The sequence below is a fragment of the Barbus barbus genome (assembly GCF_936440315.1).
Source record: "Barbus barbus genome assembly, chromosome: 47".
Lineage (NCBI taxonomy): Eukaryota > Metazoa > Chordata > Actinopteri > Cypriniformes > Cyprinidae > Barbus > Barbus barbus.
The window spans coordinates 15,642,668-15,852,216 of NC_136725.1; the positions used below are offsets into that span (position 1 = coordinate 15,642,668).

General features: G+C 38.3%; 6 protein-coding genes and 1 pseudogene across 8 annotated transcripts; 4 read left to right on the plus strand and 3 right to left on the minus strand.

Annotated features, from left to right (window-relative positions):
- Positions 1 to 5,051: 5,051 nt before the first annotated feature.
- On the minus strand, positions 5,052 to 14,198 carry LOC306865681 (hormonally up-regulated neu tumor-associated kinase homolog A-like). Its single transcript, XM_079410425.1, has 9 exons — positions 13,678 to 14,198; positions 11,176 to 11,468; positions 10,925 to 10,980; positions 10,448 to 10,583; positions 10,231 to 10,358; positions 8,340 to 8,466; positions 8,074 to 8,242; positions 7,831 to 7,984; positions 5,052 to 7,065 (listed from the first exon to the last, which is right to left on the minus strand). Exons 1-9 carry the CDS (start codon positions 13,975 to 13,977, stop codon positions 6,290 to 6,292), a joined length of 2,139 nt encoding a protein of 712 aa, XP_079266551.1. The 5' UTR covers positions 13,978 to 14,198; the 3' UTR covers positions 5,052 to 6,289.
- A 3,815-nt stretch (positions 14,199 to 18,013) lies between these two features.
- On the plus strand, positions 18,014 to 39,316 carry LOC306865867 (beta-1,3-glucosyltransferase-like; annotated as a pseudogene). Its single transcript has 15 exons — positions 18,014 to 18,272; positions 18,367 to 18,504; positions 21,450 to 21,549; positions 26,215 to 26,291; positions 26,428 to 26,539; positions 27,253 to 27,389; positions 27,453 to 27,516; positions 28,546 to 28,674; positions 29,150 to 29,219; positions 30,273 to 30,371; positions 30,501 to 30,558; positions 32,507 to 32,596; positions 34,265 to 34,375; positions 37,756 to 37,900; positions 39,155 to 39,316. The product of its transcript is annotated as a beta-1,3-glucosyltransferase-like (transcript).
- Positions 39,317 to 58,318: 19,002 nt separating this feature from the next.
- Positions 58,319 to 109,377, plus strand: LOC306865624 (relaxin receptor 2-like). The gene is made up of 18 exons (XM_079410345.1): positions 58,319 to 58,644; positions 77,016 to 77,159; positions 77,690 to 77,767; positions 78,620 to 78,725; positions 79,630 to 79,701; positions 86,493 to 86,564; positions 89,671 to 89,742; positions 90,480 to 90,551; positions 93,944 to 94,018; positions 98,047 to 98,118; positions 100,969 to 101,040; positions 101,213 to 101,284; positions 101,790 to 101,861; positions 101,962 to 102,033; positions 102,133 to 102,362; positions 106,173 to 106,583; positions 107,238 to 107,456; positions 108,174 to 109,377. The coding sequence occupies exons 1-18, from the start codon at positions 58,557 to 58,559 to the stop codon at positions 108,437 to 108,439; spliced, it is 2,265 nt and encodes a 754-aa protein (XP_079266471.1). The 5' UTR covers positions 58,319 to 58,556; the 3' UTR covers positions 108,440 to 109,377.
- Positions 109,378 to 122,222: 12,845 nt separating this feature from the next.
- LOC306866161 (protein furry homolog) lies at positions 122,223 to 170,358 on the plus strand. Its single transcript, XM_079411226.1, has 61 exons — positions 122,223 to 122,442; positions 129,611 to 129,801; positions 132,396 to 132,449; positions 134,262 to 134,401; positions 135,178 to 135,268; positions 135,446 to 135,525; positions 135,712 to 135,792; positions 137,156 to 137,324; positions 137,425 to 137,517; positions 137,724 to 137,822; positions 138,545 to 138,646; positions 139,745 to 139,848; positions 140,028 to 140,136; positions 140,603 to 140,689; positions 140,934 to 141,105; positions 141,207 to 141,339; positions 141,558 to 141,665; positions 141,759 to 141,993; positions 142,128 to 142,313; positions 143,221 to 143,307; positions 143,502 to 143,761; positions 143,918 to 144,107; positions 144,189 to 144,313; positions 145,175 to 145,232; positions 145,369 to 145,460; positions 145,650 to 145,822; positions 146,789 to 146,949; positions 147,487 to 147,597; positions 147,980 to 148,134; positions 148,219 to 148,318; positions 148,517 to 148,688; positions 148,926 to 149,182; positions 149,477 to 149,623; positions 149,706 to 149,874; positions 150,206 to 150,296; positions 150,495 to 150,577; positions 151,687 to 151,837; positions 152,750 to 152,853; positions 154,755 to 154,940; positions 155,945 to 156,146; positions 156,683 to 156,804; positions 156,922 to 157,109; positions 157,259 to 157,353; positions 157,548 to 158,161; positions 158,712 to 158,809; positions 159,233 to 159,409; positions 159,520 to 159,660; positions 159,757 to 159,939; positions 160,952 to 161,116; positions 161,278 to 161,352; positions 161,604 to 161,771; positions 162,998 to 163,195; positions 163,383 to 163,529; positions 165,157 to 165,317; positions 165,405 to 165,615; positions 165,729 to 165,878; positions 165,999 to 166,097; positions 166,327 to 166,410; positions 167,780 to 167,890; positions 168,280 to 168,482; positions 168,970 to 170,358. The coding sequence occupies exons 1-61, from the start codon at positions 122,373 to 122,375 to the stop codon at positions 169,226 to 169,228; spliced, it is 9,027 nt and encodes a 3,008-aa protein (XP_079267352.1). The 5' UTR covers positions 122,223 to 122,372; the 3' UTR covers positions 169,229 to 170,358.
- A 620-nt stretch (positions 170,359 to 170,978) lies between these two features.
- On the minus strand, positions 170,979 to 172,755 carry LOC306865361 (zygote arrest protein 2.L-like). The gene is made up of 4 exons (XM_079409920.1): positions 172,017 to 172,755; positions 171,451 to 171,543; positions 171,307 to 171,381; positions 170,979 to 171,242 (listed from the first exon to the last, which is right to left on the minus strand). Exons 1-4 carry the CDS (start codon positions 172,620 to 172,622, stop codon positions 171,099 to 171,101), a joined length of 918 nt encoding a protein of 305 aa, XP_079266046.1. The 5' UTR covers positions 172,623 to 172,755; the 3' UTR covers positions 170,979 to 171,098.
- Positions 172,756 to 175,829: 3,074 nt separating this feature from the next.
- Positions 175,830 to 184,871, plus strand: LOC306865838 (klotho-like). Of its 2 annotated transcripts, XR_013783904.1 has the most exons (6): positions 175,830 to 176,623; positions 177,161 to 177,671; positions 177,890 to 178,158; positions 179,658 to 180,783; positions 182,046 to 183,725; positions 183,859 to 184,870. XR_013783904.1 is itself a non-coding variant. In XM_079410667.1 (5 exons), exons 1-5 carry the CDS (start codon positions 175,898 to 175,900, stop codon positions 182,384 to 182,386), a joined length of 2,973 nt encoding a protein of 990 aa, XP_079266793.1. In that variant the 5' UTR covers positions 175,830 to 175,897; the 3' UTR covers positions 182,387 to 184,871. The 2 variants fall into 2 exon arrangements, 1 of the variants encoding a protein (XP_079266793.1); XM_079410667.1 differs by having other exon boundaries at positions 182,046 to 184,871.
- Positions 184,872 to 186,467: 1,596 nt separating this feature from the next.
- On the minus strand, positions 186,468 to 190,480 carry LOC306865482 (replication factor C subunit 3-like). Its single transcript, XM_079410100.1, has 9 exons — positions 190,264 to 190,480; positions 189,854 to 189,991; positions 189,699 to 189,766; positions 189,531 to 189,628; positions 189,194 to 189,375; positions 188,546 to 188,682; positions 188,284 to 188,382; positions 188,097 to 188,166; positions 186,468 to 187,995 (listed from the first exon to the last, which is right to left on the minus strand). Exons 1-9 carry the CDS (start codon positions 190,348 to 190,350, stop codon positions 187,804 to 187,806), a joined length of 1,071 nt encoding a protein of 356 aa, XP_079266226.1. The 5' UTR covers positions 190,351 to 190,480; the 3' UTR covers positions 186,468 to 187,803.
- Positions 190,481 to 209,549: the final 19,069 nt, after the last annotated feature.

Genomic DNA, 209,549 nt, shown 5'->3' on the forward strand with positions numbered 1-209,549 from the left:
CTGTGAAACAACGGTCCGGGACAGTGTTGTCACCATGTGGGAAAACCTGATTACTGCAAAATAACTTTAGTGCGCATGTGCGACCTGAGCACACAAAGTATGCGCGGTTACAAAAATCGGATGGTACGCTGTCCCTCGCGTACATGTAAAAAGCGAAGTATACTTTGGCCTTAATGGTTAGAGAGTCGGACTTGTAATCCAAAGGTTGCGAGTTCGAATCTCAGGTCCGGCAGGAATTGTAGGTGGGGGGAAGTGAATGTACAGCACTCTCTCTACCCTCAATACCACGACTGAGGTGCACTTGAGCAAGGCACTGAACCCCCATCTGCTCCCTGGGCACCACAGTATAAATGGCTGCCCACTGCCCTGGGTGTGTGTGTGCACAAATTCTGAGTATGGGTCGCCACACGTCACTGCACTCTCTAAAACTTTATTATTATTTTGTTCAGAAAATGCAAAATAAAGGTCCCCTTGAACCCCCCCCCCCCACCCCCAGCATATGCTGGTTAGGTATTGTTTTGAATAGGGCTGTCAACGTTAATTAATAATAAAGTTAATTAGTAATATATATATTTTTTTTATGCAGATTAATCGTTTGATAAGGTTTGACCACAACTTCTTGCTGTCATCGTAGCGTGGAAGGTAATCTCATTTTCTATCTGTTATCCACTATCCAACCTAAATTCTATGTGATAGTAGTAGTTTTCAATACTATTTAGGGCAGATAGGGTGGATCGTATGCACATTGGGACACAGGGATTGTGTGATTATGAGGCGCCGGGCTAGACAAAAGTGAATTGAACGCGGAGAGAGAACGACAGTGCATGAGTGATATGATAAGGGTACAGCGAACCAGTGTTCCCGCACAATTGGGCTATTTTGAAAATACAGTCGTGGGAAAAATTACAGAGCCATGGGTTGCGGCTCTATAATTTTGTTGGGCTGCTTTTATAATATACCGCGGTCCCCCAAAGTGTATGTGTGTATATATATATATATATATATATATATATATATATATATATATATACACATACACATGCGATCGCAAAAGGAAGTTATTACAAACACTCGATGGTGGTTTAAAGTGAGTTCTGAGTAAAAGCGTACTATTAATCTCATAAATTGTCTTATTTAGCATGATGCTAATGTTAGCTCTAATGCACCTGCAGAACTGGTCTAATTCTTCTTCATAATGCATTTTGTCATAATACTTCATGTAAGGTCACAAGAACATGTTTTGTTGTATTTATTTAGAAATACTTTTGATAATAGTTGGGTAAATGTGATTGAAGCGATGTGTCTTGGTAAACGTTTTATTGCCTGTGTAAAGGCTGATAACGGCTGAATTAAAACAAAAGAATAATAAGGAGTATGTCTCATACCTGGCGGAGGTGTGAAAGTTTCTGTTTCCTTAAACTAGTTTGTCATGCATTTCTTGATTTCAACACATTTACAGGTAAATCCTAGTATTTTAAATCAGTCCATGACTGCGTGACCAGATTAAACCAGCTAAGGACCTGCTTAAACCAGCTCAAACCAACATCCATGCTTCAAAACATACCTAATATACCATGTGCTGGATTTTTCAACAGGGGTTACATTCATAAAGTATTTGTTAAAATTCGCTCATTGTTTGCTTCAGTGTCCTGTTCTCTTGTTTACAACAGGTGCCAAAAGTGAGTGTTTCAATGTGTTCCGAATCATTGAATCGCTCACCGATTTGTTAAACAACTCCAAGTCATTCACAACTACATGTCTGTTTGTTCTTTATTAAAATGTGAGTGACCGCAAATCTCCAGAAATGAATGAAATGCCCCACTCTCTTACGAACGAGATGTCTGTTTCATTTTGTTCACAAACAACATCGGTTCAGTTCCTCATCGAATCTCAAACTCGCTCATTGAAGGAGCATATTAGTTCATGAATCAAAAAATAAACTCCTTCACACCGAGTCTTCCAACTAAGCAGTCGTGCCCTTCAAAAGGACGTTGGTGAATGATAAATGTAAGAGTTTTAAAAAGGATGTGATATGTTTACTTAAAATATTTTAAAACATTGATCTGTTAATTTCATTGTTAATTTATGTATTTGTTCTCCCATGGCCTAATTTTTCCACCTGCTCCGCCAGCCGCTGTCATTTTGATTAATGGACGTTGGCTGCATTCCCAGAGTGCATCTCACTTGAACTGAAGTGCTGATGCCCTGCACTTTCAGTATGATCTTACCCACCCCATCCACCTCCCTCTCAATGTCCAGACAGCGTGCGCACAGTTTGTCCTGGAGGACTGGTGGGCTGGTAATCAATAATGTAGACAGTCTGATTAAGTGAAGGTTACTTCTTTGCAAATAACCCCGTGAGGCAATCGACACAAGGACTATAGAGACAAACCCTCCAATAGCAGCAGAGCTCAAAACAGGATTTGCCAGTCCATTCTTGCTAATATGCAAATTGAGTGTTGCGTGGAACAGTTGCCCTCTCATTTGCATGTATTGGCCTCAACATTTCATTGGACTTGACATTTATGATTGAAAGAACTGTCATGTTGAACTTTGTCACGTACAGAATGTGCTTTTTAAAAAGATGCGTGTAAGATGCATTTTATGCTAACATTAGTTATATGCTAGCTATTAGTTAATATATTACATTATTTAGGACACTTTGATCATCGCCCACTAGATCAACTAACTAAAAAAGGTGAGAATCAAGATATTTCATGATGTAATTAATGCATTTGGAAATGTTTCGAATAAAAAGGAAAAAAAAAAAAAAGACATAATAACATACGTGTTACTGTGGCTGCTGTGTGTCACATGATGACCCCCCCCCCCCCACCACCACCACCACTCATGCCCCCTCAAAAGTAATGAGTGCATTACGCCCCTGATTTCACAGGACAAATGCTTTGGATTCCAACATCTAGTTCAATGTGCTGATAAATAATTGTGACCCGGGACCACAAAACTAGTCATAAGGGTTAATTTTTTGAAATTGAGATTTATACATCATCTGAAAACTGAATAAATAAGATTTGATATTTGAAAATCTGGAATCTGAGGGTGCAAAAGCATCAAAATATTGAGAAAATCGCTTTTTTTAAGTTGTCCAAATTAAGTCCTTAGTAATGCATATTACTAAACAAAAATTAGGTTTTGATATATTTATGGTAGGAAATTTACAAAATATCTTCATGGAACATGATCTTTACTTAATATCTTAATGATATTAGGCATAAATGAAAAATCGATCATTTTGAATGACTTCATTTTGTTTGTATTGTTGGCTATTGCTACAAGGCTCCCTTTGCAACTTATGACTGGTTTTGTGGTATATATATATAATATTATATTTGTTGGCCACAACAATACTTTTTATGTTACACTGAAAGTGTTTTGTGTTTTAGAAATAAGTTGTCACGTTTTAAAAGTTATACATTTATAGACTATATTTATTACAATATTTGTTTGCCAAAACAATCATTTTTACATTACACTGAATCAAAGTTTTGTGTTTTATTAATGGAATTACTTTAAAAGTCTAAGATACTTTAATTGTTTAATTGACAATTTACCCCTTAACATGTTGATATTCCACACAAAACTTTCAAGTGTCCTTTCAAAAATAAACTCACCCTGAAAACATGTGAAGATTAATTGTCTGTTTTTTTTCAGACACAAAGAAAATATTCCTGAGCTGAAAAAAAAAAAAAAAAAAAAAAACCTTTTGAAATCAGGATTAGTCTCAATCAGTCTAAGCCCGAACAGATTGAGAGGTCTAAACGCATCAAGAGGGCCTTTATTTGACTTTGACTCTAATGATGATCTTAGCCATATAACAGTAAACAGTGATTTGCGCACCCTGTCCAAAGTGTTGGGGATTTCAACTCGTGACATTGCCAAATTAACATGCCCTGGTAGTCCAATGCTGACGACACTAGAGGATATCCGTGATTTCTTTATCCTTCCTTTTGCTCAAGTTATGATGTCAGCAGGTTAACTCGACATTTGTGGAGCCCTTCTATTCTTGTGTTAGGTTTAGACAGCTGAAGAGAATAGCAACACCCCCCACAAACACAAACGTCAAGTTCTTAATGGAAAACTCATTTGAGTTCTGCTGACACCGAGTACTTCCTGACTGGTCTTCTTGTTTGCATTGCATTGTATCCCGAAATCAGTCAATCAGCATTTAGAAGTAGGTACATACAGTAATGTTTACAGTGAATTACAGTTATAATCTGAGTTCAACACAAGCTCAATCAACAGCATTTATGGCATAATGGTGACCATATAAAAGTTTCAAAGTAGTTTTTTGGAAAATTCTATGTTTTTATTATCTGATATGTCATGGTGTATGAATATTATAATCTGACTGAGATTCATATTTCCATTTGACTTTACCACAGAACTGTCACAGTATTTCTTTGATGGATGCTCTTGAATCAGACTAGGCTCAAACATTCAGGTAAAAGCGGATTGTGTGAGGTAAGATGTTCAGTGTAAATGCTGTTCTACATCATCTCACAGCCAATATATCTTCAGCTCATGTTGTGGTTATGTATTATTCCGCATTAGATGCTTCGATAAGCTTTGGGGTTTTTAATCATAGCATGTTTTTGCTGCTTGATCGCCAAAGGATTTTCGATGAGTGTCATCCTTTGTAAACAAACAGTTTTGCTTTAATATACTTTGCAGCCTCTTTTGTCCTTCAGCTTTTATCAGCTTAGCCGCACAGACTTATCTGGGCTTCAGTGTACGTGTCTGTGGGTCACCCCCCCCCCTTCTTTGTCTCCTATATGGGGGCACGAGAGGGTGTTTAATGTGAGTGTTTGTGCATGTGAGGGTGCAGCTGACTGGATTATCTGACACAGAGTCTTTCAGCTGTCACTCATTTAATGGTTATTGCTGGGTTCTCATGGGAAAAGTGTAGCGTTACAAGTCACCTGTTTCTCTGAGAATGACTGTTAGAATTTAGATTCTGTGACAAATTGTTTAAATACCATCAAATAAGAGATTTTATGTATGCATGAACAAAAGAAATACAAATCTGTATTTAGGTTTTGTGCATTTATTTGTGTCAAAGAAGTAATACATGCTGATTTAAAATAGAAAATTCAGAACAGAAATAATATTTTTAAAAATAAATATTTAAAATCTTTTTTACACCATTAGAAAATCTTTTTTTTTACTTGGCAAAAATCAAATCAATACAAAACTTACAAAAGACCTTCAAATTCCTCTTCACCGTAACAAAAGTACAAAGACGTGTCACCAAAAAACTGACTTTTTTTTTTTAAATCCTGGTATGCATGCAAAAGTGTAGCTGAGATGAGAAAAAAAATTGTATTCACAGCTTATACTCTTCAGTGCATGTGAAAGAGGTCTGCTTTGTAAATCTAATGTGTACTGACAACATGACAGCATTGACATCTTTAAACACATGGAATGAAAGATACTTGTGTTCTAGAGAAAACACCACCCTGGTTACAACCAGGTCAGCCATCAAATATATACACACTATTGCACAATCTATTATTTCACCCAACATTTACTTTGTAGGTAAAATGAATCTTATTCACTAAGAGTTCAAATAACGCTGAAAATCTTCCATTACAGCCCAAAGGCTGAAAGCAAGATATTTAAGTCTATACAAAATGCCAGCATTCCCCTAAAGAGGAAAAACAAGAGGAATGTCATCTTCCATTTAAATGTTGACAGTTTCACTACAGGTTTAAAAGTGAGGCAATTAGAAAAGTTCAGCATTGTTGACCTGAGTGTCGTTACAATTTGAGGTTAAATACAGTAAGAGCTTAAAAATAACTAATATTGTTTGATCAAATAAGCACACTGTCAAAAACCTCTCCAACCATTCATTAACAGTCTTGTAGTTGTAGTACTGTACATGAACACATTAGTATACACATTATTGTGGGCAGTGAGCGCTTTGTTTCAGAGAAGAATTGTGCGTTAAAGGTTGTGGCTAAGCTGCTACATGGCACTTGGATTAGGATCGTGTTTTGTACGTGTTGCTGCCTGTGAAGTCGACGTTCAGTGTCAACTGTCCTGAAGCTATGTAACCTCAAGATCTAATTTTACACAGTGTTCAGAGCGTATAAGTTCTCTGCAAGTCTTCACTGAAGCTATGTGTATGACATGACAAATAACTCCCTGCGGGGTTAGCAATATATCTGGTCTATGTGTGAGAAGCCCAACTGAAAAACTGTGAGCATTGTTGGTAAGATAACATGTTACTGCATACATCTGACTTTATATAATCTAAAATGTCTTTTTCTCAGCACAGGGTTTTTAGAGCCCCTGTGGCACAGATCAGAGTTTGCATATGGTAGGGAGTTGGAGACTCCACTTCCACCACACGCTCTGGTTTGAACGGGGGCAGCTGAAACTTTTTCTTTAAAATCTGCCCAATGCCCATGGAAGGGAACCTGATGCGGTGCTGAGGGCTGTCGGGTTCGTTGCTACCCTTGCTGCTAGGCAGGATACTGCTTGACTCGGAGGAGCTCGACCACTCTGAAGCAGGAGGACATTTCTTGGGTTGAGGTTTGATGATGAGAAAAGGTGGGCTGTTGGGTTCGTCGCTAACCACGCTGCTAGGTGGGCTACCACTTGATTCTGAGGAGCTTCTCCACTCTAAAGGTTTCTTGGGCTGAGGTTTGACGATGAGAACAGGTATGCTTGGGATCGTGGCCTTCTTCAAGTACGAGCTATCGGGCTGAAAAGCAGACACGTGTCGAGGTGGAGAGAGCTCTCCGTTAGTCAGCTTGTACCATGGTGATGGAGGAGTGTCTTTGCTGGGTTCCTTGCTTGCGGAAGCCCAGGAATGAGCGCCAAGGGAGGAAGGTGGGCGAGCGGGGACGTTGACAGCTTTTGGGGAATCTTTGGAGCTGTCTTTCCGGTCCGGCTGGGTCTCGGGTGTAGGATGGGTTGGGGTCGACTGTGGGGTCGGGTACAGGGGGTGGATCTCCATGTACTCCAGAGAGGAAGAGGTGATGCAACCATCACGTCCAGAGTAAACCTCTTTAAAACCTCCAGTCACAGCTTTCAGAAGACCTGAAAATGAGAGAGGAAAGAGTTTGATTCAGAACAGATGCAACTCTTGTGTTATTTGTAAAAGCAATTACTAGAAGATGTTTTTTTTTTACTGTTCTTGTCTATAAAACGAAAATCAGGCAAAACATAGAACCCAACTGAATTTGATTGTATGGACTGACACTTTTCAAAATATTGTTTGTGTTCCACAAAAGAAAGTACATTTTACAGGTTGGAAGTGATGTGGTGGTGGTGAGTAAACTTGAGTTTTTGTCTGAACTATCGATCTAAGAAAAAATTCCAATTAAATGTATATTGAGTTGAAGCGTTTTTGAGGCTCTGAATACTTCAGTATAGTCACATGGCTTGGCAAACAAGCAAGTAAGAGTGAGTGGAACAGGTTTTCTATACATGCCTTACATGTGCCTGGTGAAGTCATCTCTAATCTTAAACTTATGTGAGCTTTCTAAGTGATAACAACCTGAACAGCCCTAAAGGGTTTACTAGTTACTGTCACCAACAGTAAATCAAACTAGTTTGCCAACTAAAAAGTTTGGAATTATCCCTCAGGCATCAGAGCTTATTTCAAAACTGCCTTCAACAAAGCGCTATATTTAATTTGTACCATTATACCTGTACCGTATATGTAGTATTTATTCTCATTCTCAGACCATTATTGTCTCCTAAATCACATATCAGTTGTGTGCCAAATCACATCATAACCACATGATTGGTTCATGCATGTCTATGTTATACTGTGTCTATAGTCTAGTTTCAGGCTCTCACCATTTCTGTGTTTCTTCTCCTTGATGGGACCTTTGTTCACAGCGAAATACACGGGCGTCTGCTTGGGTGGAATCGTAATCTTCTCAATGTGCTTCCTCCATTGAGTCTGGAACAGCTCACTCTTTTTATCCTTCTTCATGTTGTACTGCTTCTCCTGTGAGAACCAGACAATGTTAAACTCATGAGACGGAACTGAAATGTTCTATGGAGTACATGTTGATGTCATTGTTTTCTCCAACTTACCCTGTACTCTTTTGAGAGTCTCTTCATCTTGTTGTTGAGGAGGAAGTACACAGTCAGCGTGTGGCAAGCTTTGTTAGTGAGCACCGCGCTCAGAACCTCACTGTGTTTGTAGCCCATTTTTTCTGTCATGTGAAGCAGAACCGTGTGGTTGATCTCCTCAATGTGGATCCTGAAAGATACAACAAATTATTTTAGGCCATAATAAGTCATAAAAGATCTAAGAGACAAGATTTGACTTTGACCTGCAAGCATATTAGGTGACTAACCTATTTAAGTAAGGAACTCCAGTGTGAGGGTTTCCCAACTGCAGCCAAGGGTCTGCCATCACTTGGTGGACGTTGGGTCTCTTGTCAGGGCAAGGCTCGAGAAGTTTCTTCAGCAGACTGGTGGCAGCTGTGAACACAGACAGGAAGACATGAGGCCTTTGTTCTATTTTTCTTTAAGAAAATAAAAAAGGTCATTGATCAGTCACTGTGTTTAACTGATTTATTAGGACAAATCAGTCATTATTTATTAGGACAAACACATTGTGGTAAAGATTATTCAGCCTTTCTCCTACATATTACATAAGTCAAAGAATGAGTGCACAGCCTTGCGTCCTTGAGACGCTAAATACAGGTGTTATATAATGAGGCTAATCTCATTTCAACACTGCATCATCTTGTAGTAATATATCCAGTCACAGATTTAGTAGTGAATGAACCACCTGTTAATTAGAACAATCATGTAAGTGTAACGCAATGGAAAACATAATGCGATTAACCGGAATGTTTACTGTATCCTCTTCTCAAATTAATTTTATCTGGAACTCTGCTCCCATCATATCAGTCAATGATGAACAAAAATTAGATGACTCTTAAGGTACATACTATGGAAACACCTTACTTCTGTGGAAGATGTTAAGAAATCTGAACAAAGCAAATCATTCCTAGTGACTAAAACCAGTTTTTCTTGTGCTTGAAAAAATAAGTCACCACTTGTCTGGTATGTTTGCAGTAAACATTGTGTTTATGAGCCGACGGCACTTCACTGAGAATTTTAAGTATGATTCAGTATGATGTTGTAATTAAAACTAATATGACGGTTACAGGTAAATGCACAAACCTCACTGTTATTACTAAACTAACAAGGATCAAATGCATAACCTACTTAATGATTTCATTGGAAAAATGTTGCATGTGATTGTGTTAGCACTCGAGCATGTTTTTCAATGTCAAGCAGCTTTTGTGTTGCTGGCAACCGGCTACAAAATAGCATGAGAGAAGTCACTGGATCATGAAGATTCTGCGCTTTATTAAGATTTGACTTTCATCACCTGAAATATTTAAAACACCACTGGGCACCAGACCCCTCCCTATTGTTTTCGATTTAGCATTCAAAAGCATCATACTGGACTAAAAAAGGTGCAGTTTGACAAAGACTGCATTCATGCTCAACATTTGGAGCATGATGCCCATTAGAACCTAATTGGTAGGAGGACACAAGCTTATTTTTAGCATGTAATAGTAGCTTATTCTTGTTTCAATACGACCTTTGTGGTCATAAAGAACCTTTGAGAATCTCATGGCGCTTTTCCACTGCATAGTACGGCACGGCACGGTTCAGTACAGCTCACTTTTGGTGGGTTTTCCACTGGGAACAGTACCTGATACTTTTTTTTTAGTACCACCTCGGCCGAGGTTCCAAGCGACCGTTACCAAACGTGACGTGTAAACTCTGCTGATCACTGATTGGCCGGAGAAAATCATCACTGCCTGCGTCATTGAATGTGTGGCACCAGACACAACAGACCCGCTAGATTTAAATCAGCGCAGCCAGCGAAGGATCGAGCGCAACTGTTTGAATGAGCGCATTTAACAACCAAAAAAATGGCTGTTTCGTTGTCTGTTGAGGAAGTACAGACTGTCCTCTCGTTGATAGCCGAGGAGCCGATCCAGCGAGAGCATGATGGAGCGACGCGGAATTAAAACGTTTTTCAGGAGTCACGGCAGTAGAGGCGGCAACGACACGTGAATAATCCCGCCCACTCTAAAGCGGTACTAAACTGCAGTGGAAACACAAACAGAGCCGAACTGAGCTGTGCTGTGCCGTTCTGAACCGAGCCGAGTCGTACCACGCAGTGGAAAAGCACCATCAGAGATGCAGTTCTCTCAATACCTGAAGAAACAGATGGAGGTAGAGGGTTCATATCCTTGTCCACCATCCTCTGATGCAAGGCTTTCAGGCTAAATGGCTCCACGGTGAACGGTAGGGTACCGGTTAGCATAGCATACATGTTCACCCCTCTACATCGAAACACATACACAGAGTCAAAGTCAGAAAAAGGTAACAAATGCAAACTTAGAACACAGTGCTTCACATTTTCTGAACTCACATTGACCAGACATCCACTTTGGGCCCGTAATTCTGTCTTGAGAGAAGCTCAGGGGCGGCGTATGCTGGGCTGCCACACTGTGTGCTGAAGGGATCAGAGTATCCCAGTATGCCCGCACAGTTACTAAGTCCAAAATCTGTATGGGGAAACAGAGAGAGGGTAATATCATGTACTTTCTCATAGAGGGACTGACCTTCCCACTGGGAGGGGTGCAAAAGGGTTTATGGCTGCCCAACACTAACCCCGTCTGTCACACCCAGCTGCTAAATAAAAGCCATGCATTTGTCAGCCGTCTCGCAAAGAGGTGAGAGGTCATTTGTTTTTAATGAGATACTGATTGCTCAATCAGTCCTCACCACATGCTAAAGATGAACACTTCTATGTCACTTTGTGTCATTGGGAGTCATTGACACTTTGTGCTGCTCTTTGAGTAGCATTTAAAAACCTTCCATAATGTAGATCTCAGACAATGCTTACCGATCAGCTTTATGTTGTCTTGTTCATCAAGGAGAAGATTTTCAATCTTTAAGTCTCTGTTGAAAAAAAAAAAGACAGAACAATGTATTTAAACAACCTTAATTTATCAAACCAGCCATCTGAGCTAAAACAAAGACACAATATTCTCTGGAGTATCAACACATGGTTTCAGAAATAATTCACTATTCTTTGTTTCTTTGGAAAGTCTCATTTAAAGTTCCCTTTCAATGACCTCACACGTCGTTTCTCACCTGTGAACAACTCCTGCCCTGTGCAGGTGCTCCACTGCCATGACTAGCTGGCGTACATATTTCTGGGCTTCTCTTTCTTCCAGGCTTTTCTTCTCATAAATATGGTTCATGAGGTTTCCACCAGGGCAGAGCTCCATGACGAGATAGTAGCTATTCACCGTCTCCAGGATGTCCAGCAGTTGGGTGATGTTGGGGTGCCGGATCATCTGCTGAATCTGTCCTTCACGATGCAAGTTCTTTGTGACATACGAATCCTTTTTGGCCTTCTTCTTGTCAATCACTTTCACTGCCACCTGTGGGGAAAAAATAAAAAAGAAGATTTTGTCAATATACAAAACACAACTGGAGTGTTCAGTGGATGTACAGAATTGTTCTAACAGCCATAAACAGGTGAGGCAAGCCAGACGGAATTCTTATATGCTTGTCTCCTCACGTCTCAAGGGTTGAATATTCGACCCTGAGATCCTGTAGAGGACTTGGTGGGGGAGGGATACAAATGACCAATGTGTTAGCCATTGGAACACCTCCAATTGAAGGAAAAATCTCCAAATGGCTTGTTAATGCCACCCATTTGTCACCAACATGCCGTAAACGACTAATGCTGTATAAACATTGAGTCAAACAGAGAACCCCCCCCCCCCCCCCCCCAAAGAGGAACAAAACATTACACTAATATACAATATATATATACAAAAAAAAAAGAATTAGCATCATTTCATTTTATTGTTATTTTTGATTAAGGCGGGAGGAGAGGGTCTTTGTTCTTTATCAAACAGGATTTCTTTGTCCTGGGTTGAAAGTCCCTCTGTATGCTGTAACAATAGCCTTGATAAAAGAGCCCCTCTGAGCGTGACCCGAGGAGGGTTCAAGAGGTGACCTGCCGTGCAACTACAAATCATTAGGTACAAAAAGAAACTGTTGAGCAAACCGGTCATACGCGGCCAATTGAGAAGATAATTGGATCAATTACTTCAGCTGAGGTGCATGTTAAAAGACGTACCGAGAAAAAAGGGCAGAATCCCCTCCCTAAACAATCCCCTAAAATACTAATCCTACATTACTGGATCTTAACCACCGTGTTTTGATAGCATTGTTGATGGGGGCCATTGGTGGTCGATGGTTAAAGGGGGGTGGCAGGGGGACCCCCAGAGCCTCAGACTAACATGTTGTTTTTCTCTCTGGCAGACAAAGGCGGCGAGGGTGAAAGTGGGTTAGATATGCTCACAACATACATGGTGGAAGCATGTGCTATGGCCCACCGATTGTGAGCCCCGCCCCACCCTGTCTGTTTTTCTAGGTGATGTCAGAGAACGAGAGCGAGGCAGGAGACAAGAGGAGCACGAGGCAGCCTCGCTTCTCTTTGTGATTGCTAGCGTTTGCATCATCACCCGGGACAGACCTCTTCTCCTTCCCACAGCAACAGTGAAAGGAGGCAAGAAGGCTGAACAAATCCCTAATATGCTAAGAAGGTATTTCAGGTCATTCACTGGAAGTTTTTTTCTACATGCGAATACCAGCTACACCCCATAGAATGTCATTCCAAGGAACACCGCAGCCCGTTATAAATAAAATCACACCCCACTCACAAAGAAAGTGCCATGCAGAGTCAACAAACAAATGTTAATAAATAAACACACCCTATAACTAGATTCCACATACTGAGCATACCTTTTGCTGATGTGTGAAAGTGAAAAACTATTATTTATTCATAAATATTTCTCCATTCATTCTGAATGGCTCCACACTTTCTCTGGGGTAATCGGAGATTAATAAAGACACCTGAATGCAAACAGGCTCAAGGATTGTCTCCGTTACCTAATTTAATTTTCGTGATGAGGAACATGAGACCAGGGAGAAACAACTCAACCTGATGATCAGGGGATGGTGTTTCTGACATTCTTCGCCACCCAAAGACAACATAAACTGACTTCTGAGTATTCAGATTTGAATTTAACAATGACAGTAAACATATATTTTAGGATGAATAAATAAATTACATATTACAAGGCATTCAAGTCATGGTCCATAGACTATCTTTGCTTGCCATAGACACTGACGGCAGGGGGGGGGAAGTCAGTTGACCAAAACAATTTAGACAGATGTTATTTCTCTTTAACTTACATTGGTGGTCATTTTCATATTCATACAACGATATGAACAAATAGATGAACTATCTGTAGAATGCAACAGCATTCAAGTCATGTATAGGTTTCAGTTGGGTTATTTTTACAGCTAACAATTTCTTATTCAGACAATCATATGAATAAATAGTGAAACTAAATGTAGTAACTTAAATAACAAATGCAACAGTCATGGTCTTGGATGGATGCATATGTATATCGAGTGGATGTTTTGTGCTTTTCTTTTCATTTGCTTACAGAGTGATATAAACACATCGTATACCCGTATATTGAAAACACTATCAATATGCGATTTTACAGTGTCATTTAGATATAATAAGCTTAACAGTGCGTCAAAGCGAGGCACACTGGATCTTCTCACCCTCTCGCCGGTGATCGCGTGAAGCCCCTCTCGCACTTTGGCGAACGAGCCCTCTCCCAGCTTCCTCCCGATCAGATAATTCCCAACTCTTTTCGTGTGGTAAAAGTTTTGGAGGATATCAGCTTGACCGCTGCTCAGAGACGAAGGAGGGGTATGTTCCGTTCCTGCGGATGCCAGAGGAGTTTTCAACCCCAAAATCCTCCTGCTGTCCGTCCCCATGTCTGTTCCTGCATCGGGCATCCCTGCGCCTGTTGAGCAAAACCTGTTGTCCTCTGAATCTACTGTTTGAGAATGGGACATCTGAATCCCTGTCCCTAATACTAAACCCTCACACGCGCACCACCTGTTCAGCTCAGCTGACTGTCAGCAAACTATAAGATTGTAATAGTTTTACGCATTCGTCATGGGATAACGAATAAAGCCACTCGGTCCTAACCTAAATCAAATGACCAGAACGTCAGAACGAGTTGAAGCTTCCAGCACCTCTCTGTATGTAAGTGAGTGTCTGACTGCCGAGTCTCTCACATTTGTTGTTGGAAGTTAGTTTCGCGGCATGGGGTGAGGGCGTTTCTTATTTGCTAGAAAGTCCCCTCTCAGTCACTGGGCTGAAATCTAATCCAATCAGTGGTCGCGCAGGGACCTGAGTCTCCGCCCAGTTGTAAATGTAGCCCCGCCCTCACGCCCATGCTTACCTAGACAACAAAGAGCATGTTTCCGAGGGGTCAGATTCGCGTGATACTTGATTTCTATCAGCTTTCCCCGGTGATGGTTTACGTAGACCGCTTTTGGCTGACCTATTGGTCGCGACTAAATTATCTATTGATTATTCATTCAAATGACACAGAGATGGTAATGCACACAAACACGTTTTATGCAGTGATGTTGTGGTAGAGCATTGATTTAATTTTCTTTAACTAATTTGCAAATGACATTAGATAATTACATTTGTATTATCATCTAAACATTATACTTTGTATTTGGTACATTATACATGAATTCATCCTCATCCTTTTATCTTTTATTATCCCCTTATTTTTATTACCTCACCCTGTCTGTATTCCTCACTGTCTATTTCAATACTTTAAGCACGTTATATTCTTGGCAATATTATAACAAATATGCCAAATAATATAAAATAACACAAGTGTCTCGACTCAGACTGCTTTTAAAGTAACTTGTTGCCTCTTAAATATTATCCATGAATCAAAACACCGTATCCTATAAAATAATGATAGAAAGACCTGCAATGCCATTTTAATTCTTTCAAATCAATTCCTTAAATCGCATTAATCATACTGTGTTTTATAAATGAGTGCCTTGGTGTTTATTCGTTCATCATTCGTAGTCTTTCAGCTACGACTGTCCTGACATGATTAATAGACCTCCACAACAATGGAAGATATTTTTTTTAATAAGACACACTATTGCGTCACCACACCCCGGCTAGCCGGCAGCTTGTTTACATTACCATGCGGTCATGAGACGAGCGATGCATGAAGGTAAGTAGGTCTATTGCGCCTTCTATCGGTAAAATTATGTAGGACAAGTAGGACAAATCTATCTATCTATCTATCTATCTATCTATCTATCTATCTATCTATCTATCTATCTATCTATCTATCTATCTATCTATCTATCTATCTATCTATCTATCTATCTATCTATCTATCTATCTATCTATCTATCTATCTATCTATCAGAGAATGCATTCTTTTAAAGCTCATGTTCTCCAGTAGCAGGGAATATTATTTGCTCAAAGGCACATTAGGTGAAAGACCTAGAATCAGAATAGCCTGGTCTTGTCCGACCTTTGTGTTAGCAGGCTTTGTATGCTATCAGACCTCTGTTTTGGATGCATTATGCATGAGCTGTTACAATGAAATGTAAATAAATGGTAAGATCCCGGCCACCTCATTGCCCGCTTTATTTAAATAAATATTTACCTGCAGCAAGGGATCATTATTGTTATATGCCTCCGCTGACCAGAAGAGGGCACACAGTGTTTCATATATTTCTGCTGCTGTCTGCTATGCTTTGGTGAGTTGGAGACGTACACGTTCTCAGTATAATAATAATCATCATCGCTGGCCACTTTTAGCCAAATGAGATTGTTTCTGTCAAAACAGTAAACACACACCTATTATATTATTACAAATATTGACCATTTCAATGGAAAATGGTCAATATTTGTAAAAATGGACCATTTCTCTCTCTTAGTGCCTTCTTGCCATGCCTTTAACGACGCAATCTCAGAAGTAAGAAGAAACATCTTAATGTTGTATTTATCCCTACTATGCATAAAATATATTAATTTAAATCAAGCTCGTAATTTTGTGGTGCGCGCATATACTAGGCGTTGCGGTAATAACGTGTAAAAACTCAGATCAAAGGAAAAGCGATCTCAGGCATTAATTTATTAAGCCAGTTTCTCTGTCAATAATGAATAAATAAATGAATGAATGAACGAATAAATACATTTTAAATTATACAAATGTTTAAAAAACGGTCGGATAAAATGAAAATGACTTCAAATGTTGAGTAATATTAAATGTAGAATTTCCAAATAATATGAAAATAACTGATGAGAAATAACAAAATAAAACTTGCATATAACCATATTTTTCTGTAAATTCACATACGATAACTCCCTTCTTATAGAAGATAACTTCTTAACCACTCCAGAATGTAATTTGCCCAATGTCAGGACTGTCTGATTTTCTATTACAAAATAAAAGCCCTCCAAATTTTTATATATGACCAGTTTTGTCTTTGATTTTAGGTAGCTCTAAAAAGGAAACTCCCTGTTTCCACAGAACAATTTCAGATTGACAGTCAGTCCACTACCCCAGTGTGTCACTCAACCAGTTTCAAGACGATCTGATGTTGCATTATGTTGCAGTCTGATGTTGCAGTCAGTCCACTACCCCAGTGTGTCACTCAACTAGTTTCAAGACGATCTGATGTTGCATTACATCAGATCGTCTTAAAACTGGCTGAGTGACACAGATAGAGTGCCGTCGAGAGAGCCTGATCCTGCGACTCTCAAGGAGCTGAGAACTGCTACAGACCTGGCACTGCGCGCCACCAAGACCACCGCCCAGGCGATCGGGAGGTCCATGGTCAGCCTAGTGGTGCTCGAGCGTCACCTGTGGCTCACGCTGACGGAGATCAAAGATGCAGACAAAGTTCCCTTCCTTGATGCCCCGATTTCTCCCAGCGGCCTCTTTGAACCGGCGGTTGAAGGGTTTGCTGAACGTTTTACTGAGACACAGAAGTCGTCCCAGGCCATGCGACACTTCCTGCCCAAGTGCTCCAGCTCTGTAGCTGCCTCCAGTCGCCATAAGCCTATGCCGACTCAGCAGCCAGCGAAGCCTGTCGCCCCTGTGGCTCAGCCTGCCAAGACGCAGCAGACGCAAGGGAGATTCCGTTCAGCCAGACGCCACCCCTTTCCTAAGCGCCAGGGCCCCCGACCTAGGATAGCGTTGGACCCAGCGCCTCTGGCGTCGTCTTGATCTGTAGAACAGGAAGAGGAGGGGGCCAAGTCTGCCACGGTGGTCCACCCCCCAAACAGCCTCTCTGGAGCCTCTTATCACCCCGCTCAGCACTGGGTGCGGAGGGAGATGTGTTTGTTGCGAATATAGGGCCCGTACAAGCGCCCAAGCAACCGCCCGCTGCTATAGTGGGAAAAAATAAAACACAAACTTTCTAAAAAAGAGAGCAAACTTCCTCTTCCATGTCTCACTAGTGCCCTGCCCCCGTGCAGCCGGCCAATCGAGTTTATCCAACCCCTCACCACGCGGGCCGAGGCCTGGCAGGCCATCCCCGAAGTGTTAGAGTGGGTTATGAGGATAATAAAACGAGGTTATTCACTCCAATTCACTCGGAGACCCCCGCGCTTCAGGTCTCCACCTCAGTGCGATGCGAGAATGCCCACGTTCTAAGCTGGGAGGCGATGTTCTGCTGGGAAAAGGAGCAATAGAAAAAGTTCCTCCAGTTCAGAGTGAGTAAGGCTTCTACAGCCGTTACTTCCTCATCCCCAAGAAGGATGGCGGCCTCCTTGATCTCAGACGCCTAAATTGTGCCCTCATGAAGAGGTTGTTCAGGCTGATCACATTGAAACAGATCCTTTCACAGATTCAGCCAGGGGATTGGTTCTTTTCTCTGGACTTGAAAGACGCATACTTTCACGTCCAGATAGCCCCCCCATCACAGACAATTCTTGAGATTCGCCTTCAAGGGAGTGGCTTATCAGTACACGGTCCTTCCCTTTGGACTGTCTCTGGCCCCCCACACTTTTACGAAGTGCATGGACGCGGTTTTTTCCCCTCTGAGACAGATGGGAGTCCGCATTCTCAACTGCCTCGATGACTGGCTCATTCTGGCCCAGTCAGAGGTGGAGCTTTTATTGCACAGAATCCTCCACCTCAGCCACCTAGAGCGCCTGGAACTCAGGGTCAGCTTCGCCAAAAGCACGCCGTCTCCCAACCAACGAATATCGTTCCTGGGAACAGTTTTCAACTCGACTCAAATGCGAGCCATAGTCGCGCCAGAACGTGCTTTGGCCATGCGAGAACTCACGACCTCCTTCGAGATCGGTGCCACTCGTCCCCTCAAGACATTTCAAAGGATGCTGAATCTCATCCATGCCCTATGCCCTTAAATGGTCTATGTTCTCCACGTGGTGCCTAGACCATGGTGAAAACCTGTCTACCTCTGACTTATCGGTGGTTCTGTCCTTCCTGCAAGAATTGCTGGATAAAGGACGTTCCCCGTCAACACTCAAGGTCTACGTAGCAGCTATAGCAGCCTCACACGCCCCTATAGCAGGCCAGGCAGGAACACTTTGGTTGTCCGATTCTTGAGGGGTTCCAAGAGGCTGAATCCGCCTCGGCCCCTCACAGTCCCTACATGGGACTTGCCCAAGGTGTTGAGCCTTTGAGCCGCTACAGTCCACTACCCTTCGGTCACTGTCGCTAAAGACTGCTCTGCTCTTAGCACTAACGTCGGTCAAGCGAGTAGGAGACCTGCAGGCGCTCTCCATTAGCCCTGCCTGCCTGGAATTTGGGCCTAATGACTCCAAGGTCATTCTGAATCCAGGGCAGGGTTATGTGCCTAAAGTGCTTTCCACTCCATTCAGAGCTCAGGTCATCACGCTCTCAGCGCTTCCTCCCTCTGAAGAGGACTGAGAGCTATCCTTTCTCTGCCCTGTCAGAGCCTTGAGAATCTACTTTGAGCATTCCGCCCCCTTTAGGAAGTCGGAACAACTGTTTGTTAGCTTCGGTAACCACGCCAGAGGGCGTCCGGTTACGAAGCAGAGGCTCTCCAGATGGATAGTGGATGCCGTTATGCTAGTGTACTCGTCCTTGGGCCTACAATGCCCCATCGGAGTACGAGTCCATTCCACAAGAGGCATCGCCTTATCGTGGGTGTGGTCTAATGGTGTGTCTATTACAGAGATCTGTGCGGCGGCCGGGTGGGCCTCGCCGTCCACATTTGCTAGCTTTTATAACCTGGACGTACTGGCCTTACAGGCCAGGGTCCTCTCTGCTTAATAGCACATTTTTTACATAGGGACTTTCTGACAGAGAACTCTTGGCTGCACGGCGCTCAAGCTCTCTGATTGGTTACTTATATTTTTCGGCCCAGGGTGCCAAAATGCAAGAAGTTCTGGAACGATTATCCAGGCCGGGCGTGACCTCTTTGAGTTTAGCCTGCTTTAGCCTTGGAGTTATTGTTATGCTTCCCTTGAGCATTGATGCTTGAGGAGGTATAAATTGAGTCGTTCCTCTATCAGCACGGTGTGGTTGAACTGTGTTCCCATAGCATCTTTAGACAAGATGCAGTATGAAGTGGAACTGAGGAACTCAGGGAACTGAGGTTACGACAGTAACCGAGTACGGTTTCCTTTTTAGAGCTATCCAAAATCAAAGACAACACAGGTTATATATGAGATTTATTATGAATTTTATAATGAAACATCAGACAGTATCAGCATTGGCTGAATGATACTCTTGGGTGGTGTACTATCAATATAAAGTGAAAATGGCTTGTGTAAACAGGGAGTTTCTTTTTTAGAGATATCCAAAATCACAGGCAGAAAAAAGTATAATATGAGACTTTTATTATGTAATGCAACATCAGATCGTCTTGAAACTGGCTGAGTGACACCCTGGGGCAGTGGACTGTTAATCTGAATTGAAATTTTTCTGTGGAAACAGAGAGTTTCCTTTTTAGACCTATCCAAAATCACAGGCAGAACAGGTAGAATATGAGATTTTGGAGGGCTTTTATTTTGTAATGCAACATCAGACCATCTTGAAACTTAATCTGAATTGAAATTGTTCTGTGGAAACAGGGAGTTTCCTTTTTAGAGCTACCTAAAATCAAAGACAAAACTTGTCATATATTTTGGAGGGCTTTTATTTTGTAATAGAAAATCAGACAGTCCTGACATTGGGCAAATTACATTCTGGAGTGGTGTACTGTTAATCAAAAGTGAGACTTTTTTTGTGGAAACGGTGTTTTCTTTTTATAACTATGTGAATTTACAGATAAATATGGTTATATGCAAGTTCACGAAAGGCTTTTATTTTGTTATTTCTCATTAGACAGGTATTTTCATATTATTTGGAAATTCTACATTTAATATTACTGAACATTTGAAGTCATTTTCATTTTATCAGACAGTTTTTTTTAAACATTTGTATTATGTATTGTATTTATTTATTCGTTCATTCATTCATTTATTCATTATTGACAGAGAAACTGGCTTAATAAATGAATGCCAGAGATCGCTTTTCCTTTGATCTACAACGCCTAGTATATGCACGCACCACAAAATAACGTGGCGGCTAGAATGACCATGTTTTTCAAAGTGGAGGCGGGCCTGACCGCAGTCATTTAATGCACTTAAGTCATCTCCGTATATACCTGACAATAATTCACGTTAAACACAAGCATTGTCATATTAACTGTTTAACCTTTGAAAGCTTATTCTGTCCTCTTTTTTTAAATAAGGGCATTTGCACTCCAGCTATTAGGTTTTTCTAATTTTAAGCAGTTATGCATTATATTAGTGTGTGTGTTTGCATGTTTATATAATTTATGAGGACACCAATTTGTATAATGACATGGGCATTACACTGGTATAAAAACATGGTTAATATTTATTAATTATTTAATAATTAGAATAGCTAAGACCATACTAAATAATGTTTTATTAAAAATGAAAAAAAAAATGTAAAACGTTTTCTGTGAATGGTAGGTTTAGGGGTAAGGGGATACAGTTATGTACAGTTTGTACAGTGTAAAAACCATTACGCCTATGGAGAGTTCCCATTAAACATAAAAACCAACAGGTGTGTGTGGCCGTGTACATAATGAATGTACATTATTACAGTTAAACTGAATAAAATATTAATGCTTCATATTGTCTCTCACAGAAACAAGAAAGAACTTATCCACAAATGTTTGACCAATTTACTGGTGAGTTGCACAGTGTGGCTTCTTCTTTCTGATTATTTTGCAATAATCATTATGAATTACATGTTATTATAGTAGGATGTAATTACCTGCATTAACACATGAAGATATTCAAACATATCTCTGGATTGAATTTTTATTGTATTTTTTTAAATACATTTAAAGGTTACACATCCTGTAATACCACAGAGATAATTTAAGATCTAATTGAGGCATATGAAAAATGTATTGACTCTGCTAGGCACTATAAAGTCCATTTTTTTCCTCCCTGTTCTTGTCCTCTTTGGCAGAATTGCGGGATTTGGTTTTTGTGATACAGAGCCAGAAAAACTCATATCACACCCACAGGGCTGAACAGAGCTTCTCCATCAGGCTCAAATCTTAAACCAGGTAGTTTTACATTGTACTTTATGTACAAGTATGTATGTAATATGCAGTTTTGGTTTCATTTAGCATACTTAGTTTTAAATGCTTTGGTAAAGATATTACTTATTATTTTCATTCATAATAATTTTATATTGCAGTAAATTTAATGTTATTATTATTTGTTTTTAACAAGATGGTAGGTATACCCTGCAAAATGAAAATCTTTCATTTCAATTCCTCGATTTACCAAAAAACTGCATTGGTGTTTCAGGTCACCTTCAAAGGTGTCTTTACACAGGGTTACTCTGTGCCTGCTCAAAATTCAGTGTAAAAGCGCAATGCCACATAAAAGTCAGAGTAAATGATGCCTGCTCAGATCCATCTCAGCCCCTTGTGTCAAAGTATAGTTGCAATTGCTGTGGAAATTAATTTGTCACCCCAAATTAGCAGTAAACAGTCTTTGTAAAGACACCTATAGTAATTGACACTTAATAAGCACTTCGGTGCCATCTTTGACATGTACATTTGGCACAATATAATTAAAACCTTTATGGTTATGGTTTATGTTTTCAGATTCTTGATCTTTTAGCCACATGATGGCACTGTTGTTTTAGGAAAAGTCAGATTGTTTTTATTGGGATTTAGTGAAATATTGTACTTCAGTATTAACAGTTGTGTTTGTGGCTTCTAAAGCATCTCTGTGTGTGTCTGTCACAATGACTACACAGTGTGGGGCTAATATATTTGCTTGCTGTGGTAGGCTTTGTGCTAGGGTGGTCAATGTAATAGATGGGTGGGAAGACACAACATGTGTCTCTTGTGTGATTTATGTTGCATTTGTCTGCCATGATAGTGATTGTGCATATGTATGCTTTTTTTGTGTGTGCCAAAACTTAAAATCCTGGCTTAGAGACATCAAATGTGACATGAAAAAAAAATGCACCCTCAATATTTACAGTCTAAAAAAATTAAATAATTTCAAAATCTGAAGCAAAAACAGAATGGTTTGACTTCTGCTTTGTGAAATTGTTACATAAAACACATCTGCATGAAACAAAAACATTTCGGGTTACTTGTGTACATGCTCTCTGAATAGGGAATGAGATGACGCAATGGGAATGCCCCTTGGGTGTGCCGATTGTCTGAAGCCCGTATAGAATCACAGCACTTCATGGGCTGATGGATTGGGCGATGCTATATCACTCACTCTAATACTAGTGAACATAGCATCCTCAGATTTCCTGCCGAAGAAGTTCTGTCGGGCCAAAGTGTACATCGTTATCACTTGGTGATGGAAAACAGTGCCCATCCTGACCCCCTGCAACAGGAAGCAAGGATCCTGTTGAGAGGGCATGAAAGAAACTGCGGGGCACTCTCAGTAGGTGGAGGGCCGACCACGAGGAGCAAACTCTTTTGAGCTTCATCCACTAAAGAAACGGCCTCTTATAAAGCCACCCTGGGGCAGTACAGAATCCGCTGCCATGAGACCTGCGACATGTGCTTGAAACTTGCACGCTTTTGGTAGTATAAATACAAATAGTTCGCATCCACGCGGAAAGTATAACACAGGCTTTAGGGCCACTCAGAAATGCCATAGCCTCAAGCTTAACATCCAAACTCCAGGTTTTCGATTCATGAAAGCATCAGAGGCCTTCAAAGCAATGCGACGGCAGAGTGCGGATGACTTTTTATCAAAGACAGCAAGCCTCGTGCGTAGGGATGTGTATCGTTAAGGTTTTAACGGTATTACTACTCTTACCGATACTGCTTATCGATCCGGTACTTTAACGGTATTCTTATCGGTACTTTTTGTTTTACTTTATTTCTTTGTTCATATTCTTACAGTATCTTATCTTATGTATATAAAACACTAAAAATGCCTGCACTTCATCAATTTGTAAATGCACCAGTGTGCAGGTATTTTTAGTGTTTTATATACATAAGATAAGATACAGTAACAACATGAACAAAGAAACAAAGTAAAACAAACGGACAAATACAATAAAACAAACACACAAACGAAATGAAATAAACAGTGCTTTCATTTTTCCATGAAGGTCTACTAATATTAATGTTCAGGTAAGTAATAGTTACAAAAGTAATCAAATGTAAATGAGCACTGCATAGTTTTCACTGTATGTACTGATAGATTTATGTTTATTAAAGTTATAACGTTGTTCAGATTAAGAGCTGTGTGTGATTTTCTCTTTGCATTTTGTTCTTTGATTAACATTGATGGCTCAAGCTCCAGTCTGACACTTTAAGACAATATACTGACATGCATCGGATTTTCTCCCAACTGTTCTCGTCCACTTAAAACATAAAAGTGAAGACTCTCATAACCGGCCATTTTGACACATTGTGTGTGTATTTTTTGGCATATTTTTCTGTGTTATTTCGACGCGCCCGAAGCTCAAAGTGTACTTTGCTTGTCCGTTTTGGAGCACGCCGCCGCACAGGCACACGCGCGCACACACATTTCAGCCTGGGGAACAGATCACTTGTGCAGATTGTACTTTCAACGCTTTACTATCAAATATGTCCTGCAATGTAGCAACAGTAAAGACGGCATTTGATAACAATCACTGATTAAGCTGATTCAGATGTTAAGTTTTGGTTCGGAGGAACGAATCCGCGCCGCTATGAAGGGAAGGGAGTTGTGCTAGAAGAAATGAGGCTATAATCCTTGGAAGCCAAAATCGAAAAAAAAAAATACTTAGCTTAATATAACAGCCACAGGCCTAAAGTGTGAGCAGATGTTTGAATAGTTGATGTTTGAATAGCATCATTCATCATTCAGAACTGTAAAGGTTCTACTTTTATTTTTGGGCCCTCACAATATCAACAAAACATTGTGCTTTTGTAAAATAAAGAAAACAAACAGGATGTGCTTTCTGCTGTGTCTGTCTTGAGCAGGAGAGCTTCACAAAAATGAACCGAAACTCAGTGAATACTTGCCTCACAGACGCGATAAATATATCTATAGAAAGCTTTAAATTACTACTTTAAAACAAAATGATTCAAATTCGAAAACAGAAACTTTTTCATTATGTAATCTGTAAAGATGCATTTCTCAAGGTGCATCCAGTGAGGAGATGGCGAGTCAGCATCGTCAACTTCATCTTTGCGATACTGACAGAATTTTTTTTGCATATGAGCCAGAGGCTGACTTGCTACACCACTGGTAACAACTAATTGGAATTTGCATTTAACAAGGCCTAGACATGGAGAGTTTACATCTTTCGGGGACAGATGGTAATTTGCATGAAAGACACTGGGAAGTAGCAAACCCTCTACAGTAAGCAATATATTTCTAAACTCTTAGGATCTGTATTACCTTTTAGTCTGCTTCTTGCATTGAGTCAATTGTACCAGTACTAGAGACAATTCAAATGATACCAAACATGACTGTGAATATCACTTGCATTCATGTCAAATATTATATGTTGCTATTGACCATTCTGAGTGAGCTGAGTGAAGGGAAGAATGGGTGAGGGGAAGGAACAATATAGGTGAGAAAGGAGTTTTCTCGCATCTTCTCTCAGTGAGATGGTGAAACAGATGCCTGTATGTTAATATACTGTGTTTTATTGTTTGTATCTCAGAAGATCAAAGTAACTGAGGTTCTTTAGTCTTACAGGGCTATTATTTTTGCAATTGTTTTGGTAATGCTTGGAACGCATAAATTACACGCATCATCTTTATCTGACTTAACAAGTCAACAGCCTGTCGCGGCATTGCCTGTATTATGCAAAGTTGTCTGAAGATGTAACATTCAGGATACAAGAGAGAAAAAATTTAAAACGTGCCTTTAACAGAACACAATTTGTGTCTTAAAACAGCGAGTCATTTCGGAGGTGTTTTCATTTTCTGCTGTTAATCACTTAAAAAAAAAGTTATTTTCTACCCTCCCAAATGTTGAATTTTTGATCTTCCATCTGTTTAATTTTCCAGCACATTCTGAATAACCTCAAACTCTCTGCTATTGTATTCATCATTTAAATAAGCCAGTGTTTCAGTCTTCTAAGAACATTTGGTGCATACAGATACCCTCTGGCATCTTTTTACTCCTACCTTTTCTCATTTAAAATGGGCATTCCTTGACCTTTCTCCATGTAGTAGAGCCATAATCCCCAAATTTTTGAATTGCTAGTAGTTCCTTTTGATGTCATTTGGAGTTATGAATGTTTATTTAAAAAATATTTTATATTATATTAATTATATTATATTAAGACTTTATATATTTTAAAATTATATAAATGTAATATTTTCAACATTAAATTTAATGAATTTAAATATTTTAAAATTGCAGCTATAGAACTTTATCAGTCTGGTTGACATGAGGTTTTAAAGGGGGACTTCTACCAAAAATTAAAAAAAATTAATCTGTATGTAATTCCCAACTCTTTTGTTTTTCCCTTTCAACAGAATGTTCTTTTATGGAACATGTTTTCCTTTAAAATTGGATTAACTGTGAATTCATGCATATCATTGCATATCAGTTGTTACATGTTTATTCATAAATTACCTGGCAGCTTTCAGTGCTGTCACCTGTATGAAGAACTGCTTTCTGCCATAGTACGTGTCACCTGTTATAGAATACATTGAGTTAGGAATAAGACTGAGCAAAATCTCTTTAAATGGGTGTTGTTCATATAAGATGTTACCAGATTTTGTGCTGTTTTGCAGAGTTCGCCAGATGTTGTGCTCCTTCACAAGCTGTCAGACTATGATGGGAACTGGAGCATTCTTCCGGCACTGCCACAGTAAAACTCATGAACATACACAACACAACACAAAATGTACTCCACCTCTCGACATGTCAGAATTACAATTGTTTATTCATAAAGTTGTCTTAAACACATTTTAAGCAGCTGTATTTATTGTTTTTCTTGTCTTCAGCCTTGCCTCACAATACTGTCAAACATCTTCGTGGATTGTGTTTATGGAAGAAGAGACCAACGTGAACTTACATAACCTTCTGCAGGTGCTGAGCAAATTCAAGACAAGAAAGGTGAGCTGCAGACTTTTCAGTCTTTCAACTATGGTTACTGCAACAGTGTAATATCAAGACTTTACGGCTTGTTTAATGTGGTTCTCTTACAGCAAAAATCATTGTATTTGAATCAGGAAATCTAAGAGAGCATGTCATTGGTTGAGGTACTGATCATAAATCATGTCACTGACATTGGGAATGCAGAATTCCTAGAAAGCAGCCAAAAAGTGTTGTCCTCGTTTACTTTCTCAACCAAATGTACTTTTCACGCTGTGGATACTCAGGACTTGAAATTCTCTATGTCACTTTAATTTCAAACATCCCATCATAAGCAGCTGCGAGGAAGCCCTTAGGGGTCTGTCCTCTCATAAATTGTTTCTTAATTGTGTGAAATGTTACCTGTACTGTTTTTCCCCCTTAAGAGACCCAAACATATTGTCAGTAAACAAAAAATTGAATGTGAGGGCATTATGGATTTGGATGTTACATGCAACTGCTTGTACCAAGACATCTTGGATATTACTATTTAGGCCATGTGAATTGAAAATAAAGTGTTTTACTTCATGAACTACTCCATGAGCTAACATTCCCTGTAGAAACAGTAGGTCAACACAATTAAAACTTTCTCCTGTGGACTTGAGGTAATGAAAGAGCAGCCTGAAACAGCACTTGGCACATAAATCCAAAGCCTACTGCTTCTTAGTTCTTCCCCGAGTGTCTTTTCTCCATAGGAGTGGTTTCTGGGCAGACCCCTCCATGATGATGAACCAACAATTATCCACCACTATGCTTTCTCAGAGGACCCCTACAGCTTCACTTATCCTGACGTTATGGCTGGCTGGGCTCTCAGTTGCCCCCTGGCTAAGCGGTCAGATTTCAACTGCTGTAATACAGATATGTAATACAGATATTATTTGATCTGGTATCTCAGAACCGCAGAATGTGTGAATTATGAGCCGCCCAAATCAGATTTCACAATTGACCTTCAACATGAGGTGAGAAAGATCACAAAATATTTCAGTGTACTGTACATATGCCCTACAGTTATCTTTTTGTTTGTTTGTTAAATATTCATTTTCTTTCAGTGGAAGTGCTTGGTATTTTATAAAAAATATGAATTATTTGTAATGGAAATTGCTCTAATGCATCGGCTAGAAAATATCTCAACAAAAGATATTATTTTCTAAAATAACCCAGACACAGATAATATACTCTATACATCTCTCCAAATGTGTCATCTTCGCTCTTCTCCGCTTATATAATGCACTTTCTCTATACTCACCTTTGGTGTCACATCTCAATTCAAAGTGTCTGGTGTCTCCTGTTGAAATAATGTGCCATCTCCCTATGGGAATATCTGTATATAAATGAATCCTCATTGATTTCACACAGGAGCAGTCACCCTTAAAGGGTTTTGAATTTTGTGACACTGAAAGACGCTCTCTCTAATTTTCTCTTGCCATCACTTCTCTCTCTCTTGCTGATAAAAATGAGACTGTATGTTCCAGAGAGAACTCTCAGTGCTACTTTTGTGATTTCTATTGATGCAGTACTCTTAAGAGTCTGCTCAAAACCCTCTGGTCTTACCGACTGGCATCTGTCTTGTTCTTAAAGGGATAGTTCTCCAAAAAAATGAAAATCCTGTTGTCATTTACTTACTGGTCATGTCCTTCCAAATCTGTATGACTTCTTCTCTTCCATAGACCACAAAAATAAGATGTTCATGCTGCTCTTTTCCATACATTGCAAGCAAATGGTGACCAGGAGCTGTCAAGTTCCAAAAAGCCACTATGAAATATTATAACAGTGCCATTTTACAGTGCAGTTTAATCATTATTCCTTGCAAATCTTTTATTCAAAGTCATATTATTTTGACTGAACTATTACTACACTCTATTATACACTCTCTTTCTCTGATTTCTGAAGTTCTTTGTTTTAATTGCATTTTGTTTCTTAAGTACAACCCTGAATAGTCAATGATTCCTAGAAGAAGTCAAGCTTTGCTTCTGTTATTGCTGTTTTACATTGCTTTCTACATTTGGGAGGAAGGGCGAGGTTCCACTTTGACTGCGGTGAATGAATTTTGCTCGGAGCTACACAGCTCGTCCTCAACAAGAGATTGTGCTACGACCACCAACACCTTGTCTGCCTGTGTAAGTACTATGCTAACGCACCTCACCAATTGTTCAGAGAGATTTATATAAGCTCTCAGCCATGGGAATTAATGAAACTATGACAAATCGTGCTGTTCATAAGAGACTGCCAAGAGAAAGTCAAGGCGTATTAATATCTCACAGTCACTTGTCGTTGAATTTCCCTGCTCTAATGCCCAAATAAATTACAATCTTCAAATGTGAACGCCAAATTCCTGTTTATGGCGTTTCGCATTTGCTGTTCTTTCTGAGTGATAATCAAAGGCCTATGAATTCATATTCCTCGAAATAAGGCACATTATACTAAATGTCCTCTCAAAGCTGACACACAGACATTCTGTAATAACTTAATGGTCCTAAGTCCTACTATCTCTTAAAGTTGGAACAAGAGGTACTTTGGTTTTGACCCAAATACTGTAACGCCCAGATTGGTAGCAGACACCAAATTGCTTTAAATATCTTTTGTTCTTTATAGGGAAACCCTGTGCAGAAGGAGGATGTCTTTGTTGCTGTTAAAACATGCCAAAGATTTCATGGAGATAGAGGTGGGTGTAGTCAGCCCGTTCTTCAGAAATAGAAAAAGACCATGATTTGATCATAACTAACCAAACTTTAAAGGTGAAGTCAGGGCTTTTTAGGTAACAAACTAATAATGAGCAGCAGTTTTATAGCATTTATTAATTTTGTTCAATGTTAATTTCTGCATGTAATAAAACATTCTAATATTAGGGTTGTAAATGTTACCATGAGCCATGGAGTTTAGTTTACATTATTAAATAACTCGAACTAAAAATAAATAATTTTTTTATTGATAATATTTTTCATTGAGTTTGAGTATACATTTCACCTCTGCTTTATCATTGCCATTAATATTAGTCTTTAGGATACACTATATGCTGTTTACAGAGAGATAAATCTTTGCTTCTTACAAATATCTATGACTGCATGTTTTATTTAGTTTAGAATTACGAGGGATTGGATCATTCAGTCTTGATTAAAAAGCAAAGCCTGCAAATCGGCAGAAAAGAGCCCACCAAGCCATGCATTGAGAGGATTACAGATAGACAGTTATAAAAGTGAATAAATACAGATGCCTGCCACTTCGTGTCTTGGACAACATGTGATATCTGGAAGTGACAATGAATTAATTTGGTTGATTTTTGCCTCACAGAGTTCCATCGTAGCTTTTCAGAAACATTGTCCTCACAAAGACAACTCTCTCCCCAGTTCCCTTCTCTGGTCTTTTTGTACTGTATAATAGGACAGGTATAAATGCTGTTTTATATTCAAGGACAGATTCCATTTTGCAGCTGATCTGGCGTAATTGCACCGATTTGCATGATTATCTTTAGAGTTTGATTTTATCAAACATTGCAGGCAGCATTTAATACTTCAACATGTTGTGTGTGGCTACAAAGATCATAAGTGTTGGTAAAACATCTGCAAATTTAGAGAAGGATATATTTTTTCGTGAAGTTTTTAATTTCATATTATTTATTGATTTTATCTATCTTTCTTTTTGCTCTTTCAAATAGATGTTATAATCTCCAGTAAATGTAATGCTATCTTAAACCGTATGCTCAAATTTATCTTCACAGTTCCTTTAGTTAAACAAACTTGGGAAAAGGATGCTGCCTCATCGGAGTACTACAGTGACATCACAGACCCATTTATACTTATCCCTAACACAGAGAGAGGTTTGTCTCTTGATATTTATTTTGGGATGACAACAGGGCAGGTTCCACTGTGACCGTTTATTCATCATAATCTCAGAGGAACATGCAGCACTCATTAATATAAGGTTTTTAATCACTTATTATGTTCAGACAAGCATCAACTTCACAGTCTGAGCTCATACAAGGGTTGTGAAAAGAACCATTACGCGTGAGAAAAAAAGTAAAATGTATTTGCATTGTATCCTCTAAGAACATGGCTCACATTGTCTCAACCTGTGACCCAAAACCATATAAAGTACAAAGTCTCCAAAATGTTTACATTTAAATGGACTGATGATTCCCTCTTGTCTTTGTGATTTACATTCCTTTTACGGAGTGTCTATTTACACTAAGTGCAAATAGGCTGCCTTGTTGGCAAAGGTTATATATACTAACTCCACCCACTAACATGTGATTGGGTTAGTCAACACAAAAAAAATGTCTTGTTTAGCATCAGTTTCAGTGGTGTAAATGGTTAGGCGTGTGCTTTTTGATGCGATCAACCCGAGTTCGAGCCCACCTTTTGTCAAACTTTTTTTTTTTCCCTTTTCAAATCTCATATCGCATCAGAAAGGCATTTATTTTCAATAAAAATGAAGGAAATAATCAAAAAGTTGAAAATAAAAGTATCGGGTAGGGTTAGGGTAGGTGTAGGGAGGGCTTTACTGTCCCAGTAAGGTGGCATCCATTTAATAATTTGAATTAAAACTATAATTTGCACTCAATACGTTATTGCGTACTGTTTTATAATTTACTACAATACTGAGGTGCAGATAATTGGCACTATTTGCAAGTAGTATAAATAGCAGAAAAACCTGCTATTTTAACATAGTGTAAATAGAATTTATAGCTATGGGAAGAAACATACTATAATTTGTGACATACTAATTCCATTTTCAATTACTATTTAGGACGGATAGTATACGAATTGGGACGCAGCAACTTCCGGGGGCGGAACTTGGGAACTGAGCATGCTGATTGGCTGATTCACGCAGTATTGCTTTTTAACCAACATATATTTGCATAATTTTTGTAGTTATTTTGTCATGCAATGTAGTTTAAAAAGTATTTCAGGCGAGAATGTAGTTGTTTAAAACTCAAATCTGCAGTTTTTCAGAGACGTGTGGGCACTCAGTGCTCATGTTTCCCAATGAGAGCAGTCTCAACTCGGCTAGTCCTTCTAACATTTGCCGCTGATGTCTTTGTAGTGGTTAAACAAGCTATAATTCGTTTTGGGAAAATCTAACAGGTAATCTTTGGTCTTTATTCTATTAATCTATTAATACGTTAAAATAAAAATTAAGAGGTAATACTGCTTGATATTTCGTTTCATTGTAATGTATGTTCCCTGAACTACATTTCTGAGGCTAATATGTTTAAATGAAAACGAAGAGGCAGTGGTGTTTGATATCATATTTTGTCTTATTGTAAGGAAAATTGCACTGACGTTATAAAGTACGCTGCTGTTTGCAGAATTACCGGACTTGTGTCATCCAGTCCACGGGAGTCCACACTCCCGAGTCTAACTCGCGAACTCCGAACTACGTACTTGGTATAGAGAAACGCACACAGATATACGTCACCAGACTATTTGCCTAATCTTCTAGGTACCGCAATGGAAACGCAGACAGCAACAGGTCTGCGGGAAAAAAGTTCCTGGGACAAATTGTTCCAGGTAATTTCGGTGGAAAAGTGGCTAATTAGTCTAAAAAGGATATTTGCTGTGTAAATCATGACAGACATTCTAATGAGTTTCAATTCGTTATGTTAATCAACTCTCAAACGGTGGGATTTTCGAAGTTAATTTTTAAGTATATTCTTTTGAATACCTAATATATCTGACTGCAGAGTCAGCCTGGAGACATTCTTCTCCCTTCACAAACTCCCTGGGTTCCTCCAGTGGCTAAAACCCAAAACCTCATATATCCAGTATTGATCTCCAGGAACTTTGCTAATGACGAAAGAGCTGAGAATAGTTTCTGAGGACTTTCAACACCTGTCCCCTAAATTAGACTTCTGTCTCTCTCAGTCTCTTTGTCTCTGCACCAGAATGAAGAGCTAAGCATCTAGGGGAGTGAGAAGTCTTCTCTTGGGTGTGGGTGTGGGTGTGTGTGTAGAGGAGAGCTCAGTCAGCTGTGCTGTGGCAATGCTCTGGACACATATTACTCCCACAGATCCAGAGAGTCGGTGTTCCGGAGCTTTTTTCAGTATGTTTTGTTCTGTCCTCCTCCTGTCCGCTCCCCACTTCTCAGCCGGTGTCTGGCTGACCTTCTCATTCGACTGCCATGGGAGAGCTAATCTTTCATAGGTGCTGCAAAGCTTTTGTGGCACCTCTCGTTCCCTCTGACGCTCTGTTATACCACTCTTTTACTCATCCTCACAGTGTCACAGAGTCACTATTAACCTCCTGATCCAAGCAGAAGGAGTCTTCTGCACCACCTCACTCCTGAGTTCTTAGGTGAAAAATATACATCCATGCAATTTTGCTGATTTGGCCTCTCTCTCTTCTTATATCTAAGCATGAAGGGCTTTATGAACCACACTGACTCCTTGTGGTTCCTTTCAAACTTTGTAATGGACCATAGAAATGTTGGAATGTGCCTACATAATGGCATAGCCATCAAGGTACATTTCCAGCCAACAATGGCAATCCTTTAATGGAAGCTCCTGTATTGATTTTATGATTGATTTCCTTTATGCTCTGATGCATTCCTCTGCACTTTTGTCCTGAAAGCCCTCAGAACATTGGGGCCTCTTAGAATCAAGAAAATTTCAGTGCAGAGTAAAGAAATGAAGGGGACAGACATGTGCAGTGGGCAACTAAAACTTTTGAATCTTGCACAGGACATTTTCTGAGCTCACCATTTCTGTATTATCGGTCCTTTTCAAGCACTTCTCCTCAGTTCTATCCTTTTAACAGGAAAGAGCCAGAAAAGTCATTGGGAGGTATTTGGAATGAACCACAATGGTGGTATTGTACCCGTTGTTTGTTGTTCAGGCCCAGTTAAAACTCTAATGGGGATCTCAGGGTCATCCAGTTTAGCTTGATTATGATCTTTTGTGTTTTATCATTGCATATTATTAGTTTGTCCTGCAGTAGGCATAAATCCTTTGGTGTTGATTATATTGTTTTTTGAAACAATTAGAATTTTTTTTCTAAACATGTTTTTGAAAGAAACGTTTTTGAAAAGTCTCTTATACTCACAAAGGCTCCATTTATTTGATGAAAAATATAGTAATGAATTTTGTGATATAGTATTAGAATTCAAAATAACTGTCTTCTATTTATTCTAATTTAATATATTTTAAAATGTAATTTATTCCTGTGATGGTAAAGCTGAATTTTCCGGAGCCGTTACTTCAAGTCTTCAGTGTCACATGATCCTTCAGAAATCATTCCAGTATGCTGATTTGGTGCTCACTTATTAACAATTATTAGTGGTGCTCGGTTAATAATAATGGCTGTGGTTGAACACAAAAATATTTTTGTGGAAGCAATATTACTATTTTTTCTCATCTCTTTAAATGGAATGAAATATGATGGAAACAGCGTTGATGGACAACATTGGTACACATGTTCAAGACTTCAAGTCTTTTTAAAAATAATCTGTCAACTAAAAATGTATTGCTTTTATTTTAATATATTGTGTTTTCATCCAAATGTGCATGTCTGCCAATATAGCTAGGAGAGCTGAAAACACAGGGCCGAGGACAGACCAGAAAGGTGGATGGGTAGAAAAGGACAATAAATAAATAAATAAATAAAGTTTTTGGAATTTTGTTATTATGTTCAGTCTATGCCTGTTTGGTAAACTGACACTGTGCATAATTGTCACATAATGTACTATACAATCATGATCTTCCGGTCTTCCCAGACTGCGGAGGCTGCTGGGTTGTTATGATCCAAATGAAGCTGTGAGTGTTGGAGAACGTTACGGCTATGGGCTTAGCAGGGACGGCTACAGCTACATCACTGGAGGTGGAGGGTTAGAGTTATATAGAGTTATAGATACAGTTTGCTGCTGAGATATTTCTATTGCCCATACTTAGGCATATGGGTTCATTCTAAACCTTTATCCTCAATTATTACACTTAAGTATATAGTTCAGATGTGCAAACTTTTTAAAGTGATGAGGTTTACAATTTTCACCTGACAGATGAAAAAGCAAGTGAAAAAAATAGCCCCAGGACATATTTAGAGTCTTGTTGCACCGCATGACACATCGCTTTGTCAAACCTGCTTTGGTACCAGACACCTCTTGTGACAAAACGGCGCCGGTGTTCGTGGCTTTCTGTCTGCTTCTCAGTCTGTTTGTCTTCGCTCTGTCTGCTTTTCTGTGTTCTTCTGTTATGAGTTCACCAGCTTTGTTACAGTATGATCGTCAAATTCTGTTTGCGATAAGATCTTCGATGGAAGAGTCACATACTGTCTTGCCGAGTGGATTTGACGCCCATCTTCCTCCTGCCCGGTGTCGGTCACTGACTTGTTTCTGTCGGCTGCCCTTCATTCCTTGCTGGAAAAAGCATCGGAGAAGACGCAAAACTCGAGGTGGCTTTTTAGTCAAGCTAAAGGCAAGTCTATCTGCAGCTACCGTTGCAACATTTGATTGACTCTCCTAAGGGAAAGGATTGTTCTATTGTCTTGTGCTCTATGGAGATACCACATCAATGGATTATTCCTGTGCTCCCTGGCACCCGTAGTGATCTCCCACTGCGGCGTCTCCCACAACTTCGCTCACGGGAAGTGAACTTGCAATATCTATGTTCCCTGCGTCGCGAATCGGGTGAGCTGGAAGTTTCCACAGAGTTAAAATTTGCTCTGATTAATGTGCGGTCACTTGCAAGCAAAACTTTTATCTCAAAGGATTTCTTTGATTCTCAGAATTTGGACATTTTATTTTTAACAGAGACCTGGTTAAATACTGGTTAAGTTCATTTTCAGAGTTGCTACTGTCTAACTGTGGCTTTTTGAATTCCCCGAGGTGGTTTGGCAACTATTTTTAAGAGCAGCTTGAAATGTCGGTCTCTGTACATCACACATTATGCTAGTTTTGAGCTGCAGTTGTTTCAGTTGAACTTGTCAATACTCTGTGCTGTGATATATCGTCCACCAAAATTCAACAAGGATTTTATATGGGACTTTACAGATTTTTGGGCGATATATGTTTAAAATATGATAAACTTTTAATAACGTGGGACTTCAATGTGCATGTCTGCTGTTCATCAAATCCACTGGCTAAAGAATTTTTGCATCTAATTGACTCCTTCAACTTTGTCCAACATGTGCAGGGTCCTACTCATGAAAAAGGTCAGACCCTGGACTTAATATTATCTCTGGGCCTTTCTGTTGGGGATATTGAAATTCAAAACTCATTTTTTTCAGATCATATGTTTATTCGCAGTAGTATTTTTACTTCATGTGTCACTCAGATTATCTGTCCTTCAGCTCGTCAGGTTCGTTATGTAACCACAGCTGCCATCGAGAGGTTTAAGACCTTATTTTCTGAATCTGACATGTTTTGCTGTTCTTGGCTCTTGTGATGTAAATGCAGCCTTTGATATATTCAACTCTACCTGTTCCTTTATCCTAAACTCTATAGCCTTGTTAAGGGCTAAGAGTGGTAAGACTAAATCTTATCCTTGGTTAAACGAGGATACACGAAATTTGAGACAAGCTTGTCGGAGAGAAGAGCATAGATGGAAGAAGGATAAGTTACAGGTGTCATACATACTTTTACAGGATGCTAGTTAGCTACCAGAATGCAGTAAAATCTGCTAAAATGACAAGATTAAAACTTACTGGTAACCGGGTATTTTCAGTGGTGGCTTGCCTTTATATCATAGACTTTTACCTACATTGGGTTCTTTAAAAAAAAATGTAATTGTATTTATTAGAGTTAGCCTTTGGCTCAACACATTGATTTAACAAAGTGGCTCTCCTTCTTTTCTATGATGTTTGTTTTACTTGCTTATTTATTACTCTTTTTCTTCCTGTGATGTTGGTCTCCTTTTTATTCGTTGTTATTGTACAGCACATTGGTCAACCCTGCATTGTTTTAATTGAGCTCTATAAATAAATAAAACAAACAAACAAATGATGAAGAATTCCGGATGGGCTTTTTTGACTTCAGAAATACTGCGTTCGATTTATCTTGGAACATGATATCACACCCAAGTGGACCGTGTTCCAGTAGACAAGTCGGAAAATTGTTAGCAATACCAGTTTATTATTAAAAAAACACATAAAAAGTGGTATTTTGCACAGGTAACGCCATGTGCACAAATAGAGGTTGGCTAGTACTGTGTGCACCACTGAGTTTATTTAGAAACAGACAAACATAAGTGCAAATAAACCCTTACATCCCCATAGCAACTGCATAATAATGATGTAGAAGCCATCCAGAACACATAACAATAAACTTAAAACCACTCAGAACCTCCATGCGGCCGAGTACATGTGAACTACTAAATATTTGAAGTAATGCGTGTAATAATATTTAAGCTGTCATTTTTTGGTGCAGGTTCAAGTTGGTAATCAATCAGTAGGCATGTGCTGACTGTGGGCCCGCTTGCTAAGACTATTTTGACTATTTTGTTATATATATATATATATATATATATATATATATATATATATATATATATATATATATATAAAAGCCATCTCAGGCTCCTAAGTGTAGGTTCAGTAATTTTACTTTATTAATGGCAATGAATAGTTGTTTTTTATTTGCCATTCTCATGAAATTACTGAACATGAACATAGGAGCCTGAGAAAAATACTCATTTTAGAGGAAAACTTCAAATGGCACTTAGAGGCTTTTAAATTCTTCATATATATATATATTTAAAACAATTAAATCAACTCTGAATCCTTTTGCAACCGTTTACCTCACTCATTACAATTTAGGAACCACACAGCAACATTCTAAAAACCACTCAAAACCCATTTGCAACTACATAATAGCTCCTTGGCAACTACTTAACCAAAATTTTTTCAGCAGCTTAATCAAACACCACTTAAGAAAATGTTATTGAGAAGATGTTGGTTTAAGATTGGTAAAATATAATTTGGTACTCATCTGTTTAGATTTGCAATCTTTATCTCCTAATATGCTCTCAATAGTTTTCTGTTTAATGGTAGCAGTGTTATTAGCAGACAGTGACTTCCCATTACAATGTATGCACTGTTTAAAAACACAATGGTGCCGTGACTGTCACACAGGAGACACTTAAGACTGAACATGTAACCTTGTCACATTATTAGAAGTCCTGAACCGTCGTGGTATTCAGTGTCTGAATTGTCTGCGTGAACCAAATAATGTCCCATAGAACTATTTATTTCATTCTTTCTATTTTCTTACAGGATAGTGTTCAGTAGAGTAGCGGTGCAGAAGATTTTGGCTGGTGGCTGCAGCTGCCGCAGTTCGGATGCCCCTGATGACATGGTAATAGGGATGTGTCTGACCACGCTGGGACTCCCGGTCACACACAGCCCACTTTTCCATCAGGTAGCATACACACCCACACACTGTTGTCTTACTCTGTGTTGCTCTACAGCAGCAAAACACAAGTAAATGATGCTTTTGGCACCCATTCAGAGCAACAAATAAGCTGAAACCTCTGGGTACAAATGCGAAGAGCAATCCTGAATTTATTTCACAGCAGAATTAAGGGTACAAACAGACAGGAAGAGAGGTTCATTTATCTTTTGGTTTGCATTACCAAGACCCAGAACTCATTTATAAAATGAATTTACTATTTGATCCTAAATTCCATTGATTTGATTGTAAATTAAAGGAATTGTTTTCCCCAATATGCTGTAATAAGGTGCTCGTCCTTATGTCGTCCTAAACCTGTTTTACTGGAGAAGGAGACATTTTGAAGAATATTCACACTGCTTTCTATACAATAAAAGTAAATGGGGACCAGTGGCCATAAAGCTCAAAAAGGACAAAAAAAAAAACACCATAAAATCATTATAAATGTGATCTGTACAGTTTGTTCTAAGTCTTTCGAAGCCTTATGATAGATGCTTATATGAGAAAATTAGTTATTCATAAAAAATCCAGACATTCATTGCCTCTCAATTTATTTGATCAAAAATAGAGTAAAACAATAATATTGAGAAGTATTATATTACCTTTAAATAACTGTTTTGCTGTAATATACTTTAAAATGTAATTTATTCAAAGCTGAATTTTCAGATGTTTTTACTCCAGTTCTCAGTGTCACATAATCCTTCAGAAATTATTCAAAAATGCTGATTTGGTGCTCAGAAAAATGCTCGTTTGTTTGAAATGTTTTTTTTTTTTTCTGTAACATAAAGGTCTTCACTGTCACTTTTGAACAACTGAATATATCCTTGCTGATTAAAAGTATTCATTTTCTTCAAAGTAACCTTAGTGACCCACAACTTTTATCAGTAATGTGAATACCATTCCATTTCTTTTTGTGTGAAAAGCAGCATAGATTTTAATTTTTTTTGCTACTCCTTTTTTCCACAGAGGAAAAAGTAATATGGGTTTCAAAAAATATGAGGATAAATTAATTGACAATGTTAGTTTCTGGGTGAAAAACACATTTTAAAAGGCATAGAAGTTGTTGAAATTTAATTTAATAATAAAAAAGTGTCAATGTACACCATGTTATAAATTGTCCATTATAACATTTGGGAAATAATATGGTTGCAATTAGGAATAGTGCATCTTTATGAGCTGTGTGAAACTGCTGGTGTAATTACATGGTCTGCTTTCTGACCAAAGGCTCGTCCACAAGATTATGTAAAAGAGCTTCTGGCACGACAGAGCCCAATCTCCTTCCACAAACACTGGAACCTCAACCCTGTGGCCGTATACCATCACTGGCTTACAAAGCCAGATCTGAGGAGAGCGCACTCGCTCACAAAGACCAGAGAGGAGCTGTAGATGGAGCTTATGGAGTGTGTGTATTTAATTTAATAATCTGATACTGTAGAAGCATTGAAATAACCATGCAATCGAAATTAACCCTCTATATTTTGTTAAACGCATTCCTCATATTACACTAAACAATTCTTTGGTTCATGTTATTCTAAAAATTCATATCACAGTCTGATAAATTTCCCACTAAATTTTTTCTTGAGTATTTTGTTCAGAAACTGGGTTGCGATCATGGTTTCATATTGACCTTAAGATAAGCAACTGAAACTAAAATTCAAGAGGATGATAAGTTGTGGTTTTAGGTACATTGTATATATTCAGATGCATTTTGTTTTCTACAGTGGTATTGTCAGGATCATGGACTGTTTTTGTTGTGTTTTTTGCTCCCCATGTGTTCCATGACCCAGTTTCTCCCTCATGTTGATTGTTAATTTGATTCCAGGTGTGTCTCGTCTTCCTCCATAATTATCCTGTTTAAAAGCCCCAGTCCTTCAGATAGTGTTTGTTGGTTCTTGTACGTTATTCCTTGTGTCTCCCATGCTACCTGTGGCTTATTAAAGACTCCATTTGTGAATTCTCCGTGTCTACTTGTTCCTTGCTACCGTGTTCCTGAGAAACGTGACAGAAGAACCAACCTACTAACAGTTACCTCTACGTCTACCCTCCGTTTTGTTTCCGTGTTTTCTCTGTGTTTTTCTTTCCGTTGTGCCCCATGGATCCCCTCGTCCGGCCCGAATTCCTCCTTCGCCTGCTGGAGTAGGAGGACCGATCTCTCGAGGACCATACAAGACTGTTCCTGTTGTTAGCTAACGCCACCAGCTACCCGGACGATGCGCTCTGCGCATTCTATGATGCAAGCCTGAACACCGCGTGCAGAGCGCTGTCGTCCAAAGATGGTTCTCGAGAGGATTTTGCTGCCTTTGTGGAGTAGAATCTGCTGAGAAATGGATCGCCACTCACCATCTGCCCTGAGGATGATCTCGCCAGATCCACTCCAGACCCAGTGCCCAGCCCACCGTCTCCCCGCTGCGTGGAGCGCATGCCTGAGCCCACCGCTGACGGAGAGCCGGAGCCCGCCACGACCGATGAGCCATCGCCGCTGATGACGTCAGTTAAGGTGCGAGAGCCGGCAACAGAGCCTGCCACATGGGAGAATGCCGTGGACAGTGTGAGTGCGGAGTGGAGCTCCGCCCTCTGCATCACGGCTGAGGGTGAGCTAACTATACATCTGGGGCTGCTGGATGTCGAAGAAGATCTGATTGACTGGGAGACTGATCTGGAGCTCGAACTGCCCCCTCTCCTCTCTCCGTCGTTCCCGCTGGTCCCGTCCAGCCCTCCTTCAACTTTGGTTTCCTTGTCCAGCCCTGATGGGGCTCCCGATCCTCCTGTGCCCGCTCCTCGAAAATGCCCACCCTCCCACCCACTCCTGCCTTCTCCACCGCTGTCATCTGGCAGCCCCTCTGCTCGCCCTCAGCCCACCATCATTACGGTGCGAGCCCCGTGGGACTGCCATCCTCCAGCGTCGCCGTGGTCAGAGTTTCCCTCGACGACTTCTTCCACCTCTGAGGCTCGAACTCCGCCTCGGCCCGTTGACCCGTTGGCTCCACCATGGCTCCTAGCTCCCTCCTCTCCGCCGTGGCCCATCTATCCACTGGCTCTGCCAGGCTCCCTCGTCCCTCCAGCTCCGCCTTGGTCTGGCGTCGACCATCCTGCGTCACTCCACTCCTCCGGCTGCGCCTTGTACCTTCGTCCCTCTGGCTCCATCAGGCTCCTTCATCCCCGCGGCTCCTCCTCTGTAGCTCCGGCTCCACCGAGGCCATCTGGATCCCCATCTCCACCTCGGTCGTCAGTGTCATCCTTGGTCCCCAAGATCCTCCCCGTCGCCCTTGCTCTTCAGCTCTCCATCTCCGCCTCTGGCTCCACCTGCTCCGCCGCCGTTGGTCGGCCCCCTGGAGTCTGAGGCCATTCCTCCTTCATGGCTCCTCCCTCCGTCGGCTCCACCGTGGGCCACCGTCATGGCTGCGGCCTGGGTCCAGCTGTGCTCCTCCTGCTCCGGGTCCCTCCTGTCTCTTCCCTGCGCCTTCCCTCCTTCGTCGCCTCCCTGGTCTCTGTCTGCCGGCCCCCTCCCGGGTGTCCGTCCTCCTCCTGAGCCTCCTCCTTATTTCCTACCTGCCCCTCCCCTTTGGATGTTTCTACGATGCGAGGACACACCTTCCGGGAGGGGGCATTATGTCAGGATCATGGATTGTTTTTGTTGTGTTTTTTTGCTCCCCATGTGTTCCATGACCCAGTTTCTCCTTCATGTTGATTGTTAATTTGATTCCAGGTGTGTCTCGTCTTCCTCCCTAATTATCCTGTTTAAAAGCCCCATTCCTTCAGTTAGTGTTTGTCAGTTCTTGTACATCATTCCTTGTGTCTCCTATGTTACATGTGGATTATTAAAGACTCTATTTGTGAATTCTCCATGTCTCCTCATTCCTTGCTACCGTGTTCCTGAGAAACGTGACAGGTATTACACAGACTGCATCAAATTTTAAGCAAAATAATCTTAAAATTTGTTCGCTTTCTTATTGAGGGTTCAATCTGCAGAGTAAATATATAAATCACTTTGTTCTACAATAAAGAAAACTGAGATACTTAAATGTAGCATTTACCATGTGATATACTGTATGCCACTATTATGCTATCTCTATACATGTGTGTAAAGGTTGAGTGATTTTAAGAATATTTGCAGTTCTCAATTCCAGTCCTGGCGACTGCGCTACGCCACCGCCTGCAGCGTCTTCACACACAGGCGAAACTTACTAAAGTTGTGTGAAGTGTGATATAATATACCGCTGCAAATAAATGCAATATAAACTCACATCTCGCACATTTTAATGTGCTTTGAATGGAACATTTCCACCTTTTTCCCAAAGAGCCTACTGTGTTTTCAATTATGGGAGGCACAGTTTTGTGAAGTTCAGCTCAAATAGACTGCAGCAAATCATTTCAAATCATAAGATTGCGCTACAATTATCCTTATCCGTCATTTCGACTGAATGGGTTGTAAATTTTCAATAATTTTCTGTTTTCAGAAGGCAGGAGAATAACGTTCCATTTGGTAAATTAATGCGATGTGACATAATATCTAGCTATTTTCAGCCCACTGCATTATTTTCCTCTTCATTATTTTCTTTGTATTCTGAAGGAAAAAAAGACAACATACATTTGTGGTCTACTCTCCAGATTTCATTTACGATATAAACCATGAATAATTCCCTGGAATACACTAAGAATCTCAAATTTTTCTCCCCAAATCCTCATGTCTCTTTCCAGATTTGTCGTGAGGAATGGAATTGAGAAGCACCGAGTTAGACAACTATAAAACACAGAAATGTATAGTTGTCAGTACTTGCACCGAAGAAGATGTATCATTTCACCTCACCTCATCCTAATTAATACTCCTGAAATAAAGAAAGTAAAAGTGTCTTCTTGAATAGGACTGTGAGTGTACAAAACGTTTATAAGCATGCTGTAGTGCAGTACTCAGGATGCCCAGGGACACAATATTCCATGCATTGTTTGGAGAGTGTTCACATTTAATGTGAGACAGATCAAAACAATCAAGCAAATCCCAAACAAACTAAATCCCAAGATGCATAATTTGTTAAAACGGTACTCTTTTGACAAATTATGCATCTTGGTATTTTGTAGTTTAATGCTTTCATTTCTGTTTCCCTTTGGCTTTAAATATGAAGCTTGTGTAATGATAAGCAAATGTTTCATCAGTTAAAGCTGAAGTGTCATTTCTGTGCCAGCACCACCAAATGGAAATTCATTGTTTTATATATTCGTGGTTCGTTCCAGTCCTCAATTCTGATTGGTCAGCATCTGTGTTTTATTCACGATACAGCATGGCGATGACCGGTTCTGTATCACTGAGCAACACCCTTAGAAACCACCCTTAGCATAAATAATCAATAATATAACATTAAAACTATTATGTGTATTGTGTATTCTGAAAAATTAACTGTTTATTTATTTAATGAAGTATGAGTGACCCTGCATGGTGTTATGTTGCCTCTTCCATCTTTAATTGTGAGATCACGCCCTTCGTCTAATAAACGCTTTGCATGCGGAGATATGTTGATGTGTGCCTCTGGAATATATATACATTTACTTAAGATGCAAAATAAAGATTTGATGTTTTGTTTTCTCAGTTTGGGTGGGGGGTTTCTGAGTTTTGCTTCAAGTAAATAAATCTTGATTTAAGAATCTTTAGACATTTGCACTGTAACAAAATTATCTAGGCTATAGGAAGAACATTACATTTTAACAAGTATTATTTATGGTTAATGTTATTTCCATAAAACATATTTTTTGTCGACTGGAAAAATGAATGTATATTGGTTGGAAGCTATATGTTTATGCTTTGAAGTGTTGCTAAATAAATGTGTGCTACATAGAGATTTACATTTTGAGAGCCACTGACATATTGTTCAGTTTATTCCTTACATTTTATGTAGTTGGTCTTAAAAAGGTCTTTTTAAAAAGTGTTCAATTTACCATCATAAAACCCTCAGAAACCTTGTAAACAGGACTCGTCATTTATTCCAGGTGTAATGATAGCGTTTCTAATTCTGTTCTTTCTGTTCACCTTAATTACTTCCTTATTGGTTATTCTTGGATAGACGTCAGAAAAACGACAGTTTAACACCTGCTTGTTAGGTCATGCTTCTCTATCTGATGATTTAGAGTTTCCAGTATTAAACTAAAGGACTCTTACAGTCCAAACATAAGGAAAAACACTTTTAAGAGGAGACTTTCTATTCACTTGTGCTTTTATGTATTTGTTTATTTATCTTCTACCTTGTATAGAAAGACTGAATGAATGATGCATTTTGTTCAGCCTTTTTACCACCCCTTTTACATCACAAGCTGTTGACGGAAAGCATAGAGTTTCTTCCCAGAACCTACTCAGGCATGTTAAGGCTAATCCTGAACTTTCCACTTGGGATGAAATGTGACATCTCAGCTCAGAGATCATAATTTGGCTGGTCATGGTGAATTTCTTAACATAAAGAATAGTCCTCATTGTCTTTTTCAGTGCTAGTTAACTGACAGCAGTAAGACTTTCAAAGCCCCAAGGAAATTATGGAGAACAACAAGAAATAGATAACATCTCGTTAAATGCTTAAAGACCCTGAAGGCGCATTTATTATTTCTCTCTCTCTCTCTCTCTCTCTATATATATATATCTGTTTAGAAATGGGATAAAATTTATTATAGTTAAAACATGATGTATTTCCCTCTTGGACTACTAACAAGCTCTGGAATGGAGACTTAAGCTCCCTTCCAAAATCCTCTGAGCTAAGTCTTCTGTCTACTCAGGCAGTGCCCAAATGCAGCATCTGAAGCAAAATGACTTATCACATTTTATTTGAAACTTTGTAATATGTATAGATTTATCAAACTTTTTTTAATTAGATGTGATTATTTTGAATGAACAACAAAATAAATATAGAACTAACCCCTTGAAATTTCCTAAATTAGTGCTGAAGCATTATTATATATATATATATATATATATATATATATATATATATATATATGTATATATCAGAAAAAAGAAAAATATATTGAATGTCTTAAACCATGCCGAAAATAAGCATTAAATGTTATGTATTTTTCTACACTCTAAGAAAAATATCTGTAGTGTGTGGCACAATGTGAATTATTAATATATAAGAATTTTCTGTTTGATTTTTTTTACCTGTGTTCTAAAATTTGCACTTTTTATTTTTCATTCATTAACACCACCAATTTCAACAGTGCTCTTGCGAGGAGGTCTGTGGGCCATCTGTGTGTGTGTGCGTGAGTGTGTGAAATATGGTGCTAAATTGTCTAGGGATAGTCAGTGTGTTCCACTGAAGAAGGATAACTTCTTGTCCCTCCCTTTAAGACAGAAGATTTTGCTCCGATATCTTGGCAGTATTTACTGTAATAGGATTCAGTTGGCTACACTGTAACTCTTTAGAAGCACCATTATTTTCCCTGGCAGATCTCCATTTACTTGACTGAGGTGCCTATTCTTTCTCTTCTTTTGAAACTAGAGCCTCCTTGTACATTGTTGTTACCAATGCTAGATGACGTGTACATCCTTCCACTGTGTCTTGAAATCTATAAAAGTAAGCGATTTAAATGTAGCATTTCTGTTCTGGAAATGGATTCTTTTGTGTACTGCTGATGGTGGATCAGTGAAGCCGGGAAATAGGAATGTTTTGGACATCATGCAGGATTTGAGCTTATATGAAGTCACAACAAGAGTGCTGCACTCAGTTTCAGTTGTATGAAAGATGATAACATTTATAAGAAGGGGAAAACTCTCAGAACTGTGCTCTTGCTGAGAGACTTGCTGATTCAGTTTAAACGTCTCTTCAGGGTTTTGCCTGTTTTCAATGTTTTTTAATGTTTAAGGTTTAATTTTCCAAGCAGAATAAAAAAGTACTCTCATGAATAGAAAGCCTTAGGATTTAGCTGTTTTAACTTCTCTTAAATGAATCAGTCATAGCCTATAATTTAAATAGCATTTTTTCATGTGCTTTTATTTGAGTCCAATGCCTTTTAAATTTGCTAAATGACCATATACATGTCTGATTAAACTTGTTGGAAGCGGAGCACATAAAAAAGTTTTGTCATCCTTTGGGGTGTTTTTTTTTTGGGACTAATACGTTTTAAAGGAATTCTTGCTTTAGATTTTTTTTTAAAGAATTGGTAATGCTCTAGTTAAACCATGACCAATGAAGGATGCTATTGTTATTGTAGTGCTCTGCGCTTATTGTTTTATGTGAACTTGGATTAACTTTCTTCATCGTTTCTTCATAGAAAGCAAAACATCATTTACAAAAATGACTGATTTAAATGCTAGATATATCAAATGGCTCTGTGCTATCTGTAGTCATTTTGTCTCTAAAAGATATTGGATTTACTCCCAAAAGAGGGAACAAATTTAGAATTTCTCTACTTGTACTTCAGTGGATCCATTATCAGACACAGATCAATACCCAAATTGAATCCATCTTAAATCGGCAGATTTTCTACTGACTTTGTATATTTTAAAAGAACATCTTGAAAAGGCAGACAACAATAAGTCATTCAGAGCTGCAGCAGTTCTGAAAAACGTCATCAGATCTAGAATGGATTACAATCCTTATACTTCAGGGATGCCAACCATCTCATATTGATTTTTAGATTTGGTGGAAGCCCATCCTCCTCTGCTGGGAGGCTTGACATCAAAGCAGTTGCTTTGCTTTACTTCACTTGCCTCATTGGTGATGTTTCTCAGCTGGCATGATGTCACTTCACAGGTGATAGAAGTAAATCATATTCACCCTATTAGAAATGCTCAGATGCTCCTGCTCAGCTGCTCTGTTATCTCAGAAATAGCATGTACAAGCTTAAACGAAGGTCTAAAATAGTTATTTCCTCAGGAATGCCCTTCATGGTAAGTGGGGCACTTATGCCAGTGCTTAATGGTCATGATTCTTTCAACAACAAAAGAAAAGAAAAGAAAAAGGTGCTTTCTTGCTCCAGTGTCATTGCAGAAAGCCGAAGAGCACACTGGCTCTTTTGTGGTTTTATGTTTGAGATGCCAATTTAGTTCTTGCCTTGTCCTAAAGTCCCTGCCATGTTTTCTCAGTCATTTTGAGCTGTCGTTAATAAGCCAAGGCTTTAATGATGAGAAAAATCAATATCAGTTATATGCAAGAAATAACAATTTGGCTGAGATTAAGGATGTAATGGCTTTTGCCTTGTGTGCTCAAACACAGCACAAGTTAAAGAGCAGCATGGACCTGATTGATGATGCTAAACCACACAGGTTCTGTGAAGCGGGCCCTAATGCATAGGCTAATGCATTTCATTATGACATAATAAATGCTCTTAAATGAGGTGCTATAAAAAGGTTCAGGATTGACGAAGGTGGAAATCACGTCATGAGTCTTTAATGGAAACTTTTATTGAGTTGGACAGCTAAGAGCTATCAATGCAGTGCACCGTGTTTACTAGAATTGACTCGGCCAATGACATTGAGTTGATAAAAAAATTTTAAAGTTCAATGCCAGCTCAATCCTGGGCCTGGCTGATCGCTTCTGAAAAAGTAATGGCATTTTTTCAGTTTTTTTTAAAATTTTTTTGGTGGTGGTGTCAAGTTTTGGATGCTTAGCACAGAAAACAATTCCGGACTTCTAAACAGTACCAGATTTGGGTTCTTTGGCTTGTAACAATAGCAGAACCCTTTTTGTTAGTTTTCATGGTGTCATAAAGAAATATAAATTTATTTATTTATTTTACCCCTGTATTGCCTTTTCTTATAATATGGTGTATCGCCTCTATTAGCATTAGTATTTATTATTATTTAAAAAACACAGCAAGCTGTGTAAATTAGGTATTTACATTTTTTTCTTGACATGGGAAATTGTAGCAGAAATGACAATTAAATTGAACAAATAATAAATGATAATGAACACTGAATAAATACATTAATAAGAAATAAAACACAAAACACATGCAGTGAAGACCAAGTTCCAGTGAACATCTTCACAATCCTCTCTATGATGCCTATGGTGACGTCCATCATTATGTGCGTATTTTGAGTGGTAGTTTCTTTCTGCAGATGATGTTGTGGTGTGACAGTATCTTAGTAGAAATACACAACTGAGTTTTTGAAAATTTGTTTGAGAAAAGCAATTATGTTTCTGAAGGCCAAAAATAGTGTAAGGACTTCACAATAGCTGCTTTTCCACTGTCGCGCCAAAAAGGATTTTTTTTTTATTTTTATTTAAAACCAATATGGATTTTTTAAATTTATTTTAAGAATGAAATCGTGAGAATGTGTTGATAATCTGTGTATTTGGAAGGTTAAGCTCCAGAAAATCAATAATGACGTGTTTGTGACAGTTACAGATTTGGGGGAAAAAAAAGGGAAATAAGAAGCCTAAATTCTACAGGCTTTTGATATGACTACATGCTCTTTTCTAAAGACAAGTCAAATCTTTTGACAAAATTTCCTTTATTTATTTAAGCATGACTGCCATCAGCTTTCATTTCCAAGCTGGATTATTTGTGATTGTGGCTACCACAAACCTTCTGATGTCACATTTAGATTGCATCCTTTCTTATAATTGATTTATGTATTAGCAGAAGACTGAATAGCCTCGGACAGAGTAAGAGAGATGGGGATTCAGACTGACTGCTTCTTCTACACAACCTTGAGCAGATGCAGGATTCAGTGCATGAGTGCTTGAGAGAGCAGAGACGTAACCAAAGGCACTTCAGCTCTATAAAGGCTCAGGGGAGTGAGGTCTTGTTCAAGTAACTAAAAGAAGGACAGACAAATAGAAACACTTTTTTTTGCCTTATAAGAAAACTATTTTGCAACTCTTGACTTTGCTATAGAGGACACACTGTCTCATTGTCAAGGATATTGTCAACCTCTAAATGTTTTGTTTTCTTTATGAATACTGCATACATACACAGTTTCTTGCCGTGCACATTTTAAAAACTGGTCGTGCTAGTGTTGTCATATTGAGGCTTTCTGAGCCATTGCACTACAGATCTTTTTATCCTGTGAAAGAACATTTTGAAACCTTGAAAGACGAAGCAATGAGTCAAAAAGTAGATTTTTTTTTACTTTTACTGATACCTTGCAGATACAAAGAGCTAATGTAAGACAAAATAATGTATTACAAAACAGCCTTTTTTTTGCTTTTGTTTTGGGACTCTCCTTCTCAGCCGTTTTGAGTTTTTTTTTTTTTTTTTTTTTCCTCAATTAAAATTCTGTCACTTATTCAATGTCATGTAATTCCAAACCTGTTTGACTTTCTTTTGCAGAACACACACACACACAAATATATTCTTTTTATAATCTTTTTTGGTCCCCACAGTGAAAGTCATTGGGGTTTAATTGCCATTCTGTGGATAATAACAGTCAAATCATTATTTAATATCTTCTAATGTGTTCCTCTAGACAGGGTTGGAATGACATGAGGGTGAGTAAATGATGAATTTTCAGTGTAAGCGTGAGGTTAAAACAAAAAAAGGGTTTTTCTTGGGTCTGTGTGTTATGCTTACAGAGCACATAGTAAATCAAAAGGTTGACCTGCGAAGGAAAAGAAGGGTCTTTCTTATGGGCATTCTGTATTTCACTTTAAAAATTCAACATTTTGATTATTCTGAGAGGAAGAAACTAGTAAAATCCCCCGAACAGCTTCCTCATTTAATTGTCTGAGTAGCGACAGGTGATCAACGATCTTCTGCTGTTCTCTGAGGCAGGCTGCCAGATAATGAGTGGTTCGGGATACAGCTTGGATGAGAAAAGCCTTTTAATTTCTGTTGGGAGTAGAGATAACCACTTCTCGATTTGTACTTTACGGAGCTCAGTGATTCTCCACAGGATATTGTCACCAACAATTCTGCCAGATCAGCAATATAGGCACGATTGAGAATGACACTGTCACAGTGATTCGTTAAATCAGAGCATGAATCCGGCTCAATGAGCAATGCCAATGAAAAGATGGAAAGAGGGCGATTGTTCTCTTGTGTACACAATGAGAAACATTTTCAGAAGACATTTTCATCCACAAAACAATGCTGCATCTCTCACTCCATCTCATCCATCCTTTCCATTTTTATTTAACCCTGATGAGATTCTTGTACCAGCTGCTAGATCATGAATAACATTTATTTGTGAACGTGCATGATGATCATCCATTACAGTTGCTGTGGTCCAGTCCTCTGTGAATGTTAATTTGGTTTCTTTCAGTCTATATGCTAATAAGAGTAACAGAGTAGCTGAGGTGACTTCAAATTCTTTTGTTTTCATTCTTCTTTAATATTTAGGATTAAAAGAGGATGTAAAGATCACTGTAAAAAAAAAAAAAAAAAATATATATATATATATATATATATATATATATATATATATGTATATATATGTATATATATAAATGTATGCAGAAACATTATGCTTAAGAACTACCAGAATAAAAAGTATTTTTCATGATTCTGAATGGTAAGAATTTAATCATCTTCTCCACTTAATCAGGATATTTTTGTGGACATACAGTAGTTTAGGGAGACATAAGCAAACTCGCATAATTGGTTAGGCTATAGAAGTTAAAATTTATTTGACTTGGGAAGCTGTCACATGTCTATTCCCTTTTAGTTCCTGTTTTTCCTTATTTGGTTTAGCTCCTGTTCTCATTAGTTAATCATCGTTCATTCTGTCCACCTGTTACGTTTCATTATCTCATTTATCTCCCTCCATTTAAGCCCTGTGTTCTCCTGAATTTTTTTTGTCTCGGATTAATGTTATTTGAATGGTCTATGTGTGTTGATGCTATTAAAATCCCTTTACGTTTACTCCTTCGTCTCTGCCTCCTACTACAACCACGACCCGTGACAGAATCCGAGACCCAAAAGACAAAATAGTAAGAGGTGCTCCTTTTGCCCGTTTTTGTTTTCCCGTTTTTTTAAAACTCTTTTGTTTTTCCCTGTTTCTCCCTGCGGCTATGGAAGTCTGTTCGCTGACCTAGCCTGCCTGTATCTCCCGTTTGTGGCGTTTGCGTGGGAGTTCTGCGGGATCACCGCGAATACAGCGCTGCATGACTCAACGCTTAATTCTCTTTTCTGGATCGGGGCCAACTACCATCGCCCCGTGGACCTCCCAGCACCACAGGACTAAAGTGGAGGGAAGGGATCCTCTGGTGTCTGGAGAGTGTCCAGCCCCAATCCAGAACTCACTGCCTGTCAAGCTCACCACCGTTCGCGGCTCAGTCAAGCCCGCCAACGTCCATGGCTCTGAAATCAAGGTCGCCGCCATCCACGGCTCCAAAGTCAAGCCCGCCTCCATCCGCGTCTCCAAAGTCATGCCCAGCACCATCCGCGGTTTAGAAGTTATGCCCGCCGTCTGCTGCACGTGTGCCTCTGGGAATACTCTTCGTTTATGTGGGTATAGCTTGGAACCCAGGGCTCACTCCCATGTCGGCTCCAGCCCCAGAGCTCGCTCCAAGATGATCAGCAGATCAGGCAATAAGCTAGTAATATGTATGCTAGTAAGCAACTAGTTAATAGTGAGAACTGGTCCTTAAAATAAAGTGTTACCAAAAATTTGACATACCAGTAGTCAAAGTAAAACTGGTCCTCACTGCATGAAGCTCAACAGGCACACTGCTGTTTCTCTTTCATGTAGTATCCATAATTCCGCACATACAGTACTTATGAAAATACAATTTATCACTGAGCTATATAAAGGTATTTGCTGATAAGGAGTGACTTGATCTCTAAAGGGGTAAGAAAAATTACAGGATCAGGATTGCTTTGTGGCAATAGACCTGATGGACGCGTAATTTCATGTCTTGATCCTCCTAAGGCACAGGCCGTTTCTATGGTTTGCCTTAGAAGGGCGGGCATATCAGTACAAGGTCCTTCCCTTTGGGCTGTCCCTGCCTCCTCACATCATTGTGGTGGCTGCCCTTGCCCCTCTCAGGGAAGTGAGCATTCACATTTTCAATTACCTTGACGACTGGCTAATTCTGGCTCACTCGCGGAAATTGGTTTGCACTCACATTGTCCTCGACCACCTAGCCCGGGTTGGGACTTTGGGTCAACGGGGAAAAGAGCAAACTCTCCCCTGTGCAGAGTATCCCTTTTCTCGGTGTAGAACTAGATTCAGGTATGAGATATGAGATCGCTTCAGCACTGGCTTCATAACCGAGTTCCGAGATGGGCATGGCACCACGGCACACACCATGTGAACATCACACTGCTGTGTCACTGTACTTTCAGCTCTTGGGAGGATATCTCTTTTCCGACCATTGATCCAAAACAAGCACGTGTTGGTCCGGATGGACAACACAGCGACGATTGCGTACATCAACCATCAGGATGGCGTTTGCTCCCGTCGCATGTCACAACTCACCCACCATCTCTTACTTTGGAGCCAGCACATACTCAAGTCTCTGCATGCCACTCACATCCCGGGTGACCTCAATCGCGAGGCGGATCTCCTCTTGCGACAGGTCTTGCTCCGAGGAGAGTGGAGGCTTCACCCCCAGGCAGTTCAGCTGATTTGAAGTCGGTTCTGCTAGGCGCAGGTGGACCTGTTTTCTTCGTTGGAATCGACTCATTGCCAGTTGTGTTACTGCCTGATCGAGGCCCCCCTTGGCTCACAGATGGCATAGTGGTCTGTGCAAGTATGCATTTCCCCCAGTGAGCCTCATCACACAGACACTGCGCAAGGTCAGGGAGGATGGAGAACAGCTCATGTTTGTGGCCCCTTATTGGCCCAACAGGACTTGGTTCTCGGAGCTTGTGCTCCTGGCATCAGCCCCTCCCTGGCAAATTCCCTGAGGAAGGGGATCTCACCAGGATCTCTGGAACCTCCATGTTTGGTCCTTGGATGTGACCAGGAGGAACTTAGAGATTTCTCACGAGCAGTGGTGAATACCATTATTCAGGCCAGAGCCCCTTCTACAAGGCAGTTGTATGACCTGAAGTGGCACATTTTCGTGAATTGGTGTTCTTCACAAAAAGACCCTTGGAGGTGTGGCATCGGATCTGTGCTCTCCTTCCTCCAAGGAGGCCTGAACAGGCACCTGTCTGCCTCTACACTTAAGGTGTACGTGGTCACAATTGCAGCAAACCACAACACTGTGGAAGGCAGATTGGAAGGGAAGTGATCTGGTTTTTAGATTCCTCAGAGGCGCCCGGAGGTTTAGCCCTCCGAGGCCACATCTCATCCCATCTTGGGATTTCACTGTTGTCTTGCAGGCCTTACAGAGTGATCTGTTTGAGCCCCTTCAGTCAGTCAAGCTTAGTGCCCTTTCTATGAAGATGGCCCTCCTGACTGCGCTCACTTCGATCAAGAAGGTGGGGGATCTCCAAGCCCTTTCCATTAACGAATCATGCCTGGAGTTTGGGCTGGCAGACTCTCACGTTGTCCTGAGACCCCAGCCTGGTTATGTGTCCACTGTTCCCACAACTTCTCTCAGGGATCAGGTGGTGACCTGCATCAGCAGCCCTGGGAAACGGAGCCTTTCTAGCAGATATATGTAGAACTTCAGGTTGGGTCACACCTAATGCATTTGCTAGATTTTTCAATCTGCAAATGGAACCAGTCTCTGCTAGAGTCTTGAACGCTCGTTCTTCTACTCAGGGGACTGGCAGGATGTAGGGCTTGCTACAGCATCTCCCACCTTTGTGGGTGGTTTTGTGCTCAACCAGTCCAGCTCAGGTTCCTTTTCACTAACTATCGACTACCTTCCATCTCTTAAGCGCTCTTAAGGAACTCACTATTAGAACTCATTTTCAATTTAGTGTAGGGTTAGTATTCCACATGTAGCGGCTCCTCTTAAGGCCCCATGTGTGTATTCTCCACTGTATTGCCATTTGGGCTCATTGTTCCCCTAGATAGACACTCTTATCTTTTATGAGGTTCTGGATTTTGGTAGTTGTCCCATTACGCGGAGCCCACCTCAGAATCTTCCCTTTGTGGTACTTACTGTGTAAGTCCATAGGAGAGTCTTCACGTTACCTCCCTATTGGGTAGGATGTGATCTCCGTAGTGCCTTTTCCCCAGTGGGGAACAGTCACGCTCCCGATGCTACTGCCAAGACTTTTCAGCCTTTCCAGACTTTTCAAGGTTACGAGGAGGTGAGTTGCATTTAGTTATGACATGCTGGCCCGTCAACATCTGTGCCACCATGGACTCGTGATGCAGTTTGGCAGTTGTGGCGTTTGGTACAGGAACCCCTAGTGTTGTACACTCGACACAATGTCGAAGTGATCAACAGAAAGGGAACGTCTCGGTTACGTATGGTAACCCTCGTTCCCTGATGGAGGGAACGGAGACGTTGTGTCCTTCATGCCACAACTCCAAACTGCCTCTGAGTGGGTTGAGATGCTTCTCGACTCTTCAGAACAGAACAGAAGCTGTGCTGGCCTATTTATAACCCGTATGTCCAGAGCGTGGCCAGCTATGCAAATTCTGTACACCCAATTTCATTGGGCTTTTCTCATAGATATCAGAGGTGTTTAGGCTCCCAAGAGCGACCCCTAGTGTTGTACACTTGACACATTGTCTCCGTTCCCTCCATCAGGGAATGAGGGTTACCATATGCAACCGAGACGTTTCATTTGATAGTGTAGAATAATAATAACGGGAGTTTTTGAGCATGCTTACTTTGCGCTATAGTCAGTGTGATAATGTAAATGTTTGCTTACTTTCAGCATATAATTTATTAGCTAGGTTTTTTTGAATAACTGTGGAAATCAAACAAAATAATGAAATTTACACTTACAAGTATTAAACTGCGATCACGTTAAAATATAAATTCAGTCATATTAAAATATTTTATGACATGACACCCATACAAAAAGACATGTTCATGATGTAATTAATATTACATAGGCTACAAGGCCTTGGTTAAGCTGAGCTTTCAGCTTGGTGCTGTGAATAAGCGGCAATTCACACCAAATTGTATTTGTGTCCGCCCGATCTTTTCCTATGTGAACAAGCGATGGATGTCTTTGACCATTCTGCTGTTTTCAGGATTTTTTTTAAGTTTCTGAGACACCTTCATTAAAAAAAATTAAAAATAACCACTAAAGACAAGATTAATTTTTGTTGTTGATACGCTATCAAGAGTGATGTAGAAATATTCACCATGAAGCTTACAGTGATGTAGCCCATCTGATTTCACAGCAAGTGATCTAATTTAGCTAACCAATTAGCATCAGCTAGCAATATTTTCAAACATAATTTTTCATTTTAAGCTAAAACTGCCTGGACTCTGATTTTGCTATAAATTAAATAAACTGATCTCAAAGTGGGGGCATTTTACCCAGAGGCGTCATGCCCATGAGAGTGAGGGGGCATGTGCCCCCTCGGATTTTTGAGCCAAGTGTATTTTGAATGCAGCTTCCAAAAGACAAAAAACAGCCGAATAATATTTTCTATATTTGATGCAATCACACCAGCGTGATTAAATCGTTCAGCGCGTCAGATCATCAGCTGCTAAATTCAAATCTGAGCCAGAGACAGACGCGTTTGTACAGCACTGCGCATTATAACCAATCACACACGATGCTGTTGAGCTTATGAATGCAGTGACCAATCAGAGATGTTCAGATGAGTCATCGCTAAAATGCTGGCGTTTTCTTTCCTCACTCGCTGACTGAATACCTCTTTCTGGCGAATTCTTTCGTTAGAAACAATAAAGTGCAGATGCGTGTATGAACCTGTAAATAAGATACTCATTTCACTGTGTAAACAGCTTCAATGATTTTAATGGGAGCTTTTGAGAGTGCTTTGCTTGAACTCTACTGTCAGTGAAAATGTTCTTTGATAATGTAAATGTTCTTTGCTCTCTTTCTGTACAATGAAAGTGTTATGATAAGTAGCCTAACTTACAATATTTTTATTTACATTAACTTTCAATGTTAAATTCACATTAAATATAAAGTCACTTAAAACTATGTTACGGCATGACACCCATAGCTATCTGTTACTTAAGTAAACACACAAGTTTTTATGCATTGTTAATAGATTACATTATTAGGTTACTTTGACCAACTAACATAATCTATAAAGGTGAGAATTGAGGTATTTCATGATATAGTTAATGCGTTTGGGAATGTTTCGAATTAAGAGGAAAATAAATACCCCCCCCCCCCCCCCCCCCCAACTCATGCCCCCTCAAAAATAATGTGTGCATGACGCCCCTGATTTTACCACACCCCTGGCCTGCAATATTACCCCACCTGTGGGGCTAAACGCCTTGTTACAAATGTAATTTTTGTTAAAAATCTAATAACATGAAATCTCTGGGCATCATACTTGGTTCATATTTAGGTTGTTGTCAATAAAACTATGATAACTATTCTGGACACAGAAAAAAAATGACACAGTCCTTAAGGGGGGACGTTTTCCCCCACCAGCTGAAATCCTTGCGGCGCAACATCGTTACCCATGTTCGCGCATAACACAAATTCACTAAGTATTAAGTCAAGTCAAGTCACTATTATTTGTATAGTGCTTTTACAATGCAAATTGTGTCAAAGCAGCTTTACATCAGCTTGATATAAAGCTGGGTGGCTTCACATCAGTTTTACAGTATTTAGATGGGGAAACAGTGTGTTGAAATAGTGTCATTCTCCTCTGGCCAGACAAAATCAGCAGTTTAAATCTAGGCTGCAGTAGAGTCAGATTGTGCAAAGGACTCATCTGGTTCCTGTGATCTTGTCCCTATATGGCCATCTACGAGACCGGGTCTTCACTGGGGATCAGTCCTGGGCCTCATAGTTGTCCTGGTCTCCGCTAATGTTCAGGGCTGTAGAGCAATGCAATAAATGCTTTTCTTACTTAGATTTTTTTGTCTTGTTTCCAGCCAAAATATCAAAAAATTCTAAAATCAAGAAGGATTTTCTAGACAAGTAAAAACAATTGTCGTTTTCAGAAAAAAATAGTCAAAATTAAGCGAGTTTTGCTTGAAACAAGCAAAATAATCTGCCAATGGGGTAAGAAAAATCTAATTTTATGTCAAAAGAAAACAAGATTATTTTTCTTACCCCATTGGCAGATTATTTTGGAAACAAGACTAATCTAAAGTGTAAGAAAATCTAAGTAAGAAAAGCATTTTTTGCAGTGAGGTCATCTCTAGGTGCTGATCCACCATCTGATCTGGATACGGACTGGATCCGAGTGGCTGCAGTGACTTCGAAATAAGAAAAAAACAGACTAATATTAGCATAGATGCCATTTTTCTTCTAATGATGTAACAAGTACGTCGGGTGTTTTGGGAAGTGTACACTGTTCCGGTTGACCTAATTAATGCAGCCTAACAATCCTTTAACGGATTTGAATTATTGAAATGCGATAGTGTATTATGTGTAAGCCAGGTTAAAGAGATGGGTCTTCCCGAGCAGTGTTAGGTAGATTGTTCCAGAGTTTGGGCGCTTAATAGGAAAAGGATCTTTCGCCCGCAGTTGATTTTGATATTCTAGGTATTATCAAATGGCCAGAGTTTTGAGATCGCAGTGGACGTGAAGAAGCTCTTTTTTCTTTTTTCAACAAGATGGGCTATTTGCACTTAGTGTAAATAGACACTCCGTAAAATAAATGATCATTCATGTTTTCATAACCGCTGGCCAGATTAAAAAACGAAACTAAAATGAAATCATCTTTGAGTGTAAAGGGGCCCCTGGTGTTTCGGGGGCCCTATGCAGCTTGCCTATTCTGCGTATAGGGAGGATCGGCTCTGACTGAACTTCCATATAACGTGATCATAATTGGATAAACACATTTTAAGTTATAATTATAATGCTTTCATGTCCATAGTTATTCAAACACCACATAGATTATATACAAAAACAAGCAGAGAACATTTACAGTAAGAACATGACTGACTTAAGTCTAGCCGTTTAAGCACGCTCAAAAAACTCCCCCGATCAATAAAGCTAACTAAAATGTCAAATGAATCTCTTACTTACATCGTACATTTCCACTTTGTTGTAGAGATTCTGTCAGCGTGCGCGCGCTCAACACAACTCCGGCATTTCAGCGATGACTCATCTGAACGCCTCTGATTGGCCATCGCATTTATAAGCTCAACAGAATGGTGTGTGATTGGATATAATGCGAAACGCTGTAAAAACGCATAATTTGATGCACCATTAGCAGATCTAAATTTAATGTCGCAATTGACACTTTTAATTTCATTTTCACTTTATTTGTGACATCCTTAATAGATTTAGTTTAATTGTATAGGGGCATATTTGTCCAATTTGGTGGCATTTTTGCCCCAAGCCCCCGTTAATTTCAGACCTGTGGCCAGGGGAAGGCTAAGCCTTACACACGCTCCTATCTCATCTCTTATTACTGCTCACAAGGAATGGGCGTTCTCACGAAAGTGTAAAATGAAAACAACGACCTCTAGCTTTACTACGTACGTTATAGTCCCTCACTACGCGTCAGTGACGAAGTTCTCAATGAATGATGTCGAGCTCATCTTCAGCAGAAGAGACGATCGGTGGAGCTCATCTTTCCTCTCAGTCCGCGGGAGCGCCGTTAACGCTGCAGGTGACACGATGCTCTGCCGCTCATTCTCATGAAAGCGACACGCGCATCTTCCTTTGGAAACGGTGTGATTTGGGAATAGTCTGTCCCGTTGGTCATGCGTTTGGAGAATCGCTGTGAGCCATCACAATGAAATCCTTCATATATCCTTCGAACACTCTCCTGGAATTAACCATCATTTTCCTTTTCATTCAAAACTCCAGGATGGAGACCGAAGGTAAGATCTCTGTTGGAACTTTATTGCGTTTAGATGTGATCTTTCACATCCAATTGTCCTACAAACTTTTATCTACTCATTCATCCCTAGGATCTGCTAGCCTTATAAACTGCTAGTCGTTACCTGTTCTGATGATTTACTCGAAGTGGTTGTGAGTCGGATTTCTAAATGAATCCATTTAAAATAAAGAATTAAATAAGATCTAATTACACCGCCATTGTTCTCACTTTTACTATGTTTTACTAGCCTGAAAGAAAACACTCGTGTCAGACCCGACCGCTGAAGAACTTTTGACCTTTTTCTCAGTAGGCTACACTCTGTTCTTTGGCATGACAATATTTACTTGTTTAACTACATTTGACTTGAGGAACTTCCATCAGATAAAACAAAATGTGGCACAGTGAGGGGTGGTGGCTTTATCGACGAGTATCTACACACTTTTGGTTTGGCTACAGGTTCTGACTTCTCGCAGTTGGTTGGTCACTCAGGTGCTTCATTCAGTACAAAGACATTGAATTTAGTCTCACAGCAAGTGCGCACTGCGGTTCCTAGCACAGGATGTCAACCAGACACTACAAGTTTTGAAAGTTACATTGTTATCAACCCAAGAAATAAAGAAAAATAAAGAGTGGACATCTGTGAGCTTGTATTTTAAGTGGACGTGACAAGAATTAATAAAAAGCAAAAGGGCCAGCCATTGCTTTCAAAGCTGTGCGTTACTGGTGTAGTTTCAGTTTTGAATAAATTACATTTATTTTCAGTCTTAGTAACTTACTTAATTAAGGCATATTTATTTAGCCTAAAATTTATTACATTGAATTTATTTAGGCTAGACGTGTTTTTTCGATTTCCATTTTAGTTCCGTCTAGTTCAATAAATCTTTTAGTTTTAAGAACCCTACAATAAGTAAGGCGTTTTCATCTGGTAAGATGGTTTGTTGAATCCCTTTTCTGCTGTTATTATATCCTCATGTTCGTTTGACATTGACTTTACTGTCTTAATGCCCTGGACATTATTGCATTTTTATTCCTCCATTATGTCACGAAATATGCGAAGACATTTCAGAAATGTGACTGTTATTCAATTTAATATTGTGTTTTGTAGGGGGAATAATTGAAAAATTACAATCGAAAATTAAGTGCATTTATTCATTATTAATGCATAATAAAAACAAACAAGTACAGTTAAATAAGCTATGGGCTGTTAGAAAGAGGTGAAATAAGGTGGCACAGGCAAACAATGCAGGGTGCCATGGTGCAGAGGGATCTTATATCAGAGGCTTTATTCAGAAGAAGAATATGTCATTCCAAAGCAACATGAGAGTTAGGTAGATGCCTTGTTTTATTGAACAAGAATGAAAATTAGGCATGCAGTCTATTTAATTAGCTTTTTTATTAACCAAAAGCAGAATTAATTTCAGAATTAATTATTTGTAAAATGTCTTACACTATATAAATTATAGTGGGGCAATTTACAAATATACAAATGGATTTATGAATGATTTACAAAGAAATTCAAGCTGATGGTTGTGTCTTGTTGTCAGTTGTTTGGCCTACAGAACATAGAAAATACTTTAGAAAAAAAAATCAAATTTAAAAATGTGACGATACGCATGTCCAATTCATTGTACATCAGTCTCTCATGTCTTTATTTCATTGGTGTCAAATATGACATCTACCCTGACTTATGTAGTTATGTGGTTATCTGGAGATCAAAAACCTTCTTAATGACAAATTACAGGTTCTTTGGATCAGCATATTTGTTTCTGGATTCTGAAAGTTCTAAAAGATTTTTGATGAACTTTTATGCAAAGAAGATTAAAGTACCTTCTATTGCATTTTTAAAAGTCTCTTTGGATCTAATTTGAACTTTTATTGTGAAGAAAGTCAGGTTTTTATTCCAAAGCCTTGGATTTGTAAGTACCTTTGGTGAAAGGCAAAATATTATATAGTTCACAGGGGCTTGTCTGACATTGCACTTCAAAAGGCCAATGTCAAAGACCTGCGCTGTAGACAGCAGACTGACTGCAGATTAAGTATCCTGGTGTCTCTTTAATTAGTTGTTCATTATGTACATGCAAGCTTATATGACTGTCAGATTCAGTGGTTCTCTTCCCACAGGCCCCTGCTCTATTAAACCCCTGGTTATAGGTAGGCTATACATTGCTCTTGTGTTTTTGATTTGATCTTTAAGTGTACGGGTAATGACTTGGCCCGCTATTTTACCATAAACAGATTGACAGTGTTGTGTGGCCCTCATTTGTATCAAGATTATTTGAGACATTAGTGTTAATTTCACTGTGACAAGCTTTAAAGAATGAGCACCTGCCACCATGTGCAGGATCCCAGACTCATTATTCCACTGTTGAGCCAAAAGCAGCGTGCTAGTGCGTGCCAGGGCCAGTCGCGTTTCCACTGTCACTTCCGGAGCTTGATCGTGCCACATCGGTGCTTCCTTGGGGCCAACGGCCAGGGTTTTTTTGCCCAACAAAAACCTTGAGCCAAAGCTGGCCAACTGGTGCTAGAAGAGTGGTAATGAACAAAGGCGGAGTTTCTGCGCATCTAGAGAGAGTCAGCGCCACAGATTATTTCATAAAGTAAGCAGCTATAACACCAAGAATTTTAAAATAATTTTAGCTCAAAACTCACTTTCAGACAGCAGCGAGTGTTTGAAATAACTTCTGTTTGAGATACGCGTGGATTACGATCACCATACAAGGCAGAAATTTTTATGATGTAAAAATATAATAATGGTTTTAGTTTGGGAGCTCCCTCTACTACTGAGGTTGTATTTTTGATGGAAAAATTATCATTCTTTCTAAATGTGATGTATCAGGTAGCCAAAACAGTTTGGCCCGATAATGGCCCAGATCCGGCAGGCCAGAAGAAATAACTCGGCCCGGCTGCAGTTGCCAGACTCGGCATGGACATGGGATGAATGATGCCCCAGAATCGGCCCAAATATACTGGCCTGAGTCCGGCTACCAAAACTGCTGGCATTGGGCCACAATCATGCCGACGAGAAATGAAACACTTAGTCAGTACTGGCCGAGTCTGGGTACTGAAACTGAGCTGACACCACCGGCATTGGGCCACAATTACGCCAACCAAAATGTTACACTTAGCCAGGACTGGGCCAACAATTGGGTTACAATCATGCCAACACCTAGCCGGTATTAGTCTTGTTCGCAAAATTAAAAATTTATGTATACTTACACTTACTCATACAGAATTACAACTTCTAAAATATGTGTATTAAAGACTCATTCCAGTTTTTATTTAAAACCAGAGCTTTGAATAATTTGTTTTTCCACAAAATGTCATTATTACCTTAAAATCCTTAAGATGGCATCTACTTCCAACTAAAATAAAATATATATTTTACAGTGTCCTTGTTAAGCCTACATGTACTTATGCATATCACCTTTACAAGGGTTTGGCCTTACACAATTTCTTTTCATGGCATCCCCATCTACTACCCCATGATTTTATCCCATAACATCCATAAGTGCCCCCCCCCCCCCAGTATAAAAATGACACAATGAAAATGAGTGATATTAGAATTTATTTAAAATAAAAACAAATTCAAGGGGCTTCCTCCAGTAAGTGTACCCTAAAAGAGGGACAGATTGACAGACAGAGAGACAAAAAGGGTAACAGACAATGACACGTATGGTTATTCAGACGATCTCAGACTAATAACATGAATGGCAACTCTGGTAAATGTTAACATTTGGAACATACCTTTGGAAGAATTTGTTTTCATTCGGGCCCACTCTTTTCTTCTCCCATCTTTGTCCAAAGTGAGCAGCAGCCATCTTTTGATGAACTGTTCAATCTCTCCATCTGATGCACTGCCAGTACTTGGATTTCTTTGCACTGATTATAAAAAGAGAGAGAGAGATCAGTCGGGGGTGGTGATGGCGCAGTGGATAAGACACATGCCTTTGGTGTGAGAGACCCGAGTTCGAATCCACTGTGAGACACCAATGTGTCCCTGAGCAAGACACTTAACCCCTAGTTGCTCCAGAGGCGTGCGACCTCTGACATATATAGCAATTGTAAGTCGCTTTGGATAAAAGCGTCAGCTAAATGAATAAATGTAAATGTAAAATGCAATACTACAGAACAGTGGTGTCAAATTCAATTCCTGCCGTAGCGCTGCACAGTTTATGCTGGGTACACACTAAAAGATTTTTAAAATCTTATAAGATCTTCAAAATGTGAGAGACCACAAACATGAGGACTAAAAAATCCTAGATTTAACCATTTTGCTCCTATATTGTGTGGTGTGCTGCGATGTGACAAAGACAGCACACCACACACCAACAGATTTTCAACCAGAGTCCCGACTGTGAACACGGGAAATCTCGCAAAATCTCTGGAGACTTGAGAATAAACAAGATTTTTTTTTAAATTATAATTTTAGAACAAAGAACATACAAGGGCAATAACAAATAAATTACATCAAATACAATAATAAACAAAAAACTAACTAAATATAGAAATAAAAGGAAAAGAAATAAGAAAATTAAATTTCCTTAAACAAGTATAAATAATTACAAATTATTCAAAGAATAGATTTAAGGCTTTAAAGTAATGGCAAAGTCCCAGTCTTTGGTAATGGCAGGAAGAAATTGCGATGATAGTGTCCAAATCCTTTTGTGCTGCGGCATGACAATCCTTGCGTTTCATTCGGAAGGGCTCATCCCTATGCCTAATCCCTTCAAAGGGTTTACCCTCCGGAGTGAGAGCTTTGAAGGGTGTAGGGGACCAAACAACTGTTTCTTGAAGTGTCCTTCTGTGTCATTATACCGAGGCGGCAAATATATATTATAGAATCTGCACAAAGGATCATGGGGGCTGAAGTGTCCATCAGTTGTACCCTTTGAAATCCTTCATTCCGAAGGGGCCTTGGAAGTGGCTAATTTTGAGCACTTCGGTTTGGAACGACACTTTAATATGGCGGCCATGATTGTTTTCAATCCGAAGTGCCCTTCGGAGGGCGATGTATCTCGTTTGGAACGCACTGTGTGTTTGTTATGCTTCCGTCTTCTGTCAGCTCGCTTTCTGATTGGATATTGTTTCATGTGATAATTTCAACATCATATGCACGTTTGTCCTCGGGGTCCCCCCCCACACATCAGGATTTCTGATCGTTAATATTCAACATGTTGAATATTTACAATTCACGATCGGGGTGCCTCCGGCGTTCTTCCGAGCAGATTCGGTCACTCTTAGCACACCTCACACCACAGGAAATCTGATAAAATAATCTTTAGATCCACCAAGATAATCGGGACATTACCTAGGATTGTCGGAAGGCAAGAAATTGGCCCAAAATCAGCCTGATTCTCTTGTGGTGTGTACTCCGCATTAGCTTCAACCAGCTCCAACTCTAGTAATCCTGAAGACCTTGATTAGCTTATTCTTTTGTGAAATAACTGTTCATACCGCTTTATTTCTGTGTGACTAATTTTTAATCCTGATAAATTAATTCATTATGATCAATGTATCACTTATTATTGTAAAACATCAATGCATTTGGATTTAATCCTTTAAGAAAACATGCAAACAAATGGCCGCTTTTATCATGTTCGTTTTGTGATCGCGCTAGTTCCAGTGATTTATTTCTGATTAGTTTTCTGTTAACTTCTTTGTTGGTGAAATGATGGGGTTGCGTGACGTTGTTCCAGAGAGGCGCGTAAAGTGCAAGTTTTAGTGAAGCGCTGCGGAGCTTCTGGCCCGACGGTGGAAACGCATCGTGATTTTGGGCTCGGTGCTACAGGTCTGAAGCTATTATCCCTGCACGGCCCGTTTAAAGCACTGGCCCGACAGTGGAAAAGCGGCTATTGACTGTGTTATAGCACTGCAGACGGCCATTAATATTGTAGTCATACCTCAGTTTTCCCTTATACCCCCCCCCCACACACATTTCTGGTATATGTCTTTTTTTCACTGCCTAGACTTTGAACTGAGTATTTTGCTTTGGATTTGAAGGCATTTTTAGTATTATAGTATTATATTATTTTAGTATTAAACCGTGAATAAAGACGTAGGAAACTGTTTTAATACTGGCTAACCAGTTTCTCCTTCTGTAACCCAATATGGTTGCCTGGCAACATTGCCTTAACAAAGCCTGTTGCCATTGTCATGCCTCTTTCCAGATGTTCACTTCACATGTGCGTTCCTATGTTTCATGTGAGCCCTCCATAAAGCCACAAACCGAAGTTGTGTGAAACTCAAATGTAAACACAGATCTAAAACATTTCCACAGTTTTAAAAAGCTATCAAATTATTTGAGAACATGATCAAGCTAAATGCAAATACACTTAAATTAATTACAAACACTTGCATATGTCAACATTTATAAAGTCCCCAACAAAAATTCCATGACTTTACATTACTGTGGTACAAAATACAAAAAAAACTTTTTTGGCACTACTGCACATCTGCAGATATTATAGATGTAGATGAGAAATTCTGTCAGATAATAATTGGTTTTCTTTTTTTATAATACTATAATACTTTTATAATACTGCTGCAGAATCAGGCAGTAGTTCCATATATGATTGTCAATAATCATTTGTGACCCTGGAACACAAAACCAGTCTTAAGTCGCTGGGTTATATTTTGTAGCAGTAGCCAAAAATACATTGTATGGGTAAAAATTATTGATTTTTCTTTTATGCCAAAAATCATTAGGACATTAAGTAAAGATCATGCTCCATAAAGATATTTTGTAAATTTCTTACTGTAAATATATCAAAACTTCCTTTTTGATTAGTAATATGCATTGCTAAGAACTTTATTTTGACAAATTTAAAGGCAATTTTCTCAATATTTAGATTTTTCTGCACCCTCAGATTCCAGATTTTCAAATAGTTGTATCTCAGCCAAATATTGTCCGATCCTAACAAGCCATACATCAATGGAAAGCTTATTTATTCAAATATAATCTCAATTTTGAAAGATGGTTTCGTGGTCCAGGGTCACATTTGATTGAAGTGGTCGATAGTTATAAGTACCTAGCACTGAAAAAATGGATTGATTGAATTTACTAAAATTTTTTAAGGCAAATGGTTGCATTCAATTTATTTTAGCTACATTTAAATAAACTATTTTAGTTAACTATCAACATGTTTTAATTAAATGTTGCTAAAATAAATTGCAATTGTAAATTGTAAAATTAATTGAAATTTTACAGAGAATACTGATAGACTGTGTAAGATGAGCCAACAAAGACTTTATTGTCTGCGGAAATTAGTTAAATTTAATATTGATAGGACATTGATGACTGCTTTTTATAAGGCTTATGTTGAATCGATTTTAACATTTTCATTGATTTGTTGGTTTGCCTCTGCAGCAAAGAATTGGGGTGTGAAATTGCCTGGGTTAACAGATTTGCTTGATATTCAGGTGTTAAAGAAAGCGCATCATGTTATATCTGACATATCTCACCCTCTTTCATTTCAGACCCTCCCCTCAGGATTTAATAACAGATTTAAATTTTCATTTGTTCCACGTGCTATTAATTTGCTTAATTCATACGGGAAGAGGTCTTTTGTAATTTTGCTTTTCTTAATGTGCTTGTGGTGTAAATACAAAATCTATCATGCTGCAGAACAAATTGCCCCTAAGTGGGAGAATAAAGTTTTACAATTACAATATTTTAAATTGTTTCATACCATGTGATATGAAAGAATAACATTATTATAGCAATAAGGTACAAGAGGCTGTGCTGTATTGTGAATAAATCACTGTTCTCATCTACTGTGCCATTTATTTTTAACATCATGTGTGCTATTTTCTTACACAATCATATCTCTCACTGTGAGAACAGACTGATTTGTGGCACAGCTTGCTGAGTTTGCAAGCGTCATTACAGTTGAAATTGATGGACTTACAATACCATAACTGAAACAGTAAACTAAACAATACATTCATTAATTCATTCAATACAATAAGATTTCCGCCACACTTCGGAAACTGTGGGCTTCCACACAGACATGCACACATCAACGGCTCTCCAATATAAGGGGGAAGGGCGGGCATGGCTTCAAAATGAAAGGTTAATGACACAACATGGGGTCGGTCATAATTCATTGCAGTTCATTTTGCTGAAATACATAATGGAATAGTTTTGATGCTATATAACCGTTGGGTGAAGTGGTCAAAGCTGTGTTTAAATATGTGTGTGTGGGTGAGAGAACATGAACCTTTTCAAATAAATGAGTCTTTCAGAATCAGAACTTTTGAGATTGCGACAGAATTAACAAAAAAATTTAAAGTTGGAACACTATATACATCATTGATTCTTATTAAAGCAACTGTATCAAAGTTCTTCACTCAAGAGCAGTGAGTGATTTTTTTATTAACATTAAAAGAACATTTCACCCAAAAATGAAAATTCTGTCATAGTGTTTTATTTTTATACCATCATTTACTCATTCTCAGGTTGTTTTAAACCTGAACAAGTTTCTTTTTTCTGTTGAACGTTATCTATTTGGTAAATTATATTATTAAATTCAATGGGGACCAGCTACTGTTTGGATACCCACATTCTTCAAAATATCTTTTTTTTGTGTTCAGCACAAGAAAGAAATTAATACAGGTTTGGGACAACATGTAAGTGAGTAAATAATGACAGGATTATAATACTGAACTATCCCTTTAATGACAACCCGATCTCATGAATACGCCAAATAAAAACAAAACCTTGTGGTATTGATATGCAAAAATGGACTTTGGCGTGTATATGCTACGCGATGGGTAGGGTTAGGGTTGTGGGGTAGATGCGTATCATATGTATGCGAAAACTGCGTATTATATGTATGCCAACAAATTTCATATCATATGCACGTGAAATTTGTTTATTATATGCACACCAAACACGCGCGTGTCATATATATGGCAAAGCCCATTATTTTAGTATCAATCCCACGGGTTTTCATTTTTATTTTGGCATGCTATTTATGCGCATTTTCATGAGACCAGGCTGTTAATGACAAGCGGCAGCAGGTTCAGTACTGTCCCTTTAAAAGCTGCACGCATCTAATATACAGGCACGCATCCGTTTTTCTCTCAATTGTTTACTTTCACTTTAAACATAAGCGACTGTGTTTATATGTAAACCTTGTGTGTTTTTGACCGTATTAGCGCAATCAGATGCAATACATAACTTATTTCAGTAATTAGGCGCTATATGATATGCTTTTAGTGTGCGTGCACTTCAGGTGTACGCACTGGAAAAGAGCATCAGAACAGCACGCATGGCATATGAAATGTTTACTCCGCAAGTCTACAAATAATGCATAAGGCATGTGTCTTATCCACTGCGCCATCACCACCCCATATTACGATATTACGATATTTCACTAAAAGCAGATCGTGGAAGCATTTTTATAGTCCGCGATCAAAAATCGTCATATCGCACACCCCTACTCTGAACATGTTTAAAGTTGGGATCAAGCAAAAGAGTCTGGTCCTTCAAATCAAGAGAACAAAAACATTTAAAAAGGTATTGAGAGCCAGAAGAATCCACAGGAGATGACTTTATGTTTCTGACACATTTCATCTGTTGGATTTCTAAGTTTAAGTGGCATGGATCTTTATCGTAGGAGCCTTTTTTAATGCTACAAGGAAAAAAGACAAATTCTTAGTCTGGAAATACAATCATTTGCACTGTAAAACCCAGATGCACATTTTACATCTCCCTGAAGAATCAGACATGTCTTTGGTTAAGAGGGAGCAGAGTACTTCCTATTCAAAAGTTTTTGAACTGCCACCGTAGAACTGCCAAAGGGATTGTAAATGTACTGTGCATCATCGCCATTTTAATTTCTGCAAATAATAGTGCTCTAAATAACTGCATTGTTCCAATTTCCTGTTTATTTTAATATATTTTATGTATTAGCCACTGATCTCTATGGCCCTCCTTGGTTCAATGTATACGATAGCCCAGAATGAGTCAATATATGTGAAAAAAATTAGTTTCTCCTCTTCGATTTGTGACGTGAGAAACTGAATTACATACAGCACAGGCACCTGCGTTATGAATGATATGAATTTAACAAACAAACTCTAGCCCAGACAATCTTTGATAAGACAATCTGCTCAGTACACCTACTGTACCTGAAAAATAAAGCACTGTTTGTTTTATTTGTGTTATTTATTTGTATTTTTGTTGTTATTTTTAACAGCAATGATAAAATAAGGATATCTTCGCTCACTTCGGCCTAAATATCTGCCATTCTTTTTTATTTTATACTTTGTTACCATGAAAGGCTTTGTTTTTAAAGAAGGGAAATTAGTTTGGCTGTACTGCTCAGACAACTTGCAAAATAGTAAAACCAACATGACAAAGAATCGTGATAAAATCGTTAATCGTGATATTTCTGAAAAAATTTGTGACATGATATTTTTGCCATATCTCCCACACCTACACCATGAAACAGATCATTGCTGGACGGCTGTTAACGAGATCATGAAAACCAGATTTGCAGGCCTCAGCCACCTGGTCCAGTTACTGGGATTACAGCCACTTTGTGCTGGAGAGAGAGATTAACGAGAAGGTGACAAGTTTGTGGCACAGCTCAATCCCTTGATTCCCATCTGGAAATCTAAATACACAATTTTAGGAGACGGTTCACCCCAAACTAAGCATTCTGTTATTATTTACTCACCCTCATGCTGTTAAATTTCCATGGAACACAAGTTTTTTTTTCATACAGGGATTCTCCGAAATGGACAAATAAGAAACAAAACGTAACAGTAATCCATACTCCTAATCATGCTTTTTTCCAAACCTTCTGAAGGCATAAGATAAAATTCTGTGAGAAATGCACAGAAATGTTAATTTATTCACTTTTTATCTTTACATTGCGGCACTCACAAATAAAAAAATATTTGTGTTGGGTTGGAATCGCTCAATTTTCATTATGTTCTTCCAAAACACTTGAGATCTCTGGAAGATAGAAAGTCATGTATAGCCCTAACTAGGCCTAACACTTTTTCTGCTGATCATCAGAATGACCTGACAGAAAGTCTACTTGCAATTCTGTTTTCTCACTTGTTTGCAGACAAAATGCACACTTTCCATGTTGAATTCAGATGTCTGATTCATCTCACATAGCTTTAATGGTTACCTGGTCAAAGTCTGTTTCCTGACCACACTTTGGGCAAACTCTGGTATGGTTGAATGGATGAAATTCAATTAAAAAAATTCAATTCAATTCAAGTGAACTAGCGGACATGGAAATATCTGAACAGCACAACTGTGTTTTTACTAAGGTGGTCAGCTGAGCCATTTTTCACACAGCATGAAGCATGTGTATTTCAAATACCATGACCTTTCATAATTTGAGAATTTGTTTACTTATGCATTTATTTTTGAATTTTTACAGTAACTCTGAATACATTTTGAAATTGACATCATAAAGGACATGCCACACCAGTGACAGCCATTAAGTTTACAGCCAGGCAATGAAAACTTTTTTATTGCCACCAGTCAGAAAGTTGTATAGATTGATTTAATTGTTTATCTCTTAGTTAATTTGAAGTGGCATTTAGACACTTCATCCCTTTAATTAACAGGTTTCATAAAATGCACTGCATGCATCTTGGATGCCATTTAGTCAGCCAGTTGGTCATCCTCATTTAATATTATTGATCTGGACTTGGCTCTTAAATGAATTTGCAGTGATTATCCAGATTAGCATTGGTGTCTAAAAACAAGCTAATTTATTTGTTTAGATATGTCGCTTTGAGTGCTGAAGTACCCTGATGGACACATATGGATTTAACATAGGAATCTTGGCCACGGAGGGGTAAAACTAGCTATTTGAAGTCGCAGACTTAATGTTGTTTCTCGGATGCATCTAAAGGAAAACAAATTAATGAGTATTGGCACTGGAAACATTTATGTGTACTATTTTCCAGGTGGATAAAACATATCTACATTTAGTCATTTAGCAGACACATTTATCTGCTAGAAAAGTGCTAGTCTTTTTAATTCTTGGAAGCCAAATGTAGATTTAAATAAAGTCACAGACTGGGGGAACAGCAAAAAAACAAAGAAGAAAAAAGTCTGCCAAAAATAGAAATGGAAACAAACAAAAGATAATAATTTTTATACTGTGACTGGATGTGACATCTCTCTTGTTCTGTGTTTTGCATTCAGTCCTGCTCCTGGAGAGCTACCATCCAGCATATTTCAGCTCCAACCCCAATCAAACACACCTAAACCAGCTAATCAAGTTATTAATTGGTTATTTGCAGGCAGGTGTGTTGGAGCAGGGATGGAACTGAAGTTTGTGGGACAGTAGCACTCCAGCAGCAGCGTTGGCGATCCCTGCTCTATTTGCCCTATTATAATGTACATTCATTTTTATGCTGTGCACACTTCAACATTTGGCTTTCTTTGGCATTTTGGTAGTGAAATGTGTTTGTCTACATTTTAAACTTGTCAGCTACTGTTATCTTACTGTTGACTTGACTTGGCTTATCTAATTATGTTCCTGGCTGACACATATGAGATTTAAAAAAAAAAAAAAAAAGTATTTTGATATGTCAGTGCACTGCCCACAAGATTATCAGCGCTGATATAAGCCCTATTCAGAAGGTAATTGTTTCTCAGGGGGACGTAAGTGATTTTCAGTATTTAAAGGGGATAGTAGGTGATTTTAATGCCGTCCGAATCCAGAATGTAGGAGTTTTTCACTCACCACCCCCGTAAAAAATCCCCGGCCAAATTACCTACCGTTTTTTTTGACAAACACCAAGGTCGTGTGGTAATTTAATTGCTGTCCGAATCCATGTCTCTGAGTTTACGAGAAGAAATCGTATCAAAATTCAGTGTTTAAACCCTTTTTGAACACTCCCGAACACTGTAAGGTAACTGTTGTACATCGGTGTAATTTGCATATTTATTTCTGAAATGCTGGAAAGTATTTACACTGAACAAAATTATAAACGCAACACTTTTGTTTTTGCCCCATTTTTCATGAGCTGAACTCAAAGATCTAAGACTTTTTCTATGTACACAAAAGGCCTATTTCTCTCAAATATTGTAAAATATATTCTTATTATTCCAAGCATATTTTATAATGTATAATCCTATTTATTATTTGATTATTTAAATCTCCTGTTTAAAAATAGGAAAATACGCGCTATAGTTGTATATAATTATACGCTATATATATTCGTTTATAATAGGCTACACATTTTAAAATTGTATTGCATACCTGCCACTGCCATAATAAAGACCCATGTTTACGTGCTTTTCTTCTCTTTCTGCTCTCACTCGCTGGTGGAGCGGTTCCATTATTCTTTTAAATACTTTCCAGCATTTCAGAAATAAATATGTTTCACGGGGGGTGGTGAGAGAAAAACACAGACGTCCTGGATTCGGACTTAAATCTGTGTTTTTGATTTTCACCATATACAGGGGGTAGTTGGTGATTTAATTGCCGTCCGAATCCAGGACGTCTTTGTTTTTCTCCCACCACCCCCTGTGAAACATATTTATTTATGAAATGCTGGAAAGTATTTAAAAGAATAATAGCTACTTCATAACCGCTCCACCAGCGAGTGAGAGCAGAAAGAGAAGAAAAGCACGTAAACATGGGTCTTTATTATGGCAGTGGCAGGTATGCAATACAATTTTAAAATGTGTATTATAAACGAATATATATATATATATAACGTATATACAACTATAGCGCGTATTTTCCTATTTTTAAACAGGAGCTTTAAATAGGCTATCAAATAATAAATAGGATTATACATTATAAAATATGTTTGGAATAATAAGAATATATTTTACATAAGTAATTTTTAAATACATTTTACACAATAATAAGAATACATTTGTAAATAAAATTAATTTTATTTACAGCACACAATCACGTGACCATGTGAGTAGAGCGTTCTCTGGTTCGCAGGATCACAGAACTCACTCCTCCACTGAATAAATCATCCGAATCCACGAGTTTTATCACTGAGGTGATATGTAAATTTATTTTTACAAACGTCCATATGACAAACAATTATTGTCCGAATCAGGCTTTAGTAAGCACTTCTCCTTTGCCGAGATAATCCATCCACCTCACAGGTGTGGCATATCAAGATGCTGATTAGACAGCATGATTATTATGTGGGCTGGCCACAATAAAAGGCCACTCTAAAACGTGCAGTTTTATCACACAGCACAATGCCACAGATGTCGCAAGTTTTGAGAGAGTGTGCAATTGGCATGCTGACTGCAGGAATGTCCACCAGAGCTGTTGCCCATGAATTGCATGTTAATTTCTCTACCATAAGCCGTCTCCAAAGGCGTTTCAGAGAATTTGGCAGTACATCCAACCAGCCTCACAACCGCAGACCGTGTGTAACCACACTAGCCCAGGACCTCCACATCCAGCATCTTCACCTCCAAGATCGTCTGAGACCAGCCACTCGGACAGCTGCTGCAACAATCGGTTTGCATAACCAAAGAATTTCTGCACAAACTGTCAGAAACCGTCTCAGGGAAGCTCATCTGCATTTTTGTCGTCCTCATCGGGGTCTCGACCTGACTGCAGTTCGTCGTCATAACCGACTTGAGTGGGCAAATGCTCATATTCGATGGCGTCTGGCACTTTGGAGAGGTGTTCTCTTCATGGTTGAATCCCGGTTTTCACGGTACAGGGCAGATGGCAGACAGCGTGTATGGTGTCGTGTGGGTGAGCGATTTGATGATGTCAACGCTGTGGATCGAGTGGCCCATGGTGGCGGTGGGGTTATGGTATGTTATGGACAATGAACACAGGGGAATTTTATTGATGGCATTTTGAATGCACAGAGATACCGGGACGAGATCCTGAGGCCCATTGTTGTGCCATTCATCCACGACCATCACCTCATGTTGCAGCATGATAATGCACGGCCCCATGTTGCAAGGATCTGTACACAATTCCTGGAAGCTGAAAACATCCCAGTTCTTGCACAGCCAGCATACTCACCGGACATGTCACCCATTGAGCATGTTTGTGATGCTCTGGATCGGCGTATAAGACAGTGTGTTCCAGTTCCTGCCAATATCCAGCAACTTTGCAGAGCCATTGAAGAGGAGTGGACAACCTGATCAACTCTATGCGAAGGAGATGTTGCACTGCGTGAGGCAAATGGTGGTCAAACCAGATACTGACTGGTTTTCGGACCCCTCCCCAATACAGTAAAACTGCACATTTTAGATTGGCCTTTTATTGTGGCCAGCCTAAGGCACACCTGTGCAATAATCACCTGTGAGGTGGATGGATTATCTCGGCAAAGAAGTGCTCACTAACACAGATTTAGACAGATTTGTGAACAATATTTGAGAGAAATAGGCCTTTTGTGTACATAGAACAAGTCTTAGCTCTTTGAGTTTAGCTCATGAAAAATGGGGGCAAAAACAAAAGTGTTGCGTTTATAATTTTGTTCAGTATAAAAGAACTATACTTCATAACTGCTCACGGCGACTGGGAGCAGAAAGAGAAGAAAAGCACTTAAACATTATAAATGGGTCTTTATTATGGCAGCAGCAGGTATGCAATACAATTTTAAAATGTGTATTATAAACAGATATACTGTATATTGTGTATAGTTATACGACTATAGCACGTCTATTTTCCTATTTTTAAACAGGAGATTTAAATAATAAAATAACAAATAGGAGTATATATTATAAAATATGCTTGGAAATAATACATTTTCTAATAAATATTTTAAAATACATTTTACTCAAGAATAAATTTGTAAATAAAATTAATTTTATTTATAGCAGACAATCATGTGACTGGCCACGTGAGCAGCGTGTTCGCTCCTCCACTGTGAATAAATCTCCATCCGAATGCATGACTTTTATCACTGAGGTGATATGTAAATATATTTTTATAGACGTCCATATGAGAAAAAATTGCCGTCCAAATCGGGCTATAGATGAGGTTTTGTTAAAATTGCAAAAATGACTTCCAATAGTATTGATAGCATCAGCAAGAATGAATTACAAACAATTGAGTAATGTTTTGCCCTGTATGTCATTTTTCAGCATATTTATTCATGGATTTATAACATTCTTAGAGCTTCCTGTCTAATTTTCAGGTATTATTGCTAATTGTCTTCGTAAAGAAAGTATGACACATTATAAATATTTTGGCACACTTGATCATTTTGGCTGAGCAAATGAAAATCAGAACTACTGGCATGATAAGGTTGGCAGACAGAAATCTTACAGTGCTAAAAATATTATTCCATGCAGATTTGTTTTTCTTTACCAGGACTAATGTTCCTGATTTGAGGTTGCATGATGATAACTTGAAGGTGTTTATGTGCTTGAAGCTTTTTTTATTTATTACTTAATGTGTTTAATTTTAATGCATATGAAAGTGCTCCATAATGTTGATAAATGAAAATAAATATCCTACCCGTATATGGTATGGAATAGACCATATAGACTATATAGAATAGACTATAGTTATATAGCAGTTAGTTTTATACAGAAGCTGTATACACTAAGCTGCATATACTCTGACAATCATGTCATTCCCTAGCTCCCAATGTGACATATAGACAATGTGACAAATAGCCCTTAGACCATGTGACACCTGCCTCATTTAGTTCGGTTGAATCGCACAAGTTCATTTTCCCTCTTGGTGTGGTTCGTTTGGGCAGGTGAGAAAGCAACAATCGCACTCTGGTACGCACCGAAAGCGGACCAAACAAGCGTGCCGAGACCTCCTTGAAGAGGTGGTCTCAGCATGCTTTCAAACGAACCCTGGAGTGGTTTTGTTTGTGGTGATAACACGATCCGACCTCAAACAGACCCAACTGCAAAAAGAACTGTGCATTTTTGGACTAAACCAGCTGCCGTAGTCAGCTGCGCTGTGCATTATAGGATGAGGAAGTGTTTGTTGACAGTTTGCAGTTTAGCATGGCAGGTCGCGGACAAACTTGGGGTTGTGAAGAGGTGCGTAGCCTCAAAATAGCAGTGTGCTGTCTGCTGCATTTTACTCCTGTCTTTGTTTACTTCCGGGAGCACCGTTGGAATTTTCCCGCACGTTCTTTCTGACCAATCGAAAAGCAGTTTAGGGAATGCGTTCAAAGACCCATCTAGCCAACAAGTGAAGCGGGTGTTGTCACGTGACTGAATTTTGGTTCGTTTCAGCTGGTTCGGACCAGAGCAAACAGTGTGGTGTGAAAAGGAACCAAAACGGCTAAAAATAGCTACAATGTAATAATTTTTTGCCTTTGGTCCGGACCAAATGAACCGAACTACAGATGTGAAAGCACCCTTAAACTCCATTTCTGGTGGGCCACAGCTCTGCAGAGTTTAGCTCCAACCAACAACCAAATCACACCTGCTTGGAAGTTTTTAGTGATACTGAAGACCTTGATTAGTTGGATCAGGTGTGTTTGATTAGGGTTGGTGCTAAACTGTGCAGAGCTGTGGCCCTCCAGGAATTGAGTTTGAGACCAGTGTCTTAGACAGAACAGCGTATTTCTTGTATATAGCCTAAGGCTGTCAGAGACAAGGTCATGTCATTGTCATAAATCTACGTGTTGGGAAAGCCAACCACCCTCGCAATTTATCACCAATCCTCTTTGTCATGAGTGTTAGTGAGAGCCAATAAGAAAGATCACAAACGAGAGTATTTATTATGCAAAACGAAGCTGTACTTTTTTTTTTTATTATTGCGACAGAGCCATTGTACAGAACATTTTGTTTGTGTACTTTGGCCTCTCTTTGTCACGTCAAATGGAAAGAAGAATAATTGTGTGGCGTAGGGAGCCCCATTTTCACAGACATCATATTTTCCAATTACAAAATATAGTATTGTTATCACACGCTGTGTGTGAGCGCTTTTCATGTTGATGTATTTACTGTGATAATAATAATTGATATGCATAGCTCTTTTCATGCAAAAAATGCAACTTAAGCATAAAACAAATAAAAAACATCTACATGAAGCAATCAAAGCTTTAAATGATTCAACAAGTGTAAGTAAATATAGAAAAAAAAAACTGTATCTAGAGCCATCAACGTACATGTTAAGATGATCAAATAAATATGCTTATCAACTTTCAAAAGGGAGAAGAATACACTTTCCAAATCTTTTGTTGACATCGAAGGACGAACTTGATAAAACTGCTGTATTTTGGTGCACATTTGTCTGTTGGCTTATGCTTTCCATCTAACACTGCTGGAGTTCTTCCAGTCATCTACTTTCCCCTGACAGAAGTACAAAGCGCTGTGGTGATTTAAAGAGCTTTTTACCAATATCCTTTTTGTACTGGGAGATGCTGTAACTTTTCTTTCTCTTCCTTCTTTTGCCCTCTTATCGCTGCCAGCAGCATCCATGATGGCTGGCAAGGCAGTGACAGAAAGTTGCCCTCTGGGTCAGTTTCCTTGTGGAAACATAAGTGTGTGTTTGCCCCAGGTCCTTCAGTGCAATGGCCACAGGGACTGCGAGAACGGGGCAGATGAGGAACACTGCGGTGAGACCACATTTATCTGTCTCTTTTAATTTGCTGATAATAACTGGATGAAATTAAATAGATGTACTGTATTTAAATCTGTTCTCAATTCTAAAGCATTTTAGATATTTAAAATATGTAGAAGATTTAGTGTTCAGACTTAGGATAATGATACATGGGGCAAAGTTTTGAGCAATTTTGCTTGGGCACATTCTCACCAAGAATGGGTAACAAATTTCTATCTGGATACTTTAGATCAGTTGTGGGTTGGCCGTTGACGGCCAAAGCTGTCTGGCACCATTCCTCAAAAAGTTGCTGCATGTATCATTAGCCTTACAGTTGAAACAAAATTTTATCAACATTGATTCCACTTTGAATTAGGAGGTGAGGTTTATACAACCTTGATATCATTTCTCCCTGCATGGGAAAACTGATTGCACCTCTATTAGACCACAAATATAAAATGTGATTTTATATCTTTAAAGTGATACTTTAATATTGCTACAGTGCATATACTTTCTCATACAAAGACTTTCTTTCACTTTCTGCAGGGGACAACAGCGGATGGGCGGATATCTTTGATCGCACTATTAAAAAGGCAGAGCCACAGGACCTTCCTAATGACTGCTGTATGTGTCCCGGTCTTGATCCGATTTCCTTTGGAAAACATAATACATAGATTAGCAGGAGTGCTTGGCTCATCCAAAAAAATTTGTTCAAAATGCTGCTGCAACTTCCATGTGAGGGTCAGACTTAGATTTTTTCCGTCTTTGATAAATTTATAGCCTTAGGCTTAAATAGTCTACAGGATACTTTTGAAGTCAGAAATCCTATAGGCTGCTTTTACTGTATTGAGTTGTAAATCTGCATGAGTTTTACGATTTTGTAGAAGCACATGCTGGAAATTTATTAGCTTTCAAAATCCCTTGGCCTTGAAATTTTTGTACTTATACTAGGAGATTAATACTGACTTGAAAATGGGGGGAACTTTGTACATTTACATTTATTCATTGAGCAGACGCTTTTATCCAAAAGCAGCTTACAAATGAGGAATACTTAATAATATTTAATAAGCATTTATGTACATGGATTGTGAATATTAATTAGGTGACGCTTGCTCCGTAGTTGTCCTGTAAACTGATTTGCTGAAAGGCACGTAAGCAGGCATGAACTATAGTAGAATTATTGCTTACTGCTGCTGCATTTTCTGAGATGTTTGATCTTAAAGTTGTCATTTTATCCAGGCTTTATTCTATTTTCTTTAATCTAATATTATTCCCTCTAATATTGCATTATTATTTTTAAGTAAAGAACTTCTGTGTAACTAGACCATAATTATATTTATATATCATATAATATATATGCATTCTTGGCGTGGGGATTTGTTTTTTTTTTTTTTTTTAGCTTTGTGTAATAGATGTAATTATAATGTATTACTATAATAATAAATCATTGTATGTGTTTTTATTGATCTTGTACAGTTGTGCAGCAGTACCCGGAGAGCTGTGATTGCATTAAGACGGAGGTGGAATGTGTTGACGTGAACCTGCATGTTGTACCTGTCCTCTCCTCCAATGTGACTTGGTTGTAAGTACATGGAGCTGGGATCCATCTGTGGGGCTTTACTCCTCTGCTCCCCCGAGAGGTTATTAATCTGTGGGAGTATAAATTTGACATCAGTGAGACGTAGAGCTTCATCACTGAGCCATAAAGCTTAACGAAATAAAGAGCTTCTTTGCACTGAACAGTTACGCACACTGCTGAAAAATTATGCACATTGCTTGAAAGGTTGGATTTTATTTTGTTTGGTGGTTTTGATTGTTTAGATTATTCTGCATGTGAAATACTCTTGATTTGTTTTGATCTGGACTTTGAATATCATTTGAGATAAACGGGTATCTATTGATAATTTATGATTTTTGGAATAAGGATTGTGGAGATTCTTTTGGATTCTGGGGATATTGTTGGAAAATAAAGGAATGTTAGATCATTCATATCAGTGATTTCTAATTTGTATCCAGGAAAACCACATTCTTTCATCCTTGTGGTATGAAAAGAGTCCTTAAAGAGACCATTCACCCCAAAAAATGACATTTCTGTTCATCATTTACTCTTGAATGACGCACATATTCTTCAAAAACCTGTGCGATTTTTTTTTTTTTTTTTTTTTTCTTCTCTGAAACTCCAAAGGAGATATTTTTCTTTCTTTTCCATACAAACAGAGTACTGAAGGATTCAAGTGAGTTCACAAAATCAAAGTAGTCTATGAATCTGAGTCTGGAATGAGTTTTGAAAGATCGAAGTGGAGATGAGGATTTCGGAGGAACTAATGATTTATCTATTGGTCTGTTTCTCACAAATTTATCATATGGCTTTAGCTAATTCAAGTGATTTTGAACAACATTAAAGTAAAAGACGACAGGATTTTCCTTTCTCAGATGAACTACGCCTGTAGTGCTGTGTTTGTAATTTGATGCTTTATAACTTACAGGTCTCTGAAGAACAATAGGATTAGGAATTTGGATGATTACATCTTCTCCAAATACACCCATCTGCAGAGGCTGTGAGTATCGCTTAATTAAGTGTAAAAGTGCACCATCATAATCAGAATCAGCCATGGATGACAAGTCAGATAATTGGTTCATATTTTACAGAAAGGCTTCAGTGTTTTCTGGTATCTGTAGTAAGAAGGGAAAAGAAAAGAAACATTTGCATTCCTATTGAATTAACATCATCTATACTATAAATTTAACACTTTTGGGCCGTTGTGTTTGCCTAAAATCTTCGGCCAATGATTTTGAGTCATTCGAAAAGTTTTCCTCTTGCCGTGTGTCGCCAGTTCCTGCTGACGCCTAAATTTATGAAGGCTGTGAAATTTCCAGTATCTGATGAACCAAAATATCTCAGCTCTGAGAACTTTAGGTTACATCTTGAAACCTTGGTTGTCTGAGGGAGACGAGTGCAATATTTCGCCCATCTGCTGGCCACCATGCAACCTTCTATAATAAGACTTTTAGACCACTGGACAGTACAGCCTCCTGTCTACACAATCTACTGCTCAGACCTTCATTCATAATTCAGTTTGTTCTGAATTGAGCGGATGAACAATATTTTATCCTGGGGAGGTTTATGCACTCTAAAAATAAGTTTTACTTTCTCGTTTTTTTTTTTTTTAAATTCTGGAAAGCAAGACAAAACTGAAGTCATCTAAAAATGAGAGCTTCACACACTGTCTATTTCATAATGTTTTATTTGTTTTGTTTTATGTCTGCAGTTAATTTTCTCATCCAGATTTTTATTTCCACCTCAGATGAAAAAGTGTTCTCCATATCAGGAAAAATATTGAAAAGGACAAACATTTTAAAATGAAATTCCATGGGTCAGAGGTTAAACACCTTCATTATGCGTTCAGTTTAAATATGAATTGATTCATGGGTATCCATATCTTGACTGTAAAGGCACTAACAAGTTTGCATAATTGATTCTCCTGCATACTTTTCAAATGAATGTCATTTGGTGAGTCAAGCTGATTTAATCCTACTGCTTGCTATTGATTGGATATAGTGAACATGCACTGCCATCTCGTATTTGAGTTCTTTATGATTTAACATGCACACCAAGAAAATTATGCATTTGTTATACTCTGTAAGGTCATCTGCACAGTGTGAGATATGCACCGATTGATGTGGATGTTTTCACTGTATTTTTATGAGTGATTAGATGATGAGATGTTTGTGTGTTTCGAAATGAATTGAGTGAGATTTGAGTACCATCTCAATGAGACAGGAAAATAAGTAATTTTTAAAAATATTTTTTAAACTCCGGACGAATGAGACAGTTAATTTATGGCTCAGTCTATCAACGGAGAATCTTTTCTTTGAAAGGGTTGTGATGAAATATTTTGTTTTGCCACATCTTGAAGCACATAACTCCAAATGCACATTCAGTACTGGGTACAACTGTCATAAAGCTCAGTTTATTTTACACATCATAATTTTGAACAATGATGAGAAAAACTTGCAGCGACGTGGTGATGAGGATAAAATACCCCTAAAGCCACAGACTAATGCATTTTTTTTTACAACACTATAAAAGGGACAGTAAAGGGCTGTTGGGACCATCTGTGGAATGTTGAGCCAGTCTACATGACAGATGTCCTCTTTGTTTAACTTTTTACAGCCGTTTAGGCCTATTTATCTGAATATCTTTGATTTTTCTGGCTTTTTTTTGCCACTATTAATTAATAGGGATATACACTCTCCTCCAAAAATATATTGGGACAATGAGGTCAATTCCTTTATTTTTGCTGTAGACTGAAAGCATTTGGGTTTGACATCAAAAGATGAATATCAGACAAGAGATTTTAATGCCGGCTTTTATTTCCAGGTATTTACATCTGGATCTGACACACAATTTAGAAGATATCACCTTTTGTTTGAACCCACCCATTTTTCATGTGAGCAAAAGCATTGGAACAGATAGAATTAACATAGATTAAAGTGAAAAAGACTTGATATTTAGTTGTAAATCCTTTGCTTTCAATAACTGCATCAAGCCTGTGACCCATTGACACCACCAAACTTTTGCATTCTTCTTTTGTGATGCTTTTCCAGGCTTTCAGCGCAGCCTCTTTCAGTTGTTGTTTGTTTTGGGGGGTTACCCCCTTCAGTCTCCTCTTTAGCAGGTAAAAGGCATGCTCTATAGGGTTTAAGTCTGGAGATTGACTTGGCCAGTCTAAAACCTTCCACTTCTTGCCCCTGCTGAACTCCTGTGTGTTTTGGGTCATTATCTTGCTGCATGATGAAGGATCTCCCAATAAGTTTGGTTGCATCATTCTTTAAATTGGCAGACAAAATGTTTCTGTAGACTTCTGAGTTCATTTTGCTGCTGCCATAATGCGTTACATCATCAATGAAGATTAATGAGCCCGTCCGAGAAGAAGCCATGCAAGCCCAAGCCATGACATTACCTCCACTGTGTTTCACAGATGAGCTTGTATGTTTGGGATCATGAGCAGATCCTTTCTTTCTCCAGACTTTATCCTTTCCGTCGCTTTGGTAAAGATTAATCTGTCTCATCAGTCCATAAAACTTTGTCCCAGAATTTTTGAGGCTCATCTCTGTACTTTTTGGCGAATTCCAGCCTGGCCTTCCTATTCTTCTTGCATCTTCTGGTGTAGCTTCTGTACTTGTGATCATGAAGTCTTCTACAAACAGTAGATTGTGATACCTTCATTCCTGCCCTCTGGAGGTTGTTGCTGATCTCGCTTACTGTTTTAGGGTCTTTCCTGGCAGCTCTCACAATGTTTCTTTCATCAACTGCAGTTGTTTTCCTTGGTTTACCTGTTCGATGTCTGTTACTTAGTACACCAGTGGCTTCTTTCTTCTTCAGGACATTCCAAATGGTTGAAATGGCTATGGCCAATGTATGTTCAATGGCTCTGATTGATTTTCCTTCTTCTCTCAGCTTCACAATTGCTTGTTTTTCACCCATAGACAGCTCTCTGGGTTTGAACAGGCAAAACCCAAATCTGAAACTGAGCGTAGACATTCAGTGCTACTTATTGTTTGAATGATCATTGAAATAGGACACACCTGGGCACCAAAATACACCTGTCAGTCGCATGTTCCTATACTTTTGCTCACGTGAAAAATGGGTGGGTTCAAACAAAAGGTGATATCTTCTAAGTTGTGTGTCAGATCCAGATGTAAACCTGTAAATAAAAGCCGGCATGTAAATCTTTTGTCTGATATTCATCTTTGGATGTCAAACCCAAATGTTTTCAGTCTACAGCAAAAATAAAGGAATTGGCCTCACTGTCCCAATACTTTTGGAGGGGAGTGTATAGATCCTAGTTAAATTTAGTATTAACATCTCATTTTAAGTTTTGTGATCCGATCACTTTAACAACATTATGAAGTTGTCAGAAATGTGCAAATTCAAGGGAATTTTAGAGACAAAGTGTCTCAAAATATTTGGTCACTTTTGTTTCATTAATGTTAGAATTAGCAGCAGGAGTAGTCCACGGAAAAATTAAAGTTTGCTAAAAATGTACTCACCCTCAGGCCATCGGAGATAGAGAAACAGATTTGTGGCCCTGGACCATAAAACCAATAGAGCAATCGCCAAAAATGTATTGCATGGGTCAAAAATATAAATTTTTCTTTTATGACAAAAATCATTAGGATATTAAGTAAAGATCATGTTCCATGAAGATATTTTGTACATTTCCTACCATAAATATATCAAACATTTATTTTTGATTAGTAATATGCATTGCTAAGGACTTCATTTGGACAACTTTAAATTTTGATTTGTAGATTTATTTTTTGTTTTTGCACCCTCAGATTCTAGATTTTCAAATAGTTGTAACTCTGCCAAATGTTGTCTTATCTCAACAAACAATACATTAATGGAAAGCTAATTTATTCAGGTTCACATTTGGAGAAAATTGACATGAAATCCCTGCAGTGAATGGGTGAAAACATCAATAATTCACAAGTAACAACTACAGTCTATCAAATAATGTCTTGTGAAGTGAAAAGCTGGGCGTTTGTAATAAACAAATTCATAAGTATGACATTTATAACTTCAAAACGTTGCCTCTAGCTAAAATACAAGTCCTCTATCCATAATATTGCTTTCTCCGATGAAAAAAATCTAATCTGAATCGGAACAGAAATATGCACAGTTTACAAACAAAAACAACAACAATGTGTAAAACAGTTCTCAATAAAATTTCGGTGTGTGAGGACAACAGGGGATGGAATTTTTCAATAGAGGAAGTTTTATTATGGATTATGGCCTTGTTATTTGTCTCGGCGCAACTGTTTAAAGTTAAAACACCTTAATAATGTGTTTCTTACAAACACAGCTTTTACTTTTAGGTTTATTGATGTGATGTTTTTATCAGTTGTTTGGACTCTCAATCTGACGGCACCCATTCACTGCAGAGGATCCAGTGATGAACAAGTGATCATGTGACACAATTTTTCCAAATTTGTTCCAATGAAGAAACAAACTCATCTACATCTTTGATGGCCAGGGGGTGAGTAAATGTTCATTTTTTTGGGTGAACTGTTCCTTTAATGTGTAAATGCTATTATATTAAATAACACAAACGTTTAAGTGTCCAAATAATTTAGTTTTAGTTCTTAACATAGTATGTGCACAGTTCTTCCTAGCATGCTTGTGAATGCTTTAGGGCTTCACATTGCTAAATTTCCCTTCCCCTTGTTGGGAGCATGTGGTGATGGCTGATGATATAGCTTTAGAGCTCAACTTTTCTCACTGGGTCAATGTGTACCTCCCAGGAACCCCCTGAGCATCAAGAGCATGCTCTTGATCTCATTTCACTCGAACTATACATTCTTTTTTAAGCTCTTCTGCACTCAAGTAATAAAAAGTGGCAGATGAGATTATCATCCTTTCAATTTAAAGTTATAAGATTTGGAAGAGAGGCCATTTACTGAGTTTTAATTTTGGAGTGTTTACTGCCCATTCAAACCTATTTATATGCTTTGAATGTACAATACATTCTGTTTAAAATAAAAAGGCAGTTCAGTCCACTCCAGTAAAAACAAAAACAAAAAAACAGTGCAGTCAAGACTGGAGTAACTTCAGCTGAATTCTTTCAAAAGTCATGAGAATTTCACATTTACATTTTTTCCAGTTTCAAAGACATTTTATTAATTTACAGTTTAGATTTTTATTAGTTTCTTGAAGCTGCGTTCAAAATCAACGGGACAAATCTGATTCCATATTTTAACTGCATTTCAAATTATGCATTGCATTTTGTTTTAAGGTTAAAGGAAATGTCTGTAAACTTATCGGATAATGTCCTGGCGGGAAATTACCATTATTTTTTCCATATTTTTTTTTTTTTTTTTTTTTTCTTACAGTCTACTTAACTGATCAACAGTTATAGGTACAAAGCAAGCTAATAACAATGTGTTTCACATAAGCAATTATTATTGAACAATTCAACTAAGCAACTTAATTCACGTGTGTGTACTGATAGGCATCTTTCTCCAGCTCTCTTCAAGCTAATATGCTGCTTGGCTGGCTAGCTGTTTAGAGCCTGTTTATGTGTGATTTAGTGGGAAAAATCTTTTTTTATCATTTGAGTCACTTTTCAAAATTTTCTAATAGTTGCCAAATCAATTTTAAAATTATGTGAATTTGTTGCTTGGTCCAATCGAGAAAAAAACGGTGAGGGAAAGCTGCTAAATTACTAAGCTGGCAACACTAAATCTCTCACCAGTCATGGCCAGACTTTTGTGATTTCACAAAAGACAGCCTTCAGAATGGCGGTTTATGATATAAAATATATAAGCCGTTTGATGGGGAATATTAAAAAAAATGGAGTGGGTGGATTTTTACAGTTATACACACTGCTAAAACAATCATGTTCAAATAGCATGTAAAAGTCAATTTTGCATGAGAGGTCCCCTTAAAAAAAACTGTCTTGCAATTTCAGTAAAGTTTATAGCTAATGCCCCACCAATATCCTCACAGGCACTAGTCCTGTATTTAAATCATTATATTGCTGAACAGAAGCATGCCAGGGCATTTTCCAGGATTTCCAGGTTCTGGGACGAAGTTCAAAACATCAGTGGCTTGTTGGAGGCCTGGTGGATATCCTCCTCTGAGAGATTAAAATTTGATATCTGCAAAAATAATTTTTCAAGTATTTTCGAGATTAATACAGAACTTCATCTTAGGTGATCTGGGTAATGAAGTAAATTAACATGTGGCTATGATGCCAGTGCTTGTTCATGCCTCTATTTTCTGGAAGTAAATATTTCGAGGTACAAGTAAACATTGCTTGCTTTCTGTCTCACACATGTACATAATTATTATTAGTAGCATTACTCAATGTTCTAATGCCTTATGGCCTTGCTTGCCTTCAAAATATCTAAGATGACTGTATTTCATCATTGAGAGCCTGGTGAAAGGAAAATTATGTCTGTATGATGACAGGTAAACAATATATTAGTAGTGCACCCACTGTCTTAACACTGTAAATGAGGCTTATAAAAATTAGGTATTAATTGACATAATGTATTTATTAAGTAAAAAAAAAACATTGACATTACAGTGAACCGCATGATAAGTGTACAGTATTATGATGCATTGTACATACACAAAGTTTTGGATTTGACTCTGTTCCAGAATGGTTATTTAGCATCTGGCTTTGATTAAAAATTGTACAAAGCAACTTTTTAGATCTTAAAGCTGAAGATCTGGCCATTTATGGTGTCAGATGTCCAAAAGAGCATCCAAACCACAACTGATTAATAGTATCCATTAATACTTTTAGTGCTTATTTGTTCCAACTTTCTTTTTGAGCAGATTTCTTCAGAACAACATAATTCAGATGGTCTCAAGCCGTGCCTTCAGTGGACTATTCACTCTAGAAAAACTGTGAGTTCTTCTCTTTTCTTCTTTCACTTCAGATCAGCTTTTTGAACTTATAAATATTAACTCTGTTTTGATGTTAATGATCAGTGCAATTTCATTAACTTTTATTAGCGTCTGCTCCTTCGTGAAAAGATAGTGTGTGTGATCATGAGTACATATAAATATAAACAACAGTTCTTTCTGGTCCTCGAATCTGATTGGCTGGTAAGAGTGCGATATTACAGTGATATCAGAACTCCAACAGCCGTTTCACAGTTTGTAATCATATCACGGTACTACTTATAGTGAGTGTCATGGCGGACACCCAAATCCAGTATCAGTTTATAAATATTACTGTTTTTGTGTCACGGAATTTAGTTTCAAGAGGTTTTCAGGCGAGAATGTACTTGTTTATAGTTCAAATATGCAGTTTGTTAATAAAGATAACGTCTATTTGAAAATTTTGATGTTTTCGGACATGTGAGCTCCAGATGGTCAGCGGCCGTTCTGCGCTCATGAAGCTGCCCGAGAGCACCTCACCTCGGCCAGATATTCTGGAATTTACCGCTGGCTCTGAAATATCTATAGTGGTTACACGTGAGATATAATTCGTTATGGGTAAATCTAACAGTTGTCTTTGGTCTTATTAATCTATTATTTGTTCCAGAGATGATAGATGGCAAAATCTAATGTTTATGTAAATTCAATGCTGTATACCAGAGCGCTGCGTTTGCACTTTTGACTGAATTGCCCAGCAACTTTTATGATGGCTGTTGTTGTTGTTTATTAAATATTATTATTCAATAAATAATATTTTACATAACTGTATTTAATAATTGTGTTTAGTATTTAGAAACAGTGGGTGTTAGTGGTGATTGTTCCGACCATTTGATGGCGACAAGAGACTGTTTTTATGAGTCAGCAGTAAAGACTTTTACATTGAAAATGCTTTAAATGGAAGTTATTTTAGCTTCAACAACAGCTTGACAAAGTGAACAAAAGCACTGAGCAGCAAAATCAGCCTTAACAGATGAAAGGAATATTATCTCTCATTATCAAAGACTATAGAATACCCAAGACTTGTCACTCGTATAGTTTTGAATGGCTGACCTTTTTATAACGCTATTTGAGCAAAAGAAACAACATTCATGACACAGTTGTTGTCCGATTTCATTGGTGATTTCAAAAATGAAATTTAATCGTAAGCTCAGTGAACAGTTTGGGAGAATTTGACGTTTCCCCATACAAAGTGATAGGAGCTGCACTTGCATGCCCGAGAGGTGTGACATGACTTGTCTTAAAGAGACTTTGCTCATAATTCTCTACATAATACAGCAAGCTTTTAATACAGTAATACAAAAAGCTTTCAATGAACCAACTCAACATTCCTTCGTTACTAGCTCTAAAGTGATGTTTTCAAATTAGTAATGGAGGCTTGGGCTCAGCTGTTAAACTGTCAAATTTAGATTTGAATCTGTGGCGAAAGGAAGTAGTTCTGCACAAAAGAGGGCTTTTAAAGACACACCGTTAATTTATGTATTTGGTTGTCTTTTAGTCAAAGTTCAGCATTGTTTTGTGCTGAAGAACTCAGCGGATCTATGTGAATCACACAAATGGCCTATTTTGAATTCAAAATGGCAATTTTCAGCGAAAGCTGACTAGTTTTACTTCCTTGTTAACCATCTTCTCAGTTTCTCTCAAATGTAAATCAAAAGCCCATTCATTCACAAACATATCGTAACCTTTTTTTGGAGCAATAGAGATACTCAGGAATTAGTTGTTATTACCGTTATTAACTTTGCCCTCAGGCAACAACATTAAATGTTGAATGACAATGCTTACCAGTCTCTGTTTGTTCACTTAGACATTGCTGTCCTCATTTTAAAGGGTTAGTTCACCCCAAAATGAAAATGTTCCTGTTATTTACTCACCCTCAAGCCATCCTATGTGTATATGACGTTCTTCTTTCAGACGAATCCAATCGGAGTTATATTAAAAATTGTCCTGGCTCTTCTAAGCTCGATTTGCTACATGAGGCCTTTATTCATCCCCGGAGCCGCTTTATTTTATGTGTTTTGGACTGTGTAACAGAAACACCCGCTGACTGCAATGATAGAGCTTAGAAGAGCCAGGACAATTTTAAATATAACTCCGATTGGATTCGTCTGAAAGAAGAACGTCATATACACCTAGGATGGCTTAAGGGTGAGTAAAACATGGACTAATTTTCCTTTTTGGGTGAACTAACCCTTTAATGCATTGTTTTTCTTTTCCCCTTTGCCTTTTATTTTCTGCGCCCCATACCGTTCCTCTTCTCTATTCAGTTTGGTCATGTGACTCTGTGGTTTGTGACAGTAATGTGTCGGAGACTGAGCGGTTGATATCTACTCCGTTTAATACATTTTTTAACTCATTAAAACTCATTATTTTTTAACAACTAAGGTTTTAATTATTTATAACATTTTATTAAAGATGATTTTTACAAAAAGATTTTGGCAAAATGGCGCACTGCATATATTGCATACCCCATTTTTGTGCCACTGATTAAAATATTGAACAATATACCACCCTTGCACGAGATTGTGGCATGATCAATGTTACTACTTCTGTTATTGCTTTAGGTGTGGAGCACCATGGCATCTTTTGACTGTAGATCTTTCTGTTTGTGAGGCCAAGTGGGGATTGGCTCATTTTAAGGGCGCTTTGAATGAACTCCTTTTGACTAGAATATAGTAATTCTTTCCTTTTCAGCAGCTCTGATATTATTTTGGTTCCAGAAGTGATGAAGGACAAGCCTAATCCCGAGATGATGAAGATACATGATGTTGTACATCATTAGGGAAAGTCAACTCTGGATGATAAAGGATGTCTTACACGGTTTTGTAGGAATTATAATGTTTTACCTTTGCGTTTATGTTCCAATCTGTTTTTAGTTCATTTAAAAGCATCTCAGAAGCAGCACAGTGTGAGACAGAATTTAGTTTTACAGCGCTCATATTAATTTAGATTCCTAATAGGGCAATTTATTCTTATGTCTGTAAATAAATTCTTTGGACAATTTTCTTAACCTTGACAGTTTTTTTGGCGATTTTAAGTCTGTGTCCCTAATTAAACGTTGTCTTTTGTGCAGGTTTCTCAGCCAAAACCACATAACCTATTTAGGACCAGGTGTATTCAGAGATCTACACAAATTATACTGGCTGTAAGTATGTATTGCATCACATAATGAGCTAGTAAAGGAAACATAGTCTTTTGCATCAAATATCAGTCACAAAATAAATGCAGGTACAGTGTTAAGATCATGATCAACTGTAAACCATCCGTTAGCCATTCTTATGCACTTTTAAAGAAATTTCTGCTAAAAGTCTCATCAAGTTCATGCATTTTGAAGCATTTATTTCTTTCTGTATCAAAAAGTAATAACTACAACTATACAGTAATAGCCATATTTGGTGTATCTGTCATTTTTAGTTTTACACTTTGTCATTTTTAATATTTCATTTTGATGTTTCAAATCTCTGTTTTTATTTTATTCAGTATTTCTATTCATATTTTATTACAAATTTTATTTAGTTTATTTTTTTTCTCATATAGTTGTTTTGAAGAAGCACTGTCTCCCTTGGTAAATAGATTCTTAATTAAATTAATAGCATTGAATAGTACAGTTTGGCTCTGGAAAGTTCTGAAAATAGAATGTGGTTTTGCAGAAAGTAGCTGAGAATTATTTGGGTGGCTTGTTGGTTGCCAAACACAGACAAAGGCTGAACAGGTTTATGCAGTACTAGAACAAGCACTAACTGACAGAATATTTGCCAACAAAATATTTCTTTCTATCCTGAAAAAAAACAAAACACAGTTGAAATCTGACATTCTATCAATGTATTTATGTGCTTATCATTTTGTAAAAGACTTTTCAGTATGATTGTTTATTTTTCTCAGCGTATTGGATCACAATCCACTTAAAAGTGTCACCAGTGATACTTTCATTGGTCTGAGGTCACTGACATTTCTGTAAGTATCTTGCTGTTTTAATATATTTTATGGTCATTCTAATTGTGGCATTTAATTTAATCAGCTTGTCCTTGCTGTTATCTCTTAGAAGAAAATGACAAGTATTTTATTATAAATCTAATCAATCTCGTCCCTGTTTCTGATCTGATAAGAAAGAGCGAACGTTGTCTTATGAGGTTACAGTTGAGAATTTTTGTCTTTTTTTCCTACTTTGTGTTTGTCTGTTACTGTGCACTAAATCAGTGCCATTTGAAATGACACTTCTGAGTTTAGCAGTACATTGCGTATTTCCTGGGGAATGTCAACAGAAAGGCACCTTGTTGTTCAAGTAACAGCTAAAGCAATCTAAGGTTCACTAACTCTGAAACACAGCCAATTTTGTTTCTGCAACAAGACGCAACAAATTATCTCTGAGACAACTTTTTGATCTTTTCACCGTAGCACAGAACTGTCTGTACCCACAAGAAGGCAAACACATTTGACATTTTTCAGATTTTAACATGTGAGTTGCCTGAAGGCCATTGTGCTGCCATTTTTACAAGTAGTAGGAAATTCATTATCTTAGTCCCTCATCAGAATGTCTTGAATAATGCTGGAAATATCCTCTGGCTTCTAGTTCCACTGCTGTGCCAGAAATGTCAAAATTAAATGTATTCCATCACAACTCTTTTTATTAATTTCCCCCCTCTCCGCACTGTTTTTATTTATATTGTATTCTTTCCCTTTTTTCTCCTCCTTTATACTCTCTTATCATGTTCTCTTCTGATAAATGTAACTTTGTATGTGTTCTATAGGCTCAAAACCTATTTTCTGTGGGGCTATATTTTTTTGAAAAACTCCAGTGACTTTATTACATGTTTATGGGTTTTTTTTTAGCCACTGCATGCCACTACATGCACAAACTTTGATTGCGGGGGGTTGTATTTACAGAAAATCATTCTTTGAGACCAATGATGCATTCATATTTGTGTAACACTACCAGAGCCGATTCTCCCTATACGCAGAATACACAAGCTGCGTAGGACCCCCGAAACACCAGGGGGTGCTTCATTTTAGTTTCGCTTTTGAATTTGGCCAGCGGTTATGAACACATGAATGATCATTTATTTTAATGCGGTGCGCTGTTGCCCTTTCTACGTAAAAATCTGTCAAATCATGTAACGTGAATGTCGTAAAGTCTCTTGCTCGAGACACAAAAAACGAGTTGAAAGCATAGCGAGCCGCGGAAGAGACACTGTTTCTTGAGCGCTTTCCGCGAGCGCGATTCGAGACGGAGTGAACACGGACAAATGCGATTCATTCGTTCATAACCACTCTAACCGCACACATCCCATACTATAACCCCCCCCCCTGTTTTGCGTAGGGCCCCCAGAAGTCTAGGATCGGCTCGGAACACTACGCACTCTGTACTTGACTGGACTACTAAATAGACAGAAATGTAAAACAGAATAAGGTAGCTTTCACGTTTTTGACTTGTTTTGCCCTGAGTTCTACCTGTTCTTCCTTATTTGGTCATGTTCCTTTGCTTGTGTTCATTAATTATCCGTGACTACTCCTCACCTGTTTCTGTTCTCCCTGATTGCGTTTCATATGTTTATAAGCCCCTATAACGTTATGTTGTGGTAGATGTCTACTCCATTTTCCTGTATGTTGCTCTTGGATTTATAATTAAGACTTTATTTTGAATATTCCTTTCGTCGTGTGACTCGTTATGACCACAGCCTTGACAGAACGCAAGCCCATTATCCCCGTTTTGTTTTCCGCTGGGTTTTTGTAAGTTTTGCGGAAGTCGCCGCTCTTCATTCCGCCCTAGCCTGCTGAAATTAAGCGTGGGAGTTTGGCGGGATCGCCACGAGTGCTGCGAGACTCCCTCAAGCCCGCTAGCTGCTCCGGTCGGCCGGCTGCAGCTCACTTCAGCTCCAGAGTTCGCTCCAGTGTCCTGGCCAGAGTCCAGTGCAGGCTCTAGCCCCTGACCAGAGTCAAGTCATGTCCCCTGACGTATTGTCCACAGAAATCATTTTTATCAGTCTTGTCAGTATTGTCTTGTCTGTTGGGGTTCTTCAGAAGCAGGCTGCTTCTCCTGTCATGGACACTGAGGCCATTCCCAAGCCGCTTGCTTCTCTGGTTGCCTCGATGGAAGCAGTTCCTGAGTTTACCCCTGTCACCAAGTTCAGCCCAAGGAGGGCTGTTGGTCTCATGTCCGGCCTAGAGAGAGCCTCAGATTCCAAGCCTAGCCCTGAAAGGGCTCCTGTTCCTGAGTTTAGCCCAGAGTGGGTTCTGGTCCCTGAATCCAGCCCGAGAGAGCTGCTGTCCCTGCGGTCCCAGGGAGGACATATAGACCCGAGGTTCTCCCCAAGTAATTTTTTTTTGGGGGGGGGGCTATAAGAGCTCCAGCTGAAGAGGCCAGGCCTTTAGCCAAGGCCACAGAGCCCGATCCGCCATGGATCCCTGGACTGTCTATCCCGCCATGGCTCCCCGAGCTCCCTGCTCTGCCATGGCTTCCTGGACTGCATGCTCCACCATGGCCTCCCGGAACGGAGGGGGGGAGTAATGTCACGTTTTTGTCTTGTTTTACCTTGAGTTCATCCTGTTCTTCCTTATTTGGTCAGGTTCCTTTTCTTGTGTTCATTAATTATCCGTGATTACTCCTCACCTGTTTCTGTTCTCCAGAATTGCGTTTCATGTGCTTATAAGCCCTGTGTTTTCCTCCGTTCCCTTGTGTTTCGTTAACGTTATGTTGTGGTAGATGTCTCCTTCGTTTTCCTGTATGTTGCTCTTGGATTTATAATTAAAATACTTTATTTTGAATATTCCTTTCGTCATGTTTTAACCACAGCCTGACAGTAGCACACACAAAAATAAATATGAACTGAAAACTCTTTTTTTTGTGATTTTATTGTTAAATAGATACTGCTTTGTAAATTAGTTGTGCATATGTCCACTGAATAACAAGCTCTCCATTAGTCTTGCATTTATGAGTACAGAAAAATTTGTTCTCTAAATTTGCATAATAATATGAATTATGTATTGCTTGTGTTAAAGGTTAATGTCTTATTTCCTGCAGTTTCTGATTAAATTAATGACATCCTTTAATTTTTTTAAGTGTATTAATTAGTTGACAATTTAGAACTCACTTTACAAGAACCAATTTAAAACACAATTTCCAGATTATTGTGCTTGTAAAACAGAGGACACCTAATAGCACACAGCTAGTTTGGCAGAAAGTCTTGATTGTTTTTCCTCTGAAACTGATTCAGTCTCATGTAGAAGTGTTGCACGGGGGTTGTTACATTTCCGCAATAAAGACCTTCTCACTGTGACAGTCTACACATCAAGACTGTGTTGCCATTTTACATTTCAAATGGTTGATTTTAATTTTTGATTAATTTCAGATCAATGGTAAACACGTCCCTGATGTGGCTGCCTGATTCGAGTTTCTGTCAGCACATGCCCTTGCTCAGCTGGCTGTGAGTATCTCCTATTATTGACCCATTTTTCACCTCATACACAAAGTGGAGAATAAAATCATCCACACCTTTCCTAATATGAACAGTGTACAAACAGTAGATCATCAGTATGAGCATGTGTTTCTGTCAAAATTCAGTAGTGGAGAGTAGTTTACGCTGTGCCAGTAGTTGTCATCAGTAGTGCATGGGTCCTTTCTAAATATATGATTACATGTCAAAAGAAAAATAAAAAATATATATTTTTCCATTTAATTCAAAATTATGTATCTTGAGGTTTATTTGCACTAAGTGTAAATAGCTATAGATGCTATTTACACTAGCAAATAGCGATAGTGTCACGTGTATGCTCTGTTTAGTTTTGAGTTTTTCATTGTGTTTTCTATTCTACCTGCCCTGACCTAGGCCGTTTCTCAATATGCGTACTTGTCTGTACTTGTGTTCTTGTGGACTTGTTAAACGTCATCAGTCGCTGCCCAAGTACTGTTCCAATTCAAAGTTCACATCTAGCCAAGTCCAGTTCAAATCCCCAGATGTGTTCTTGATCCGCCCCTTTTACAGAGGATGCATCGAGAGGTGACTTGTGCGGACTTGATACGGGCCATAACCCAGAATTCAGTTCGTCCTCCCGTCCTCGAGAGTTCGTTCTTCTGAGTCGAACTTGGCAAGTCCAAGCTCGAAAGGACGGAAGTCCAGACTCTGCGAACTTGGTATTGAGAAACAGCCCTAGTTTTCCTTAGTTCCCTGATTATCATTTGTATCACCTGTACCTAGTTCCTCCGCTCTTGGTGCGTGCTTTCAGCTGTGGTTGGACAGCAAGACGATCCACTGTGAACTTCCTGTATATGATTTTCCCATGATTGAGCTGATTAATCTTGTTCTTTATTTAAACGGATCAAATTATGAAGTTGAAGAAATAAAGGAAACGTTTCAGTCTCGTTGCCCAGTTCCTTCTGAGGCACGCCGCGTTTCACCAGCTTACCCCACACTAGGAACCCCCACAAATCGCACCAACGGCTAGAACCGCCTGCCCAGCCCTAATTACCGCCGTATCCTCCTAAGCTCCACCATAGTCCTCAGCCCAGAACCGCCGTCCACGACTCTCTCAAGCCCACCGTCCGTGGCTCTCTCAAGCCCGCCGGCCTCTCTGCTGGCTCAGAAGAGAAGAATACGGAGGAGGAGAGTGTCGGCTCCAGCCCCAGAACTCGCTCCAGCATGCAACTCTGAGCTCCTGGATATGGCTTTACCCCCAGGGTTTTCTGCTCCTGTCCTCATCCCAGAGTCCGCTCAAAGGAGCTCCCTTTTTTGGCTTTTGAGTGCCCCCCAAAATTGCTAATTCACCCCAAGAAAAATTTTGTGGCGCGAGACGTGCCTTCCGGGAGGGGGGCGAGATGTCATGTGTATGCTCTCTTTAGTTTTGAGTTTGTTTTCATTTGGTTTTCTGTTCTACCTGCCCTGACCTAGTTTTTCCTTAGTTCCCTGATTATCATTTGTATCACCTGTTCCTAGTTAATTTACTCATTAGTCCCTCGTTTGGTTTGTATTAATAGCCCTGCCTTTCCCTTGTTTCTTTGTCCTGTCTTACGTTGTGTGAAGAGGTTGTGTTTTATTTTTATGTGTGGATTTATTAAAAGACTCTGTTCATTTGACTTCCTGACTCCTTTGTGCTCTATTGAGCTTCAAGCCCCAACAACCCGTAAGAGATGGATGCTATTTACACTAAGTGCAAATAGCATATTTTCTTAGCGATTGATACTATTTACACTAAGTAAAAATAGCAGTATTTTTTTTAACGATTTGATATTAAGTGCAAATAGCTACAATAATGCGCTCTCACATTTGTCATTAAAATAACTCCTTAGTCTCCCTGCTACACTAATAGTAGCTTTCCTCTGTGTATACATCTGTACAATTTTAGCTGTATTATTTATGTCCCCTTCAAAAACTGCTCTTGAGAAATTTTATGTACATTGCCCCCCCCCCCACAAATTTACGCCCCTGATTATTTCCTTCATTTTTATTGAAAATAAATGCCTTTCCGATGCAATATGAGATTTGAAAACGGAGAAAATAGTTTGACAAAAGGCAGGTTCGAACTTTGATCGCATCAAAAAGCATGTGCCTTACCATCTATACCACTGAAACTGATGTCTTTTTTTCAGTGTTGACTATCCCAATCACACTTTGGTGGGCAGAGTTAATGTAAAGAGCCTCTGCCAACAAGGTAGGCTATTTGCACTTAGTGTAAATAGACACTCCGTTATGTTATTTGAGGTACACACTAAAATATAAATAATTTGTAGAACTATAAGGCTCAAAGATGTTTTGGATCTAACATCACAGTTGAATTGGTTAAAATGGCTTTTAGATAACCATTCACTGTCGTGGACTGCATAAGAGGGTGAATTTTTTTCTGGCACACATGCAACATGTTAAAGGCTCATTAGAGAAAATAAAAAAGCTCTGCTGGGTTGCAATTGTATAAGGCATCACAGTAAGCCTACTTGTAATTAAATCAATATAATTCACCGAATTTTCTTGAAACAACATGCTAAACTTCCAGTGTTTGTTCGTAATACTTTAATAGTGTTAAAGCTTTTAGTGTTAAATCGTGCTAAAGTCCATATCCTTTATTTGGAAAGATTTGGTACTCTTACTGTTTTTTTTTGCTAAAAGCTGTGTAAGTGTCTGTAGATCTCTGTATGTATGTTTATTCCTGCCTCTCCATTAGTATATTAGTCATCAGGCTGTTTGGTTTATTTGAATAGGTCATTCTGAAGTTGACAAACAGAGAGAGTCTGAAACACTTAGCCGATGGCCTCGGAACTCCAGGCAAATGATACCTCATCATAATCCTCTCTTGTGTTTTATTGTAAGCTGGGTTTGAATTTACAAAATCTTACTCGATATAAATCATATCAGCACATTAGCGAATTTCCACAGCTATCCAAGTAAAACCACTTAATATAGCTTAGGCTGCTGTCAGCGGTTACTTTGCTTAGATGAACCATGCAGAGAAGACCTTTAAAAGCTTTAAAGATGCGTTCGCTCAAGTTTTATAGTCAACAATTACCTTAAAGCCTGATTGTCCTTAGACCGGACACCCACGGACTGCCCCCCCCCAGACCAGATTACTGACCGTCTGATGCATACTGCACACAAAACTGGAAAGCATTTTCTCTGTCTGGCAAGCTTTAATCTGATTGGCAGATTTTAAGCAGCTTCCTGGAGTAAGGGCACACAAGGTTTATTATCAGTCTACTTGGAAACAAAGTCATGTTTACGAGGTACCGGGTGATACAACGAGTGCTTTTGGGGATGAAATAATATCTAGATCTGCCAGTTTTTCAGGTTAGTGCGAACAAAACAAACTGTTTTCTTTTTTAACATGTCAGTCAAACACTCGTTTATAGTGCACTTATAGGCCAGCTGCTTGTGCTATTTAGTAAAAGGTCTGACTACAACTCCATTGACTGTCACAAATCTTGAGTTAACAATAAAAACTCTTCTCAAAGTGCCTGTATCTTTGCCAGATGTGTCATTTGTGAATTTTTGGCCGTCTCTCCCTTTATAATGAGCTTTTCTGAGGACAGTTCAGAAAGAGACTGACAATGGACATCATTACGTTCACTGTAAATATCTGACGTTACCTATGCAAGCAGCTCAATCATGCTGCAATACTCTCACCACTGAATGACAATTTGCCATCTGCTAGTCCAGCATGACAGTTCTGAGAGAAATGCTATCAGCGGTACTATCAAAGTCAGGCACCTCCTCTCGACGAGGTGCTCGCTGAATGAAAAATTTTGGCCTGGGCCTTCATGAGGCAAGCTGATTATTCATGTCAAGCACCTGTGGCTCTTGACCAAATTTTTGTTGTTGTTGTTGCAGGCAGAGCAGTGTGATGAGTTTTCCCAGTCCTCAGTGTTCATGTCATCTTCCTCTCATGTCCTGAAGTGAGGATTTATACAAATTTTTAATTTACTTTTTTTTTTTTCCTTTTCTTTTCCTTGGCTTGTCTTTCCTCACAGGGACTTTGCTGAGAACCACATTGAGTCGCTGAATTATTCCACTATGAAGACCTGCACCGAGCTCACAGTGCTGTAAGTGTTTTCACTTGCATTTACCCTCAGCCACAATCCACTGTAATGTCTTATTAATTGGTTTCATTGTTTTACATGATGTCTATACATATGTTGATTCCAGTATCACAATTTATAATGGCAAAATGGCAGTGAGTTTGATTTAATAGCCAATTAATTTTTTTTTTTTTATCCTCTGCTTATTATCTCTTAAAGGAAATGCTTTTTCTTGGTTAGTCATCAGCATGTGAGTGTCTGTCTGCAGACTTTACGGAGACCTTTTACATTACTGTAAGGTTACCGTTAACAACAGAGCCCAAACTTAAATTTAATTACTATTTAATTTTAAATATAATAATCAACACTCAACTTAAAAAATTGAATACAAACATGTAAATTGCACAATGCAGTTTTTAAATTAACTTCTAAATGGACTACTTGCACCAAGCAAAGGAGATATTCTGATGATTACTGTGTACAGAACTTTCCAAACTCGACAGAACTTTAAATTTTAATCCAACATAAACCAATCTGAGAAAGTGTGTGAAGTGACGCTGAAGTGTGTGTGGAATCTGATGAATAAGATTAGAATGAATGTTTATTTATCTGTATTAAATATGATAGTCACTATTCTGTGTCATTTTTCATTCACAATCATTTTACTGTATGCAATGCCAAAATATGAATAGCCTATGCAAAGTAGTCGCATGTCAACGCGTCACTACACTGGAATGAAGTGCACCAACGCACAAGAAATACTGCCAAGAAAATTGACCATGATTTTACTACAAATAAAGCAAAACCGGTTTACCCCTCCACTCACTTGAAGATAAATTGATGGATGTTCAGGCAAGAGGAAACAGCCATACCGAGCAGCAATCATCTTCAATTGCAGAAATGTGGCAAAACATCCCTGGAGGGAACCTCAGAACCTTATTAAATTTGAAAGTGTTTTCCATATCAGAAATTCAGAATACATTTGAGAACACCCATTTTCTGCAGTGTTGCACATTAAGTTATACTTCTTACAGACTGGTTTGCGCTGATGATAATAAAAGATAAAATAATATAATCGAATAACGTAATCCTGTGTGTATAATAATGTAATAATCTATAATAGTATAACACACTCCTTAAATCTCCAATTTAATGGATTGTAATGCTGTTGCTTGTAATGTGACATTAATTAATTAATTAATTTATTGGTTTGTTCCAGTCCTCCATTCTAATTGGTCAGCAGCTGTGTTTTATTCACAATAAAGCTTCATCCAACGGTTCTGGGTATCACTGCACAACACCCTTAGCAACCACCCTTAGTAACATAAACTATCAATAATATAGTGTCAAAACTGTTCCATGTGTAATGTATTTCAACAAAATTAACTGTTTGTTGTTCATTTAATGAAGTATGAGTGACCCCTGCTGGTGTTGTGTTGCTTCATTCATTTTTAATTTTGAGACCACGGCCTTCTCCCATCAAAGAAACGATTTTCCTGCGGGGGAAACGTTGACACGTGACTTACGCCCAGTCCAAACACAAACGTCAACACATTAACAAACCCCCAACTGCTCAGCCAAATTGGCTGCCCACAGCTCCGAGTGTGTGTTCACGGTGTGTGTGTGTTTGTTCACTACTCACTGCTGTGTGTGTGCACTTGAATGGGAGAAATGCAGAGCACACATTCCGAGTATGGCAGACCATACTTGGATACACGTAATGTCCTCTCCTTTTCTTATGTAAATTACTGCCATTTTGTTGTATATCAGAGCAAACTCACATTGTCTATCACAGACTGAGAACTAGCTTTGCTCAAATGTGTTGACGTTTGTGTTTGGACTGGGCCTAAGATTTCGGGTTTTTGTGAAGAACATGTCTCCAGTTTTGGCATAAAATGTTGGCTGTTTTCTCATCAGGCTTCCATCAGCCAGCCCTTTTTGAGATAATTCTGAATGATTTATTTTGACTTTATGTTCTCCTTCTCATGTTGCTTTGGTCAAATGTATGAAGTTGGTGACACACTTTAGAATAGGAAACACACATTCACTATTAACTAAGAGTTTTCCCTGAACAAATTCCTAATTTGCTGCTTACTAATATAGCAAGGGGTAGGAAATATGGTCATGCAGAAAATATGGTCAAGGCATTAATATGTGTTTTATAAGTGCTGATAAACAGCCGATATGCTAGTAATATGCATAGTAATAAGCAACTAGTAGTAACAGTGAGTATTGGTCCCTAAAATGAAGTTTTACCATGAAGTTTGATGCAACTGATAGGCCTATTACTCAAAGAAAAGCTATAGAGCTGCACCGCTGTTGTTTATTTGCAGGCTGACTAGTTTTTGGTTGATTACAGTTTGAGAATAAAAATAGGGGAATCTAATCCCAGTTTCTCAGAGAGCATCTGTGAATTTTACTCCTTTGCAGCCAAAGTCCCGAGTTCCTCCTAAAACTGTTGAAGATGAAAGCAGAATGTCTCCTAGAAACAGTGTGAATAAGATTCTGTCAGTGTTATGCGGACAGACTGATGTCTCTGGTGCCGACAACAATACTCCTTCCAGACGTTTCTCAAGGCTCTATTAGTTTGTTATTTAGACGTGCCATTCTCTATTGTAATAGATGTGGGGAAGTGTCAGACATATCTTAAATGAGACTTTCATGGTGAGATGAGCATCTCTGCAAATAGGGTCAGCTTGCCCTTGCTGGAAAAATAAGTTGGAAAATGCAGCAGAAAGCAGTAAGATTTCGTTATCATCTGGCTGTTTCACAGGCCAGTGGCTGTTCTTTGAGGCTTTCCACAACAATTAAAATGGTGTAGTTTAGTCTCATTGGAAAGTAACTTTAATTTTGTTCTCTCAATTTTATGCCCAGATCGCTGCATGACAATAAAATCAAGATCCTTCCAGAAAACACCTTTCATTCTCTTGGATCTTTGGTTGAACTGTGAGTACCGCAGCACATAATCTGGGAGGGATGTGAAATCTTGTGATTTTGTGAAGTGGTAGCTTTGTTTAAATGTTATGCACTGACATAATAATTGAGATCTCTTTCTATGCACATGGATTTCACTTATCTAAATGATGTATTTGTTTCTCCTTCTTAATATTTTTTTTAGAGATTTGTCTTGGAACAGAATTGCCGATCTTCCTAAAAACACTCTCAGGAGTTTACAATATCTACAGAAACTGTGAGTCATGCACATATCATTCACATCGTTTATTTCTAAAGTGTTGAATTGGTCAGTGCACGCAATGCAATAAACAGCCCCACAATACTATTAAATACCGTTTTTTAAAGGGATATTTCACCCCAAAAGGAAAAATTCTGTCATTTTATTCATCCTCATGTCCTTCCAAAGCCTGTGTGCTGTTATTTCTTCCATGGAACAAATAAGTCTACATTTTGAGAACTGTCAACCTCCCAAAAAAAGCACAGTAAAAGTGTTGTACTTAGAGCCTCACCAAAGCTCATTTATAGCCTACATCTGCATTTAGATCAATATGGTGTGTTGACATTATTGATGCCAAAAAATTGATGGTCTTCAGAAAACTTTGAGTCTAGGATATAGTCTTTCATGTCATTTTTTGTACCTTTTAAAAAAACAGCTTAAAGAAAAACAGATTTGGAATTTGATCAGGAAATAATTAGAATTAACATTTTTTGGCTGACATATTCCATTTGAATGTTTGCAGCAACATATCCCATAATCCTTCACTCCATATTCATGCCAGCTACTTCGATCAACTAGTCAAACTTCAGTCTCTGTAAGTATCAACACAGCATGATCTGCTTTTCAAAAGAATGTCTTTTAAGACCCTATTAGTAGGTGTTACATGAAATACAACATTCATGTGTGTTTAACAGAAGTCTGGAGGGCATTGAAATTCCTGATATTAGCACCAAGATGTTTCTTCCAATGAAGAACTTGTCCCACATGTACGTACATCTCATTATGTGGTCTGCCTATTAATCTGCATAAGCAGGATGCTGAGCTTGTAATGTGTTATTTGTGCATTTCTGTCCTTTTTTTAATAGATATTTTAAGGATTTTCAGTACTGTTCCTATGCCCCACATGTTCGGAAATGTAAACCTAATACAGATGGCATTTCATCAGTGGAAGACCTGTTAGCCAGCCGTGTTCTGCGAGTGTCTGTCTGGGTTATGGCCTTCATCACCTGCTTTGGAAATCTCTTTGTTATCGGAATGCGCTCCTTCATTAGAGCAGAGAACAACCTGCATGCTGCCTGCATCAAAGTCCTGTGTTGTAAGTACAGCTGAAACAATTATTCATTTAGATTAATAAATACATTGAATGCAAAAATGGTTTATAATAGTAAAAATAAGAAGAAGATGATTGCTTTGGATGACACCAGCCTCAGATGGGCATTAAAACTTGTCAGATACTAACATATCCATTATATCTACTTAACTGATTATATGTTGCAAACTAGCCACATAACCTGTTATACCTTATGATTAGTTATTATTGAGTTATAACTTAACTATCTATCTAATATATAGATTATTATTGTTGTTATTATTAGTAAATTGTTGCAACACACACATATGCATCTGTCGTAACAGTATCATAAAAGTCCACATGGCTAGACTTGAAATAACTCCAAAAACGTTTGGCTAGACATTCTGCAATAGCAAAAAAAGAGAGAAAGAAAGAAAGAAAAAATACCTGGAGAGAAACTATGCCCAGATATGCAGCCTTCATGAATGGGGAAAAGCCAAGAGTAACAATAGGTAAAGGAATTTATCTGAATAATGGAAGCTGATAGTTAAGCCTATTATGATATGGTTTGCTTTTGTGTCTGTGTATTTACTTGTGCATGCTTGATTGTTAGTTCCTCAGCTTTTATGCATGCATCTGTAATCCTATTAAGAAAGTGACAGTTAATACGCTAGTTCTTTTGAATGTTATGTGCATTTTTGAACTTATTTAAATGGTAAAGTTACAGACTTTTCCACAGTCTGATCACTTCCTGATGTACCGAACAATAAGCACATCTACTAATACTTCAGTAAATCTGTGGCAGATGTAGTTTTTCCAAATATCAAAAGGACAAGGATAGGTTATTGGGGTTATATTTTTTATTTTATTTTATTTTATAATTTATATACTATTATTAATTAATCTTTTTTTTTTTCTTATCAATGTAAGAATTCTGACGTAATGTTAGCTGAAGATGGTTTTAATTTATTATATAGGTATTACAGCATATTTTATACACTGTGAATAATTAAGTTTTATTTGCATACATTTAATTATATGAATTATATTTATAAAAAGAAAAACACTTGACCCTCTTTTACTTGCACTCTCTATTCTATTTCTAGTCTAAATTCTTGTTTTCTTTTTATTTATTATAAATAATGACCCTCTAACACTAGCATTCTCTATTCTTTTCACCCTCTAACACTTTTTTTTCTATTCTATCATCTTTTTATTTATTATATAAAAAACCTTGCATACTGCGTTAAGCTAACTTAGACTTGCCACAGCACTTACATATTATTGCTCTCTTGTTGTCGTTACGCAGAAGCCAGGGAACGAGAAGACGAGGAGTAGTTCAGAACACAATATAATTTAATGATACAATCCACAGGGCTTCAAACGATGGAACACAAGGAAGACATTTAACTAGGAACATGGAAGACATATAACAGCGGACGTTAGACAAAGGGAAACTCGGGCTTAAGTAATCATGAGAAAATGAGGAAATTAATCAAACACACCTGAAACCAAGGAACAATCAAACACGAGGGAGAAACTAGATCATGGTGAAGGCACATGGGGAGAAAAACATCCAATGGGGAGGGGGGGTGGGCGCTCTGGAGGCCCCTCAGGACAGGCTTCCCCAGGACGGCCATTCCGGGACCCATGGCAGAACGGGCAGTACAGGCCGCCATGGCAGATCGGGCTGACCAGGGGACTCAGGGGGACATGGCAGGACAGGCAGTCCAGACGGTCGGGGTGGCACAGGGAGCTCAGGAGGCCATGGCCGAACAGGGAGCTTGGGACGACATGGCAGCATAGTGCAGTCTCGGGAGTCATGGCGGGCCAGCCTCCGTGGCCTTGGCCTCGACCCTCGGGCCAGCCCCTATGGCCAGACCCCTATAGCCCACCCCCCAAAAAAAATTCCTTGGGGGAAATTAGGGGTCTACCGGCCTGGATGGGTTCTGGAGGAGCCAGCACTGGAGGGCGCTCTGGGGCTGGAGCCGGCATTGGAGCGGACTCAGGGGCTGGAGCCGACACTGGAGTGGATTCAGAGACGAGGATGAGGGCTACGAACAGTCTTTTTCTCCTTGTCCTCCTCTTTTGGTTATGGGTGAATAGGGCAGCCGGTGGGCTTGCGTCAGCGGCGGACGATGGGCTTGACTAGGGAACGGCCGGCATGCTTGACAGTGGGCTGGTTCCAATCCAGAATAGAGCCCTAGGAGGGCTAGGACAGAGAAGTGAGGGCGACGTCCATGCTGCAGGGGTGGGGTGGGGGTGGGTTTAATGGGAAAACAAAAAACTTTCCAAACCGGGAAAAAAATAATGAGGAGAAGGGGCGCCGCTTACTGTTTGTTGGTCCGCTGTTCTGTTACGTTACAAGGGAACAAGGAGACGAGGAGTAGTTCAGAACAATATATTTTAATGATACAATCCACAGGGCTTCAAACGATGGAACACAAGGAAGACATTTAACTAGGAACATGGAAGACGTATAACAGCGGACGCTAGACACAGGGCTTAATTAATCGGGAGAAAACGAGGAAATTAATCAAACACACCTGAAAGCAAGGAACAATCAAACACGAGGGAGAAACTAGATCATGGGGAAGGCACATGGGGAGAAAAACACAAGACACAGGAACGCAGGACTGACATTTGTTGATTTTGAATGCTTCTCTTGTTCTCATTTGTAAGTCTCTTTGGATAAAAGCATCTGCTAAATGACTAAATGTAAATATATTAATATAAACTTTATGTAATTGATTATCATATATTAATTATATAGATTTATTTTTAATTCATTAAATTAAAAAGTGTATATGTGTGTAGGAGTGCAATGAATTCGATTTTATATTAATTTGATTTATGTAATTTTTTTAATTATACATATTAATTATTGATTTACTGAATATGACTAAATTGTAAGCGTGCAGACGTTTCATAATGAAATGATTGCCCTGTTGAGCTGCATGAAACTGTCTTCCTCAGATGTGTCAGATGAAGGTCATATGTGATGGTCATTAGCTGGTGTCACATTCACAGTCTCTGTCTATGCTTGTTCTGTTAATCTCAGCTACATCAGTGTGTTCAGTAGAAACAGGAGCTTGTCCTTTACCTATGACTCTTTGCCGGCATGAATAATCTCCCTGTACTCGCCTTTGCTAAGCTTTAGGAATCAAAGCTCGCCTGCTACCACAGATGGCTGTACCATTGTCTGCCTCTGGTTCATGACGTACTCTTTCAAGCTGTAATGAACAAGATGTGTTCATATATTATTCACATTAAACATGTTCTCCCTTCTCATAAGCTTTTGGAATTGTGACAGCTGCAGTTTTCCTAAATTTACTGTCTGACTTGTGGGCGAGACAGAAAATGAGCAGTTGCCAAATATTTCACACCTCAGAATAGAAAGACCTAGAAAAAAAACTGGCAAGGAACTTCACACCACTTCTGGTCACACTGTGAGTTTGTTTTTGTATCGGTAATGAGGAACAGAATTTGTGCTGTCAAGATTAATATCTATTGCACAAATTTACACCGCAGGGGCTAGTCACTACTGTTTTAAATCAGTTTAATTAGTCTGTGACTAGTGAGTATAACAAAAACCAACATGTAGTGACCTGATTATAGCAGACATAGTAATTTCACATTCAGTACAGATGTTGACTTTCATTGTAAAGTTATGAAATGAGGATTCATGAACTTGGATGAGGAACAAAGCATGTCATTTTGCTGTGGCTGGCACATATTTAAATAGATTTCACATTACGTTTAGGTGCAGAAGTCTCTATCACATGCTTGAAAATCGTTGTCATTGTTTTGATTCTTTCGCTTTAATGTTTTCAGTTGCTGACTGTCTGATGGGAGTCTATCTTTTCATCCTGGGGATATTTGATGTGAAATTTCGGGGTGAATATAACCGGAATGCTCTTAGCTGGATGGATAGCGTGGAATGCCGAACGATTGGCTTTCTCGCCATGCTCTCCTCTGAAGTATCTGTTCTCCTCCTCACCTACTTGACACTAGAGAAATTCCTAGTCATCGTTTTCCCGTTTAGCCATCTGCGGCCTGGGAAGCTGCAGACAGTGTTGGTTCTGGCCTTCATCTGGATTCTGGGATTTGTCATAGCAGTTGTTCCCTTACTAAATGAAGACCTGTTCGGGAATTATTATGGGCGAAATGGAGTTTGTTTTCCTCTGCACTCTGATAGGCTGGAGAAACCAATAGCCAAAGGATACTCCACAGGGATATTTCTAGGTTGGAATCATTTCACAGATGTGATGTTTACTAATGTGTTCAAGTGTTTTCTTGTATTTAGTAGTTTTAATTATTCATATATATATTCAAAGTTTGAAATAGTTAAGATTTTGTTTTGTTGTTGAAGTCTCTTATGCTCACCAAGGCTGGATTTGTTTTATCAAAATAATATTTTGAAGCATTAAGAATTTTAAATAACTGTTTTCAAGTTGAATATATTTTCAAATGTAATTCTTTCTTTAAAGAAATACATTACTGCCAGTCTTCAGTGTCACCTGATCATTGAGAAATCATTCTAATATGCTGATTTGGTACTCTAGAAACATTTCTTATTATTATTATTATCAATGTTGCTGCCAGTCGTGCTGCTTAATATTTTTGTGGATTTACTGTTATACATTACGGTTCAAATGTTAGGTTGTTTTTTGTTGTTGTTTGTAATAAATTAATAGGCTACTTTATTCAGCTAAAAAATGACAGTCAAACATTTATAATGTTACAAAAAATTCAAATAAGCCGTTCTTTTAAACTCTTACTTCATGAACCCTTAACACAGATATGTCTGGTCAGTAGGCTATTCACAAACCAAATGATTTCTTAACTGTGTCAGTCCTCGTGCATATCCTGAAATATGTATGTATTATGTATTTACAGGTCTTAATCTGGTGGCCTTCTTGGTGATTGTCGTTTCCTACTCCAGCATGTTCTGTTCCATTTATAAAACCGGCATCAATGCCACAGATGTGCGCAGTCGGCTACACAAAGATGTGGCTGTGGCCAACCGCTTTTTCTTTATTGTGTTCTCTGACGCCCTCTGCTGGATACCCATATTTTTGGTCAAAACACTCTCTTTGCTGAAGGTTGAGATTCCAGGTATGTTACCTGTATATCCTCAGTCCCTGATTTAGTTAAAGGTGGAATATTTTTTTTTAAAACACAGTTTCTTTATCAGTATTTTGTTACGTTTGCATTTATTTTGACAGTTGTTGTGGTGAAAAATTGTTCATGAATACTGACGGTGTATAATGTATAGTGCAATGACAGTGGCTAGCTAAGACTGGGATTAGACGTTTTGCACAGATATTCGCCCCTGTGACATTTTGAGTGTATTTCAGCTGGCACAAAAAAAAAAATCTTGAAAGACAAATATCTTCAGTTATAATGCGTAGTTTAAAATAAGGTGCACAAAAAATAATTTGAGTTATATATTAAAATAATTTTTTTAAATTTGTAACAAATATTTATTTCTGGTATTTTATGCCTTGACTTTATAATAAGGTGCACAAAAACTAATATGAGTTATATATTAAAATAACAATTTTAAATTTGTAACAATAAATATTTGTTCCTGCCATTTTAGGCCTTGACTTTAAAATAAAATAAATACAATTCAAATAAAAGTTCAGCAGTCTTTCCAAATTAAATGAATTTCAGTTGTTTGTTGTTGTTTTTTTAATTGTATGCACAAATGGAAAAATGCTTTTTTTCTGAAAATGACCCAGCTACCTCTGGGCAAGTGTATTACAGAATTTAAGATTATCAGTACAATCTTCTGTTGTTAACACGAATGCCTTATGTTTATCTCTGCAGGGACTATAAACTCTTGGGTGGTGATTTTCATTCTTCCAATCAACAGTGCTCTTAACCCCATCCTCTACACCCTGACCACCAGCTTCTTCAGAGAGCAGGTGGAGCTTCTCCTTTGCCGCTGGCAGCGGCGCTCTGTGTCAAAGAAAGACCGTAAGAGTCTCACCAGCTCCACCATCTACATGGAGACCTCTCGCAATGCAGAATACCCTGCAAAAATTTCCTTGCCACGACTGTCTTTGGCAGACATGGATAACCAATATGGGTGAAAGAGTCAGTGAGTAAATGGTTTTATACTGTAGGGCTATCATAATCATTATCTATATTCAGACAGGAGAATGACAGTCTTTGCTGGAACAATTGAGGTGAAAGAATGTAACTGTGATTCTTGCTGTTTGGGTTCCAGTGTGGAGTGATCTTTTTAGACACATGACATCGCTTTAGCTAGATGAGAGCATCAGACCCCTCCAGCATCCATTTCCCCCATAAACGCCATGTCTGGCTCACAGCCCCTGAGCTGGGCTTGTTGTTCGTCTCAAAAGCTTTTAAAGAAGAAAATCAATGATTACAAAACGCAATGCACAAGACTGTCAGAGCACATCTTAGAGGAATCCAAGGAACTTTAAAGCATTATTTACATGAAGGTCTTTTTTTATATATGTTTCGATATGTGGTTTTGAGGTTGAATTTGAGAAGTTATTTGTAATATACAGCAGATGTTTTTTTTTTTTTATGCTTGCTCTGCTATTTCACCGACTAGACACATGAAAGGGAATGCCTCAGAGTTGTTTTGGTCAACAAAGTAAATCGTACCTGACGGAACAGAAGCATGCAAGCAAGATAAAGTGGTGTATCTCATTCAGCCATAAGATAATACAGTGTTGTTGTTGTTTTTTTTTGTTCATTTTTTTTTACAATGATGCAAAAGCATTTTATTTTTATACTCATGACTATTTATAAGTTTAATTTTTTTCTACCCATCTCAAGTTATGTGAACAAATATTCAGTCAACTGTAAATATGTTAATAGTTTGAATGCTCATGGAATTTGTCAAGAAATAACTGACAATCTGAAGGAGTTCATCTACCAGTGACACTAGTAAGCCAAGGATATCATTGTACTTCATTCATTGTATGGCACAGAGTTTTTAAACTCTAGTAAAAGCCTGTTGATTGTTTATAATTTATCATAAAAGACAATATACCCCATGAATGAGTCTTTCTCAAATTCTTGTGCAGTTTTTCACAACAGCTTACACTGCTGGTCAGTAGCTTTTCAAAGAAGTCTAATGCTCCCCAAGGCTTATTACAATTTGCACACGATCCTCTAAAAAGCATTGTAATATATATTTTTTATGCTCAAGAAACATTTCTTATTATCAATGTTGAAAACAGTTTTTTGCAGCCTAATATTTTTGAGGAATTGTGATACACTGCCATTCAAAAATTGAATTAAATTGACCAAAACATAAATGTAAATTTTGGTCACTTTAATTAAATATGCTAACATTACAACATATTTCTAGTTAAAGTAAATTGAGTTTATTGAACTCTCTGTTCATCAAAGAACTCTAAAAAAATTATAAAACAAAAATATTTTAAAATATTGTTTTCGGTATTGGTAATAAGAAGAACCATTATTAATAATTGATGAGAACCAATAGTGGCCTAATTGATAATAACAGACACGAAAATGCATATTAAAAATTAATTAATCATTTTTTACAATATTACAGTTTTGACTTTTTCATCAGATAAATGCAGCCTTGTGAGCATAAGACTGAGGCTAATTAAAAAAAAGAATAATTGTTTCGAAATTTTAACTGGTGATGTATAAATTTTTACTTCTGTAAAGTCGGTGCTGTGTGAACATTCTGATAATCAGTTTTGAACCATTTGTAGTATACACAATTACAGTAAATTACAACGTTTTCAAACAAGCGACTTGGGGAGAAACCGTTTTAATGAAATTGTGCTCGTTTAAAGGTAGACTCCATTAAAATATTACATCATTTGATGCCTTTTGTCTGGGTTGTTTGCCACTGTGCACCTGTCAGTGTCCAGCAGCATCCATCCAGGCGCTCCAGAACCTAATGGCTAGAAGGAAACAGACGGACTTGCGTCTCAGCCAATCAGCGATCTCCATTTATCTCCTTTGGTAAACATCTGCGCTCTTATTGGTCGCCAAGGGCGGAGCTGCGCCATCCTCAGCGACCGTCTTTTTCTGTCAGTCGATGCGAGGAGACGCGAGATCAATGAAGTGATAATAGCAGAATTGAACGACGCTTGGAAAAAGATATGAACATATAAACTGCTAAACACAAACACACAAGGTATGCTGTTTTGTGCTCGATGCTTGTGAAATGTAATCGTGTTTTCATTCCAGTGCGCTTTCATTCGTGAAACCGCCTAAAATAGACGAAGAAGCCGTGAGGAAGGCCAGACCACCAGCAGAGATTGTATTTGTTTGTCTGTTGATAACGACCACAACATAACAGATTTGGCTTCAAATTGTCACTTGCATAATTACAAATATTTATTCTCTAAATGATTGGCATCGGCGTTCTGGGTTCACGAAGCGAAATAAGTGTAGCTGTAATGGAGATAACGTTAGATGTCTGCGGTGATTATGACAACAATGTAATAGTGGCTGGCTGTGCTCAAAACCGAGTGTGCTGCCTATCTAGGCGGCATTTGTGGGCATCACTTCGTGTGCAGCTTTTGTCGAAGATACACTGAAATTCCGCGCGTGACGTAAATATTAAAAAAATGGGGTTTACTTTTTAAAATGTGGCAGTTCACGCGCTTTTGAGACACGTCTACTCAAGCATCACTGATGATATTATATTTTACCTTCAGGAAATTGGATGATTTTGTATTCTGCATGGCAACAATCGCCTCCTCCTCATTTGTCTAAACAAGGTAAGTCGTGACAGATTTATTTTTCATTATTTAATTACTAATCATTAAGTAGAAATATGTCAAATCTGTGGAGCAACCTGGATTTTTGCAGTAACGTTAGCAGTATCATTGTTTTCTGTGACAGACCATGTAAACTTATGCTTATATAGCCTAATATTAATGGGAAAAACTACTAAATCTGAAAAAAAGCAAAGTAGAAGCATTTTATAACAGGCTATTCTCAGACATTTGGAGCTTCCTTTTTTGTTACTGTATGCCAGGTTGCTCCTCCTTCAGTTGTTTTGATACTCACACAGGTTCCAGTGAGGATTCACCAGGCACAAACAGCTTTGCATCCGTGCTTTATTCATTACGTGTAGTTCAGACAAAAGCAAGCAGGCACTGCTCACTTCATTGCATGTGTGTTTACTTGAGGGTTTGTAAATATTTACATTCAGTTGCTGAAACCATTTGTGAATGCATTTAATTTTGCTTGAATTTTCTTGCTAATCATTCTAATAATCTGTAATATATGCTGATCAAATATGAAGAAAAGCTTGCACAGGTCTGTAAAATAGTTCCTTTAACTGTGGGTTTGTTTGTCATGTGGGCATTTATCGTAGATGGTTTGATGTAGTAATTGTGTCCTGCTTCACAAATAGTGATGAGAAAAGCTGTATTTTAGCTAGTATGATGTTTGACTGTAAAACATATTTGCATTGTCTAGATGTGTTTCGGTTCTCATGACAAAGAAATTATCAGAAATGGATCAGAACTTGCAATACCTGAAGATTGTAGATCATTTTGGGCTTACGTGTGCTTTGTATCTTTGTTTTTCTATGAACTTCAAATTTCCTGTTGGCTTAACAGATTGTTAGAATGTTGTTATTCAAAATTAGTGCTGTCAAACGATTAATCGCATCCAAAATAAACATTTTTGTTTACATAATATGTATGTGTGTCGTGTATATTTATTATGTATATAAAAACACACATGCATGTATATATTTCAGAAAAATGATGTCTATAAAATATATTTATATATAAGTTATATGAATATAAATATATACATGTAAATATTTTCAAAATATATACTGTATGTGTGTGTAGTTATATACATAATAAATACACAGTATAGGCTACACATGTATTATGTAAACAAAAACATTTATTTTGGATGCGATTAATCGTTTGACAGCACTATTCAAAATCTAAAAAACAGTTATGATCAGTTTGTTCATGTAAGTAATTGTGATTTTTCTTCAGGAAATGTATATTTAATTGTTTTACATTCTTTCTGTAGTGCTTCAGAAGAACACTCATTTCACAGTTACTGAGAGATTTGACTGAATGTGTGATGCGCAGCCCACAGACATGATGTAATCTTAGAGAGATGGTCTTGGTTATTGTGTATAGGTTAGTGTGTGTGCTTAGGATTTTATATAACAGCTTCTGGCAGGTAGTTTTTAGAAACAGAAGTGAGATGAGTGATTTGATTTGAATCAAGCCAAAGTGACTAATTTTTAGTCACGAGCTGTTCAGTGTTCAGCTGCTGTTTCCATATTGTGTACTCTCTCTTCTCACTCTGGCTGTTTTTCATAGCTCAAGTCATGAATTATTAACTGGGGAGTAAGAACTGCAAAAAAGGAACATCGCAATAGCAACACTGCATTGTTTTTCATCTCTCTCTCCATCCATCTTCACATCCCTCATCTTGAATAGTGCTATCACTCATTGTTATCTACTCAGAAGCCCAACAACAGAATCATGAAAAAAATCTTAATAACTTTTGTTCTTATTCTCAATTTCTTTAACTTTACAGTAAGGTTTCATTTATTAGTAATAGTTAACATTAACAACGAACGATAATTATAGTGATTTCTTATTTCATAGTAATTTCGACATTTATAACATTTTTTAAAAGAAAGTTGTATCTCTTTACATTAATGTAATGTGAATTGAAAATGTGCAATTGTATTTTTATTTACTTACATTAAAAAGATTAATTAATGCTGGAAAAAAGTTGCTCATTGTGAGTTTGTTAGCTAATGAGTTATCTAATGTTAACAAATTAAATAAATCTTATTGTAAAGTGTAACGTTGTAATGTGTTACCATAATCCTTTAATATGGTTAAGCCATTAAATTTAATGTAACGTAATGTTCAAAATATGTATTCATCAAATAATCCTGAAAAAAGGGATGTGCATGTTTCTTAAGCATCACATCAGCATTTCAATGAATTCCGAAGAACCAGGTGAGGCTGAAAACTGAACTGAACTTTAGCTTCTTAAAATTAGTTATGAAGTTATTTTAATAGCATATTTTTATTTTCTCCAAAAATAAAATAAAATATTGGGATAAACCCATGAACTGTACCTCTACTGAACTCTAGAGGGCAGCCTCACACTTCATTTAACTCCATTTTTGATAGAAATGTTTGTAACGAAAATTCTTTCTTTTTTCCCCACAGTTTTTGCCCCTTAAGAGAAAACTGCAACATCTAATCTTTTTCTAGCTTTCACCATTAAATCTACAACACCACATTAAAAAAAAGAAAAGGAAAAAAGAATATCAAATTCAAACAAATCTTTAGATCTTCCACCAAGCTTTCATGGCATTTTCACAGTTTCTAAATCACAGTTCCACTTCGCTTTCAGGGCACTTTAAATAAAGAGCTTTTGAAACACGACACTGCTAATGCATAAGGCATTGTATAAATTGTTGCGAGAGATCAAATCAATAGAAGAGCATTTCAAAGTGCCCTTGAGATGAAGCGATGACAGACGAGTCAGTTACTGTCTGTAAAGGATCAGCCAAACAATGAGAAAAAAAAGACTAAACCAACTTGTCAAAATTAGTAAATATTGACATTTCACTATGTGAAGTTACTTGACAGTGTCTCAGAATGGCTTTCTTTGTGGACGATGTGTCCACGTGGCGTCACTCTCCTGGCAGACCAGTCCTAACTGCCATCTGAGGAATGTGATATATCTGAAGATCACTAGCGAGTACATAAACACAAACCCGGCCTTGATGTGTGTGCCCTGCAGTCTGGAGTTCTAGGTTATCTACAGTAATTACGCTGCACCAATTAGGTGTGCTATTTTGGGGTGAGCCAGTGGTATTTGCAGTGTTCTTTGTATTTTTATCTGTGTTACATAAAGATGACACATTTTTGAGGGATGGGATGACGAGTTTTTGCTTGGCCTTAGTGCACATTTATGTGTGTTTATTTCTGCATGTGTGTTGTAATGTTTTTTTGGGAGTTGGTTGTAGCATTGACACAACCGTTTAACTGTAAACACGAACATTTGGGTGTGTCCAGGTCACATGTCAATGTGCATTCAGTTAGGTGTTTTGTCATTCATTCAGCCTTCAAGATGCTGATTTACTAGAGCCTTTGATCATTTGTAACTGAAAACTAGATTTTCTGAAATAATGTGCTCGTGCAAAACGTGCTTCCTTAATGGTAGGGCAGTTGCTGGGGCATTTCTAGGTGGTTGCACAGATACTCTAGGTAGTTGCTTGGTGATTGTGACTGGGCCAGTCAAAACAGCCCACCTCTATGATATTCGGATATTCTAATGTCTAGATGAATGTAAATTGATGGGATTTTTTTCGCTGTTCAAAATTTGTATTAGAGTTTGTGTTTGTATTAAAGTTATGACTTGGAAATGATTAGCAGGCTGTTCATACACAGTCAGTCTGTGTTTGAATTTTTTCCATTTTTTTATTTTTTTGGTTGGTTGGTGTAAAGAGCTTTCAGTTCTGCAACTCTGAGATGGCTGTGAAGGCCCTTGGAAAGAGACGTTGACCCTATTTGGATATGTTTCTAAATGTTGTTTATTGAAGAAAATGGCTGTTTTGTGTTCTCTCGAGGGAGTGGTCAGTCTCTGTTTCTTTTTCCCTCTTTTTCATCAGCACTTTCAGCCAGGGCCACTCAGAGGGAGAGACTCTGAGAATAAGGTGGTTGTTCCATGCTGGCCTTCAAAAGGTTACTTTGTAAAACCAGCAACGCCTGCAGGTCAGTGAACAATGTGGCTGTTTGTTAGCTTAATGATATTAAAGGTGGTCCAAATAAACACTCTTGTCCAAGGATTGGTTGTCCATTCCCTCTTTTTCAAAAACTGTTTACTGAAGACAAGGTTGTGTATTCGGCTGCTGATTTACATAATGTTTGTTTCGTGAGCACTTGGGAATCAAACCTGGGGGACAGTGCCTTGACGACAAAACACCTTGGGTGCAAAACATAAAACTGGTTAATACAAACCAGAGGTGGGTTACTTTGATAGGTTGTTTTCTATCCCCACAATTGGCAATGTATCTAAAACACTCAACCGGATTCACATTAAAATAAACACGGCCACACTTGCCCCGTCTCTCCTCCTTTACATCCAAAATCTCCACCCTCTCTCTCACAAAAGAGGCGTGTCTGTCTTGAGTAATCTAACACCTGCCCCATTCAGGCGTGTTACTGTAACTGGCTAAACAGCCTAGACCTGTGAGAGCAGACAGAGAGCATAAGTACTCATCACTCTGATTTACTTCACACTTTAAAGCTCATGTACCTGGTACAGAGGAAAGAGGGACGAAAAAAAGAAGAGACAGGCAATATAAGGCAGAACTTCTTCAGCTGTGCTTCATCCATGCTGACCTGTAACAGGTGAAAGCGGTTCCTCTCTTGTCATCCGTGTCGGATATGTCCTTTGAGGATGTTGGCAGTGTCGGAGTGGTGGACAATAAACCGGACCCTTGTGAAACCCAGAGCCAGGATGGGATTGTTTTGGTCCAGATGGCTGGTCTCTCCTTGCATATGTTCGCTCCAGCAGACTTTAAAGGGAAGTTCAGGAAGATCCAGCCGAGAAAAAGACCTACCATCTTCAAAGAAGGTACTGCTCAGGTTTTGCTTTGGTAGTCAGATACACTGCTGGCTTTAACGTCTTTATGTGTTACGGCACGCGAGTCATCACTCGTAATGTGTAATTTAATTAAATCTGTCCTTAATGTCGTGCCTAGTGGTAGACTCCCATCTTTACCTCACACACAGGACGTCAAACTCGTGTTTCTTGTGTTTATTCTTAGTCAACCAAATGATAGCCTGCAGTTTGTTTCAGTGGTAAAGCTCATCGTGTGAAACTTTGTGACACAACACTATGATGTCATGTTATGTGACATTCTGGTAGCCTTCAGCTAGAGATCATCACGCGGGTGGGGAAGTTCACTGAAACTTGTGGCTGGTTGTGGTTGTATCGTACTTTTTAATTTTCTTTTCACATTATTAAAGCCAGATTTTGAGAAGCCATAAAATGTCACCCCCACCCTCATATGTTCATGTGGAGACAAAAAGTGGCTCCCATGGGTTGACAAGGACTATTGCCACACAGTTAGTGATCTTAAGGGACTTTAGCTGGGACCTGTGTCTACGTGAGCGATGGTGGAATAGGGGGAAGGGTGGATGTGGATGATGATAGATAGTATCAGCATCAGGAAAGAGATTTTGGGTTTTAATTAGACCCTAGTTAAACCAGCATCTCAAGTCATCCAGAACCACAGCTGGGATGGTCCATATGCAAAGCCAACATATTGGAGAAAAGATGAAGAAAAACTGAACAGAAAAAAAAATAAAGAATGTTAAATGTGAACTTTTATTTTTTTTTAATGTGGCCAGATCTCATCTTTTTTTCTGGCATTTAGTTCATTTCCAGTTGATTTTGTTAGCATGTCCACATTGCTTGTTATAGTAATGACGCAGATCTGTGTAGATTCACTATTTTAGAGACGCTAGCAATGAATGTTTTGCCAATGATTGTGTTTTTCATGAGAGCAGTATCCAAACATCATAAACGCTAAGGTAAAAAAGTGTAACGTATACCACCATTCAAAAGTTTGGGGTTGGTATTGTTTTTAAATTAAATGTTTTTAATAAAGTCTCACTAAGGCTGCATTTATTTGATCAAATATACAGTAAAATCTTTAATGTTGTGAAATATATTTATAATTTAAAATAACTGTTTTCTATTTTAATGTATTTAAAAATGTAATTAATTGCTGAATTTTCAGCATCATTACTCTTGTCTTCAGTGTCACAAGATCCTTAAGATATCATTCTAATAGGCTGATTGGATGCTCAGAAAGAGGGTTTTTTTTTTAAATAATCATCAGTTGAAATTCTTTGATTAATAGACGTCAAAATAATAATCATTTATTTAAAATAGAAATCTTTTATACCATTTTAAATGTCTTTATTGTCACTTTTGATCAATTTATACCCTCTCTGAGTAAAATAATTAATTTCTGATAAAAAAAAATCTTAATTTCAATGGTATGCAGTGGGCTAATGAAGTCTTCTTGTTTCAAAATGTGATGTAACTAACATCCATGAATTATGAAAAAATCCAGGTGGACATACATTAATAAAAACCTGTTTAATCAACTGGTTTCATTAGATGGTTTGATGTGTTTTTCCTGTTCTGACTTCAAAAAATAAACAGATCTGAGTCAAAAATTCTGCCTGTCTCAGCAAGGCCTTAGAACAATGAAGAAATACATAGTTTATTATGTCAACAGTTGAATATGAAGGTTGAGGGATACATTTAAAACAAAGAAACAGAGTGAGAGAAAACAGAGAGACTTTGGGCAGGAAGACTTTGGAGAGAATGTGGATCGTGGTTTAGAAGTCATGGTGTAGTAAACATTTTAGTTGTTTCAAAGGTTTGATTTGTGGTATGTCTTGTGTTTTATCTGGTGCTGTGTCCTCCTGTCCTGTCCTCTCCAAAGCTATAAAAGGGAGTATATTAAGGGTTCTGCTGAGTGGACGCCAGTGAATCTCATGATTGCTTTTTCAGAGCTGTAATGAACAGGTGTGTCAGATTCCTTTAAGAGCAGGAACCCTCAGAGAAGACTTACCTTTTATCAGAGGAGAAACCAGCAGAACACAAAGAGGGAGTTTTTTCTTAAGAGATTTCTACAGTAGCCTGAATTATTATGTACATTTCATATACTCACCCTCATGTTGTTCCAAAGCCAAAGATTTGTTATGAAAAATGTTTACGCATAACAGTGTCTCTGTTTTCCTTATTTAATTTTAGCATCTTGACCCATCATTGACTCTTATTGGAAAGAGCCCAATTAGATCATGGGTTTTGGAAGGCGGTTTGCTTACCAGCACTGACACGGAACTAGTATCATGGTAACAGGATCCCAGTTGCTGGATAGTTATGAGTCAGTGATCCCTGTGCCAGAGTCTAACAGCTGGCAGAGGCCGCCTGGCGCTCTGAATGCTTGGAATTCTGGGGGTTTCTTGTAAAGATTATCCGAGCACGACTGCTGTGAAGCTCTCGTATTAGAGAATAATATCATACACAGTTTGCTAGGAATGTCATCAGTTGATGCCTAGTATGAGTTCGGCAGCAAAACAAACAACTGAATCAGCATTTAATTGCTCTTCATTAATAACACAAACTATTTTAAGCAGCTGTACTTTTTATCTTGTACCTGCAGGCATGGCCATACGTTATTGTCCTGCGTGGCTTTGTTTGGCGATTGCCAGACACGTTTTACAGTGTGTGCCATGTTTAAATATCCATTCAACAGAATATTTTGTTCGTACAATGAAAGTCATTGTGGTTCACTTAGGAATCTATGATTTCTGCAATGCAGAAAATGCAAACAGAATCATGGAATCCAGTCATAAAAATGAAATTTACGGTATAATGCAGAATGTCATGGAATTTGGGAAAATGTGGATGAATAAATCAAAAGTAGGGCTGCACACTTACTCAAATTGGGATATGGACCAGTGTCTGTGAATATTAAACTGCAACAAAAAATTGTTTAAATAATAATGAATTAAAAATAATAAAAAAGGCTATTTAAATATCAAGTTCTGTTTAACTTGACTTGACAATTACTATTGTAGAGTACAATGTACTTCTCAAAGTAATAATAATAACAATAAAATAGCTTTTTAAAACAACATTTTTTAAGGAAAATCACAATTTTTCATTCTTGTTTTAATTGAAATTGCAAACCTATGTTGTGCAGCACAAAAAATGAAGGAATAATCCAGATTTCCATTTTAAAAGATGAATTACATTATTCTAATTTTTACAATAAGTTATATGCACTCATTTGGTTACCATCATTTTTGGTAATACATTTGTATTAAATCATAACACAGTATAATCCACAAAATTTAAAACAGACAGCAGAGAATTTAAAAAAAAAATTAATGTATTTCACATGGAACTTTTATAATGACATTTTAATCAAATATATTTATTATTAAGAACTCAATTGATTCAATATTATTTTTTAATTAATACAGAAAACAGGAAAAGTGTTGTTGTGAATGCCATTGACTTTCATTGTATGGGCAAAAACAGTTTAAAACATTCTTTTAGAAAGAAACCAGACTGGCTGGAATGGCTGTAAAATCACCTTAAATTTTTCATTTTGTGATCATTTTATTCTGCCAGTTTGACAGTAAGCTTTACTTTTAAGTGATTTCTTTAAAGCAGCTCACCAGACGAAACCGTGAGAGTGTTTGTGTGCGGTGGAAGTGGTGGGTGTGACCCCAGCTTCTGTGGAGATGTGCCCGGGGCAGCTGGGAGAACTCCACAGTAGCAGTTAAACAGTCAATTCGAGCCACCGCAAACAGCACATTTCCCAACTTTTTCAGCACAAACACATAATTCATTTTTTACTGATTTATATCACCACTTTATTGCATCTAAATACTGGCAGTGTTTACCAGAGCTTTGCCAGAAACTGGACATTTTTATGGCTCTCTCTCTGCATATGAAGCAAGCTGTATCTGTCATATGCAGTGAGCAATATCTTGAAATAATAAGCAAGTTAAAGGGATTTACACAGTATGCATATTTAATCTCCCTCATGCGTTTTATTACATTATTTGGTAACGCATCTTGCAGAATAAAGTTTAGTTTCTCTCGGTTTCACATGAATTCATATGTAACTGAATGTGAATGATCCTTCTCCAGTCCTTTGGCTGAGAGCTATGATACATTGCACTAATTACATGCTCTGTCAATCAAGTTGTCATACACTTATACACTCTTTCCAAAACTGTTAATTTGGTGTAAACATACTGTATGTTTGCAAAGGGAAGCATTAATATTACGGTTGCTTTTGTTTATAGTTAGGGTTATAAGCATTTCCTTTTTGTTTCTTTCTGTGGACGTCTTAATATAGGCAAGGCAAGAGTGAACAAAAAAGAAAAAGAACAAGAATTTCTGGAAAGATAAAGAGCATTGAGGAGAACATGTTTGGTAACTTGCCAACCGCTGTTAACAAAAATTAAATCCAACTGCTTTCACATGGAAACTATTTACTTTCATCCTTCCACAAGTCTTACATTCTGTCTGCTGTGAACATCTGAGAGATTAGCATCACATTCCTTTGCTGATGTATATCGGCCATTAACGCATTAACGTTGCATTCTAAAATGTATGTTTTGTAAATAAGATGTTATACCATCACAGTCAGGAATCAATTATATTTTGAAATAATAAAATGGAAACAGTTATTTTAAATTGTAATAATATTTTATTTTTGCTCATTAAAGGCATGTTGCATACTGGCCATACATTTGTTGTTACTACAAAGAATGGGACAAAATGAACAGACCACCCTTACAGGCTCGTATGAATCAGCTCTAGTCTACTCCCGCTTTGTCTCCCTTATTTCTTATTTTAAATACAAAAGGCAAAGGGTGCAAGTCAGCTATATTAGGCTGTATAATTTGGACAGGCTGAGGTTTTGATTTGTTTAATATCTTAAAGCAAAACTTTCAGTTGCCCTTTGTCCTATAGGGACATTACCCAGTGGTGACATCACTGTCTTGGGACTTCAAAAAAGCTAAAACAGGAGAGAAGACAATGATGTCATAAGTTAAGTGTCGTGCCTTCCCGCATGAGTCAAGTCAGTGAGGTACTGAATCGGATTTTTACTTGTATGTGTGTTCGAGAGCACATGCCATGTACGATCTAGTGTTTGGCTGCAGTGCTGCATGTCAGCCAGCAGGTGATGTGACAATGTAATCCCATTCCCACACACTGACATGTCATCTTCGCATGCACAGTGAACACAAAAGATCGTGATTCGTGTGACAGGCTGTTGCCCTCCACCTGCTGCATTATAAAATCTAATTGTGCATATAATATTAAAGTACCTCATTTTTAAGGAATAGTTCACCCAGATTTAAAAAATTGCTGAAAATGTACTCACCCTCAGACCATCCGAGATGTAGATGAGTTTCGTTGTTCAGAACAGATTAGAAGAAATTTAGCATTACATTACATGCAGGCCTGCCAGTTGATCCTCCGGAGTAAATGGGTGCCATCAGAACGGCAAATGTGCAGTCCAAACAGCTGATAAAAACATCACAATAATCCAAAAGTAATCCACACAAATTTAGTGAAAGGTGAAAAGGTGTGTTTGTAAGAAACAAATCAATCATTGTGATGCTTTTAACTTCAAACCAAAAAATAAAACATACATTTTATCTCTTTGGACTCTCATTCTGACAGCAGCCATTCACTGCAGAGGATTGAATAGTGAGCAAGTGATATAAAGGTACATTTCTCCAGTCCCCATGAAGAAACAAACTCATCTACATCTTGGATGGCCTGAGGGTATATTTTCAGCAGATTTTCCTTTTTAGGTTAACTATGCCTTTAATATACTAATTGTAAAATCAAATACCATTAAAAATGATTTGATTTGCAGTCACACCATGCAATCACTGCAGCATCATTCTGCTGAAAACATATTAACATTTAGTGCATTGTCAGAACATTGAGGTACAGTTGTTCTGTACCAATCTGTGCTGCATTTCCACTGGATCTACAATGTACTTAGGCTTACGGTGCTTTTGGGTAATGCAGCCCTGGTCAGGGCAGTACCGCAGTAAACAAACAAACCCCTCCCCCTCCCTTTTTCTTGATGTCCTTCTCAGAGAGACTGGACAATACCAACAGCAGCTCGCTCTCTCTCTCTTTCAGTCTCTCTCTGAGAGCCAATCCTCTTAATGCAGAGTGAACGAGGGAGAAAGCGGCTGATGAGAGCGAGCGTGAGGCAGGGAGGGGGCAGGAAAGAGACATGTAGAGGAGAGAGAACAGTTGGTGCTCAGAGCTGACACAGGACACATAGCGAAAGACAGTGCTGCAGCTTATGTCTCTGTAAAGCAGCCTCTCTGTCTTTTTGCATCACTCCACCAACTCTCTCTAGCGGGATTCTCATCTCTGTGTCGCTACAGAGACTGAGCCTGCTACCCAGCCATGGCCAGCCAGCAGGACTCAGGCTTTTTTGAGATCAGCATCAAGTCTCTGCTGAAATCCTGGGGCAGCAGTGAGTACGAACTCTGCACACACACACACACACACACACATGCACGCAGTATTAGTACAGGCATGCAGATGCCACTGCATTTGTGTGCCGAGTTGTTTACGATCTGCTGAATCTATGCGTTTCCTCAGTTTTATATTCTTTAGTGCTAGTGACGTGATATAAACCACAACATTTTCAGGAGACTTCAATGGTTCAGTTCACTCTGGGATGTTTACATCCTCCTTTTATTTCCGAGATTATTGACTTTGGTTGTCTAATATTCACACTCGTAGAAGCACTCAGGATGTTACTTGTAAAGTGATGATGTTAAATGTGTGCGTGTGTCCGGTTCATTAGTGTTTGGCTGGAGAGGTTGTGTTATGTAATGACTGCAGACTAAAGGGGCTCGTGACGTGATCAGGAGGATTTGTGCTGTTGTTTTTCATCACGTGCTGCATTTGAGCTCGTCAATACCTCTCAGTGTGAGCGTGTGCCATCATGTCAAGGTTATACTATGTCATGGGTGATGCAGATGATGATGGCGACAGTGACATTCTATGTTTCTGATGATGATTTATGAAAAGCATAATTTTATAAAGTCTGAGTGGAATATAGTGTGTTTTGTTTAAGGGTTATTGTTTTGCGTGAGGGACAAATGGAGAACTTTGTGTACCTGAATTATTTCTTAAGCAATTCTAGTTTAGATTAAAATGGCTGGAACAACTATTTTGATTCATCATTGATTATTCTTTTATTAAATTTATTTGATAGAGTAGTTGTTATGACCTTATGTAAAACATTACTAAAAGAGTCTGACATTTCAGTTTGAATGTTAAATCAAAAGCGAATGGAGTTTACATTGAATGTGCATGATAATGATAATGTGCTGGATCAAAAAGATTCATGACACTGGGATGGGAAATGTTACATCACCTGTATAAACAAGGTCTCACAAATGACCCTTTCAAATACATACAGTTTGACATGTTAAGTCACTGCTCTGTAGTGTGTGTGTGTGTGTGTGTATGTGTTTGTGTGTTAGAGGGATCTCTACCTTGCATTGTCAGCAGAGGTAGAACTGTCAACTGAAGGTGATACAGATGTGTTTTTCTTGTGCAAAGGAGATGTGTTGCTGTCCAGTGGATGTTAATTTGTTCCCGTGTGTTTTAGACATGCTGCTCGATCCCTGTGAAGTAGAACAGGTGGCCTGGTAACAGTCTGCTAACTCACTCAAGCAAATCCACTCAAATCTCTTTCCAGTCCATCTGATCTCCTTTTCTGCATGCTCTCTTTCTAATTTTTTTCTCTTTTATTCCTTTTTTTTTGTTAGAGCCACCTTTTTTATATAAGCTCAACCTGCTGTGAATTAGCTTGTGTACGAAGTGATTATTACGATAAGATGTAGCAACAAATAATCATGGCGAGATAAAGATGGAGAAAAGGGTACTGCATGTTTATCTTGATAAAGTGCAGTTTGCTGTCTCTTTTTAACACTTAGACATTTAGACAGTCATTATCGAGAGTGGGTCTCTAGCGCGATTACTATATTATACTGTATTTCCGGGCAATCGCTTGGAATGGATTTTGTAGTCATTATAAAGATGACGGTGTGTCTGGACTTGCATTGCATTGATTCATAATTATTGTGTATATTCTTAGCTTTATGTGTTCCTTTAGTTAAATTTGACCCTCCTTTGGTACCATATAAATATCCTCATCTGAAAAGCTAACTTTTAATGAATAAATCATTTTTTTAATGCTTTTCGAAAAATGCAAAATCTGTTATTTTAGTGTTAAGTTTTGAACTATTAGTTTTTCCATGATGGTGTCATTTTATTAACTAGGTAAACAATCTTTAGACTTATAAATAATGAGTATATGGGTCTTTTGACAGAAAGCTCCAGCTCACAAGAGCCATTAATTCATTTTAAACTAGTTCCACCATTGCTGCGTCCCAATTCACCTGCTTATACTATGCCCTTTTGTGAAGAAAAAGTACTTTTGAGTATGTAGCAGAATAGTAGGCACGCTTTGGGACATACTACTTCATCATAGCTGCTTCTTTAACGGACACTGTGTTGCTTAGTTATGTGCATCCTGTTACTGTTTAAACTGCCCTGTCAATCATCTTGTCACAGTTAATAATAATAATTCATTACATTTATATAGCGCTTTTCAGCTTTTTCTAAGCACTCAAAGCGCTCTACATTGTGAGGGGTGGTGTCTCCTCGTCCACCACCAGTGTGCAGCATCCACCTGGATGATGCGACGGCAGCCATAGTGCGCCAGAACGCCCACCACACACCAGCTTACTGGTGGAGAGGAGACAGAGTGATGAAGCCAATCAGTGTAAGGGGATGATTAGGAGGCCATGATGGTCAGAGACCAATGGGAAATGAATAGACCCTTTTCATGTTAGTAAACATTGTGACGTTTTTCTGTGTTTGACACACGTGCTTCAACAACTGGTCGAACAAAGAATGTTCCCAATAGCACTTTAAGCGCAGCATCTCGTTCCCGCTTTTTCAGGGAACAGGGTTTCAGTCAAATAACCCGAAACGTTCCCTATGAACTGTATGTGTGTTACGATCTCAGGTAGAACAAACTTCACGGAGAGAAGGGAATCCAAAAATAAAGTCTTTTAATATTATAATCCACACGAATAGAAGGGAATAACTCAGGGTAGTCTTAACACACGTAACATCAAAAAATAACTGGCAAAGAACTGGGGAGAACTCAGGACTTAAGTACACAGGGGCAAATGGGATAATTAATAAACAACAGGTGAACTAAACGAGACGAGCAAAAACTAGGTCAAAACAGAAATTCAACATACAGACGTGACAATATGTGAATATTATGTAGACCAATTGTTTAAATCAAATTTATGCTTTAAAAGTAGAGTAATCATAGCAGGTTTCATTCATTAGTCTGTCCGTTTAAATGTCTGCGTTTAGCTTCAAATGGCGTTTTTGATGACAGTATTCAATATAAATTATTTGCATTCCGATTCTGATATCCAAAGGGACAACAGTACATTTTATCTCTTATTCTGTGGAGTTTTCCCATTTCACTCTGCTTGTTTCTGCCACCCCAATACGTGCGCAGCTGCGAGTGACGTAACTGTGACGTCTACATGAAATTGGTCTATATCATCCACATTTCGTTTAGTTTGATTTCCTACCATATTGGAGAGAAATGAAGAGGCACATCGCGGGTCTTTCATGCCGAGAACTCTGCTCATGTGTTTGCATAATGATGCATTTAAAAGTTAATGACCAAACGTATCATTATAAAAGTTCACAGTGTTGCTGCAGATGAAATATAACATGGATACATTAAATTAATATTTTTTTAATCAGGTTAGACGCTGGGCGAATTCCAAATGGATGTGAGCACCCCTATGCCCTACTCCCTTCAAAGGGCAGCATTCAGTTGTTGCAAATAAATGTCTTCTTATTTATGTCTAATTGTGTCTTATTTACTATTACACTTTTTCAAACTAAACTTGCTTACACTTCCATCTTAAATCATATTTCAATCTCTGATGAAAAATGTTTTGTATTATATTAAAATAAATGCAAATTTAATCAGCCTATTTTTAATACTTACAATTGTATGTGAAGTCAAAATCGACACCGACACCAACTTTGCTTTAAAATGCATCGCAAGATCTCCTAACTGAAAATCACATGATCACAAATGGAAACCACTTGAGCTCCTCAGGGCTGCGTTCTCTCCCCACTGCTCTTCTCCCTCTACACCAACGACTGCACATCTAAAGACCCCTCTGTCAAGCTCCTGAAGTTCGCAGATAACACCACACTGATCGGCCTCATCCAGGACGGTGACGAGTCTGCTTACAGACAGGAGGTTAAGGAGCTGGCTGTCTGGTGCAGTCTCAACAACCTGGAGCTTAACACGCTCAAAACTGGAGATGATCGTGGACTTCAGGAGAAACCCCCCTGCTCTCCCCCCACTCACCATCATGAACAGCACTGTGACTGCAGTGGAGTCATTCAGATTCCTGGGCACCACCATCTCTCAGGACCTGAAGTGGGATATTCACATTGACTCCATTGTCAGGAAGGCCCAGCAGAGGTTGTACTTTCTTCGCCAGCTGAGGAAGTTCAACCTGCCACAGGACTTACTGAAACAGTTCTACTCTGCCATCATTGAATCCATCCTCTGCACCTCAATAACTGTCTGGTTCAGCTCAGCTACCAAATCTGACCTCAGAAGACTACGGAGGGTAGTCTGGACTGCTGAGCGAATCATTGGTACAACCCTCCCCACTCTCCAAGAACTGTACTCATCCAGAGTGAGCAAAAGGGCTGGTAAAATCACTCTGGACCCCTCACATCCAGCACACAACCTCTTTGAACTGTTACCGTCTGGTCGACGCTACAGAGCTCTCAGCACCAGAACGACCAGACACAGGAACAGTTTCTTCCCTCAGTCAATACATCTCATGAACACTCAATAAATAAACATGGAACACACAACTAATTCATTATCCATTCACCACACTCACTTATTTTATTTTTATTTTTCTTATTTCTAATTTGCACATACTTGACCTGTACATACATAGTCGCCTATATTATATATTATATATTGTGTATTTTTTATTTTTTATTTTTTTGCTGCTTTGTACATTGGTTATTGGCTATTTGTAGTTATTTTGTTTTATTACCTGTGTCCTGTCCTGTTACTGTCTTTCTGTTGCACTGTGGAGCTTCTGTCACTACAACAAATTCCTTGTATGTGTAAACATACTTGGCCAATAAAGCTCATTCTGATTCTGATTCTGATCACTGCGCACTCCAGTGAATTCAATGGTAAACATTGAAATGTAGTGATGATGTCACAACAGCCCTTCTGCTAATGTTTATATCATACCTATGATATCCAGTGAAATATGTCATATTCAGTGAAATATAACATCAGAATCACTGGTTTCACTGAAGTGTGCAGTGAAATCCAGTGAGGTGTCACAATAGCCATTAAGATAGCATATTTACTGAGTGTGAATTCCAGTGAAATCCAGTGATGATATCATAAATGCATCACAGTGTCATAACGGGTATTATGATGTCACAATGCAAATTAATAAAGGGCATTGTAATTCATTTATAGAATGTAACGCTTTAATAGATTTCATTGCAATTTCCAAATTCTATATGTATCCATGTTTTGAAGATGAATTGTGTGTATCCCCAGTAAAATGAAATAAATGTGTTAGAAAAGTATGTGTCAGTGCTGAGTTTAAATATAGCACCACATAGTCCCTCCCACCCTCTCTCACTTTCTCGCTCAATCGTTCACTCTCTCTCTTGGCTTTGCTTGAATTCCAGCTTGACCTTCTCCTCAGTTAGGGCTTGCTTTTATCAAAAGTCTACTAGGAGCTACACAGGAAGGCTGTGTTTCCTTGAACTTGCGGTCTCCTACTCCCATAACTCCAAGAGCAAAGCCCTGCTATCCCAAGTTCGTGGCTGTTTGATAGGGCTGCCCAGCATGTTGCAGGTCCACAAAGACAGGGCGGGAAGACAGAGGGGAAGTATGGAGCTCTGTCGGAGGTAGAGGGCTAGTTTTGTTTTGGATTACTGGAACTGACACGGTTGCATCATGGAGCTTTCTCCCGTGCGGTGGAGTCGGGCCAGCGTCATCAGCTTCATCAAGGGCCTTGGTAGGTGCCACATAAGTGAAAGGTTTGCGGGTGCATGGGTGTTGTTCTCAGCGCTTGCTGTAAGGAGGTTGCATTCTGTAGATTCCTGATAGTGTGTTCAAGGCTCATTAAGTGAGCAAAATATTTCACAATTCCTTTCCAGCAGCTCCCCTCCTCATTCAGTTTGAACCGCTCAGGCTCGACAGCAAATTCGGAGGTGTCAACTGACGGCCGTTGCTTGTCCATAAATAACGTTGTTGATGTTAATGTTATGTACAGATGACTGTCAAGCCAACCGTATGTTGTGAATTCAAATTGATGATTAACAAATATTCAACGTCTGTTTTGGTCTTGTTTGATAATGAGCATCCAACAGCTTCTAAATATTCTGGTTTCCTTCTAGGTGGTTTGTCTCATGTCATTTAGCACGAGTACTAATTCCATTGTTCTACCCTTGACCTGAGCAGTGGTCCGGTCATGAACTCCTATTAACATGGTGTGAAGTTTAAACTCTGAGGTCTGCCAGAGGAATTTCAGATCGCAAAATATCAGCCTGACTTGCAGTGCATTTCTTCATTGGAGCTTACTGAAAGAATGTCCGAACTGTATCTGAAAACCAGAATATTACAGAGACCGCAAACGCATGCAGTATCAATGCTTTGACAAACATCCACTACACTACTCACATATTCTCTTCAGAAAAATGAAAAGGTCTAGTTAACAATGAAGACCTAAAAAGTGTAATTGTGACTTTGTAGAGGGATTGACTGCTTTTGATGCCACGTGAATTGGGGGATTAAGCAGCAGTGCATCACTGTTTTGACATGGATTGCTTTAGTTTTATATTAGCAAAAACTAGTTAATGAACAGACCTTTAACAGTTTTAATTTCTAACTGTTCATAAAAACACTTATGCAATCATTATTTTGAGGTAATTGCCTCATTTTAAGCAACTACACGTCTCTTTAAATTACTCATATTGCTGTTAGGAATTAGGATTTTTTTTTCCTATTCGTTTTGCAGCTTGTGACTTGTGAGGTTGCAGGGGTCTATTCTAAGAGGAGCACATGCTCGAAGCCTCTGCAGCCACATGACGTGGGTTCCCTCGGCCCCGACCTGCCTGCTGACCCCCCTCCCCCCTTTGGGAGCGATGACATGGTCATGCCAAAAATGAAAACACCAGCTGCTCAGTCCCTGGCCGATGTGAGATGGTGCTCTCAAGGCATAGACTCAGGCCTCAACCCTAACATTGACACCACCACTTTCAGTATCTCATAGCTGTCAAAATATCTGTCATGTTTTTTAATTTGATAATCTGACAAATTGATTCCATCTCAAAGCATTTGATTGGCCAGGCATTTTTGCTTCTGTGTGAGATCAGAAAATCACCCAAGTCGTATTCACTCAAGTCACTAGCACCACACAACATGCCGGCGCTTGTCAGTGCACCAATTTGAGCTACTAATAAGATCCATAATAAACTAATTCAGTTTTTGTTTTTTTGTTTTTGTGCGTTTCCAGCATCCCCCATAGGAAAGCGCCCCCTCCCCCAAGTGAGCAGCGCTCTGGGCGAGAGGAAAGGTCCTGTTTCCACCATGCCGGTTACCGTGGACCCAGAAAGCAAACCGGGCGAGTATGTCCTCAAAAGCCTGTTCGCCAACTTCACTACCCTGTCTGAACGCAAAATACGCATCATCATGGCAGAACCACTGGTAAGAGACCCTTTTTTTGTTTGATGTCAGACATTTTTCTGGCAAGACAAAGTTTAACATCTCTTGGGATCTAATTATTCAAAGCATTTACATGCAGATAGTCTGAGATGCAAGACCTAAAATGCAAGTAAATAACGTCTAGCCCATATTAAAGCAGCCACCACAAGTCAAGAGTTTGGTTTGAGGCTTTCTTACGCCTCATTTTAGCTGATTCTCTGGTATGTTGAGTAGTCTAGAAAAACAGGAAGTGTACAGTATGCTGTCTAAATCAATTAGACAAAGGAGGAGAGATATGTAACAGCCATGGCATACAAGTTATTAATGACTGTGCTTTGGCTTTCATTAGTAATTGCTTTAGTTGGCAGGCATCGAATGTTAATACTTCACAATTAATGAAAGTGAAAGTGAAAGTGACGTGACATGTGGCCAAGTATGATTACCCATACTCGGAATTTGTGCTCTGCATTTAACCCATCCAAAGTGCACACACACAGCAGTGAACACACACACAGCAGTGAACACGCACCCGGAGCAGTGTCTTCAAACTGCACTAATAGCCATGAGATACTGTGTCTGTTTTTGCTGCAGTGGCTCAGGTTGCCTGGTCTCTCTGTATCACTGTAATTTCATTATACTGGAGTGCAGATTTCAGTGGACAGGAATGGGTTTTGTCTACTTCGTATGTTCAAGCCAAAAAGCTCACGGAACAAACAGTAAGCAGTCAAAGCTCTCAGCAACACCCATTTAAGTAATATCTCTGTGCACAGACACACTGTTCCCAGACAGTGTGTGCTTTAAGTTAATGAATCAATTTCACATTCGTGACTTTGTCATCACAGTTGAGGTGCTGAGTTTTGTCAAGTGCATTTTCAAGTCAACAGCCAGTAATGTACAGTTCACAATATATAGATAACAGCAGTAACTTCACATCAGATTCAAAGTTCAACCATAATAGAATCTTTTCCATTTAGAAACAGCCATGACCTAGACATCTATATTCAACCTGTTTGTAGAATTCTACAATCTTGAATCTTTTGACCATGTCCACCCTTGTTAACCTGAAAGCGTGTGTGCATGTATCCACACGTGTGTCTCTGTGTTATGGGGTTAACCACTTGATTTGACCTTGAGTACTTATTCAGAAGATGTTTAATAGAGCCCCCTAATGTATAACAGTGAGAACACGGAAAGCCAAAGAATTCAGTCAAAGAGTATAGAAAACCAAGAGGCGAACCTCTGTAGAACGTTCTATTGCAACAGCGGCGCCCAGCGCTTCCGCTATTTTGGGGTGAAAACCACTCAGTAGTCCACTAGATTCTAGCTGTCGCTATCGCAAATATCAGCTGCTTTGTTTAAAAAACCGTACATTAAACCTGAAATACAGCCTGAACGATGACAACAATAATGTACAGTCACTACACTAGTGATCATCAAATCCTTTTAATAGTTTATTTTACAGACTTTATTTTAGTCTTCTCTATTTTTTTTTTACAAAACCTTTTGCTCTCTAGAAACCATGTCAGTTTCGGTTGAAAATATTTTAAGTTCAAGTGTTAACATTGTAAACACTGAATTAATACCAACATATGAAATTAAATTAATGACAGAAAGAATGTTGGACAATAAATATACAACAGGAATACCATCTTGACAGTAAACTGTTTTGGCAGTCTTGTCTTATATTAATGTCCGTTAAAGGAAGACTGTAAAAAAAAAAAACCTTTTATGTAAAAAAAAAAGCATAAGTACAGCCACTTTCTCCTAAATTGTTTAATGATTTAATTATGACAGACACAGCAATGCATCATGTTCTAGAGATCATCATGTTTGTAGTGTGTTCCAGGGGATTGAAACGTTCAGACCTACTGGAGTAATAGTAAATAATAATATTGCAAGTAATGGATTTTTGTTACTTTTGGTAACAAAAGTTGCATATGCTCATTATAACTATAGTGCCATATCCATATAAATCATTATTATGGTTTCTATGGCTATAGGACCTGCAGTTCCTAAAAGGATTTAAGTTTACTACTAGACTAAAAACAGTTAAAGTTAGCAGGTGCTTAAGACAGCGCTATGTCCCACTTCAAAACACAGTATACACTTTTGTGAATTAATTAGTTACGGTCTTTGGGAAAACGATAAAAGGCAAGATTTTTACTGTCACACTGATATTTTGTGCAGTTGATTGCCCAACATTGGGTTATTTTATTCCACTTTGACTTCTCTTTTGTTGTTATTCTGTCTATTTCTGTATATCTGTAATGTTGTCCAGTTGGAATTTTCGCCCCAAAATGGCGGCCGCGCTACCGAAGTACCACCTAGTGGCTGTTACCCAAAAAGCATCATAGTTTCGCCTCTTGGTCTTCTATATTCTTTGATTCAGTCAATAGCGAGGGAGCGTTTTCTCATAAATAACGGAAAATTAACACTCAAAACTTGGTGAATGAAGTCTGAAGTCTGTAAAGGTTTGCGAGTGCAGATTCCATTGGTTGTATGTTATTTCAAGTTCATTCATTACAAAAAAAAAATGTTTTCCAGCTGGGAATCTGCCAATTATCTACAACTTTTAAGTTCTTTTTGATTTTCTGCAGGAAAAGCCCCTTACCAAGTCTCTACAAAGAGGAGAAGACCCACAGTTTGATCAGGTGAGATTAAAGTGCCCCTATTATGGGTAATGAAAGGTTCATATTTTGGTTTTGGGAGTCCCCAACAACAGGTTTACATGCATGCAAGGTCAAAAAACACTTTCATTTTCTTATAATATGCATTTATTTTTACCTTACTTGCTCAACAGCTCCCAAACGATTCGCTCAACGATTCATTTTTCCAAACCACTTCTTTGCGTGACGCTAATCTGCGGGGAGTGGTCCGATTGGTCTCATTTTGCATTTAATCATGCCTGTAATGCCTGATAAAGCAGCGTTTGTGAGCACAGTGCTGCTTTGTGTACAGCGTTCCCCGCTATTTTTACAGCTCCAAAAGCAGCACCTAGTGGCAAAGAATGAATTTGCATTTTCATTCAGACCAATGCGAAAAGACCAACAAGTGGGCGGGGAATATGCTAATGTTTAATGTTGACGTCAAAATGAAATGGCTTGGGATTCGTTTTAAAAATGACTCGTTTCAATGATTCAGAGTCGACTCTTTCTTTTGAGAGACAATAACTTTATATATGGTGCACTTTCATATTTAAAACTTTGCAGGATGTTTTCATTCTGCACTGCTGTGTTACGCACTGCATGAAAGGTAATTTTCAAAAATCCATAATAGGGGCACTTTAAGTGACATTTTCCATATCCTTCCTGACATTTAAGACTTTTATCCTGCCAGATACACAGATCACAATTAAACAATCAGGGCTGTAGATTTTTTTTTCTTTCCACTGTTAATTGATAGCTCTAGAAATGATAAAGTAATGTTGAAAAATAATAAATGATGTGCTCCCATACCATCCAAATTTCTTGCCCTTCTCTATTGGTAGATTTTTAGTCATCATCAGTCAGACTCTAAGAATAGCATTCCTATAGTTGGTGCAATGCTGTCCCAACTTTACCCCTCTGTACTGAATTCTTAAGCAGTCTGAACGTGTGTGTGTGTGCATGAACATCTCACAGTGGTTGGGGGGGAATACCAGGCCGTCTCTGCCCAGACACCCCTCCCTTCCTCTATTTGGTTTTGCTCAGCCTGTATGACCGCATCCACTGCCTGGATCTCAATTCTGGCTGTTTTCTGATTACCCCAATACCACCCATAATAATATTTCAGTTATGCTCCATCTCAATTTGCCTAGTTAAGCTACAGTATGCACTAAAAGTATGTTTTCATTTTCTGGAAGAAAAGTACATATTTTTGAGTGTGCAACAGAAGAATTGACATGTTTTGGGACATACTACTGAATCCTTCTTTAAAGCACAGTGGGTGGTGGGCAATATTAGTCAGGTTAGTTTCTTTAGATCTACACTTCAAATTTCCAATGGAAATAATAAACCATGCAGATACTTTTGGGATAATCATTTCAACATACTACGATTTATAGCATGCTAATTCTTATTTGAAATACTATTTAGTGTATAGATATTGTATACTATATATAATACAAATTGAGATGTAGCATTACAGTCTAATACAATACATTGAGTCTTTTATATGGGCACATTCAAGCAATGTTGGCCATACCGTACTACCCACTGTTTTTTAAATTAAGCGTTATGCATAACATGTAAATTTTCTGCATGCATAATTTACCCAGATAACTTCCGTTGTTAAAATATGGATGCTGCGAAGTTTCACATACTGTTTTTATAAAATAGGTATACAGTATATACTGTACAGTAAGCAGTATGCTAATGTTCCATTCCGTGCATAGAGTTAATTCCCTTTGCATTTTGTGCTGTACAATTAGTGCTGTGACAGTTGATGAACAATTTCCTGAAGTTGCTTCCTATGTTTCCCCGCAGCTGATCAGCACTATGAGCTCTCTTGCCGAGTATTGTCTGCCCTCCATCCTGCGGACCTTATTTGACTGGTATAAAAGACAGAACGGCTTAGAAGACGAGTCCCACGAGTACCGCCCACGTGCAAACACCAAGTCCAAAAAGTGAGTCTTCACCAAGATTTAAAGTTACAAATTTTTGAACTATTTTTAAACTCTTTTTAGACAAAGTAATACTCTTATATAGGGTATGGTGAAATGTTTGGTCAGTTTGCATCCTGAGTATACTTGAGATGAAACTAGAGCACACAAAGTCAAGGATCTGCTCGTCAAGACTTTTACAAGTCTTTAAATCAGTATAATCTGATTTGTGTGTTTATGTATGTGTGATCTAGTGTGGATGGAAGTGTGTGATTGATGCCTGTCATCAGGAAGCCTTGCCTTCATCTTATGAAATACAATCTCTACTGCAGTGCACTGCACATCAGCTCATCTGACTTTAGGCCAGTAATAGCTAAAGGGCTGTGATGATTGGCTGTTTTTGAATAGTTGCGCTCGTCTGGTGGATCTTTTTCCTGTGGACATTTTTATGTAAGCCTAATGTCAAAATAATACTTTATTTTAATAATGTATTTTAGAAATGGGTTACTTGAAACATTTTCTTAGCCTAAATTCTTTGCTACATATTAGTGGTAAAGGCAAGGTAGAAATTCCTCAGCAGTGATATATGCGATCTCATGTCCGCAGACCGTAATCAAATATCGCTATTGGCAGTTAGCTTTGGTTACATCAGTGCTTCAGAATCAAATACAGGCCATAGAGGATTTCAGAAGCTCTCATGGCACAAACCCCGGAAGCATATTTATATTATTGACTTAAGCAAGCAGTGATTGTTTATCAAAATGTGATTTACTCAGTTTTTTGTTCCCTCTCTCATTCAGTGATGAACAGCAGAAAGATTATCTGTTGGAAAGGAGGGACTTAGCAATAGACTTCATATTCTCACTGGTGCTTATTGAGGTTTTAAAACAGGTATTTAATTTATTTCAATTTTGGTTTAATCATTTATATTTTATTTGATTGTACTTATTTAATATAAAGTAATAAATAAATATATGAATTAATGAAATGCATTATTTAATTATATTCTATTATTTAGTTTGTTCATTTATGTCTTTTTACTCATCCTTTTTCTGGCTTTCTTTGTAGATCCCTCTCCACCCTCTTCTGGACGGCCTCATTCAGGAAGTCATTAACCTGGCTTTCAAACACTTTAAGTACAAAGAGGGGTAACGATCCATTCAAGTTCTTTCCTCCATCCACCATTATCCATAATTTTCCTGCATGTGTTTGCATGAGTAAATCTGCCTAATAAGCATTTTACATGATTTAAATTTTCCCTCAGTCGAGTGTACTCACTGTAAATGTAAGAGCTGTTAAGTCAGTAAAAATGATGGTCTTTCTCTGTCATGCAGGTACCTTGGGCCCAACACAACCAACATGCACATAGTGGCTGATCTGTATGCAGAGGTTGTCGGTGTCGTCGCCCAGTCCAGGTAAATTATGAAGCAGCAAAATCATAACATATTTAAAGTTTAATATACAGTTAAGTGGAGTGAGATTTTGGACCAGTGAAACCATTTTTGTTTGATTTTGTGTAAAACCTGGATCCTGAAGCAAAACCATGTGCGTTTGCTTTAAAATTCCCACCTCACCTCGAAATGGATGGCTCCATGACTCCTCTTGAAGCCGGCGACCTGGTTTCAAGCTCAAAATGATGGCGGCATTCTTCTTCCTGTCACAGAGTGTCTAGTGTTAGATGAAACACTAATGGGAGCCCATTACCCTGATAGACGAGACATCTCGTCATGTTCACAGGGAGCTTCATCAGTGTCACAGAAAGATGGCGCTTCTCCCTATCAGTATGAGAGTGCCAGTACTGACAATTATGGCCTCTTTCCATATTTAATAGTGTGAAAAATGTCCTTGTGGCTGAACTAATAATAAGGAAGTCTTAAAATTCTGGAGTCTACATGTGTTTATTGAAGTCAAACGACATGTTAGCATGGGTCTGTTCTTCTCCCCAGTGCAGTACAAATTCAGTCAAACAGTGTGTACAGTACTAATGCATATGGTTGCTTTATTTCTCTGAGTGGGAAAGTAGCCAGTTAGTTTGTAGCTCACTTAAAACAAACATTGAGTCTTGCAGAGAGAGATGCTTCCATATTCCCCCTCCAGATGCCTTTCTAAATATAGGGCTGAAGATCTCTCCCTCTGTCAGAGTGAACTCACAAACACACAAACACTCCCTAACATATGTGTACAAGAAACATCCAAGTCCCGGCCAAACAGAATCTGCTGACTTTGGTGGAATGGATTTAAACTTGTAATTAGATTTAATTCATTTACTGATACTCCAAATATTAATTTAGTTGCAGTTGATTGCATATGTCATTCATACTGAGATAACCCCTCAAACGAAGACAATTAAAAGAAAATTATAAAGCAGACTTTAATATGAAATGTGAGTTTAAAAGTCAGTTTAGTGTTTGTTTTGAGTTTAGTAAATTGTGAATTGAGTTTTGGTCAATCTATCTAAAGTAGACGTGGGATGCTTTCAGGCAGGAAACTGTTTTGTATACTGTCTGCAGGATTTTTGGAATTGTGTACAGATGTAGTCGTTGTTTTTTGCTTCAGCATAAATTTGCATTTATTCATTTAGACTTACAAATGAGAAACATCATAAGCAACATAAGATATTTTATGCAAATACAGATAAACGAGCAACAGCTTGTAGTTAAATCTCCAATGCAGAATGATGGGAATCAAACCAAAACTTTGCTGTTTTGCAATATTTTTATTATATTTATTTAGCTGTATTATCTTTTATAAATATTAATACCATTCCATTCCTCCCAGGTTTCCTGCGGTGAGGAAGAAGTTCATCTCAGAGTTGAAGGAGCTCAGGCAGAAAGAGCAGAGCCCATATGTGGTCCAGAGCACCATCAGCCTCATTATGGGGGTCAAGTTCTTTCGTATTAAAATGTACCCAGTGGAAGATTTTGAAGCGTCTTTCCAGTTTATGCAGGTACACACAATAAATCAATACTTCAAATGTTCTATTTTAATTGACAAACAGTGCACACTATAAATAAAAATCTTTCTCTTGTACTCTTATATGTTTATAGGAGTGTGCTCAGTATTTCTTGGAGGTGAAAGATAAGGACATTAAACACTCTCTGGCTGGGCTCTTCGTAGAGATTCTTGTTCCTGTAGCCGCAGTAAGTACAGCCGTCTTTGCTGCAGTAAACACTGCCAAGCTAAGTATTTGAATGTTTAAATATTTCAATGTATTTTTATTTATGCACTAAATTAGAATTTGTTTGAGTAAGAACAAGTTTACAGAATTCTGTATGCAGATTTAAATTTGAATAATGAGTTTCCTGTTCAAACTGTAATTCATACTCAACATGATGTTTCTCTTCAGACAGTAAAGAATGAAGTGAATGTGCCTTGTTTGAGGAACTTTGTGGAAACTCTCTACGATACAACGTTAGACCTGTCATCCAGGAAGAAACACTCTCTGGCAAGTCTGGCTCTCTTTTCTGTAGTAGAGGGTGATGTATCTACAGTAATTGGCTCATAGCTGACATGTTTTTGCTGTCTGTGATGTATCAAATAGTCCATCTCTAAAAAAAAGTTCAAATTCCACGGAAGAGAGGGGCGGGGCAAGCAGAGCTCATTAGCATTTAAAGCAACATGGACTAAAAAATGGCTTGATGACAACAGAGCTGATCTTGACAGGGTTAAAAAAAGGTGTTTTTTACACTACCATTGAGAAATTTTAACCAAAGTATGTTAAAGAATCATATCAACTTGTGTAAAATGGCCATCCGATGACCCCTTTAAAGAAATTACTAAGAGTAAATGTGCTATCAGACATTTTCTAGGCAAATATTTGAATGAAAACATGGCTGCTACAATTATGTTTACATTATTAAATTCATACCTGCTTTAAGCGGTCTAAGAATATTTAAAAATCTTTTTTTATGTGTATTTTAATCAGTTTTTGATTATAGCTTCGAACTATAGTATTATTGATTGGAATTGTGGTTACCATGATTAATAATGATTTCAGTAGGAATTTGTGTGTGTCTGAATTGTTACAGATATAAAGAGGTGTAGGAGAGAGAGGGTTTGAATACACTTTGTTCTAGAGTGATTCGCTGACTTTGATCAGTCATCGAATTATATAATTCTTGTTAAGGACATATAATATAATCATTGATCTGTTTTTGTCTTTCTCAGGCTTTGTATCCATTGGTAACGTGTCTTCTGTGTGTGAGCCAGAAGCAAATCTTTCTAAACAGATGGCACGTCTTCCTCAACAACTGCTTGTCCAACCTGAAAGTGAGTCTTTGTGATCCACAAAGCTTGTGTGATACAATAGACCTGAGATGACGTCAGATTACGGCGCATATTGCAACAGATCACATGAAAAAAATGAATGCAGTTTTGTTGTGCAAGGCAGTTGTGTAAGCGTCATGTGATTGCTTGTTCTTTTAAGTGCACAGATATTTAAAGTGGCAGCAGTTACAAGCAAATAGCTGTTAAAAATGTGTGAAATGGAGAGGGAGGGCAGCAAATTGTAGGAATGGTATGCTTGCCTGAAGGGGAGGCAGGTAGGACAGGAGAATCCTTTATCATTAGCTTTAACATCTCATTGTATGTTCTGTACTCAGCAATTAAGTCTTTATACCTGTGTGGGGGTGTGAGAGAGGCAGAGTGAAAGAATGAATGAAATGAGTCAGGGCAAGAAAAAGGAGATGCAAAATAACAACCATGAAGTGCAGCACTAAGAGACCTTCGGGCAATGATGTTTAACAAGATGCTGGATCTTTCTTTCAAGCTTTCAGCTCTCAATCTGATTTCTGTTATCTCCCAATGTCTCTCAGGCAGTTGTCATGTTGTATTTGCAGCAGTGTGCTGCAGTTAGTCTGAGAGCTGCTGACTTGTTATGTAATGAAGGTTTTGACCTGTAGGAAAAAGATCCTGTTTGCGTCGGTGCCCACGTTTGGTCAAAAGTCCAAGGAAAGAAACACAAAACGTGAAAGAACAGACAGTTTAAAAGTATAAAAAATGTTGGTAAAAATAATTTTAATCAGTTTATTTGCCTTGCCAGGAAAATATATAAACATCCTTACAATAAGATACATTTATTGATATACCTATAATATATTAAAACAATACAATTAAATGTGTTAAAATATATATATATATTATGAATCCATTTATTATATATATATAATGTATATAAATATTTATTTCTTATATAATTTTTTAAGCTAATCTGTTGTTTGAAGCTTTTTTATTGTTGAACTAATGCAAATTATGGAATTAGTAGAAATTATATAGAAGCTTAAAAAGTGCACATATTTGGTGATCATAATTTATTAGATGCATCACAAGAACGTAACTGGAAATTACAGCTAAGTGCTTGTCTTTCAGAACAAAGACCATAAAATGGCCCGGGTGGCCCTTGAATCTCTCTACCGGCTGCTGTGGGTCTACATGATCCGAATCAAATGTGAAAGCAACACTGCAACACAAAGGTAGCGTACTGAAAATCAGAAGCATACAAGCTACAATTTAAGATATATAGTTCTAATATAAGACATATAATGGATATAATTCAAATGCATTACACTGACAGTGATGATGAAGAGTAAGATTTGATGATGTTGACTCTGATGATTGACATCTGACATTTTTATCTTGCTATCCATTCCAGCCGCCTCACCTCAATCATATCAACGCTGTTCCCTAAGGGTTCACGGAGCGTCGTTCCTAGAGACATGCCGCTCAACATCTTTGTCAAGATAATTCAGTTCATTGCCCAGGTTTGGCACCCGCACACCTTTGTACACCTGATAAGCATCTAAGAAAATATTAGCTACACATCTATGTTTTTGTGTCATGCAGTGTTTCCCACACATAGACTTTACCTGGGCGGGCCACCCAAGTATATTTGGTGACACATTTTTGGTTTTATTACTATTATTATAGTAGACTTGCAATTTTTTTCCCCGCCCAAGATAATGAAACCATCCGCGATCGATTAACTAGTGGAAAATCTCCCCTCGCCCTACGCATTTCGTATAGACTGCTCGTTCTGTGTGCTCAAGGACTGTCGACACTCCCACAGACAACCTCCAGTGTTTCCCATATGCTGATTTATTTGTGGCGGACCGCAACAATATCCACAAAAAATCCTACAAGTCTCACAAAATCCTGTGGGAAACACTGTGTCATGACTTTGTCATATAACACATAGTAATATCATCTTTGTTTCTCTCCTTACTACAGGAAAGGCTGGATTTTGCAATGAAAGAAATAATATGTGATCTGCTGAGTGTTGGAAAATCAGCCAAAGCTTTCAGTTTAAATCCAGAGGTAATGTTTATTCTCAAACACACACGCCCACATGTTTGCTTCAAATGTTCTAATGTTTTTACATAAAGCTTAATTATAAATTCTACCTAAAATGCTCAAAAAAGAGTATGTGAGTGTTGGAAAATTTCTGTATAGCAAAGTAAACTCATACAAATGCATTCATCCCAGTGGACTGAGTTGAAATCTTGTCATGAGAAAATGCATATTTGGTTTATTTTCTGATATTTGTGTGGTGTATGTCCAGAGAATGAACATTGCTCTGAGAGCATTCCTCGTCATAGCCGACAACCTGCAGCAGAAAGATGGTGAGCCACCCATGCCGAACACAGGGGCCACTTTGCCTTCTGGGAACACTCTGAAGAAGAAAAAAACCTACCTCAGCAAAACTCTAACTGAGGAGGAAGCGAAACTTATAGGTCAGGCCACTTATATTGCGATCACCTCCTTGTGTGTTCTTGGGTTTGTTGTGCTTCTTACAGTTTTTTATAGTCTGGATTGTTTATGTCATTGTCTGCAGGTATGGCACTGTATTACTCCCAGGTCAGGAAGGCCATTGATAACATCCTGAGGCACTTGGACAAAGAGGTGGGCCGCTGCATGATGCTCACCAATGCCCAGATGCTTAACAAGGAACCTGAAGACATGATCACGTAAGCAGCTGTTTCTGGTCTGTCTCCACCTATTATTTACCTCTGAGTGTAACATGAGTGGATGAAGGGAAAGCTCACAACCAGACAGCATACTGTATGAGTCACATCCAGCCCACACACCCTGTTTAGACAGTTTGACATTCTCTTTTTTTTCCTGTTTCCATTTGTTTCTCTCATTGTTTACTTTTGCATAACTCATCCCTTCTCTCTTGGGTCAGGGGTGAGAGAAAACCGAAGATTGACTTGTTCCGGACGTGTGTTGCAGCCATTCCCCGTATCCTGCCAGATGGCCTGTCCAAAATTGAGCTTATCGATCTCTTGGCCAGGTGAGGTTCTCCACGCACTCTTTGACTAAACAATGCACCATGCAATAAAAAGCTATAATCGTCACTTATTGTTTTTCTTTTTGCGTTTTGCAGGCTGACAGTCCACATGGATGATGAACTCAGACTCATTGCCCAGAATTCCCTGCAGAGTCTGCTGCTAGACTTCTCCGACTGGCGAGAAGACGTACTGTTTGGGTACACTAACTTCCTGCTGCGTGAAGTGCAGGACACACAGCAGGGCCTGCAGGACTCGTCTGTTAAACTGCTGCTGCATTTCCTGACGCAGTGGAGGCTGGCGATACAGGCACCTGGAAAACGCTCGGCGGAGGTATCAGCATTATGTGCCACTTGATGTTTTGCATGAAAATGTTCTCTTTGCTGGCTGTGCTTACTTAGCCAATGTACAGTTCTTTGGAGTTGTGGGCATGATCGTGTGTATGTGTATATATTTGTTGACCTCAGATGGGAACTCACAGCAGCGGGAGCTCCAGACTGCCGCCCGAGCGCAGTCCTCACTCCACGGTGCTGCACGCTGTGGAGGGTCTGGCTCTGCTGCTGCTGTGCTCCTGCCAGACCAGCACCCGCAAACTGGCTGTGTCCGTCCTCCGAGAGATACGCTGCCTGTTTACAGCTATCGGACAAGCCGAGGTAAGACAGACTGCTGGAACTTTGGCAGATTAGGCTAGAAAATCAATACACAAAACCAAGTAATTGAACCAAACAACTAATTAAAGCAGAATTACACAGAACAAGGCAGAATAAAATATTATAGAAAAAGTTTAAAAAAATTAAAAAATTTGAATAGAAAAAGACAGAATAGAATTTAGTAGAAAAGGGCAATATAGTAAAGAAATTAAGATAGCATAAAATAGAAAAAAAGACACAACAGAATACAAGAGAAAGGGACTAAAAAAGTCTAAGAAGTAAAATATAAAAAAAGACCATTGACAAACAGAAATAGAACAAATAAAACAGAACAGAAAAAGAATAACATAGAAGAATAAGATAGACAAAACAGAATAGAATCAATCAGATTAGAAAAAAGAAAGAGTAAAGAAATAAAAAAGACTACATAGAATTTAAACAAGACAATAGAATAAAAAAGAACAGAAAAGATAGAATCTGATCAAATAGAAAAATAAAAAAATAGAATACGCATGGAATAGAAAATGACAATAGAATAGAGAAATGAAATAGAGTAGAAAAGAACAGAAATATAACAAGTAATATAGAACAGAACAAGATTGTATATAAAAACAATAGTTTGAATGGGAAAAGAGAATTCAATAGAAAATAAAATTAATTAGTTTTATAGTTAAAATAATTTAAAACATTCAGATGATAACCAAACATTAGGTTGGCACTAAGGCTTATTGACTGATTGAATGTATTGAATTGCATTTGATGTCATGTGACCAGTTGAAATCATCCTAAATACGCATACACATGCAGTGGATTGATCTTAGACATAATACTAATCAGTACTAGACCTGTTAGTGTAACATAAACATTATTCAACAAGAGCCTCATGATTGACATGTGATTCTGCTCTCAGGATGACGATAAATCCATGATCGAGGTTATGGACCAACTGGCCCCCAGCGTGCTGGAGAGTTTCGTCCATGTGGCCGTCTCTGACTCTGTAAGCATTTCCTATTAGCCCAGCGGATGTATTTTTGTTTGTATATCTATATGTTTATGTGTCATTCTTATTATTGACCTCTACTTGCATCAAACTGATTTGTGCCACAAGGCTTTAATAGAACGCAGTCAACAAATGTTTCTGTCTGTAGAGTCATAACACTCATCAGCTATTAAAATCTGTGTTCTGTGAAGGCCACCCTGCCCCTGAGTCATCACGTGGACCTACAGTGGCTGGTAGAGTGGAACGCACGCCTGGTAAACAGCCACTATGATGTAAAGAGCCCGTCTCACGTGTGGATCTTCGCTCAGTCTGTGAAGGACCCCTGGGTGCTCTGCCTCTATAGCTTCCTTAGGCCAGATCACCTCCCTAAGCACTGCTCCACGGCGCTCAGCTACGCCTGGCCCTACGCATTCACACGTCTACAGCTGCTTATGCCGCTTGTTGACCCAAAGTGAGTATTTACATTATCATTACTCTTAAAACTTGCAGTTTTTATGATTTTTAGCACAAGGACTGTCAAAAAAAATTTGTTTAAAGAATAAACATTCATGTCCCCAGTAGAAATTATTTTTGAGCCCCTTTCTCTGCTCACCCCCCTCCCCAACAGCAGTCCCGTTTACGCCAAAAAGACCAGCACGCCTGGCCCAGCCGATGGCTATGTGACACTGTGGAGGAATTACTTAATATTGTGCCTCGGTGTTGCCAAACCTAGTATCATGAGTCCAGGTCACCTGAGAGCCTCTACGCCTGAAATCATGGCTACCACACCTGATGGCAGTGTCACATATGACAACAAGGTACATTACACCCATAGCAGTCATGATTCGGAAAATGAAAGAATTTTGATGTCATGAGAACATGTATGTGTTTATGATCAGGTGATAGGCACACCATCAGTGGCGTGGCTCCTGAAACAGCTGGTTCCCCTCATGAGATCGGAGAGTTTAGAGATCACAGAGTCTCTAGTCCTCGGCTTTGGACGAACAAATTCCCTTGTGTTCAGGTATTGTTTTTAATAAAGAAGCTTCTTTCTCAACCCAATGTGCTATTTAGCATATTTGCTTCCAAAACCAGATTTTCATAGTTTTCATAGGGTTATTTCTTAAACCAAGACAGTTTTACATCAACTATATCAAATAACTCAGGAAACTGCTCTGGTCTTTTGCCACACATGGTGAAGAAGCTATGAAAAATGTGTGTGTTTGAGAACAGCAAATGTAAAGAGCAGCAAGTAATGTGTGTGTCAAACAAAATAGCAGAGATGACTGTCATTCCATTGTGACGTGTGCCGTTACTTAGAAGTGGACAGATATCTACAGATTCCGTAAGACTCTGCTAGTAGTTCACTGAAGCAAAGGCAGTGTTGTTATTGTTAACTGAATCTAAAACTATTAAAAATGCAGGTGAAATAAAATATAAATATCAGATGAAAAGCTGTTAGAAAAACTATTCAAACTATTAGAATTCAATGAAATAGGAAATGTTGCCCTGGCAACTACCTAAAAATCTCATAAACTACTAAAATGACTAAAACCGGAAAAAAGGTAAGCTAAAAAGAAATATTTTTTAAATTAAAATGACAGAAAATATAAAAATAAAAGCTCATTCAAAATATTAATAAATACTATAGTATTGTACAAAAATACTAGAATAACACTGAGCACAAACTATTTAATGTAATCAACCCTAGACATATCGATTTAAATTTTGACGTATTATGTCATTTGAATTCATAGCAGCACACTGCATAATAAAGCCATATTCACATCAGGCTTTGGAGTCAACAACATATTTATGGAAATTTTTATATTGCTTTCATTCTGCGGATTTCTCATGACTGTGTGTGACATGTGTGTTTAATTAGGGAGCTGGTGGAAGAGCTCCATCCTCTAATGAAAGAAGCTCTGGAGAGGAGACCTGAGGTAAGAGTTCTGTTCTAATGCAGCTCTTTGGAAACCCCACAAACAACATAGTGGTTTATAGTGCAGTGGCAGTGCTCATGCACATTTTTAGATGTAAATTGACTTTCTTTGTTATTCTTTCTTTCTGTCTCTGTAGAATAAGAAGCGGAGAGAGCGGAGAGATCTGCTCCGGCTGCAGCTGCTGCGTATCTTTGAGCTTCTTGCTGACTCAGGGGTCATCAGTGACAGGTGAACTTGTTCACTCTCCCCACCAGGCCAGTTTTGTGGGCTTACGTTTTTCTAAACTGATCTTTTTCTAAACTGATCTTCTTTCACAACAAAGCAGGTCTTTGACCTCTGTTAAATTAAAAAGGGAAAGGGAAAGTCTTGTAAAAATCCCTTGTGCATCTGTTTTACTCAGTTTTTTCTTCTCTGCAGTACCAATGGAGCATTGGAACGAGATTCCCTGGCTCTAGGAGCCCTTTTTCTTGAGTATGTTGATCTGACCCGGATGCTCTTAGAAGCAGAGAATGACAAAGAGCTGGACATTTTGAAAGACATGCGAGCTCATTTCAGTGGAATGGTGGCAAACCTCATCCAGTGTGTTCCAAGTAAGACATGGAGCCAATATCTTTTATCTCTTTTAGGATTTAAAATATCTCAAAATATCTTTCCCAGTGTACAATAAATACTGGAAATACTCCCAAATATACTCCATAATACCAAAGACCATAATGAGACTGGGTCAGATATTTTAGCTGATATAATAGAGCCATTGATACATGGGTCTTGGTGTCTAAGGTTATCCAAACATGCCGCCTTTTCAAAGGCTCAATAGGCTCTAACACTGAATGAGTCACTTATTAAAGGCCCAGGAGCAGAACTATGAATAGAACTGTTCTGGCTCTGATTAATACGTGCTGACTGACCAAGAAAACCCTCAGACCAGCAAAGCACAACATCCCCTCTGACACACAAGCAGCCTACATAAGCCCACCAGAAGCCCTGCGTCACAGCTAGCTCTCAAATCAAAAGATGGTTATGAGGTAGGGCTGTTTAGTGTGGTAACATACTGAAAAAATTAGATTGGTATTTTTTGTGAATAAATATGACAAACTCAAAAGTGACAGTAAAGACATTTATAATCACAAAAAAAAGTTATATTTCAAATAAATGATGGTCTTTTGAACTTTCTATTCTACAACGAAAGAAAAAGTATCACAGTTTTCACAAAAGTGTTACATATATATTAAAATTATTTTAAAAAGTTCTTGAGTACCAAATCAGCATATTAAGGTGATTTCTGAAGGATTATGTGACATAAATAAAACAGTTATTTTAAATTATAATAATACTTCACAATTTTATTTAAATGAACATAGATTTGGTTAGCATGAGAAACGTTCTTTTAAAAGCATTAAAAATCTTACCAACCCAAACTTTTAAACTGTAGTGTACATACTCTTGAATAATACCAGTTAATTTTAGATTTTAAGTTGCCTGATGTTTTACACTGTACCATGCTGAGAATTTTTTTTAAAAAGTTCCTCAAGTCTCATTGGTGTTTTTCTCTTTAGTCCACAACAGGCGGTTATTGTTCCCCCAGCAGAGCTTGAGGCATCACCTCTTCATTCTCTTCAGCCAGTGGGCCGGACCCTTCAGTGTCATGTTCACACCTCTGGACCGCTATAGTGATCGCAACCACCAGATCACACGCTACCAGTACTGCGCTTTGAAGGTAAACCTAGATGAAAAAATCTGCTCATTGACATCTTAGTGAGTCACCGTAAAGGCATTTTATCAAACAAGACTTTATTCCCTCATACTTGGCATATAGACATATCTCGTAAGTCAGTTTAGGGAAGAAAAGATTCTTCATTTTAGCAGTACTAAATCAAGTGAAAATGTCTGAAATCCAATCTGGAAAGTACCTCTATGCTCAATTAACAACAGGCGGGTGTCTTGCGGAAAATTCCCCAAGCTCTCTACACACTCTTTGTCCAAAAATGCATGCACTTGGCAAGAACCAGATGCTCTGACCTTTTTTTTTCGTAAAAGGCGTGAAAAGACTATTCTGTGTGTGTCACAATGGATCAGGGCTGTTAGACAGAAGTACCTTGTGTGTTAAGTTTAAAAACTGTGTAATTTCAGTCTCATGCGGACGATTTATTTTAAAGTCTTATTCCTGTCGGAACTGTGAGGTTCCATTGAGCTCTGTTATGAGATTTTCTTTGATGTAATGCTTTGTTTCTGTGTGTACATGGTTTGTTGTCAGGCTATGTCAGCGGTATTATGCTGTGGCCCTGTGTTCGATAACGTGGGCCTTTCTACAGACGGATACCTGTACAAGTGGCTGGACAATATCTTAGCCTGCCATGATCTCCGGGTAAGCATTCACTCGCTCTTTTTTTATTTTTGGAACCGTTCATTCCTGTCTCAGCTGTAGTCTTTGTCTTAACCTGTTGATTCTGAACAGGCTTCCAGTTTAAATTTTATAGCTGCTTTTTATCAGGTCTAATACCTGTCATTAAAACTTAACCAACACGCCTGTCAGGACTGGCCTGTAAACATTTTGTTTTATTTGCTTTTCTGCTTTATTGACTTTGTTTCATTGTCAACTATTTAAATTAGTTTTATCTTGTTTGTTTAGGTTTGCAAATAAAGTTGAAATTAATGACTAGCACATTGGAATAACTTTAATTCTGCTTTGATTATGGGAAAAGCACACATTTAAACACTCACGTTTATATCACTGCCCTGGGCTGCAGGTGCATCGGCTGGGCTGCGAGGTTGTTATCTTGCTTCTGGAACTGAACCCAGATCAGGTGAATCTTTTTAACTGGGCTGTAGATCGCTGCTTCACTGGATCATACCAGCTCGCTTCAGGGTGCTTCAAAGCTATTGCTACTGTGTGCGGTAGCAGGTAAATAGAGCCTTCGCTATTGCCATGGTCACATTTAATGACATGTTCAGAAAGCAGATCATACTTTTTCTTCTTACTTTTCAGGAATTATCCGTGTGACATTGTGACCCTTTTGAATCTGGTGTTGTTTAAGTCATCTGACACAAGCAGAGAGATTTACGAGATATCCATGCAGCTCATGCAGGTACCTGATGCTTTTTTTTTTCTCGATCAGTTGTTCAGATTTTTACTTGCCTTTCTTGTATTTTCAGTGGCTGAAAGATTTATTTATTTATGCATGTTTTTATATAATGTCAGAAAGTTTTCCCTCCAAAAATAAATAAATAAATACATTGCTAGCTCCAAAATATTTTTTTCAATTTTTTTTTTCTGTGTCATTCAGGTTCTGGAGTCCAAGTTGTCTGTTTACTCAAAGAGGATTGTGGGGCAGAAATCGGGAAGTATCCTGTATGGCACACATGGTCCTTTACCGCCACTATACAGCGTCTCTCTCTTCCAGCTCTCAAATCAGCTGGCCTGCATGTATCCTGAACTCACCCTGCCACTCTTCTCAGGTAGAGTGTGCATGTCTGTGTCTGTGACACACTTACTCATGCTTTACAAGGAATAGCTCTTAGCCACATGTTTGGATGCGTCACCAAACTGTTGCTCCACCAAAAGCAAATAAACACCTACATGCAAAAGAATGGGCCTGGTCGAGTGCACTCTGTTATTGTTCTGCAGCTTAACTTTTGACCTTGCACTAAACCTGCCCACTCATTTTTTTATCCGCAATCATTTCACACATGCAGAGGTCAGCCAGAGGTTCCCCACCACTCACCCTAACGGCAGACAGATCATGCTGACCTACCTGTTGCCGTGGCTGAACAACATAGAGCTGGTTGATACGGGACTGCTTCCCCCAACCTCCAGCCCGTGCACTCCAGAGGAAGAGGCTCGTGAGCAGTCTGACAATCTGAGAATCACCCACAGGCTCAAAGGCAATGGTTGGGGCTCTCTGCAGGCCACCTCACTGGTCCTAAACAACCTCATGTTTATGACTGCAAAGGTGAGAGGTACTACAATTGCGTAAATGGCCAGTTGTGGTAATGACTCAACCCATCCAAATGAAAAAGGCTCAAATTACTGTAGATATCTTTAATATCTCCGTTGAATCTACCAGACTGCAAAGAGGATGAGGAGGACAGGAAGAATTTATTAAATGATTATTTATGACATTTATGCAAGAATTATTGCCTAACATTAAACAATGCTATAATACAGTGCAATGAAAGTGTTGAAAAAGGCCTCTTTAAAGATTCGGCAATCAACTAAAATTTAATTTTTGTTGGTTTTCCATCAGTATGGAGATGAAGTCCCAGGTCCTGAGATGGAGAATGCCTGGAATGCTCTTGTGGCCAATGACAAGTGGAGTAACAACCTGAGAATAACGCTGCAGTTCCTCATAAGCTTGTGTGGAGTCAGCAGTGACACTACACTGCTGCCTTATGTAAGGAAAACACACATATGGACACTCTTTTAATTTTATTAGAACTTTATAATGGACTAAATTTGTTTCAAACTGTTTTTAGATTAAGAAAGTGGTGATATATCTGTGTCGGAACAACACCATTCAGACCATGGAGGAGCTGCTCTTTGAGCTTCAGCAGACAGACCCCGTAAACCCAGTGGTCCTACACTGTGACAATCCACCGTTTTACCGCTTTGTTGCCAGCAACAAGACCTCTGTTGTGGCCTCAGGTGGGGGGGGTTTATCAGCTTTTTTATTTTCAATGCAGTGTCAGAACAAATGTATTTCTTAATAATTGTAAGTTTTTCAGAAGTGAAGATCTATAATCTGTAAATGATTCTAAGTAGTATTCAATTAATACATAATTCAGTATTCAAATTAACATATAGACGCTTATAAATGTAGTACTAGCTCAACTGAGCAGAGACAGTTCTATGGCTTTCGTCCATCCCATTGCAGAACCCTGGGTTGTGCTGTATTGAATGCTTTGAATTTCATAACCCAATGTTTGGTTCTGACCTAATAGTTGTTAAATATTCTGTTTTTTGTTTGTTTGCAAAGGCACAACATCTAGCAGCAATACAGTAGTGGCCGGGCAAGAAAACTTCCAAGATACAGATGAAGCAAAGATCGTCAGAGAGAATGAAGAGAGGTACATATTTTTTATGTAACTTTGATTTCCTTAAAAAAATGGAGAAAGAGGCAGATTTTTTTTTTTTCTTATACACTAAATTCTCCACCACACATGGGCTGTAAATTCTCATCCACCACATATATATACTGTCTAAGTAGGCAGCTACTAAACAGCCAATTAATACGTTAAGTCAATTTTGTGCCCACATTTTCTCAGGTTGAGCAACGCAGCCCGGGCTCATAACCGCCTGGAATCACGCTACAGCAACAGCTCAGGAGGTTCTTACGATGAGGAGAAGAGTAAGTTCTTCATCTGATCTGTATTATGGATGTAGTTATGGACAACTTTACAGTTCACAGAGCCATGTGTGCAACTCCAGACTTTATAGGTTACAGTCAGTAATCCACCAGATTACAAGAACAGAGCAACAGGTGGTTCACAGCTGACACACACTGACACATATGATTTAAGATACATTTACATCATTGTTTTACAGCTTTAAATTTCTAACAGCTGACAATTGTACATGTGACTTACCATTTGGTGCATACTGTATATACCAATAATACATGCTCACTAGAGCATTGCGTCTCCGTATTAAGGAATTCGGTACTGAAATCAAGGTCAGGACGCATGCCTTTGTCTGTGTATTCTCTCATGCATGTGCGTGTCAACTTGTTGTGCATGCGTATTTGTGAGTTTTGGGTGTGGGAGCTGCCAGCTTTTGTCCTGCCTACATACCTGTCATAACAGCTGATGGACAAGTGGCAAGATGGCAGCTCTAATGGAGATGAATGATAAATTAATTGCATGATGCACTCTGAATCGACTCATCACACCAGATTATATGAAGTGACAGACTGAAATTCCTCTTTAATTTAAATTAGTAATGAATTAAAATGTATTAATTTATTGTTAATTTTTAATGCAATCATTTTTAAATGATTATTTAGAATTATTAATTTTGTAGATTAATATAAAGATAAAATAAAATATAATATTTTATGATAGTAGACATTTCAAGACTTTTTTTTTATATTTCCTGATTTAGTTTGGTTATAGACATTCAAATTCATATGATTCGACTGATTTGATGTTAAATTGTATGTAACACTATAGACACATTTCAGAATGTTTCTAATTATAAAGCTTTCTGGAATTGATTGTGATTGGTCAGTCATATAATTCTGTGTATTTTTTACCATCGTGTCCTACATAACTGTGCCCGTTTCACATCTCTTGTATCACTCTGGTCTATTTCTACTTTCTGAAGTCAATATTTAATGGCAATTTATTCAATTATGGTATTTGGTATGGTATTTTGGTTACCCTGTTCACGTTGGTGTCCTGGTAACTGTTTTACTGTAATGCCCAGCTGAGTTTTGACTCCTATTGTGTGTGTTAACAGATGACCCTCTGCCTCCGTATGCTGCCTGGTTGATCAGTGTATTGGAGAGTAACCGACCTCAGCCTCTTCCCATGCCTGTGAACGGAGGCTGTTGGGCCCCGCTGGTGGACTACCTGCCCGAGACCGTCACCCCACGGGGACCCCTTCACAGGTACCACCCAAGCCTTCCTTCTGCTTTTGAATTGCTTTGCATTTTAATGAAGTCAGACTGAATGAGAACGAAGATTTATGAAAGGTCTTAAATGTCCAACCTTCCAACTCTCAAAACATTTACACAGACATACATGGATTTACACCATAAACTCATCCTTACAGAGTTGCTTTTGTTCATGTGCAGTGAATGGATTTTATTAAGCCAATCCCATAAAACCCACTTGTGTTAGTTTGCTCTAGCATTTTACAGCAGTTGCCCACAACTCTGTTTTGTCTACAAGAAAGAAACTGTTTTTCCGTTACCGTGACAAAAGTTCTTACCAGCATCCTTCTGAAGGTTCAATGATTTTTCAGGAGGGAGGTACAGGCGGCCAGACATGCATCAAAGGGTGGTGCAACAACATATTTGGGATTTTTATAAACTATCTGTCAAGTTAATCAGATCTGTGCAGACTCACGCTGACACCTGAACAGTTGGATATACATCAAAAAATATGAGCAGAATTGCATAACAGGAATACCTGCTAAAAATAAACTTCCTTCTTTGTTTTCTGTCTGGATATGCGCAAGCCAAATGAAGAGCCATCTGTCTGTACCAGTCGGTAATTTAATGGATCTTGAATTTAATTAGGTGATTCACAGTCACAGCTGGGCTTGACCCTGTATGCCTTCATTTTAGTCCTTTTTGCCATTTTGATAGATAAAATAGCAAAGAGAGGATGGGAAATAATGAACAGAAGGGATGCAATCAAGATTGTGAAATGTTGCAAGCCAGATTCGAAATTGCATCATCCACATGAGGACTAGGCCACAGTTCAGTATCTTATTATATATGTACATCTTTCAGTGAATGCTGCAACAATCAGGTTAAGTATGTAACACTATTGTTGTTGCATGTTTATGCCGGCAGGTGTAACATAGCTGTGATCTTCATGACGGAGATGGTGGTGGACCACAGCGTCAGAGAAGACTGGGCGCTACATCTGCCGCTGCTTCTTCATGCTCTCTTCCTAGGTAAGCACTCTTTTACTTTCTCTTTCTCACCTCATCTTTTTATCTCACTTTTTTCAGTGTCATTAAAATGTGGAGAACCCCCTGTTCTAGACTGTACATTTTTTTTAGCTAAAAGATATGAGAGCGTTTATGTTTGGATGTCTCTCTGTGAGTACACACTCACATCTTTGGTCTGGCCTACAGTATATAGTGCCCGCATTCTCCACCTTAATTCACCCCAGCAACCTGTCTAAATAACACAGCACAACAATGCCAAAAATTTGAAAAATGTCTGTGATGGAAAACAAGGGGGAGAAGGAACGAAAGAGGGGGCTGGTGAAATGCCATCTACTCATAGCTTATCTCTCTCAGACTCTTGATGTCGTCAGCACCTCCTGCCTACAACGTGTTTCTCTTTATGTCTTTTGACTAGAGGCACACCTGTGATATTTTGGTTTTCAGCCAAAAACATAGAGCACAACAGTGACTGTTCACTTCTTCAATGCCCTTTGTTTTTTACTTAAAAAAGATTTGTAAGCTCAGTAATGGATCGCAACACTACAAACTTTGATTTGAAGTGAAAAATATTTGAAACTTGTATTTAATAAATAATATGAAAACAACATTAAATATTGATTTATAGTATTCAGATATTTTTAGATGCATTGTGGGAGAGGGCAGTTGCTTTGTTATGATTCTTTTGTTCCTATGGAAATGATAACTCCATCAGTGGAATTCTCTGTAGGGCTGTGGTTAGTGTAGTTCTTGATCAGGAATTCACCCTTTGCAGGGAGTTTGTTTGACAGGCGAGCTGACCAATCGTGATGAATAATCTGCCATATTTGTCCAACAAAAAAAACAGTCAGGAGAGCATATCCATGTTGTGAACTTGAAAAATGGTGTATTGACATTTTTGCGTGGTTGAAACGATACCTTCTGATGTTCATTCATGTTTATTTCGTGCTATAACTAGTAAAGAGGCAGAGATGATCTGTTCACGTGCCGCTTGAACTGAGGCGCTACAGCGATCTGTCACGACACATTAAAGAGCCACAAAATGGTATATATTGTTTGAATTTCTTAAGAAATGACAAAATTTGAAAGCTGAGACTTTCCCAGCAGGCACAGGATGTCAAAATAACATCAGGTTGACTTTGGACATGACGTCGAACAGATGTTGCATTTTGGTTGAGAATGAAAACCAGGTTGACGTCAATATTTGATGCCAATTTGACATTGACTTAATGTTGGATTTTGGTTACACAACCTAAAAACAACAAATATCAACGTCTGACATCGGTATTGAACATCAAATTAACATTGTCAATTTGACGTAGAATTGATATTGAATTTTGGTCACCCGACGTCGACACCGAAATTTAACCAAATATCAACATCTTATGACGTTGTGTGCCTGCTGGAAATTTGTTTCAAACCAGAAGTAACCTGCTCTTGTCAGTTTCCTCTTTGCTCCGTGATGTTTTTTTCACTGCGTGGGAACATGATCTGTTGTGTGAGAGCAGCATGGCTTGTTGGATGTAGTAACAGTAACTAAGGGGGGCAGGTCTTTGCGAAGGCTCAATTGAGCATCATATTTAATGAACTTCAAATCACAAATCACAATATATAATTTCTGTGCTCATGGCAAGTCTGAAAATTTGTACAGTTTAAACGTTTGCAAAAAATGCGATGAACACTTGCACTCTATTACAAGTATGCATTGTTACACAGAGCCCTATTTTATGTTCTGTGCTTCTCCTTGGAATGTATTCTGCATGATGTATTATCCGTTTTATGCAACTGTTCAACAGTGGAACACCCTTTGAAAGTAATTTAGTTCAGGTTCCACTTCGTTGTCTTCTTTTCTATTCAGCTCAAATCAGTTGAGTTCATTTACCTGTCCTGCATCTCTGTCCTCCCAGGTTTGGATCATTACCGGCCAGAGGTATTTGAGCACAGCAAGAGGTTACTCCTGCATCTCCTCATCGCCCTCTCCTGCAACAACAACTTCCAGGTCATCGCCTCTGTCCTGTTACTAACCAGAGAAGTCGGCGACAACAAGACCCTCACTGTTAAATCCAGCTACCAGCCCGAATACCTCTACACAGGTACAATCTGTTCTCTACCCAGGATCCAATATGACACAAAAAGACACCAACAACTGACAGAAATAAACATAGACTGTTTATTTATAACATTGCACAAAAAGAATTCCAATTTCTTGCTAGAAGTTTTGTTTTATTTCCCATAAGACCCAAAATCACAGTAAAGTTTCAAATTGTGCTCAGATATGCCAAGATACTAAAGTCTGCAGGAAAAACATCTAAGACAAAGTGAACACTCAAATCAATTGTGGTATATGGAGAGCAACCTATAAAAATTTCCTCTGGGTACGGTCTTTACCCACAATTCCTTGTTTTAAGTACAACAACTGTACAAGAACATTACAGTCATGACAAATTGCACAGCAAGATAAATGCACAAAAAAGAAAACAGAGACTTTGCATTAAACTCATCTGATCTCATTTTGTCACATCACCTGCAGCAAAGAGCAGACAGTGTGAGTATAAGATTCACCTACATTTTCAACACAGCTTAAATTTACAAATGAGGAAGTAGGTAACTATTATGAAGCTAAAGCCCAAGGGTGAGGATTTAACTATCTGGCACAGAATTCAAAGTATTTTTGGCTGCTGTTTGTCTCTTTCACTATAGAAGAGACCAAGGTAATTAGGCCAGACACCCTGCCAAGTCCTAGTTTGCATTATGACTGGCTTTTGGTTTTTCTGGCATTTAACCTTTTATTCTGAATGTCACTGATGTTTCTGTTTCCTTGTTTACTGATACCTGAATAGACACACGTGTGAAAAGTCACTGCTGACAATTAAAGCTTGGAATACAAATCACATTTTTTAGATGTTTTGTCTCCTAATTTAATCGTACAGACATGCAGAGAAGACTACTGGTGAATTTGAAATGGAGAAAAGCCTTATTTTTAAACAAGGCCGCAGACAAAATAATAAGAAAAGAAAAATGTTTGTGTTTACAGATTTATGTTCTGTTTTATAACCTGCATGCACTGTGTAACTAAACCATACTCTCGTCTGAACAGGGGGGTTCGACTTTCTGCGGGAGTGGCAGGCTTCACCAGTGGCAGATTCCGGACTAAGCTCGTCCTCCACCTCCTCTAGTGTGAGCCTGGGAGGAAGCATCGGAAACCTGCCACAAATCACAGCTGACCTGGAGGAGCTGGATGAGTCCTCCACTGAATCGGATGAGAAAACCAACAAGCTCATTGAGTTCCTCACCACAAGGTGTGTGGCAAAGATACAAATTTTTAGTAGTTGTTTCGACATATGTGGACGAAAATAGATTGAAACTCAAATTGCGAGTCTTTTTTCAGGCACATAAGACACTAATCTGATTATCAGAAAATACGATTATCAGGATGACAAGACAAAATGGATGGTGCATCAGCTATCAAATATTCATAAGCTCACACATTCCCTAGTGGCCAAAGATCAAAATATTTTGTATTTTTAAATAAAATTCTAAATAAATTATTCCATTTATTCTTTTAATATTTTAATTACTTAAATTAGTAATTTTTTAAAATTATTAATTTATTTTAAATGTATTTTATTTGTTTCACATTTGAAATTCACATAGGCAATTTTGATAAAACATATTTTCTCGAAACATATTTTTTCAATTTTTTCCCCGGCAAAACTACTGGGCATTTCCCAGAGTCATTAAATCAGGCATTTAGTGAGCAGTAGTTCATGTATTTGTGATTTTGGTGGTGGTGGTGGTGGTACAGTGCATGGAGTACTGTCCTGTCCTTACTCAGGGCTTTCGGACCGCTTTGGTGCCATGAAGACATCACGCCAAAGAACCCCAACTCTAAGAGTACCGAGCAGCTCACCAACTTCCTGCGGCATGTGGTTTCTGTGTTCAAGGAGTCCAAATCAGGTAATTGCCAAACATTTTAGTGCATTTATGCGTCGTGTTTACAGAATGAAATATCCCCTATACATTATATCGAAACAGTGGTTGTTTGATAAGCGACTGATAAGTGTCATGTGTCAGATTTCCATCTAGAGCATCAGCTGAGCGACGTTGCGTTGCAGACGGCCCTCTGCAGCTCCTCCCGCCATTATGCCGGTCGCTCGTTCCAGATCTTCCGTGCCCTGAGACAACCCCTCTCTGCCCATGCTGTGTCCGACCTGCTCTCACGGCTAGTGGAGGTTGTGGGAGAACATGGGGATGAAGTACAGGTGTGCATGAGTATTAATAAACATCCATGCAATAAACGCTGTAATTAGCTCTCTGGATTACTTCAGTTCGATTGGTTAAATGCATTTGGTGGTCAAATAATTCTTAGTTTCAATCTTATTGCTATAATTTTTATCTTTTTGCCTTCCAGGGTTACGTAATGGAGATTTTACTCACTCTGGAGTCTGTTGTAGATAATTTAGCTGAATGTCTGAACAACAGTGAACTTATGGCAGCTTTGACGAGGTGAGAATTGCATGTTGTAGCCTATATATTATGTTTTCCTACCATTTCAACCTAAAATGTTTTATAGCCACAGTACACTACTGTTCCAAAACTTTTGAATGGTATTATTGATAACAATATAACAGGATGGAAAAAAGTATTAAATTATTCATTTGTTTTGCTTAACATATCTGCAATGTCTCTTCCATGTACAGAGATTCCTCTCCAGACTTCCTGGTAAGCGGGAAGCTCAACCCAAACCGTAAGAGCACAGGGCAGCTGAACCTGCACCAAGAGGGCGGCACTAACGAGCGGAACAGGCACCAGCGGAGTTACTCCGTCCCCAAGAAGTTTGGCGAAAGTGGGGAAAACTCATCCTCCAACCCTCCTCGCAGCGCCACGCTGGACCGCATCCAAGCCTGTACCCAACAGGGTCTCGCCCGATCGGCCCGCAGTACATCCTCCAACTCTACCCGTGCCGACACAAGTGTCATCACCGACCCCTCCCACTCCAGTCACCCCGCCAACCTGCTAGCCACCATCTTCTGGGTGGCTGTGTCGCTCATGGAGTCGGACTTTGAATTCGAATACCAGATGTCATTGAGGCTGGTTCACAAACTGCTGGCACGGGTTCCGTTGGATCTGCAGGAGAACAGGGAGAGACTAGAGAAGCTCCAGGCCCAGCTGAGGTGGAGTGGCTTTTCCGGGCTGCAGCAGCTGCTCCTGAAGGGATTCACTTCTCCGGCCACAAATGATCTTACGCTTCAGCTGTTCTGTCAGCTTACACCTGTTTCACGAGTGCCAGTAGTGGACACATCGCAGGCTATAGGTGGGTAGAATGGTTGAGGCACAATTTTAAAACCTGTTCCCATAGGTCTAATATGACTAAACAACTCAAAACCAGTGACAAAAACAGTACTTGCTTTCTACTCCTGTCCCTTTTTAGACTTTGTCAGTTTATAAACTGTGTGTTTAAAGTAGGCTTGTCATGTTTTGTTGGTAGCTTTTGTGTCTGTAAGCTTTTTTTATGTTAATGGTTTCTTTGTTGCTTTAAGTTGTCTTTTTTGTTGTAAACCAACCGACTGGTCTACTTGCCTGTAGCTATTTGCATACTGAAGCAAGACTGAAGAGTTGATTCTAGTGTCCCGTCAACAGAAAACAAGATGTTGAAACACTATTTTATTACACTAAACCAAATCCTAAAATCCAAGCTTACTTTTGTTTTAAAATCTTGTTGTTCAAATGTGTCTTTACTCTCATCTATAAGAGTAAAGGCTGCTCAACCTGATATGCTTTTACATTGTTTTACTTTGAAATGTCTGTGATATTTAGCTGCTTTCTTTTCACTTCTTTTCATGTTTTATTCTCTGCCTGCTCAGGTTTTCCTCTGAACGTGCTTTGTCTGCTGCCTCACTTGGTGCAGCACTTCTGTAGCCCTACGCAGTTTTGTAAAGAAAGCGCTGAGCGGATCGCACAGGTCTGCCCCGCCTCCTTTTCTCTAAACTCTCCTATTACGAAACACGCTCAGCACTTCATTGACATTTACATCTGAATGTGAAGACAAACTTGACTCGTTCTCAGCAACTAATCCTGCATTATATCCAATGTCAGAAGTGTTTTTTTCTAGACTTATTAGGCATTTAACAAGACAGCTGACTCACATCATGCATACTAAGTATTTACAATAAAATCTCAGCTAGTGTCCATATTACTGCAGCCTTATTTAAATCACAAAGCACAGATCAGTAGTAGCACACATATCTAACTGTATATAGTGACACAACTGACCACAATAAATAATTAGTATTACACCATATAAGTATAAAATTATCTAATGAGCACTCAAATGTTTAAATACCTACAATATGTAATTTATGACTGTTTCTGGTGTGTTTTATAGGTGTGTCTGGTGGAGAAAGACAAGAACACTAAACTTTCTCACCTAGCTCATGTAATGACTCTATATAAGACTCGTTCTTACACCAGAGACCCCTTCTCGTGGGTTAATGTGGTCTGCCGCTACCTGCATGAGGCCTTTTCAGACATCACACTCAGTCTGGTGACATATATGGCTGAGGTGAGCTGTCCTGATGCTTAAATGTCCAAATATAAGCTACAAAATGATAGATATGCTGCAGCTGATATTATATGTGAAGAGCACCCTTTTAATACCAGCTCTCTTCATAGTTGCTAGATAAAGGATTACCCAGCATGCAACAGCCCCTACTGCAGATCATCTACAGTCTGCTGAGCCACATGGATTTGGCAGGAATTCAGGTCAAACCTTTCAATGTAGAGGTGCTAAAGACCATCGAGAAATTTGTACAGGTGAGATCCTTCTGTTGAACCACTTGATTTAGGATTAATCTAGTCATTTGTAAGAATTTCAGTCTCATTTTTCATACCAATGTATGTGTCCTCTAGACGGTTCACTGGAAGGAAGCTCTGAACATTTTGAAGCTGGTTGTTTCCCGCTCTGCCAGCCTATCCCTGCCGTCCTACACCCATGGTGATTTAGCCCACCTGGAGGTTAGCCGTATGATGTGGGATGGCTCATCTAAAGCCCTGCCAGGAAAGACAATGGAATTCCATTTTGACATATCTGAGGTACTTTACAGAGTGCACACAATACATTTTGTTGTTCAATTGTTCACATGCGTGCTTTTTTTTTCTTTGCTGTAGGCAAAAACAATGTTAATGCTTTTGAAAATATCAGTTTTCAGTTAGATTATACAACACAGGTTCTCTGACTCATTCCCCTCTTCAGGTGTGGCTGTGTTGTTGTTTTTGAACATGCATTGGTTATCAGATCCCATGAAGGGCGCTGCCTCTTTTCCTTTGTTTTTGGTACATTTTAGACCAAAGGGAAGTCACTCTCAGCTCACTTTCAGATGGAGAAATGGGGATAATAGTCAACGGAAGTTTGCGTAGATGTGTTTTGACTGCATTTGTGATTAATAACCGCTCTGAATAAAGTGTGGTTGAGATCCTGCCTCTCTGAGGGTTTCAACTGCAAGCTAATAAACAAGAGGATGTGATGTTCTTATAGAGCAAGTAAAGAAAAAGTGACTACTTTTTGTGCGATGTTTGACACTGAATAAGTTAATGAATGTAAAACCTAAAACAATCTTAGGTTAATCGGAAGCTAATAGTAACTGTAGAAATATATCCATTTGCATTCAGCTGGTGCAGGAACCACCAGAAGTGTTGCTTTCTCCAGGTATAACAAAGACAACCTTGCCGTTAACTTTATGTATGATTGCCCTCTTGTGGCTGCATGCACTACTACAGGAAACCCTCAGTTCCTAGAATTGAGTCCTTGCCTCTGGTCCACCCTGATGAAAGTACTGATATCCTGTCCAGATGTAGCATGTGCACAATGATAAGGAGTTCAGCAATTAGGCTGTTTTTCCACACATGCTTGTTTATCTACAGGAAGGCTGTGACTCATGGGTAGTGTGAGTGTGAGTGTCTACAAACTGCTCAGAGCCTGTTGTTGTACTGGAGTGCTTATGTTTGTGTAGGGGGTTTCGTGTCTATGTTCAGTCTATATAGTAAAATCTGTTTGTTTTTAAATTAGTTACATGTGTATTGTGTGCATGTATGTGTTTGTGTCCAGACGCCGGTTATTGGCCGCAGATATGATGACCTGCAGGGATCAGGAGGGAGAGATGGGAAAGCCCGAGCGATCGGAGTGACCCGTAGCACGTCCTCTACCTCTTCAGGGTCCAATTCAAACACCGTCCTGGTGCCAGTCAGCTGGAAACGACCACAATCATCACAGGTGACAAACATTTCATGCTGTCATATTAGTCAAGGTACAAAAGAGGATAACTTAATTTCATTCTCGAGCTGCTTTAAACGGTCTTTTAGCTTCCTCTTTGTTCCTGATTACATTAAATCAGAGTCTGCTTTTTCAACTGGCATTTTCCTTTTGTTTAACAGAAGCGAACAAGAGAGAAGCTAGTGAATGTTCTATCACTCTGCGGACAGGAAGTTGGCCTCACCAAGAACCCATCTGTACGTCCTTACTGTCACTGTTGCTTTATATGACACTTATTGCTTTGGTCTCATAGACTGCAGGGATAATAGATTGATTCTGTGATTATTTTATTTTAATAAAAGCCCTAATTATTGTGCATCTAATGCCATAAGAAATAAAGAACAAGTCTAAGTCTTACAAGGCATCTTAGTAACTGCACCGTTGCATGATGCTTTCTTTGCATACCCAGACTCCATGCTGACTCCACTGTCATGTTTGTTTGCCTCAGGTGATCTTCTCATCCTGTGGAGATCTGGACCTCATGGAGCATCAGCCCAGTCAGGTGTCCTCTGAGGATGGGACCCGGGAGGACACCCTGGATGATACAACATCAGAGCAGCAGTTCAGAGTCTTCAGGGACTTTGACTTCCTGGATGTAGAGCTGGAAGATGGAGAGGCGAGTACAAAATCTGATCGTTTTTGTCTCACACACATCTGGAATTTTTACATTACAAATCTGTTTCATTCAATAAAGAAATTGATACTTCTATTCAGCATGGATGTGTTAACATGATCAAAAGTGACAGTCACAACATTTATAAGGATTTCTATTTCAAATATATGCTGTTCTTTTGAACTTTCTTATATATACTACTGAAGAACTGTTAAAATGTTGATTTCTAAATACTTGACTATCTCTGTAGGCTTTATGTCTCTAACAAATACATTTGCAAACTAAGAACTGATTCCTTCCTTTTCCTTTAAAAAATATTTTGGTTAATGTAATTGGATGTCATGTAAATCAGTTTGGTTCCACTATATTTTTTTAATCAAATTGTTAAGTGCAATCAGAACTGAAGCTAGAATCATAGAATTAAATAAAAAATTACAGTCCCTACTAACAAAAACCCTTTGTCTTTCAGCTTCCTTTCTTTCCTTATTCTTTCAGTTATTTCATTTATGATCTCTCTGGATAATGAGATAATACTTTAGCCGATCAGAGACTGCCTGACTAATGTGCCCGTTGCTTTTACTCTGGTCTTTCTCACTGTGTGGCTAACACTCTCTCTCTCTTTCTCTCCTGTGCTGCCGTAGGAGCTGCAGGTAAGAACAGCTGTGTTAGTATGTGACAGAGGATGGCTGAGATCATGTTTCCATACCTGTGTCATTCATGTAGGCTGTCATCTGCCATAGGCTGCTGTGGCTTAAGAGATTAGTGGTTTTTTATGTTTAATATATGGATGTCATATTACATACTGCAGAACTGCATGTTAGCAGCATCTCATTGCAACATTTTTGTTTCACAGTAAATCATTCCTTGCTACTTCAGTTAGATAACTATTAGAATTCAATTCAGATTGTTTTAAATACTATTGTCAGGTCTAGGACCTAGCAGCGTTCTTTTTGTGTTGTGTTGTGTTTTGCTATGCTTCTCCTAGCCTACAAACCTAGCCTACAAAAGATGTTAGGAATTTACTTCTTTTTTTTTTTTTCAAAGTCAGAAACATTTTCAGATATTTGGTCTATTGTATTTACTATAAGTTTGCATGTGTTGTTAATTTTTGCATGATTTATTAGAAGTGTGTTATGTCTACTTCCTTGGGCCGAAGAGGCCAGAATAGTTTACACCCAACTCATGCTACAGTATGCAGCTGTTAAATCAGTGTGTGTTTGTTTTAATAGGGTGAGAGTATGGATAACTTTAACTGGGGAGTGCGCCGGCGGTCTCTGGACAGCACAGATCTGACTGAGCTCCTGGAGGAGAGCCAGCACTCCGACATCACCCCCTGCATTGGCCTACACGACCCCCAACATGACTCTGATGACTCCTCTGAGGAAGAGTCCAATTCCACTAGCCAAAGCCTCTCCCATTCTCAACTAGTATGTGCTATCTATCTATCTATCTATCTATCTATCTATCTATCTATCTATCTATCTATCTATCTATCTATCTATCTATCTATCTATCTATCTATCTATCTATCTGTCTGCCAAACTACCTACCTACCTGTTCTATCTGTTTTAGTTTGATAGTAGTTTTCTAAAACTGGGCATTTTATGATTTCAGACCATGAACCTCTCCCCCTCAGAGGACACCAATCATACAGACTCTCTGTCCACTTCCTACGACACTACATCAGCTGACCCAAATTCTCTTAATGCTGCTACACCTTGCTTGGGAACATCACTACCAGATGACCACATCATGCCGCCCGTACGTTTAAAATTACATTAAGCTCATTAAAACTTATTCTGCAAGGGTGCAAATATAACCAAACATAGAACCTAGATCTACTTCATCATGTAGTTTAAAACTATTACTGGCATGTTTGTGACTAATTTAGATTTGCTAATGTGACACCTCATATTGAGTTAGGGTCACACAATATTGAATATTAATAAACTATTTTTGCATTAATGTCTTATAATGAGTGTATATTGAACAAAGACTGTAGATATACAAATACATTGCACTCCTATTACTTATGAATGGGAGAAAATATAATGCGCAATATGTCCTGCCTTCTCAATAAAAGAGCCAATCGCCAGTTGGTAAAGTCATCGTGTCACTTCTAACAACACTGAAGACCACTTGACTCTCTCCTCTTGCCTCTCTTAAAGGGGTCATATGATGCGATTTCAAGTTTTCCTTTCTCTTTGGAGTGATACAAGCTGATTGTGCATAGATAAGATCCCTGAATTTACAAAGACTAAAGTCTCAAAACCAAAGAGATATTCTTTATCAAAGTTAAGACTGTGCCACGCCCCCCTAAAATGGCTCGTTCAAACACGCCCCCACATCTTGGCGTCAAGATGTGGAAGTGTTTGCATAATGCAGCCCAAATGTTCACGCAAAGAAAGAAGGCATGGTTTCAGTAACCACAGTAGTGTTGATGAAGCTATGTCAGGGAGACGCTGTGTGTTTGTAGGTGAAAGCAAAAGCACTTTATATGGCCTTCTGAAAGATGCATTTAGGATCATTAAGATTACTTACAACAGAACAGCAGCACATTTTATGAACGACCGTTTCGTGAACCTAGGGGAGGAGGTAATTCTGACTTTGCTATGACAATCTGGCGCTTCTGAATCAGCTACTGTATGTTTTGTTATTCGTTTAAGTATTTACGATTGACTGTTTAAATGCAGAATTTTGCGCGTCGTGTGTGTGTGTGTGTAAATGTGTGTGTGTGCGCGTTTTTATGACAAATGAGGACATAAATTTACACAGGTATTACAAGGTGAAGGTGACTTTTCAGGACATTGACCCATGTCCCCACTTTTCAAAACGCTTATAAATCACACAGAGTGAGTTTTTTGGGGGGAAAAGTAGAAATGCACAGTCTCCTGTGAGGGCTAAGTTTAGGTGTAGGGCAATAGCACATACAGTTTGTACAGTATAACAACCATTACGCCTATGGGATGTCCCCACTTTTCACAAAAAAAACGATTATGGAAAGGGGCGTTACATTTCCGATGCGGCTTGTGGTGTTCGGCCAATCACAATACACTGTGTCAGCTGGCCAATTAGAGCAGACTGCGCTTGTAGGAAGGAGGGGCTTTGTAGAAATCGAAGCGTTTGAGAGAGGCGGGGCATAGAGGACTTACAATAATGTACAGTATTTGAAAAATAATGTGTTTTTTGAACAGTAAAACATGTTAACATATTCTGTTACACCAAATACACAAAATAATGATCTTTGAAAAAGAATCATATGACCCGTTTAACTCTTTTACTGTAAAGAATTTCTCATCTTTTGAGTTGACCTCTAGGATGGAGTCTGCAACAATAAGAACAAACACATTCACAGGAAAGAAGCTCACCAGTGATCTTATCTTCACAGGTTTTACCAGAAGACGAGGAGTCAAATGTCCAAGAGGACGACTTGCCATTCGGTGCGAATGAGCTGCCAGTGAGGTTTGACTGTGGCTCTAGCACTAATCTGGACCTTCCTGCAGAACAAAACCGAGCTGTAATCAACCAGAACCCAAACTCCCTGCCCAGGTGAACATATCGGTACAGTTTTATATCATTAGACTGTTAACTGGCATGGTTATTGAAGGGTAACCACCTTTCTTCCGGTTTCAATAGCTACCATTTTGGGGAGGACCGAGATGATCTGGATGAGCTGGGCTTTCCTCCTCCACCCTCCCCCTTTTTCTCTGCCATCCTGGCAGCATTTCAGCCCACGGTGTGTGACGATGCCGAAGAAGCCTGGCAGAGTCACATTAACCAGCTGTTGTGCGATACGGATGGGTCTTGTGCTGTCTACACCTTCCACATCTTCTCCACAATGTTTCAGGTAAAGTCACCCTTTATATGTACACAGTCCTGTTTGACAATTGACATTCATATTAGCTATTTAGAAGTCCAAAAGTAGGTTTTAGCGTTGTTAAAATGTATTTTTCTCTACAGAACATCCAGAATAAGTTCTGCTCCCTGACCAGCGATACTGCCAGTTACCTTGGAGATGGCCTGAGGGGAATTGGGTCAAAATTTGTGCAGTCATCTGAGATGTTGGCCTTATGCTCAGACTGTCCCACGCTGTATGTAGACGCAGAAACAGTAAGTGGATATTCAAAGTTGATTACATAAAGTCATGCCTCAGGGACCTAACCTAAATAATAGTTATAAACAAGCAGTCAGAAAGAATTTTTATGCTAAGTTTTGTCTGTTCTCTTGTAGATTGTTTCACATGGGCTTCTAGAGAAGATGAAGTTCAGTGTTCTTGAGCTGCAGGAGTATCTGGACACATATAACACCCGGGAGGAAGCTGTCGTCTCAGTAAGTCATTCTAGCCTGCTAAGCTTCTCATACAGAAGCAGTGGAAGCTGCTATATAGAGCTGCTACAGAATTAAGTAAGACCTCCAATCATGAGACTTAATAGAGGTGTGCCAATATGTCTTTAAGTGATCAGACTCACAGGATGGAGAGTAAAAGAGGCAAAACATTCAATCATCTTGCACTGAAAGAGGTATCATGCTCGTATCATCTGCTCTCCTCTTTCAACAGTGGTTGCAGAACTGTAAGGCCACATTTCCAAGGTATCCTGATGATGGTGTGATCACCTGTCAGCCTGGAGACTCTGAGGAGAAGGTGAAAATAGCTACATATGCCCTTAAAAATTAGCTCTTCCATCTTGCCTCTGTTTACATGAATGAACACTCATAATACGTACACAATAGTTCCTGTTAAATCTGTACCTATTATGTTATTTAATGGGTCATATACACTACATTCAAAAGTTTGGGGTTGGTAAGATTTTTTAATATTTTTGAAAGAAGTGTCTTATGCTCAACAAGGCTGCATTTATTTGATCAAAAACAGTAATATTGTGAAATATTATTGCAATTTTTTTTTTTTTTATTTTATATATATATACAGTATATATTATTATTTTATTTTATTTATTTATTTTTTTTATTTTTTTTAATGCTGTTTATTCCTGTGATGGCAAAGACAAATTTTTAGCAGCCAGTTCTCCCGTACTCAGTGTCAAATGATTCTTCAGAAATCACTCTAATATGCTGATTTGATGCTCAAGAAATATTTATTATTATCAATGTTGAAAACAGTTGTGCTGCTTAATATTTTATTTTATATACTGATATATGTCAATGTACTGTATATTAATGTCAGTACAAATTTCTTTAAAGGAATACAATTTTAGAAAATGGCAATAATTTTTTCCAAAGATTTTTGATGAATACAAAAGTTCAAACGGAAAGCATTTATTTAAAATAAAAATCCTTTCAAACTTGTTTTTACTGTCACTTTTGAACAATTTAATGCATCCTTGCTGAATAGAATTATTCATTTCCTGCTGACCCCAACCATTTGAACGGTAGTGTATCTATCAAAGCAATATTTAATGTAATATTTCCTCACTCCTCTTCTTCTTGTCACGCTGTGCACCTCCTTATCATCTTCTGCATGATTTATATGGCTTGGGTTCTGGTTTGGGATTGAATGCGACTGGCACTAATCCTCTAATTATGTGGATGGGATTTCTGAGCATAGTGGCACAGTCTCACGAATTGCATGCTGGTTATTAATGGTGTCTGTTTCTCCCTTCTTCAACTCTTTCCTGTTTTATGACATGCTCTACAGCAAATGGAAACTCTGGCTGTAAGTTTAAAACTAAAAACTGTTCTCTTATTCATCAGTTAGAGCGAGTGATCTGTGCTTGCAGCTTTATAGATTCAGTTCAGCTTACCTGCAAGCGAGCGTCTTTACTTGCATGATCTTACACAAACTTATGCTGAATAAACACACTTTTAAAATCATGTAAATGGTCTTAAGACTACAGAAGTAAAAGTTAAATACTGAGATTTATTTTTATTGTTTAATGCATATAGGCATATTCATTGATGGATATTAGAGTTGTGTATTTAATCTTAGTGGCTGTGATTATGTATGATTCCTATATTATGTCATGTGACTAATGAATCTGTATCATCCACAGCAATTGGAGTTGTGTCAGCGACTGTACAAACTTCACTTCCAGCTCCTTCTGATGTTTCAGTCCTACTGTAAACTCATCGGACAAGTAAACACCATCAGCTCTGTGCCAGAGGTACACAGTACACCCATTACCCCGCTGATACACTTGATCTCTTTTTGCTTTATTTAATCAGAATTAGAATTGATTCTAATATTTTGTAATGTGAGCATTATTTAAATTAGCCTGAAAGAGGTCTAAACAAACATTGTGAATTTTGGTGACAGTTTGGACATTTCTACAGTTAGAACAGTAACTATAGACACTTGTTCTGCGTCTGTGCTGAAAGATGTGCAATACCAATGCCGTATCATCTAGCTAAACCTAAGAAAATATGTAGTGCATCTTTGAAAATTTAGACTTTGAAAATAAATTTCTTTGGCTGACTATAAAATTAGTCACTAGCTGGTTGAATTTTGTTCATTGAAAACACTCAGTTCTGATCGTGTGCTTTCAATCTGTAGCTGTGGAACATGTCTCGTGAACTGAGCGATTTGAAGAATTGTCTGCGGCTAGCGGAAGCCTCATTAGCTGGCGATCAAGAGGACGGGCAAAGGCACGGCTCCCAGTGCATCTTCCCCAGCTCAGAAGCAGCTGTACAGGCCATCCTGGAGTGCCTGAACAACAGCGAGTTCTCTATGGCCATCCGCTACACTCAAGAGTGCAGGTGAGATATCACACCACTAGAGGGAGACAGAACTCTATTTATTGTGTAGTATAGATTTTTACATATTATCAATGTTTTGTAAGTTTAGTTTTTGTTCACTCTTCATTTATTTTATTTTTAGTATTGTTGCTATTTGTTTTAGACTGTTAATGTACAACTATTTAAAAATGTTAACATTATTTTTTTTTTAATTGCTAATTGCTAGTTATTTTTTTATTGTTACCATGTATCAGAAACTAAAATTAACTTGTGGCCATTTAAATTGTATTGTAGTTATTAGTAGTGGAAATCTATTTAGTTATATTTATTTATTTTTAAAATGAATTTAGTTTTTATTTTTAATTAAGTTAATGTTTTCAATTATTTTAACCAGTAACACTGGTGTGTTTAACAGCATATTATTTTTCGTTGTGGTGTTGAACTTGATACTGAGAAGCATGGAATTGTACTGGTATTGAAATTTACTAAACGTTATTCTACTTTTTAGACGAATGTGGCCAAATGACATTTTCGGTGGCAGCTCAGAGGATGAGATCCAGACTCTCCTCAATGTCTACTTCCGCCACCAAACTCTGGGCCAAACTGGCACTTTTGCCCTGGTTGGCTCAAACAAGGATATGTCAGAGGTCTGCACAAAGATCATGGAGCTCAACGGAGAGATCCGGGACATGATCCGCCGCGCTCAGGGGTACCAGGTGATCTCATCCAGCCTCCTAGACTCCAGCGTGTCCGGCGTGAGTCTCTGACAGGAAGCCTGCAGCACCCCAGACCAGTCCTGGCCTGGACCGCCCCACCACTGGATTCCTCCATAGTCACCCAATCTCTCCTGTGCCAGCCCTCATCCCACGACCCTCCCCTCCTGCCACCCGCTCCAGGTCAGATCCAGTGTGACGTTTGGGAGTGCTGCCACCCTTTTGAGGGTGTAACTCATAAACTTATGCCCTTCTTAGGGAAACTTGCACGAGCATCCTTGGCTGTACTGAATAGGAAGGAGGTCCTGAGAGTGAGCGTGTTCTCAGGTCCTCAAATGTGCAGTAATAATGGAGAAACGGAGCTGCTCCTGCGAGATTCCTTGGAATGAGCCACTCAAACACATTTTTTAATTATTGCACTATGTTGACATTTTCATGTTGTGAACCATGAGAAGAAAAAAATCCTGTTTGCTACTGAATGCAATGCTGCATTTTTGGAAAGGAAGCACCCAAGTGAGAACTACCACTTGGTTTGTTTGTTAACGTGGGGAATGTGCAATGATGGATCATTGAAACGGATGCCTTTCTACTGTAACTGTTCGAGAATGTCTTTAAAAGCGATCAGGACATGCTGCAAAACTGAAGATGGAACGACACAGGATACTGTATGTCTTCGGTCATCGCCACAATACCTGTAACTGTTTAAAGCGGAGAGCTTGTCTTTGTGAACCTGTCCATCACTGGCGTACTGCTAAATATCAGCCTCCGCATCTGCACACAGAGACACGCTGACATTTAGCGATTTGTTCTTACAACTGATAAGCTACTACTGCTGAAGCTGACTCTACTTCAAGTGCTGATATGAGATTGTTTGGCTGCGTTTCAATCAACGTCCTGCGCTCCACCGTACACAGGCTCACATTTAGGGTAAATTTTCAGTGTTGAAAATTGTTCTTCGTCAGTTGCCAAGCATGCATTATTGTATTTATTAAAAGTTGTATTTTATTAAAATGTTATTTGTATAAAGTCAAAAAGGCAGGCATCACGTGGAGATTAGTGTGTCACTAGTGCATGCCTAGAGAGATTGCACATTGTAAAGCCTCTTTGGGAAAATTGTCTTTTTTTTTTTCCCCTCACGGTGTAAATACTTAAAGCTTTTGTGAAGTAAATTGTGCTTCTTGTTGAGATTCTCCAGTTTGTCGTTTCAGTTATTCTGGCATCTGCAGAGTTCAAGAAAAAGAGTGATTTTGCACTGGATGCAAGTTATAGCAACAAAAAAAAAAAAAAAAAACATTTGTTTTTATGCAAAAGAGCCGTGAAACTTATTCAGAGTTTTATTCATGTACACATGATCTTGAGCAATATATGATCAGCAAAGATACTTGAAGATCTGCGTTTGTCGACAAGTGTGGTTTTGGATTCGGTTGATTTTAATTGCATGGAGGAAAAATGTCTTCTGTCTGCAGAAGATTATATAGGTTTGGATTGAAATAAGTGAACTACAACATTGGCTTTAAGAGGAAAAACAAGAAAACAAACCAGTGGGCACTTCTCTTGCGGAACACAAAAGATGTCATTTCGGGAGAAAACGAAAAAAAAAAAAAAAAAAAAAAAAAAATCCAAAGAGCGTCAGCTCCAAATGACTGGTCAGAGGATACAGTGGAAGTCACTTTGGAACCAAAACGGTTTAGCTAGAAATGCGTCACAAAACACCCTTTATAAAAAGATAAAAATAGGAATAAGTGACTTCATTTCTCAAACTACCCCATTACAAAGAAGAAATACTCACACGGACACTGGTATTATGCTGCAATACTTTATTGGTTTATAAATTTATATATTGAATACAAAAATACAATACATCCCACCAGAGATGTCGCTTGAGCCACCAATGCAATTCTAAAACAATTATAGACCTGAACAATCAGACTATGTACTTGAAACTGTAGATGGTGTCACAGGAAAGGCCTTTGCCCTTGCAGCGGCCGCACAGATCCTGGCGGTGAGGACGGCGCGTGTCAATGTGTCTCTGCTTCCGTTCACAGCAGCAGCGAGCCTTGCAGCAAACCTGGTGAAACAGAACATGGTCAAGTTTTACCAACAGCTTCAAATACAGTTTGAGGACTCATTACCTGGCACTGAATGGACTCCACCCTATACGGATTCAGTCCCGCCTGGCACTTCCTGCAGTTCTGCTTGAAGTACACCTGTGGAAATGCCATTTGATTAGGTTTAAGTCTTAAGATTAGAAGCTTGAAAAGTCAAAAACATTTTACCTTGGAGGTTCCCGAGATGCACCACACGAACGCACTTTCCCATCGAATATTGCACTTACTGCAGTGATAAAATCCATATTTCTGCTCCAGAAACTAAACAAGAAATAAAATGGTTAGAGTTGTCGTTATCTTTATTAAAAGAAAACCGCACAACACATGGTTTCTGCCGAATTTACATTTGCATGCGGTTTAAAAAGAAACAAAACTGCCTTAGTTTACCTCATTGAATATTCATGATACCGAGGAGTTGAGTGACAAATACAAAGAATAAAAGTACAATAAAAATGAACGAAAAAGCCATCCACAACATTTTCTTCACTTTTGCAAGGTTCAAGGTGGTAGTGGGGGGAGGGGCATAGACAAGTCTAGAATCGTCATGAGTTGTATTCACCCAATCAGCATTGAGCGTCAACAGTTACTTGCATATTTATGAGGTCTGCATTTATTCGGCAACTAACCAAGTGAAAAGACCGGGAAACCGACTAGCTAGGATTCATAGCTAACTTGAAAGTGCCACTAATTTAGTGGGAAGTTACGGTTGCCATGGTAATTTCCCCACAACAAACCTGAAAGTTTGACCGTTTATTTCGCTGAATCACGGACTTCCCCTGTAGGGTTTCGTTGAGCGTCGGTTCATCCGGTTTATACTTGTCGTCGTCGTCGTCCGTCTCCTTGCTCTCATCCCCTTCATCACCCTTACTTTCACCGGCAGTCGTGGAGAAGGAGAAAATCCTGCGGTCGAAGACAGGAGAGTAGATGGCGACGGGGCGGGAGAAGCGCACGGAGTTGACAGGTGTGCTGGGCAGGGTGTCTTTCAGAGGGCTGATGGACGGCGTCCTCGGCGAGTCCCATTTATCACCGCGATAAAACAGCGTTTTGTGCCCTAGTGAGCATTGAACGGTGGCATCTACCTTTGGGTTGACCTGCACCCCAAACTCTCTCGTGTTGGCCTTGCGGAGGCGCGGCGTTAGGCTCGGGTTCACTTGAGATAATATTGCTTTTAACTGCGCACGCTTATAAAAGTCGAAATAATCGGGGGCGTCTGGCGCAACATAAAAACTGTTTCCCTTTTTGTTCCAGTTCTGTTGCTTAAATTTCCCGTTGCCGGGATAAAAGGGGAAATAGCCAGGGTTGCCTCCAAAGTTGTATGGTGTAATGAGAAACTCCTCCATTGTGGCGTGATCATGAGTAGCTAGAAGCACGGCAGAATATTTATTTTCTTCCCGAGAACACGCCTTAATTGGCGCGACCTAATTAGCATTGATCACGTGCTGAAGTGGCTCAGGGAGCAATTGCGGATATGACGCATTAGCAGGTAAAGATCGATCTCTCTGCATTTTTATATAAATTTGGCTTTACAGTTGAAACTGCTGTCGAGTATTTGACATGACAACTCAACCCTGATTGTATTTTTAAAATAACAATTTTACAGTGAATTTTAGAGATTATCAATCTAATGTTCTTAACTGAGAGATAAAGATATCATGGAATATTTAAGTTTTTTTTTCATCACACCAAAGGACAAGGTGAATTATAAATGTAAATATTTATAAACTAATTAAAACTTGTATTATATAAATCAATATACTATGAAAATATGTGTATGTATAAGCATTTTATTTTTAATAAATAAATAAGGTGATTAAAATAGTGAAATCTTACATTTTCTTTGTTTCATTAAAGATATTATATTATATTTTAACCTAAAATCTTGATCAAATGGTTATAACTATAGTTCATCCCAAAATGAAAATTCTGTCATTAATTACTCACCCTCATGTCGTTCCAAACCCGTAAGACCTTCATTCATCTTCAGAACACAAATTAAGATATGTTTGATGAAATCGGAGAGCTATCTGAACCTCCATAGACAGCAACGCAACTGAAATGTTCCCAGGTCCAGAAACGTAGTAAATACATCGGTAAACCAGTCCATATGACATCAGTGGCTCAACTTCAGTTTTGTGACGCTACGTGAATACTTATTTTTTGAGCAAAGAAAACAAAAATAACAAGTTACTCAACCATTCTTCTCCCCGAGTTATGTCTTCTGCCATTTTAGAGAGTACCCAAGAACGTTTTTGACGTAATCAGCGTTGTTTACGTTCGGGGGAAAAGTGCGCGCATTAATTGTTATTTTTGTTTTCTTTGCTCAAAAAAAAAAGTATTCTCGTAGCCGAATTTACATTTGCATGCGGTTTAAAAAGAAACAAAACTGCCTTAGTTTACCTCATTGAATATTCATGATACCGAGGAGTTGAGTGACAAATACAAGTATTTGTAAAATAAAAGTACAATAAAAATGAAGTTGATGGACTGATGTTACATAGACAATTTTACCGATGTATTTACTACGTTTCTGGACCTGGGAACATTTCAGTTGCGTTGCTGTCTATGGAGGTTCAGATAGCTCTCCGATTTCATCAAAAATATCTTAATTTGTCTTATGGGTTTGGAACGACATGAGGGTGAGTAATTAATGACAATTTTCATTTTGGGGTGAACTAACCCTTTAATTGCATATTAATTGACAAAACCAGATTACTGAATAGTCTCTTCTTTTACAGACCCTTTTACTTGGTGGAGATTTGAATAGCAGTAATAATTTGTCCGGTATGTTGCTAGGCATTCAGGTAAGTGGAGAGTAATAAAACTTGGATTTTAAAAGCCTCTTTGCCTCTGTTATGCAGTTTATGAATGGCAAACAGAGAGAACTAAACTAAAGGTTTACTAAAGGCCTTACATTTTAGGTTCACTATACTGAGCTGTTCAATCTAGGTTGCATTACTTTTTATGATGAGGAGGTCATTTCCTGTTTTGCTTTGTCTATCCTTTTAATTTTATAATTAAAAGATAGTATGAGAAATATGTTATTATCTGTATTGTACAATGGGATGTCCTCAAGCACTGTTGGTAATAATAGTTGTTTAGCAGACAAAGCAACTTTTAAATTTTAGGAACAGCCCCATTGGATCAACTTAAGATCCAATTACCACCACCTCCACATACAGAGGAATGCCTGAAACGTTTTAGACACAAATATGCATCACTCCTCCATATTTAAGTAAGTTCAGTGCTCAGTGAGTGTGTTGTTTTTGTTCCAGCTGAAAGCACACTTTGGATTTGTTTGCCCTCTTTCTTCTCTTCTGTTCTCTCTTTCTGTTCAACCATCTCTATTTATAATTCATCTATATGGAATAAAATAATTTTGGCTATAGCCTTTCAGAATGTTTATGTCAGTGGGACACAATATTACCATTCACTGTGATATTGTGCTTCACCGCCCAACATAAATTCACACAAAACTGACCTTTAACAGGTGACTGACAAACAAGCCTTGAAGGGAAGCACAGGACTCACACCATTGATTTTTCCTAGTCTGGATGGCACAAGGTAGGAGAGGTGTTGTAAAATAATATTTTGTGATATTTAGGTGTTATAAAATAATATCTTGTCAAATTTAGGCGTTTAAAATAATGTTTTTTGATTACATAGAGCAGCAGATAGCTCCTATAAACTGATTGTAGAAAACAATATTTTTAATTCCTGCCAAAGTAATAAATTATTTTATTCATTGAATTACAGTATATACATTGGCGGTCAATGTGACTGTAATATTGATGTTTTGTCTGAGTCAGACAGGCCAATAGCCCACATAATATGAGCATGGCCCCTTCAGAAGGCCAAATGGCTGGTTTAAAGCTAATAAAACAATCCCAGGGAACATATTATTGGCATTAACATATCACAGTGGCAGTTTTTCCTTCTGGATCCATTCAGGACATGCAGGTACACATTATCATTAGCCGTCCAGATGGAGAAAATTTCCATAAATGCAGTCTGATATATGACACACATAATTATGCAGCATGCTGTTTAAACTGTGCAAAGTCATGCTAAACAAAATTGAACTGACCAATTCAGAATTACTGAATGAAGAATTGTTTTAAAATATGTTTTATATATATATTCATTACATTTTACAAGCCTGGGCATTTCACATTAATGTAATGTACTGTAGATGTATTTCATTCATAAATTGAAAGTCATTGGATAACCAATTTGGATTACTGGATAACTAGGTGATCAGTATTCCTGTAATATGTGGTTCAGTCATAGGTTTCGGTCTTAAAACATATTCAGTTGTCCTTTAGATACTGAAGAAATCATAAATTGTTTGTTTTTGTTGTTATACTGTATAATCATATTTGCCCTATCATACACTAGCAGGAGGAAATGTGTTATTATGAAGGCTGGAATTGTGCAGCGCTTGGATACCTATTTACTCGTCAAGTGCCTGGGTAATAATTGATAGATTTCCTAAGAGGACAAAAACGGCCTAGATGGGGCCAGGTGGGTTATACCACAGTAGCAAACAGCTCAGAGTGAGGTAAGAGACACAACTCACTTGTTTAACATTTGGAAAGGTGTCCAGTTCCCTGACACCATGAAAGTGCCATGGATTGTTTTGGCGTTCGTATTGTTCAGTCATCTTCAGTGGACAGCAGCTGTTCCAGGCACAGGGCTGCACACATGGGATAGGTTTAGCAAACTTCCATATCCCGGTGACAAAGCCTTCCTCTATGACACTTTCCCTGACAAGTTCATGTGGGCTGTCGGCACCGCTGCCTATTCAGTTGAAGGAGCCTGGGAGAAAGATGGGAAGGGTAAGTCTATCTGGGATACTTTCACTCGCGGTGGGACCCGGGTGTCCAGGGGCGACGTGGGAAGTGACAGTTATCACAACATCCCGGGAGACCTCCGAGCCCTGCAGCAACTTGGAGTCAGTCACTACCGATTTTCTCTGTCCTGGCCGCGCATCTTCTCCAACGGCACCAAAGAAAGCTACAACGAAAAAGGTGTGGAGTACTATAAAAGTCTAATTCGAGGATTGAAGGAAATTAAAGTGCAGCCCATTGTGACTTTATATCATTGGGACCTGCCAGAGAGTTTGCAGACCTTATTTGGAGGCTGGAGCAATTCGGTTATGGTGGAACTATTCAGAGAATATGCAGATTTTTGTTTTAAAACATTTGGGTCGGATGTGAAATTTTGGATTACCATTGATAATCCTTTTGTTGTGGCCTGGCATGGGTATGGAACTGGGGTTGTGGCACCTGGTATCAAAAATGACTCTGATTTGCCTTTCAGAGTTGGACATAATCTTCTAAAGGTAATTAGACCCATTTATTTATTTATTTATAAATTTAATAAACAAAGATAATTTGCACACATCTCACACATAGTCTTGAAAACGTTTTCAGTATCTTAAAGAAAACTATATTCAAATAATTAAAAATATAATGTTTTATATATATATATATATATATATATATATATATATATATATATATATAAAATTTTCATTGTGAGAATTTTTGTAATTACTGTTAAAACTAAACTAATGAAAAAATATTAAAAAGTAACATATAATGTTATAAATGTATATACAAGTATTTTATATATACACATACATTTCCATTTTTTATTATATATGTTAATAAGCAATACTGTTTATAAAAACAAAAATATATTAAACAGCTTGTTCAAGGCTAGAATGATTGTTAGGGTTTTTCTTAGCATTTTTATTTGTTGTTTAATTGTGTTTGTTCAATTACTGTAATTCAAAGTGCAGTACAGTAAATGTTTTTAAAATATAAAGTATAAGCACATTTTTTATTTTATGTTTCTCACATGTGTTGTCTCCTAGGCTCATGCAGTAGCCTGGCACTTGTATGACAACCGGTATCGTTCCAGTCAGGGTGGGCGAGTGTCCATGGCTCTGGCCTCCCACTGGATCAAACCTAGCAGAACCAGGCAGGAGAACAAGAAAGCCTGCCAGTGTTCTCTGGACTTTGTGCTTGGCTGGTTTGCCCGACCATTGTTTGTGGATGGAGACTATCCACCCTGCATGAAACGCAATTTGACCCACAGACTGCCGTTATTCACGAAGGCAGAGAGCTTGTACGTTAATGGAACGGCAGACTTCTTTGCCCTGTCTCATGGACCTGCTCTTAGTTTTCAGCTGATCAATGACAGTCTGCGTTTTGGCCAGACAGAAGACCTGGGTCTGAGGATGCTGCTGTACTGGGTCGGTGCCGAGTACAACAATCCTCCCATTTTTGTGGTGGAGAGCGGCTGGTATGGAAGTGGCAACACGAAAACAAAGGATGCTAAGCATATGTACTACCTGAAGCGCTTTATTATGGAGACTCTAAAAGGTACATGGATGAATTGAGGGTGTTTGATGAAATGATAGAATTAATAATAATAGATCATATATTAGCCAGTATATGGCCATTTTTAGATTATCTTATGTATATCTTTTAATGGTTAAAGAAGCATTTACAATGTAGGCTATTTAGACTTATTTAGCATTAACAATTCACATTTCACAGTAAGTAATTGATTGTAAACAATAATTTTCTTCTCTTTACAGCAATCCGCTTTGACAGAGTAAATGTGATTGGTTACACAGCCTGGTCTCTGCTGGACGGGTATGAGTGGTACCGTGAATACGGAATACGACGAGGGCTATTCTATGTGGATTTCAACACTCCTGATCTGAAAAGAGAGCCAAAGACATCTGCCACTTTCTATAGCAAACTCATAGAGAAGAACGGCTTCCCTCAGCTGCCTGAGAACAGGCCCGAACAGGGCATCTTTCCCTGTGACTTTGCCTGGGGAGTTGCAGCCAATTCAATACAGGTAAAATTTTATAGGGCGCCTATTATGCAAAATTGGACATAAATGTGTGTTGGCAGTGTGTGGACACAGCCACCCTACAATTATTAAAATCCACCCACTCCTTATTTTATAATCCCAATTAAACCAAATCAACAGGCTTTTCAAAATCCAAAATAATTTTAAAACCTCTTTTACATTTCGTTTTGAAACTCTTCCGCCATTATCTTGTCTTTTTCACCTCACTCTTCTTGTCAGTCAGCTCAACTCACTCTCCTCAGGTGATAAATGAAATCTGATCTGTGATGCGCGACTGTTGTTCGTTCGGTGCGCTGCCGCGTTCAGTTTTAATTGTAGTGTCCTCTAACTGAACGAAATAAATTTTATTACTATAAAAAATCAAAACGACGGTGGGGGACGGTGCCGTGGTGGGCAAGTGATGTAACCGGTGTTGTGGCTTAACACCGGTATCACCGCCAACACCGTCTATCACAGCAAGCCTAAAAAGTACAACAATAATAAAACAATACTCTACAAACTAACTTATATAATGTAATTAACATAAATTAATAAGACGAGGCATGGCATAGGCTACACCAGAAAGTTTAGCAAACACTAAGGAATCAAATAAATAAAGAACATTTAAAGAAAGCCTCCATAGCGTAACATGAGATAAACAGCAAAGACAAAACCAGCATGTTCACCTTCTCTGGTTTAAGAAGCAGTCTTGTATTTTACTTTCACTTGAAAACCAAATCCTCCATCCCGTCCGCCATCCTTTCCTCAGTATTCGTGTCATTTTTGCCGCTGGTGCTGACGCGACGAATATAAACCAGGCTCTGCTCCCAAAGAGCAATCATTGAAAGCGCCTCTCTCACTCTCTTCACATGATCAGAAATCTTACACCTGCTGCACTGTGCGTTGGCTCTGCAGTGCGTGCTTTATGCATGGAGTAGAGCATATGTTTTGGAGCAGCGCAGACCATGCACTGGCGCAAATGCGACCACATCAAAAATTAACTCGCACATAACTATCGGTATCGGCATCGGAATCGTCCGATATCATTTTGAATAATCGGCTATCGGAAGAGAAATTCAGTATCGGTGCATCTCTAATACATATATATATATATGTATATAGATTATCTATCTATCTATATATATATATTATATATTTATGTTATGTGTATTTGAATATTGATGGTTGAATGTTGATTGTTCATTTTTAAATAAAAAAACTGATAGTTAACCTCGTATTACATCTAACTGCACACATTTCTTCAAAATAAAAGGAAATGGCTTTATCTTCACTTCAGCCCAGCAAATCAAACTTACTTGATTGTTCTTGTTTGTCCCATTCAAAGTTCACTTTGGTAGAACTTAGATTCTGTGTAGATCTTGTGTGTTTAACTTTAGTCTTTGATCTTTGTTCAAACTTCAAATTTGATAAACATCAATTGGATATATTAAAATGTATTTTTATTTAATTTCCTTTTAATTCTGCCTTGTGATCCTGTTTTGAAGGTTGATACTATACCTACCCAGTTTGCTGACCCTAGTGTTTACATCTGGAATGTTTCTGGAAACGGAGAGCTGAAAAAGGTCCCGGGTGTGCTGGTGCCCCCTATGCACAGGAAACACCACTGTGCAGATTACGGCAGCATCCTCCAGCAGGTGTCTGAGGTGCACCGTATGCAAGTCTCACACTTCCACTTCTCGCTCAACTGGTCCTCCATCACCCCAACAGGCCGGGTGTCTGATGCTAACGAAACGCTTCTAAAATACTACCATTGCTTTGTCAGTGAGCTACAAAAGGTTAACGTAACCCCTGTTGTGACCCTTTGGCACCACACAGGGAAACTGTCTAGCCTGCCTGCACCCATGGAGGCTGGTGGGGGCTGGCAGAGCGCGGAGACAGTTCAGGCATTTGCAGACTACGCCAGGTTGTGTTTCCAACGACTAGGAGCTCATGTCAAACTGTGGATCACGCTGAATGAACCTAATGATGAGGATCTTGAATACACTGTGGGCCACCAGCTGCTCCGTGCGCATGCGTTAGCTTGGCACGTCTACGACACTGAATTTCGCAAAGCCCAAGGTGGTAAGGCATCACTGGTTCTTCATATGGACTGGGTCGAACCTGCGTTTTCTTTCAACAGAGAGGATGTTGAGCCTGCAAACCGAGTCCTGGACTTTCGAGTCGGCTGGTTTGCAGAGCCCATCTTCGGAAGTGGTGATTACCCAGCGGTGATGCGTACTTGGCTCCAACAGCGAAACAATATTGATCTCTTCAACTACCACTTACCCGCATTTAGCGATGAAGATCGGCTGTTGGTTACAGGAACCTATGATTTCTTCGCCATCAGCCATTTTACTACCTCAATGGTGTACGATGGAGTGGAAGACAAATACACCTTCAAAGACAAGCTGCAGGTACAGCTGATATCTGACGTGACCTGGATCATGTCTCCAAGACGCAACTCTCCTGTGGTCCCCTGGGGTCTTCGCAAGGCACTGAACTGGGTTAACTCTCGATACAAAGGTGTTCCCATTTATGTGATGGCCAATGGTGTTCAAGAGGACACCGCTAGGTTTAAGGATAGCTTGCGCATCTACTACCTTTACAATTACATTAATGAGGCCTTGAAAGGTAAGAAATCGTATGTTATGAGTTGAATTCCAATACTCAGATACTGGGTGGCTTATACTGATTCCAGTTTCTATCAGGAGCAGTTTATTGAACCTTTAGACAAAATATTTTTGAAAGGTGTAAAAACATATTTGCATATGTGCTTTGTGTTGAGTACCATAATTGATACAGCAGGCTTACATGGCCAAAAAGTAAGATGAAATTCTGACTGCTTGTAATGTAAATCAATGACGTCTTTATAACAGTATAGCAGACTACTACTAAAACATGCATTTAAATATTAGCTGTCAGCCTATATCTCCCAATAATATGTCTTATAAGGTGATAAATGCTTAGTTTTATGATCAAAGCACTGTAGTTTTTGTGTTTTTATTACATATAATGCGATGTAATACAATGATGATTGAAAGATACAAAAAACCTTCCTTATAAACCTTATGTATAACATTTGATACTCACATTTTAACATGATTTTTCTAAAAGTTTCATGTGTACCATGACCTGAAGGGAGATTAAGAATTTAACAAAAAGGCCTTTTACTTGATTAAAAAAAAACTATAAACTATCAATCAGATGACAGAAGGCATGTAGTAGATTGTATACAACAGGTTTATCAGCAAAGTTGTTGTTTTTTTCATTCAATTTAGAAGCCTTAGATATTGGCATATCAAATATGATTCTGTAGGTTTTAACATTTACCAATAAGGTTATCCTAATGTTTTTTATTAACATTTCTTATAAATTGTATTAAAATGAATGGAAATGTTATTCATATTATTTAAAATATTAAGATTATTAAGAGTAAAAACTCATATACTAATATTAAATGTAACTCATAGGTATAATTAAACTTATTGTAAGTGTAATTAAATTACTGTTTGTTTCAATTTTATTATATGTAGTTAATTTATAACATGTAAATCAATATAATCTATAATGTCCTAGACACTGAATTTTAGTTTAGTTTCTCAGTTCACCCACTTGGATAAGTTCTGATGACTCAAGGCAATGCCATTTCTATTTAGAGGCACAAAGCTCACGTTGTACACACACATCAGATTAATTATTAAGCAGAAAACTAGAGAAACAGTTTGCTGATCTCAGGAAAACTAGCAAGCCGCTCTTTATCTGAGCTTTGGAAAAAAATATTTGTTTACTATTCACAAAACACTGGCATGGCCTTATTTACCTTGTCATCTGAATTCACTTTATAGTTACGTCATGAGTTCTGTTGTTTTCTAACTTCTGACTTGTTCTTTTAGCATACATGCTGGATGGAGTCAATCTGAAGGGATATTTTGCATATGCGTTCAGTGACCAGCAGGACCCAGGCTATGGTATGTATGGTCACGTGCAGGAGGAGGTCATCTCAAAATCTTCACTGGCCCATTACAAAAACATTATCCACCACAACGGCTTCCCTGCCCCAGGTACACCTCAACAACATTGTCCCCATTCTCCAGTGCACGGCTCTAGACGTTATGTCCTCACCAAACAGCCTGTTGTTGGCTTTCTCTCTCTGGTGAGCTCTTGCATGCTGATCACAGTGTGCATTGTGATCTACTATGCAGTCAAAAGGCACAAAATAGCCACCAAAAAATGAACTAAAATGGTTCCAGTGGACTCTTAATTTATTTGTTTTAATGGTTAGTTTGACAACCTACAAACTATGCTTTTGACTGTTTTAAATTGTAGTACTTCTCAAATTTCATAATGGGTACTACACAAGCCAGGAAGACCTGGATAATTATTTAACTGTAGCTTTACAGTGTAAAAACACTATTTATTTGTAAAAAATATTACATTATTTAGTCAAGTTTGCACAATGGTTTGGTTTTTCAATAAAAGTTGAGGGAAAAGTGTTATTCTATTCTGCCATTTCGAAAGATCTTACTATGGTTAGCTTAGGTAAGTGATGTTACACACACACACATATATATGTATTAAATATTTAAAGTTGTAGCATACTTAATTTTATAGTGAAGTCATTTTGATATTTCATTTTTTTTATTGCCCATAATTTATATATACGCTTTTTTCTGTAAATATTAGAAAGTCATGCAAATCTATTTTGCTGTTTGTTTTTTGGTTGTATTTTATTTGAATCAGATACCTGCACCACAGATGATGAATCCTGATGACTTTCTTCAAACTGTTTTCCTCTAAGAGCGCTGTACCAACATCAGATGCTCAACTACTGATATTCTGTGGTAAAACAAGACCCTTGACTACTAGGGATGTGACAAGATCTCGTGGCACGAGATCTCGCAAGATCAGATGTGTCTGGCGAGATCTGACTGGTCTCGCGAGAATGTGAAAATATCCTTGCAAAACATTTTGCAGTGTTTACATTAGAGCTGCACCATTAATCATAAAAAAAAATTGCCATCTTGCTTCAAACACCCACGCGATCTTATTCCTAAATGACAACGATGCAGCTATGTCTATTATGACTGTTTAACATCGCGAGTATCAGTGGCTCGAGAGAAGCACGTTTTGTCGCTGCCCATGTTAATGAATCAGAGGGTCGGCCACGCTTCCGATGTGAATGCTGTTCTTCACTGATATGGGTGGCGACAAAACATGCGCTGCTCATACCAACAACTCCACTAACACCCGTTTCACATCGTAAGCGTCTTAAAGACATTCAAATCTGCATTCATGCTGCTGCTGATCCAGAAAGAGCACATGATTATTTCTGTGTTACAGACATTTAAATAACAGAAGTAGGCCTACTGGGATAAAAGTTTAGTTTGGGTATAAACACTTGTCTACAGTAGCGATTAAAACGAAAGTATCTTAACTCTTGTATTCTAACACGTTAACACGTTTTTAAAAAAAATTTATTTGACATTGAATCGTTCATTCAGGAGATTTCAATAGTGAAACGAGTCTTTATTAACTGAGACACTGACTCTTTCATTGAATTTTTATTTTATTTTGTTCAAATGAATGTATATTTTTAAAAGACTTAAGCAATGAACATTTTGTCAGAAACACTAGTAAATTTCGTTATTTTGTTTATCTAATATGGGTTTTTTTTCAGAATCATGGTCTGCAATTTATTTTAATTAGTTTTTTTTTTTGCATTTTGTGTTTTTCAGTTGAATAACAGACTATTTTTCCCTATATATTTCATCACTGATAAAAAAAAAGAAAAAAAAAAGAAAAGTCTAAAAATCTCATCTCGTCCTCGTGAACCCAGTCTCGTGTCTCTTCTTGTGGGATAAGGGTCTTGTCACACCCCTATTGACTACGGATTTTTTTTTTCTTAAATCCACGGAAAATAGCAGGAAACACTTTAATAACACACATATATCCGGTATGATACTTGAACAGAATCTGTTGCAGGAATGACTCAAAATCTGTTCACATCTCTGTGGTTAGATCAGTGTTCACAATAATGTGTCTTTTGACCTTCATTATGTTTGTTTTGATTATACGGTGTTGTAAATAAAAGGTAAATAATTAAAACAAAAACAAAAATTTCCAATCTCCTCACATTCTCTTACCGGCCTCAAAGTTACACTGATGGGCCATTAGGGGAGGGCCCTTTGTCTCTCAGGTGAGAGTCACTTAATATTCAAGGGCATTGCCACTCCCTCGCATATAGGCTTTCGATCACAAAACATGCCTTTAAAAATTAATCAATATTTTTTTTCTGTGAAGGAGTAAGCATAATGATTTTCACAATTGTGAAGTAAATATTCTAGCCTACAAGACTGATTACTCAAGTCTCATTCAGAACTATTTAGTGTGGGTTTTATTTCGGCTACATTTTTCTTCCCCCCCCAAAAAAAAAAAAAATTACATGTTGGTCAATAGGTTTTAAATAGCTGAAATAAGCCCAAATATCAGAGCATGTCAAAACATCTCAAGGGCTCCAAAATTACCTTAGACACCAGAGGGTTTAGACAGAGCATCAAGAATTGCTGCATTGGTTTTCTTTGAGATTATGAGTCGAGACATACAAATGAACCACCTTTTATTCAGTCAAACCAAAAATTATTCAGATGAATTTGTTCTGACAGTTTAACTTGAGTTAGTGTAATTTTATTACCACTTTCTAAACTGTAGCAAATAAACTGATGTGAGAAATTGAAGATGTCTGAATTAGTGTATATAAGGGCATCTCAAAAAATAATAATATCGTGAAAATTCAAGTTTTCCAACTTATTTCAAAAAGTGATGTTCATATTCTAGATCAGTGGTTCTCAACCACATTCCTGGAGGACCCTCAACACTGCACATTTTGCATGTCTCCTTAATCAAACATACCTGATTCAGGTCACCTGCTTATTAGTAGAAACTCGCTGACCTGAAATGGGAGTGTCAGACATAGGAGACATGCAAAATGTGCAGTGTTGAGGGTCCTCAAGGAATGTGGTTGAGAACCACTGATCTAGAGTCATTACAAGTGAAGCAAAACATTTCAAAAGCTTGTTTTAAATTGATTAGAGCTTACGGCTCATGAAAATCACAAATTCAGCATCTCAAAATATTAGAATTTGCTAAAAAAAATATATATATAATTTTTTGAATTCACAAACTCATATGCAGAAGTCACTTCCAGGTACTTGCTGAAACATGGATCAGAGAACACTGAATTTGAAGCAAATGGCAAGACTTTTCATTGCACCTACAAAGAAACAAACCCTTATTGCATTCTCATTTTTGTAAATTTTACATAGTTTAAGTGACTCTAGTCTAAATAGATGATGTTTCTGCTGTACCTGGAACTTATACTGGCAGTCTGAGGAGAGTAATAGTGTGGTGAAGTTGTGAGTGAAGGTTGCAAGATCCCGCAGTCCGTAATTGGCATTATGAATAGAAATAACACCCTTTTTCTCTGAAACAGAAAAACTGATGTTGATATTTCACAAATGAAGGCTAACTATCACATGCAAAATAAGCTAAAAAAAATAATATTCAGTACTTGCATTAAGGTTCACTTTTTTTGTAATTTGTTAAGTTTATTAGCCATTTCATAGTGAAAAGTTACTTAATAAATAGGTGCGCTGGTTACATTCACACAGTTTGGTTATTCATGATAGTCGGCACACTGCCACTCCCAAGGATCAGTTTATTCAAATACAATCCTTGGTTTATTTTAATAAATTGATCTTTGGGACCTGCAATAGCAGTGTGCGGATTCTCTTACTGAAGTGCTTTGTTCGATCGAGCACCTGAAGTTTTCAGATGTGCGCATTTTTTTGGTAACCCCTTCATGATCTCTTTTGAACATCGTTGACAATAAATAAAATTGCACCTACATGTCAACCATCTCTCATTAGAGAAAGAGAGTAGAGTGTCGGCTTAATATCTGCCAACTCTTTATTGCAGTAATATTCTCCAAACAGACATTTAATGACTATAAGCAAATTTATAAATGCATGTAATCTTAATCTAACCCTACCAGTCTATTAATACTCCAGTGAGTGTTAGTAGATATGTAGGTGGAACATTAATTATGGTCAACAGAGAATGTTAATGGGACCATCAAGGACCACGAAGGACAAAACATGAGAACTCTTATCACAGGAAATGACACGTTTGGCACCTTCACAAGTTATGTTTTGCTCTAGAATTATTTAGGTGAAAAGCAGGAGCACGGGTCAGTAATAGCAAAAGGATTTACCAAGATTAAGATTAATAAATGAACTTCAAAATTAAGAATGCAAATTGTCTGCATCAATCCATTGATTTACTCAGTGGGCGACACTCATGAGACAATTACAGGTATTTATAAGTCCCAGAACAAGGATCAGAGAAAACAGTTCTCCGCAGGAACAGAGCAGTTTTTAGTACATAAAAATCAAGATGCGACAGGATTCCCGTTGTTCCTTCTCTAGCAAAGTAATATAATCAGCTGTCAATTAATCCTACCGAAAGGTCATTTTATGGAGGGATGTTCCTTCAGCACTTAACATTTGAGAGCTGCCCAGATGGTCTTCCAGCAGAGCATGTTTTACAATCAGTCCGTCCAGTTACGTGTTTGAAACCCTTGTCTTACACACGTAAGACCACCGTGAGAATCACTGGAAATATAGTTTAAACACGCATGTGAGCGATTACTCACCACAACTAAGGGACGTTGATCTTTAGTCTTACCGGTTGCAGAGAGGAAACATGCCGTTTAGGTTAAGACAGATAGCGAAGTAAAATTATTAGAAATAAATCATGAGGTTTTGTCCTTTACAGAAAAGTGTGGCTTCTTTAAAGTTAACTGTCTTGTGCATTGAGACATCTTTCCATGCAGACACAGCAACAACAGCACTGTAAAACCAAACAAAAACACTGTATGGAAAATACTGAATCCAACTTTGAATCGAAGAAGAAAAAAACAATAATACATACTCGCTTAGCTTTTTCACCAGCATGGTAGATTGGAACATGAAAAAAAGAAAACCTGCTCGTAGAAACACATGATGCATGTGTTTCTACAACAAACGCAGCAGCTCTATCACTTTAGTACGAGGAGTAAATGATAATGAGCGACACCTGCATCACTCACTGGTCTCGAGTCCCACGGAGAAGCTCCAGGGATGGTAGTCTAGCCAGGGATACTCAAATCTGGCAAGCGAGATCCACTTTCCTGCAGAGTTTAGCTCTACCCCTAATCAAAAAACACACCTGAGCATGCTAATCAATGTTTTCAGGATTATTCGAAAATCACATGTAGGTGAGTTTGATCAGGGTTGGAGCTAAACTCTGCAGGAAAGATTTGAGGATCACTGTTCGAGGCCGTTCCAGTGGTTCCCAACCATGTTCCTGGAGGCCCCCCCAACACTGCACATTTTGCATCTCTCCTTTATCTGTCACACCATTTTCTGGTCTTGGAGTCTCTGCTGTGATTCAGTGTTGTTAAGGTTTTGCTCATTTCATCCTAGTCCATGTGAAATTCTGTACCTCTTTGATTAGATACGCAAATGGCAATAACAGCAGGCAATCTTTGAAATGGCTTTTATTATGAAAAACTAATTTTAATTAGTATATTTTATTATTTTAGGCTACAGTGGCTCAGAACATAAAGTTGTCAAGTCCATCTTCCATGAACTTTTTGTAAATGGCCATGAATTTAGCAACAAAGGCCTCCAGGTGGTAGATTGCTTTGTTGCCCAGCTGCAGTCTGTGCTCGTAGTATGCAGCCATCTGAGCCACCTCAGCCTTCAAGTGTCCATCACAGTTACTTAGCAACTCTGTCACCAGGCCCTGGAATACCATGCAAAGAAACCGTGTTAATGCAGTGATTGTTCATCAAATTTAACTTCTATTTCACAGTATTTATTTATGCTGTAAATAAGCAGCTGTACCTTCATGATGACTTCTGGTGGGATGCAGTGAGTCAGAAGTTCATACAATCGTGCCCGAACCTCCAAAAGTCTGTAAAAATATCATTTAGTTTACAGGTTATTGAAATCAAAATAGTTAAAATCTATCATAAATGTAAAAGACAGCAGGGGATTTTAATTCTGCGCTTGTATTCAGGCATTTTCTGACCTTTGAGGGCTCTGCTGGCTGACTATAGCATTAGCGGTCTCTCTGAGGTAAACCTCCCAGTCTGTCTCAGGGATGTCCTGGTCTGGAGAGAATGGATACCTGCAGGAAATCAATTTGGGAACAGATTACCTAAACTGTATGTGAGGCATCACTTCAGGTGAGTTATGTTCATTCAGAGGCTTCATATGTGATTAATACTGGAAAACTGAACAACACCGATGATTTACTTCATTCTCTGAGATCTCTCTTCTTGTTGACTTACTGTTGAACTCTGCAGGCCTCACACATCAGCAGAGCTTTACGGAGGTTACGTCCAGACTTCTCAGCAATTTTTTTGGCCAGTTCAGGAGGAAGCAGCAGCCCCTCCTTCCTGCACACACCTGACAGAACACTGCACACCTGAGAGGACAAAGGTTGGGTTGTTTTCATACGCCCAGTAAAACACATTTGAATTTATGATTTGAATTTGTATGCAATACAATTACAATAATTAATATATTTAGGAAATAATGCATTTGCTCAAAAAGGCTGCATAGAAAAAAACTAATATTGTGAATTATAATTAGTCCAATTTAAAAGAACTGTCTTCTATTTTAATATATTTTAAAATATAATTTATTCCTGTGATGCCAAAACTGAATTCAATTGTCATTACTCCAGTTTCACACGATCCTTCAGAAATCATTCTAATATGCCGATTTGCTACTCAAGAAATTCCTCAGTATTATCAATGTTGAAAACAGTACTGTTAAATATTTTTGTGGAAATTATGATAGTTTAAAATGTTCTATCATTATACATTTCTTTAACGTCACTTTTTAAACAAATTAAAACACATCCTTGCTGAATAAGAGTAATAATATTTTATAACTATTTTTTATTTTATAAAGAAATTAAAAAAACACTTCACCTCATCCACACTTGGCAGGGGGACTCTCACAGCCAGACACCTGCTCCTGATGGGGGCAATCACTTTTGAGGTGGAGTTACAGCACAGAATCAGTCGACAAGTGGACATGTACTTCTCCATCGTACGGCGCAAGGCATGCTGAGCATCTTTAGTGAGATGGTCCACCTCTGTCAGCAGCACAACTGTGAAAACATGAGAAATTGTTATTGCCAATTCGGTTATATTACTGCTGTGTAAGTGTACGGATCATTAATATAAAACTATCAAATCCAGACACAGCTCTTAGCTATTTAACATTCAGATTAATCATCTAACCCAATGCAAGGAAAAAACGAACCTTTGAACTCCCTTTGAGCATTGGACTGAATCTGCTGAGACTGGGCAACAGTTTTGATCAGCTCCTGAATGACCACACGGTCACTGTTTCCAGCATCACTGAGGAAAACAGATCATGAGGTTCTGCTAGTAAATGCTCCCAACAGAGCAGAGTCAATCTTTTCATTACCTTGGATTCACCTCTAGATGGTAGTTGCTGGCAATGGTGTTGATTTCAAGCTTCTTTTTAGATGGAGTCTACAACAGACAAACACTGATAGTTAATACTGTAGTGTTAGGCTATATAATTAGAAAACAGTTTATAGCTTTTTTTGTTTTAAATACCGTGATGGACTGGTGTTCAATTCTGAGTTTCTCGACCCCGGGACCGTACAGCTCTCTGAGCAAACACATGATCCGGGTTTTCTTACCAGCACCAGACGGTCCATAAACCAACAAGTGGGGAAAGTCACCACACTGGACCTGTAAAATTAACAAGCGAGAGATCATTATTTTATCTAAATGTTATTCAGTACTAATTAAGGACAGTATGGCTAATATGTGAAGCACAGATACTGCAAAGTAACTTATATTGTTGCTGCAACTGTAAACAAACTAGTTGACGTATTTTCTTCCAGAAGAGAGCGCGATGATGTACATAAAGCATAATTCATATTTAGTTATTGAAACTGACTTGAGTCTGACCAAACACAAACACCAGTTCGCTTTCTGGATAGTAACGTTAGCTTCTTTACCAGATTTTTGAGCTGATTTGCTTGCTCCTTGTGGTAGTCGAGTTTAGACAAGGACGATGGTCGGTATTTATCAACCCATAAACTCATTTTCCCCCCTGAATTATAAGAATATCGCGCCTCTGTAAAAAATTAAATAAGATATTGTTATTGTGAGCTGCCAGCTCCCGCGAAACGTAAACCCGCGCAGCGCGCTGTCAGAACGGCATCTACAGAGAGCGAAGAGGGACACGTGCTTTCGCGTTTCGTAAAACTCATTACATTGCGTCGCTAATATTATGGCTTTCTTTCTTCTGTAGAATAGAAGAGTCCATAAGTCCATATTCCTTACTCTCTTACCTATGCAGTTTCTGTCATTCAACCCATCAACCCAAGTCTATCTTTTGCCCTCAGTTTCATTTCATCTACCATTTCGTAAAGAACAAAATGATATATAAAAAATAAAAACCTGTAAAAACCGGAATATAGTCAGAATGTAGACAGGGAAAAAATAATTTTGAGAAAGCAGACATGTAGCCTATTGTAACTGAAATCTAAGACTAAAGCCTAAAGTGTAATTAAAAAATGTAAATGTGTATTTTAGACGTTTCTTCCGCGTAAAGACGTTATAGAAGCAAAATAGCACAAATAGGCTAAATGTAAGACACAGAATGAAATGAAACAGTGTAAATCTGCTTAATCTGCTTTCATTAATAAAAGCCTATATTTGTATTTTGCTGAAGGTATTTCATTCTGCTTATCAGTCTGTTGCCTAGCAGGTAGGCCTATGCAAGATGTAAGTATATCTTAGATTTTTTTATGCGTGTATTTTTTGAGCAGAGATGAATGAAAATAGCCTCCTGAATATTTTGAATCAAGTACATATGGACTGTCTTTTTTAGGTTGTACTCCCACCATCCCTGCACTCTCTTGGGTGCTGGCATTCAGATCTGTGTTAGGGATTCCTTACTCTCTTACCTATGCAGTTTCTGTCATTCAACCCATCAACCCAAGTCTATCTTTTGCCCTTTCCTCAGTTTTCATCTACATCCTAACTCTATGCTGCATTTATTGGCAAAACAGCTGCATGTCCACTAAACTGTATCTCCTGTCCTTCAAAGAATGATATATTATACATTTGTGTGTGTACATGAGACATTTTGTGAAGTTATAGCATACAAGTAGGCCTACAAACATAATCTCATGGGTTTTTTTTGTTTGTTTTTTTTTGCTTTTACTTTATTCTGGCTGATTTTTGTTTACTTCAGAAGCTCTATTAAATAGTATTAAGAGGTGAGTGAGAAAGGAAAGATGACAATGAGGAATACATCATTATAAAGTATTTGCTGATAAATGATACCTGCATTCTCTTACCTATGGTATCTCAGGAATGCTTTTCAGATCACAGAAATATTTGTGCTTTTTAGTTGAGGAATTTCAGCAATAGACCTAGTCTCTGCTGTCTTGCCAATGTCAGGCAAAATCAGGAACTTTCACAATTCCACAAAGTACAAATATTATTCTAATACAGGTGAACGTAATTTTGGGTTACACTGTGCATTTGTAAAACCTTGGTTATGTTCCTATTAAATATTTATAATGTCAATATTATTGATTGGGTGCATATACATCGAGGAGCATGTGGTTCAATGTCGTCTGGGAAAATGTCCAAAAAAGTATGTTTTAATTGATAACAAATGCACAAAAAACCTTTGTGTATATGTTGTGTAATATTTAATGAAGTAAGTACTGCGGTAGTTTATGATTGGTTGTCTATTGCTTAACGCGCTGTAATATTGGTCCGAATGAATATTTAATAAGATAACCACTGCAGCAGTTTTTTTTTATTACAAATATGAATGGATGTTTTACCCAGAGTTTAACTTGGCATGGGTGGTTTGTACGAAAAGCCTTTATTTATTTATTTATTTTTTATTCATTTGTTTATTCATTTTTTGGACATATACCTTATTTTTAATTGTATAGTTGTAAAGTATGGCATGCCAGAGTACTCCGGTATTACCATCTGATGCCATCTCAGTGACAGCAGACTAAATTTAAGACCTGTCATGCCTTGTACTATTATAGACTAATTCATACATTTAGTGTTCATTTTATGTAATCTAGTATGCTACTAATGAGTATATACTGTATTTCATACAAGCTGTTGATAAATCTCGTTCTATCCAAGTAATCTTCATGGCCAACATGTCATCTTTCTCTTTTTTACTTCCCTCCCCTGGATATATCTCAGAGAACAACCTGATGTAGTTTTCCTTTCAGCACTTCACTACCTGTCTGGATTGCTGAAGACTCAGAAGTAACTGGATTGCGAGAAGTAATCCTCAGTGCAGGGTGATGCTACTGAAGTTCTTCATGAACTATCTGACTACAGAGGGATATTCACAGGTTTACAAAGCCATGGCCGACTAGATGTGAAAATGTGAGTCCCTCTCCCTTTTTTTGCATTTGCATGTTTGTATTTCTTGTTGTTTATTTCTTTGTATTTTCTGGGAAAAGAGGTCTGAATGATGCAGATGACATAAAAGTGTACCACTAGATGGCAGTAACCCCTATAGATACAGTAACTGCTTTCAAAATTTTCTATTTTCTTTATTGAGGTCTAATACCTGAAGAAATCTATACATGCTGTACACTACTGTTCAAATAGGAATTAATACTTTTATTTAGATGTATTAAATTGATCAAAAGTGACAGTAAGGACATTTACAATGTTACAGAAGATTTCTATTTCAAATAAATAAATGCAGTCATAGTAAGCATAAGACATTTATTTTAAAAAATCTTTGCAACCTCAAACTTTAGAACAGTGCTGTAAGAGATCTGGTGTCAGATTATAAAGGAAGTATGGATGGTTTGTGTTGGATGGGTAGGGCGGTTCAGGAGATTGTAAGGCATTAAAGTCTTCATCAGTTTGATTGGTGTGACCAGATGCCAGGCAGTCCTGATATTTACTTTCCCCAGCATGCATTGCAACATATTGTTATGAATTCTGATAACACACTTCTTGCTTTTTGCATCCCTGTCAGTCTGTATCCTGTCACTGAGGCTCAGAGACACTTTGAAGCCCCCAAAGAGTCTATTTATAACTCTGGGTTGTGAGTTCGTGGCACGGGGATGACTATGCAGTGTGGCTTCATTATGCATCTTAAATGAAAGCATTTTCACAGGAAAATGTAAGTAGTTTTCGCCTATTAGGGAGTTGTAGATTGTTACTAGGGTGTTCTTGATTTGCCCGTTTTATTCTTAGGGTTAACCAACTAATATTTAAATTATTGCACTGATTTGCACCAAAGTTTAATTTTAATAGAGTTTGAGGTTTGTTAAAATTCAAGTAGAAAATAATCATATATAATTCACGATATGTAAATATAACCTACACTGGTGTGTTTTTTCCTTTCCGTAGTGATTAATAATATATTGCCTTCTTGGCTTATAAAATGCTGCATAAGCTTTATCTGCTCTCAGCGGTGCCAAGGTGTATTTTAAAGCGGGTCAGTCTGTCATTTGTCATTTCTTGTTCTGTTTTTACTTTCTTTAACCTTGCAATCCACATTGTCATCAGGGCCAGTGTTTCTCTGTGGTAAAGTAATGCAGGTTGTCTCATGATCAGAGTAAAATCAATACTCTGCTGTTGATCAGAAGGTTGTTATGACTAATTGTTTCCACTGGAGTGCTGTGAAATGTTTTAGAGCTATTAAAACACTCATTACATCCTTGAGAATCTTAGAATGGACTCTAATACATGTGTTTTGTTCCTCAACTCTGTAATTCCTAACCAAAGCAATTCCAGAGGCAATCTGGGGGGCATTTAGTCATCTTTACACTGTTAAAAACATTTTCTGTTATGTTTTTATAACTGATACATTCTCCCCGCAAGCCCCACAATCCTGGCGCTGATGGTAACCCTCAAAAGGAATTATTGTGAGGAGTGAAAGAGAGACGCTTTGATGCAGTAGATGGATAGAGACAGAAAATGAAGAACAGAGTATTTTTGGGGGGCCCCAGTGGCCACATTTAACACTAGGAACATGCTTTCCACAGACTGGTCACTTCCACTAAATGAACAAATAGCTTTGTCCTGTAGCACTCATGTCTGTCCCAGGCTGCTCAGTGTTGGTTCTCGCATAGGGGCCTCTTTGAGCAAGTTCTGGGTCTTAAAAAACAAAAATCCCCCAATCTTTCCCCCAGTAATGGCTACAATTAAAAAAAAGAACCCTCATTTAGTCCATGACGATGAAGCCACTTCCTGTTCGTTTACAACCCCAGATCTCCAGATTCCCAAACACACAGCTCCAGTGTGTGTGTGTGTGTGAGGGGCTATTTTTACCCATGTGAGGCTGGGGGAGTGCAGAGAACGCATAGAGTGATGGAATGTCCTCAGCTATGAAACGCAGCATGTCACACGGAGACATACACTGACAGACAGACACACTCTGCAGCACAAGCATACACTGCAGTGCTTTCAGCATTCATTAAATGTTCATGTTGCTGCAAAGCTCACTCAATCATATAAGAGAACCCTGTCCAAAAATCATTGGCTAGATTTTAATTATAGAAAGAAACTAAATTCACCAACTCGCATCTGACTTAAGAATGACCCTTTAAAAAAACAAAAACAATTATGAGAAATATGAGGTGAAAAAGTGCTTTCAGGGTACGCTGCTAATGATCAGTGATGTTTTTTATGCACTGTATAACTGATCTGTGACATATTACATAGCAAATAGAGAGAATTAATGAAAAAACTAGTTGGTTTTTTTTTGTCCTTGGAGTTTTTGAATGCTTAAAGGGATAGTTCACACAAAAATAAAAAATTATGTCATTAATTACACACCCTCATGTTGTTCCAAACCTGCAAGATCTTTGTTCATCTTCGGAACACAAATAAATTTCTTCTGTGTTCTGACGTAGAACCTGGATGCATTGTGCCTTGTGCCATAAAACTATCTTCATAAACCTGTCTGAAGATTTTGACAGAGAGGATAACTTGCGATTTTTTTCCCAGCCTATACTTTTTTGAACCAGAATATACAGACGATGAACTAGAAGAGATGGATGTTCTATGTCCGAACGCCGGCTCCTGTGTCAGCAGCACCACACGCATGCATCGTGATACTCTTGTGAACGCGCGTCAAAGAATGACACAGAAGAGACGAAATGGTTGAATAAAGTCGTTATTTGTGTTTTCTTTGCGCACAAAAAGTATTCTTGTAGCTTCATAAACTTATGGTTGAACCACTGATGTCACATGGACTATTTTATCAATGTCCTTACTACCTTTCTGGGCCTTGAATGTGTCAGTTGCCTAATCTATGGAGGGTTAGAAAGCTCTCGGATTTCATAAAAAACATCTTCATTGTGTTCTGAATATGTATAAAGATCGTACGGGTTTGGAATTTTCATTTTTGGGGTGAACTATCCCTATAAAACTACTGTTTTTCACATTGTAAAGTTTACAGTTCTATGTTGTAATACCATGGTATTCTTTGAAGCATCTTTGAGTAATGAAATATCATATTTATTAAATATTGTAAATATAGTTAAGTATTACTATTGAATTCAATATTGGTATGAATCACAGGTATGAATATCGTAGTCAAAGTAGCATCATGGCATACCCTCTTGTTCTTGGATCATTTATTTGATGTTTTGATGTTTGCTGGTGGCCATCATTTCTGATACCTAGTTAGTTATATGTTTTTGAAATGATTGCCATGGCAAACTTTACAAATCTTATAGCAAAAAAAACTAAAACACTACATGCAGTGAAACTGCTGCAGTCATTTATCGTCAGATCATCTGTGGACAGCTTGGTTTACTGTTAAATGTTGTGTTTTTGTTTATTAAGTTGTGTGCAAATTTAAAATATTTTAAGACCTATACGTTATAAGCTTAGCTATGTTCTAAGATACTGTACTATAGGCAGTTCCACTAGATATTCATCTCTTTACTGCATTTTATTGAGCAATGCTTTGTTGTCTCCATGACACCAGAAACTCCCAGCAAGAGTAAAATAATGTCAATATATCACAAAATACATAATTGACATAGAATAAATAGCTTAGCACTGCGTGATGTGTATGGATACTATAGGTGGAAACTCCTAGTGTGAAAAGCATCGTATAAACATAATTACTGACACCAGCTCAGCATACATCAGCAGTCATGACAGCAGTAGTGGAATGTGTTGCCTTGTGTGTAGACAACACCCCCAATTAATTTAGTATTGAATTAATTAAGGATAATTGTTTTGGAGAAAACCTGTGGTTACTTTTCCATGGTAAAATCCTCTATTTTTTAATTGGTTGACAGAATGTGCCATCTGGCCCCCAGCTGAAACCGCTGAGATTACCACGTATAGATGCCAATAGTGCACGGCTGCACGCCTACCCTGCATATTTATGATACAGACAGAAATATATATTTATAGTTACATAGGATTTTTGTGTGAAAATACACTACTGTACAAAGTTTTGGGGAAAATTAGTACTTTTAGGCTGCAAAGACACTTTAAATGGAACATAGTGACAGTAAAGACATTTATAATGTTACATATTTGAAATAAATGCTGCTCTTTTGAACTTTCTATTCATTAAAGAATCCTGACAAAAATGTAAAATATTAAATATAATCTGTTTCAACATTGATGACAATAAGTAATGTTTCTTAAGCACCAAATCAGTATACTAGAATGATTTCTGAAGGATCATGTGACACTGAAAATTCAACTGTGCCATCACAAGAATAAATTGCATTTTAAAATTATTTAAGATTATAAAAATGTTTCACAATATTACTGTTTCTACTGTTTTTTTTTTTTTAATGAAATAAATACAGCCTTGGTGAGTGTAATAGCCCTAAACTTCCAAACATTAATATATATTTAGTTCTAACTGTGCGAATTTATTAAAATATAGATATTTAAGGAAAAATGTCTAGGGCCTGAAGTCTTTAGGTGACTTTCCATCCACCAATTTTCATGTGCATTTTGGAATAGTGCATTAAAAAACACTGGATGGAAAAATCAAGATGCACATAAATTATACAACTGAGCATAAAAAAACTTTTAAGTAGGATAAACTTTTTATCCAATAAGACAAAATGCCCATAAACTATGATGGAAACACATTTACCAAATAAATTCCACCGTACGCATCAAAATAGTCATGTGGCTTTGCATAATGAGATGGGATAACTTGACTGGGGGACCGATCTCGTGCACAACATCTGAAATGTTGTTTTAGTCGTTCTGAAATGCCTGAGTAAAGTCTGTCATCAAAGTATTTCTGTATAATTGTCTTACATGACTGCGTTCCGTGTCATACATGAAAATTATTACATTCAGTGGCTTTTCCTACTTTTCTTAGTGATATTTAGTGGCAGTTTATCAGGAAGTGAAGAATTTTTTCTCTTTGACTCGTTGGATGGAAACGGTGCTTAATTCGTAAATATTTTATGCGATATTCCAGTTTTGCGCATAAGTTAAATTCGCATCTTTGAATGGAAACATAGCTATTGCCTCATGTGAGTGAACTACAGTCCGTGAGGAGGGTCCTGTGACGGGGTGATCGTGTCATTGGGGTTGCTGCAGTGGTGACCTTACAGACCCAGTGCAGTGTTAAGACGTGCACACTGGGTCTGATCCAAGCCGGACATTCCTCCAGAGTCAAGCGGGAACTTTGGAGACAGTCAACCATTGTTTGATGGGTGAGGGTTTTTGAGAGGGTGGACAAGTGGGACTCGAGGGCCGAGAGGGAAGAGCATGTTTTTAACACCCCAGTTCAACTCAGCACACACCCACCCTACAGAAATAGCTGCTGTGCATGCTTATGTCAGTTGCGAGTTCTGAAGACAAAAGTGGCATTCTTGATGAGGGTGTAAATATGGCCCCTCTGTTTGGGGCAACGTGACGTGTTTGTTCCAGAAAGCTGTTGCACAACAAGCTATATCTGAGAAAAAGCCACAAATTTCAGACTGCGTGAAATTTTAGTCTGAAAGGAGAGGAAGTGAGGTCATGTCGCTGTCCCATTGCCAAGATCATTTCCATTGTGCATGAGCGGGCACAGGGGAATCTTCAGTCTGTTGATGCGTGTGCTTGAGTCGGTGACATTTCGGTTCTTATTCACTGCTGCTGATGTGCCATCCAGGACAGCGGTGCAGAATCATTTCTCACCTGGAAGCCCAAACTGGACAGAATGAACAAGGAAGAGCCTGCCGTTTAGTTTCTTTTTGAGTAAAAGGGAGCGAATCTTATCTGAGAAAGGTAGATGGGATAACGTACTTTCCTGCATTTAGCTATTGCCTTTTGTGCTGTAATTTCCAATTCATTGTAAGAATGTATTAAACTGCCAAAAAACATCCAGTTTTCCATAAAATGTATCCAAATGCAATCTTAAAGCAAAATAATGTGTTTGTTTTTCCCCCATGTTTAGTGTTTTTAAAGAATATTTCTAACTAAATTGAGAGAGATTTATGCTTTAAACTAGAAAACAACAACAACAATTTGCCTATAGGGTAAAAAACATAAATTAATTAAATGTATACACAAGTTTGGGATCTGATATTTGTTTTGTTTTGTTTTTGAAAGAAGTCTCTAGGCAACAATTGTTAAACTTTGAAATATAATTGCAATTTATAATAACCATTGTTTATTAAAATAAAATATGTAATTTATTCCTGTGATGACAAAGTAGAATTTTCAGCACCATTACTCCATCTTCAGAGTCACATGATGCTTCAGAAATCATTCTAATATGCTGATTTGGTGCTCAAGAAACATTTCTTATTATTACCAATGTTGAAAACTGTTGTGCTGCAGTGGAAACTGAGATGCGTTTTCTTCTTCTTCTTCTTTTATGAATAGAAAGCGATTCAAAAGAACAGCATTCATTGAAATATATTTTTTGTAACATTATACATGTCTTTACTCTCACTTTTAATCTTTTGATGTAATGCATCCTTGCTAAATGAAATATTTATGTCTTAAAAAAAAATCATACTGACACCAAACTATTGTATTTTCTAAAAAGTTATAATGCAGAATGTGTATATAATTTAATATTATATTGAAAAATCTAAATCATTTTCTTTAAGTAAATTTGTGTTGATTTAAGGAAAAACAGACAAAAAATAACAATTAGCATTATACTTTCTAGCAGTGTAGGTGCTCTTGTTTCTAAGAGTGCTTCTGATGTTTAATTTCATAAGATTACTTGAGTCTGTTACAACAACGGGCTCCTTGTAGTCATACAATATTTTAAAGCCGGTGTTTCAAAGCCGTAGGTGTTTCTAGCTCTCTTAAAACTAAAACAGTCCTAGACGTACCTTCTTAATGGTCTCGATTAATGAAATCAAGTGTGTACTGAATACTGATGGAATGAGTTTTACAGAGCAAGCGGCCATGCTGAAGTCCAAATGCTTTTGTTTTATCAAAACAGCCCCCATGACATGATTCAAACATGTTTACATCACCTGTGTCCTTGAATGACTCTTTCCCATGTTAGTCTCTTTGTTTGACTTTCATTAGATGGTGCTAGATAAGATTTATGTGTGTGTGTGTGTGTGTGTGTGCGTGTGAATGACAAATGTTAGGTGGAGTAAGTATGCACATCCTCTGTCTTCGCCTCCGCATTAGACAATGCAACTTTGATTAATTAACTGTAGTTTGTCTGAGATCTCTTTGCCTACATCCTCCTAAAAGTAGCAGTTTACTGTGTCACAGAGAGTAAATTTGCAGATCTAGTTTTAGTGTCACTTAATGCTTTCCGGAAATCCTTTTCTAGTGGGTTGTACCCACCTTGAGTTTTATTAACTTTTTATTTTATTATAATTTTTCTTTTAATTTTATTGAATTTAATTGAATTTGATTTGATTAAGATAAAAAATTAAGATATATTTTTGCCATCTCCATCTTTATTACGATAGGACAGGTCAGAACTGACAAGTGTAGTGGGAGAGAGAGATAGGGGGCGGGAAACGGAAAAGGTCCCAACAGCACTGCATGCATGTCAGTGCACTGCCCACAAGGCTATCGATGCCAACTTAATTTAATTATTCAATTTAATTTCATATGTTTAATTTCATTCCGATTTCAATAATCTAATTTCAAATAAGGGCCACATTGTCAGTATGTGTGAATTAAGAAATGCTTTCAGAATTAACGTTTAATTATGTTTTTGTAGTTTTATTGTCATGTAACCAATGTTGGTTATTTGCCTCTACTTTGGTTATTCTTTTTTGGACTTATATCTACAGAAAAACATTATGGATCCAGAAGCAAGAAGCAAAACAAATTATGATATAATGATAGAAATTTTGTAACTTTCCCTTTAATTATATTATAACTGTATTTCCTATACCATGCTTTACTTTATAAAGTTTCCTATGAATGTTGTGCTGTTGTTTTTGTTTCCTCTTTTATCTTTCTGTCCATCACTCTGACCCATTTTAGAAAAAGCCAGAGATCATGCATACAGCCTGACTTCATCCTTGTGATCCCGTGTGACATTTCTTAACCTTGTGACTCTAGTCCCAGGCTGAGTCAGAGCAGTTTCCTGTCTAGTATGAGAGCTCATCAGGGAATTAATGGTGACGTTTACACCAAACGCACCAAATCATTTCATTTCCTGTCATGGCCTGGCCTCGGGATGAGGTAGAATCAGGTCTGTGATTAGGATTCTGATTGTGTGGTGTCAGTGTTGTCAAACATAGCTGAGGATTAAGGGCAGATGAAGTACATTTCAGGAAACATGACCACTGTGATTGTCCTCACGGTCGATTAAAACCCCATCTGTCAAGGGTCGACTTGTCGCGTTAAAACAGGACACGCACCTCACAACCTCTTCCTCCCTCCGTTTTATTGATTTCTTTATCTTGTCAGACTGAACACAGTCGGTAAGAGAGTCTGAAAAGCTGTTCTATACTGCACAAAGGGGTTAATTATTTTACATATTGTGCAAATAAAGATTGTAATAACTCTGTACACAAAGCATTAGGGTTACAAATGGTGAAACCAAACCCGTGCATGCCTCATTTACTGGCCCAGTTGAGTAATATCTGTTAATTCCAGGCTCTGTGAGGGGTTGCATATGAAATTCGGGCTAGCGGTAAGGCTGCAGCGGGGGACGTCCATTGCCTGGAACTCAATGGATTTTGAGTCAGATAGAGGTCGCAGAAATGGCCCCAGTTTAACCCTTAATCTGAGTTTACCGTCACTACACTCTTTTGTAATGTAGTGATTGTTTTTAATCACTCTTTAGCATCTCAATTGTTTTCCTAGAAAGCAATGATTGAATGAAGAGGACTTATAACAAGCACTTGACTGTATTTTTTGTGTTGACATTGCAGATGTTGCAGCTTATTGCAGTCTATATGTATATATGTCTTTTTATTTTGTTTTGTTTAATGCCTATGTCAGAGTTTAGGGTCGTGGGACCATACCAGGCTTCTCGGACTGAGTTTATTTTTTCTCGGCTACTGCTGATAAAATGCAGCTGTCCAAATGTGTCTCTGAGTGGTGAGCGAGCCGCAGTGGGCCAGATGCATCCAGCCTTGCACGCCGTCCAGCCATCTGCAGGCAAAACAGATAACGTGTCTGTCCTCCCCCAACCCTTGGGTCGAGAAAACAGCCGTTTGTGACCAGGTCATGGTGCGCTCCTGGACTAGCACGCTTGCACAGCTACATTGTTCCTCTTGGGTCATGTAAACAGGAGGGAAATTAGATAATACTGCTGGAAGGAAACCTGTAAATTACCCAGGCCTATGATGTAGGTAACTGTGCTTGGTTCACTTTCCCTGTTGAAAAAACAAGCATATATGCTGGTTAGGTATGTTTTGAAGCAGCAGCTGGTTTGAGCTGGTTTAAGCTGGTCCTTAGTTGGTCATGAGCTGGTTTAAGCTGGTCCTAAGCTCATAAGCAACAAGTCATGGCCTGTCATGTCAGCTGGTTTGAGCTGGTTTAAGCTGGTCCTTAGTTGGTCATGAGCTGGTTTAAGCTGGTCCTAATCTCATAAGCAACAAGCTCCTGCTCGGGACCAGCTCATAACCAGCTTAGGACCAGCTTAAACCAGCTGCCATGTTTCAGAACATACCTAACCAGCATATGCTGTTTTTTTCAACAGGGTTTCCTGGGATGAAACTTTCAAAGACCACAGGGATACTTAACCCAAAAATGCTAATTTGTTCCAAGCCTTTTTTCTGATGATATTTTAAAGATTGTCTCAGTGGGGTCCACAACAATATTGGACTTAATTGAATTTGTCCAGTGAGCACCTGAAAGTTTTTATTTGTTCTTAACATTTCACATCAGGCATTTTTAAAAATAATAAAGTATCAAAACACACAACATGCTGTGAATGATTACAGCAGTGGACTTTTTTGCATCCTAAAGTTCACATAATTGTGTTGAGTGTGTTTAGGGTCTAAAGATGGTATACAACAAAAGAAGTCACTTCTGCCTTTGTCCTGGATGGTCTCAGTGGACTGTGATTCTGTCTGAGCATGATCGTGCACACGTAGCTCAAATGAACTTTTGGTCTGTGTGGAAGCTCTAGAAAAATGTGATCTTTCCCCTATTCTTTTGAAAATAAACATTTGTTCAGTTGAAACCATACAGTCTCAGCTAACACTTTCATGTATTGTTGAAGTTATTCTTGGTCAGACATGCAGGGCCAGCATTTCCTCTGGGTCCTTTCTTTTTTTAGAATATCACATGCAAGCCCGATATGTGGGTCATATCGGAAACCTATTATTTCTTTAGCTAGTCAAATGGCCCTCATTCTATCCCAACTAGATCAGTTCATAGACACCCCTGAGACTAGCTAAGAATGAAGGTCAGAAAGAAACCAAAAATAAACGTCCGCTTCCCTAAAATGGTCAATATTTTTAGAGTTAGAGGTTAACCCCTTGATTAAAGAAAGAACTGTAGCCTGTATGAAATTTTGTCTTATGTGGCCTGTGCTTATTTGTCACCCTGGACCGAAAAAAACAGTCTTAAATATTTATAGCAATAGCCAAAAGTCAAAATTATTGATTTTTCGTTTATGCCAAAAATCATTAGGATATTAAGTAAAGATCATGTTCTCTGAAGATATTTTGAAAATGTCCTACTGTAAATATATCAAAACGTAATTTTTGATTAGTAATATGCATTGCCAAGAACTTCATTTGGACAACTTTAAAAGTGATTTTCTCAGTATTTAGATTTTTTTGCACCCTCAGATTCCAGATTTTCAAATAGTTGTATCTCGGCCAAATAATGTCCGATCCTAACAAACCACACATCAAATTTCAATTTCACAAAAATGTACTGGTTTTGTGGTACAGGGTCACATTTGTGTTGTGAATTTCTTGGTTTTATGATTTTTATATATTTATTTGTTTGTTTTGCAATAATGCATTTTCATCTTTGCTACAACCATGATACTTAACTTGAGTGAATGATTCCCATATTTATGTACCTCAGGGTTAGTGCAGTGAATTTTGTAATTGTATTTAAAAGGTGATTTTTATATAATAAAAATATATAAATAATATATTATTTTATATTCATAAAATAATTATTTTTTATATAATAAAATAATTACACATTAAAAAAAAAAAAAGGTAACACTTTACTTAAAGCCTTGTATGTATAATGCATTAAACGTGGTTTTAGTGCATTAATTATGCCTTGTAATGCACCTTATAATGCATTAAAATCTCATGAATAATTGTAACCACAGTTAATACATTATAACACTTATCAATTCATTGTTACACTATGCATTTTAAATTTGGTTATAATTATTCACGACAAGATATAATATATTACAACACACATTATAGGCTTTAATAACCCTTTATAATGCATAATGCATAAAGGCTTTAAGTAAAGTGTTACCAAATAGAATAGTATAATATATAACATTAATAAAATAAATACTAAAATATGCTTTTTTTTAAACAGAAATCTGTTTGACTCTCTTGCTTGCTAGGTGCTGCTGGACTAAGGCTGTCTATCCACTTTGTGCAGACATATTGTATAGCTCTGAAATCAAAGACTAAAATAGAGTGTCCATTGATTGCTGAGTGAGATCTCTGTCTACTGGCTCTCTTGTGTAATTGGAGCCTTCAATCAATAAGAAAGCATGAGATCAGCATTAACTGGATTTCCGAACTGAAGCAACCTCATCAGCTCTCAGGACAAGTCCTGAGACTCCCAAACCTCCCCAGAAACACATCCAGTTTAGCCTTCCTGTGATACCTTTTCTGCTTCTGTTTAAAGACATGTTCTCTTTTATGGACTGTAAGCCAGTGTAAAGCCAGCTATCGAGTCCTTAAAGGACTGTTTCTCACGAGATAAAAGCATTTTATTCCTATCTGCCTGAAATGAATTGCATTGCTGATGGCCTTTTGAACTTTGATGGTACATTTGTCATGCATTCACTTTCTGAAGGGATTATTGTAGCCCCGTTCATGTTTTCAGTGACTCCTTTGAGGTCAAAGATCAAAGGTGAAGTTTATCTGTGGTGACTTTCTGTATACTGTCAGTGACTCATTGAGCTTTTGTCTTCTTCTCTAGGAGGGGATGATGATGAACTCAGACTCAGCAGGTAGGCAGAGCTTTATTCCCATTCTCACTTGCAGTCCTGTTTCCGGTTTCATTCCAGTTTCCATTCCACTGATTCTGTTTCTGTTCCTATTCATGTTCTTATTCGTATTCCTAGTTTCCTGTTCTGTTTAGATTTGAAATCCTATTCCTTTTCAATATTTCTGCCTCAGTATGTTTTGCTGTTCCCATTTCGGTTTCCATTAATGTTTATTTTTTCTGTTCCAATCGTTTTTCTTGTTTCTACTCCTATTTCCATTTCCTTTCCTGTTTCCACTACAACATTTTTCTTTGTCATTTCCATTAAAATTTTTCCAATTCTCATTCACACATGCATAGAAGTACTTACTCATGAAATGTCCCTTCACAAGCATCCATTTCCATGACTGACAGTAAAATTGGATTTCTGGGAATGACTTCTCAGGTCTTTCCAGTATGTCAAAGCTCATGTCAAAATAATGACAGGCTGTTTTCATTTTATGCCACACACGCTGGTCAAAACACACGTTCACAAAAGAATCAACCACACCACAGAAACCACACAGATGATAATGGGTAGAAATGAGAGAAAAGACAACATTTTCGATGGCTATTTCTCCCTGGCTGTATCTCCCTCATTAAGGCTCATATCCATTAGTTTGTGGTTGCAGAAGGTTTTGTAATGTACTGCTTAGCATTGTGAAATTCATGCTTCTGTGGCATCTGGAAACGTGAGCGTTTTTTGGAGACAGCTTTTTTTTTTTTAAATGTATGTGTGTTTTTGTTTAAAATATTTGAGGTTTTGTTAAAGGTTATTTTTAAAGGTGGTTTGATAACTATGTGAAAGCATGTAAAACAGCATTAGAAAATAGCATGCGGTTTCCATGTCAGCAAAATTATTGTAAAACCAATTGCTGATGTTTTTGTCTATTGTAGAGTTAAAGAAACAATCCTTTTTGTAGGTGGGTTTTACAGTGTTGTGATTGACGGTGTCAGGCATCAGACTCCACAGACACTAGCCCGAGTGAGTAAGTGTCTGAACAGCTTCACATTGTGTGTTTATAAAGGACTCAGGTTTACCTTGAACTCCCAGTGAGAGCCATTATCAGGAGTCCTGTCGCATGAATGTTATTGAGCAGCCTTGGGTTAGTGTGTGGATGTGTGTAATGGGCCCCTGGAGGCACCCCTGAGGTCAGAGGTCATACCACACAAGGCCTTGAAATGCCCTCTCACATAACCTCACTGGCGACATGCACTGGGTGTGTTTGAAAGTGTGTCGAATGCCCCAGTGCTGCATATATCTGACCGTCAGTATGTAAGTGGTGTGTGTTTGCGGGAACGTGTGTGTCTATAGGTCATATGTCATTGATATGTTTGTGTTTATTGTGCGACGGATGATCTGTTAGCTACTGCAACACTCTTACTCTTAACTTTGCTGCTGTTTGTGATCACGTTTGTGTTTAACATTTCTGAGACACACAATAGCATTTCCAAACCCATAGTGAGCTGCCTACAATTACAGTTTTATAGGCACACAACTGAGACTGCAGTTAGCAATTTATTACTGTTAGTCTATTTTGTCTAAATGAATTAATAAACTAACTAAAGTCAACTTAGACCTCAAAACATTATAATGTGCAGTATTATGAATGGATATTCATTTTAAGATTTGCTAAAATATTTTAAATATTTTAAAATTTAAAATATTTTATTTTAATCTTTTATATCTGCCTTATGTTCAACTGTCCCAATACTTTTGCTCACATCAATGAGTGGGATGAACTCTAAAAGTGCTGTTCTTTTTATTTGGTAAAACATGAATGTGTTGAAATAGCTAATTATAAAATGTGACATTCTGTAGTTTTGTCTCATATTCATCTTTAAATCATATTTGCAAATGTCTTGACTCCACAGCCAACAGAGCAATTTTGTCTTTACTGTTCCAATACTTTTGGAGGGCACTGTATATAAATCTTTTATAGCAACATATGCTTCCCTCCAGATGACGTGTATTTCAGCAGGACAATGCAAGACCACATACTGCAGCTATTACAACAGCATGGCTTCATAGTAGAAGAGTCCGGGTGCTGAATTGGCCTGACTGCAGTCCAGATCTTTCACCTATACAGAACATTTGGTGCATCATTAAACGAAAAATATGTCAAAGATGACCACCAACTTTTCAGCAGCTGGAAACCTATATCAGGCAAGAATGGGACCAGATTCCAACACCAAAACTCCAGAAACTCATAACCTCGATGCCCAGATGTCTTCAAACTGTTTTGATAAGAAGAGGAGATGCTACACCATGGTAAACATGCCCCCGTCCCAACTAATTTGAGACCTGTAGCAGGTATGAAATTTGAAATGAGCTCATTTTGTGCATAAAATTGTAAAATTTCTCAGTTTAAACATTTATGTTATCTATGTTTTATTGTGAATAAAATCTTGGCTCATGTGATTTGAAATTGTTTTAGTTTTCATTTTATTCAAATTTTAAAAATGTCCCAACATTTCCGCAATTCGGGTTGTAGTACAGCTGCTGTATGTGTGTGTTGCATAGAAGGTCATTCCGCCCCAGATCCTGTCTGGTCCTGTGTCTCAGAGACCAGCAGAGGTAGAGAACATGTTCTCCACTCCCTCCTCTGAGTTAAATTTAGATCCTTCCTGCTGTATTGTTGAACAGATGCAACGCCTGTGTGTTTGTGGAAGAATCTGTGGGACATGAGAGAAATATTGATGTAAAGAGCTGAAAAGAAAAAGAGAAGAGTGAGCATTTGTTCTGCCCTTAATGACTTTAGGTTGATGGTTAGTGGATGGCAGGTGTTCTGAGTGGTCTGTACTGTTCCTGCATTGACCAAGAAGAACCAGCTGCTCAAAGCTTTATGTCGCTATTGAATTCTCTTTTCTGTGCTGCAATAAAGATATTCAGATTTACATTAATTTTAGCATGCAAGGATTCTTGTTAGGCTTGACACAGAGCAGAATGCCTAACCATGGTAAAATCCTTGCAGTGAATGGCCTTGAATTCCTCACAGCGGCAACAGTTTGCAAAAAAGAACAACAAAACAAAACAAAAAAGCCAAGGAGAGTTTGTTTGCTGTTTAAATTAAAAAGGCAAAAAACTGTACTTAATATTCTGGCTATATGTTTATAATATATCCATATGTATTCTAATTATTTATTAAAATATTTAAATTAAAATAACAGACATGAAAGTTCAATAAATTTTATATACTGTATTTTATTTTATATATATATTTTTTTAATATTTTAAACTTTTAAACGAATAACTTGTGTGTGTGTGTGTTTAAAAAAAGGGCTTTTAAGATCACCAAAGCTGCATTTATTTGATGAAAAATGCAATGTTATTAAAAACTGTAATATTGTGAACTAATATAATTGTTTTCGATTTGAATATATTTAAAATTTGCAGCAGCCATTACTCCAGTCTTCAGTGTCACGTGATCCTTCAGAAATCATTCATTTGTTTTATTAAAAGGCTTACGAATCAGTCAGAATATAAATCATCTAAGATACATGTTGTTGCCTCTTTGACTTGTGTCTTCTCGTCTTGTTCTGATAAAAATCTGTGTTGACATGGTCAATAGGTCACTTGCTATTATGATGTGACACACACCATGTAATATAGAATTTCTTCCTTTTGCTGTCCATGTGCTCGTCTAAATTAGCAAAACCCTCTTTCTCTCAGGTTCACCTGTACCACAGCTGCAGAAAAAATTAAATCTGTGTTCAAAGCCAGCTGGAGGATTTAACCCCCAACACATCTCACACCGAGATTTAATATTCTGCAATGCTGTATTATCTTTAGAGATGCTTAAGTGCTTACGGACCACATTGATCCCAAAATTTCATTTTCATCTGGACTAATCCAATCTATTCACTGTGATATTCTTATGACCTAAAAACGCACCATATTGTGTCCCTTGTATCATAATAGTTGTGTGCACATTCAATTCTGTCATTTCTTTCTTATTAAATAAGTGTTTTCGAGTCCACGTCCCACAGGAGAGGGGGAATGTTTTTTCCAAGTGTCCACTAGCTTGTTTTCCATTGCCTTAGGACATAATGTTTTACCAAGCAGATTTGTGTGTGCGTGTGAGTGTGCATGCTCTTTGGCGGGTGGGTTTTTGGTGGCGTGCATCTGTTCATGCATGATTGCAGATTAATATTAATTACATTCTGCCTCTTTGTCAATGATCTCTTATTAAAATCCGACCAATCAAATCTCAAATGGCATTTTACAGTTAAATACTGTTAATACGCTGGACTCTTCTTTATTATTAGTGACATTTGTGCTCACTTTCACTGCTCACATACGTAGCGTCCCCCAGGGTAATATTTCACTGTTTGCTCTTTCTTTTAGTACATCACATTAGTGTCTGCATATGTGGAGCTTGAAAGTGACAATGCATGCATCGCTGTTGGGCCTGCCTGGGTCAGTTGTGTGTGTGTGTGTGTGTCAGCATACAGCGGGTACAGTAGAACTGCATCTACGAAATGCAAACCCAGCACATAAGAAGCTCTATTTTCATGGCAGTGATACTCAGCAGAGACCCAGCATGAACCTGTGACCCTGCACAAAGTATTTTTCTGTATTTAATCAGATTGAAACTCTATGGCCATGACGACAATGTTTATATTTTGCAACTTGACAGGTTTGTTTGTGTGTGTGTGTGTGTGTGTGTGTGTGTGTGTT

Coding starts and splice junctions, on each gene's coding strand:
- LOC306865681 (XM_079410425.1), bottom strand. CDS start 13,977: ATGTCCCATTCTCAAACAGTAGATTCAGAGGACAACAGGTTTTGCTCA. Junction 10,981..11,175: donor AGGGCAGGAGTTGTTCACAG/GTGAGAAACGAC, acceptor TTTTTTCAACAG/AGACTTAAAGATTGAAAATC. Junction 8,467..10,230: donor ACCTCCATCTGTTTCTTCAG/GTATTGAGAGAA, acceptor CTGTGTTCACAG/CTGCCACCAGTCTGCTGAAG.
- LOC306865624 (XM_079410345.1), top strand. CDS start 58,557: ATGAAATCCTTCATATATCCTTCGAACACTCTCCTGGAATTAACCATC. Junction 94,019..98,046: donor ATGCCCTTGCTCAGCTGGCT/GTGAGTATCTCC, acceptor CTTTCCTCACAG/GGACTTTGCTGAGAACCACA. Junction 101,041..101,212: donor CTTGGATCTTTGGTTGAACT/GTGAGTACCGCA, acceptor TATTTTTTTTAG/AGATTTGTCTTGGAACAGAA.
- LOC306866161 (XM_079411226.1), top strand. CDS start 122,373: ATGGCCAGCCAGCAGGACTCAGGCTTTTTTGAGATCAGCATCAAGTCT. Junction 150,578..151,686: donor TTCTTACGATGAGGAGAAGA/GTAAGTTCTTCA, acceptor GTGTGTTAACAG/ATGACCCTCTGCCTCCGTAT. Junction 161,772..162,997: donor TAGAGCTGGAAGATGGAGAG/GCGAGTACAAAA, acceptor TTGTTTTAATAG/GGTGAGAGTATGGATAACTT.
- LOC306865361 (XM_079409920.1), bottom strand. CDS start 172,622: ATGGAGGAGTTTCTCATTACACCATACAACTTTGGAGGCAACCCTGGC. Junction 171,544..172,016: donor ATAAACGGTCAAACTTTCAG/GTTTGTTGTGGG, acceptor TTTCTTGTTTAG/TTTCTGGAGCAGAAATATGG. Junction 171,382..171,450: donor GCATCTCGGGAACCTCCAAG/GTAAAATGTTTT, acceptor GCATTTCCACAG/GTGTACTTCAAGCAGAACTG.
- LOC306865838 (XM_079410667.1), top strand. CDS start 175,898: ATGAAAGTGCCATGGATTGTTTTGGCGTTCGTATTGTTCAGTCATCTT. Junction 176,624..177,160: donor TTGGACATAATCTTCTAAAG/GTAATTAGACCC, acceptor GTTGTCTCCTAG/GCTCATGCAGTAGCCTGGCA. Junction 180,784..182,045: donor CATTAATGAGGCCTTGAAAG/GTAAGAAATCGT, acceptor TTGTTCTTTTAG/CATACATGCTGGATGGAGTC.
- LOC306865482 (XM_079410100.1), bottom strand. CDS start 190,350: ATGAGTTTATGGGTTGATAAATACCGACCATCGTCCTTGTCTAAACTC. Junction 189,767..189,853: donor TTGAACACCAGTCCATCACG/GTATTTAAAACA, acceptor TGTCTGTTGTAG/ACTCCATCTAAAAAGAAGCT. Junction 189,629..189,698: donor CATCTAGAGGTGAATCCAAG/GTAATGAAAAGA, acceptor TGTTTTCCTCAG/TGATGCTGGAAACAGTGACC.